Source organism: Ips typographus, linkage group LG11 (assembly GCF_016097725.1).
Source record: "Ips typographus isolate SLU linkage group LG11, UJ_Ityp_2.0, whole genome shotgun sequence".
Classification (NCBI taxonomy): Eukaryota; Metazoa; Arthropoda; class Insecta; order Coleoptera; family Curculionidae; genus Ips; species Ips typographus.
The window spans coordinates 4,026,019-4,292,008 of NC_138432.1; the positions used below are offsets into that span (position 1 = coordinate 4,026,019).

Here is a 265,990-nt window from a genome sequence, read left to right on the forward strand (position 1 = left end):
ACCAAATTGTCAAGAAAACTTAAAACACCGTCTGTGACTTCTGTGCTCCTGGTAGAAAATTAAATTGTGACAGAAAAATTGAGAATTGTATTAGGAGAGCAGAAACGCAAAGAGGTAAATTTCTGATACTGCAAATCATCCACCAAATTGTCAAGAAAACTTAAAACACCGTCTGTGACTTCTGTGCTCCTGGTAGAAAATTAAATTTTGACGGAAAATCGAGAATTGTATTAGGAGAGCAGAAACGCAAAGAGGTAAATTTCTGATCCACCAAATTGTCAAGAAAACTTAAAACACCGTCTGTGACTTCTGTGCTCCTGGTAGAAAATAATTTTGACAGAAAATTGAGAATTGTATTAGGAGAGCAGAAAACGCAAAGAGGTAATTTCTGATCCACCAAATTGTCAAGAAAACTTAAAACACCGTCTGTGACTTCTGTGCTCCTGGTAGAAAATTACATTTTGACAGAAAAATCGAGAATTGTATTAGGAGAGCAGAAACGCAAAGAGGAAAATTTCTGATACTGCAATCATCCACCAAATTGTCAAGAAACTTAAAACACCGTCTGTGACTTCTGTGCTCCTGGTAGAAAATTACATTTTGACAGAAAATTGAGAATTGTATTAGGAGAGCAGAAACGCAAAGAGGAAAATTTCTGATCCACCAAATTGTCAAGAAAACTTAAAACACCGTCTGTGACTTCTGTGCTCCTGGTAGAAAATTAAATTTTGACGGAAAATCGAGAATTGTATTAGGAGAGCAGAAACGCAAAGAGGTAAATTTCTGATCCACCAAATTGTCAAGAAAACTTAAAACACCGTCTGTGACTTCTGTGCTCCTGGTAGAAAATTAAATTTTGACAGAAAATTGAGAATTGTATTAGGAGAGCAGAAACGCAAAGAGGTAAATTTCTGATCCACCAAATTGTCAAGAAAACTTAAAACACCGTCTGTGACTTCTGTGCTCCTGGTAGAAAATTACATTTTGACAGAAAAATCGAGAATTGTATTAGGAGAGCAGAAACGCAAAGAGGAAATTTCTGATACTGCAATCATCCACCAAATTGTCAAGAAAACTTAAAACACCGTCTGTGACTTCTGTGCTCCTGGTAGAGAAATTAAATTTTGACAGAAAATTGAGAATTGTATTAGGAGAGCAGAAACGCAAAGAGGTAAATTTCTGATACTGCAATCATCCACCAAATTGTCAAGAAAACTTAAAACACCGTCTGTGACTTCTGTGCTCCTGGTAGAAAATTACATTTGACAGAAAAATCGAGAATTGTATTAGGAGAGCAGAAACGCAAAGAGGAAAATTTCTGATACTGCAATCATCCACCAAATTGTCAAGAAAACTTAAAACACCGTCTGTGACTTCTGTGCTCCTGGTAGAAAATTAAATTTTGACAGAAAATCGAGAATTGTATTAGGAGAGCAGAAACGCAAAGAGGTAAATTTCTGATACTGCAATCATCCACCAAATTGTCAAGAAAACTTAAAACACCGTCTGTGACTTCTGTGCTCCTGGTAGAAAATTAAATTTTGACAGAAAATCGAGAATTGTATTAGGAGAGCAGAAACGCAAAGAGGTAAATTTCTGATACTGCAATCATCCACCAAATTGTCAAGAAAACTTAAAACACCGTCTGTGACTTCTGTGCTCCTGGTAGAAAATTACATTTTGACAGAAAAATCGAGAATTGTATTAGGAGAGCAGAAACGCAAAGAGGAAAATTTCTGATACTGCATCATCCACCAAATTGTCAAGAAAACTTAAAACACCGTCTGTGACTTCTGTGCTCCTGTAGAAAATTACATTTTGACAGAAAATTGAGAATTGTATTAGGAGAGCAGAAACGCAAAGAGGAAAATTTCTGATACTGCAATCATCCACCAAATTGTCAAGAAAACTTAAAACACCGTCTGTGACTTCTGTGCTCCTGGTAGAAAATTAAATTTTGACAGAAAATTGAGAATTGTATTAGGAGAGCAGAAACGCAAAGAGGTAAATTTCTGATACTGCAATCATCCACCAAATTGTCAAGAAAACTTAAAACACCGTCTGTGACTTCTGTGCTCCTGGTAGAAAATTAAATTTTGACAGAAAATCGAGAATTGTATTAGGAGAGCAGAAACGCAAAGAGGTAAATTTCTGATACTGCAATCATCCACCAAATTGTCAAGAAAACTTAAAACACCGTCTGTGACTTCTGTGCTCCTGGTAGAAAATTAAATTTTGACAGAAAATCGAGAATTGTATTAGGAGAGCAGAAACGCAAAGAGGTAAATTTCTGATACTGCAATCATCCACCAAATTGTCAAGAAAAACTTAAAACACCGTCTGTGACTTCTGTGCTCCTGGTAGAAAATTACATTTTGACAGAAAATCGAGAATTGTATTAGGAGAGCAGAAACGCAAAGAGGTAAATTTCTGATACTGCAATCATCCACCAAATTGTCAAGAAAACTTAAAACACCGTCTGTGACTTCTGTGCTCCTGGTAGAAAATTACATTTTGGACAGAAAATCGAGAATTGTATTAGGAGAGCAGAAACGCAAAGAGGTAAATTTCTGATACTGCAATCATCCACCAAATTGTCAAGAAAACTTAAAACACCGTCTGTGACTTCTGTGCTCCTGGTAGAAAATTAAATTTTGACAGAAAATCGAGAATTGTATTAGGAGAGCAGAAACGCAAAGAGGTAAATTTCTGATACTGCAATCATCCACCAAATTGTCAAGAAAACTTAAAACACCGTCTGTGACTTCTGTGCTCCTGGTAGAAAATTAAATTTTGACAGAAAATTGAGAATTGTATTAGGAGAGCAGAAACGCAAAGAGGTAAATTTCTGATACTGCAATCATCCACCAAATTGTCAAGAAAACTTAAAACACCGTCTGTGACTTCTGTGCTCCTGGTAGAAAATTAAATTTTGACAGAAAATCGAGAATTGTATTAGGAGAGCAGAAACGCAAAGAGGTAAATTTCTGATACTGCAATCATCCACCAAATTGTCAAGAAAACTTAAAACACCGTCTGTGACTTCTGTGCTCCTGGTAGAAAATTACATTTTGACAGAAAATCGAGAATTGTATTAGGAGAGCAGAAACGCAAAGAGGTAAATTTCTGATACTGCAATCATCCACCAAATTGTCAAGAAAACTTAAAACACCGTCTGTGACTTCTGTGCTCCTGGTAGAAAATTACATTTTGACAGAAAATCGAGAATTGTATTAGGAGAGCAGAAACGCAAAGAGGTAAATTTCTGATACTGCAATCATCCACCAAATTGTCAAGAAAACTTAAAACACCGTCTGTGACTTCTGTGCTCCTGGTAGAAAATTAAATTTTGACAGAAAATCGAGAATTGTATTAGGAGAGCAGAAACGCAAAGAGGTAAATTTCTGATACTGCAATCATCCACCAAATTGTCAAGAAAACTTAAAACACCGTCTGTGACTTCTGTGCTCCTGGTAGAAAATTAAATTTTGACAGAAAATCGAGAATTGTATTAGGAGAGCAGAAACGCAAAGAGGTAAATTTCTGATACTGCAATCATCCACCAAATTGTCAAGAAAACTTAAAACACCGTCTGTGACTTCTGTGCTCCTGGTAGAAAATTACATTTTGACAGAAAATCGAGAATTGTATTAGGAGAGCAGAAACGCAAAGAGGTAAATTTCTGATACTGCAATCATCCACCAAATTGTCAAGAAAACTTAAAACACCGTCTGTGACTTCTGTGCTCCTGGTAGAAAATTACATTTTGACAGAAAATCGAGAATTGTATTAGGAGAGCAGAAACGCAAAGAGGTAAATTTCTGATACTGCAATCATCCACCAAATTGTCAAGAAAACTTAAAACACCGTCTGTGACTTCTGTGCTCCTGGTAGAAAATTAAATTTTGACAGAAAATCGAGAATTGTATTAGGAGAGCAGAAACGCAAAGAGGTAAATTTCTGATACTGCAATCATCCACCAAATTGTCAAGAAAACTTAAAACACCGTCTGTGACTTCTGTGCTCCTGGTAGAAAATTAAATTTTGACAGAAAATTGAGAATTGTATTAGGAGAGCAGAAACGCAAAGAGGTAAATTTCTGATACTGCAATCATCCACCAAATGTCAAGAAAACTTAAAACACCGTCTGTGACTTCTGTGCTCCTGGTAGAAAATTAAATTTTGACAGAAAATCGAGAATTGTATTAGGAGAGCAGAAACGCAAAGAGGTAAATTTCTGATACTGCAATCATCCACCAAATTGTCAAGAAAACTTAAAACACCGTCTGTGACTTCTGTGCTCCTGGTAGAAAATTAAATTTTGACAGAAAATCGAGAATTGTATTAGGAGAGCAGAAACGCAAAGAGGTAAATTTCTGATACTGCAATCATCCACCAAATTGTCAAGAAAACTTAAAACACCGTCTGTGACTTCTGTGCTCCTGGTAGAAAATTACATTTTGACAGAAAATCGAGAATTGTATTAGGAGAGCAGAAACGCAAAGAGGTAAATTTCTGATACTGCAATCATCCACCAAATTGTCAAGAAAACTTAAAACACCGTCTGTGACTTCTGTGCTCCTGGTAGAAAATTACATTTTGACAGAAAATCGAGAATTGTATTAGGAGAGCAGAAACGCAAAGAGGTAAATTTCTGATACTGCAATCATCCACCAAATTGTCAAGAAAACTTAAAACACCGTCTGTGACTTCTGTGCTCCTGGTAGAAAATTAAATTTTGACAGAAAATCGAGAATTGTATTAGGAGAGCAGAAACGCAAAGAGGTAAATTTCTGATACTGCAATCATCCACCAAATTGTCAAGAAAACTTAAAACACCGTCTGTGACTTCTGTGCTCCTGGTAGAAAATTAAATTTTGACAGAAAATTGAGAATTGTATTAGGAGAGCAGAAACGCAAAGAGGTAAATTTCTGATACTGCAATCATCCACCAAATTGTCAAGAAAACTTAAAACACCGTCTGTAACTTCTGTGCTCCTGGTAGAAAATTACATTTTGACAGAAAATCGAGAATTGTATTAGGAGAGCAGAAACGCAAAGAGGTAAATTTCTGATACTGCAATCATCCACCAAATTAGAGAGTTTATTATTGAGTTTTACAATAGTTATAGTGTTATGATGAAACCTCACGTTAATGAGATTTCAACATTTTTTTATCAGATAGCTCAAGGTCGTGGATTAATTGCATGAGTTCATAACTAGCTATAGATGAACACACTTGGATATACTGCAGGAAATCAAACGAACCATTTGTTGTATATGTACACGTGTATATTACAAGTTAAAAAACAAAACTACAATATTTACAACTTTACAAAAATTTACAAAATTTACAAAAGTTGCCGAGAAAACAAATTATCAAAAGAATTTAAATTAAAATAAAAGAAAACAAAATTGAAGTTAAATTTAAAACAAATGGAAAAGAAACAAGAAAAGTTTTCCCAGTGCCACACTGTCTCTTATTGCCCTTACCAGCTGTCAAAGACGATGTTTGGGTCCTGGAACCTCCAGTATCCTCTTCCCAGTCGTCAGTAGTGGCCACCGTTGATTTCCAGGTAGGAAATCGGGTCCAGAGACTGGTGACAGGTACCTAAGGCAGAAAACAGCAGAACACCAGGGAAAACGAACAAACAGCTTCAACACTTGTTCCGGCAACCAAAAAGGTGACCAGAGGTGATGACAAGTGTTGAAGTTGTTTAGAGCAAAATAATATAAACTAAAAAATAAATTAAACTAAACTGAATCAAGTGAGGAATTGTGGTGGTTCGATTCTGACCTTTTGAGACTCTGTGGCCGGTGGTCGGCTTTTCCAACACGTGGGTTGGTCCGGAAAACTCTGGACAAAGCAGTCCCAGTCAGGCTGATTCAATCCCCGATCGAAATGTTATTTGGTCGGGAAAACCCTTGAAATTCCGGTCGGAAAGGCCTTTGAATCTCCGGCTAGAAAAGTCTCTGAATCTCGGTTGGAAAAGTCCCTGAATCTCCGGTTGGAAAAATCTCTGAATATCCGGTTGGGCCGAACACAATGCTGTGTTGGAAAATTGGGCCGATACAAAATAATTCAAAAGAACTAACAATAAAACCAATTTACCTGTAATTCGCCCAGATGATCACGGATTAAAAATTCACACGCGCCACACCGCTCAGAAAAAAGATCAGATGTCGGCAGTTCGGGTGCTGTGGTGGTAAAGAGACCGATATCACAAAGTGGGGTGATTAAATAGGCCCCATGGCACCTGACACAAAGAAACACGACCACAAACCGACGCTTCCCCGACAAAAATCGAAACCAATCACGTGACTACGGCACCTGATAACTTATCAGGTCACGCACCCACATTTACAACAAAATGTGCACAAAGTGCAATTGGAGGATTTAGGCGATCGGAATCGGTCTACTAGTGTAACTAGGCCCATGTACATTAAAAACACAAATCAAACGAGTTAACGGACGAAAACTCTATTTCGTACGTAACAAATTAATACTTTTATAATTATCAATAAAAAAAAAACCAAACATCTATGTAGCTAAACAGTCTAGGAAAATTGTATCCAGCAACTGTTGCCCTACAATACGAACGACAAAACCTTTTAAGAAATTTTAAATTCTTAACCGTGCGTGGTGTCATCCTCGACGAAATCCCTGGCAACCTCCCGAGTGACGCATTCAACGTGACTGACTTTGTTCCGGAATTTGACGCCGTAAAACTTGTGCGCGTGCTCGAGCAACTCGGGACGGAACGTGGTGGTGATGAATTGGGCGGTGGAGGACAACTCGTGGATCATGTCGGCCACCGCTTTACGATGCTGCGCGTCCAAAGCCTGATCGATTTCGTCGAATAAGTAGAATGGGGCGGGGTCGCATTTTTGAATGGCGAATATCAGCCCCAGCGCCACCAGCGACTTTTGACCGCCCGACAATTGGTTCATCTCTTTCATTTCGACGTCGGCGCTGGTGAACGAAATCCGTACTCCGATACCTAGAAAGAAAAACGTAAAACAATGACTACGTTTATACCGTAGCTGTCAGCCAAACCTATGCTAAATTTGACAGCTGTCACTTGGCTGAAACTGAAAATATTTTGAATTTTACACATATTTCTACAGAAATATCAATAACTTGGACACTAATCAGGTTTAATGACTGATATCTTAAAAAGTAGTACATGAATGTAGCTGAAATTGTTGACAGCTGTCAATCAAACATAGGACAATAACTATACTCAATTCGACAGCTGTCACTTGGCTGATTATTTGATCTTCGTCCAATGAAGAAGTGTGCGGGAACAGTCAGAACTGAACCAACCATCACCAACCAATAAAAACAATAAACTTACCAACAAACACGTCCGCGTTCGTATCCTGCGGGGTAATATCACGGCCGTCCTCGCTGTCGGTGGTCCTCATTACCAACTTAGCATTCCCGGCGGGCACTAATTTTTTGAAAACGTCAGTAAAATACTTGGAAATTTGTTTGAAAGTCGTCTGAATCGCCTCGACTTTTCGATGCTCCAACACATCAATCAGCTCCTCAATACTCGCTCTCCTATAAACGTCATGTTACCCAAAAATGTAGCAAGTCCGTCCCAGGACTAGTGGCAGTGACGTAGTAATTGTCGTTCCTTTTCTATTAAACGTGAATTGGCGTATGTCATTTACGAGTTTTCATTTTTTTCCAGCTGTAATTTGAATTTATTGATTTAGTTCCTATTTTCTATTTACATTCCCAGCTGATTAATCTGTACCTGTCAAAGACTTTTCAATCTTGTATTTGGCCTTCTAAGGTCACGTGACTGTTTCGTATACATTTCCAGCTTAATCTTTACCTGTCAGAGGTTTTTCAAGCTTACAATTGGTCTACAGAGGTCACGTGACTGTTATGTATGTTATTTTCATGGTTTTTACCTATAATTTGAGTTAAAAAGCGTTTCCCAAGCTTGTAATTGACCTTCTAAGGTCACGTGACTGTTTTTTTATGTTTCTAGGTTAACCTTTACTTAGCAAAGGCCTTTCAAGTTTAAAATTAATCTACAAATATCACGTGACTGTGGAGTATGGTATTTCCATGTTGGTAGTTGAAATTTTGATTAAAAAGTGTTTCCCAAGGCTGTAATTAACCTTCTAGGGTCACGTGGTTGTTTTGTTTACAGTTCCAGCTTAACTTTTATCTGGCAGAGACCTTTTCAAGCTCACAATTGGTCTACAAAGGCCACGTGACTGTTGTGTACGTTCCGAATGGTATTTTCATGATTTTTGGCTCAAATTTAGGTTTAAAAGCGTTTTTTAAGCTTGTAATTGACTCTCTAAGGTCAGGTGACTGTTTTGTTTACATATCTAGCTTAATTTTTTGAGATTTTTAAAGTCGAAATATAATAAACCTAAAAGCACGTGATTATTGTTTTTTTTTGTGAATAAAAAATGGTTTAAGTCACTTGTTGTATAAATAACTATTCATTGCATTGTATTTACAACGCATTGTATGTATTTTAGTATGTTTTATGTCACACATGGAGTGATACTCTCATTCATAGAGAAAAACCACATTTCTGCACTGATACGAGGTAATATCAGAAACTTTTCCTTGATCTGTCGGTAACAGAAAAAAGAAGTTTTTTAAAAAAAACGGCACTTTAAAAACCTGTGTAGTTCAACAAAAACAAAGCTTTATAAATCACCATCAAAGACATTTCAATATGACGTCATTGCCACTCCTCCTGGGACAGAAATTCCACTCAGTAGTACACTTACCCTCTCTCCAGTTCTTCCAATCTCTTTTGAAGCTTCTCTCTCTGGTCGGAGAAACTCATAAACTGGTCCAGAGCTTTCTTGTTGACGTGACTAAACTTCTTTAATTGCGCGTTAGTTTTCTCGAGTTCTTTAAAAAGCACCTTCGAGGGCATTTTAACGTAATAGTCGTACAATTCCTGTGGCGGCAACGCGCCTAATTGATTGATCTTTTCCACGCTCTCCTGGATTTTCGCCTCGAGCAAGTTCTGCTTCGAGGCGTACTTCTCTAAATGTTTGGCGTCCTCGTCAATTTTGTCTTGACAGTCTTTTTCGTTTCGCTTCCATTTGTCCAGCTCGGATTGTTCCTGTTTCAACTTTTTACCCATATCTTTCAGTTTTGTTTCGATCGTGCTGAGTTCTTTGTTAACTTTTTCGATTTTATTGTCAATTTCCTCCAGTTCGCTTTTGCAGTTTATCAGTTGCCGTTTACGGTCCTCCAGAGAAATTTCCTGTTAAATTATTTAAAATATAGCGTGAGCCACGATTTAACAATTTAGGTTAATGTAGTATTAAATAAAAAACTAAAAGGTCCTTCTACGTAAAAATTATATCACACAAAAACGGCTCCTAGGTAACGAGGCACGCATCATTTCTACACTGGAAAACCGCCCCCAATTTTAAAATTTTCTTTTTTGACTTGCATGCAGTGTAACCATCGCTTCCAATATGTATATTATTTTATTATAAAGTAAAAATCTCGATCCAATAATTTATCAATATTATAATATTACTGATTGTTATTCTTCAAGTTTTGTCTGTGTTAACAGTCTGATAAGGCTAGATTCAACAGTTTGCAGTAGGCAATTTTTTTAGACCTTTTGCAACATTCTCCAATATTTATTAGTTTTTAAAGGTTCTTACACTTTTTGCAAAATATTTCTAGTAATTTTTTAAGGTTTTTAGACCTTTTCCAACCTTCTTAGAAAGTCTGAAACATTTCCAAGCCTTTAGGAAGGTTTTATACCTCTTACAAAAGCTCTAGGCATATTTCAAAATTGCTAGACCTTTTGTAACATTTCTAGGCGTGTTTGAAGGTTTTTAGATTGTTTGCAACATTTCTATACTTTTTCCAACATTTAGGAGCCTTTTGCCTAAATTTAATCTGTTGAAAGTTTCTAGACTAGTTGAAAAGGATTTGGAAGCTTTTAGAATGTTCCAAAAGCGTTTGGAAGCTTTTGGAGTTTCTAAAGTGTTTTGAAAGCTTTTGAAACCTTTTTAGACTACTTCAGGAGCATTTAAAGGTTTTAGGACAGTTTAAAGAGCATATTGAAGGTTCTGCAATGCTTTAGAGACAACTGGAAATCTTATATGGTTCTAGAAATTATTGGATAATAATTTCTTTTAAACTGCTCTAGAATGGTTTTTAAACTGTTTTGAAAACTATTGAAAGCTTCTAGACTAGTTGATAAGCATTTAGAAGCTTTTAGACTGTTCCTAACCCTTTTGGAAGCTTCTAAGTCGCCTCAGGGGCATTTGAAAGCTTCTTCACACTGTTTTGGAAGCGTTTGAAAGTTTATTAGACTACTAGAAGGTTCTGAAGACATTTGGAAATCTTAGACCGTTCTAGAAATTGTTGAAAGCTTTTAAACTGCTCTAGAATCATACGGAAGCTTTTAGACTGTGCCAAAGCCTTTTGGAAGTTTCTATGTTGCTTTAGGAGCATTTAGAAGCTTCTGAAATCTTTTGAGACTACTTCAGGAGCATTTAGAAGATTTTAGAACAGTTTAAAGAGCATATTGAAGGTACTGGACTGCTTTAGAGACATTTCGGAATCTTAGACCCTTCCAGAATTTATTGAAAGCTTTGAAATCTGTTAGAAATCTAGTTGATGAGCATTTCGAAGGTTTTAGACTGCTCCTAACCCTTTTGGAAGTTTCTATGCTGCTTTAGAAACATTTGGAAGCTTCTAGATACTGTTTTGGAAGATTTTGAATTTTTTTTAGACAACTTTAGTAGCATTTGGAAGGTTTTTCGATAGTATAAAGAGCATATTGAAGGTTCTGGACTGCTTTGGAGACATTTGGCAATCTTCTAGAAATTCTAGAGGTTCTAGAAATTGTTGAAAGTTTTTAAACTGTTTTGAAATCTGTTGAAAGCTTGTAAACTAGTTAAAGAGCATTTTGGTAGCTTTAAGATCTGTAATTTCGTTTCGAAATGGCGAAATTTTAAAAATAACCCAAAAACAGTCCAGGTTGATGAGGGATTTTCTAACAGAGAATTTCATTTAAAATTTAGACAATGTATGGAGGATTGTTCAACTGTCTTTTTCAACTCAATCAACTTCTGAAATGATCAGCAATTTTACCAACCTATAATACTGGACATGAAGAATATCACACAAATAATCGGGTGAATATCGAAAAAAACAATTAGCATACTATTTGAAGGATTTTTCGCAAGATATACTGTTTCTGTTCGTTATCTATGCATTGCATAAAATCATTGATTTTTCTTTGGTTAGTTCAAATAACCCTTTACTAACCATTGTTATTCGCTGTTAGAAATTAAGAAAAAAAACAAGTATACAACACTAAAACATACCTGTAAGGCGTGCAACACTTCATCGCGTCTCCTTATTAAATTGTTAGTCAGCAAATTCTCCAATTTATTCTTTTCGGCTTCCAATTTCATTCGAGTACTGAACGCCTCCTTGTTCTCCTTTTGCAGCCTTTGAATGTCGTCGTTCAACGAATCCACCTGTTGCTGATCAGCCACAGACAGAGACGACAACAACTCTTGGTGCAGTTCCGACTCCAAATTCTCCTTCGTCGTCTGCATGGCTTCCAGGCTCGACTTGCATTGCGTCAACGAGCGCTCTTTCGGCACTCGGAACTTTTCAATGTTTGACAGTTCCTCCTTCATTAAGCGCAACTCGACTGAAAACTACACGGTTACGCAACGTTTCGAAGAAATGTCATTCGACAACCACCTTTCACTTTGTCGTAAATGACTTTAGCTTTACTGTTTTTGGTCTCAATTTTCTGCATATCGGTTACGATTGCATTGATGTTCGCTTCGGTTTGAGTAAGCTCGTTTCGTAACGATTGCAGCTCCTTTTCGCACTGTTGAATCTGCGAAATCGTTTCGGTGCGGTTTTTCTGCATTTCCAATCTCGACCTGGACGTGTTAAAGTAGCCGCCTGTTAGGGAACCTTTGGACGATACTTGATCGCCTAAAATGTTTCGTTTTTAACTGTTAAATGCTTGCTAATTACGGTGGAATTCTACCGTCTAAAGTGACGCAGTCTAGACCGGAACTTCTAGCCAATTTAGTGGCCGCGTCCAAATGTCTGCATATCAAGGTTTTTCCAAACAAATACTTGATTGCTTTATCGTATTTGTTCTCGTAGAGTAGTTTTGACACCATCGGAATTGCATCCTACAATAATTTACTTAAAATACTATTCATATACAGTGTGTCCCACATTGGGATCTCTGTAACCGTAAGAACTACAGAGTCGGTTAAATGGGGAAAGTTTGAGAGGATTTTATGTGAAACTTATTTCCGGTTTTCAAATTAAATTATCTTTCTCCCTTTTCCGGAAAATTGGAAAAACGTCAGAGGCTGCATTTTAAACACTCTTTAACAAAGCCAAAGAGAGTTTTGAAACTAACACATTACTAAGGCACTTTTTTACGTAGAACACAGAGATATGGATGATACAAATTTTTTAACCTTCTAAATGCTCCTAAAGCAGCATAGAAACTTCCAAATGGCTTTGGCACAGCCTAAACGCTTCCATATGATTCTAGAACAGTTTAACAATCTCTAGAACCGTCTAAGATTTCCAAATGTCTCCAAAGCAGTCCAGAACTTTCAATATGCTCTTTATACTATTAAAAAACCTTCGAAATGCTACTGAAGTAGTCTAATAAAATTTCAAAAGCTTCCAAAACAGTGTGAAGAAGCTTTCAAATGCCCCTGAGGCGACTTAGAAGCTCCCAAAAGGGTTAGGAACAGTCTAAAAGCTTCTAAATGCTTATCAACTAGTCTAGAAGCTTTCAATAGTTTTCAAAACAGTCTAAAAGCGATTCTAGAGCAGTTTAAAAGCTTCCAATCATTTCTAGAACCATATAAGGTTTCCAGTTGCCTCTAAAGCAGTGCAGAACCTTCAATCTGCTCTTTAAACTGTCCTAAAACCTTTTAAATACTCCTAAAGTAGTCTAAAAAGGTTTCAAAAGCTTTCAAAACACTCTAGAAACTCCAAAAGCTTCCAAAACAGTATCTAGAAGCTTCCAAACGCTTTTGAAACATTCTAAAAGCTTCCAAATCCTTTTCAACTAGTCTAGAAACTTTCAACAGATTAAATTTATAGGCAAAAGGCCCATAAATGTTGCAAAGAATCTAAAAACCTTCAAACACGCCTAGAAATGTTACAAAAGGTCTAGCAATTTTGAAATATGCCTAGAGCTTTTGTAACAGGTCTAAAACCTTCCTAAAGGCTTGGAAATGTTTCAGACTTTCTAAGAAGGTTGGACAATGTCTAAAGATCTGAAATGATGACAAGAAATATTCCAAAAAGTGTAAGAAGAAGAAGCTTCCAATAATTTCTAGAACCATCTAAGGTTTCCAGTTGCCTCTAAAGCAGTGCAGAACCTTCAATCTGCTCTTTAAACTGTCCTAAAACCTTTTAAATACTCCTAAAGTAGTCTAAAAAGGTTTCAAAAGCTTTCAAAACACTCTAGAAACTCCAAAAGCTTCCAAAACAGTATCTAGAAGCTTCCAAACGCTTTTGAAACATTATAAAACCTCCAAATGCTTTTCAACTAATCTAGAAACTTTCAACAGTTTTCAAAACTGTCTAAAAACGATTCTAGAGCAGTTTGAAAGCTTCCAATAATTTCTAGAACCGTCCAAGATTTCCAAATGCCTCCAAAAAGCAGTCCGGAACCTTCAATATGCTATTTAAACTGTCCTAAAACCCCATAAATGCTCCTGGAGTAGTTAAAAAAAAAACTAAAACTTCCAAGACAGTGTCTAGGAGTAGTAAAGTAGTCTAAAAAGAAAAACCACATAAAATTCTCTAAAACTTTCCCCATTTAACCGACTCTGTAGCTCTTACGGTTACAGAGATCCTAATACATGTAGAACCAATTTGGGACACACTGTATATGTAAAACGGTTAATTGTATATATCTTCAGCTAAAAATTCAGTTTTTGTTTTGGCTAGAAACATTTTTCAATTTTAGTTTAGAATATTTTAATAACCAGTTGAGTTAATAACGCCATTTTTGATGTGAATTATAGAAAATACAATGCAGAATAACAAAACCACAATTCACTAACCTCACTGGATTTCTTCACCAGTTTTCTTAGTGTCAATGTGTTCAATTTTAGAATTTATAGTTAGAGAATAAGTTTTGGCTTAAATTAGGATATTTTAGTAACCAGTAAAGTTATTAACGCCATTTTTGATGCGAATTATAGAAAATACAATGCAGAATAGAAAGGCAGAATAACAAATCCAAAATTCACTAATCTCACTGGATTTCTTCACCAGTTTTCTTAGTATCAATGTATTCAATTTGACAATTCTTAGTTAGAGAACAAATTTTGGCTTAAATTACGATATTTTAGTAACCAGTAGAGTTATTAACGCCATTTTTGATGCGAATTATAGAAAATACAATTTAGAACAACATATCCAAAAGATGTTGCTGATACGTTGTCACATTTCGTCGTTTGGTTAAGTCAAAATGTCTTTTGACATTAGTAAACGACATTGAAAAAATTATGAATTTGAAATAACAAATTTTCTCTGAACTGGATTATTCACAATACAATTTGCTGTAAAAATGCAATTAATGTCTTGCACGTAACACTTGAAATATTGCACAAAAACAATTCTAGTAAAATCACAAAAACTTACCGGATCGTTAGGATAATCCTGTTCGCGTACATTCAGCCGATTCAAAGGCATGAAAGTGACCTCACCCGGCAATTTTTGCTTATTCATTTCTTTCATAATCATTGTCCCGATCCTGTCATTTTCAATCACGTGATGAAACAACCGATTGCCGGCAGTCACCTCTACGGCAATGTAAATACTTTTCTCGCACTCGAAATTTTCGATAACCGGGCCGTAAAATCCTTTTACTATATCGGCATCTTTGCCACCTCGAGCTGAAAATAGCCGTGACAGTTTAAACGCGCCGAACAATAAAGTGAACCTAACCTATAAAAGTGTCCAACACTTTCCTGACGCTGTCTCGGCCGTTCAAAATGGGTTTGCCCACCATCGATCTCAGTTGCTGATCGGCTTTACCCAAATCCTCTTTCAGCGAAGAAAGATTCGTTTGGACGTTGTTCTCTTTACGCCACAACTCGCTAAAAAACAGTTTTAACATTGCAGCAAAACATAAAATGTAAAATTAGTTTGAATGTCTCCAAACAGCAAAGTCAGCATAATTCACATTCAAAACTATACAGAAGCGGCCGTTAGGGAGCGCAACAACTAGTAAAGGCTGGAGTTTGTCAGCGAACGTCACTAGTGTCAATTATTCGCGTCAAATTCAACAGGTTGTTGTCACATTTTTTTTCTGATGTGACATTTGTCTGTTTGTTTGACACGTACTTTGAACTTAAAACGTGACAACTGTCAAATCCGTCCCATAAAGCTACAAAACTAGAAAAACGTACTTTCACAAAATTGAAAACTAGTGAAAATCAACTGAATTGCATTTTATAGGTTCTTGAGTGTTATTTTGACAGTTATGACAGTTTGCTCTTTGTTTTATACGTATTTTATACTGTCGTGGACGTTTCAACTGTCAAAATCCGTCCCATAAAGCTATAAAACTAAAAAAATGCACTTTCACAAGATTGAAAATTAGTAAAAATCCTGAATTGCATTTTATAGGTTCTTGAGTGTTATTTTGTTGCTGTTTGGTTTATATGTATTTTTTACTGTTGGGAACGTTTCAACTATCCAGATATCCCATAAAGCTGCAAAACTAGAAAAATGTACCTAGAAGATTGTAAATGAGTCAACATCAACTAACGTCCATTTTATACGTTTATGAATCCTATTTTGACAGTTGGAACATCCAATAGTTTGCTTTACAGGTATTTTAAACTGTCATAAACATAGCCACTGTTAAAATCCGTCGTATAAAGCTATAAAACTAGAAAAACGTACTTCCAAGATTGAAAATGTGTAAAAATCAACTGAATTGCATTTTATAGGTTCTTGAGTGTTATTTTGACAGTTGGCTGTTTGTTTGACACATATTTTGAGCTGTCGAAAACGGAAAAGTAGTTCAGACTGTGCAGCTAAAAATTCAGCTCGATTAGACCACAAATCCGGAAATAATCACATTCTAAACAATGCAGAACCTTGATTTTTCGACAATCCAATTGCTATTTTGTAAAATTTCAAAAACAAAAACTTACTTTCTAGTTGCTTGATGTTGGTCCTTGCTCTTTTTCAACTCGTAGCACTGTTTGTTGTAATCATCAATGTAATCCTTCTGCCGTTCCAATTCCTGAGACTGCTCCTCGATTTTCTTCATCAATTCTACAGTTTTCTGGGCGTCTCTCTTCAAATCAGCTTCCAGTTTGTCCTTATGATCCTTCTTGTCTTTGATTTGTTTGTTCAGCGACTTGAGCTCGTTCTGAATCCACCTGCAAAGTTGCGTTAGATTCCTCCCTCACTGAAATCGGAAAAAACAAAACCTGTCCCGATCTTCTTTCGATTTAAAGTGACTTCCACGTCCTTGTTTGGCGTATAGTTCCTTCCTTTTTTGTTCTTTTAGAGCTAGTTCTCTAGTACACTCCTCTTCGCGCGCTTTCTTCTCCTCGTACAACGGCTTAATCTTCTCCAGTTCTGCTTCCTTTTCTTTGATTGTTTGTGTGAGTCGAGCCAGCTCGTTTTCGGCCCGTTCTTTCGATTTGTTGTCGCCTTGTAGCTCTTCGGACAAATCTTTGATGTTAAAATCCAATTTCGTTTTTTCCTTAATCAGATGTTGATGATCGTTGCTCAGAATGTCCCGTTCCTCCTTCAGAGACGTCAGTTCCTTTTTCATTTCTTTTATTTTCTTGGCTAACGTTTTAATGGTTTCTTGGGCGGATTTTAAATTTGAGGCCAGTTCTTTTTGCTCTGATCCTGACTGATCTCTTTGGCGTTCCAACTGAAATTGTATAGAAGATTTCAAAATAACAAAAAGGAATAGATTTTACAACTTTTTAATTTTTGAAATTACAAAAAAAACATTTACTTTGATCTTAATAAGATAAGTGTAAAAGTTGTACATAACTGGTGTAAATATAAAGATTTTACGGTCAAAAAAGTTCGTACATCATTATGCAACTGTCAAAATGGTGGTATAAGAGGCAGTTGTGACGTAACTATCAGATTTCAAAGTGTCCTAAGTTCACGTGACAACTATTCTTGACGTCACAACTGCCAAATTTTGCTTCAGTTGAAACGGTGGAGTTATCAGATGTGATGTTGAAGTTTCTCTGGAATTATCAAAGACGAAATAAACTTTACATCCTATTGGACGGATTTTTGACAGTTTGAGACGTAACAATCAAAATAGTCTGAATGTCACGTGACCACTGCGCCACAACCGGAACGCGGAAAAAATATCAAAGACGAAATGGACTTTATAGGTTAGGTTTGTAGTTAGGCAGGTTTTTGACAGTTGTGACGTAACCATCAGATTTAAAACTGTCCTAGCTTACGTGACAACTATCCTTGACAGTACAACTGTCAAACTCTTCTCCAGTCAAAACGTAGAGTTATCAAAGTGACAGTTTTAATTTCTGCCAATCGGCAGGTTTTTGGTTGTTTTCTTTTTTGGGTTTTGACAGTTATGATAATCACGTAATGCAAGCAGAGTATTAAAGTGTTCCTTAACGTCCCAACTGTCAAATCTAGGCTTCATGGAACTGTAAACACAACTTACAGTGCAATTCCTCAAAGAAACACATTTACTTGGCATTTGATACTTTCAAGTCACTGATGAGTGAGTTTTGACAGTTATAAACGCTGTCAAATGACGCAAGCAAAGTATTAAAGTGTTTGTTAATGTACCGACTGTCAAATTTAGCTCCATGGAGCTTTAAACACAATTTCCAGTGTAATTCCTCAAATTAGCAAATATTTCAAATTTTATACTCTCACGGCATTGGTGAGTGGGTTTTGACAGTTATGACAGCTGTCACGTGACGAAAGCAAAATATTACAGTGATTCTTAACGTCCCAACTGTCAAATTTTAGCTCCATAGTGCTTTAAACACAATTTACAGAGTAATTCCTCAAATTAGCAAATATTTCTACTTTTATAATCTCACGTCATCGCTGAGTGGGTTTTGACACTTATGACAGCTGTCACGTGACGCAAGCAAAATATTACAGTGTTCCTTAACGTCCCAAATATAAAAATTTTAGCTCCATAGAGCTTTAAACACAATTTCCAAAGTAATTCCTCAAATTAGCAAATATTTCTACTTTTATAATCTCATGTCATTGCTGAGTGGGTTTTGACAGTTATGACAGACGTCACGTGACGCAAGCAAAGTATTAGACTGTTCCTTAACGTTCCAACTGTCAAATTTGGCTTCATAAGGCTGTAAACACAACTTACAGTGCAATTCCTCAAAGAAACAAATTTATTTGGCATTTTATACTTTTATAGTCCGCTGGCGATTTTTGATAGTTATGACAATGAAGCAAGCAAACTATTAAAGTATTCATCACTTCCGAACTGTCAAATTTGGCTCCATGGAGCTGTAAAAACTACTTGCAGTGTGCTTCCTCTAAACACATCTACTTTGCATCCAAATTCCATTGTTGCTTTGATATGCATTTAACATTTTTTTCTCATGATTCTCGTAACATTTTATCCAAAAATAAATTCCTACTAATTTTCTGAATATTTTATGCACGAAACTCTACACAGACTATTCTCCAAAGATCAGCTGTGAGCACGGCTTATTACCCTGTACAGGGTGTTATTTTTGTACTTATGCTTTCTTTTACCACCCTGAACCTTTTTGTAATATGCCAATGAATTATAAACATATTTTCCTGCAATTCCTTGTGCAATTTGTAAAATGTTTTGTCTTTTAATTTGCCACCAATTGAGATTTTTTTTTTTTTGGAAAAGAATAACGAGTATTATATCAAATCTAGTTGCAAATTACTTATTTGAAAACGATAGAAAAGTTTCTAAATTTAACTAGGAATTGTAATACAATTTTTTTTTACAATATCCATTAAAACTTAAAAATATTGAAAAACAAAAGTTTTTAAATAAAGAACAAGAACTGAAAAGTTCCCACCCTTGACAACAAACAAAAATTACCTGATTTAATAAAAAATCCAATTCAACTTACTTCAATTAATTTCTTTTTGTTCTCAGTCAATTCCACCTCATGAATGATGTACTCGAGAGCGCGTCGATTTTTGTCGTGCAACTGATACTGTTTCAGTTCCTCTTTCTCCTCTTCCAGGGTCGATAATCGTTCCTCAATAGTCGTGAGAAATTCCTTGATTTTTTCGATTTTTCCTTCAGTGTCCTTAAATAATACAAGAGACTCGGCTTTGCGCTCGTCGAAAACCCTCGTCCCGGCCACTTCTCTCAACAATTTTAGCCGATGAGTATCTGGGGCAGTGGCCATTTGCAAGATCTAAACGTCAAACCGATTTAGTGTGTGTGTGTGTGTGTGATTTAAAAAACAGTGTAACTGGTACCTTGCCCTGTTTTACAATGTAGTAAGGGTTGGAGCTAGAAAATCCAGCGGATTCGAGCAAATTCATAATTTCGCTTCGAGGGACCGCTTTTTTATTCAGAAAGTACTGGTCTTTGCGTGCCCCGATTACGCGTCGCAAGTAGATTTCTTCATGCTCAATCTACCAAAAAAAAAACTCACTAATAACATGTTTTATTTATAGAAAATAAAATGCACACATTTTTATTATTTATATTATAGGCTTGTTACAAATATGACGTTAATTTTTTGTCCAGAAAGAGATAAAACAAACAAAAAGGTTTGAATAGGCTTGTCTAAGAAATTTTTGTTTTATGGTAATTAGTAGTACTTGGAAAAATATGGAACATATGTTTTTTTTTGCTCTTGATATATTTAAATGCAAAAAAATCACAGTGCTAACGTTGATTTGAATGTAATTTTCAAGCTTTTCCACGTGGAAAAGGTATTTTAGAGTCTAAAAAACTGAAAGTTTTTCGGTCTGTGACGGTTTAAGGTAAAAAACAAGCATTTTCACAAATGACAAATAAAAAAATATTCGGGGGCAATACCATAAAAGCTCAGATTTATCCGGATAATTTTTGTGCTTGTCTTAGAGCACTTTGTTTTTGGTGTAACTGCACGAGACCTGTTGTAACTAAGTAGTAAATGGATTTCGCCAAACAGGTCGAGTTTTGTACCATAAAGAAAGTGTGAGAAGACAAGCGGAAAAATTATCCTGTTCAAAATCTGAGCTCGAATGGTATTTGATAAGACAATTCCATGAATATAATCAATAATATAATAAGACTGCGACTGCCTTGAACTGGCAGAAATACATTTTTCTGGTTCTTTTGATTTTCTGCAGTAGAACTCTATCCGAAGCGAGCCATAACCAAAACAATACGAAGAAAAATCAAAATTGACAGTGCCAGCAAAAATCTCAAGGTGAGACATGCAACAATAGAAGTGTAGTAAAAATCCGTGGAAACGATGAAATCAACAGCAAAATTTATCCGATTTTTTTATCCGCTAGCAAACTCTCTTCCTTCCTTATTAGCCGATAGCAAACCGTGTTTTGATGACGTATAATGGCATTTTTTGTACATGAGTGGAATTGTCTGGGAAATTAATTAAGAAGAAATATTCAAAATTCAGAGAATATACTTTGTAAAAAAAAAATTTCGATAATTTACCATTTTCCCTAGTCTTGGTGAACAAAATTACCTTGGCCAATCTCTAAACACACAAACAAAGACAGAATAATTAACAAAATCCAAATACTTACAGGTACACGAGCATCAGAATTGTCGAATATAATCTCGACATAAGCGCTGACAATTCTGGGTCCAGTTCCTTCATGAAGCAGGGACTGTCTCTGTTCAGCTTTAAGATGAGCGTACTCATCGCTTAGCACAAACTGTATAGCTATAAACGGACAAACAAATCAGTAAGAGCTTTATTCGGGTTCATGATTGATGCAAGTATTGCTGTGTATTGATTTACATATCTACAAATCATCCTGCAAATAGTAGTACAAACTAATGAGGATGATATAATACTAAAAGGGAGTGGTCGAAGTATATGAACAAGTTGGCTGAAAGGTTCTAGTTCGTCCAGAGAAACGTGGCGGCGCCACTGAAAACACTGACCCCAAAATACGTCACTTGTCGTTTTGTGGCATTTACGTCACATTTGAAAATTTAAAACAAAAACGTCTTGAAGATTATTGCACAGACAAGTAAAAGTTGATCATAAAATTGGTTTGTTGACAATCATATTAAATAAAGTGCAGGCAAAGGGTGGTCCAGTATTAAATCAGCCCATCAAAAAATAAGTTGACATGCATTATGTCATGTTCCTGAAAAATCCTTCCTAAGGACCCTCCTTCAAATTTCAGTTTAAACAAACGGTTTGTCACTGATTGTTGTGTGCCGGTAAAGCAGTTTTCATGTATTGCTTTTAGTTAGTTTTACCAGAGCTCCATCGTGGCGCTGCTGACAACAATGTGACAAAGTTATTTACTAGGGTAATAATTACTCTCTTTTAGTATTATATTGTCTTGAAAATAAGGATTTTTTTTTCAAGAAAATAAAGAAAATTTATTTATTTAATTTATAGAAAAGGTACATTTTTGTAGGGATGTCAAGTGTTTACCATTATAGTTAGTTTTAGTAGGATTGTATGTTAAGATTAAGTATTACTTGATGAACTTCAAAGGAGGTGAAAAAGGTGGTACGTGGAGGTAGAAGGTGGGAAAAAAGGTTTTTTTTGTTTCTGGTTGTTGATTGTCAAGAGAGACTTTTAATGAGAGCTGCAAAGTCAGTTTTCTAAAAAATTCGAGCAAAAATCAGACTATTGAAGATCAGGGGATCTTAGAAAGCTTTTTCCTTCCGGAACGGAAGTTACTGGGTGTAATACCGAGTGCTACCAGCAATTGTACCGTCTAGTCCACGTTATGACATGGAGCAGATTGTGATAGAGGACCTATTCCAGAAGAGGTTAAATCGATAACCGAGGAGGCCTCCCGGCTGTTACCGAGATACAGCCTTTGCAGTTGAAAATCCACCTCAACGGAAAAGAAGAAGATTGGTCAACTGACGGTTTATTTTGGACAATTTGGACTTTTTGACGAAGAGTATTAGTTGTAAGTAGTTTGTAATTTTTTGTATTAAAGACATTTGTAGTTTCAATGATATATTTAGAAGCAGGATTTTTAGGTAGAAAGTAAATTAGATAGGTTTAGTTATTTACCTTAAAAATAACTTGGCATCCCTATTATAGAATTTTTATTCAAGCTTATTTATTTAAATTTTCTTTATTTACTAGATTATTAAAATGAATGGTCAGGGTGAATCTGATGCCAGTTATGATGATATTATCATGCAACTAGGAGGTGAGGGAGATTTGAGTAAATCTCATCTTCAGGATGATAATAATCATGACAATAACCTCGTTGGTCTAAACACTAATGCCAATCAGTTCAGAATCAATAACTCAAACAAAGCTACTAGCTTTTTCTGGGATCATAATAATGAACCGTTCAGGAACTGTTTGGAGCCATCTGCATGGATGGGATAAGTATTGCTCTATACTGATTTACAAGACTATGTACAAATTATCGTGCAAATGGTCCTAATCCAGATTTGAAACAGTTCAGAATAAATAACCCAAACAAAGCAAAACAATGAGTAAATATTTCAGTGGTTGAATCACTCACCGTAGAAGAAGTTACTCTTGCCGGAACCATTTCGTCCCACCACCACATTGTGACGTTTATCGAAAGGCTCGACAACAGTCTGATCGCGATAACTTTTAAATCCTTGTATGATAACCTGAAGTTTGCTTATTAATAACCAGTAGAAGTCCAATTAATTATAATTACCTGTTTAATGTACATTCTGAGTTGAGTGGGTCTTTACAACATCCAATGTTAAGGTTACTTCAAGTGTCTGCAACAATATAAACAAAATACATATATTAGCAATGAGTTTATAGAGTATCTTGGTAATGAGCACGCAAAAAGCCAAAATATTGTATTTATTTAGCTGTTGAGCTAACTTGAAAGTCAGAAAACATAAAAAGAAGATTTTATTATTAGAAGTAAAGTAAAAAAAGAATTAAAGAAAATTTGAAGTAAAATAAGATAAGAACTTTATGTTTGTTTTAATTATTTTAATTTTCTGACTGTTCTGTGCACCTTGATTGTTGAGTGTTATTAAACTGCCTTCATTGTTAAAACCTGCGTATTTTTCGATGTTCAAACTCATAAAAAAGCAAGCCAAACTTATCATTATACAATCCCAGGTGAGATACTTTTAGAAAGCTCATTTCATTGGCTATCCATTGACGTATAAAACTCTACCAAAAGTAGTACAAATAAGCAAGTTTATTAAAGATTTAACAAGAGAAAACACCAAAAAAAGTGATAAAAAAATTAGTTAAATTTGACGGCCTCTAGCGGCCAAACGGTACAACAAACTTACCTTAATTTTGAATAATCAGACAAAATTATAAAGATAAAGAGTGTTTCATTTGAAAAACTAGACTTTTTGTCCTTTAGAACTGATTTTGTGACCACCCTGTATCATATATTTTGATGTTTTTTTGTATCCACTCTAGAACAAATCTGATTTAACATGAAGAAACACCAAAAAAGCAAAAAAAAAAACCTTTCCTGATATGTGTGTAATTAAAATTGTTTTGGAGATTGAAAATATCAAATTTCACATAGAATGGTAAATATCTCAGAAACAGATCCTAATAGGGATGTATATGATATTAATAAAATGTCATGCAAAATATGTCTAGAATTTGATGTAGAATCTGAAAATACAAAAACATACAGGGTGTCCCTGTTATTGGGAATAATTAAAAATTACTGGGCATTACAATGAATCAGAACAACTCTGTATTTTTAAAAATAAGGAGGACGCATGCACTTTAAGGCCTCGTTGTACAATGACAGTTTAAGTCAAAGTAATGTTTCTCTTGAAAGAGGTTCAAAAGCCACTGTTGTACAACTGGGCCTAAACCGACCAAGGTGTGAAATTCAGACTGTGACTTTTTTTACCTGTTTTGTCACAGTCTAAACCATGTTGAACTTAAGCTTGGCTTGATGTATTTTGACTAGAATGTTGCTTTAAGAAAGAGGTTTATCTAACATCTACTTTATGCTGAAACCCACAGGTTCTCTACTTCGAACCCTGGAAACCCAGCTTCATTTTTCTTTAGGTTAGGTTGGGTTAAATATTGATGGCTCATTGGCTACTATTGAAAATAAGTAAATCCACAATTATAGTGTAAAGAAAGAGATATTCTTTAGTTTGCTGTGTCTGTAATCTATTCATTCCTATCTAAAACAAGCTTGAACGCAGGTTACACTTGGGCAACATTGAAACCATACAAAAGCTAGTGTTTCTACTAAGGAACTAAACTCACCAACACACCAACACTTATGGGGCTGCTCACATTAGAGAATAAACACCAAATTGCAAGAATATTCCTAAAAACACAAGTAAAAATCAAATCAAAAGGACGCCAAGTGCCAAAGCAAATGTTTACAAATTGGCCATTGTCATTTGTCAATTATCATTAGCAATTGTTTTTGAGGTATGACAGTACGACGTTGATTGAAAAGGTCACATGACCTGCTGATACTTGTTCTTTTTACTTCTTGTTTAATAACTGTAGACATTTTTGGATCTTATATCCTGAAGTAGTGAAATGAAAGTAACGACCTTAAAATTATTAATGTTGAATTTCCATTCCACACTTGAAAACAGTATTTCTGAAGAGTGATTGACCCGTGACGTCACAGTGGATGCTCGGATGCACTCCGTCATCAACCCAATTCTCAAAGATTTTGACATCCTCGGAGAAAAAGTAATCTCTGGCGAGTAATTTAGCAACTAGCGTCTCATTGATTAATCTGCTTAGGAAATAGGAAAAGAAAGGAATAATACATTTTGTCGTTATTTTATCAAGTTTAGAGAAAATAATAACAAAACAATAACTGTATGTAAAAATTTTCATTTATTTAGTAGAAAATTACTGGTGCTAAAAAAACACAAACTAAAACAATAAGTATAAATTAAATTAAAGTACAGTCTCAAATTGGCTTTTTAAATTCAAAACATGTTTTTAAACTAAAAAACATATAAATAATTCTGCATCGAGACTAAAAGTCGTTTTAAAAAAATCGAACACAGATACAATAATTGTATTATCCCTACAACATTATCTAATATAGAAAATAAATTCTTATTGTATAAAAAATAAAATATAGACCTAATAGTGATGACTGGATGTAAAAACGTTACCAGTCTTATCTGCTATACAGGGTGTCTCAATAACCTCTGTTTCTCCCAAAAATTTATAACAAATCTGAAATTTTAAATAGAAATAGTAACCACCATATGATAAGTGATCAATAAATAATAAGGTTTTGCTAGGTACAAGGTGATTGTTTATAATTCTACTCAATAGCTAACTCTCTTTCTTAAGTCGTCAGAGTCTGCTGTCAAAACTGACATATGTCAACCTTTTGATTACCTTGTATTTTGATTGTGGAACCAAAAAAATCACTTTTTCAGGTTAAAATGATGTTGTCCTCTATTTTCTTTACTTGCGCCAAACGTTGATTTTTAAATGTCAGAAATGACAGTTTTGTTAATGTTTCAATATTATAATAGCCAGTTTAGGCTTTTAGTAAAAAAAACATTTTTTATTTACTTAAATTTTACATTTAAAACCATTTTCTTTCATTGTCACAGTAATACTTTTGACAAAAGGAATGGCAGTTTTTGACAATGTTTCTATATTGTCAAACAAACCATTTTTGACAGTGTTACCAAACAATGCGCAGTCACTTCCAACAGATTGTCGCCAACCAGGATTGTCAGCAGTTGAAAGTTGGCTAAAATGACTACAAATAGTCCACTAAGGGCCGGTACTTTCACCTCCGAATAAATTTATTCTTAGGATAATTTCTATTAGAAATGACGGAATTGGCCAATAGCAGCGTCTGATTTCACGGTTTCCATAAATATTATTAGATATATTTAGAATAAAGTTATTCTGAACTGAAAGTTCTGGGGTCAATGTTCATAAAATCATACTATTTTCAAATATTTAGACCTTAAAAATTGACTAGAATGACTGCAAATAGTCCAGTAAGTCAATTTCCATAAAATTTGACTGTTTTTCAACTTTTTTACTTAAGAAAATTGACTAAGATGACTGCAAATAGTCCAGTAATTCAATTTTCATAAAATCTTACTATTTTCGAATATATTGACATTTAAAATTTACTAGAATGACTGCAAATAGTAAAATAGGTCAATTTCCATAAAATTTTACTGTTTTTTAACTTTCTGACTTAAAAAAATTGACTAAGATGACTGCAAATAGTCCAGTAAGTCAATTTTCATAAAGTTTGACGGTTTTTCAACTTTTTTACTTAAGAAAATTGACTAAGATGACTGCAAATAGTCCAGTAATTCAATTTTCATAAAATCTCACTATTTTCCAATATTTTGACATTTAAAATTGACTAGAATGACTGCAAATAGTCAAATAAGTCAATTTCCATAAAGATTGACTGTTTTTCAACTTTCTGACTTAAGAAAATTGACTAAGATGACTGCAAATAGTCCAGAAGTCAATATTAATAAAGTTTGACTATTTTTCAACTTTTTGACTTAAGAAAATTGACTAGGACGGCTGCAAATAGTCCAGTAAATCAGTTTTCATAAAGTTTCTCAATATTTGACCATACAATTTTTTTTCCCATATTTAGACAACAGCAGCAAACAGTCCAGTAAGTAAAATTTTTATTTAAAACTTACTATTTTCCAATATTTTGACGCAAAAAGACCAGTCAGTCAGTTTAAAAAAATACTGTTTTTCAACGTTTTAGTCTTAAAAATTAAGCAACCCAAATAACCGAGTAAATCTGTTTTTATTATTTTTTACAGTTTTTTAGCGTTCTGACAAATTCTGGCAAATTGACTTGCAGGACTAGAAACAGTAAGCCAATTTTCATGATATTTGATTATTTTGTAATGCTAAAAATTGACTTCAGATACTCTGGTAAGTCAATTGTCATAAAATTTGACTGGTTTTAAAGGTTTTGTCCGTTAAAATTGTCCAAAAGGGCTCTGAGACGCTGTGTGTTAAGAAACTGATATTTGACAGTTTAAAAACGTTTGTGGTATCTTTTTTATTTATTTTTTTTCTATTTTGTGTTTAAAAGTGTTTAGCATAAATCATTTTCTTTTAACCTTTTTCCTGTAATTTGAAATTACACTTTTTGACAGTTTAACAATCACCCTAAACATTTTACTAATTTTTAACATATTAACCTAACCAAATTAATTTTTTTTTTGTTGAAAAAACTTACCTCTCTTTACTCACGCGCTACACATTGTGCAACCTTCGGGATTATTCAAGGAACAAACCAAAGAGGCGACATTCTCCTCCTCCTCCTCCTCACCATTCTCCAAGTCATCTTCCAAAGGAGAGACGCCATTTTCTGTCTTTGCTGTGCCGTTTTTACCGGGACTTTTCACTGGAGTGCCATTTTTCACCAGCAATTTGGACTTATCCACAGTGAACTGGATCGGATTGGCCGCGGGTTTGGTCCGTAAATAGTACATTCCGGTTTTCAGGCCTTTTTTCCATCCGTAAAAGTGCATGGAGGATAAAACGCCGTAACTCGGTCGTTCAATGTGAATGTTTAAGCTTTGGCTTTGGTCGATGAACGCTCCCCGATCCGCTGCCATGTCCAGAATCACTTTCTGGGATATTTCCCACACCGTTTTGTAGATTGCTTTCAAATCGTCCGGGACACCCGGTATGTTCTGGATCGAACCGTGATTGGCTAGGATTTGGTTTTTCATTCCGTCGTCCCACAGGCCGCGTTCGGTCAGGTCTTTTAATAGATGATGATTGACCACCTAAGTAGAGAGAGAAAATACTCAGAATGTTATTTTTGAGTGAGACAACGTCAAGAGAATTCAAGAAAAATGCCAAAAAGACGGTGTTTCTTGGATCAATCACCCTGTAAGTAGTCTTTAGAGTTGCATGGAGCTAAATTTGACAGTTGGCACGTTAAGGAACACTAATACTTCTGTCATAACTGTCAAAAGTCACTCACCAGTGACCTGGAAGAATAAAATGCCAAATAGATGTGTTTCTTTAATATAAATAGTAAACCACACTGTAAGTAGTCTTTACAGCTCCATGGAGTCAATTTTGATAGTTCTGACGTTAGAAAACACTTTAATACTTTGCTTACGTCACGTGACAGCTGTCTGAACAGTCAAAACCCACTCACCATTGACGTGAAAGTATAAAATTAGAAATAGTTGCTAATGGGCCTGTCCCACAATTTTTTTTTATTTCATAACTACAAAGACGGATTGAAAATATTATACCCGTATTTTTTTGTTTTCAAAAATATTAAGTCTAAATAGAAAAAAAAGATGATAAAAACAACATTAATCTCATGTTTAAAACGCCCACCGCCGGTGACGTACTACACTATCAACCAATCAGCGACAAGAAGTGAAACAGATGGCGTGCAACAGCCAATAAAATCGCCCAGAATTACGTACGTCACATGCGCGCCAAAACAGATCTTTTAATTTTAATGGACAAATTCAAACTAATGTAGGAACATTTACGACCATAATTTTTTCTTCAAGAATATGAAAAATTAGTTTTTTGATCCTATTCTTTCGATTCCAGTCATTAAAACAAAAATTTATGATATGTGGGATAGGCCCATTACACTGGAAATTGTGTTTAAACCTTCACGAAGCCAAATTTGACAGTTTTGATGTTAAGCAACTCTTTAATACTGTTCTTATGTCACGTGATAGCTGTCAAACCTCACTCACCAGTTACATGAAACTATACGAATACGAACTGTACAGTAAGTAATTTTTACAGCTCCATGGAGTGAATTTTGACAGTTCCGACGTTAAAGAACACTTTTATACTTTGCTTGCGTCACGTGACAGCTGTCATAACTTCCAAAACTCACTCAGTACTGACGTGAAAGTATAAAATTAGAAATAGTTGCTAATTTGAGGAATTACACTGTAAGTTGTATTTACAGCTCCATGGAGCCAAATTTGCCAGTTGTGACGTTAAGGAACATTTTTCTTACGTCACGTGACAGCTGTAACAACTGTCAAAACTCACTCACCAATGACGTGAAAGTATAAAATCAGAAATAGTTGCTACCTTGAGGAATTACACTGGAAATAGTGTTTAAAGCTCCATGTAGTCGAATTTGACAGCGGGGACGATAAGAAACACTTCTATACGTCATTTAACGTCACAACTGTCAAATTTCGCTCCATAGAACTATAAACACAATGTGCAGTGTGATTTATCCAAGTGGTAGAACTATTTTGGATTGGTAATTTCGCGTCACAGCTGCCTGATTTTCGACAGTTGTCAGGTGACGTAAAAAAAACATACCAAAGTATCTGTTTATGTCATAACTGTTAAATTTAACTCTACGGAGCTATAAACACAACTTGCAATGCGACTTATCAAAAAGAAATACAACTAATCAGCGTATTCCATTTGTATCTTAGCGCCGAATGAGTTTTGATAGTTGACGGCTGTCAGGTGACGTAAGAAACATATATAAAGTGTCACTTAGCCTCACAAATGTCAAATTTGGGGCTCTTTTGAGATGTAAATACGAGGAACAACTGTTTATCATTTGAGTGCTGAATAAAAAAAAAATAGTTATAACAAGTGCAACCCAACTATAAGCCACGCTGTAAAGTGTCATACCTGTCAAATTTAACGTCTTAAACTGTCATTTAACGTCACAACTGCCAAATTTAACTCCACAGAGTTACGAATAAGTTTTGGCTTTTAAAAAGTGCCAGAGGCCTCTAGAACCATTTTGAAAGTTCCATAAACCTATAAACACCACTGAGAACTTTTTAAAAAGTGTTTTAAATCGTCCCAAAATTGCGCAAATACTTTAGAGGTTGTAAATATTTGTTTTGTTCAAAAAAAGTGGACGATAAAAAATATAAGTTAAAAATTACTGCGCAAGCGCGGCAAACAAAATAGCGCACTTTTTGGAAACTTTTTCGAACGTTTTAAAGTGTTCCAGAACTCTTTGTAACGTTCTATAATCTTCTCTGAGTTTCTACAATATTCTAGAAACTTCTAGAATAATCTGGAAGCTCTTAGAAAGTTGCAGAACCTTTTAAAAGCTGTTGGAACCTACTAGAATATTCTAGAAGCTTACAGAACCTTCCTAATCACTGTAGAAGAATTTGGAAGGTTCCAGTAGTACCTAGAAAGTTAAAAACTTCTATAACGTCTTGAAAACGTGGGACACGCTGTATAATTAATTAATTATTACAATTAAGTCAGATCATTAAGTGTTCTTTACCTGAAATTCTCCAGACAATACTCTCCTAGTGTAAATGTTGCTAGTGTACGGTTCAACGCTTTCATTATTTCCTAGAATTTGTGCGGTGGACGCAGTCGGCATCGGGGCCAAAAGTAACGAATTTCTTAAACCATTTTTGGCAATTTTCGACTTTAAACCCTCCCAGTCCCATAAAGTGGTCGGTTTGACGTTCCACATGTCATATTGAAGAATACCTTGGCTGGCTGGACTACCTAATTATTTCCAGTTAATGCAGTTAAAACTAGAATACAAAATAAAATAAAAAATGTTTTGGTCATACCCTCGTATGTTGGGTAAGTTCCTAGTTTTTCGGCAAGTTCACAACTGGCCTCTATGGCACCGTAATACAAGGTTTCGAAGATTTGCTTGTTTAAAATCGCGGCTTCGGGACTGTCAAAAGGCATCCGCATCAGAATAAAAGCATCGGCCAAGCCTGAAAAGTAATAATAAAATTCCAAAAAAAAATTTAAGTAAATTAATTTTTTTTTGAACACCCTGTATATGTTAAATCGTGTTGCGGTTAACACGATGTGACAGAGCAGTTCAAGACGAACATTTTGAAATTTTTACGGTTGCAGAAACCCCTAAAATAATGAAGATTAGGAGTTTGAAAAATTTTGTGGCAATTTCCAAAAAAAAGTAAAAAAAGTCGAATATCTTGAAAATGGTTAAAGTTACAGACATTTTGCAAGAGACTAAACACGTTCAGAATAACTTTCTGCCCTTATTGAGCTAGATTTACCCCCACTTATAACCGGGTAAATGCAGTCACGACTGACAGAACGCTAATTTCAAATTGAACTGTAGTAAGGTAAGGCCAAACGGTGCATTGTACAAAAAAAATGGTAAAAGTTACGTTATATTGAAGTGCATACATGATAAAAATTTCATAACTCTCCATTGAATAGTTTCCGAGATATCTACAAAAACATACGAAAATTAATCAACTTTGACGCCCTCTAGCGGTCAAATGGTAAGACGTAGCGACACGTGCTTAACGTCACGTGATAGCCCCATTCATTGCCTATCTACGATCATAATGATGGGTTTACAGTAAAACTGTCAAATAAGAGAGTTATTCAGGATTTGATGGAAAGTTGCACAGAAATGTTGTCCAAATTACAGTTTTCAGAGCATTCAATGGGTTATCCCATAAAGTGCCGCCATATTGGTATCACCTCGAAAAAAGTGTTGCTACATAGCAATTTGGATCTCAGAAATACGCATCCGGTGTCGAAATAGCTCTAAGTACCACCGTTACGAAGTTTTTTAAATTTATTACACATGTTGGATTTTCAGAGTTTAAAAATCGAAAAAAAAGTCAAATTGGCAGTTTTGACGGAGCAAATCGATTGTAGATCATTTTAACGAATTTATAGAAACAATTTCCTTTAAGAAATACATTGTTTTAATTTTGCAAATTGTTTAAAAAACAAAAAAAAGACAGTCCAAAAGACAGTTTTCAGAGCATTCAATGGGTTATCCAATAAAGTGCCGCCATATTGGTATCATCTCGAAAAAAGTGTCGCTATATAGCAATTTGGATTTCAGAAACACGAATCTGGTGTCCAAATAGCTCTAAGTACCACCGTTTCTAAGTTTTTTGAATTTACAACACTTTTTGGATTTTTAGTTTTTAAAAATCGAAAAAAAAATCAAATTGGCAGTTTTGACGGTGCAAATCGATTGTAGATCATTTTAAAAATTGCATAGTAAATAAAACATTTTTTAAATATTGCAAATTTTTTAAAAAATTAAAAAAAAAAAACGTTAAAATGATGAATGGATGGTGCAAATCGATTTTACTAAATAAATAAAATAATTTTATTGTAGATTACTTTAACTATTTACTTGAATGAAAATACGAAAAAACTCACTTAAATTCTTAAGCATCGAAAAAAATAACAGCCAAAATAACAATTTTAATGGTTTAAATCGATGGTAGATCACAAATCGCATAAAGTCGATTTCCATGAAAAAAACACACTTTTTGAAATTTTGAAAATATGTTAACAAAATAAAAAAAACAGTGAAAATAACAGTATCGATGCTGCAAAAGGATTTTGTGATAAACATAACCTACTTTCCAAACAATTCAAAATTACTTACCCTGAATACCAATACCAATCGGTCTGTGCCTCATATTGGAGTTCCTCGCCTCTTCCACAGGATAATAATTAACATCAATAATTTTATCCAAATTCCTCGTAACCACTTTGGTGATCTGCTTGAGCTTTTCAAAGTCGAAACTTTTCCGGTCGGAAGACACAAACATGTTCACGGCAATTGACGCCAAATTGCACACGGCAATCTCGTCGGGAGCAGTGTATTCCACCACTTCCGTACACAAGTTGCTGCTTTTAATCACTCCCAGATTTTTTTGATTCGATTTGCTGTTGCAAGCGTCTTTGTATAACATGTACGGAGTGCCGGTTTCTACTTGTGAAGCGATTATGGCTCGCCACAGCTCTTGGGCTGGAACTTGTCTAAAATCGGATAAAAAATCCATCAATTGTTAGTTAGTTAGTTAGTTAGTCTTCTTTATTTCTAATTATGGTCACAATACATTTCCTGTAACTACAAAAAACATACATGAAACACAAAAAGAAACAGCGTCAGTCATTTTAAGATGATCGTACACCTAATAGTCTCTTACATAATCCCTGATACAATATGGCTCTAAATTAATTAACATCTGTTTTACCTTTCTTTTAAAAAGTTTCTCATTTCTTTCTAATTTTAAATCATTTTGTAATGTATTATAAAGCTTCAAACAGGCATAATATGGATTTTTTTCGGTTATAGTTAATCTGTGTATGTATGATGTACCTCCAGATCAAACATACTTTTGTTTTTGAAAAAGAAAACTATACATTCATAAATATAGGTATAGTCCCCACACCGTCAGAATGCCATTAGCTTTGAAAACCCCCCTGCAGCTCTCCCTGTATCCCATTTTCTTGACTATTCTAAGTGCTCGTTTTTGTAAAACAAAAATTTTTTCCATTAAGCTGTTAGAACCCCAAAATATTATCCCATACTTGAGCACAGATTCAAAGTTTGCGTAATATAGGATTTTTAATGTTCTTTCATTCATGTATTTCACAGTAACTCCTCTGCCATAGCAAACTGAACTAAATTAACTTATTAATAATAGATGGATAGGCATTAAATAACTTATTTAATGCCTATCCACAGTGTTATAATGTGTCTATAGTAAATATTTGAAATAACAGAGTTATTTACGATTTAATGCAAACAAAATAGGAGCTTCATAAGGGTTTCGATTAGGTTGTAGCAATATTGGTATTTACACAACAAAATTGATTTTTTTCACATTAATTTTAACGACTTTTGTGTGAAAATAATAGTATAGCTAAACAAAATAGATAAAAATCTCGCCTTTTTTCCAGATATTTTTGCAAATATCTCAAAAACCTTGCTAGAGATCTGAAATGTCAAACTGATCTTATTGATTTTGAATTATGTTTTAGTTTTGTAGTTTCATGGAGAAGGTTTATAAAGATACCCTATAAGATGCTTATGAAGGTTATAAGCAGCCCTATAAAATAAATTTGTATTTTATACTAATTTGTCTTAATTTTAAGAGTGTTCAGTCTCACATTGAGAATAAACGTGAATTAAGTCAGATATGGTCATCTAAATGCCATAAATGTCAAAAGTGCCCTCATGGAGGCATAAAATGCATTTAATCTAAGTCAAACTAAACGTTCTGTTTTTTTGGATTATTCTAAAGAAAGTTATTCCAGTAAACTTAGGCAAAATCGGTAGATTATCGAAATTAGTCATGTAACATTAAATTTCAAGCAAAAAACTTTTATATTCTCAAGAAGTTTGAAAATTAAGTTAAAATTCGAAAAAAGCGTAACTGTTCCTCAAATTATTGTCACAAAATGTATATTATTTAAAAATTCGGTTTTCTGCGTCGAGTTTTGAAAATACACTTTTGGCTTGGCATATCTTGAAGTACTATCAACGATGAATTAGCTCATCAACATTATAAACATATTTTTTGTTATTTTCCCAAAATTGAACCATATTACATGATACATCTCCGTAATCAGAAAAAATACTCTTAAAAAATGTAAATATTTAATATAACGCGTGATACTGCCGTGTTGTAGAGGAGAAACAATGGAAAAGTGTCATTTAATTTCAGTTATTTTACCAAACAAATCAATAAAAAGCAAATTAAAAAAAAGTAGTAATCGTTTTTTTTTTTTTAAATTTAAAGCGGCGTATTCCTAAACTCCAAATTGCGCAAATTTGCCATAAATTAACCAACTCTGTACCTCTTACCGTTTTAAAGATCTCCATACTAAGTTTGTTCTGATGAAAACTATATAAATGAGCAAAACGTCGACAAGTTTAAATAACGACTTTGTTTTATTATGATAGTTGCCCCAAAAACTTCACTTAACCCAAAAAAAAAACAAATCAAATTTGTTAAAAAAATATAAATATAAAAAATAAAAATACCTGATAAATCGCTCTTCTTTTTCGTATTGCTCGTACAACTGCTCGAATTTTTCGCCGAAACAATCGGATAAACCAGGACTTTCGTGAGGACACATTAAAGACCATACACCATTAGATTCCACTCTTTTCATGAATAAATCTGGGATCCATAAAGCGTAGAACAAGTCTCTGGCTCGTAGTTCTTCTTTGCCTAAATTGATCTACTCATCAAACGACTGATTGATAAATGATAATAAAACAGACCAGTGTTCTTTTTCAGATTCAAAAAATCAAACACATCAGCGTGCCAAGGCTCCAAGTACATGGCGAACGCACCAGGTCGCTTATTACCCCCCTGATCAACATATTTAGCTGTAGCGTTAAATACCCTAAGCATCGGGACTAGACCATTTGATATACCATTGGTACCCGCTATGTACGTGCCTGTAAATATCCATTAAATTGAAAAAAAGTATATTATCACAGTGGAGTTGTCAGTGTAACTGTAAGCAAAAAACACAGTCGAACTGAGTCTCGGGTACAGTCTAAACCACTCCTCTATCAAAAACCATCCTTCTACCGCATTCAGAATGTGAGTTATTGTGATTTTATCGTTCGCAGACACTGATTTCAAAGTTTTTACTGTTATTCCGCATTTTCTGGTGTTGCTACCACTCTATACTCAGTTTCATCGGCCTGATTTTTAGCTGAGTCTTAGGAACAGTCTAAACAACCCGTCCACCAAAAACCACTCTTCTACCATGTTTAGAATGTGAGTTATGGTCGTTTAGCCGTTCGTGGACAGTGATTACAACAATTTGACTGTTTTTCCTTCTTTTATGGTGTTGCTACCACTCTGAACTCAGTTTGGTCGGTCTGACTTCTTGCTGAGTCTAAGGAACAGTCTAAACAACCCGTCCACCAATAATCACTCATCTACCATGTTTAGAATGTGAGTTATGGTCGTTTAGCCGTTCGCGGACAGTGATTACAACGATTTGACTGTTTTTCCTTCTTTTATGGTGTTGCTACCACTCTGTGCTCAGTTTGATCGGTCTGACTTTTGGCTGAGTCTTAGAAACAGTCTAAACAAAACGTCCACCAAAATCACACTTCTACCATGTTTAGAATGTGAGCTATTGAAATTTTGCCGTTCGCAGACAGTGCTCGCGGCCAACACATCTATTTGGCATTTTATATTTTCAGGTCACTGGTGAGTAAGTTTTGACAGTTATGACAGCTGTCACGTGACGCAAGCAAAGTATCTAAGGGTTCTTTAACGTCCTAACTGTCAAATTTCGCTTCATGAAGCTGTAAACACAACTTACAACGCAATTCCTCAAAGAGATACAACTATTTGATATTTTATACTTTCAGGTCACTGGTGAGTGAGTTTTGACAGTTATGACAGCTGTCACGTGACGCAATCAAAGTATCTATGTGTTCCTTAACATCCCAACTGTAAAATGTAACTCAATGGAGCTATAAATACAGCTTACAGTGTAATTCTTCAAATAAGTAACTATTTGCAATTTTATAGTTTCAGATCACGTGACGTAAGAAAAGTACAAAAGTGTTCTTTAAGGTCAGAACTGTAAAATTTGGCTCCACGGAACTATAAATGCTAATTACCGTGTGGTTCCGATTGGCGGTTTATAATTTAATAAACATTTTGGTGAAGATTGACTTTTTGTATTTTTTGCTTACACTTATCCACTAAATTTACCTATTGTGAGCTTAAAACTGTCTTACCTTTAGCCCTAATGTTGTGTACGTTGACTCCAATTCCTCCGGCGCTCTTTGAAATAAAAGCGCACTGAGTGAGACACTTGTAAATGCCATCGATACTGTCATCGGGCATCATCAACAGAAAACATGAAGATAATTGTGGTCGAGGTGTGGCCGCATTGAACAGAGTCGGACTGGCGTGAGTGAAAAACTTTTCAGACAGTAAATTGTACGTTTCGATAACGGCATCGATATCCTCTCCGTGAATTCCTTAAAAATGTTACAACTCAGCCAATTTTAGGTATTTTTTCTTGTTTAATTATATATTTTAAAAATGGCTAGTTCAATCAACTTTTTAAGGTAATAACAGAACTATTGCTGTACCAAAAGATTGCATGTGAAGACAACATTTTTTGGATATATTTGCCAACTGCGCCTTCAGTTTTTTGGCGACAATTGGATAGAGAAGTTAAAGAACATCATAATGAGTTTTTACAGGATGCGAAAAGCCCAAAAATAGCCGAGTTATTACCAAATTTCCCATTAAAACCCTCGTTTGTTTCAAACAAAAATCGACCTTATTTACATCAACCGCATTGCCCTAAAACTATTTTGTTTTGTAAGAAAAAATCACTGATTCTGTCTTGGTTTACTGCTACTAAAGAAAGAGACAAAAAGAGTCTTTAAAATTGAGCAATTTTCAGCTTAATTTTCATAGTAAATAAGGTTTGTTTTCGCTTGGCCCCTAAACCATTTACAACAGAAGATGCCCTAAAAACTGTCAAAATTGATGACCGCAAAATGAACGTCAGATTTGTGTTGCTCAGGTTGAAATTTGTTAAAAAGGTCACTTTCATTGAGCAAAATAAAATATGGCCGCAGTCAGTCTAGTAGGATCAAAAATTCCTAACTTGAGCTAAACTTTGATGTACTTTTACCAAAATTCGTTAATAACTTGCTTATTTGAAACATTCTGTATAAACACACCATATAACAAAAGAAAGCTAATAAACGAGGCTATCACGTGCCATTGAGCATTTAAATTAACCATTTTTTAAAGTAAAACAACTTAAAAACTTACCCACTGCAACTCTCATTAGCATGTGCTGGGGACGTTCTACAATTTTACCATTAACTTTCAGCAAATAAGACCTCTCCAATGTTTTAAAACCAAAGTAGTTGTAGGAAAAGTCCCTGTCATAAATAATGCATGAATTCAACTGATCAGCATTATCCATAATTATTTTATAGTGCTTTTCAGCTATCATTGGAGTTGGTCTCTTAGTTTTTTCATTGACCATATGATAAAGATCAGAAATTACATCTAGAACATTTGTATGACACTAAAGGTTTTAAGGGGATTAAGGGTAATTACCAGTAAAATGCTTTTTGGTCTCCTTGTGCAAGTTAGACACAGCAATTCTAGCTGCTAGAATGGCATAATCGGGGTGGTCTATGGTCATAGTGGCTGCAGTTTCAGCAGCCAAAGTATCCAGCTCAACTGTAGTAACACCAGGGTACAAACCATTGATTACTTTTAATGTAATTGACAGCTGTAATATTGTCCTAGTTATATAGTGGCTAGAAACAGCAAAAAAGCACTTACAGGATCCACAAAGTCTTTGTTCAATCCATAGCACAGTTTTTGAATTCTTGAGGTTATTTTGTCGAGATGAACGTCCTCCGTCTTGCCCCCTTAAATAAAAAACCACTCAAATTTGCTGGTAAACGTTGTGGCATTAGTTTTAAGCAAAAAGTAGGCATATTTGGGGCCCCCAAAACTACGCGCATAACCTCAAACCTTACCTCGTTTAATAACGTACATCTTTTGGAGCGGCTTTGAAACCATTTTTACCTTCAAACGGTCCGGTTTAACTAAAGTTTTACTAAAACAAAAACAAACTAAAAGAAATAAACGCACAAAACGGAAATAATAGCAAATAAAATGTGTAGTTTACAAGATGTATTTTCGCGCCAGCCGCAAACAAATGTCAAAAGTGACAGCACAGTGTTGCCAGATGGTGGCGCTACAGATTGCGTAAAAATAAATTTTGACACAAAAATGTGCTTTAAAATAAGAATTCAAGTAGAAGTTACGACAAATACTAACAAATTAAAACGACAAACGAAAATTTGTACTTATTTTGTCCCGGGTACAGCACAGAAAAAGGGGGAAAATCTAAGAGTAAGTAGAATTTTGCAATAGTTTGGCAACAGACTTTAGGGCCAAATGTCAACTGTGTTGTCAGACAATTGACAGTTTGAAACATTACTACTAGGGCTGGGCTCAGAGGAATTTCGAAAACTGCATCGCAGCCGTAAAAATCGAAAAATATTTTTATAAATCGCTCAATCGATTTATTTTGCGTTGTGCGAATTTTTATTAAACATGTTTTCTCCCAAAGTACTGAATATATTTAATATAATTATATTTTACTTGAAAATCCACAAAAGAGTCCTTTATCTGACACAAGCAGATTTAAATGGTATATTTAAATAGAAATTTACACCAAACTTACAGGAGTATTCATAATTTGGCCGGAAGAGGGCAGCACTATTTCCATCTTTTGCTATAAGACATAAAGTATCGATCTCGCAAGAACTTTTGTGCATTCACTCAAATCACTGTATTCAAGAAAGTATTTTTAATATAATTTTAATGTCAAATGTCAATTAACTGTCAAAATAACCAAATTATGGGCTGTTAAAACTGGACCTGTCAAAGTAACGCTTTGAGTCAGTCCACTCTGTATTTAGAGTGGACTACATTTGCGGTACATAACTTTAAGAGGGTGATTTGAAAGAGATTCAAAGGGCTACATTTTGGTATATTGAACCACCTTGTAACTGTCAAAATAACGAAGTTGCGGGCTGTCAAACTCGGACCTGTCAAAGTCACAGTTCCACTCAGTCCACTCTTTAATTTAATGTTACATAACTCTGTTATTTGATATTTGCGGTACATAACTTTAAGAGGGTTATCTGAAAGAGATTCAAAGGGCTACAATTTGACATATTGAACCACCCGGTAACTGTCAAAATAACCCAGTTACAGAGGCTGTTAAACTCGGACCTGACAAAGTCACGTTTCCACTCAGTCCACTATTTATTTAATATTACATAACTCCGTTATTTGACATTTGCTGTACATAACTTAAAGAGGGTGATCTGAAAGAGACTCAAAGAGCTATAATTTGACATATTGAACCACCCTGTAACTGCCAAAATAACCCAGTTGCAGGCTGTTAAACTCGGACCTGGCAAAGTCACACTTCCACTCAGTCCACTCATTATTTAATGTTACATAACTCTGTTATTTGACATTTGCGGTACATAACTTTAAGAGGGTGATCTGAAAGAGACTCAAAGAGCTACAATTTGACATATTGAACCACCCGGTAACTGCCAAAATAACCGAGTTACAGGCTGTTAAACTTGAACCTGACAAAGTCACACTTCCACTCAGTCCACTCTTTATTTAATGTTACATAACTCCATTATTTGACATTTGCGGTACATAACTTAAAAAGGGTGATCTGAAAGAGACTCAAAGAGCTACAATTTGACATATTAAACCACCCTGTAACTGCCAAAATAACCGAGTTACAGGCTGTTAAACTTGAACCTGACAAAGTCACACTTCCACTCAGTCCACTCTTTATTTAATGTTACATAACTCCATTATTTGACATTTGCGGTACATAACTTAAAAAGGGTGATCTGAAAGAGACTCAAAGAGCTACAATTTGACATATTAAACCACCCTGTAACTGCCAAAATAACCGAGTTACAGGCTGTTAAACTTGAACCTGACAAAGTCACACTTCCACTCAGTCCACTCTTTATTTAATGTTACATAACTCCATTATTTGACATTTGCGGTACATAACTTAAAAAGGGTGATCTGAAAGAGACTCAAAGAGCTACAATTTGACATATTAAACCACCCTGTAACTGCCAAAATAACCGAGTTACAGGCTGTTAAACTTGAACCTGACAAAGTCACACTTCCACTCAGTCCACTCTTTATTTAATGTTACATAACTCCATTATTTGACATTTGCGGTACATAACTTAAAAAGGGTGATCTGAAAGAGACTCAAAGAGCTACAATTTGACATATTAAACCACCCTGTAACTGCCAAAATAACCCAGTTGCAGGCTGTTAAACTTTAACCTGACAAAGTCACACTTCCACCTAGTCCACTCTTTATTTAACTCCCTTATTTGCCATTTGCGGTACATGACCTTACCAGGGTGATCTGACAGGAATTCAAAGAGTTACATTTTGGTATTCTGACCTACCTGGTAACTATCAAGCAAAACAGTTCCGGAGATATTTACAAAAAAAAAAAACGATATTATTTTGTCAACTATGACAACCTGTTCTCAAAGAAGAGGAGTATTTAGATTAAGTTAAAGTTTCCAATTTGGTGGATAATTCCATTCCAGTATTAATCACGTATCGAGGAAAGCAACAGCAGCAGAAACTGACCGAAATATCTATAATAAATCTGGATAGGAATAAAGGGAGGCAGAGGCAGAAAGAAAACGTAATTACGAAGGAGATATAATTACAACGGAAAGTTGCACAAAGTTTTGCGCTTCCTTTATAATTGATTGTCTTATTAAAGATGAGTTAGCCAGAACTGGAGTCGCTTTTGTTTAATCCAGGAAGTGGACCATTGAACGTCATAGATTTTGTCTTCAAAGATTGTTTTATAGGTGGGTTGTTGAGAGTGTACTGTAACGTGGTGTTTACTAGGATTTGTGATGGTACTGTTACGGTTCTATGTGGTTAAATAGTCTAAAGTTCGTATAAGGGTTGCTATGGAGAAACACAGTCGGGTATTTCAAAACTGTTTAGTTCTTGCAGAACTCATGTAGTAATTGAATTATCTTACACCTGTGTCATAATTGGAGACTACTTTCCAGAAGTTGTATTGAAAATTTATTATTTTACTAATTTTTGGGTCTGAACAGAAGAAAGTTCTGTATTGTAGGGAAGGGGGTGTATCACTCTAAGGGTGAAAAGACGACCAAAGTTCGGAATCAACGACGCGAATTAAAAATGAAATCTCACCCTGCGGGGGTGGTTTATGCTACATTACCCACGGTTCAGCCAGTGCATTTTTGGTCCAAATCGCAAAAATTCGCAGATTTGGCTAATTTACTGGGCGTTTGAAGCAAAAGGAACTCGGTGAAGCGTGCACGCCTTTGATAATACAAGCTTGAGTTATTAATTTAGCACTAATGACAATTAAAATGTCTACAGAACTTCCAACCAATCGCACAACAAAATCCTGTATACAGTGTGTCCAGGATAAGGTGAACTTCAAAACAGCTTGAGATACAGATTTGGTTAAATGGGAGTTGAAAACCCCTTTTATTCCGAATTCAATAATGTTTTATGACTGAGAAACACCAAAAAGTCACTCTGAACCAATGAAAAGTGACATCATGCAAAAGCTTACAATTTGTATTTGAAGTAAGTTTTCATAATTTGAAAACACATTTCAATGTTTTAGTCTTAAATACAATTTATTGACATTAGATTCATATAAACTGACTTGAAGACTAACTTTTCAAGTTATTTTTCTTTGCTTTTTAATTTCTTAAAACTCTGGACTATTTTTAGTTCTTTAAAACTGCTTTCAGCTTGGAAAATCGAGTTTCAAGACTATTTTCACCAAGTTTTGACATAGCAGACTTAAAAAACAATTTTTACATTTTCCATAGGCTTAAAAATGCCATTTCAAACTTCTTCACTATTTAATAGACTTCTACACTTACTGGTGCAAAAAAAATTAGAGCATTTCTAAGAAATTCGGACTGTTTTTAGTGCTTTGAGACTGAAAAATTGAGTTTAAAACTATTTCTAATAGTAAAAGTTAAGTTTCAGACTCTTCAGTGATAAGAGTAAACAATTTTGGCACTAAATGCTACGATATTAGACTTGAACACTAATTTTTAGAATTGAATTAGCCCGAAAATTTAATTTGTATTGTTACTGGTGTTTAATTGAATTTTAGACTTGTCTAACTATAAAATTGAGTTGTACACCAATAATTGATAAATTTAATTATTAAAGTTTCAAAAATAGATTATTGCACTCTCTTTAGTCCTCTTAAAAGTCCACTTTTAAAATATTTTGAGTAGTAAAAAATTAGTTTAATGTGCAACAATATTTGCCTTTATTTCCAGGTTTTTAGTGTTTGAAATCGATTTTCAGGCACTCGACAATTGATTGCAATCTAAAAACAAATTTTAAAACTATTTATAGTAGTAAATAACAAGTTTTTAGACTATTCAGTACAAATTTGTACTCTCACAAGTCTTGAATGATCAGTTTTATACTACCTGTAGTCTAAAAAATTGAACGCCAGTAAAAATTGGTTCAAAAATCCTGTTTTTTTGACAATTTTCAATGTCAAAAATTAATTCGCAAACCTCACATGACCAGATTTTAATCCTTTTGATGGGCTATCCAATGGTGAATTATTGACACTTAAAACTGGACCACCCTCTGTATGTTAAATGTTTCAAATAAGCGATTTTATGGAAAAGTGCACCAAAATTGTGTCAAAATTACTGTATTTTTTAGCTTTAGATTAGGGTACCTTGTAAAGCACCATATTAGTACAATCTCATTGAAATTCCTCTTATAGACTAATTTGGACCTCAGAAATTCAAATCCGGTGTCAAAATAACGCTAACTGGTATCATTTTTGAGATGACTTCGATTTTTATAGTGGCTTTCCCTATCCTGGACACACTGTAGAAGAGTTGGTCTAAACTCCCCCCAATCCCCTTGCAACGCCCCTGTTAATTCTCCGTCATCCGCGAAGAGTAATCAATAACGGCATAATGAAATAAAGGAGGGAAAAGGGGAACGGGGAGAAATTAGCCAGCATCATTTGCTTTGGCAGCTGCCCGATGCATGGGGGGAAAACTTTTTGTTTTGCTTTTCCTTCCATTTTGCTGCGAAAATATGATTTTTCGTTCGTTCGTTTATCTGAATTATTCTCTGAAAGTTACCATCAGAAGCAATATACTCTCCTTTGTTCAACTAGATCACCCTGTAAAACAGAAGGAGGTAAAGAGATTAAATTTTCAGGATTTGTAGGTGAAGGTGTTAGTGGCCAAAGTTACAAACAAGTTTCATTAGTAAATGAGGTCCAGAAGATGCAAACCCCCATGTTGAATGGAATCATCAATCTGCTAGAATAATTTACCAAAATTATGAAACACCCTGTATCATTACTTATTACGTCTGTCAATTTGTTTTTAAACAAAAAAAATATAGGCGCACACCACCGTGTAAGCTACAGGGTGGTTTTTGTGTCAAATTTTTGTCTGGATGATTTGTTAGGAAAAGTGTAAAAACTAGAAATATTTTAAATCTAAACTGATTGTAAGTTGGGAATTAACTTTTATGAAACTACCTTCAAATCCAAAATCCTCAAGGTTATTGTGTTAATCTCAGTTTTTAAAGGTTAAGTCGTTATCTTGGTTTTTGAGTTCAAAAAACAGGATGTTCTCCCATATTTTGCTTCTCTCTAAGCAGTCAACTTTAACAAGAAACTCTATTATAATCTGCATTTACAGATATGTGGTTTAATCTCTACAATTTTGACTGATTTCCATATAAAACTAATAAAATTGTTCGATATAGCAAATCGTTTTCTGTAAACTTTTAATTCAAATTTGATTGATTATGTCGTTTCTGATTAGAATGTCTAAGAATGGAAGTTTAGATACATAGACACAACAATCTATCTTTTAACCTTAAAACTGTCTTTTTTCAGTAAAAATTATTGATTTTAATAGATCTGAAATTAAAAATAATGAATTACACTATTTATCCTGCAATAAATAAAGCTAAACTTACACATTTTGGCTGTATCACAGAAAAAATTTTTAGATTTGTTTTAGATCATAAATTGGAATGTATGTAGTTGTAATTTTATCCTTAGGATTGCAAAATAAATATAAACTAATTAAGAAAAGTAAAAATCGACGCTTTCACATTTTGATACAACTTTTTAAATGTTTTCAAAGCAACCAGGCTTTCTGCATGCAAAATTGATGTCTGCAAAAATGTTACAATTTTTTAATAAGAAATACACAGTTTTTGAAAATAAAAATTGGTTTTATAAGACTGTAAAACAGCAAAACACCTTGGAGACAGGGTGGTCCAAAGAGGATTTCAACGGCTACAATTTGGTATATTGAATCACTCTGTAACTGTCAAAATAACCTAGTTATGGGCTGTCAAAGTGAAACCTGTCTTATCTACATTTACTGCTACATAAAGCTGGTACGTGGTACGTGCGCTATATAACTATACAGGGCGGTCAAAAAAGGATTTCAAGAGCTACAATTTGGTATATTGAACTACTCTGCAAGTGTCAAAACAATTCGATTTTTAGACCGTCAAAGTGAAAACTGTCAAATTTAAACATTAATTTAGCTCTACTATTATTTACTTTTAAATAACTTGGTGATTTGATTTTGCGCTTTACAACTATACAGGGTGTATGGTTGAAAGAGGATTGGCAGGGTTAGTTTGGTATATTGCCCTTTTATATTCCCTAATTATACTTATTACTAACACCCTTTATTAATCTGACAGGAATTTTTTACATTATTGCGTCCATTTTATTCAAATATTTAGATATAAAAAAATCATAAAATGCTAAATTATTAAATTTAAAAAAATAAAAATTAATTATACAATAAAAAAGCTTTTTTTTAAATTAAAGTTTTGTTATGATTGTGCATAAGTGACTAAACAACTTTTAATCACCTACACATCAATTCCAATACTCCAGAATAAAAAACAAAATTAACATAAAAAACTATACAAAACAATATAAAACATTGTATAAAAAAATTATTTGTAAGTTCTTTGATGTACATCATCATATAAAGTGTACTTGTGCCCATAGGGAGGGCATATAACCCACCCCTTTCTATTAAAAAAGGGTTGCCAGGCAACCCCTTTAAAAAACCCTTTTTCCCTTTCTCTCAGCTGCTAAAAAATAAGGGTTAAATCCCCTCCAAAGCTGTATTTTAATATAGTCAAACAAACCTAATATGCCTATCGAGTGACTCGAGTGAACCCCCACTCTGTTGAGTTCGAGAAGGAGTTGAATGCAAACTCCTGGAGCAGTTTAAGGTGGAGTTTTGAGTAGGACATTTGTCCCCCCCACCACCACTTTTTTAAACAAAACATGGATCCAGAAGGTTTGGTATTTCAATGTGGAAGTGCTCGATTGGTTTACTGGGGTTGTGAAAGTGTTACTTAATGGATTTTGATTTTTTAGGTAAGTTTTAGTTTAAAAAAAATGTGCAGTTCACTGTCATTTGTATAAAAATGTTATTAGTATAACAAAAAAATTAAAACATTTAAATGATAATTTATAAAAAAAAAATATTTTTTTGTGAAAAATCACAAGAAAACTACAGCTTATTACTCTTTGTTTGGACCTGATAAAACAAATAAAATACAAAAATATTACTTTTATTCTTCACTATCTAAAAATTATATTTTAGAAAATTATTTGATTTGCTAATTTTATAGAAAGTGTTGACTAAATAATTAAATTTGCTTGAAATATATAATAAATACTAATATTTGACACAGTTAAGTTTATGTTTGATTGCACCAACATATTTAAGACTAAAATGCAAATATGCTACAATCAAATAAATTAGTTAGCTTAATCTAGTCTGTAAAGATATTGGTGCAATTGGCCCTATTCTAATGCCAATTTTTAAAGGATTTTGAATTTGAACGAGTAAGATCCAGTCCAAGTTTAGTTTACTTAGTTGGTTTTAATAATATTCTTGTAATAAAATACTGGGGTATTTTAGATACAAGTGTTCTGCTAAGAACCAGCTTTTTTCAGAAGTGTTACCGAAAAGTGTTTTAAGCTTGATTTATAAAACCAAATTTAACTTTAGTAATAGCATTATAAGAGTCTTTTCTGATGAAATTTCTAAGCAGGAATTATAAAAATGTAGTTTTACTATTGATTTTCAGTACCAATACACAGCAAAACTTGAAAAAAGTAATATAAAAGTTAGGTTAGTTTTCAGAAAACTGTAGGGTTGAATAGTACTTTTATTTTAAACCCTTCTTTCAAAGTTGTTACTTAAACTTGTTGGTAATGCTAAAGTTACTGCTTTAATGTTAATTTTTTCCAATTTAAACTTAGCTAAAGCAAAACTAATCTACAATAATGAGTAAATATCTTTCATACCTGGGATTTGTGGTTATCTGGATTTTGGATAGGAAAATTGGTCATCAAAGGTTGACATTTTGGAGTTGTGAACGAGTTTTCCAAAACTTGTACATTCTGAATAATTAAGAAATAAAATAAGAAACTAATGAAACAACAATCAAAACAATAAACATAACCAACAAAACAAATAGGTTTTTTTCCCTTTTGACATTCTCTGCAAAATGTCAGATGTCAGTTGTCAAATAAATGTCGTCCAGTTTGAAAGATTAGTAATGAGTTATTAAGCTTTAACCGTAAGATTGGCTGTTTTATAGCAAATAATAGTAAATTTTTAGTAATTTTTTATGAAAACAATAAGTAATTAATATTAACATACAGTATAATAAATAATTAATAGTAATTTGACATCTCTACAAGATTGTATTAAGGTGTTTTTGCCCTTTAGGGATTCCTTAAGGAATTACAAGGCAAAAAGTGACAGGATGTCTGTTTCTGTCTATTTGAAATACCTATATATTTCGTGTTAATATAAAAGAGATAAAGTTATTTATATAATATATTAAGTTAAAAGTAATAATAAATAAACAATATATACAAGTACAGTTCTTATCTGTTTTAATATTGTATTAATGAACAGGGTTGCCAACGACTTTGAACTAAAGTAATAAGGTGTAAACCTAGTTCGATGGGTGTAGAAAATCATTCTGGTCATTTTTGGTTTCTTGCAAAATTTCCGTAACTCAAACCGTTTTCGAGATGTTTGACTGTATCTACTTTTTCTTTGAAAATTATTGCATCAAATTATTGAAAATTCCATATCTCCGGCAGTTTTTGTGTTTTAGCGACTTTAAAAAGCTCAAAATGTTTGTTTTTTACTACTCTTTTATCTCGTGCTAACCGCAACACGATTGAAATATACAGGATGTTCAAAAAAACAGGAATAACAACAGTTAAGTTTGAACTAACTAACGTTCTGCCCCTTGTGACCGCGTTTATCTGGTTCTAAGTGGGTGTAAACCTAGTCTTCTGGGTGCAGAAAGTCATTGTAAACAATTTTGACATCTTGCAAAATTTCTGTAACTCTTACCATTTCTGAGATATTAGACATTTTTATTTATTTTTTTGGAAATTGAGTAAATAATGTAAAAAGCTCCAAAACGTTTGTTTTGAACTGCTCTTTCACCTCGTTCTAACCTCAACACGATTGAACATATACAGAGTGTTCAAAAAAAAGAAAAACAGCTAAGTTTGAAACTATAACGCTCTGCCAGCTGTGACCGCATTTACCCGGTTTTAAGTGGGTGTAAACCTCGTTCACTGAGTGCAGAAAGTAACTCTGAACATTTTTGGTTTCATGCTAAATTTCCGTAACTCTGACCGTTTACGAGATAATTGACTTTTTTTTTGGAAATTACGTAAGAATTTTGAAAATTCCGTATCTCCGGCATTTTTGTGGTTTCAGTGACTTTAAAAAGCTCAAAATGTTCGTTTTGATCTGCTTTTTCACCTTATATTATTAAAGTAAATATTTTACTTGACTGGTAAATTACTTGTAAATTACTGATAAATTACGAATACTGTGTTTCTGGAAGTTCAAACTTTGACACCGCTTTTCTCCTTGACTATACCAAATTTTGTAATGTTTTTTCAGGTTATTGGATAGGAAATTTAATGAGGATTCCAAAAATGTGGTAAACATAGTCATTTTCTCACTCTAAGTGTGTTTTACAGGCGATTTGGTCCCTAACTGTCCATTCAAACCGTCTTTCTGACAGTGTATACATTGATACCACTTTTCTCCAAGATTTTATTTGATTTTGTAGGTTTTTTTCAGGTAATTGAATAGGAAATATAACTAGGATTCGAAAAACGTGCTTAAAAACATGATTCGGTTACTCTAAGTGGGTTTTACAGACGATTTTGTCCCGATCACAATTTCACAGATTTCTAAATTTGTTGCACCAAAGAGTTTTTCCCAAATAACTAAAAAACAATAAAAGTTACAATAAAAATACCAGAGACTAAAAATGCTTCTAATCAACTCCTTAACCAAACCCCATAAATTTACAGGTCACTTTTTGCTTCCAGTATACAGGGTGTGCATGAAAAGTATGGTGATTGACTGTTCTTGGTCACCCTGCACGAAATTTTTCAGATAGAATTTTTTGCTCAACACCACTGGAAAGAGGAGCTCAAAACGGTTAATTTCAGTGGTTCAACCTCCCTGAACTCCCAAAAACAACCAAGTTACAGAGTGTTCAAATTTCAAATCACAACTTCAACTGATTTGAAAATTTGTTCAATTAAACTAGTTTTTGCTAAATAACTCAGACACGGTGAAAGTTTCAAAACTATACAACTTGTCTGAATCGTCCTTAAACAGAGTTCTACAGTTTTAACAAACCGATGTCAGTAAGGTTTATTTTACTTTCTCACGATTATGTTTTTCAATAGTAAACCCCGTTACGAGAATGTTTTGTTTCAAAGTAACTTCGTCCTTATTGACATGATTTTTGAAAGTCAAAAAGAAAAATCCTCAAAATTTGTTCATTACTTAAGCTACACGATTATGAAAATTGAAAATTAGAACACTTTTAAGGTTATTTTAGCAATGCAGAAGTTTTGTCCAAATGACAAAAAGATGCAATTACGAATAGAAAATCATTATTATGACCGACTAAACCATCAACATATAAAGAGCAAAAAGAAACCATTTTTCAGAAGTTTTATCTAAAAAAATAGGGTCCACTATTCGATAGGCCCTTGGGACGGAAGGGCCTCCATAATCTTTTATTCCTGCTGCCTCAGGATAAAAAAGTGCACCAATGTTAAGAGAACACTTGGGGAGAAAGCTTCTTACCGCATTAGCGGAATTGGAAAAATATTTGGATACGATTTCGGAACGTGCCAGAATTCGCAAGATTACTGTCGAGCATACGTAATAGTTACTTTAACTTAACAAGTTGTGGAAAATGACACATTTCCGCAATATTTTCACTACGAGAATCAATTCTGATTACAAATATGAATAAAAGTATATTCTTGCACAAACGTGAGTGCGGAAAAGTGGAGTTTACCGCTCCCAAGTAGAAAATCATTATTTCTTCAACATTTCGCATGATATTCTTCCGGTTAACTCGCAGAATGCAGTTTTATGTTTAGGGCTTTTAACTTCGGACTCTAAAAGCGACAAAATATCTTGGGAGGATTGCCGGTAACATCAGAAACAGGGGTGGAACAGGGGTGCAAACGCGGCCTCATACAGTATTCAACACGGAAAGATATCCCGCATTAATGCGAAGGTCCAGCGGAATCCCAATCCTGGAGAATATGTATTAGACTGCATCCAATGAGGTGCAATTCATAGAACAAAACAGTGTATCAGTGCTAATAATGCTGATATAAAGTTTGTTTATGTTATATTACGTAACTAGTGCTGTAAGAAGCATTTTACGCACGAAGTGAGAAAAGTTACGCGCGAAGCCGCGTAGCATGGGTAAAACGCAAAGCAAGAAAATAAAATGAAAACAATTTCCGTCAGTTGGTTTATGGAAAAACTGTGCATAAAAAGGGTCATTACGTAACTGAAAACTATGGGTAATTGGCTATTTACACTGACGGTCGTAAGTAAAGATCTTTTTTTTTTGGTTCTACTCTATTAAAGTACTTCCAACAGGAAATTGTAGCAAATTAGTAGTTGATGCGTTCAAAGCCCTAAAAGTGCATTATGTCAATTAGGACACCCTGTATATTAATATATACATCATTCGATTCAGCTTGTCATGGCTTACTGTACAGCCTCTTATGTGCTTACAAAAAGCATACACTTTCCAAAATATACAGGGTAACTTTTTTAACAGTTGTCAAACTCCACTAAACTGGTTGCGGTCAAAGCCTTAAAAATGCAATATTTCTAATGCGACACCCTGTATATTATTACGTATCATTTGATTTAGCTTATCATGGCCTACTTTTCAACTTATTATAAAGCTATCAAACTCCATAAAGCTGTCAAACTATAAAACATTCCTTAGAGACAGTACAATCGTACAAATCATACTTAATGTTTGTTTATAGGTTTATGAAGAGAAATTGAGCTATCGTGACGTGTATCTATTTGTTTTAATCATATTTCCTTCTGTCATAAACTTGGAAACTGTCAAATACCATTTCATAAAGCTATAAAACTACCAAACCTCCTTAAAAGCACTGTTATAATTAATACAGTTGTAAGTCATATTAAACGCTTGTTTATAGGTCCATGAATAGAAATTGGAGATTTGTGACGTCAATCCGTTCATTTTAATCACATTCCTATCTGTCATAAACTTGGAAACTGTCAAATACCATTCCATAAAGCTATAAACCTACCAAACCAGCTTAAAAGCACTGTTATAGTTAATACAGTGGTAAGTCATATTAAACGCCTGTTTATAGGTCCATGAATAGAAATTGGAGATTTGTGACGTCAATCCGTTCATTTTAATCACATTCCTAACTGTCATAAACTTGGAAACTGTCAAATACCATTCCATAAAGCTATAAAACTACCAAACCAGCTTAAAAGCACTGTTACAGCTAATACAGTGGTAAGTCATATTAAACGCTTGTTTTATAGGTTCATTGTAAAGTCGTGACTTGTTCAATTCAATTTAACCATATTTCAATTTGTTATGAACCTGGAAACTGTCAAATATCACTCCATAAAGCTATAAAATGACAAAATTTTTAAAACTAATCTCTAATTGATTTTTAGACCTCCATGAGCAGGATTTTTTACAGATGTACTGAAGTGAAGCTGTTTTCTTCGGATATGTCAAATGCCACTCTATGAAGCTATAAAAGTAATTATTATTAAGTAATTCTAACCTAGTAAATTGTAATTATATGTTTTTTTTTGTCTTTTCTCAAATAGTTTTTAGTTATTATTTATGTTTTTAAGTATAAAGCTAGTTTTCCATTGATTGATTGATTGATATATAAAGTATTGCCGCATTTTTGTCAAGAAAACTTCCATTCAGTCTTCAAAAATTATAAATAAATTAGAAAAATCGTCGTTAATGGTTTACAGTGCATTCTGGAATAATACGAAATCTATACCTAGCAACTCAATGGATTTCAGATCTCACCGGCCAAATTTAGCCCATAACTCAAGAATAAATTCGTATAATATTGGTGGAATATCTCCCTCAAAATGACTTTTACGGACAAGTAATGTTCGCTCGTTTATTTTCATAAAATTGTAAATCCCCCAGTGTATTGCCGGCTTTACATTTTTTCAGGAGTTTTCGGACAATCACTCAAAAAAAACAAACAAAATAATAATTTTTTTGCGTAAAATAGGGCCAATTTTTGCAAAACCTTTTACAGAAGAAGGCCAGCACCAGAAAAAAGCTTAAATCTTTACGAGACCTTTCGCGTTTCCCTGGGTCGTTTTCCGTGTTTTTTGTCAATTTTACGCCCTTTGTCGTAAAAAAGTATCCCCGTCGAAAACAAAAGTTATCAATCCATTTCGACGGAGATGAATACATTGAGTCCTCGATAAGGCAATTTGGCACTACAATGGCCTGCAGGGTCTTGATAGGAAAATGAATCCATTGGCGTAGCTAAAATAGGAGAAATTCACACAAATTTTGCTTGATGACAAGATATAGACAATGTTGCCATTTTTTTTTTGAGTTCTGGAAATTTTGAAAAAAATTGGTTTAAATATTGTCGAACCTAATCTAACCTAACCTAATGAGTGCTGTACACAAAATGTGTATAGTTTCTCAGATATTTACGTTCAAACTTGCCCCTAGTTTCCATAGAGTGGTTTCGTGCTGTCATTGCCTTTAAAGCTACTAATCTCAATTATTTTAAATGGGACACCCCGTATATTATTACGTCATCTGATTCTGCTTTTCAACACCTACTTGACGATCTAATAAGTGCTGTACAAAAAACGTACAGTTTCTAAGCTATTTAGGGTCAAATTCAAACTTACGTTCTGTAAAAACTTACACAATTAAATTAATGCTGACACATCATTCAAAGCTTTGTAATTGAGCTATTTTAGAGGGGACACCCTGTATATTATTATGTTATTTGATTCTGCTTTTCAAGACCTACTTGACGATCAAATAAGTGCTGTACCAAAAACGTACAGTTTCTAAGATATTTAGGGTCAAATTCAAACTTACGTTCTGTAAAAAGTTACACAATTAAATTAATGCTGACACATAATTCAAAGCTTTGTAACTGAGCTATTTTAAATGGGACACCCTGTATACTATTACGTCATTCGATTCTGCTTTCCAAGGCCTACTTAATGACCTAGTAAGTACTGTACAAATTGTGTACAGTTTCTGGAATATTTACGGTTCAACTTGTTCTAATTTTCTACAGAGAATTGCTTTGTAGGTGTTATTGCTTTTAAAGCCGCCATTTTCAATTATTTTAGATGGGACACCCTGTATATTATTACGCCGTCTCATTTTGTTTTTCAAGATCCACCCAACAAGCTAGTAAGTGCAACCGGTTAAACTAACCTTAACCCTGAAAACCATGCCTAAAGACTGCTTGTCAAAGGGAAAGAACTTTATAAAAATTTCAGTGCAAGTTTAGGTGCAATTTTGCACTACAAGGTTAAATTTAACTGGATGTCACTGTCAATTACATAAATAATTTAACTGATATGTTAACCATCCGGTTAAGCTAGCCTTAATCCTGAAAACCAGGCATAATTACTGCTTCACAAAAGATAATACTTTTTTAACAATTTTAGTGCAAGTTTAGGTGCAATTTTTCACTCCATGGTTACATTTAACTGGTCGTTACTGTGGATTACATAAAAAAGTTAACTGATGTTGTAACCATTCGGTTAAACTAGCCGTAATCCGGAAAACCATGGATAAGTACTGTTTGACAAAGAGGATACGAACTTTTTAACAATTTTAGTGCAAGTTTACATGCAATTCTGGTTAAATTTAACTGGACGTTACCGTCTATTATATAGAAAAGTTAATTAATGTGATAAACATCCGGTTAGACTAACTTTAACCCTAAAAACCAGGCATAATGATTGCTTGACAAAGGAAAAAGACCTTTTTAACAATTTCAATGCAAGTTTAGGTTCACTTTTGCACTGCACAAGTAAATTTAACTGGAAATTACTGTCGATTGTATAAAGTGTGTTAATCACCTGGTTAAACTAACCTTAAACCTAAAAACCATGCCTAACGAATGTTGGACAACCGATAATTACTTTTTAACAATTTCAGTGTAAGTTTAGCTGTAATTTGGCACAGTACGGTTAAATTTAACTGGACGTTAATGTCGATTATTTAGAAAAGTTAACTGATGTGTTAACCATACGGTTAAACTAACCGTAACCCTAAAAACCTGCTAGTTTGACAAAGAATAAGAACGTTTTAACTATTTTGAAATATGTTCATTTTTGACGCCCTCTAGCGGCGAAAGGGTGCAAGTGCAAGCCACTATGAAGCACAATTTTTGAAAACCTCTCAATCGTGCCTATCATTTGTCTTTAGTGTCATTTTGACATATCTTGTCAAATAACCGAGTTATAGGGTATCAAAACAATGACTTCCACGAAAAAAAACAAGGAGAATGGGCTTTTTTCCAAGGGTAAGGAAATTTGCAATGGAAAACCAAATTGGGAAGTTGTGCAACGTTGTCAAACTTTAAATTTTTCCAGGCAAACAAGAATAAACACATTTTACAGTTTGAATTTGAATAATATAATTTTTTGACTACTTTTCTTTGAGAGTTTGGCAACGCTGTACTGTTTTTAGTATTTTGATGTTTCTGAGGTCACGTGAGGCTTTTTCTGTGTTAAATTTGACGTTTTTTGATTATGTCAAATGTCAAAATGGAACTAAAGACAAAAGACAGTCGAGACTGTGCTCTGTCCAACATGCTGTCTATACATATAAAGTTGTAGCTTCTACGGTTGGGCCACTAGAGGGCGTCAAAGTTGAAAGTATTTTTTAAGACAGTTTTTTTGTCATATTTTTGAAACCTTTTAAGCTAGTAAGCTGAAAATTGCTGGGTGCAGTTTGGCTGTTAGAGGGCGCTAAAAGATATATCATAGCGATTCCCTTATTGTCCCTTTAAAAGAGAAATAAATTATTAGTAATTACTTACACAAAACAAGATGGATAGTGCAGTAAAATTGACTTTTGATCTCACAAGTCAGACGAATTAGTCCTCCAAGTCACGTGATCGGTTCTCCACAAGAACACGGCAGCACACGTGACTTATCCAGCCATTTTTTTGTGCAGTAATAAGGAATAAATAAGAGATTTTAAACAAAAATGATTATTGTGGGGTACGCCACTGGTGGACTCAGTGTGTAATACCGATTTTCCATGGATATTTTTATGTCGCAATTTTCCGGCCCTCCAGCTATCGGTTGTGTCCGAGGAGATGACGAGAGGTCGGGGGTTAAGTAACTTGTGAGGGCCCCACGTTTCGTTCCCTTTTTATTTTTTTATCTTTCTAAACGTCCTCAGCGATTATTATTGTCACTGCTTTTATCATTCACTTTAGATACTTTTTTAGGAAATATTCAACAAAAACGTAAAAAATAGCTATTTACGTATAGAGGGCTGAAAGAAGACTATTACGCCCGCTATGATGTAACTCTAGTGCTTCTCCATGCAAGTAGTATAGCTAGGTAATACGTGGAACACCCTGTATATAAATAAGAGTAAATAAGTTTGGTCACCATGTAGTAAACATTCACGCTAGACTTACAAATCAATCATAATGTAAGCAATAATGTAATATTAAATTTTGATTTTTTTTTTTTTTAAATTTCAAATTGTAGCTTATATTGACATTTATTTTTGTTTGAAACTGAAGAATCAATATTATACTTGTTTAAAGATCAATTAAACAGTATTTTTGGTGACATTTGGGTAAAAAAGGGCGACAATGTAATTACCTTAAAAACTGAGAAAGTACCATCAAATTTGATAGAATTTAACGAAGAAAACATTTTTGAAGGTTTGAATGGCACAAAATGCTTCAAGGGGCTAAATTTAGTACAAAAAGTACCTGAATTCAGAAATTTCCTATGTATAATGTATAAAAAATTTAAAAAAATTGTAATTTCTCAATTTTTTTTTATGAAAATACAACTTTTGAATTAATTTAACAAACTTTACAACAAAATTAGAGTTTAGTTCTGTGTGTTCCTGTGTAGTACATTATATTTAGGAACACCCTGTAGACTAGATATTAAACATTAGCCTCATTCGTTCTGATGCTCCATGGAGGGAGCAGAGCAAATTTTTGATGTCACGATGATGTAATTTAACAAAACCTTAAAGGAACCAACTGTCAAATTACGTCATCGTGACGTCAAATTCACTCTGCTCGCTCCATGGAGTTTGCTTATTGCTTCAGTCAAAGTAATAGATAAATAATATAATAAACAGTTAATATTTGAATCTGAAAATAGAAAATTTTAATCATTTTTCAATCTGTCATAAACTTGCAAACTGATGTCAAATACGACACCATAAACCTATAAAATTACCAAACCTGTTTTAAAGCAAAAACATAAATATAAGTCGAACGAGCAGAGTGAATTTGACGTCACAATGACGTAATTTGACAATTGAGATTAACACTCTTAAACTTTGACAGGTAACACGTATAACTGTACATATTTAAGTCTGTCACAATTATGGTAACTGTCAAATACCACTCCATAAACCTATAACACTACAAGACTTGGATAAAAACATTTTTGTAGTAACTTTATTTGTAAATCATATTATTATGAATTTTATAGTTTCATGGGTGGTTTTTTTAGTAATTCTGACGTGCAACTGTCTAATGTGGATATATTTTCATCTGACACAATCATGGAAACTGTCAAATACAAATCCATCAAGCTATCAAGTTATACGACGTTGCTTAAAAGCAGGACATACACTACAAATCATATTTAATGCTTGTTTATAGGTCTATGAATACAATTTTCATATTTTTGACATACAAATTAAGCAAATATATGTTTATGATCGCATTTAATCTGTTTCTGTTTCAACTGGCAAAATCGAATTCGTATAGAGCTATTAAGCTGAAACAATAACTTCAAATTACACTTTAGGTACTTTATAGCTCTCGAAGTTAAATTTTGACAGGTAACGCGATTATTTTAGACATCTTTTAAATCTGTCACAATGGTGGTATTTGTCAAATACTACTTTATAAAGCTATAAAATTACCAAAACCTTTTGAGAGCATTATTATAATTAATAGAGTTGTAAATCATATTAAATGCTAATTTATAGGTCTACCACGAGTAGAAATTGGACAGTTGTGTGTTAATTTAATCATATTTCAATCTGTCATAAGTTTAAAAACTGTCAAATGGCTCTTCATAGAGCTATAAAACTACTTAAAAGCACTGTTATAGTTGTAAATCATGTTAAATGCTTGTATCTATGTAATTTGAGCATATAATCTGTCATAAACTTGAAAACTTTTAAAATCTTTTCCATTATGCTATCAAATGACAAAACTTTCTTAAAACTAGAGTACAACCAGATGAAATTCACATTAAATGTTTTTTTAGAGCTTCGTGACGTGAATCTGCTTTCTTTGGAGCTAGTTTTATCTGTCAAAATGCTTCAAACTGTCAAATACCACTGTATGAAGCTATAAAAGTAAAAAAGACTTTTCAGATAGTTAAAAATCCAAAGACAAATGTACATTTTAAGATCAGCAAACTTAGATTAAGTGTAATAATAGCATTCTAAGTAGACGCTTAAATATACAAAAAAAAATAAAATTTTTGTATTATTGTAATGAATTAAATTACTAACAATGCTTTTTGTTCAAATTTATCCTTAAAAACTGTATTAGTTACAGATTTTTCTTCCCAGCATATCTCAAATCAAATGCGATTCAAATCTGGACTGCGTGGTGGCCAATCCGTATTGAAAATATGAGATATTAAGTTTTGAGTTTAGTTTCCTAAATTATTCCTTGCAAGACAGTTGGTAATATTCAATATTTGTTTCCATTCATTACCAAAATTGAATGACCTTTCCAAAAGTCACGTGAAGAGAAGAAAAACATTTGCCTAGATCGAAAAGCGATCCAATTTGGAAACAGCAAATCAGATTATGTATAAGGCATCCTCTGATATTGCAGCTCCCGAAATTGGATATTCGTTTTTCTTTTGATCTCGACTACACATTTGAGAATTTCTTGCGGAAAGCAATCGCCTTTTGGTTATAAATATTGGAGTCCAATAAAAGTTGTTACTTCTGGATTCCCGTCAGAGCTCGGGACATCAAAGGGACCCGTATACAAGGCTACGAACAAGGGCGGCAATAAATAAAGCAGGACGCTTGTTTCCTAGATCCATTTCGAATAAAAGGGCGGAATGTAGAAAATGGTAATCAACTGGGAACTGCAATTTTGCCAACCAGAAACATGATATTATAAAATAGTAAAAAAATTGGTTGGCAACCCTTATCAAAACCGAACCTGCGGACGATTTTTGACAGGAAGGGGAAATTGCCCTCTCGAATTTTTTAAGAATGAAAATTGAGTCAGAAAGTTTACAGGACGCAAGGGACCTGCCCCCGTCTGCCCCTACTGACCAATGAATAAAGAATAAAGCACTAGATTATATTTTTCTCCTTGAAATAATGCCGCAGTGTTGCCAAGTCTCGGGAAGAAAAATTTCCACCTCTCCCCAGAGGTCAACTGTCAAATACCATTCCATAAAGCAGTAAACTACAAAATGTGTTTCAAAACAATACAATCAGTGTAAATCGTATTATTATGCCTTTTATAGTTTTATGAGTTGTTTTTTTGCCAGTTGCTACCCGGTGAATATATTTCGATCTGTCACAATGGTGGTAACTGTCAAATACTACTCTATAAAGCTATGAAATTGGAAACTGTCAAATACCACTCAGTGTCAGTCAAATCAGTGTAAATAATGTTATTATTCGTTTTTTGGCAGTTGTGACGTGTAACTGTCTATTGTGATTACATTTCAATCTGTCACAATGGCGGTAACTGTCAAATACAACTCTATAAAACTATCAAGCTATAAAACATTTCTTAAAAGAAGTACAATCAGAACAAATTTTAATTAATGCTTGTTTATAGGTTTATGAACACAATTTTTCCAGTTCTGTCATACAAATGTATGTATCGGACTCAACAAATGTTTTAACTGTCAAAATATTATTCATAAAGCTATTAAACTAAAAAAATCTCTTGAAAAGCGTTTCAATTAGTGTTAAACTATGTTAATCCTACTTTATAGCTTTATAAGACAAATTTTTGACGTCTTTGACGTCTTAAAATCTTCTCTTAAAAACTTCAAAAAACTGGAATCTGGAAACTAAATTATATCATTTAAAGGTTGGCAACACTGAATAATAGCAACATATCGTTGGTTGGCTTCGATACATGTAATTGTACCTCGAAAAAGCGAAAATAAAAGCAATAGAGGTAACAAGAAACGTCGAATGAAAGAGCACAAAAGTCCTTTGTAGGTTGACGGGAAAAATTCAGGATATTTAGTTCTTTTAATTTATTTGGTTCGGTGATTTCGAATTCCTGTAACAAGAGAACAAGGTGAGTGTGAAACATTCCACTAATGAGTATTTTTCATTTTCTGAAGAATCGATGCCACTGCAATGCTTGGTTGGTTGGTGTAGGTACTTCAGTGGCGTTTCTATCCGTTTGTGAGATATTAGTAAACAATGGGCCTGTCCCACAATTTTTTTTTATTTCATAACTACAAAGACGGATTGAAAATATTATACCCGTATTTTTTTGTTTTCAAAAATATTAAGTCTAAATAGAAAAAAAAATGATGATAAAAACTACATTAATCTCATGTTTAAAACGCCCGCCGCCGGTGACGTATTACACTATCAACCAATCAGCGACAAGAAGTGAAACAGATGACGTGCAACAGCCAATAAAATCGCCCAGAATTACGTACGTCACATGCGCGCCAAAACAGATCTTTTAAATTTAATGGACAAATTCAAACTAATGTAGGAACATTTACGACCATAATTTTTTCTTCAAGAATATGAAAAATTAGTTTTTTAATCCTATTCTTTCGATTCCAGTCATTAAAACAAAAATTTATGATATGTGGGATAGGCCCATTGTTATCATTTTATCGTTTTAGTTCGTTACAAAGCCCTAAAAATTACTATTTGCCCGAATAAATTCTGATTGAGAAAATGAAACTAGTCAATTTAAATTTGAAAGGAAAAGTTTGGTTATGATTTTGCACCTAACCTCACTTTGGAATATCAAATAGGAATTGAGAACTCACAATAATCCATAAAAGGGTTTTATTCATCTTATTTTGGTTGAAATTCTCAAACCCACTCACCCCCCCACCTTTCCAGAGGTTGATGAGAAAATTACTATTTTAAGCATCTTTTTGAATTCGTCATTAAATTTCCTATCCAATGACATAAAAAAGCCTACAAAATCAAGTAAAGTCAAGAAGAAAAGCGGTGTCAAAGTTTGATCTGCCATAAACAGAGTTTGAAAGGTGAGTCAGAGAGAAAATTGCCTGTAAAACCCATTTGAAGTGAGAAAATTACTGTTTTAAGCACCTTTTTGGATTCGTCATTGAATTTCCTATCCAATGACATAAAAAGCACTACAAAATCAGGTAAAGTCAAGAAGACAAGTGGTGTCAAAGATTGATCTGCCAAAAACCCAGTTTGAAAGGACAGTCAGAGACAAAATCGCCTGTAAAACCCACTTGTAGTGAGAAAATTACTCTTTTAAGCACATCTTTGAAATTGTCATTAAATTTCCTACGTAATGTCATAAAAAACACTACAAAATCAGGTAAAGTCAAGAAGAAAAGTGGTGTCAAAGTTTGAACTGCCAGAAACACAGTTTGAAAGGACAGTCAAGGACAAAATCGCTTATAAAACCCACTTGTGGTGGAAAAATTACCGCTTTAAGCAGATTTTTGAAATCTTCATTAAATTTCCTATCCAGTGACATAAAAACTACATAATCACGTAAAGTCAAGAAGATAAGCAGTGTCAAAGTTTGATCTGCCAGAAACACAGTTTGAAAGGACAGTCAAGGACAAAATCGCTTGTAAAACCCACTTGTGGTGAAAAAATTACAGCTTTAAGCACATTTTTGAAGTATTCATTAAGTTTCCTATCCAGTGACATAAAAAAGACTACAAAATGACGTAAATTCAAGAAGAAAAGCAGTGTCAAAGTTTGATCCGCCAGAAGCAAAGTTTGAAAGGACAGTCAGAGCCAAAATCGCCTGTAAAACCCACTTATGGTGGGCTAGCTTTGACTACCCAAATAGCTTTGATTTTATGGTACAAATATGACGTAAGGTGTCATATGTCAAAGTGTCATCTTTTAAGGATGTCACGTCCTCGGCCAAGCTCTAAAAACTGTCAAAAATGCAATATTTTGCGAGGTCACTTGCAAAACCGTGACAGTTAAAACCAAATAGACGTCAGATTCGTGTTTCTCAGGTTGAAATTAGTTGAAAATGTCACTTTAATTGAGCATCACTTATTAAGGCCGTTGTTAGTATAGTAGGCCTAAAATCCTTTAATTTGAGCTTATTTTTTGTGCGCTTTTTCAAAAAAATGTCAATAACTCGGTTATTTAAAACATACAGTAGAAACACGTCAGATGAACTTAAATAGCTAATGAACGGGGCTGTCACGTGACGTTGAAAGAACCACGCTAAGTTGCACAGTTTGACCGCTAGAGGGCGTTAAAGTTGACTCTTGCTTTTCATTATTTTTGTTGAATATCCCAGGAACAGTTCCAGTTAGAGTTCTGAAATTTTTGTCACACACGCACCTCGATGGTATACAACTTTTATTGTCTATTCACTTTTGCCGTACCATGCACCGTGTGACCATGAAAAAATAAAAACCAAAATTCGTAAAAAAATTTAAGGGTGATCACCTCAACTTTTTTGAGAAGTATTTTGCATTTTAAAAATTAACTTTCTCTACCGAAATAACTTTGAATTAAAGATACAAATATGACGTGAGGTGTCATTTCTTAAAGAGTCATCTTTTAAAGGTGCTACGCACTAGAAACTGTCAAAAATGCAATTATTTTGAGGTCACTCCAAAACCGTGACAGTTAGGACAAAATAGTCATCAGATTCGTGTTTCTCAGGTTTAAATTAGTTAAAAATGTCACTTTAATTGAGCATCACTTATTAAGGCCGTTGTTAGTGTAGTAGGCCCAAAATCTTCTAATTTGAGATTGGTTTTTGTGCATTTTTTCAAAAAACCCTCCATAACTCGGTTATTTGAAACATTCAGTAGAAACACATTATATGAAGGTAGATAGGAAATTCATAAAGCTGTCACGTGACGTTGAAAGAACCGCGCTAAGTTGCACCGTTTGGTCCCTAGAGGGCGTCAAATTTGACTATTTACTTTCGTACTTTTTACTAAAAAAATCTCTGTACTATTAATATTTTTTGAAATATTAGTGATCTAAGAATAAATAAATAAGAATATACTAAGATGTAAGAAAATTAAAAAGTTAAAAATCATTCTAACTAAATTCCATGTTTGTCGTACGTATTCCTTTGAAACTGAGACAGATTCAGAGGGTTTCTTTCATCCTTCCTCCTGCTATACCAACTTATTATTGCAATTTGGCATTATGTGCGACTAGTGCAAGGTTACTGCCCCCATGTCGTTAATTTGGCTCTACTTTCCTAAAGCCTAAACGCTCTAATGTATTCAGACGGCCCTTCGAGAATGAATCATCGGTCTGACAAAACTGCAGGGGGCCCTTGACCAGCATCCACTCTCCTGCGAAACCGTATGTTAATCCGGCACATTACTGAATTTACGATGCATGCAAGTTTATACTAGTTTATGTACGAGGGTGTCGATCGTTAGTTGGGGCAAAATTCAAGAGAATAAACCTCCCTTTGAAGAAAAAAATGGTTTTTAACCTCACTTTCAAATAGCGTTGTTCACGCACGTTTTTGGGATATTAACTCCTGGGAGGGTGACAAAGGGCTTTAACGAAGTTATAAAACCATAAAATCTGATGCACCCTGCGATTTTACGATGTTGATGTCACATATTTCAACATTAAACATATTATGTTTTTATAATTTGGAAATTGTTTCGCTTGTATAAAAATAACATATTTTAAGTTAAGTGTCAAAAAAGTTAACTTTTGCAGTTCTCGAAATATCGACAATGGTAGTTCCCGGTGGGACACGCTGTACAGTCTCTGTTATTATATTTTAGAAGATTTTATAAATTGTTAGAAGCTTTTGGTGCTATTTTCGATATGTTCCTAAATCCTAAATACTATAGAAATTCGCTCAAGTCACTGTCAGAGTGCCCTAAACCCTAAAGTATAATTCTACTAAAGTTTTCTCAAAAACTGCGAGAAGTATCGAGAATCAATTTGTAAATGTTAGAACCTTCCAAATACTACAGAAAATGCCCCCCCAAAGAGTTTCTTAAGTTTTCCCAACTCATTTTGAATTTTCAGAAGCTTATTTAAGTATTTTTGATATTTTAGATGCTCTCAATACTGTAGAAAATCTCTCAAGAACTGTCAGAGATCTCTATAAGTGCCCTAAACCTTCCAAAAATGTTTAATTCTACTAAAGTTTTCTCAAAAACTGCGAGGAACAACGAGAATTAATTTCAAAATGTTGGAACTTTCTAAGTACTAGAGAAAATTCCCTAAAAAATATCAGAAGCTTTTAGAAATTTCCTAAACTTTCCCAAGAATTTTTTAAATTGTCAGGAGCTTATGGAGGTATTTTCGACAGATGAGTCTAAATATCACAGAAAATCGCCCAAAAGCCTCTACAAGTGTCTTAAAACTTAAATATTTGACTTTACCAGGAAAATTTGACCGGTAAATTACCAGTAAATTACAAATACTGTGTTTCTGGCAGTTCAAATTTTGACATGAATTTTCTCTCTGACTGTACCAAATTTTGTAATGTTTTTTCAGGTTATTGGCTAGGAAATTTAATGAGGATTCCAAAAATGTGCTTAAAAACATGATTCGGTCACTCCAAGTCGGTTTTACAAGCGATTTTGTCCCTGACTGTCCTTAACAGTATTTAAATTTCAGATTACAATTTCACTGATTTGTAAATTTGTTGCACTAAACAGTTTTTTCTAAATAACTCAAAAACGGTGAAAGATACACAAAAATTGCTAGAAACCAAAAATGTTCCTAATCAACTCCTTAACCCAACACAGTAAATTTGCAGGACCATTTTTGCTTGCAGTATACAGGGTGTGTATGAAAATTATGACGATTCACTGTTTTTGGTCACCCTGCATGAAAATTTTAAGACAGAATTTTTTGCTCAATATCACTGGAAAGAGGAGCTCAAGACGGTTAATTTAAGTGGTTCAACCTCCCTGAACTCCCAAAAACAACCGAGTTACAGAGTGTTCAAATTTTATACCACAACTTCAACTGATTTCAAAATTTGTTGCATTAAACCAGTTTTTTCTAATAACTCAAAAATGGTGAAAGTTACAAAAAAATTTGCAAGAGACCAAAAATATTTGTAATCAACTTCTTAACCGAACACCGTAAATTTGCAGGACCGTTTTTGCTTGAAGTATACAGGGTGTGTATGAAAATTACGACGATTCACTGTTTTTGGTCACCCTGCATGAAATTTTTAAGATAGAATTTTTTGCTTAATATCACTGGAAAGAGGAGCTCAAGACGGTTAATTTGAGTGGTTCAACCTCCCTGAACTTGTAAAAACAACCGAGTTACAGGGTGTTCAAATTTCAAATCACAACTTTAACTAATTTGAAAATTTGTTGCATTAAACTAGTTTTTCCCAATAACTCAAAAACGGTGAAAGTTACAAAAAAATTGCAAGAGACCAAAAATATTTGTAATCAACTTCTTAACCGAACACCGTAAATTTGCAGGACCGTTTTTGCTTGCAGTATACAGGGTGTGTATGAAAATTATGATTATTGACTGTTTTGGGCCACCCTGCATGCAATTTTTAAGATAAAATTTTTTGCTCAACACCACTGGAAAGAGGAGCTCAAGGCGGTTAATTTGAGTGGTTTAACCTGCCGGAACTCCCAAAAACAACCAAGTTACTCTGTAACTTTCAAAGTTCAAATTTCAAATCACAACTTCAACTAATTTGAAAATTTGTTGCATTAAACTAGTTTTTCCTAATAACCCAAAAACGGTGAAAGTTACTGTTCCGGCATTAATAGACTTAAGTGCACAGTGCGGCAACGTTGTGTTTGTGCGCGTGTCCTCCCCACCCCGGGAAAGAGACGAGAGACTGAGACGGAAGACGGTCGACGATTCGAGAAAAAAAAAACTCGAACGCAAGCAGTCAAGTCTAGTTAAACCTTTTATAATTATGTTTTTTACGTTATAAATTGTTCAGTAAATTTTAATGCGTTGTGTTCAAAATAAATACTAGAAAAACTACAGTCCACGAGTTTCATAACATGGTCCAATCGAGCCGCATAGAAACAAGAAGATTTGCCAGCATTTCAAGGAACCAGAAGTCGGCCGTGTCCGCCATTTTCGTCGTCAAGTGTAGCGGAGTCTAGCAGCGGGACGGCGCCAGTCAATTCACCCTAGAAAACAGCAGTGCCTATGTCATTTATACGGCGGAGTACGGTGGGTCGTATCCTTTTTACTAGTCCAGTTGATAAAATTCAGAGTTGTTTCATTCCTGAAATTACTTGTTTCGTTTTAATCTCGGTTTATCTTTGCAATTTGTTTAATACGTGCTTTATTACAAGTTCATAATGGTTGATTCTGTTTTAAATAGAAAAAGAGGCTCACTGAAGGCCACTTTAACTAGCTTTATAAAATTTGTCGATACCTGCAAACAAAGCAATCAACCATTATCTGCCATTCAAGCAACAAATTTACGTGAAAGGCTATTAAAAATTGAAGAAATATATTCTCAATTTTGCGATATTCAATGCGAAATTGAGAATCTAGTTGAGGACGAACAGTTAGAGGCGCAATATGAAAAACGCTCTCAATTTGAAGATCTTTATTTTGAAAATGTAGCCACGGCAAGAACATTATTGCCGGCTGAGCTAGAAAGCAATCAGTCTTCTGTATTATTACAAGCAACCCAGCAATCAAATCATCATAGCACTGAAAGTAATAACAAAAACGTTGGTCAAGTTAGAATGGCAGTCAAGTTGCCAGACATTCCATTACCCAGTTTCAACGGCTCTTTCGAAGGTTGGTTGGAATTCCGCGATACGTTTGAATCTTTAATCAATTCGAATGATGATTTGTCTAGCATTCAAAAATTCCACTATTTAAGAGCTTCTTTAGAGGGCAAAGCTCAAGAAGTAATAAAATCTGTCGAGTTTTCAGAAAATGGTTACACCATTGCATGGCAAGCCTTAAAAAGTCGATTTAACAATTCTAAATTGTTGATACACAATCACATCAAAGCAATTTTCTCTTTAGAAGGTATCAACAAAGAAATTTCAAGTAAAATTAGAAGCTTTATTGATCAATTCTCAAAACATTTGAGTTCAATAAAACAATTAGGGCAAGATACAAGCAACTGGGATTCGCTATTAATATTTTTGCTCAGTTCAAAGCTGGACTCTAAAACAGCAATGGACTGGGAAAGATTTTCTATTCAAAATTCCTCCCCCACTTTGTCTGATTTTATCGCATTTTTGACGGATAAGGCTAACATATTGGAAACAATTGAACAAAAGGCAGGTCCTACTATTTCCAAAGAAAAAGGTAAACAAGGTAGGGATTATTCTAACTTTACTAGACAAACTAGTTGCGTTGGCGGCAGGCTAGCGTGTTATTTTTGCAATAATGAGCATGCCATTTATTCATGTGACAAATTTTTGCAATTACCATTCACGGAAAAACTTAATTTCGTAAAAACTAGAAAATTATGTCGAAATTGTCTACGCGATAACCATCCCGGCAAGCAATGTAAGATGGGTCCTTGTCGAAAATGTAAATCTTACCATAATACGCTTTTGCATACAGACAAAAAACTAACTAACGACGAGCAAACGAATTTTCAAGGTGACAATCATAACGTTGACAGCTCTGGTCAAAATATTGAACATGTGACTTCCGCGACAAGCAACCGGTCCAATTCTGTGGGGTGCTACTCCAATTTCGTACTTTTGTCGACAGCTAGAATAAAATTTGTTACCCAGTCTAACAAAATAATTTACGCCCGTGCATTATTGGATAGCGGTTCACAGTCATCATTTATTTCCTCAGATTTAGTTCAACGTTTAGGTTTGAAAGAAAATAAAATTAAATTGTCCGTATTTGGCTTAGGCAACCGCGAGTCTAGCATCGCGAGTAAATGCTCCGTTCAGTTTTATTCACTTTACAACAATTTTAACGCTACTTTGACGTGTTACATTCTTCCCGAAGTCACTAGCATTTCTCGAGGTCATACTTATTGCCTTCAAGACTTAAGAATTCCTTCAAATTTAAAGCTTGCAGATCCAAACGCTCTCGATTCCGGTCCTGTTGACATTTTGATTGGAGCAGATTTATTCTGGGATGTTTTGCGTCATCAAACTGTAGCTCTAGGAAAAGGCTTACCATCTCTACGAGAAACGGAGTTAGGTTGGATTCTGACGGGGTGTTTGCCATCAAATAACAAGTCTACTAAAATGTCTAATAGCGTTAGTTGTAATACGTCAAAAATTGAAATTGACCAGTTATTAGCCAAATTTTGGGAGATTGAAGAGACAAGTACTTCAAAAATTCTATCTCAAGATGAAATTGAAACTGAAAATATTTTTAATAAAACCACTCGTCGAGAATCTAGCGGGCGTTTTGTGGTAACGTTACCATTGAAACAACCGGTTGAAAGTTTAGGAGAGTCAAAAACTATGGCAGAAAAGAGATTTTTTGCCATTGAGCGCAAGTTAAATAAAAATCCGTCTTTCAAACAATACTACGTCGATTTCATGACCGAATACGCTCAGCTAGGTCACATGTCTGAAGTTCAAAATGTAGACAACAATCAATCAAGTAACTCTGAGTATTATATGCCTCATCACGGTGTTCTCCGAGAGTCTAGCTTAACTACCAAATTACGCGTGGTTTTTGACGCTTCTGCCGCTACCACCAATGGTTTATCGTTGAACAATATCCAAAGAGTCGGGCCCGTGTTACAGGATGATTTATTTGCCATCCTCATGCGATTTAGAAAACACGAATACGTAGTATCCGCTGATGTCGCAAAAATGTACCGGCAGGTGCTTATAGAACCGGCTCAAAGAAAACTCCAAAGAATTTTTTGGAGGTCAAATTCCGATGAGAACTTAAGAACATACGAGCTCAATACCGTGACATATGGCCAAGCAAGCGCTAGTTATTTAGCCATTCGGTGCTTATTCGAATTAGCGAGCGAGTGCGATGAATCTGACCCTTTAATAGCAAGCGTAATTCGTCATGATTTCTACGTCGATGATCTTTTGACAGGATCAGATTCGATAGAGGAATTACAACATGTCTGTCGCGGTGTGTCTAAGATGCTAAGAAGTGGCTGTTTTGAGCTCAGAAAGTGGCACTCAAATAGGCCACACATCTTGCAGCACATCAATGATGTGGATATTTCTGGTGAAGTATTACAGTTTGCTTCTGATGAAACTTCTAAAGTCCTAGGTTTAATTTGGTCATGGAGCGACGATTCATTACTTTATGAAATTAGAAATCCACCTAATCAGCAAAGATACACCAAAAGAAATGTGCTATCACTTATAGCGAGCATCTTTGACCCTTTAGGTCTTCTCAGCCCTTGTATTGTGCTCAGCAAAATATTTATGCAACGTTTATGGGCATGCAAGCTATCTTGGGATGACGCTTTGCCCCAGCCTATGGCTCAAGAATGGAGTGAATTTTGTAATGAGTTGTCGCTACTAAATTCGTTAAAGGTCGAACGACATGCAATATTTCATAATTCGGTTAGCGTTCAGTTGCATGGGTTTTCTGACGCGTCCGAGAAAGCATACGGGGCGTGTGTGTATTTGCGTTCCACTAATCATTTGGGCGATGTAAAAATATCACTTCTATGTGCAAAATCTAAAGTCTCTCCAGTAAAATCATTGACCATCCCTAAGCTCGAGTTATGTGGAGCCCTCTTGCTGGCCAGATTGGTAGGCAAGGTGGTTGATTCTTTAAAATGCAATCTTGAACAGTGTGTACTTTGGAGCGATTCGGCAATTGTCTTAGCCTGGTTGAAAGCTAGCCCAAACGTTTTAAAAATATTTGTTGGTAATCGAGTAGCCGAAATTCAAGGGTTAACAGAGCAGTACAACTGGCGACACGTTCCAAGTAGTGACAATCCCGCTGATCTTGTATCGAGAGGGTTGTTACCCAATAAAATTTTGAGTTCACATTTATGGTGGCACGGTCCAGACTGGCTTGCAAAACGCGAAACTGAGTGGCCTGTTACTTCGACGATTAATGAAGTGATACTAGAATTAAGACCCCAGCACGTTTTGATAGCGGTCAGAGACCCATTGTACCAAAACGATTTTCCCTTTAACCGTTTCTCTTCTCTTTTACGTTTACAGCGAGTAGCCGCATATTTATTAAGATTTAAGGATAATTGCCTCACTGCGGTAGCAAATAGAAAAACGGGTACCCTCACGCTGTCTGAAATGCGTCGAGCTTGGACACACCTCATTAAAGCTGCCCAAGCTCAGAGCTTTTCTGAAGAAATTGTCAGGATAAATAATAAAAACTTACCTGTCAACCACAAATTAACTAGTTTAACACCCTTTTTGGACCAGAATGGTTTATTAAGAGTGGGAGGGCGCTTAAACCATTCAGAATTTCCGGTAGAGAAAAAGCACCCATTAATACTAGATTCGCGTCATTCATTTACCAGATTAATTTTCGAACATGAACATAAGTATCTATTACATCCGGGTCCTCAATTGCTATTGTCAAGTGTCCGTGAAAAAATTTGGCCTTTAGCGGGACGAAACCTATCCCGGTCTGTTACCAGAAAATGCCTCCGCTGTTTTAAATTCAAGCCTGCAATGGCGCAACCTTTAATGGGTAACTTGCCTAAAGAAAGATTTATTACTGCTAGTCCGTTTCATATTGTTGGAATTGACTACGCTGGACCTTTTTTGATACGTAGAGGCCGCGGTCGTGTTTCGGAAAAATGTTATGTTGGAGTTTTTGTTTGTTTCGCGACCAAAGCGCTTCACCTAGAATTGATATCTGGTTTGTCTTCCAAATCCTTTATACAAGCATTACGCAGATTTATTTCAAGAAGAGGAAGACCAGCCAGAATTTATTCCGACAACGGAACCACCTTTGTTGGAGCCAAACGCGAACTGGGTCTATTTCTGAAGCACAGTAAAGATGATTTGATTGCCTCTTGCGTAAACGACAGCATTGAATGGTCTTTCATTCCGCCCTATTCTCCCCACTTCGGTGGTCTTTGGGAGGCCGGCGTGAAAAGCGTCAAACATCACTTAAAGCATGTATTAGCAAATGCTCAACTCACCTTCGAGGAGTTTACTACAGCTTTATGTCAGATTGAAGCAATTCTGAACTCTAGGCCCATTTCTCCTTTATCCTCCGATCCCAACGACCTCCTACCATTAACCCCGGCCCACTTTCTCGTTGGCAAAACTCTGATATCCGCTCCGGACGAACCAATAGAAGAAATGCCTACAAATCGACTTACAAGGTTTCAGCTGGTACAAAAAATCTGTCAGCACTTTTGGACACGATGGAAACGAGAGTACCTTTCTGAGTTACAACGGCGGTCAAAGTGGAAAGCAAGCAAGGGCTCTATCAAACAGGGAGCATTAGTACTTCTCAAGGACGACAACACTCCTCCGACTGATTGGCGGTTAGGACGAGTAGTGGAAACTCATTTGGGACTCGACGGGATATGTCGTGTTGCAACCATCAAGACTCTTAGGGGAACCGTTAAAAGGAGCTTTTCTCGGATTTGCCCTGTTCCTATTGACGATTGAAAGTCCGACACTTTCAAGGGGGGAGTTATGTTCCGGCATTAATAGACTTAAGTGCACAGTGCGGCAACGTTGTGTTTGTGCGCGTGTCCTCCCCACCCCGGGAAAGAGACGAGAGACTGAGACGGAAGACGGTCGACGATTCGAGAAAAAAAAAACTCGAACGCAAGCAGTCAAGTCTAGTTAAACCTTTTATAATTATGTTTTTTACGTTATAAATTGTTCAGTAAATTTTAATGCGTTGTGTTCAAAATAAATACTAGAAAAACTACAGTCCACGAGTTTCATAACAGTTACAAAAAAATTGTAAGAGACCAAAAATATTTGTATTCAACTTCTTAACCGAACACCGTAAATTTGCAGGATCGTTTTTGCTTGCAGTATACAAGGTGTATATGAAACTTATGATGATTGACTGTTTTTGGTCACCCTGCACACAATTTTTTAGATAGAATTTTTTGCTTGACACTACTGGAAAGAGGAGATCAAGACGGTTAATTTGAGTGGTTCAACCTCCCTGAACTTGTAAAAGCAACCGAGTTACAGAGTGTTCAAATTTTATACCACAACTTCAACTGATTTCAAAATTTGTGGCATTAAACGAGTTTTTCCCAATAACTCAAAAACGGTGAAAGTTACAAAGAAATTGAAGGAAACCAGAAATGTTTCTAATTAACTCCTTTACCCAACTCCGTAAATTTGCAGGACCGTTTTTGCTTGCAGTATACAGGATGTCTATGAAAATTTTGATGATTGACTGTTTTGGGTCACCCTGCATGCAATTTTTAAGGTAAGATTTTTTGCTCAATACCACTAGAAAGAGGAGCTCAAGACGGTTAATTTAAGTGGTTCAATCTTCCTGAATTTTCAAAAACAACCGAGTTACAGGGTGTTCAAATTTCAAACCACAACTTCAACTAATTTGAAAATTTGTTGCATTAAACTTTTTTTGCAACTTTTTTTAAACTTGTTTTTGCAAAATAACTTAGTAACGGTGAAAGTTTCGAAAAATTTGATAGAGAACAACATTCGTAAAGAACTGCTAAACTAATCCCTAAAAGTGTTACAGTCCCTCAGTGTCGCTACTGTACAAGGGGTGCATGAATAGTGATTCAGATTTATTACTTTTCATATTAATGATAGCCCTGACAGAAAAATGATCAATCTTTCAAGCAAATTTCAAATATTCCCATAAATTTACTGGTCAAATTGGTAAATTTTCCTGTCACACTAAATTTTACTTTTTAAATTGTCTACATACCTTTTGAAGAAAGGTGTGTATCCTTCTTGTGTATTACTCATAATATTCCAATTCAAGTTATACTAATTCATCAATGTGATTTAATTACGATTAGAATTTTATTTAGGAAGTTAATTTTGTTTGTTAGACAAATAGAGTAGCCGAGCTGGCTAATTCAGAGAAAAAACAAAAGCAAATAAAATTATTTCTTGGGAAAGTTGAAGGGAAACAATTTGGCGCTCTGTTTAGCATTCAAGTCGAGATGAAGCGGCTTTGTCAGCAACACAATTGACTAACGAAGGCTCATTAGCTTCAAGGTGGACATCGCCGATGGACTACTTGATTATCGGTCGGCCATTAAAACCAACAAGATCGAATATAAAAGCATCAAATGCAAGCAGAAGCGATGATTTATACGGGGAACGGATCAAATTTCATAGCATTGTTCACGGATTATAAAGTTTCGGAATAAAGTCCGCAAAATCCGACCGCTGAAATATTCGGCAATATCCCGGAAATTCCTCCCCTCAAACGGAAAAAAGTATGAAAAAATGATGCAGAACTCCGGGCACGTTCCTATTATTGATGCTCCTCGTCGCACTCGGATATATAAAACTTTTTAAAATAATGCTTTCTGGCGGTCCAGATAAATAGAGGCGCTATCTTCACTCAGCAGGGGATTAAGCTATGCGGGGGGGCTGGATTATATCAAATAAAGATGCCCGTATACGCCCTTCCATAGACGTATTCAACTTAGACAAGGTTTTGATTCGGTACACCATAAATGCATCATTTTTGAAGCAAATTTGCAAAGGCATAACATTGAAATAAGATATTTAAAGTAAATTTTAAGAGCTACACAGTGAACAAAACTAGAACTCTGTAACTGTCGAAATCATCTGTCAAAGTTTTGAAGAAGCCTATTGTACCCCCCGTTACTAGGATCTGGGCTAGTCTTATCACATTTCCTCCTCCAGCTTCAAGGAGTCGATTTCAGACAGGAAATCTCCCCATCATTCTGCTACCAAACAAGTTGGTCCTTATTTTTGACACATTCACCCAGCAGGTGTTCAGGAGTTTCTTCCTCATCCCCACAGAATCTGCAGTCTTCGTGATTTACTAGGCTCATCTGCTTCAGGTGGCCTCTCAAGCGACAGTCCTGAGAGGAAACCTGTGAGCGTAGCTCTTTTACTCAATTTTACCAATTCATTACTCCTTTCCCGGTTGTAACCTCCAAGTTTCTTAGAGTGCGTCAGTCCAGGGAGTTTCGTGTCTTTCGTGTTCTTCAATTTGAGCTTGTGTTTACAGGTGACATCTCCCAAGCCACAGAAGGGTTCTGGCCAGACTCTCTTGTTGCCTAACTTCGTGAAGAACGTACTTCCAAACTTAAATTTCCTGATAGTTTCATCTTCTTCTGATCCTCTTCATCTTTTGGATACATCAGATGTGGATAGAGATATCCAAGCTCTCCTACTTACCAGCAATCCTCCTCCAACTCCTTAATTAGCCATTCTAACCAAAGCTGCCTCAGCAGCTACCTGCACCATGAGGTGCAACTGTGTAATTCTGACTTCTTCGGAGTCTATTCTGATTTTATTGTACCAAGCAGCCGCCCCAGACGTAATTATGGGTCTAACCATGGTGGTATATATCCATCTTAGAATGCTTGGGTTAGAAGCCCAGGTCTTCCGCTGTCCCAAAGACAGCTTCTAGAAACTTTGAAATGTTCTTAAAACAGTCATAAAACATTTCGAAAGCTACCCAACTAGGCTAGAACCTTCTAAATGCTCCTGAAGTAGTTTAAAAGCATTCAAAAAGTTTCTAGAACGGTGCAGAAGCTTCAAACTGCTCTCAAAACAGTCAAAAAGCAGCCCAATGATTCTAAAACAGACAAAAAGCTTCCAACAGCTTTCAAAACTGTCTTAAAGGTTCCATCAGAAACCTCTAGAAACCCCAAAAGATTTTAGAACACACTCGAAACTTCCAAATGGTCCTAAAGCAGTTGAAAAGCATTTCAAAAGCTACCCAAATGGACTGGAAATTTCCTGAAGTAGTCTAAAATTATTTAAAAAGTTTTCAGAACAGTCTGGAGGCTTCCAAAACAGTCTAAAGGCCAACTGCTCCTAGAGCAGTCGAAAAGCATTTCAAAAGCTACCCAAATAGGCTAAGAGCTCGTAAATGTTCCTGAAGTAGTCTAAAAGCATGCAAACCGTTTCCAAAACGGTCTAGAAGCTTCCAACTGTTCCCAAAACAGTGTAAAGGCTTTCTGATGATTTTATAACAGTCTAAAAACTTCCAGAACTGTCTGGGAGCTTCAAACTGTTCCCAAATTATTCTAAAAACTGTCCGATGATTGTAAGACAGTTTAAACGCTTTAAAAACTGTCTAGAGACTTCCAAATGCTTCTGAAACAGTCACAAAGTATTTCAAAAGCTGCCCAAATAAGCTAGAATCTTCTAAATGGTCTTTAAGTAATCTAAAAACAATCAAAAAGTTTCCAGAACGATTCGATGTTTCTAAAACCGACTTAATTTTTTCAAAAGTGTCTAAAAGCTTCCAGAAACATGGAGAAACTCCCAAAAAAATTCTAAAATATTCTAAAAACTCTCAAATGGTTCTAAAGCAGTCGCAAAGCATTTCAAAAGCTACTCAATTTTTAAATGCTCCTGAAGTTCCAAAACGGTCTAAAGGCTTCCAGATAGAGAAACTCGGACCTTCAAACTGCTCAAACCGACTAAAATCTTTCAAAAGTGTCTAAAAGCTTCTAGAAACCTCTAGAAACTCCCAAAAAATTCTAGAATAATCTTTCGTATGCCCCTAAAATAGTCAAAAAGTATTTAAAAAGCTATCCAAACAGGCTAGGACTTTTAAATGCTCCTGAAGTATTCAAAAGATTTCCAGAAGGGTCCACAAACTTCCAATTGCTACCAAAACAGTCTAAAAGTATCCAGTTAGTTAAACGGTTTAGGAGCTTCAAAATTCTCCTAAAACAGACTAAAACTGTCTAAAAGCATCGAGAAGCTTATAGAAACTTCCAAAAGCTACTAGAACAATCTAAAAATTGACATAAATTTAACAATTTTATTTCAACAGCCAATAATTCGGTTAGTATGACAGCTACAGGGTGGCTCAAAATATCAATCTGTAGGCCTTGAAATCCTTTTTTGATCACTCTATATAGAGGCTGTAGTGAATATGTCAAATAACTTTAATTTAATAATAGTTAATAATGGCATAAATTTGAGAAATTTTAATAGTCAATAGCTTGGTTACTGTTACAGTTACAGGGTGGTTCAAACCATCATTCTGTAGGTCTTTAAATCATCTTTTTATCACCCCGTATAGTCTTTATAATAAAAATGTGAAATAATTGAGTTATTTTGTGATTAATACAGATTTGAGTGAAGAAAGTCTAAATTTCACAATTTTCACTTTAAAGTAAAAAAATTTGATTACCATTACAGCTACAGGGTGGCTCAAACCATCAATTTGTAGGTTTTTAAATCCTCTTTTAATCACCCCGTATAGTCTTTATAATAAAAATGTGAAATTTGAGTTATTTTGTGATAAATACAGATTTGAGTGAAGAAGGTCTGAATTTGACAATTGTCACTTGAACAGAACAAAATTTGGTTGCTATTGTTATACAGGATGGCTCAAACCATCAATTCGTAGGTCTTAAAATCCGCTTTAAATCACTCCGTATAGTCTTCATAATAAAAATGTGAAATAATTGATTTATTTTGTGATAAATACAGATTTGAGTGAATAAAGTCTAAATTTCACAATTGTCACTTTAATAGTAAAAAATTCGGTTACCATTACAGCTACAGGGTGGCTGAAACCATCAATTTGTAGGTTCTGAAATTCTCTTTTGATCACCCTGTATAATACCTGCAACAAAAATGTCTACAATTTATTTGTTTTGTCATAAAAACAGATTTCAGTAAATCAAGTCTAAATTTCACAATTTTCACTTTAAAGTAAAAAAAATTGATTACTATTACAGCTACAGGGTGGCTTAAACCATCAATTTGTAGGTTTTGAAATCCTTATTTGATCACCCTATATAATACCTGCAACAAAAGTTTCTAAAATGTATTTGTTTTGTGATAAAAACGGATTTCAGTGAATAAAGTCTAAATTTCACAATTGTCACTTTAACAGTAAAAAATTTGGTTACTAATACCGCTACAGGGTGGCTCAAACCATCAATTTGTAGGTCCTAAAATTCTCTGTGTTCACCCTATATAATACCTGCAACAAAAATGTCTACAATTTATTTGTTTTGTGATAAAAACAGATTTCAGTGAATGTCTAAGCCTAAATTTCACAATTTTCACTTGAAAGTAAAAAAATTTGATTACTATTACTGCTACAGGGTGGCTCAACCATCAATTTGTAGGTTTTGAAATCCTCTTTTAATCACCCCGTATAGTCTTTATAATAAAAATGTGAAATTTGAGTTATTTTGTGATAAATATAGATTTGGTGAAGAAAGTCTGAATTTCACAATTGTCACTTTAACAGTATAAAATTCGGTTACTATTATAGCTACAGAGTGGCTCAAACTACCAATTTTTAGGCCACAGTAAATATGTCAAATAACTGAATTCCATCGAGGTATGGAAATTTAAAATTATACATACAAATTTCACAATAAGGAGAGAGATAGAAGTATTGCAAATCAATGCTCTCAACTCTGTAAGTGACTGTGCGAAAACGGATTTGACATTTGACAGTTGGTTAAAGACGGTCACGTGACCAACTGTTGAATGACGTCACATTCTTTTTGACACATATGTCGTATAAATGTCCATAATTGTATAGTAGGTGTCATTAAATTTTCACTTAGGGTTGTAAAATAGTTTGTGCGTAAAATGCTTCTTACAACAGTCGTTCCGTAATAAACAATTTTCGTGTACAATTGTACGTAATTACACATGGCCACAAGTCGTTTATTGTAAACCGCCCACGTAATTTTCGTGACAAAATACGAAAATTCGATAAATTTAAGTGGATTCCGACATAAAACCGCACCCTTGTCGACCAGCGTGGGGCTCGAATGAATAGAAAATATTTGCGGAGCTTTTCCATTAAAAAGTAAATTTTATTCCCGGGTTATCGCGTCCAGTTCCATTTTATACTTCTTTTGATGTTTTTTAAATGAACGTAGGGGGAGCCAGCATTCTGAATAAGACCGTTTATGCTAGAAAATCGAATAACTTCTGGATATTTACTTTCCTTTCGAATGGACTGCCCGCGCTATATGTTGCACGTCCATCGACGTGTTAAGTGTCCTAGAAAGGGGGTGTTGTAGTTCAGATCATTTTTAACTGACACTACTTTTTAACGTCCAATCAAGAGAAAATAAGATAATTTTGTAATATTTCCTAGTCAAACTAAAATTAAACATATTGGTGTACCAAAGTAAATCGTGAAGAGTTTTATATGTTTATGGTCGTAGCCCTAAGGTTAAGGGATGCGGATTTAAAATAACAATGTATCTGGTATAAACAGGTTTACATTCGATTTAATTCCCTTAAGAAAACACTTTTTTGGCTGGATATTTTTTTTTGGGGTTGTTATTACAGGGTGGTCCATTATGGAAAACCGATACATCTGAAAATTTGCCAGTCATTGGGGGCAGTTGATCTAAAATATTTTATTTTATATAATATTTTATTTAAAAAAGTTTATAGTTTGATCTGAATTTTTGAAAATTTACCACAAATTCAGTGTTTATGTTAGAATTAATAATGTTTTTACACAATACAGCCCAAAGTGTCTAGAATATTGTGTAAAATTTTCATAAATCATATAATATGTATTTTCTCACTTTCTGTTATACTGAAAATATAACAACAAACGTCTTTATTTTAAATGAAACACCTTGTATATTGTTGCTTTTTTAGATTCTACGAGAACTTCTAGACATATTTTATGTATGCTGTCATATTCCTATCTCTATCCCTTTTAACAATATTTTCCATTTTATGAAATTAAATAGATTTGAAAATCATAAAAATTATTGACTTTACAATTGTCAACAAATCAAGAAACTTAATGAAAACTCAAAATTGATTTTGAAATTCTGAAAACTGAATATTATCTTTCAAATCCCAAAAATTTACTTGAAAATTTACAATTCATCTGAAAACTACGAAAACTGACCAAACTTTACTTGGAAACTGAAAATTGACTTTAAAATCGTGAATACTGCGCTGAACAACTTAAAATTGGCATCAAAATATTCTTAAAAATCATAAAACTTTACTTAAAAACTAAATTTTGACGTCAAAATCACGTGTACTGTCCTATTGAACTTAAATTAACTTTATGAAAACTTGAAACCTGTAAATTGACTTTAGAATCATGGAAACTGACTTGGAAACTAAAAATTTAATTTAAAATCATAAAACTGTACTTGAAAATGTCCAATTCATCACCAAATCATGAAACCTTCACTTGAAAACTGAATATTGACTTTAGAATCGTAAAAATTGAGTTGAAAACTAAAAATTGTACTTAAAGGTAATACAATTTTACTTTAGCCAATTTTGATTTCAAATCCACATGAACTGTCCTAGAAAATTGACTTAAAACTTCATGCAATTTTACTTGAAACTAACAATTGACATCAAAATCAAAAAATGTAATTAAAAACCATGCAATTTTACTTCAAAACCAAATTTTGACGTCAAAATTATTTGTACCGTCTTAGAAATTTAAAATTGAATTTGAAATCATAAAAATTGAGTTGAAAATGTCCAATTCATCACCAAATCATGAAACTTTACTTGAAAACTGAAAATTGAACTCACTGCCTGAAAAACTGTGATTTGTTTCTTGAAAGCTGGTTATAATGGCAAATAGAATCTATCGTAAAAATACAAGGTGTTTCAGTTAAATATAACAACCAAATATTATCGGGAGATGGTTTAGAAAGAGATTAAAATAGAGAAAACCATAGAATTAGAAGATGGTTTGATCCAAACGTAACAGTCACGTTGTTTATATTAAAACTATAAGAAAATGTAATAATCTGGTATTTTTTGGGGATTGTTAAATTGTAACAATATTCCTGGTAATTCGAGCAATCATTAGCCTGGGGAAAAAATCCAGAGCTGTTAGGAGTTATCAGCTAAAATGCACACCATAGGATAATGCCGGACAATCAGAATAAAGGGTCTCGTCCCAGCCAGCTTCGTTAGTCTAAAAAGTCTGTTTCTGCAAGATAAGAACCCTCTACTTAAGCCGGGTTGTTTCCACCCTCCCGGATTTTCCGTATTCCGGGGAAAAAGGACTTTTCCTTAGTAGGTAGGTATCGTTAATTTTCTTAACGTGCAGGACCGCACTCAGTCCTGAATTTTACGTTCAGTATTCTTGTTACATAAATTTAAAGCCGGTCCTGCAAGCTATACAGGAATATTATAGATATTTTAGGCGGAGAAGGGCCGTGAATGTCCTATCTACAACATAGTTACGACCCTATCATCTGAAGGGCCGGCCTATTTTTTTGTTATCTTTTATACAGAATTGTCGATGGTTGGATTACTTTAATTGAAAAATTTAATTCAATTTTTACTTTCAAGAATTACTTTTCAGAAACATTAATTGTTATTGATTTTTTTTCAGAGAACCTCAGAGAGGTATTGTGTCCTTAAGGGCCTCAAAAGGAAGAACAGATATTTGCTTGTCATGTCAATTTACGTAAATTCAATCCCCCGTAACTCGGTTATTTGGCAAAATTAGGGGAAATGTTAACGGATAAAAATTGTAGAGAAATTAATTATCTACATAAACCTTAAAGGGGTATTTTGTCCTTAAGGATCTCAGAAGGGAGATATTTGCCTAGAAATATTTAGTGGGCGTAAAGTGGCAGAATGTCTACTTACTTCAATCCTCTGGAACTCGGCCACATGACAAAATTCAAGAAAATATTAAAGGACAAAAAAACAAATTGTAGAAAACTCACCTTCTATACTGTTGGTAATACCAAAAGTTCATCGATTCGTGAGTACCATTTCCAACTTCAAAAATTTGCTTATAGACGTATAAAGTAACATGAATAATTGTGTGGTGACAAAATATCACTGAAAGTAAGATTTTATAGCTCTATGAGCCGGGTTTTAGCAGTCGCATTCTATAAGACAACAGTCAAATACTATTCCAAACCTACAACTGTCAAAACTGTCACTCATAGACATATGAAGTGGCTTGAGTTACATCTGATTTTAGAGGTAAAATATCATTAAAAACGCACTTTATAGCTCTACGAACAGAGTTTTGACAGTTGCACTATATGAAACAGATGTCAAATACAATTTTTATTAAACAACCTTGTTTCAACTGTCAAAGCTTCTCTTATAGACGTATAAATTAACTTAAATTCAATCTGGTTTATTATTATTAAAAATTACTCGAAAAATATTACTCCTAGCTGCACTTTGCTCGGCTCTATGAGCCAAGTTTTAATAGTTGTGACAGCTGTCAAATATTGTTTTGACAAAATAAAACTTTGTTTTTTCTGTCAAAACTTTTATTATAAAGACGTATAAATGGCTAGAGTTTAATCTGATTTAAGTGATAGCAAAATAACCATTAAAAACAGCACTTTATAGCTCTATGAGATGGGTTTTGACAAATGCAATACTGTATGTGCTGTTAAGACCCATTTAAACAAACTCCTACAAACTATCAAAACATCGATCATGGACATATAAAACAGATTGAGTTTAATCTGGTTCAAGTGGTAGAAAAATAGCATTCCAAGCAGCAGAGTTGAAATTGGTTTATGTGGTGGCAAAATATCATTTAAAAAAGTACTTTATAGCTCTATGAGCCGGGTTTTGACAGTTGCAATGTATGTGACAGCTGTCAAATACAATTTCAAACAAATTGTGATTCAATAATTACTTTTTTTTTGAGTAATTGCTTGTCTACCAAAATTTTTGCTTTTTAGGTAAATTCAATTTTTTACCAGATTAATCAATTAAAGAACCACTGTAAATTAACGAATAGGGGAAAAAACTCCAGTTTTGGAGAGGAGCATCCCTTAAAAGGTATTTTAATTTCGTTTGAAGCAGGAAACAGGATTGACAAAGAGAATTCATTTCGGCTGTAAACAAAGAGTATCAAACAAACGGTCCATTGGAAGAGTGTCATTGTAGGAATGCAATAGCAGATCAAGATTGGATTTCTACCGTCAGGGGTCAGAAAATCGCTAGTCTAATCTCGATTTGTACGAAAACACCCCCGCACCGCCCTTTCTTAACGCTTTGTGTACATTTTTATGAAATTCTTTACCAGTTTATTGTGCAGGGTGTCTTCTAAAAATTCGAAAAACCCAATTTATATAGTACAGGTAGGTGGGGGAACTAAAGACGTTTTTTCAAACCACAACACCCTGTATCTCGAAACTTGGAGACCAAAAATGCTACTTTGACAATTATTTATGAACACCTTGTATAGAGTGAATTACTAACAAATTTCCAGTTTATTTACCCATTTTAGGTTAGGTTAGGTTCGAATAAAGGTTACTAAGACTGTGACTTATTTTACACAATGTTACAGTCAAAATAATGTTAAACTAATCGTTTTACCTCACTTTCTTGGCACATTTTGCAGAAATGTCTTCTTTACCTAAAACCAACATTTTCCTGTCTGGTTAAAATAGTTATTTGCGGAACAAGTGCAGAAAGTACATCGTTTTTGCACGTCAGAGGAAGTTGATTACAAAGACAAACAAACAAAGACAAAAAGAGGAACATTATTGCACTAGTGTAAAAAAGAGGAACTTTTTGCACTCAAAATCATTGAAAAAAGTGTACTTTTTTGCATAGTTTTATAAAAAATATTAATTTTCAATCCATTTTGGTTTTGGATTAAATTTACCAACAACTATAATAAGTTACCCTAGTCCGAGTGCTAAAAAACTGTAATTTAGGTAGTTTTGGTGCACTTTTTCACTAAATTATAGATAACTCGCTTATTTGGAACATTCTGTATAAATACATCGTATAACAAAAGAAAGCTAATGAATGAGGCTATCACGTGACGTTGCGCGGACACGGCTAAGTATTACAGTTTGGCCGCTAGAGGGCCTGAAAATTGACCAAATATTTTGGGAGTTTTTTGCTGATATCTCAGTAACGGTTTGAGTTAGGACAATTTTTAGAAAGCAGTTATGTACCCCGGTATGACGCATATTTTACTACACATAAACATTTTGAAAAAAAAAATTGCAATTTTCGACCATTTTTAGTTTCGGATTAATATCCCCAAAAACTATAAATTAACTGGCAAAAGTGTTGATTTCTAGGTGGTAAACTAGCTTTACGACCCTTTAATAGAAGCTTGGCAACTGTGTCAGATATTGAGAGATTCACCCTCTCGTCTGGCTGCAGCGCGTGGACCAAAAGGGCGGGGAAAGGGGGTGAAAAAAGCCCCTAAAACTGATAAACGGGGGGCGCGTAGTGTAAAAGAGCCTTCACTTGATGCGAGTTTGATTTGCGAACGTTAATGAATCCCTGAAATTTCACCATTAAAAACCAGAACTTTATGGTAAAATAACAAACACAGAAAAATTGTGTATCTTATCTCAAGGAAGCCAATTTTCAAATTCAATTTACGTGGAACAAAGCGCCTCCTCCCTCTCTATGCTGTGCACCCTCTTCTTTTGTTTCTTGTTTCGACTCAATGGCGGGGAACAACCCTTTGAAATTATCCATCCCCTTCCTGTAACTACACGCATAAACTAAATTACAATAAGCCACTAATTTGGTTGGAAAAAGTGTGCGTTTCAGTACTAAATGTAATAATTTAAGGCTGAATTTTTGGCCGAAAAATATGGCACGCCACTGAATATTTTGCTTTTCCTGCAAAATATTTCGCCGGTTAAGTTTCCCAGGTCATATAAAATATTGCTGAGGCTCCCGACCGGGAATTTCAACTTTTGCAAAAACGTTGAAAACGAAATTCAGTCCCTTTTCTCTTGTTATGTGTATTTAATAAAGGGCGGACCGAAATTTTATCGATCCTTTTAATCCGCAAAAGTCGTCTTTACAGCTCCATAGAATCAAATTTGACAGTTCTGACGTTAGGGCTCTCATAACTGTCAAAATCCTTTAACCAGTGACCTAAAACAATGAAATTTGAAACAGTGGCTTATTTGAAGAATTTTCGTGGAAGTTGTGTTTTAAGCTCCATGGAGTCAAATTTGACAGTTAAAGAACATTTTAACACTTTGCTTGCGTCACGTGACATCTGTCATAACTGTCAAAAGTCACTCACCATTCACAAGTGACCTAAAAGTATAAAATTCCAAATAAGAATGTTTCTTTAAGGAATTGCACTTTAAGTTGTATTTACAGCTCCATGGACCCAAATTTGACAGTTGCGATATTGAAGCACATTAATACGTTGCTTGCGTCACGTGACAGATGTCAAAACTGTTAAAATTCACTCACCAGTGACCTGAAATTATAAAATACCAAAAAGATGTGTTTCTTTAAATAATTGCACTGTAAGTTGTATTTACAGCTCCATGGAGACAAATTTGACAGTTGCGATATTGAAGAACACTTTAATACGTTGCTTGCGTCACGTGACACATGTCATCACTGTCTAAACTCACTCACCAGTGTCCTGAAAGTATAAAAATCCAATTAGGTATGTTTCTTTAAGGAATTGGACTTTAAGTTGTATTTGTAGCTCCATGGAGACAAATTTGACAGTTGCGATATTGAAAAACACTTTAATACGTTGCTTGCGTCACGTGACAGATGTCAAAACTGTTAAAATTCACTCACCAGTGACCTGAAATTATAAAATACCAAAAAGATGTGTTTCTTTGAATAATTGCACTGTAAGTTGTATTTACAGCTCCATAGAGACAAATTTAATAGTTTCGATATTGAAGAACACTTTAATACGTTGCTTGCGTCACGTGACACATGTCATCACTGTCAAAAGTCACTCACCAGTGTCCTGAAAGTATAAAATGCCAAATAGGAATGTTTTTCAAAGGAATTGCATTGTAAGTTGTATGTACAGCTCCATGGAAGCAAATTTGACAGCTGCGATGTTGAAGAACACTTTAATACGTTGCTTGCGTCACGTGACAGATGTCAAAAATCACTCACCAGTGACCTGAATGTATTAAATGATAAATAGTCGTGTTATTTTGAGGAATATTGCACTGTAAGCTATGTTTACAGCTCCATGGAGCCAAAGTTGTCAGTTCTGACGTTGATCGACACTTTGATACGCATGCGACTATACGTCACAACTGTCAAATTTCGCTCCATAGAGAGAGAGTGATTTTTGACAACTCTTAAAAAACATATCAGTTATAATGACACAACTGTTAAATTAAACTCTATGAAGCTATAAATACAACTTGTAATGCGATTTATCAAAGAATTGATGATGCAACTAATATGCGTATTTCAGTTGTATGTTAACGCTGAATGAGTTTTGACAGTTGACAGCTGTCTGGTGACGTAAGCCACATATCAAAGTATCACTGTGCTTTACAAATGTCAAATTTGGTGCTCTATTGAGGTGTAAATAACAAGCTATAACTGTTTTGCATTTGATAGTTTTATGTCACAGCTGAATGAGTTTTTATAATTATAACATGTGTCACCTGACTATAAGCCATGCTGTGAAGTGTCATACCTGTCTAATTTAACGTCTTAAACTGTCATTTAGCGTCACAACTGTCAAACTTAACTCCACGGAGTTACGAATATCAATTTGCGGCGTAATTTCTAAAAGAAACGCGATTATTTGACATTTTTTTGTTTTACGGCACTGTTTAATGAGTTTTGACAGCTGTCAGGCGACTATAAGCCTGTCATTACACGTCAAAGCTAGTTCAGTTTGTCAAAGTGGCCAACGGTTTTTAAAAATATCGGGCACAGGGTTCCCAGATTTTTGGATTTTTTTCGAAAAATAGAGATTTCTCCGGAGGGAAAAATATTGACAAATATTTATCAATAACCTCAACCAACAACTCCTAACGAAGTTGTCATAATAACCAAATTAGCATTTGTCAAATAAGGACATCATTAAAGCAACAGAATAAACCTACCGATTTGAAGAAAACGGAGAAAGAGGGAGAGGCAATTAAAGAAGATAAGAAAAGAAAAATGACAGTTAAAGAAAGGAAATGAGATAGATAAAAAAATAAGAGAGGAGAAACGCAAAACAGTTTATAAATCGGTGGATTTGACTATACATAGCTATTGTAATCCGATTATACCAATTTGTCTACATATTTCCCCTTTTAGGACAGTTTATGAGGAACGCACTATACCTTCAAAAGTTGTGGGAGTGTACTAAAATGTTGTATTCAAGTTTGGTGTGCACAACAGTGTTCTAGGCCGATTTTCTCAGTTATTAGTGTATTTTTCATATAAACTCTATCTACACAACAGAAAACAGAAGTTTTAGGCTACATTTTGACGTTGAAACGAATCTCCTAACTGCCACAGGAACCAAGTTAAGAACTGTGACATCTTTAAAAAGCTTGTTCACTTGCACTGCTCTATTTCCCGTCCAATATCTCGGTTATTTGTGTTTTTTTGAAAAAAACTGTATTTAGGTAAAATAAAGGTAAAACTACGAGCTACATTTTGACGTTTTCACGAAATTTTTACCTGTCATAGTAACCAAGTTAGCACATGTCAAATAAGTCATCTTTAAAGAAGAGAGTTTTTGTGGTATATTTTAAACTGAACTACAGTTACTTCAAATCGACTTTTTCCTGTTTAACAATGTTAATTCGTTTGAGAAAAATACGTGCGTGATTCAAATAATTATCGCACAGTCATAATAAGATAAGAGCAATTTAAAAAGCAATTTCTTCTGCTTAAGTCTAATGTATGAATTAGATTGGTCGTATTAAAAAATTATTAAATTTTTCTAATAATTAAGAAATGTATACGCTTGCAAATTGCATGCTACTGGATAATTTAAGAGGTTAACGATTCTTTATTGTATAGTTTATTACGCTGTTACTAAAGTAATTGTTATGATGATTATTCATTTGGATGAACACCGCATTTTTCATGTTTTGACTCTTTTATTTTGTTTTAATTTATTTACCGTTACCACTATTTTCTGATGTCTCGAATAGATAATTGTCCACATTATACAGGGTAATACTGGCCTGTTTTTTTGACATTAAAAAGTAGCAAATTTGTGATTTCTTGTGCTTATTTCATGCAGGATTATGCATTGGATCCCTTCTGGTTTTAAATTTAAAAAAATTCTAAATTGCACAAAGACTGTAGCTTCCTTAATTGAACTCCAATCGATTTCGTTTAAACGCCATTAGAAAGAGCATAAAAATACTACAAAATTAGGTGAAAATTTAGTATATCTAACTCTTCACGTTTTCGAGATATTTAAGGTCAAAGTTGCCTTTGACACATTCAAAAATTTGTAAGAAAATAGTTCTTTGTAAAAACAGTTTTTGTTTTTATTAAGAAATTGCGAGACTTCTCATCAAAAAAATTAAAACTAATTTCGAAAATTCTGGTTTTGTTTTCGAAATCTCCTAAAGGACTCGATCTGCAGTTGTCCTACCTCCTATTGCACCTCCAACATGCAATTATAGGTTAAAATTGCACCAAACAAAAACAGTATTGGTATATACTTTTTTTTAATGACCTTCTTTCGTCCTTATGACTTTATTTCAGCACAAACACAACGCAAATGTATGATACAATGTCCTACGTCAACAAACTAACCTCTGTGCCTGATGGGACACCCGATATTTTATTAGGTTATAGTACGACTTCTTCTTCTTCAATTGCCTTATGCTGTTTGGACGTTGGCTATTAATATGGTGATTTGAACTTTACTAGCAGCTTGTCTAAGCAATCAGACAAGCTGAGTTTCTTTTTCAATCTGGACCCCTTCCACCGTCCACTTTGCCCTGAAGGATAAGCTGCTGATGGCCAACGTATTCCAGTTTCTTTTTCTTTACCATGAATGTGACTTCTTGTTGTTTCCGAGAGTACTTCTTCGTTTGTGTATAATATACAATCCACATTTCAAAGACCGAGATCTTTTTCATAACTTGTTCTGTAATGATAGTTGGTGTGCAACATCTGGTGACATACATACTCAACTCTATGATTTAGAATTCCCAAATCTAGGATCATTCGGTAGACACCGATCTGCTTGGTGAAAAATAGTGAAGTTTTGTTTTTTGTTTATCAATCCCAATCCAGGGTACGTCTAACTTGGGTTCCAGGGCACTCCGGTGTTAGGGGAAACGAGATCTCCGATATTGATTGGGAGGTCCCATGGGCTTCTTTCCAAGAAACAACTCGAAATCCCTGATGGAATTATCCAGAAAGGAGTGTGACAGGACTTCTCACGGGTCATTGTCAGATGAGAAGATACATGCACATTCTGGGTCTGTCCCAGGATCCGGAACGTCGCTTGGGTCTGGAAGACGAGGAAACTCCGATACACGTTCTCACACAGTGCCCGGCACTTGCGACGATCAGAGAAGAGCTTTGGGGTAAAAAGAGCTTAGATATATTCAAAGTACCCGGCCAAGGAGGCTTTGCTGCTTTCTCAGGGCTACCGAACTGGAGGGGTACTAGCTTGTGATGGGTCACAATGGGCTAGCGGCCTAAGTGTCTTCTCCGAAGGAATCTAACAATATCATCATCATCCCAATCCTCTGACCGGTTTCGCTGTATTACGGCTCATCAGAGAGGCTATAGAGGTTGATAACCAAAGAAGAAAACCTTCATTCCAGTATAGTCAACTAGATGCTAGAAATGATAGTTGTTGTGCAACATCTGGTGACATTTGTACTAACAGCCCCATTAATGCCGCATCATTCGGAGAGATTTTTGATTTGAGTGCAGATGTCACCAGATGTTGCGCAACAACTATGTCATTGTATTTCTGTTGAGTATACTGGAATGAAGGTCTTGTTCTTTGGTTATCAAGCCCTATAGCCTCTCTGATGAGCTGTAATACGGTGAAACCGGTCAGAGGATTGAGATTGATAAACAAAATGTGTCTGTCATGGTTCATGCTTCTACTCCGTATAGCAAGACTCTTCTAGACTCTGAAGATCTTCAAGACTACTAGCTACGATGACAGTGTCATCTGCGTATCTAACGTTATTGACGAGTTCTCCATTCATCTTGATTCCCTCTATGGCATCACAAAGCGCTTTGAAAAGGCGTATTTGAATGTCTTTTGATAATTCCCCAGCTTCGTTTAAATTTGCAAATTGATCCCAGTATAGACTTGTTAAAATTCTAATATCTTTAGAGTCTAGCCCTGCAGTTTTAAGAAGTTTCACAAGTTTTCTGTGCTTTACGTTGTCGATGGCTTCTGAAAAGTTGATGAAAGATACATATACATTTGGTTCATGTCCTTGCACCTCTGCATAAGCACCTGTAAGGAGAAAACCGCCTTTCTGGTGCCGAAGCCTCCTCTGAAGCCAAATTGGGTCTTTGGTTGATTCATGTAGCATACAGAATATCAGAATATTGATGAGTTGTGAGTCCACAAAACTCACTAAAGGGAGGAGTAATTTTTCTAATTTTAATTAATGGAAATGTGGATATAAGCGGCAACATCGCTATCGATCAGAACGGGCGTAAGGGCAGTCCAATCAAACCCTGTGCGTGACAACTCTCACTCTTCGAGCCCTTTTTGCATCCCTTCGTTCCTTATGCGGCGCACGGTTCCCCTCTCACCCCCCCCCGCTCCTTTTCCCTGCCCCTGTTGCCCCCCCTCGAGACGTGTTTCCGCTTTTCGCTACCCTTTTTGTCTCCCCCTATATATTCCTTTTATTCGTCCCGACTACCCCTTGCAAAAATTTCTATAATGCGATCTACGATGAAATATATTTCGTTCGTCCCTTTGTTCCTCTCGGGTTTTGTTTTAAGGTCTGTATTTGTATGAATATGGATTGTTCGGACAAGGGTTCAGTAAGCTGTTTTGGGTAGAACCGAGTAACACTTTACAGGTCACGTGAGGTTTTTGTTTGCATAATCATGACAGAATTGACAAATCTGGGAATTTTCGTTTGTGATTATATGACGTATTTGACATTGACAACATTGACATTTGGTGTGTCGAACTGTCAATGTTGTCTTTCAATTGCCTTTTCATCATCTTAACATATTGCAAAAATAGTGTTTTGACCTGTTGTTTTAATGGCTTTTGATAGAATAGAATGCAACTACACTAGTTTTACTAGTTTTTCGCTAGACTTTTTAGTCAGCGGGCCAGAAAACGCGAGTATTGACTGAATTGACAGTTGAAAATGACAATTGACACTTGACAAATGAAGGTTTAATTTTTTCCCGGAAAATTTCAGATTTGAAAGTTTCCGCGTTTCCCACTCTAATCTTGAATTTCTAAGACAAGCGATTCTTCAATAAGCTGTTTTGGGTAGAACGGAGTAACACTTTACAGGTCACGTGAGGTTTTTGTTTGAATAATCATGAATTTCTCAGACAAGCGATTCTTCAATAAGCTGTTTTGGGTAGAGCCGAGTGACACCTATTAGGTCACGTGACCGTACCTGTCCTGCCTAAGGATTTATGGGGCAATTATTTTTGGATGGGCGCCCAATGGCGACCGCCGCCCAGCGGCATATGGCGCGTGCCCCTTCATTTGTTTTTGATAGATTTATTTCAATCGCGTTTTATGGCCAACCCTGATAACTTAATTTGCCAGTCATACCGGGTGTTTTAGGTATAAAAAGGGCAATTAACGTGTATGATGATCCATTATACAGGGTGGTCCAGTTGTAAATGTCAATAAGTCATCATAAAAAAATAATTTTACATGCCTATAAACTTCAGTCATAACTGTCAAACTGATCAAACTTGGAACAAATACTTATAAACTTACGGTCATTCTGTGATTTTAATGACGTTTCTCAAAATGGTCCAGTGACGTAGATACTCGACTTCGGGTCACGTGACTACTTTAGTAATGTTAAAACTAAGTTTTTTTCAATTTGAACTCTGACAGCTTCAATGTGACGTGTCCGACATTTTTCAAGTTCAAAACTGTATTTAACATTGTCACGTGACTGTTTTGATTGTTGACATTTGAACTTTGACAGTTTTCAAATACTTTTTTTCAGGGTCACCTGACTGGTTTATGAATTTAAACTTAAACACTTTAAATTTAACATTTCCCAACATTTTCAGGTCTAAAATTGTATTTGTGAGCGTCTCGTGACTGTTTTAATCATTTTTAAACTACTTTATCAATTTGAAGTTTGACAGATAAAATTTGACGTCCGAGATCATTTTCAAGGTGAAAATTGCATTACTTAGAATCAGATTTTTGAAAACAATTTAAAATTTGACAGTTTGATCCCTGTCAAAGGTCATTAAGCGGATCTTGAATCAAACTAGTGTTTTAATGGGATTTATTGTTAGAAATTACTTTTTCGCCAAACAAAAAGTAATCTTACTTCATTATAATTATCCTCTTAATGGAAAAAGTGACAGAGTGCACCAAACTGCTATTTTTAAAAATAAGGAATTTTTTAGTGTTTCATGACAGTTATTTTGACAATTGTCACGTGATTGTCTAAGTAAATAGTGCCCCAGGATCACGTGCCAACTGTCATTAATGTCAAAACTGTCAAATCTTGCCCAAAAGCTGTAAGAATATAAATAATAAAAACTTAAAATCAGCTTTCTTGCAATAACTGAAAGAGGAGTGTTTTAGCGTTTTATTACAGTTATTTTGACAGTTGTCACGTGACTGTCTAAGTAAATGGTGCCATAAAATCATGTGCCAACTGTCATTAACGTCAAAACTGTTCCAAATCTTGCCCAAAAGCTGTAAGAATCATGGATAAAAACAACTTTCTTGCAATAACTGAAATAGGGAGTGTTATAACGCTTTATGACAGTTGTCACATGACTGTCTAAGTAAACTGTGTCCTAGAATCACGTGTCAACTGTCATTAACGTCAAAACTGTCAAACCTTGCCCCTAGACTGTAAGAATCATGAATAAAAACAACTGTCATGCAATCACTGAACTAAGGAGTGTTTTTCGCGTTTTATGACAGATATTTTGACAAATGTCACGTGACATTCTAAGTAAATAAGCTCCCAGGTTCACGGGTCAACGGTCATTAACGTCAAAACTGTCAAACTAGACCAAAAAATAGAGGAATTATGGATGAGAACCACTTTTTTGCAGTAATCGATATATGAAAGACTTTTTGCGCCTCAGAGCAGTTATTTTGACAGTTGTCACGTGATATTCTAAGTAAATAGTGTCCTGGGATTACGCGCCAACTGTCATTAACGTCAAAACTGTCAAACCTTGCCCCTAGACCGTAAGAATCATGAATAAAAAACAACTGTCATGCAATCACTGAACTAAGGAGTGTTTTTCGCGTTTTATGACAGATATTTTGACAAATGTCACGTGACATTCTAAGTAAATAAGCTCCCAGTTTCACGGGTCAACTGTCATTAACGTCAAAACTGTCAAACCTTGTCCGACAACTGTAAAAATCATGGATGAATAGCTTCATTGTTATAACTGAAATAAGGAGTATTTTAAAGTGTTATGACAGTTATTTTGACAATTTTTACGTAACATTCTAAGTAAATAATGTCTAAGGACCACGTGTCAACTGTCATTAACGTCAAAATCGATCAAAAACTAGAGGAATCATGAATGAGAATCGCTTTTTTGCAGTAATCGATATATGTAAGAGTTTTGCGCCTCATAGCAGTTATTTTGACAGTTGTCACGTGATATTCTAAGTAAATAGTGCGCGCCAACTGTCATTAACGTCAAAACTGTCAAATTTTTCCATCCGTCACATGACTGTCTGTGTGTAAGTAAAAGGTGTCTCAACATCACGCGCCAACTGTCATTAACGTCAAAACGACGTTGGCGCGTGACTGCAAGAAAGCTTTTTCAAATTGTGTTTTTTAGAGCTTCATGTCTAGACTGGGTAAAGTTTGAGAGTTTTGACATTTATGGCAATTGTCACGTGATACTAAAACACCATTTTTTTAGACATGTTGACGTCACGATGACGTAATTTGACAGTTAACCATAATGTTACTTTGTTCAATTACGTCATCATTACGTGATTTTAGGACAGATTTTTCACTAAACATTTTTAACAGTTGACAGATGACGTATGTTTATTTGACCATCTGACAGACTACTGACATTTACCAGATGATTTCTGACAGACGAAGGTAAATTTTAATGAATTTCGATTATTAGTATTGGAGTGTTTCAGCTTTTAAGGGTCTCGTTAAGGCAAAACTGCTTTTTGCCAAAACATTTTCCAGTTTAAAAGGTTTTTCTGTCTCTCTCTGCAGTATCAGTAAACAAAGACAAAAACAGTGATTTTCCTACATTATTTCACTGGGAATAGAGTTTGTTTCATACGCTACATTTTGGAAAGTTATTCCTATTGTCCCATAATAAATAATTTTGTAAATTTTTCATATTTTTTTCTTTTGTTTGCATTTTTTGTTACCTGTTTTTAATGTTTTATTTTTTAGGTCTTATTTGTATAGAAGCTTCCAAATAATTCCAATCAATAAAATTTGAAAAAAAAAATCGAATTTTGAGCTTAATTTAATAATTTTTGGTCACATTTCCTCAGGTGTCCATAAACCATGAACGAATATTTGGGATCAAACCATTTCGGTAAATTTAGGTTTCTTTCTTAATACACTGTCTTACCATATAATTTTCATTCCCAAACTAACTGAATGATTAATGAAATATCGGAAAAAGCCATACATTATATCATATTTAACTTTCCATCCAGAAATTCCGCAAAATATCGATGCCGGAATTTATATAAAGAATGATAAATGGTCGTTCTCCATCCAAACTTGACTTACTTACACATTATCAATTTTTTCCCCGATTTACTTACAGACGCCTCGGCTATCCGGGGCCCCTGAAAGGCCCCAGATTTTGCAAAATCATCCTCTATAGACGAGGAAGATGAGCTTAAAAAGTGTCGATTTAGCTTGTTTTTGACTGCATTATACGGTGATTTATTATCGTTGGGCGTCAAGGAAAATCACCCGGGAATTTAAGCGTCAGAAAAATATCCAAAGTTAAAAAAAAAACTGATTTAGTAGTAACAATCTTTATCTGGAAATTGAAATCTTTCGATTTCTGGATCTGGACCCTGTCGATGGCAACAATGGAGCCAGGTAATTGGTTTCAGCCTTTTTTCGTCCCAACTGATTTGTCACACATTCTAAAATTACTTAAAATATTGCTATAAATTCAAGTTTAAAAAATATTGAACCTAAGTAAGTAGGCCTGGAAATCTCGAAAACTGAAAGAGATACTGAGTTAGTTAAATTATGGCAGAATTTTGAATCCGCTTTAAAAATCGATTTTAGAGATATCCGAATAAAAAAACACCCACTCTTTTTCTGATTACAATGATATGGTTGACTCGAGAAATTTTTTGAACACCCTGTATGTGTTCAATTGTATTGAGGATAGCACAAGGTGAAAGAGCAGTTCAAAACAAACATTTTGAGGTTTTTAGAGTCACTTCAACTCCAAAAATGGCGATAATATGGGATTTTAAAATTTTTATGCAATTTTCACAAAAAAGTCAAATATCTCGACAACGGTTAGAGTTACGGAAATTTGGCAAGATACTTAAAATGTTCAGAGTGACTTTCTGCATCTAGATCATTAGGTTCATACCAACTTAAAATCGAATTTAATATTTTCAAATTTAATTTTTTTGAACACCTTGTATATATTCAATCGTGATGCGCTTAGCACGAGATGAAAGAGCAATTTAAGAGGGACATTTTGAGCTTTTTACTGTCGCTGAATCTCCAAAAATAGCCGAGATAGACAATTTTCAAAATTTGGATGCAATTTCCAAAAAAAGTCCCATATCTGTAAAACGGTTGGAGTTACAGAAATTTTGCAAGAGTCGAAAAAGGTTTAAAATGAGCATTCAGCACCCAGTGGACTAAGTTTACACCCATTTATAACCGGGTAAATGGTTACCACAGCAGAGCCTTAGTTTCAAAATGAACTATTTTCTTCGTTTTTTGAACACCCTGTATATGTTCAATCGTGATGCGGTTAGCACGAGATGAAAGACCAATTTAAAACGGACATTTTGAGCTATTTACAGTCGCTGAATCTCCAAAAATAGCCGAAATACACAATTTTCAAAATGTTGATGCAATTTTCAATAAAAGTCCAATATCTCGAAAACGGTTGGAGTTACGGAAATTTTGCAGGAGCTCAAAAAAGTTTAAAATAATTTTCAGCACCCAGTGGACTAAGTTTACACCCATTTAGAACCGGGTAAATGGTTACCACAGCAGAGCGTTAGTTTCAAATGAACTATTTATCTATTTGTTTTTTGAACACCTTGTATATGTTCAATCGTGATGCGGTTAGCACGAAATGAAAGAGCAATTTAATACGGACATTTTGAGCTATTTACAGTCGCTGAATCTCTAAAAATAGCCGAGATACACAATTTTAAAAATTTTGTTGCAGTTTCCAAAAAAAGGCCAATATCTCGAAAACGGTTGGAGTTACGGAAATTTTGCAGGACTCTAAAAAGGTTTAAAATAATTTTCAGCACCCAGTGGACTAAGTTTACACCCATTCAGAACCGGGTAAACTGTTACCACTAGCAGAGCGTTAGTTTCAAAATGAACTATGCTTCTCTTTGTTTTTTGAACACTTTGTATACGTTCAGTCGTAATGCGGTTAGCACGAGATGAAATAGCAATTTAAGACGGACATTTTGAGCTGTTTACAGTCGCTGAATTTCCAAAAATAGCCGAGATACATAATTTTCAAAATTTTGATGCAATTTCCAAAAAAAATCCAATATCTCGAAAATGGTTGGAGTAACGGAAATTTTGCAGGAGTCCAAAAAGGACAACTCTCTGCACCCAGTAGACTAAGTTTATACCAATTTAAAACCGGGTAAAACCAAATTTTCAAAATTTGTATGCAATTTTTCAATAAAGTAAAAAAGGCACATATCTCGGAAACGGTTAGTGTTGAATTTGAAATTTTCAAAGAGACCAATAAAGTTCGGGATGACTTTTTTTTGTGGATTTATTTGATGAGACACATGAAAATTACCACTTTTTATTCTCTAGACTTTTCGGTTTTTGGTTACCTACCATCAACGTTTTAATTTACCTTAACCTAACTATTTATTTTATAATAACGTATATTCTTTATTTGGTTTGTCTGTTGGAAAAATTGCAAGTTAGTGCTTTTTTGCATTGAAAGACGTGAAGAAAAATAATGAAAAAAATAATTGTTACTGTGTGTGGAATAACTAATTAATTGTTAAAAAAAACAAGCAAAGTGGAAGAAAAATTTAAAAAATTGGTTATTTTTAAGAAAAAATGGAAAATGCAAGTTGCAGAAATATTAAAAAAAGAACTAAAAGTAGATAATCCTGAAAAATAAAAAAAAAACAGAAAAAAATAGTTATAATTGATATTAAGTAGTTTTGAAAATAGTCTTAGAAATTAAATTTTCTTAAAAATACTAAAAAACAAGTTCAATATTTTTAAAACAATATTTTCTTTAATGTAATGAAAATCATAGTTTTAAAAAAAATACAAAAAGTACACTTAAAAAAAAATTACATAAAATTTTGGAGTAATTTTAGGTTGAGTAAAACGGCCCTAAAGTGGGGAAAGCTCCATTTTTATTTATGCTTACTAACCACCCCTACACCGGGCGGAAAATTTACAATTTAAAATAAGGGTGAGAAACCAGCCACCGTATTGGTGAAGAAAATTCAGCCCTTAAGGTACGGTCTTGCGCTTTTACCGCATTTCAAAAAGGGTATTTTACATACGTGAATTTTTATTGGAAGGGATTTACATAAGTTGGGTTAAGGGAAGGGGTGTGCGTTTTTTAAGGGGTGACGCAAAGGGTAGGGTTTTTTTTTTAACAAATGAAGGGTTAGAATAGTCCCTTGCGTGACAGTAAAAAGGATTGTTGGTTGCAGCTGTGTATTTTATACGAGAAATAGTTTTTGGTGTAATTTTTTAAATTATTTCTTGTTTTTTTTTTACCAAATTGTAGCACAATGTGGAATCTTAGTGTCTTTTCTAGGTGAGTTTTTAAAATTTAATTTATTTAATATCACTATTAATTAATCAAAACAATTTAGTAACATTTTGCATTATATTACGTAGTATGCGAAACATACTAGTCTATTCTTCAACAAGGGTATAATAATGGTTATTATTCGTGATGATGGTAAAGGATTATTCTGAAGAGAAACTTAATCGAATCTTACATGCAAGGTATACAAGGGTGTTTTATTTGAAATTTACACCCAGTTTAGTGCAATGTCATGTTCAATCTTTCACCCTGTATATCTTGGAAACTGTATACTTTTTGTATGGTTGTAAAGTAGGCCATGGCAATGACGTTTTGCTCTTTTATTCACAAAAAATTAATTGGAAATATCCACTCTGGACTTCAAAGGTGAACTAATTTTGCAATGCGGAAAGGTAACTTTACCAACCTCAGTGCGAAAAAGTAACTCACTCCCACACTGAAATAAACCCGGTAAAGTGCACTTTACCGCACACGAGTAGGTAAAGTAATTTTTTGTGGCAATCATATATCATTCATTTCACCATTAAGGAATGTCATAGGAAATTTGTTTCCAAAAAAAAAAACTGGTAATTAAATGTTTAAAAGCTTAATGAAATAATATCCGCTTTCTGCCCGTAAATATCTCGGTATTAATAAAGCGTAAAACCGTAACGTTTATACATAAAACAGCGTTCGTATTAAATTTGTAGGAATTTTAAGAATTTCATGTCCGATTCCAAGTTAATTAGCGATTTGTTCTCTGTAATTCCAGAAAATTAAAACCCATAACCGTAGCATATTGGCGGGATTCATTTTAATAGTGTATGCATTACGTAACTAGTGCTGTAAGAAACATTTTACGCACGAATCCGCGTAGCGGAGTGTAATTCAATAAGTGCGTAAAATCCCTTATAGCATGTGTGACGTACTTTACCTACGACCAAGTGTAAAGTCTTGTTTTCGCTCACCTGTGTTTCTGGCAGTTCAAATTTGTACACCACTTTACTCCCTGATCTTACCTGATTTAGTAGTGTTTTTTATGTCGTTGGATGGGAAATTTAATGAGGATTCCAAAAATGTGCTTAAAACTGTCATTTTCTCACCACAAGTGGGCTTTACAGGCGATTTTGTTTTTGACTGTTCTTTCAAAATATGTTACTGGCAGTTCAAGTTTTCACACCATTTTTCTCCCTGACTTTACCTGATTTAGTAGTGTTTTTTATGTCGTTGGATAGGAAATTTAATGGGGATTCCAAAAATGTGCTTAAAACTGTCATTTTCTCACCACAAGTGGTCTTTACAGCTGATTTGGTCCTTGACTGTCCTTTCAAACTATGTTACTGGCAGTTCAAATTTTCACACCATTTTTCTCCCTGACTTTACCTGATTTAGTAGTGTTTTTTATGTCGTTGGATAGGAAATTTAATGGGGATTCCAAAAATGTGCTTAAAACAGTCATTTTCTCACCACAAGTGGGCTTTACAGCCGATTTGGTCCTTGACTGTCCTTTCAAACTATGTTACTGGCAGTTCAAATTTTCACACCATTTTTTTCTCTGACTTTACCAGATTTAGTAGCGTTTTTTATGTCGTTGGATAGAAAATTTAATGAGGATTCCAAAAATGTGCTTAAAACTGTCATTTTCTCACCACAAGTGGGCTTGACGGACGATTTTGTTTTTGACTGTTCTTTCAAAATATGTTACTGGCAGTTCAAATTTTCACACCATTTTTCTCCTTGAATTTACCTGATTTAGTAGTGTTCTTTATGTAGTTGGATGGGAAATTTAATGAGGATTCCAAAAATGTGCTTAAAACAGTCATTTTCTAACTGCAAGTGGGTTTTACAGGCGATTTGGTCCTTGACTGTCAAGCTGTAGTTTCTGGCAGATCAAATTTTACCTACGACCGAGAGTAAAGTCTTGTTTTCGCTCACAACTTACTCCTAAACTCACAAAAATTTAGAGTAATTTTTTTCATAAAACAGCATATTTTCAACGTATTAATATTATATTTTTATATTTATTTTTTTCATATTTCACATCACATTATTCACATGTTTTCATAATGAGTAGAAAATGTTGTTTGATATGATTTATTAATTTATTAAAATTAATAATAAAGTTTGTTGTTTCATTAAAATTCAATCCCAAATTCAAACATGTAACTATCTAAAAAATAATTTACCAAACATATTTTTTTTTAAATACATGAAAATTTCATTTAGGTGTTTTGTCCTTAAATTACAAAATTATAAGATTTTTCAAGTAAGCGTACCTTTGTTATTTAAGAAGCTATCAAAAAGTTTTATTAAAGAAAGTTATAGCAAATTTCATGCTATACAACATTGTATTTAGGTGTTTTGTTCTTAAAAGCCTCCTCAAGGAGTTACAGTGCAAAAAGTGACAGAATGCACCAAAGTGCGCTTTTTCAATTAGTTCGATTTTTCAAGTGAGCGTAGCTCCGTTATTAAAAAAGCTATTAAAAAGTGTTAATATAGAAAGTTGTAGCAAATATCATGCTTAACAAGATTGCATTTAGGTGTTTTATTTATAAGGACGTCCTCAAGGAGTAACAGGGCAGAAAGTGACTGAATGCACTAAAGTGCTGTTTTTCAATTGAGCGTAGCTGTGTTATTTGAAAAGCTATCAAAAAGTGTTATTAGAGAAAGTTGTAGTAAATTTTATGTTCTACAAGATTACACTGAGAACTATTTACAATGTTGCAGTGGAATTGTGGCAAAAGTAACGTCGTTTTTTATGGTTAAAATATTGTAAATAGAGAACGGGACGAGTCCTGAATTGAAAATGGCGGTTGAATCCTGCAAATCCTGGTGGACACATGTGGCCGACCGCCGAACGTGTATATCCATGCATTGTCAGAAAAGCGGGAAACATTTTCCACCCCTATTTTATGTAAGCTCCTTGCGTATTCACTGGGGAGAAATTTTCTTAACATTTCCAGGCCCTGGATTATATTTCCGGACAGAAAACTTATAACGCCCGCAAGCAAGGGAAATAACTTGGCTATTTTCCCATAGAACTGGCTTAAATACATAACATACAATGTGAAAATGCAGTTTTGTTGCGAATATTTATTACCCAAAAAAAAAAAACATTTTGTTTGAATATCCGTATGGTGACATAACCTAAAAAAAGTTTTGATTAAGTTAGAAATTCATGTATAGCAGAAATCAAAGTAAACTGGAATGACGTAGGTAAATAAATTGAATTGCCAGAGGGAATTTTAAAATCCTGTTCTGGAAATTTTTCTTAAATTAAAAATAAGAAAAAACAAAGATTTTATACGTCTCTTACAAAATTTTCGTAACTCGAACCGTCTCCGAGATACTTGACTTTTTTTGAAAATTTTATAAAAATTTTTAAACATCCATATCTATGTTGTTTTTGGAGTTTTAGGGACTGTAAAAAGCTTAAATTGTCCGTTTTGAACTGTTCTTTCATACCATGCTAACCACAGTACAACCGAACATATACAAGGTGTTCAAAAACAATTAAATTTTCTATTAAAGTTTTTCCAGTTGTGAGCGCGTTTACCCGGTTCTAAGTAAGTGTAAACTAAATCCTCTGTGCACAGAAAGTCATTCTGAACATTTTTGGTCTCTTGTCAAATTTTCGTAACTCTAACCCTTTTCGAGATACCCGATTTGTTTACATTCCTTTTTGTAAATTTGCATTTAAAATTTAAAAATTTCGTATTTCCTTCGTTTTTGGGGTTTCAACGTCTGAAAAAAGCTGAAAATGTTTCTCTTGAACTGCTCTTTCACTTCGTGCTAACCACAACACGATTGAATATATACAGGGTGTTCAAAAAATGAAAAAAAAAGTTCAATATTAAACTACATCTCTGAAAATTGTGACTGCATTTGCTCGGTTTAAAGTGAGTGTAAACCTAGTCCATTGGGTAAAGAAAGTCATTCTGAACATTGATGGTCTCTTGCAAAATTTCTGTAACTCTAACGGTTCCCGAGATACTTGATTTTTAAACTTTTTTTGGAAATTTTATCAACATTTTGAAACATCCATATCTATGATGTTTTTGGAGTTTCAGCGACTGTAAAAAGCTTAAATTGTCCATTTTGAACTGCTCTTTCACTTCATTCCGACTGCAATACGATTGAACATATACAGATTCAAAAACAATTAAATTTCCCACTAACGTTTTTTCAGTTGTGAGCGAGTTTACCCGGTTCTAAGTAAGTGTAAACCAAGTCCCCTGTACAGAGAAAGTCATTCTGAACATTTTTGGTCTCTTGTAAAATGTTCGTAACTCTAAGCCTTTTCGAGATACTCGATTTGTTTATTTTTTTTTTTGTAAATTTGCATTTAAAATAAAAAAATTTCGTATTTCCACAATTTTTGGGGTTTCAACATCTGAGAAAAGCTGAAAATGTTTGTCTTAAACTGCTCTTTTACCTCGTGTTAACCGCAACACGATTGAACCTATACAGGGTGTTCAAAAAAACGAACACATACACATACACAATATAAAATAAAATCTGCCAGTTGTGACTGCATTTACCCGGTTTAAAGTGAGTGTAAATCTAGTCCATTGGGTAGAGAAAGTCATTCTGAGCATTGATGGTCTCATGCAAAATTTCTGTAACTCTAACCGTTCCCGAGATATTCGACTTTTTTTACTTAATTTCTAGAAACTGCATTAAAATTTCATATCTTTGTCAGATTTGGGCTTTGAGCAACCGTAAAAAGCTCAAAATGTTTGTTTTGAACTGCTCTTTCACCTCGTGCTAGCTGCAGCATGATTGAACATATACAGAGTGTTCAAAAAACCAAAAAAAAAAAAACAGTTACAATCGAAACTGAAACTTTGCTAGTTACGACCGTGTTCACCCTGTTCTATGTGAGTGTAAATCTAATTCACTGGGAGCAGAAAATCAATCTGAACAATTTTGGTCTCCTGCAAAATTTCCGTAACTCTAATCGTTTCCGAGATATTCGACTTTTTTGGATATTTTATCAAGATTTTGAAAATTACTGTCAAATATAGTGTCGTATGTTCTTCTTAGTAATTTTCTTTTAAATGTCTTTTTACAGGATTTACATTTGTATTTTAGTGTAAAGTTTTATTTTAGTTTTTTTCACGATTGCGTCAAAATTTTAGTGTCACGTAGCATTGTGACCAATATTTCATTCTCATTCATCTTAATTGTAAATAATTGCAAACCCACCTGACCTTTTCCTGTAATATTCAAGTTTTATACAATTTAATGGATGTCAATACTGTTCAATTTTGCTTCACATTACTTTTTGTTTTTGTGGAAAATCTCCTTAAGACCGTGATTCATTTGAACGGAATTTCGTCATTATTGACATGATTTTTGTTCATATTTTAATTAACCACTGTACAAGTTAAAGGCCATTATTACAAAGTTTAGTTAAACTGAAATTTTACAGTTTAATTGAACTTACACTCAATTAAGCCTTAATCAAAAAATTAACTGCAAATTAAGGTTTAACTGTGTAAATTGACCCTTAAATAGACAGGTTTTAACAAAAAATAGATTTTGTCCTTATTGTCGTTATAATTTTTGTAAAATTTAACTGTCAGTTTTGAGGTGCAAAAGCACATTTTTAGTTAACAACTAACTTTTTAATATTTCTTTTTTAAACGAGGATTAGTCAATTAGTGAATTATTTTTATCAGAAAACCGTTTCGGTTAGTTAACGCCTGACTAATGAGAAATTTAGAATCAACGAGCATATTTAAGCTTTAATGCCTTTTGTTTATTAAAGCTCAACGTGCACTACTATTGTTAAGTTGGCCGTTAAAATTAAAAGGCGTGAAATGCCCTTTAAGAGTTTTCTTTTATTCAAATTGCTATTTAATTCTTCTATCTTCAGCACGGATCTCTGCTATTTTGTTTCTTCGTTCTTCCAACAAAAACAACGCAGTGTTGCCAACCCTGAAATGATATAATTTTCTTTAAACCATTTTTAAATAAGTTGCCAGATTTCACTGAAGTTCATCGGTTTTTTTTTAGATTTTTTTTTCTACTTTCTCATATGTTACATATGTAATTATTATTACTTCTACTCAACATGAATTTGCTAATCTCTATTTTTTTTACATTTTTAGAGTGATGAACCTACAAAATTTACTTAAAATGACTTAAAACAGCTTTTAAGCATGTTTCTTGTACTTTTATAGCTTTATAGAGTGGTATTTGACAGCATGCAGCACTTTGACATATGGAACTAGCACTAAAAACACAGCTTCACGTCACATGTATCAAAAATCTTGCTTAGACCAAAAACATTTAATGCAAGCTTTAGTAATTGAATTAGTTTTAAAAAATTTTTGGCTTTTTATAGCTTCATGGAAAAGATTTTGACAGTTTCCAAGTTAATAACAGATTGAAATATGATTGAATTATACAGACTAGACGATTCTCCAATTCCAATTCATAGAACTAGAAACAAGCATTTAATTGACTTACAACTGTGCTTCTAAGCATGTTTTGTAGTTTTATAGCTTTATGGAGTGGTATTTGACAGTTATCCTAATTGTGACAGATAGAAAAACATTTATAAAAGACAGTTACACGTCACGACTGACAAAAAAGAAACTCATGAAGCTATAAGATGCATAATAAATAGTAAAATTGGAAAAGTAAAATTCAGTGTGAACAGGAAAATTTACCAATTTTACCAGTAAATTCCAATCTGACCATTAAATTTATGGGTGTGACTTAAATTTACTTGAAAGATGTTATTTTTCTGTGATGGCTGTCATTAATTTAAAAAATAATAAATCTGAATCACTACACTTTTCATGTACCCTCTGTATAGTACGAGACTGACTGAGCTAGTTTAATGCAACATATTTTCAAATCAGTTGAAGTTGTGATTTGAAATTTGAACACTCTGTAACTCGGTTTTTTTTGTGGAGTTCAGGGAGGTTGAACCACTCAAATTAACCGTCTTGAGCTCCTCTTTCCAGTGGTGTTGAGCAAAAAATTCTATCTAAAAAATTGCCTGCAGGGTGACCAAGAACAGTCAATCACCATACTTTTCATACACACTCTGTATACTGGAAGCAAAAATGGTCCTGTCAATTTACGGGGTTGGATTAAGGAGCTGATGAGAAGCATTTTTGGTCCCTTGCAATTTTTGTAACTTTTACCGTTTTCGTTTGGTGCAACAAATTTAGAAATCAGTGAAATTGTAATCTGAAATTTGAGTACTGTTAATTACAGTCAGGGACAAAATCGCCTGTAAAACCCACTTAGAGTATCCGAATCATGTTTTTAAGCACATTTTTGGAATCCTCATTAAATTTCCTATCCAATAACCTAAAAAAACATTACAAAATTTGGTACAGTCAGGGAGAAAAGCGGTGTCAAAATTTGAACTTCCAGAAACCCAGTATTCGTAATTTACCTGGTCAAATTTTCCTGGTAAAGTAAAATATTTACTTTACTGGTAAATTACCCATGACTAGAATGAACAGATGAACCTCATAATCTCTAATTTGTACTTATGGACATATAAACAATCATATAAGATTTACAACTAATGTATTAACTATAGCTATGCTTCTAAGCATGTTTTGTACTTTTATAGCTTTATGGAATGGCATTTGACAGTTACCACTATTGTGACAGATTTAAATATGTCCAAAATAGATGTGTTACCTATCAAAATTTAATTTCTGAAGCCATAAAGAAGATATAAAAAGTCAGTCCAATTTATTTTTCTCACCCTGTTTAATGAATAAGTTGTATGAGCATTTACTCAGGTTTCAAAAAAATGTCCCCAAATGTGGTCCGAATTCCCCAGACCTGGCAACACTGTAACAACCCGATTGAAGATCACGTAGCTTCATCAACTCAATTTCAATTCTGCATGCCCACCATTCATCAATTCGGCCACTACAAACCACGATAAAGCCCCAGCAATTTAACTTTTTCTCAATACCCAGATTAGATGTTGCCTAGTCGTAGAGTTATGAATGAAATTTTTTTTTGTGAGACAGGAAGCCAAATAAATTACGTTCTATTCACAGCTAACCATCGTTTCAATCGATCTGCGGTATTTAGCAGTATACTGCTAAGCTGACCAAAAAGTTTCGAAATCGATCGGCCACCGCAACAATCCATCATCCGTAACAATTTTATTCGGATAATTATGATAACGCCCCCAGTTTCTGACACCCCGAATAAATCATACATTTTCCCAAGCAGCAAGAGGAAAACCACGGTCCTGCATGATTTCCTGCAGATCGAACCTTGGGGACTGCGGGAAACTTGTCCGAAATCCTCGCAGGGCTGCTACCCCTCTGTTTTGTCTCGGAAATGGGGGGGAAAATACCCTCTGACCCCCCCCCTATCCCAGGTGATTTTGAATAAGACCTCAGCCCCAAACGATTTGTCAGTTATTGTTTCGGATGCTGATTTTTTGAGTAGAACTATGATGGATTCAACAAATTATGATACCAGTTTTGACCATCAGCTTGATCTTGTGATAAGTGGAACCTTTTTTGATATCTAATTTATTGACCGAATCTCTGCTATGTTTTAGTAATTTAGTTAACATCACAATTGGTACAGCCCTTTCCAATAACTTTATTGAACTTTCTGGACAGTGACACTTGTCACTCACCTGTCAATTCTTGACGCAGCTGACAGCTGTTACACTATTGGACAAAAATCAAAATGTACTTAGTTTAACGTAAATCAATAAAACACACTTTTCATTTTCTAATATGGGATTTCTCCAAGAATTTAATTTAAACAACCGCCAAAGTGCACTTTTATCATAGAAACGTCAATTTTGAGAATCCACGATCACGTGACAACTGTCAAAATCTGTGAAACAAGCTTAGCAGGGCCCATAGATACGAAACTCTTCTTGACAGTCAACGTGCTTGAATATATCGTATTTCATAGATTCATGTGCTCATTTTTGACAGATGTCACTCGTCCATCAATATATGGTGCAGCTGATCTTACATGACAGGTGTCACACTAATTGACAAATGTCAAAATTTCTTTAGTTTAACGTAAACCAATAAAACACAGTTCTTATTTGGTATTTTGGGATTTCTTCATGAATTCAATTTATATAACTGCAAAAGTGCAGTTTACATTCTGCTGAGCGCAATTTTGACAGTCTATGGTCACGTGACAACTGTCAAAATCTGTGAAACATGCTTTGTAGTGCCCATAGACACAAAACTCTTCTTGGCAGCCAACGTTCTTGAATATATCGTATTTCATAGATACATGTGCTAAATTTTGTCAGTTGTCACTAGTCTGTCAATTTTTGACACAGCTGAGCTTACGTGACAGGTGTCACATTATTTGACAAATGTCAAAATTTATTTAGTTTAACGTAAAACAATGAAACACACTTTTTATTTGCAAATTTGGGTATTTTTTATGAATTCAATTTTTAGAACTGCAAAAGTGCACTTTACATTGTTGTGAGCACAATTTTGACAGTTTACGGTCACGTGACAACTGTCAAAATCTTTGAAACAATCTTAGAAGTGCCAGTAGACACAAACCTCACTCACATTACTTAACAAATGTCAAAAATGTATTTAGTTTAACGTAAACCAATAAAACACTTTTTATTTGCTAATTTGGTAATTTTTTATGAATTCAATTTATATAAATACAAATGTGCACTTTAAATTCCCGTGAGCACAATTCTGACAGTCCAGGGTCACGTGACAACTGTCAAAATTGTCAAAAAAATCTTATTAATTTTGACAGCCAACATGCTTGAAAATGTTGTACTTCATAGTTTCAAGTAAACACATCTATTAGGCACTTTATACTTTCGGGTCACTGGTGACTGAATTTTGACAGTTATGACAGCTGTCACGTGACGCAAGCAAAGTATTGAAGCCTTCCTTAACGTCAGAATTGCGAAATTTGGCTCCATGAAGCTTATTTAAACGTAATTTTCAGTGTAACTCCATGCAGCTGTAAAGACTAATTACAGTGTGGTTTCTTCAAGAAACACATCTGTTTTATATTTACTTTCAGGTTACTGGAGGTTTGACAATTATGACAGCTGTCACGTGACGCAAGCAACGTATTTTTAAGTGTTCCTTGATTCTGGATGTCAGAAATATCATATTTAGCTCAATGGAGCTTCAAACACAATTTCCACTGTATTTCTACAAATTAGCAACTATTTCTGAATTCATAGTTTCAGGTCATTAGGGAGTGAGTTTTGACAGTTATGATAGCTGTCACGTGTCCTAAGAAAAGTATAAAAATGTTCCTTAATGCCAAAACTGTCAAAATTGACACTATGGAAGTGTAAAGACTACTTACAGTGTGGTTTCTCTAAGAAACACATTTACTTGACAATTTGAGTGAATTTAGGTTCCTTCAAAAATTAATTTAGAGAACATTATGTAGATTTCTGAATTGCTCCCTTTAGTCTGCTTGAAATCAAAATGTAAAATAATACATTATTTGACAGAGTGGACCAAAAAATCAACATTTTTTCAGATTAAACATACATTAGAAAATTGAGAGAGTATCGATTTTACTGACCAAAACCTCCCTTTCAGCGGAATTGAAATCCGATCCATCCCGTCGGGTCTAATGTAAATATATTTTTCAGGACTTCCTGATTGTGATGCCATAGCAAGGAATATAAAAGAAAAGGCAACGCCCCAAGTTCACCTTAATGAATCGAATGTGTATTCTACAATGTCAACAATAGACTTGATTGTCTCCCCTTTAAAACTTCCAAGTTTGTCTTTGGGTACGTATTACATTGAAAGTTTTGTCAACCGGACTTTAATTTTGTATTGTTTCAGTTTTGAATTATAGTCCAGGCAAAGAATCATCTCAAAGAAAGGTAGAAGGAAATGTTTGAAACCCAATTTTTAACTTTGTTTGGACTAGTTAGGAACGTATTAAAAGTCTCATTTTTTTGTTTATATCTCGGAAACTGTTTATTCTACCGACTTGATCACTCTATACAAAATGAAAACTGATTAAATTTGCTACAAGTTTCACTCAGTCAAGTTTTTCGATATCTCGCACAGTTTTTGAGATATTCGCTCTTGAACGTCTGTAATTTTTAGTAACTGTCAAAAATGTCCTAATTTCAAGATTAGCGACAAAATGGTGGCAGTTACAGCAAAACGAACACCAGATTTGGGTTCTCCAAGCCAAAATTAGTTAAAATGACCACCTTGACATGTCTAAATCTTATATGGCGGCGGTCAGTATAGTAGGCCAGGAAAACTTTAATTTTTGGGGAAAATTTCGGTGCATTTTTCCAAAAAATCGTGAATAACTTGATTATTTGAAACATTCTGTATAAACACGTTCTATGATTGTAGATAGCTAATAAATGGAGCTATCACGTGACATTGAGCGGGCACGACTAGGTTGTTCCGTTTGGCCGCTAGAGCGCGTTAAATTTCATATTTTTTTTTTGGATATTTTTGTAAATATCTCAAAAACGGTTTGAGTTAGGGATGCAAAATTTTTACCATGTATGCACCTCGAATGGAACCCAACTTTTGTGAAGTAAAACTTTTTTTGTAAAACTCACCGTTTGACCTTAAAAAATAAATAACTAAATTTTTTACATTTTTTTCAAGATTTCAATGGATTTTTTTTTGGAAAAATTGTGAATTTTGAAAATTGTCTGTAACTGTCTTAACTACTTTAGGTTAATCTTAGAAATGCAACGGGACGTGTCATTTAACAAAATGCTGATTTTTTCGGGTGCCACGCCCTACAAACTGTCAAAATGGTCCTAATTTCAACATTAGCGACAAAATGGTGGCAGTTACAGCAAAACGAACACCAGATTGGTGTTCTCCGTGCCAAAATTAGTTAATATGACAACCTTGACATGTCTAAATCCAATATGGCGGCGGTCAGTATAGTAGGCCAGGAAAACTTTAATTTTTGGGGAAAATTTCGGTGCATTTTTCCAAAAAACCGTGAATAACTTGATTATTTGAAACATTCTGTATAAACACGTTCTGTGGTTGTAGATAGCTAATAAATGGAGCTATCACGTGACATTGAGCGGGCACGACTAGGTTGCTCCATTTGGCCGCTAGAGCGCGTTAAATTTAATTATTTTTTTGGATATTTTTGTAAATATCTCAAAAACGGTTTGAATTAGAGATGTGAAAATTTTTACCCTGTACACACCTAGAACGGAACGCAACTTTTGTTAAATGTAACTTTTTTTGTAGGACTCACAGTTTGACCTTAAAAAATAAATAACTAAATTTTTGACATTTTTTACAAGAATTTCATGGATTTTTTTGGAAAAATTTTGAATTTTGAAAATTATCTTCAACTACCTTAAGTAGTTTGGGTTAATGTTAGAAATGCGACACCAAGTGTCATTTGACAAAATTCTGATTTTTTTGGGTGCCACACCCTAAAAACTGTCAAAAAAACCGTAAATCCAATAAAATCAAATTTTCTTCAATATTACCGAATTACAACACCGAATATCTCAAAAACTATGACGGATATCGAAAAACTTGTCTGAGTGAAACTTGTAGCAAATTTAATCAGCTTTTATTTTGTATAGAGTGATCAGGTCGGTAAAAGACACACTTTCCGAGATATAAACAAAAAACCGGGAAGTGAGACTTTTGATATGTTCACCTCTTAACTAGTCAAAAATTGTGTTCCAAGCATTACTTCATATCTTTTCATTGACTGGATTGATAGTTTCAGCAAACTAATCAAGAGAAAAAACCGTAATTAAATGTCATCATCGCATCATTCATGCATCATCACTTATTCACATATGAATGAGAAGCGGAAAGTAATCTAGAAAGTGTTGGTAAAGTAATTTGATGTAATTCGACGTGACTAATTTGGTCTGGACGTTTTTTTTGTATGGAAATTGAGATTGATGTTTCTCATTGACCACCCAAAAACCAGGAAGGTATTAATCGTCACATTTTTGTAATATTTACGCAATTCATTTTAATCAGTTTCTTTTTAGGTCGATGGAATCAGATCAGATGCAGCTTTAAAATTTTACTAGAACGTTTGATTTTGGATGAGAAAATTACATTTTTAGGTAAATATTTTATTATTTTAAAACTTAGAAAAAAAGTTCATGTTCAATATTTGATTTTGGGCAAAAATTTTTTAGACAACCACAGGAGCATCAATAGAAATTACTTGTATAATAACTTTAAACAGCATTTCGTGATTTAAGTGCCAAAAATATTCTACAGTCCGATTCACGAAAGTTGACAATCACGTGACAAAGACAATTCCTTCGAGTCAAGACACAGTTGTCACAGTATACATGTTTAGAGGTCGATTTTTGAGAAAATATTAATGGCAAAAACCTTATTTCGATATCTTGTTAGTTAGAGCGTCGATAGAGGGCGTTTTTCAAATTTTTTGAAAATTCTTCATAACTTTTTTGTTTATTAAAATATCGGAGTGAAACAAAAACTTAAGGCACTTTTTTGATGATTTTTGATGAATTTTTTGATTTATGGCACTGATTTGATTTGATGATTTGGTTTTTGGCTAATGTTTTCTGGAAATAGAAATGACAGTTGGCTATAACTTTAATAAAATTTCCATTTTATGCCGTTTATTACAGTATACAGGGTGTTCTTAAATATCATGTACAAACGAAAGGGGGTGATTCTTTGGCATATTTAATTGCTAAAGTTTCATATAAACATCCGCAAATGCTTGATTTTTTAAGATACAGGGTGTCAAAGTTTTTTCTAAAAAACTTTTTTTTAATAATATTTCAAAGACCATTCGGCCAATTTTATTGAAATACAGTGCTTTGAACTATTATAAGATGTCAAGTTTTCAGTAATTGAATGATATTTATGTCTTCCAGTGGCGTCCCGAGGGGCAGTAACACGAATAAAAAAGAAAAAAAAAGTGTGCCCCTGACTTTTTTTGGAATAATCAACTAAAAATACAACTTTTGTGTCTCTTGACATTTTTTCGTATCTTGCTTCGTTTTCGAGAAAAAAAATAAAAACCAATCCCTTGCATGCCCTTAAAAAACATAAAAAATAAATAAAAATAAACTAATCATCAAAAGGCGCAGCAAACTTGTTCTTTTTTTGCAAAAAAATGCAAATAAGCAATTGATATTTTGATATTTTCTTGTCAAAATACACTAAATCCGGACACCTGTACATTTTCACTACAATGTGTACATTGAAATTGTGAAGATCCTAAAGAGAAATAAAAGAAAAATCATTTTTGTTATTTCAAGAATGAATAAGGTTAAGTAAAAAATCTGAAACTTTATCACCCTGTATCTACCTCTTTCTTCTTTCCAACATTGTCATTAAGTAATAACAATTTTCACGCTGTATATCTCGAAAACTGTTCCATTTTTGTACAGCACCACCACAGGCATAATTGAATGACGTAATATTATACAGGATGTCCCATTTGAAATATGAAGGTTTTTAGCCTTTGTGCAAACCACCGGTTTGATGTTGAGAGTAATGAAAACTTTCACACTGTATATCATTTGACGTAATAATATACAGGGTGTTCCCTGTGTATGCGCAAACAACCGTTATTTGTTTTTTAAGTTTCCCCTAAACTTTGACAATTTTTTTAAACTTTTCTTTTTCCAATTTGTTTATCCCAATTATTCTTCTAATCGTTCTTTACTGTATTTCTCATTTTTTTTTCTTACTTTCTTCAATTGCTGTATTCTACCTGTTTTCAACGTTCTTATTATTTTCCTCTTTTTGCCTTGTCTTTATTTTACTTTTTTACTGTTTGTTTCTTGCTATTCTACTAAATACTAAATAATAACTAAATTGTTCTATTTTCTGGTTTTTAATGACATTTTTCCGGATTTCTCCCTTAACTAGGTTTTTCTTTTTGAATTCTCTTCCTTTGTTTTCTTTTATTTTATTTCATTTTCATTATTACTTCCTTAACACTACTCTGTATTTGTTTTTTTTTCTGAATCTCTATACAATTTTTATTTTTGTTGCAAATTTCAATTCCCGATTTTGAAACTTTATTATTTTTTCCTTTTTCCAACTTGTTTTTCCTAATATTTTTTCCATTTAAGTTAATTTCATTAATATTTTTCAACTTGTTCTTTCTCCTTTTCACTGCTTTTTGTTCTCTTCTTGTTCGAGTTATATTTTGCGCCTTTTTTAATTTTCTATTTTTTCCTCTTTTTAACATTATCGTTTATTTTCCCTTTTTAGTCTTATTTTTGTTTTACGATTTTTTTCTTTTCTTTATTATTTTGTTTATATATTTCTACCTATATTTTAATTTCATCCTCTACAAGATTGAACTGAGGTGTGTTGGCATTTAGAAAACTGTTTTTTTAAAACTAATTCTTCTCTCTTTCTACTTCTTTCACACACATGTCATTTTTGTTCCGGATTTTTAACTTAACTTTAAACTTTTTAACCAGAGTTGTTTCTTTTTACAAACCTCGCTCATCTTTTTGTCTTATTTCCAACTTTCTTTAATTTTTTCTTTTTTATGAATTTTTTTGGACTTTTTGTGTTTAATTTAGTTTTTTATGCTTATTTGCTGATATTTTTTGTCGTCTTTGTCTTCTTTACTAATAATTTGATTAGCTAGTTTCCAACAAGTAAAAAAGATGAAAAACAATGTAAATCATGCATCGATTTAAGCATTTCGTTTAAACAACAATAACGTGTTTGTTTCATTTTCCCACGTTCCACAACGTATGGTATCTATCTAAACTGCCATATCTCGGCAGCATATTCATTCATAAAATTTTATGGGCTCTTAGATCCTACATGGTCTGCTAAGTAGCTTGTACCACTCTAAAGAAATATTATTGTCTTTGCCGCATATCCATCTCGAAACACTTTTTCACTCACTGTTTTAAACGAGCAAAAATTTAATCAAACATACACACGTTTTTTAATTAATTTTCAAATTTTATGGAAAATGCGTGTTTTTTCTCATAATAATTTGAAAAACGAGACAAAATATAAAGTTTTTTTAATAGACAGTTACACACGTCACAACTGCCAAAAAGCATCAACTCATGAAGCTATCAAATGTATAGCAATATGATTTACATTTATTGTATTACGTTTCAACCAGCTTTGCAGTTTCATGGAATCGTATTTGACAGTTTCCAAGTTTATGACAGATTGAAATATGCTGACAGTAAACTAATGCACGTCACGACTCTCCAATTAGTCTTTGTAGACCTATAAACAAACATTTAATATGATTTACATCTGTAACAGTGTTTTTAAGCAGGACTTGTAGCTTTATACCTTTATGGTGTATGACAGATTTAAATTTGTCCGAAATGAATGAGTTATCTATCAAAATTTAACTTCTAAAGCTATGAAGTACATATATAACGTAGTTTAAACGTTTTTCAAGTGAATATTGTAGATTAATAGCATAATGAATCAGATTTTGACACGTTTACGACAGATTAATTTCGATCAGAAACAGATATTTACATATCAGAACTGCCAAAATTGTATTCATACAATTTATATACATATAAAGGCAGTCCAGAACCTTCAACGCTCTTAAAACTGCCAAACACCTTCCAAATGCTACTACAGAAACTCCAAAATATGTCTAAAGCCGTCCAAAACAGTTTAGAGCTTCCAAAAGCTTTTAAAGCACGTTAAAAGCTTCCATATAGTCTTCAACTAATCTAGAAGCTTTCAAAAAATTTCAAGGCAGTCTAAAAGCTTCCGTATGCTTCTAAAGCAGTTTAAAAGCTTCCAAAAGTTCAAATTCACATGTCTTAAAAGAAGTCCAGAACCATCAATGCTCCTAAAGTAGTCTAAAAAGATTTAAAAACACTACAGAAACTCCAAAATGCTTCTAAAGCAGTCGGAAATCTTTCAAAACAGTCTAGAATCTTCCAAAAGCATTTAGAATAGTCTAAAAGATTCCAAATAATCTTTAACTAGTCTAAAAGCTCTTAAAAAATTTCAAGGCAGTCTAAAAGCTTCCGTATGCTTCTAAAGCAGTTCAAAAGCTTCCAAAAGTTCAAATTCACATGTCTTAAAAGAAGTCCAGGACCATTAATGCTCAAATACTCCTGAAGAGATCTAAAAAAATGTAAAAACATTCCAATACACTATAAAACCTCTAAAATGCCTTGCAAAGCTTACAAAGCAGCCTTGAAGCTTCTAAAAGCCTGTAGAACAGTCTAAAAGCTTCCAAATGCTTTTCAATTTATCTAGAAACTCTCAAAAGCTTCCGTATGCTTCTAAAGCAGTTTAACAGCTTCCAAAAGTTTCTAAAACCGTCTAAAAGATTTCAAAAGCATTAAAGGCAGTCCAGAACCTTTAAGGCTCATTAAACTGCCCAAACACCTTCCAAATGCTCCTAAAGTAGTCTAAAAAGTTTTTAAAACACTACAGAAACTCCAAAATGTTTCTAAAGCAGTCGGAAGTCTTTCAAAAGGCTTTAAAATAGTCTAAAAGATTCCAAATAATCTTCAACTAGTCTAGAAGCTTCCAGAAGTTATTAAAGCAGTTTAGATGCTTAATTAAAAAATTTTGCGGACCGTGTAAGAGATTCCAAATGCCTCTAAAGCATTCCAGAACCTTCAATATGCTGTTTAAACAGTCCATAAACCTTCCAAATGCTCTCAAGTAGTTCAACACACTTTTGAAAGTGTTCAAAACAGTCTAAAATCTTCCGTATGCTTCTAAAGCAATTTGAAATCTTGAAAAAATGTCTAGAAGTTGAACACAAACAAGAAAATAATTTTGCTTTTTAAGGGTTTTTTCACGAATTTAGTGCTTTTTAATCCGGACTCTAATTATAACTGTCAGACCTTTGGAACAATTTTTAACGAGCAAAAATTTATTATATAATTTATTTATTATTATTTTTTTTTTGATTTTGTGGAGTGGAGTTTTTTCATAATAATTTTAATCAAAATAAATGATCCAAAAACGCTAGGAAATATGAAGTTTTTAACAATTTTCTTATTTTTATCACATTCTTTAACTGTCCAATTAAAATATTATTATTACGTCTACATAACATGAATTTCCTGCTTTCAAAACAAACAGTATATTTAAAACATTAACAACTAAAAAAATGTCGGATATTTCCCATTGTAATAAACATTTTTTAATTTTTTTTTACCAAATTATTTAGCAAGAAAATGATCAACTTTGCTTCCATTCAACTAAAGCTCCATCAAATATAGTTTTTGAGATAGCAATGTTAATGGATCAAATTTGTAACAGTAAAGGCAAATTTTGTTTTGACTTTGTTTCAAAACAGCCATCGTACTGAAATATCAACTTTTGTTTGAATTACCTGGATTTAGATTTAAATTATTTTGTCAAAAAATGATAAAAAAAAGCAACCGAATAACGGCATTTCCATTTTCCAGGTAAATTTGCTAAAAATGGTAAAACACCGGAAAGGAAAAAAATGCAAATGGTTTGTTGACTTCTGGTAGGATTTTATTCAAGTTCTTTGCGGTTTAATCGGCCAAGGCGACCGACAAGCAAAAAAATTAATCACGTCCGTAAGGCAAAAATGGAAAAGCGTGAATGGATCCGATCGGGGAAAAAAAACGTGAATTTATAATAAACGGATAATCGGACAATTCGATGATCGATTGGTCTGATTATGGTCGGATGGCCTAAACAAAGCGATGACAGCTGTAACAGAGAATTAGTCGGTCGTTTATTTACCATGTTTAATTTTTTACGAAAAACGTCTTTTTAACGTTAAGTTTCTGTAAGCACCAGAAAAAGTGATTTAATTTCCAATCACCGTGACGAGTTTGTGATCTTTAAAGCACCATCAAACTGCCATTTCGTTTTTTATAACCGTTGACTGTTTCATGTTTTTCATCAAAGGTGGAACAGATTTCGGATGAATAAGTAAAGAAAATGTGTCTTCCAAAAAAATTTAAAAAAAAAATTTTTTTTTGCTTTTTTTTGTGCTTTTCTGTTTATTGAGATACTGAAAGCTTCTGAGAGCCAAAACATACCAATTATCTGTTGCAAAATGGATAAGTAACAATTTACAAGTTTAAACTGACCAAATAACTTCCAAATGCTCCTGAAGTAGTCCAAAAATATGTAAAACCATTCCAATACACTAGGGAAGCTCCAAAATGCCTTGCAAAAGCTTTTAGAACAGTCTAAAGGCTTCCAAATGCTTTTCAATTTATCTAGAAGCTCTCAAACGGTTTCAAGACAGTCTAAAAGCTCTCGTATGCTTCTAGAGCAGTTTAACAGCTTCCAAAAGTTTCTGGAATGCTGGAAAAGCAATCTAAAACTTTCAATGCTTTTTAAACTCTCCAGAAACCTTCTAAATGCTCCTAGAGTAGTCTAAAAGATTTAAAATCCTACAGGAATTCCAAAATGCTTCTAAAGCATTTTGGACTTTTTATTTTAGAACAGTCTAGAAGCTCTTAAAACATTTCAAGACAGTCCAAAAGTTTCTAGAACCGTCTATAAGGTTTCAAATGCCTTAAAAGCAGTCCAGAACCTTCAATGCTCTTTAAACTGTTCAACCACTTTCCAAATGCTCTTAAAGTAGTCTAAAAAGGTTTTAAAACACTACAGGCACTCTAAAATACTTCTCAAGCAGTCGAAAGCCTTCCAAAACAATCTAGAAGATTCCAAAAGCTTTTAGAACACTATAAATGCTTCCAAATAATCTTCCAACTAGTCTAGAAGTTCTCAAAAAAACTTCAAGGCAGTCTAAAAGCTTCCATAAGTTTGTAGAACCGTCCAGTAGTTTTCAAATTCTTTAAAAACAGTTCAAAACCTTCAATGCTTTTTAAACTCTCGATAAACCTTCCAAATGCTCCTAGAGTAGTTTAAAAAGATCTCAAAATACTACAGACACTCCAAAATGCTTCTAAAGCAGTCGAAAGCCTTCCAAAAGCTTTTAGAACAACCTAGAAGCTATCAAAACATTTCAAGACAGTCTAAAAGTTTGTAAACCGTCCATACAACATTTCAAATGCCTTAAAAGCAGTCCATAACCTTCAATGCTCTTAAAGTAGTTTAAAAAGATTTCAAAACACTACAGAAACTCCAAAATGCTTGTAAAACAGTCGGAGAAGCCTTTCAAAACAATCTAGAAGCTTTCAAAAGCTTCAAGATTTCAAATGCTCTTTAACTGGTCTAGAAGTTCCCAAAATATATCAAAATAGTCTAGAAGCTTCCCAAAAATTCCAAAACCGTCTAATAATTTCCATATGCCTCTAAAGCATTCCATAACCTTTAGTAAGCTTTTTAAACTATTCAAAAACCTTCCAAATGCTCCTCAAGTAGTTTAAGAATGTTTTAAAACACTACGAGAACTCCAAAATGTTTCCCAAGCAGTCGAAAGCTTTGCAAAATCGTCTAAAAGTTTCCAAAAGCTTTTAGAACAGTCTAAAGGCTTCTAAATGATTTATTTTGAAAAGAATCTAAAAATTTCCGTATGCTTTTAGAGTAGTTTAAAAAGTTTCTCTAATCTAATTTCAAATGTCTTAAAAGCAGTCCAAAACCTTCAATGCTCTTTAAACTGTCCAAATGCTCCTAAAGTAGTTGAAAAAGGTTTTAAAACATTACAGAAACTCCAAAATGCCTCTAAAGTAGTCGGAAGCGTTTCAAAACAGCTTCTAGAACATTCTAAAGGCTTCCAAATGCTCTCCAACTAGTCTAGATGCTCCCAAAAGATATCAAAACAGTCTAGAAGCTTCCAAAAAATTCTAGAACCGTCTAAGAGTTTCCGTATGCCTCTAAAGCATTCTAGAACCTTTAATATACACTCTTTAATCTGTCCAAAAACTTTCCAAATGCTCTTCAAGCAATCAAAAATAATTTTGAAAGTTTTAAAAACAGTCTAAAATCAGTTAAAAAGCGTCAAAAAATTTCTAGAACTTGAACTCAAAAAAAGTAAAAAAATGTGCATCTCTGAAAGGGTTTTGTGCTTTTTTACTGATTTTTATGTTTTTTTTGAGAAAAATGATTTTGCCTTTTTAAGACTTATTATAGACTTACCATAAGTTTATGGAGATTAGCAGAAAAGTGCCAAAATGTTATGTTCTATGTTGATATGAAACACTTAGACAAAAAGTGAAAAGTTGAATTATTAGGTTCGGTTAGGTTATTCAGGTTGACAAAACATGATTGAAATACAAACAAGAATAATTAAAGTTGGCCTATAACCTAACCTAATAACTCGACATTTTTTATCTAGAAACCTGTCTCATATCTTCAAAATAGAATTTTTCTGATAAAACTTGAATATTAGTAAATAATAATTATTATTATTATTTTTGCAAAGTTCAGAACAGTTGTAGAGGCTTTGAGCAGTTTTGGAAAATTCTTGTAACGTTTAGAAAATTTTTAGAGGCTTCTGGCAGTTTTTGGAATACTGGTTTTTAAAAAAATGGTGTTTTGGTTCTGTTCCCCAAAATACATTTTATGGAATATCTCCTAACTCAGTAGAATTACGGAAAAAGTGCAAAGAATAAAAATTGCGTAAAAAAGGTTAGGGAACCTGAATCTGGGCTTTAAACTCACAAATTCCTACTAAAACTGCATACAGAGTGACCAAACTCTAACAACTTTCAACTTTTTTACCCACTCTGTACACCAAAAGCCACCAAGGTAATTTTGGAGTACACCACTGGAAAGAGGACGTTTTTAAGGGGTTTCCCGTTGTTTTACATTAAAAAATAGTCCAGCTACATACAGTCAATGTTTTGAAGCACTTTAAAGTGATTTTCCAATATTTAAAGCACTTGTAAAATCTTCAGGCAATTTTTTGGAAGGTTTTCAGTGGTATTTAGAGACCTCTGGCAATTTTGAAAAATGTTTGAAAGGTTCGGTTAGGTTAGGTTTAGGTAACACATAAACAGGCTTCTAGCAATTTTTAGAAAGTTTTTGAAAAATGTCTCAATTTATTTAGTAACAAAGAAAATGTAATTTTGGTCCATTTTTGCATCAAACTATTTTCAGTTTTTATGGTAAAACCTATTAAGGTTGTGGATTCTTGCAAGCAAATTTCAACCATAATGATATTATTTGTTATTTTTGCTGTAATTAAAGCTTCTTAGCAACTGAAGGAAATTAAGTATTTAAACTTTCTAAAAATAGTTTTTACAACAATCTGCAAATGTGTCAAAAACACAAATGACTTCTTCGAAAAAAATGCTTATTTTGAACAAAGAATATGTAATTTGGGTTGAAGAGAATTTTATCCTTTATTTAGTAACAGATAAGGTGTCATTTTGGTTCATTTTTGCGTCAAACTATTTTCAACTCTTATGGCAAAACCCATACAGACGGTGGCTTATTTCAAGCAAAATTGAACCATAATAATGGTATTTGTAATTTTTGCTTTAATTAAAGCTGTTTGAGAGTTCGAATGTGTAAAAAATATGATATAACATCACCCTGTATAATATTTATAATCACTTACCGGTTGCACATGAATGTTAAGTTAAGACCTGCAACAAAAGAAAAACCTTATAAATTACAAAACGAATAATACAAAATATACAAAGTGAACAAACTAATAAGTGAAATTTTGCTGCTAGTTATATCAGAAGAAGGTATCAAAATTAGTTAAAATGACACCCTGTATATGTATCAATTTGACTGTTCTGTGAAGCCATTAAACCTTGATCACCCTGTGTATTATGTTAAACACTTTTTTCTAATTCTGATATTAATTTTAGCAGAAAGTTTCCTGAAGATGAAAGTTGAACATTCTGACACTTGGTGAATCAACTTCCCGTAATTTCTTAACAAAGGCAACTTGAAGATGGAGAAACCTGTTAAAAACCCCGAAGGTGGGTAAAAAAATATATATTTTCACCTTCCAACTACTTTAAAAAAGGTCAAGTTTGAAGCCCTCTGGCGGCCAAACTATTTAACCAATCATCCAATGTTTAAATATAGTTGAAAGCCCATTTCATTGACTATCTATCGACATATAAAAGTCCATACCTTGTCAGTCAAATAGGACAGTTATTTAGCTTCAAAGGAAGCAATGTATGAAAATTGGAGAGAAAAGTTTGGTCAAGTTTAAACCCTTCTAGCGGCCAAACTATTTAACCAATCATCCAATATTTATGTAGGGTTAGAAAGTCCATTTCATGAGCTATCTATTGACATATAAAAGTCCATACCTTGTCAATCAAATAGGACAGTTATTTCGCTTCAAAAGAAACTATGTATAAAAATTGGAGAGAAAACTTTGGTCAAGTTTGAAGCCTTCTGAAAGCTCAACTATTTAACCAATCAACTAATGTTGCATATCGGTGGAAAGCCCATTTCATTGGTTATCCATCGACATATAATAATTCATACCTTGTCAGTAAAATAAGGCAGTTTTTCACTATATATTTTGAAGTGTTTTTAGTTCCATTTTTCGTTTATGGAAGTTGTCAGGGATCTATTCAAGCGTCCATCCCTTTTCGAGCCCAAAAAGCTGAGATGCGAAATATACAAAGGACCGTATCAAAGATTTATGAAACAAAGTTATTTTGACGTGAAACTGAAACGAGATATCCTTTCCATCCAAACTTTTTCCGTCCATTTCGTTCTTTTGTATAGAGAAAGAGCGGAAAATAATATCGGCAAAAACTTCCTGCAGGAATGACAAATTGTTGGTTTTCAGCTGACGAGCACTCAAAGAACCGGACAATTTACATAGAACCAGTGTTGCCAACACTTAAATCACATAATTTTCCCAAAAAAAGTTGCCAAATTTCTTAGAATAAGTCAAAAAACAGCAAATTCAACTCGTGAACCTATAAAATTTACTTATAATGTTTTAGTATTGCTTTTGTGCTTGTTTTTTACTTTTCTGGCTTCATAAGTGGAATTTGAGAGTTTTTATCATTTTGACATATGGAGCTCCAATAAAAAATCCGACTAGTGGAGCTCAAAAAAAAATTTGAAAAGTTTTTCCAAACATCCAAATGTGGTTCTACTTCCCCGAGTGTGGGAAATTTTCTCCAAACCTGGCAACACTGTATCGGACCTTTTGGACAGGAGACACGTCGTTTACATGTCTTGTTTCACCCGGTGAAGATTAAAAGCGATTACACGGGTTAAGTCGCCTATAATGCATTCACGTGGCGTGTGATACCGAATATCACGTTCTTGGTGTTGAGAACCCATGTTGGCGGTGGATCAGCCACCAAATCGCACCTTTGATGGTGCCGCCTTCTTCTGCAGGTTCTTTAAGCCTCCGTTTACTCGTAATATACATATTTATCTCGGTGAGAGATTTCGGTGTATGTGAGATGCATAACTTAGCAAAGATACAAGTGATTTTTTAATTTAGACTCTATAATGGAAGAGTTTGCTCACCCTGTATGCAGTTTTGGTGGGAATTTTCCGGTTTGAAGTTCAGATTCAGGTTTCTTGACCTTTTTTACGCAATTTTAATCTTTTGCGTTTTTTTCGTAGCTCTACTAGTTTGGGAAATATTCCATAAAATCCATTTTGGGGACTGTAAACTCCATTTCTTTGAAAAAGTGCATTAAAACTTTACTGTTTGTAACTCGACTGTTTTTCGAAGTACAGCAATGATAAACCACCCAAAAAATACCTTTTTTTTCTCCTCTTTCCATTGGTGTGCTCAAAAAATGCCTTGGTGGGTTTTGGTGTAGGCAGGATGAGTAAAAACTTGAAGGCTATTAGAGTTTGGTCACCCTGTACGCAGTTTCAGTGGGAAATTGTCGGTTTAAAGCCCAGATTCAGGTTTTCTTGACCTTTTTTACGCATTTTTCATTATTTATACTTTTTCAGTATCTCTACTAGTTTCGGAGATATTCCACAGAATCCATTTTGGGGACCAGAAATTCCATTTTTTTGAAAAAAGTGCCTCAAAACTTTGACTATCTCTAGCTCGGTTGTTTGTTGAGATACAGCAACGACAAACCACTCAAAAAATGCCTTTTTTTCTTCTCTTTTCAGTGGTGTGCCTCAAAATTACCTTCGTGGCTTTTGAACCCGTGGAACAGGGTGAGTCAAAAAGATACGGTTGTTCACTGAGAGTTTGGCCACTCTGTATGCAGTTTCAGTGGAAAATTGTCGGTTTAAAGTCCAGATTCAATTTCTCTGACCTGTTTGACGCAATTTTTGTCCTTTGCACTTTTCCCGTATCTCTACTAGGCTAGGAGATATTCCACAAAATTCATTTTGGAGGCCAGAAACTCCATTTTCTTAAAAAAGTGCCTCAAAACTTTGATTCTTTATAGCTCGACTGTTTTTTGAGGTACTGCAACGGTAAACCACTTAAAAAATGACGTTTTTTTTTCCTTTTTCCAGCGGTGTGCTCCAAAATTACTTTGGTGACCTTTGGTGTACAGGGTGAATTAAAAAAGCGAAGTTAGAGTTTGGCCACCCTGTATGCAGTTTCAGTGGGAAATGGTCAGTTTAAAGCACATATTCAGTTTTCTTGACCTTATTTACGCATTTTTAATTACATATACCTTTTCAGTATCTCTACTAGTTTCGGAGATATTAAACAGAATCCATTTTGGGGATCAGAAATTCCATTTTCATGAAAAAAATTGCATCTAAATTTTGACTGCCTAAGGCTCGGGTGTTTTTTGAGATACAACGAGAAAAAACCACTCAAAAAATTCCTTTTTTTCTTCTCTTTTCAGTGGTGTGCCTCAAAATTACCTTTGTGGCTTTTGAACCTGTGGAACAGGGTGAGTCAGAAAGATAGTTGTTCACTGAGAGGTTGGCCACTCTGTATGCAGTTTCAGTGGGAAATTGTCTGTTTAAAGTCCATATTCAATTTCTCTGACCTGTTTTACGCAATTTTTGCCCTTTGCACTTTTCCCGTATCTCTACTAGGTTAGGAGATATTCGACAAATTTTATTTTGAAGGCCAAAAACCCAGATTTTTTTGAAAAAAGTGCCTCAAAACTTTGACTATATGTAGCTCGGTTGTTTGTTAACATTCAGCAACGACAAACCACTCAAAAAATGCCTTTTTTTCTTCTCTTTTCAGTGGTGTGGCTTAAAATTACCTTTGTGACTTTTTAATCCGTGGAACAGGGTGAGTCAGAAAGATAGTTGTTCACTGAGAGTTTGGCCACTCTGTATGCAGTTTCAGTGGGAAATTGTCGGATTAAAGTCCATATTCAATTTCTCTCACCTGTTTTACGCAATTTTTGTCCTTTGCACTTTTCCCGTATCTCTACTAGGTTAGGAGATATTCCACAAAATTCATTTTGGAGACCAGAATCTCCATTTCTTTAAAAAGGTGCCTCAAAACTATACTTCTTTATAGCTTGACTGTTTTTTGAGGTACTGCAACGGTAAACCACTTAAAAAATGTCGTTTTTTCTCCTCTTTCCAGTGGTGTGCTCCAAAATTACCTTGGTAGCCTTTGGTTGACAGGGTGAGTTAAAAAAGCGAAGTTAGAGTTTGGTTATCTTGTTCAGTTTCAGATGTCCAATTTCAGTTTCATTGACCTTCTTCACGCGATTTTGAGCACTTTTTCCGTATTTCTACTAGTTTAGGAGATATTCCAAAAAGTCTATTTTGGAATAAAAAAAATAAAATAAGTTTAACATTTCGAAAACGGTTAGAGTTACGAAAATGTTGTAAAAGACTGGCTGTTTAGAATGCTTTTCTACATGCAGTGGACATTTTTTAGACACCCTGTATATGTTTATGTCGTGTTGCGGAGACTTTTTACAGTCGCTGAAATTCCAAAAATGGAGGAGAAAAAAAGTCGAATATTTCGGAAACGGTTAGAGCTACAAGAATTTTGCAGAAGAAGTTTTTGTTAAATTGCTAATTCTAACAGCTATTTCTGTTCTGATTTTAATTTAAATTTACTTCCATATACTTTGAGTCTATGAGAATGTGAAACACCCTGTACAACGATGTTTTAGAAGCAACGTTTAAAAATGCTGCCAACCATGAAAAGTAATTCAATCACCTCGTAAACGTTTGGAACCGCAGACATTTTATTTAAATTAACACTTCTTTCAGGCTCGAAGAACCACTGAAAAAGTGTCAATGAATTTACAAATTTAACGGATTTTATTCATCTACGTGTTTCTTAAATCCGACTAATAGTATCAATAATGGAAATAAACGGGCCGTGACCACCATAGGCGTACCAGTGAACAATCAACCAAAATAGGTATTGAACCATTTTAGGTTAGGGTGACACCACTGTCCCACTTCGTTCCCACGATCATTCATCTGGTTTTAATACTAAATATAGACTGTTATGACAGGCTTTTTTCCAAATCACAAAATCTCGAGATAGTTTAACGTGATTTGGACCGAGTAAATGGTACCGAATAGTTTTTGGCCCGAAAAAATAAACGGTTTTGGAGTGATTGACCCACGAAGATTGTGCTCCAAGTTCCTGCAAGTTCAGTCAGTGATGTATGACAACTTATGATTTGCTGTATAAATGACGAAATAATTCAATAAAAACTAATTTTACCTGGATGGCTTTGAATACTATCAAAAAATGCCCTAATTTTAAAAACAGTGACAAAATGGCGGCAGCTACAGCCAAACGGACACCAGACTCATGTTTTCCAAAATTAGTAAAAATATTGCCGCCTTGACAGGTTTAAATCCAATATGACAATGGGTCAGTATAGTAGGCCAAGAAAAACCTTAATTTGGACAAAATTTTAGAAAATTTTTCCAAAAAATTTCAAGTAACTTGTTACCCCGTTTTCCACTAGAGGGCGTCAATTTGATTACCTTTTTTTCGAAAATTTAACCAAGTAACTGTACTTACCAAAACAAAGTTTCTAATTTGAATTGATATTTTGAAAATTCACCACAAATTCAGTTTTTACGTTAGAAACTTTATTTTAATACACAATATAGCCCAAAGTGTCTAGAATACTGCGTTTTTAAATATCTGGAAAACAGTTTAAGTTGACAGTGTGATATTTTTACCATGTATGTCCCTCAAAGTGCTTTTATTATACAGTCTGTCCCAAATTGGTTTTACATGTATTAGGATCTCGGTAACCGTAAAAGCAACAGAGAATTTCCGGTTTTTAAAATAAATTTTTTTTTTCCGGAAAATTGGGAAGAAACATTTGCATTTTAAACAATTGTTTTCAGAAACTAAGACATTTTTAGGGCACTTTTTTACGTAGAACACGAAAAAATCTATCGTCCCTAGTTTCCGAGATATGGATGATAACTTTGTAAATTCCTATGGATCTGCCATCATGAGTTTTTGCATTTTTGGAAAGCTCTTAAAAAGTCCTTTTCAATGATATACTTCATGATGGTATTATCTAGTTCCTAAAGGAGAGAAAAACGTTTTTTTTTTTAATTTTTCTATTATGAAAAACATCAGTCTGCTTTGATTATATCTCAAATTTTTTATGATTTATAATGTTCTATTTATTGACTGGATTACTTAATTTTTCGTAGAGAATGATGTAAAATTTGTATTTTTTTATAATTTCAGCCAAATTGTAAATCATTCTTACGCTAAAATCAAATAATGGAGGCAATAAATAGAACATACATTTTTTGCGCTTTCCAAAAGATGACGGCCATAAGAATTTACAAAGTTATCATCCATATCTCGGAAACTAGAGACGATAGATTTTTTCTAAATACGTCATCGTGTTCTACGTGAAAAAGTGCCCTAATAACATCTTAGATGGTCACACGACATGTAGAACCAATTTGGGACACACTGTATGTACTTCTCCGTACAGGTGGTTTTTGAAAATATAAAACTGGAATTTTGAAATTTTTAAAGAGAAAAAAATGCTTTGTTATTGAAATGTGTTACAGTTTTTATTTTTTTATTTTTTTTTTCTTATTGCTCTTACAGTTTTTGAGATAATTAGCAAATTTGGACTTTCTGTATCAAAATCATGGATAAGAGAACTTTTTGCGTTATTTTTGGGATTTATAATTAAAAATTTATCAGAAGAAACATGTAGGTATGTTATTATTTTTAAACGCGCATTTTTTGAGATAAAAAAAAATCTACAGGGTGTCCCAAAATTGAGTTACGACCTTCCAGTTGACATTTTCAAATGAGAACCTTAATTTTTTGTTGCATTTTTGGATTCTACGTGAATTTCTGGATATTTTTCATGTAACATGCTATGTCGATATTCAGCTGTTTCCAGCTTAAAAAAATAATTTGAAAGTATACAGGGTGTCCCAAAATTTGAGCAAGAAACCAAATTTTTTACTAATTTTTTTATTCGATTTTTGGAATCTACGTCAAATTCTAGGCCTACTTGATGTAAAATGTCTTCGTATCGATCTTCAACTGATTTTGCTCTAGCAGTCTTAATTAGCCCCTCGCATCGAGCAGAAATTCCTAGTTTGAGCAAAATTTTCGTGCACTTATCCATAAAATCGTGAATAACTCGCTTATTTGAACCATCCTGTACATATGAGCCATATAACAAAAGAAAGCTAATGAATGGTGCTCTCACGTGACGTTGAGCGAACGCGGCTACGTCTTACGGTTTGGCCGCTAGAGGGCGTCAAAGTTAAACTTGCTTTTTTGTAGTTTTTGCTACATATCTCAGGAACGCTTCAAGTTAGAGGTCTGTTATTTTTACCACAAACGTACCTTGAAGGAATGCAGCTTTTACCTTTAATGCTCTTTTTTTGTACCAGGCATCGTTTGTCCTTGAAAAATTAAAAACAAAAATTGTCAAAAATTTTAAAGTGTGTTTGTTACCTTTGAGTTTATTTAGAGAAAAATTTTGAATTTTTAAAATAAATTTCCACTGATCAAAATTCCTTCAGGTTAATGATACGAAAATGACGTAAAGTGTCATTTGTAGAAATGTCATTTTTTAAGAGTGCCACTCACTGAAAACCGTCAAAATTGACATAATTTCCAGGTCATCCCCAACACCGTGACAGTTGGGGCAAAATGGATGTCAGGGTGATAGAGGGTGTCTCAGATAAGCGGCTCAGTGCAGGAGGTCCCAAAAAAGTGAAAAACAACTTTAAGTTTCCGGGAAATATCTCAAAAACTGTGTAAAAAGCAAAAATGGTCAAAATTGTCAAAAAGCTTGACTTTGACGCCCTCTATCGGCCAAACGGTGCAACCGATTAACTTAAATGGGCACATTTTTGGAAAGCTTTTGACCTGAGCTATCTTTTCACTTCAATCACTTTTGGTCGTCAACTGTCAAATAAGCAAGTTATGGAAAATTTTTGGAAAAAATGCACAAAAATTTCGCTCAAATTAGGAATTTAATTTAAAAGAAAAAATAATTTTAATTTTTTTTATTTAATTTATTTATTATTGAACACATTTTCAACCGTTATCTGTTTTTCACCCAACTTTTCTTTTTTTTGAAAAATAATTCCTTGATTTTAATCGAATTTATTCCATACTTTATGGACACACTGTATAGTTATTTCTTGATGTAAAATTCGTGAGTTAAGGTTGCATATTAAAACCTGAAACACCCTGTATATATAGATAAACCCGGTGATTTTCGTGCATTTTTACGACAGGCCGTTAAATTAACATGTACATTTTTCAAAGTCATTAACAACTTAATTTGGCTTGCAAAATGAGTTTGCTTTATTTCGTCTTCCTCTCATCAGCGTGGATGGTAATTATTGCTGCAAACAAGGCAAATGGAAAAGTAACGAAAGTCATGGAATTATACGATCTTAACGAGTTTTTGTTCCTGTATTGTCCAATATTTTTTATGTTTGTTTTTATTGGTTGCAGGGAATTAAAACTGCATAATAATGTGGTGGAATCCAATGCTGAAAGCAATGCTCTAGCCTAATTTTGTCATATCAAGTGGGTGTAAACCTCTAGTTCACTAGGTGCAGAATGTAATTCTGATCATTTTTAGTCTCCTGCAAAATTTCCCTATTTTAAACCGTTTCCGAGATATTCGACTTTTAATATTTTTTTTGTTTTGTAATTAAATCAAAATTGTGATAATTTAATATCTTCTCATTTTCACCATTTTTCAGGCTTCAGCGACTGTAAAAAAATCAAAATAAGCGTTTTGAACTGTTTTTTCTAGTCATGGGTAATTTACCAGTAAAGTAAATATTTTACTTTACCAGGAAAATTTGACCGGTAAATTACTGGTAAATTACGAATACTGTGTTTCTGGCAGTTCAAATTTTGACATCGATTTTCTCCCTGACTGTACCAAATTTTGTAATGTTTTTTCAGGTTATTGGATAGGAAATTTAATGAGGATTCCAAAAATGTGCTTAAAAACATGATTCGGTCACTCCAAGTCGGTTTTACAAGCAATTTTGTCCCTGACTGTCCCTATAATTTCACTGATTTGTAAATTTGTTGCACGGAACAGTTTTTCCTAAATAACTCGAAAACGGTAAAAGATGTAAAAAAATTGCAAGAAACCAAAAATGTTCCTAATTAACTCCTTAACCCAAAACCGTAAATTTACAGGAACGTTTTTGTTTCCAGTTTACAGGGTGTGCATGAAAAGTATGGTGATTGACTGTTCTGGGTCACCCTGCACGCAATTTTTCAGATAGAATTTTTTGCTCAACACCACTGGAAAGAGGAGTTCAAGACGGTTAATTTGAGTGGTTCAACCTTTATGAACTCCCAAAAACAACCAAGTTACAGGGTGTTCAAATTTCAAATCACAACTTCAACTGATTTGAAAATATGTTGCATTAACAACAAGTTTTCCTAATAACTGTTCTGGGTCACCCTGCACGAAATTTTTCAGATAGAATTTTTTGCTCAACATCACTGGAAAGAGGAGCTTAAGACGGTTAATTTGAGTGGTTCAATGTCCCTAAACTCCCAAAAACAACCAAGTTACAGGGTGTTCAAATTTCAAATCAATAACCAGCCTTACAGACGCTTTTGGAAGTATAAAACACAGTCAAATTACTGTTTTAAAGTGATTCTCCTCATCCAAACAAGTTTTACAGCTTTACAGCTCTATGGAACGGATTTTGACAGGTAATACTAGACTGACATGTCAAACCAAATACACAGCTGTACAAACTGTCAAGAAACGATCATAGAAGCATAAAACATACTCAAGTTCTTTTTTTAGGTGATTTAGCTTTGCCAAACAAGTTTTACAGTTTCATGGATGGAGATTTTGACAGTCGACATGTGAATGACAGAATACCAATATGTCAAACTAGTAATACATTTGCAAAAACGGACACAAAAACTTTCATAAAGGTCTAAAACACACCTAAACTACGTTTGACTCAATCTGTAGTTTTTCAATTCACTATTATAGTTTTGCAGCTCTATGGAGCTGATTTTGACGGTTAATACAATAAACTGACAGACTAGATTACATATCAAACAAAATACACAACTTTACAGACTGTCAAATACCTTCCATGGAGGTATAAAATACAGTCAAATTACTTTTTTACAGTGAATCCGCGCGTTTAAACACAACTTTTACAGCTTTACTGCTTTAAGGGCGGGATTTTGACAGTTGACATTTCAATGTCAGGGATAAACGGAATGTCAAACTACTAATATGTCAAGGAAGCGATTCATTTGCAAAAACGGTCACAACAACTCTCAGAAAAGTGTAAAACACAGTTAAATAACATTTGACTCAATATGCTGTTTTTCGATCAACTTTTATGGTGTTACAGCTCTATGGAGCTGATTTTGACGGTTGACACTGTAATGATATTTTACTAATACGTCAAATGAGCCATGTTTCTGCAAAAAACATTCAAAATCACATTCATGGAGGTGTAAAATACAGCTAAATCAACTTTGACTGAATCTAGTATTTTTTTAATCAACTTTTATAGTTTTATAGCTCTATGGAGCAGATTTTGACAGTGAATACTGGACTGACAGACTAGATTACAACTTATGTCACAAACAAACTGTTAAAATACGGTCGTAGAGGTATAAAACACAATCAAATTTATTTTGTAAGTGACTAATCTTCCAAGCCAGTTTTGCAGCTTTACACTTTTATGGACGAGATTTTGACAGTTGACAATCATCATTTATTGCTTTTCCAAGCGACTTTTACAGCTTTATGGACGGGATAGTTGACTATCCAGCCATACAGACGATCGTGGAGGTATAAAACACAATCAGACTATTTTTTAAAAGTAATTCTAATCTTCTAAATAACTTTTATAGCTTTACAACTTTATGAACGTGATTTTGACAGTGGTGAATTGCTGGTCCTTTTGATTAAATAGAGTAAAATATGAAAATTAGTGTAAGTATGTGACAATGTAGAAAAAATTAAATTTATTTAATATTTACAACTTTACAACAATTTTATGTAACTAGTTGGGAAGAGTTTGATTTTACGAATTTAACAGATTTTGAGAAGAACGTGAGTTACATATAAATGTGTTCTAGAGATATTTATATTAGATTTCAAGTTTTAAAATTAAAAAAACAAGAAATTTCAACATAATATTATCACATTTTCAATTGCTAATGGAACAAAAGTTTTTTTCTAACAGATATGTTTATTTACTATCTTCTTGACTTTGATACTTGATTTATTAGTACTTTCTCCCTTAATTACTAGACTTACTAAAAAATTAAACTTAAAAACTTTTAATTTGAAATCATTAATAACTATCTTAACTTTTTACTAACCTAAAACTTCATATTTGTGTAAACTGTTACTTTTCAATACTAAATTTGGTTTGTGTTGGTTAAAAGTTAAGCTCAGCTTTATTAAGTTTAATTTTTTGTTAATTAAGAGGAATTAAATATAATTCAGTTTTACATGTTACCATAAATGCTGGCAAGTTTTCAGGGGAAAAACCATCAACTTATACAACAACATACTCTCATTTTTCCACCGTCAGCAAATCAAACGTTGTTTACGAGATATTTAGACACAAAGAGCGAAATTCTCGTCGATGTTAATTGTATCTAATGACCATTTAACAGCTATGCTTTATAGTTATGACCATTTCTTGTGTCTTCCGTTCGGTCGTTGATATTTTTATGTGCATATTTTTAAATCTATTTGGTTTTATTTACATTTGTGTCGGTTTTTATACTTCTTAGTGATCCGCGCCGCAAACGTCTCTAATGTACACTTTTTGTTCGCGTCGAGGCATTTTAGATGCATTTTTATTCGTTTTCAGTGTATGAGCCTTAGTTTGCAGACGATAATAAAGATTTCGTCTTCAGATATGCCGCGAATAGAATGGCATATTACTGACAATGATAATTGTCATAAACTTATAAGAAATTCTGAGAAAATCTGTCTCAGAAAAATGTTATTACATTTGTTATTAAATATTTGTTTCTATATCAAATTAAACAAATATCTACCTTAATTATACTAGTTCCACATACAAATCTCAGATAATTAGATCTGGAACACATTTGGAAACTTCCATTTTACGTAACCTGTTCAATATGTAAAATCAAACTTTTCCTAACTGGTTACATACAATTATTGTAAAGTTTAAATAATAAATAAAATTTAATTGTTTCTTCATTGGCACATGTTTAAACTTATTTTAAGTTTTCACTTTTTCTGACCAAAAGGACCAGAAATCACCTTCATGATGCTGTACAACTATACAACTAATTTTGAAAATTAGAATCACTTAAAAAACTGTAATTTGAGTGTGTTTTATACCTCCATGACTGATGTTTGACAGTTCGTAAAGCTGTGCAATGTGTTCTAGTCTGTCAGTTCAGTATTAACTGTCAAAGTCAGCTCCATAAAGCTATTAAAGTTGATTGAAGAATACTAGATTGAGTCAAAGTCAGGGATGTAAAAGCAGTAATTTTCGAGTCAGAAAATTTCCATTTTTGAAAATTGACAGAAAAATTACTCCACGCTTAAATGAAAATCTTCCTGAATAGGGTGAATGACTGTCAAATTTGTCATTGTTATTGTTAAAATTGAAAAACTAATTATTTTTGAATTTTTCAGATTTTACAATTTTTTCGGAAAATTTTCCGAAACGTTTTCATCCCTGGTCAAAATTGATTTAGCTGTGTTTTACACCTCCATGAATGTGATTTTGACTGTTTTTTTGTAAAAACATGGATTATTTGACGTATTAGCAAAATAGCATTACAGTGTCAACTGTCAAAAACATATACATGTTCCATAGAGCTGTAACACCGTAAAAGTTCATCAAAAAACAGCAGATTGAGTAAAATGTAATTTAACTGTGTTTTACACTTTTCTGAGAGTTGTTGTAACCGTTTTTGCAAATTTATTGCTTATTTGACATATTAGTAAAGTGTCAAATGTCAAAATCCGCTAAATCGAGCTGTAAAACTATAAAAGTTGATTAAAAAATACTAGATTCAGTCAAAGTTGATTTAGTTGTATTTTACACCTCCATGAAAGTGGTTTTGACTGTTTTTTGCAAAAACAAGGCTCATTTGACGTATCAGTAACATAGCATTAAAGTGTCAACTGTCAAAAACAGCTCCATAGAGCTGTAACACTATAAAAGTTGATAAAAAAACAGCAGATTGAGTAAAATGTTATTTAACTGTGTTTTACACTTTTCTGAAAGTTTTTGTGACTGTTTATGCAAATGTATTCCTCATTTGACATATTAGTAGTTTGTCATTTAAGTGTCAATTGTCAAAATCCGCTCAATAGAGCTGTAAAAGTATAAAACATGATTGAAAAATATTGGGTAGCACCAAAGGTAGATCAGCTGAGTTTTACACCTCCATGAGTGTCGTTTGCGATGTCAACGGTATTGTTGATTTGACATTTAGTCTATACTGTAATTAAAATGCCAACTGTCAAAATCCCTCCCATGAAGCTGTAAACTTTAAGGATTTACGAGTGACATGAGTGTACTACATTGTATTTTATAAACTAGCTTGAGTTCGACTGAGCGTAGCTCTGTCATTTGAAATACTACAAAAAAGTGTAATTAATGAAAGTTGTAGAAAATTTTAAATTCTACAAGACTGTAAGAAGGTATTTTTGTCTTTAAGGGTATGGTTAAGGAGTTACAAAGCAAAATGTGACAGGGTGCACCAAACTGCTTTCTTTTAACTAACTCCATTTCGACTGAGCGTAGCTTCGTTATTTGACGAGGTACAAAATAGTCTAAATAAGAAAAAATAAAGAAAATTTTATCCTCTACAAAATTGTATTAAGGTGTTTTTGCACTTATGTGTTTAAGAAGTTTTTTAACTTCTCTTCTTTCTAAATATTAAATTTTCTAAATATAAAGGCATCAAATTGATGATATTACCTATTTACAGGAAAGACAACACTGCAGAAAAAGCGGACAAAGACTCAGATTACACCAATATGGTACTACTTCACTCAACCATTGTCTGAAGAGTTAATAGGAGTTTTAAGCGAAAAATTTGGTTTTGGGATACAATGACCAATAAAAATGACTTAAAAAGGTAAGTTATCCAATCTTGTTATTGGTCTTACATGAAAAATCCAAAACTAAACACAATTTTGGTTTTTATTAACCCAAAGCTCTAAGCTGGAGGAAATCTAATATGGAAACTGCGCCCGAGGAATAAAACAATACTTTCGGCCCGTCGGTAATCCTGAAACTGGCCATAAATCAGGAAGCAGAAAGAAAACCGTCGATGTTGTGTGCGTATTCCCTGAATGGGAAACGAAGCCACTATATCATCGGCCACGTTTCCGGACTGGAAAATCCCGGATAAAACGATGACTTGGATGATATTAATATTTTTTCGTGGAAAACAGCAGGGATGTTGCTATGCTGCCGAAAACACAGCACAAAAGCCACAAAGGTAATGTTATTCGGTTGTAAATGGGGTTTTTCCATAATTTTTTTCTGTTTAGTTGTCTAATAGGAAATTTTTGACGAGAAACTAAAAATATGTAAATTAACGAATATGTGGCAACGTTGCTAGTAACTCCAAAAATTACGGTTTTAATTGCGTGTCGGAGATTATTATCTTTTACAGAGTTACAAAACTCAAACACGTGACCTGAACACTGCATAAGATTTGAGGGTCACATGATGTTTGTAATGGCATGGCATCATGTCTACTTACGGAGCTTCGTAGAGATTTTTTGGACTGAAAAGAGGATAAAAAATGCTATAAAATGGTGTTTGAAAAAATTATATAACTTTTTCGGTTTATGAGATATATTAATTAAAAAATGTCACTTTTTGTGCGTTTGCCAAATTTGAAGCCTTGTGACGCTGTAATTTCCACTTCAATCTAAACTTTTTATATATCGCCGAAAAGAGGATGAAAAATTCTACAAAATGTCGCTTGAACAAATTTTCTAACTTTTTGAGTTTTTGAGATATTTCAATTCGAAAATTTGGGTCACTTTTTGTGAGTTTGCAGCGATGTTGCCAGGTTTGAAGCCTTGTGACGCTGTAAATTGTACTCCAATCTAGATTTTTTATATATCGTTGGAAAGAAGATGCAAAATGCTACAACTTTTAAGGCTTTTAAACGAATTTACTAACTTTTTCAGTTTTTGAGATATTTCAATTGAAAAATTGTGACACTTTTTGTGAGTTTACAGCTTTGCTGCCAGGTTTGAAGCCTTGTAAAGCTGTAATTTGCACTTCAATCTAGACTTTTTACATATCGTTGAAAAAAGGATGAAAAACGCTATAAAATGGTGTGTCAACGAATAATTTAGCTTTTTCGCTTCATGAGATATTTCAATTCAAAAATTGTGTCACTTTTTGTGAGTTTGCCAAGTTTGAAGCCTTGTGAGGCTGTAATTTGCCCTCCAATCTAGACTTTTTATATATCGTTGAAAAGAGGATGAAAAATGCTATAAAATGTCGATAGTATAAATTTTCTAACTTTGTCAGTTTTTGAGATATTTCACTTTGTGTCACTTTTTGTGCATTAACCAGACCAAATAAATGGCCAGCTAATGGTATTTTCTGGTTTTAAATACAATGTAAAACCAAGCATAAATGCCAAACTTGGTCAAAAAAAAAGTAACTTTCTTAGACTAATAAGGAATTAGTTGCGGTGGTTTTCGACTTATACTAGCAAGTTTAAATAATTATGAAAATTGAAACCTCAGAATAAGAAATTACGTATCAAATTTTTTTTCCTCTCCGTTCGTCTTTTACACGCTACGACGATGATTAATCAACGTGGCGAAAAAAACCCGCGATAAAGAAAATAAAGGAGGTCTTTTTCGTTAAATTTGTTTAATGAAGCATTAAAACTGTTTTTGTTTTCTCACGCTGCTACTTTACATTTTCACGGTTCTCCCCGGATTTACTGCGCTACGTTCTTGAATACTTTTTACTCATGTAAAACTCTTAAACGTTTCGAAATCGTTAATTTAAAATTTAACACTTTTTTTGAACATCCTGTATATGTTTAATCGTGTTGCGCTTAGCACGAGGGGAAAGAGCAGTTCGAGACGAACATTTTGAGCTTTTTACATTCGCTGAAACTCCAAAAATGGCGGGGATATGGAATTTTCAAAATTTTGATGCAATTTTCAAAAAAAAGTCAAATGTCTCGAGAACGGTTAGAGTTACGGAAATTTTGCCAGAGTTCATAAATGTTTACAATGACATTCGGTATTCAAAAGACTAGATTTACACCCCTTTATTGTAGGGTAAACGCGGTTACAGCTAGCAGAGTGTTAGTTTCAAATTGAATTGTTTTTTAAACACCCCGTATATGTTCAATCGTGTTTCGGTTAATATGAGATGAAAAAGCAGTTTAATACGAATATTTTCTGGTTCAAACCCCAAAAATTTGCAGAAATACGAAATTTTTCAGTATTTAAATGGAATTTTCAAAATTTTGATGCAATTTTCGAAATGAAGTAAAAAAGTCGAATATCTTGGAAACGGTTAGAGTTACGGAAATTTTGCAAGAGCAAAAATGTTCAGAATGACTTTTTGCACTTAGTGGACTAGGTTTACACCCATTAAGAGGAGGATAAATGCGGTCACAACTTGTTGTTTTTTGAACACCCTGTATATGTCCAATCGGGTTGTGGTTAACACGAGGTGAAAGAGCAGTTAAAGACAAACAATTCCAGCTTTTTACGGTCATTGAAACCCCAAAAATGATGGAGATAGGAATTTTCAAAATTTTGATACAATTTACAAAAAAAAAGTCAAATATCTCGAAAAATGTTTAGAGTGGCGGAGATTTAGCAGGAGACAAAAAATGATCAAAATGAGTTTCTGCATCCAGTGGACTAGGTTTACATCCATTTAGAAATGGGTAAACGCGGTCACATCTGGCTTCAAATTTAATTGTTTTTTGATCACCCTGTATATGTCCAATCGTGTTGCAGTTTGCATGGGATGCAAGAGCAGTTCAAGACAAACATTTTAAAATGTTTACAGTTGCTAAAACTCCAAAAATGACGGAGACAGGGAATTTTCAAAATTTTTATGCAATTTAAAAAAAATAAAGTAAAAAAAGTCGAATATCTCGGAAACAGTTAAAGTTACGGAAACCTTACAAGAGACCAAAAATGTCCGGAAAGATTTTTTACACCCAGTGGATTATGTTTACACCCACTTTGAACTTACACATTTCTGTTCTTGTTTTTTGGACACTCTGTATATGTCCAATCGTGTTACGGTTAACACAACGTAAAGAAGCAGTTCAAGACAGACACTTTGACCTTTTTACAGTCGCAGAAATTCAAAAAATAGCGTAGATTCTAAATTTTCAAAATGTTGATACACCCAACTAAAATCGAGGAAACGCGGTCACAATTGGTTTCAAATTTAGTTGTTTTCTGAACACCCTGTATATGTCCAACCAAGTTGCGGTAAGCACGAGGTAAAATAACAATTCAAGACAAACATTTTGAGCTTTTTACAGTCGCTGATACTCCAAAAATGACGGGGATATGGAATTTACAAAATTTTGATGCAATTTCCGAAATGAAGTAAAAATAGTGGAATATCTTAGGAACGGTTAGAGTTACGGAAATTTTGCTAGGGACCAAAAATGATTAGAATGACTTTCTACATCTAGTATGCTAGAATTACAGCCACTTTAGACAGGGTAAACGTGGTCATAACCGTAAATGTTAGAGCGTTAATTTCAACTTTAATTGGTTTGTAAACACCCTGTATTTGTTCAATTGGGTTGTGGTTAGCACTAAGTGAAAGAGCAGTTTAAGACAAACATTTTGAGCTTTTTAAAGCCGCTGATAGAACAGAACCAATATTTTGATTCAATTTTCAAAAAAAAGAAGTCGATTATCTCGGAAACGGTTAAAGTTACGAAAATTTTGCAATTATTATTATTATTTAATTTTTGACTATTTCTAGTAAAAAATGACAATTTATTTTTATACTATTTAGACTCTCACATGTTTTGAATGATCAGTTTTACACTAACTATAGTCTAAAAAAAATTGAACGCCAGTAAAAGTTAGTCCCAAAATCCTGTTTTCTTGACTATTTTAAGTGTCAAAAATGAATTCGTAAATCTCACAGATGACCAGATTTTAAAATCTTTTTGAACCATTTTAAAGTAAAAAATATACTACCCCAAGTAAACATTTTTGTCAATTTTGAATAATATCCAGTAATAGTAGACAATAGAGCAGGGGAATTAAGGAAAATTAAGTCTACCCCCTTATATCAAAGCCTCTAAACAATTTTGACAAATGTCATTTACATCACATACATATTATAGCAAAAAAACTATTTTTTAAAACTGCAATTTGGACGTCCATGTCTTCCTGAGGAAGCCTTCTTCAGGAAAATGACATTATTTTTTGATGGGCTATCTAATGGTGAATCACTCTGTCATTATTGCCAGTGTTGGTACTTTTCTTGGTTTAACAAAAAGTTAAAATCAAAATGACACTTCTAAAATGAACCAAAATTTGATGGGAAGAAGGCCCAGGTCAGATACTCACCATCATTACTAAAACCATAAATTCGGAGATATTAATTTCAGCTCATCCTTGGTGATAACATCATCTTATTAAGCAGGTGGACCACCTCAGACAAGCAATTAAAACCAGTCTTTTACACACAATATACAGGGTGTTACAAACTGGAGGATTCACTATGAACTGTCAAGTTTAAATTGAGGCAGAATCTGATTTTCTCCTTCTAGTTGCGTTGGAACACTTGTGGAAAGCATCTTTCGACCAACTGCAGTTAGGAAAAGTATATTGCTTTCCGCACTTGTTAGGAAAATGACGATTTGCCGGAATGATTGTTAATATTAAAGATATTTGATACAGATTCCTGAGGGAGTGGTGATTGCAAATCCGCAACCGCAACGAGTTTATTAATCCAATATTGATGTTGGATTAAAATTATAGAGCAGTCTTCCAGTATTGTTCGGTCGATGGGTTATTATTACTTCGGCTAATTACTAACCGGACTGGTTGCCAGTGCACTTCATTATTATGCCTCGGATGTAAATTACCTTTTTTAGACGAGGAAATTTTGATAAATCTGATTTCATCCCATACGAGTCAATCGTTATCAAGTATTATCGCTCTAGTGTGGTAAAATCACTCATTACGTAGGTAACTGAAGTAGATAAAGTACTTGTTCTTATTCTTATCGCATGAACTATTGACTTGGAAAAATGTCAAATATCAGAACTTGAAACGTTCCTGAGATATTGAGCAAAAAATGAGAATCAACTTTGACGCCCTCTAGCGGCTAAACCGGGCATCTTATCTGCGCTCGTTCAACGTCACGTGATAGCCCCATTCATTATCTTTCTTTTGCTGTACAGTGGTTTTATACATGGTGTTTCAAATAAGCGAGTTATGGGCGATACTGTACTACTGTACTAACGGCAACCATTTTGGATTTTCCTCAATCAAAGTGACTTTTTTAACTAATTTCAACCTTGAGAACACAAATCTGACCTCCATTTTTCTCTAACTGGCACCATTTCGGAGATGACCTTAAAATTATGTCAATTTTGACATTTTGCAGGGCGTGGCACTCTTGCAAAATGACATTTTGACAAATTACACTTTACGTCATTTTTGTACTATTAACCTGAAGGTATTTAGGCAGTTGAAATTAATTTTAAAAATAAAAAATTTTATGAAAAAATTCAGAAGGTATCCCCATAAAATTTCTTGACAATTCTAGTTTTTAATTTTTCACGATCAAACGGTGAATGGTACCGAGAAAGTGTATAGAAGCTCAAAGTTGCATCCCATCGAGGTGCATTTGTGGTCACAATTTCAGACCTCTAATCTGAAACGTTCCTGAGATATTGAGAAAAAACTGTAAAAAACAAGACTCAATTTTGACGCCCTCTAGCGGCTAAACGGAGCAACTTAGCTCTGCTCGCTCAACATCACGTGGTAGCCCCATTTATTGTCTTTCTTTTATTATACAGTGGTTTTATACAGTGTGTTTCAAATAAGCGAGTTATTTACGATTTTCTAGAAAAGTGCACCAAAATTTCACTCAAATTGGGAATTTCTGCTTTCGAGGGGGGTGGTCAAAATAAGGCTGCTGCAAAATCAATTGAATATCGTTACAAACATTTTACATCAAGTAGGCCTAGAATTTGACGTAGATTTCAAAAATCGAATAAAAAATTGGTCATCCCATTTGAAAAATTATAAATTTGGATTGTTGCTCAAATTTGGGACACCCTGTATACTGATGGATTATCTAGGAATAAGGTAAACATAAATATCTACAAAATTCCTATTTGGTAATTTTTTGATAAAATGATAATTAAACAAGTAACGAGGATGTTAAAAAATCAATGAATCACCCTGTATACTATTCCATTATATTGTCAATAACTCGGTTATTTTGACAGTTACAGTGTGGTTCAATATACCAATTTGTAGACCTTGAAATTCTCTTTTTACCACCTTCTATAGCGTTTTTTCCTAAAATGTTGAATAACTGAGTTATTTACTGTTAAAACTTAGTTGTGTGCTGTACAGTTTGAATTTGACAGTTTTCATTTTGACAGCCCAGAAATTTGTTATTTTGACAGTTACAGAGTAGTTCAATATACCAATTTGCAGCCCTTGAAAATCTCTTCTTACCACCCTGTATAGTGTTTTTTCCTAAAATGTCAAACAACTGTGTTATTTACTGTTAAAAATTTGTTGTTTGCTGTAAAGTTTGAATGTGACAGTTTTCACTTTGACAGCCCATAACTCTGTTATTTTGACAGTTACGGGGTAGTTCAATATACCAGTTTGTAGCCCTTGAAATTCACTTTTGACCACCCTGTATAATGTTTTTTTCCTAAAATTTTGAATAACTCAGTTATTTACTGTTAAAAGTTAGTTGTGTGCTGTAAAGTTTGAATGTGGCAGTTTTTACTTTGACAGCCCAGAACTTTGTTAATCTGACAGTTACAGGGTGGTTCAATACACCAGTTTGTAGCCCTTGAAATCTTTTAACCATCCTGTATAGCGTTTTTTCCTTAAATGTCGAATAACTGAGTTATTTATTGTTAAAACCGAGTTGTTTGCTATAAAGTTTGAATTTGACAGTTTTTATTTTGACAGCCCCTAACTTTGTCAGTTTGACAGTTACAGGGTGGTTCAATACATCGATTTGCAGCCCTTGAAATTCACTTTTGACCACCTTCTATAGCGTTTTTACCTAAAAGGTCGATCAACTGTGCTATTTATTGTTAAAACTGAGTTGTTTGCTGTAAAGTTTGAATGTGACAGTTTTCACTTTGACAGCCCATAACTCTGTTATTTTGACAGTTACGGGATTGTTCATACTCGAATAACTGAGTTATTTATTGTTAAAACTGAGTTGTTTGCTGTAAAGTTTGAATTTGACAGTTTTCACTTTGACAGCCCATAACTCTGTTATTTTGACAGTTACGGGATTGTTCATACTCGAATAACTGAGTTATTTATTGTTAAAACCGAGTTGTTTGCTATAAAGTTTGAATTTGACAGTTTTTATTTTGACAGCCCCTAACTTTGTCAGTTTGACAGTTACAGGGTGGTTCAATACATCGATTTGCAGCCCTTGAAATTCACTTTTGACCACCTTCTATAGCGTTTTTACCTAAAAGGTCGATCAACTGTGCTATTTATTGTTAAAACTGAGTTGTTTGCTGTAAAGTTTGAATGTGACAGTTTTCACTTTGACAGCCCATAACTCTGTTATTTTGACAGTTACGGGATTGTTCATACTCGAATAACTGAGTTATTTATTGTTAAAACTGAGTTGTTTGCTGTAAAGTTTGAATTTGACACATAACTCCCTTCTGACGCCCTTGAAGACAAAATGTCCCTCTTGCGTTTTTGTAGAAAATTAAATTTTCTACAATTTTTGTTTGTGGCCTAGTTACTATTGAATTTCCGTAAACCTGATAATATAAACTGAATATTACTAACCAAACAGAAAAAGTGTTGACGGTAAAATCTTCTAGTCTAATGTGGTAAATACCGTATAGGAATCATATTCATAATTTACCAGGCGTGCAGCGAATATGACTCAGATTTATTTAATAGATATTCAAAATGTTATATGGTATTTTGCTTCTGCAGCTAGTTTATTTATGGCTTCTTCATGACTTCGATATTTCGTACTTAATCACTAGTTTTGCGTTTTCGATTTATAACCGCCTTCAGTGAACCGAGTTTTGCATGCCGATGCGAGATTTAGAACTTGTGAGGCCACAAAGAAATTGATACAATCTTGTTCTATCGAGCTGTTGATTTATTGCTTTACATTCTGAGCAAAATGAGAGAAAATCTCGAATACAATATTGGTAGGATTTGACTATAGAAGCTTCTCTATTTTAGCACAATATTGATTTTGAAATGTTCCAAGATCATCATAAGCACACAATAAGAAAAATGTGTAAAAGTTGTAAAAAATTCCCAAATCTATGTTTTAATTTTTGTTTAAATTATTTTAATTTGCTTTTTTTTAATAGTATTAATTTGTATTAATTAACTATGAAAATTATTATTATTAACGTGTAACAGTATTGGGGCCAATATTATTTTTGTTTATGAATATAAAATGGTGTAGTTTAAAAAATCCACCTATTTGCAGATGATTTGTCAAAATATTGTATTTTTATCGAAAATAATATAATTGAAATGCCAGCAAAATGTCGGTAACTCTAACCGTTTCTGAGATATTGGACTTTTTTTACTTGTAAATTAGGATAATGATCAATGTGGCAACGTTGCACAAAAACTAGTACTAAACAAGGGTCTTTTTGGAATAGTTGCTGAAATCTGATTTTATTTATTATTAATTAGTAATTTTAGTTTGACTTGGGATCAAATGCATTTTATACCTCCATCAGTGCATTTTAGACATTTGTGACATTTAAATAACCATACCTGACTTATTTAAGTTTATTCTGAAAGTGACAACTGTCAAAACTTTCACCCTAAATCCATAAAACTATAAAACGCTCCCCAAAACTATTCAAATCAGTATAAACAATAGTTAAACTAATCTATATTTTTATAAGTGATATTTTGACAGATGTGACATTTGACAGACAGTTTAGGATGCTTTTTGGTTTCGTCTAAACTTGGAAACTGTCAAATTAAAGTCCGCAAAGGTACAAAATAACAAAACATATTTGAAAAGCAAAACAATCAGTTTGATTTGGATTAAATACATTTTATAGCTCTATGAATGCACTTTTGACGCTTGGCTGCCTGTTTTTGACACTTTGCTTTCGCATGAATGTGACAACTGTTAAAATCCTCTCCATAAAACTATAAATGTAGAGCACATTCACGAAAAATAGTAAATTTTGTTAAACTACAGCACAAAAGACTAAAAACTCACTTTTCTACAGTAATTTGAAAAACACCACTTTTTCCTATTTCAGAAACTTATTATAAATATTTTAGCAATTTTTTGGTAACTAGGAATTATTAAAAATAATAAAATCATATGAGAAAATCTTAAAATGATACTATCAAAACATAGTTTAATCTTAATTTCTCGCATTATTAAAAATAGTAGTATTATTAACCAAGGTTTAGACAGAAGCTTTTATTGAAGTCAAAATTAAATCCCGAAGAGAAAAGCGACCGCTAATTCCAGCGCCCCCTTGCGGCTTAACCGTGAAAGTAAATACACTGTCGGATAATCTACAGTTCGGTCCATCTATTTACTCCTATGCACTTTTCCTGTAGCTTTTTAAATAACGCAGTTATTGGCTGTTAAAGAGACGTGTGTGAGTGTAGGACAAATTTCAAAATAACCGGCATTTTAGCGCCCCCTAACGACTGAACGGTGAAAGTAGTCACACTGCCAGAAAGCTTACAGTTCACTCTACTTTTACTCATATGGGGTTTTCCTGTAATTGTTCAAAATATGGAGTTATTGAAGTTAAAGAAAAGTATGCAATTGTAGGACAAATTTCAAAATAGCGACCGTTTGAACGCCCTCTTGCGGCTTAACCAGTAGACGTAGTAGTGTAAGCGGCAGTTTTCAAGTAATTCAATCACCTTTTTCAGCTTTAGGCTTGAAAATTGACTTGAAACTCTTAAATTTGACTGGAAAGTCGATTTGGAAGTAATTCAAACACTTTTGGGTTTGAAAATTGACTTTAAGGGACTGAAATTTTGGCTCACAATTTTAGAGGAAAATTTTTGGAAAAAAAATCACAGGTAATCTACTGAATCAAGGCTACTTTGAGCCCAAAAATCAAGGCCCTAAACCAAAAATTAGAGAGTAGACTAGATTTTTGACCTAAGTCAATAATGGTCATTAATGTAGAGAAAACTAATTTCCCAAGTTACTAATCGATCAATAATGAGTTTAGACCTAAGTTTTTATTGACCGTATGTCAAGATTAAATCCCGAAGAGAAAAGCGACCACCAATTCCAGCGCCCCCTTGCGGCTTAACCGTGAAAGTAAATACACTGTCGGATAATCTACAGTTCGGTCAATCTATCTACTCCTATACACTTTTCTTGTAGCTTTTTAAATAACTGAGTTATTGGCTGTTAAAGAGACGTGTGTGAAAGTAGGACAAATTTCAAAATAACCGTCATTTTAGCGCCCCCTAACGGCTGAACGGTGAAAGTAGTCGCACTATCAGAAAGCTTACAGTTTACTCTATCTTTACTCATATGGGTTTTTCCTGTAATGGTTCAAAAAAATGGAGTTATTGAAGTTAAAGAAAAGTATGCAATTGTAGGACAAATTTCAAAATAGCGACCGTTTGAACGCCCTCTTGCGGCTTAACCAGTAGACGTAGTAGTATAAGAGGCAGTTTTCAAGTAATTCAGTCACTTTTAGGCTTGAAAATTGCCTTGAAACTCTTAAATTTGACTGGAAAGTCAGATTTTAAGTAATTCAGACACTTTTGGGTTTGAAAATTGACTTTAAGGGACTGAAATTTTGGCTCACAATAACCACAATTTTAGAGGAAAATTTTTGGAAAAAAAATCACAGTTAATCTACTGAATCAAGGCTACTTTGAGCCCAAAAATCAAGGCCCTAAAGCAAAAATTAGAGAGTAGACTAGATTTTTGACCTAAGTCAATAATGGTCATTAATGTAGAGAAAACTAATTTCTCAAGTTACTAATCGGTCAATAATGAGTTTAGACAGAAGCTTTTATTGACCGTATGTCAAGATTAAATCCCGAGGAGAAAAGCGACCACCAATTCCAGCGCCCCCTTGCAGCTTAACCGTGAAAGTAAATACACTGTCGGATAATCTACAGTTCGGTCAATCTATTTACTCCTATACACTTTTCCTGTAGCTTTTTAAATAACGGAGTTATTGGCTGTTAAAGAGACGTGTGTGAGTGTAGGACAAATTTCAAAATAACCGTCATTTTAGCGCCCCCTAACGGCTGAACGATGAAAGTAGTCACACTGTTACTTACAGTTCACTCTATGGGTTTTTCCTGTAATTGTTCAAAATATGGAGTTATTGAGGTTAAAGGAAAGTATGCAATTGTAGGACAAATTTCAAAATAACGACCGTTTGAACGCCCTCTTGCGGCTTAACCAGTAGACGCAGTAGTATAAGAGGCAGTTTTCAAGTAACTCAGTCACTTATGGTTTCGAAAATTGATTTTAAAAGACTGAGATTTTAGCTCACAATCACTACATCTTTAGAAGAACATTTTTGAAAAAAACAATCACCGTTAGTCTACTGAATCAAGGCTACTTTGAGTAAGTAAGTAACTAGAAAGTTACTAATCGGTCAATAATGGTATGGTTTATCATGTTGGTGGAAAAAAAAACTTAATATTCGATCAAAGCAAATCATCCATATCAACAAAGAGGTAAACGAGCAAAAAAGCTAATGATCGAAATATACAGTTGATCAAATTTGAATTGTAAAAATGGCGGGATGACAGCAGGTAAAAAATTGTTGACAATGGGCAGCTCAGTTGCAAATTATAACGCGGAGTGTACGCCAGTTTTTGTGACGATGTCGGCCGCTTTGAGCCACTTGCATACATTTCTACCAACATTTAAATAATTTATATGTATGTGTACGCATTGGAGAGTCACTTTTTCAATTGTGCCGCGAACAATGCGTCCGACGAAGACGACATCTGACGGAAACTTGCTCCCCGATGATGGACAAGTCGTACCAGTGGCGTACCAGATCAATTCCTTCCAGATCAAGTCTAAAGGGAAAAATTGTAGATAATTTAATTCTCTACCAAAACCTTTGAGAGACCTTTTGCCCTTAATGGCGTCAGAAGAGAATTATTTTCCGAAAACTAAGACAAGATGGCCAATAATTAATTATGTATTTTCATTTTAATCAATTTAACATCAATTCGCGCACGTCTCTGCTTAAAAAACCACTCGAATCATACGAAAGTACCGAAAAAAGTTACACAAAGAAGAACGACAAGAAGTGGGGCAAAAAATGAAAACGTGACTTTTTACGTTTGTGGGAACAATGCCTTAATTAAAACTAAAATTCCAATATTTTCGGAAAAATACGTTGATTTCAAAAGCCAAACATATTGCAAAGAAGAATTAAATGCTATCAGTACCAAAAAAAGAAGAGTAGAAGAATCTTTCCAATGATTGAGTTGGCTAATTGCTCAAAAACTCAGAAAGAAGACTAAGTGATTGATCTTAAAATTCCAACATATTTTAAAGAAGAATTAAATGACTGAGTTGGCTAATTGCCCAGAAATTCTGAAAGAAGACTTTATATTTTCTCATTTCTAACACTTTAAATTTGACGGTTTTAAATTTAGTTTTGACTTTTTTTCAGTCACATTTGTTTTTTTTTTGTATTTAACACTTTTAAGATATTTTTTGTAATCCTTTAATTTCTTATTATCTTATTTTTTATGCGACTCTCTCTTTTGTTCATTCTTCTTTTTCGTTACCAAGTAGCTAGACGAAAACAAAGAAAAAACGAGTGAAATAAAATAAAAGAAGACGAAACGAGAGAGGAGGGAGAACGGTAGAGGAATAGTGAGAATTCAAAGGATTAGAAAGCGAAAACTAAAGAGACAAGTCAACCAGTCAGAGTCAAAAAAAAAGACAAGGAGAAAAAGAGAGGAAAGGGGCAATAGCAGAAAGCGAGAAAGAGACAACGAATCTGACAGAAAGAGCGGGAAACCGCGTTATAAAAAAGTGGATATTAAAATGAAAGCTGTCGAATTCAGTCAAACTTTACGAAATAACTCAGTTTTTAGGAATTTTTGCTGTAGATATTATATAGGGTGATCAAATATAGGTTTAAAGGGCTTTAAAATGACATACTCCACCAACCAGTAACTGTCAAAATAACCCTAAAAATGAATATATTGAAAGAAGTGTAAATGTCCAATATTGACATTTCCAAGTAAATTTTTACATTTCTAAGTAAATTTTAAAGTTTCTTAGTTGTCTCGTTTTTCAAGTCAGTTTCTAAATTTTTCAGGCAATTTTTAAGTTTTCCAATTAATTTTCTTAGTAAAAACCAAAAAATTATGGTCAGAAATTTAAAAATTGGCTTGTTAAGTCAATTCTCAATTTCTAAGACATTTTGGAAATGTAAAAATGGTCTATAACACTTGAAATCTGAATAAAAAACTTGCAAACTAATTTGAAAACGTGAAAATTTACTTGAAAATGTAAAAATTGGATAGAATACTTGAAAATTCACTTGTTAACGTAAAAATTGACTAGGAAACTTGAATATTGAATTAGAAACGTGTCATTTAACTCAAAATATTTAAAAACTGACTTGGATACATACAAATTGACTGGAAAACATGAAAATATGACTTAAAAAAGTAAAAATGTATCTAAAAATTTGTAAATTGAATTTAAAGTTTAAAAATTGACGTAGAAACTTCATAACTTACTTGAAAATGAAAAAATTTGGTAGAATACTTGAAAATTCACTTGTTAACGTAAAAATGGACTAGAAAACTGGAAAATTGAACTAGAAACGTGTCATTTAACTAAAAAACTTGAAAACTGGCTTGGACACATACAAATTGACTGGAGAACATAAAAATATGACTTGGAAAAGTAAAAATGTACTTAAAAATGTGTAAATTGAATGTAGAATTAAAAAATTGACGTAGAAATATGAAAACTTACTTGAAATTGTAAAAATTGAATAGAATACTTGATAACGTAAAAATTGGCTAGGTAACATTTACTTAAAAATTCAGAAATGGACTGTGATATTTGCAAATTGAATAGAGAACTTGACGTAGAACGTGTCATTTAACTAAGAAACTTGAAAACTGGCTTGGACACATACAAATTAACTGAAAAACATAAAATATGACTTGGAAATGCAAAAATTGACTTAAAAATGTGCAAATTGAATGTGAAGTTTGAAAATTGACGTAGAAAATTGCAAACTCATTTGAAAACGTGAAAACTGACTTAAAAATGCATAAATATGATAGAATACTTGAAAGTTTACTTAAAAATTCAGAAATGGACTGTGAAACTTATAAATTGAATAGAACACATGAAAATTGATTTATAAACGTGACAAAACGTTAAAACTGACTTGAAAATGTAAAAAATTTGATAGAATACTTGAAAATTTACTTAAAAATTCAGAAATGAATTGTAAAACTTGAAAATTGATCTAGAAGCTAAGATTTAACTAAGAAACTTGAAAGCTAACATGGACACATAAAAATTTACTAAAAAACATAAAATATGACTTGAAAATGTAAGAATTTACTTTTAAATGTGTAAATTGAATGTGCAGTTTGAAAATTGACGTAAGAACTTGAAAAATGAATTTAAAACGTGAAAACTGACTAAGAAACTTGAAAACTGACTTAAAAATGTAACAATTGGATAGAATACTTGAAAGTTTACTTGAAAAATCAGAAATGGACTGGTTAAACTTGTAAATTGAATAGAAAATTTGAAAATAGACTTAGAAACGTGTCATTTAACTGAAAAACTTGGAAAACTGACTTGGACAAGTACAAATTGATTGGAAAACATAAAATATGACTTGAAAATGCAAAAATTTACCTAAAAATGTTTGAATTAAATGTGATGATTGAAAATTGACGTAGAAAATTGTTACCTGATTTGAAAACGTGAAAACTGACTAAGAAACCTTAAAACTGACTTAAAAATGTAAAAATTAGATCGAATACCTGTTTTAATATGAAAACTTACTTGAAAACTTGAAATTGTACTTATTAACAATTCAAAAATGAACTATGAAACTTGTAAACTGACTTAAAAACATACAAATTGACTAGAAAAAATTTAAAAAACTTGAAACTGGAATTTTTAGCTATTCTATCTAATATTGTCATTTTCAAGTCAATTTTTACATTTTTAAATTTTTTTGTCAGTTTTTAAGCCAATTTTCGTATATTTACATTATCAAGAATTTTTAAGTTTTCCACTTAATTGCCTTTGTAAAAACCAAAAAATTATTGTCAGAAATTTGAAAATTAGCTAGCTATATATTTAGCTATTTTTGGTCTAAGTGTTTAGGTCCATTTTCATCATTTTTAACTTTTTCAAGTTTGTAGGTTAATTTTAATGTTTCCAAGTCAAATTTGCAGTTTAGGCATTTTTATTATATAGGGTGATCAAAGGTAGGTTTTAAAAGCTTCAAAGTGACATACTCAATATCATCCAGTGACTGTCAAAATAAGTCTAAAAATTAATATAACAAATAAAGTTTAAAGAGAACAGATTAATATTATGCCAAACTCTAAAAGCAGAAACTATGTTCGATTATTCCTCTTTTCACCAATCAGACGATAATATGACAGTTATCACGTGACTGTCCTAATCATACAATGATGTGTCACGTGACAACTTTGTCTAGCAATGAGTAACTAACTAATTACAACTAATTATAAATATAAAAAAATGTAAAAAAAAATTAAAATATTGTTTTCACCTGTCTGTTACATAGTGTTACGTCATCCTATTGTACCTTGATTATCACTATACTAATATTCGAGACAGGTGGGGCAGAAACATTTGATACTCAAATTTCTGTCAGAAAAATTTAGAAATAATTTTTGATTTTTTTTTTGCTGTGGTCATGGTCGCAATACAATCAATCACCCTGTACATACACACATATACGTCGAACCATTGTTTAATATTTATGAAAATATAAGTTCAACGGATCTTTCGTCTCATAACTCGTTGTCATTCAGCAAGTTTTTATACGCATCTCGGGTGGATCATTATAATGAGCAGCATTATACAATTAAATAAACATGGGAGTCCCGATACGAATTTGAAATTAGTTTTTTGCCTCTCACGTTTGTATTTCAACGATTTTAATTAGGAAAAATATTGCTTTATGATAATCCGCTGCATTTTGCAACATTTATCACTGCGTTTTGCTACTTTTAAGTCTTCAGGTCGTAAATTCAACTACCTTTGAAAACTGAAGGTGTCAATTACCGATCGATTTCTTAGCCAGTTTTAGTAGGAACGTGTTATCCCCAATAGATAAGTGGTTTTGCTGCCATATCCGTACACAAATTGAATTATATAAGTAACGAAACAGTTAAATTAAATCAAAATCACTGTTAAAGTGTGCACATACTAATTATACCGTTAAACTTGTGTTTTTATGCTGTTTTCAAGATTGCAATGAGGTCAACTAAAGTTAATAGTAACGCAGAGATTTACCTTGAAAGACACCTTTAAAGAAACACAGTTTTTTTTTCAAAACATACTTTAATCCTAAGACATTTGTGGCGTGGGTAACTGCCAACATTGCAATGTGGTGTCAAAGTTTGAACTGTCAGAAACACAGTTTGAAAGGATAGTCAGGGACAAAATCGTCTGTAAAGCCCAGTTGGAGTGAGAAAATGACTGTTTTAAGCATATTTTTGGAATCCTTATTGAATTTCCTATCTAATGAGATAAAAAACACTTTAAAATTAGGTAAAGTGAAAGAGAAAAGTGGTGTCAAAATTTGAACTGCCAGAAATACAGTTTGAAAGGACAGTCAGGGACTAAATTGCCTGTCAAACCCACTTCAAGTGAGAAAATTACTGTTTTAAGCGCATTTTTGGAATCCTTATTAAATTTCCTATCTAATGAGGTAAAAAAACACTTTCAAATCAGGTAAAGTCAGAATGAAAAGGGTTTTCAAAGCTTGAACTGCCAGAAACACAGTTTGAATAGACAGTCAGGAACAAAATTTTCTGTAATACCCACTTGGAGTGAGAAAATGACTGTTTTAAGCACATTTTTGGAATCCGTATTAAATTTCCTATTTAATAAACTTAAAAACACTACAGAATAAGGTAAAGTTAAGAAGAATAGTGGTGTCAAAATTTGAAATGCCAGAAATACAGTTTGAAAGAACAGTCAGGGGCAAAATGGCCTGTAAAATCCACTTGCAGTGAGAAAATTACTGTTTTAAGCACATTTTTGGAATCCGCATTAAATTTCCTATCTAATGAGGTAAAAAAACACTTTCAAATTAGGTAAAGTCAGAGAAAAAAGTGGTGTCAAAATTTTAAGTACCAGATATACAGTTTGAAAGGACAGTCAGGGACTAAATTGCCTGTCAAACCCACTTTAAGGGAGAAAATGACTGTTTTAAGCACATTTTTGGAATCCGTATTAAATTTCCTATTTAATAAACTTAAAAACACTACAAAATAAGGTAAAGTCAAGAAGAATAGTGGTCTCAAAGTTTGAACTGCTAGAAATACAGTTTGAAATAACAGTCAGGGGCGAAATGGCCTGTGAAACCCACTTGGAGTGAGAAAATGACTGTTTTAAGCACATTTTTGGAATCCTTATTGAATTTCCTATCTAATGAGGTAAAAAAACACTTTCAAATTAGGTAAAGTCAGAGAGAAAAGTGGTGTCAAAGCTTGAACTGCCAGAAATACAGTTTGAAAGGACAGTCAGGGACAAAATCGTCTGTAAAGCGCAGTTGGAGTGAGAAAATGACTGTTTTAAGCACATTTTTGGAATCCTCATCAAATTTCCTGTCCAATAAACTTAAAAAAGCACTACAAAATCAGGTAGTCAGAAAGAAAAGTGACGTCAAAATTTGAACTGCCCGAAACAACAGTTTGAAAGGACAGTCAGGGACAAAATTGCCTGTAAAACCCACTTGTGGTCAGAAAATGACAGTGTTGAGCACATTTTTGGAATCCTTATTGAATCTCCTATCTAATAACATAAAAAATCACTTTCAAATTAGGTAAAGTCAGAGAGAAAAGTGGTGTCAAAGTTTGAATTGCCAGAAACCCAGTTTGAAAGACAGTCAGGGACAAAATCGCCTGTAGAGCCCAGTTGCAGTGAGAAAATGACTGTTTTAAGCATATTTTTGGAATCCTAATTGAATTTCCTATCTAATGACATTAAAAACACTTTCAAATTAGGTAAAGTCAGGAAGAAAAGTGGTATCAAAGTTTGAACTGCCACAAATACAGTTTGAAAGGACAGTCAGGGACAAAATCGCCTGTAAAACTAAGTTGGAGTGAGAAAATGGCTGTTTTAAGCACATTTTTGGAATCCTAATTAAATTTCCTTTGTAAAATTACCGCTAGGTGGTACCGTTCTTGATATGACCTTGAAAAATATAGATTTTTGACAGTTTTGAACACTTTTTGTGGCGTAGCTCTCTTTTAAAAGCCAAACCCAAAGGTATTTGTATTTTTTTGAACACCCTGCATATTTTCAATTGCGTCGGGTGCAGCACGAGATAAAAGAGCAGTTCAAGACGAACATTTTAAGCATCTTACAATCGCTGATATTCCAAAAAGGGCGAAGATACGGAATTTGCAAAATTTCCCAAAAAAAAAGTCCAATATCTCGAAAACGATTAGTTACGGAAATTCGGAAAGAGACATAACTGAATATTAAGTCTTAACGTTTACTTTTTTATGACAAAAAATAGCGTGCTTGGTTACATTTTTTGCTTATAAAGCATATTCACTAATAACATTGGAAATAAGCTGTCATAGAAAATTCAAAAAAAAAAAAACAAATTTAAATTACTTTTTGTTATACTCTTCTAGAGATAAAATACAATATTAACTAGCAAAAATATCATTTTTCGTATTTTGCTTTTTTTAAATTTTAATATCTCGGAAACGAGAAAGGCTAGGAAAACGGATTTTTGCTCATTTTGTAGGACTTTTCACGCTCTTTCGAATGACATTTGAATGAAATCGATTCTGTAACAGAAATTAGATGGTTTTAATAAGGTTGTTATGGAGTGCGAAAAAAAATTAAAAAATGCTTAAAAACAGTACAATTTTTCTTTTATTGAGGGGAAAGTATAGTAAAAATTAATAAAAAATGTAAAATTACACAGTATTTCACTATGAATCGAATGTATGCAAAATTGTTTAGTTTTTTGAGAAGATAACTTTGTCTAAAAGTCAGTTTGGTGTAATTTCAAAATTTTCCTAAAAATGTTTTGAAAAAGGACAATTTCCAAAAATAAATGTTTTTTTTTTGTAAAATAGCTTTGTTATTTCCAATTAAAAAATTTTTATTAAAAAGATTGTTATTAACTAGTTGAAATTTGTGATTAAAATTCAAAGGCGAATAAACATTTAATTGATCACTTTACAGACTGGTTACTGTCAGGGGAGGGAGGGGCAAAGGGGGGAGGGGCAAAACCGCATACGAAAGGAATTTTTATAGCATTTTGTTGGAGTGTACGGTTCTCTGTAATCCCGCATTTTATTAACAAATTGCGACAATTTAGTCGCAATTAAAATAGATTTGAATGGTTTATGAGCGGTCTGCGAGCAGTTAAGACAAAGTTAATTTTTATAGTGCGGAATTACCCTTATTTTTGTGTTTTATTTTTAATTACAAAAACACGCCGCAACTAGTAATAATCGTTTCGATGTAAAATCCAGAATATATTATGTAGTAGTTTTATCAGTCATACACAGTAATACAACACAAAATTTTGACATAAAAAACTAAGTTTTTTACTACTATCCAGTCTTGGTGCAGCTCGTTATGCCGATGATACTGTCTTGTTAGTCGATGATAACCAGAGACTTTGATTTCAGAATGGGGGATATGAAGAATCTGATGCACTTCAAAACGACAATCAAAAAAGTGAATACACCGATAAATATACCGGGTGGTCCGAAAATTGCATTGATCGATTATGGAAAATTGGAAAATTCCATTTGAATGAGAAAAATTGGAAAATTTGGAAACTCACTAAAATCAAGCAGGTTTGTTTATTGAAATTATTTATAAGACTAACCCAACCCAACCTTCTTCAACCATAACCTAAATTGTTCGTAAGTTTTTAACAAAATTTCAAAAATTTGGAAGCAATTTACAAAAAAAGTTAAATATCTCAGAAACGGTTAAAGTTATGAAAATTTTGCATCAGATCAAAAATGTTCAGAATGACTTTCTGCACCCAGCGGACAAGGTTTACACCCACTTGCAAACCACCACAAACCAGGTAAACGCACTCACAACTGGTGGAGCAACTTCAAAATTAAACTGTTTTTTTGGACAGCCTGTATAAGTTTATTCGTATCGGGGTGAGAACGAGGTGAAAGAGCACTTAAATACGAACTTTTTGAGCTTTTTTTGGTTGCTGAAACCCCAAAAATGGCGGAGATACTGAATTTTTAAAATTTGGATGCAATTGTCAAAAAAAATTAAACAAAGTCAAATATTTCGGAAACGGTTAAAGTTACGAAAATTTTTAAAGAAAGTAGCTAAAACTTTTTAAAATGGCGGAAATACGGAATTTTCAAAATTTGGATGCATTTTCAAAAAAAAAAGTTCAAAAGGCTAATATCTCGAAAATGGTTAAAGTTACGGAAATTTTGCAGAAGACTAAAATTGTTCAGAATGACTTTCTGCACCGACTGGGCTAGGTTTACACTCACTTAGAAGCGGTTCAAAGCGGTCACAACTAGTAGAGCGTTAATTTCAAAATTAAATTGTTTTTTGGACACCCTGTATATGCTTAATCGTACTGCAGTTAGCACGAGGTGAAAGAACATTTCAAAACGAACATTTTGAGCTTTTTGCAGTTATCGGAAACCCAAAAATGGCAGAGATCCGAAATTTTCCAAATTTGGAAGCAATTGTCAAAAAAAAAACAAAGTTAAATATTTCCGAAAAGGTTAAAGTTACGAAAATTTTTAAAGAAACCAAAAATTTTCAAAATTACTTTCGCCATTCAGTGGAATAAGTTTACACCCACTTAGAATCGGGTAAACGAGGTCAAAACTGGCAAATCTTTAGTTTCAAGTTTAACTGATTTTCTTTTGGTTTTTTTGAACACCCTGTATATGCTCAATCGTACTGCCGTTAGCACAAAAGGAAAGAACATTTTTAGACAAACATTTTGAGTTTTTTACGGTAGCTGAAACTTTAAAAATGGCGGAGATACGGAATTTTCAAAATTTTGATGCAACTTCCAAAAAAAAAGTAAAAAAGTCGAATATCTCGGAAACGTTTAGAGTTACGGAAATTTTGAATAAGACTTAAAATATTTAAACTGACTTTCTGCACTCAGTGAAGTAGGTTTCGACCCACTTAAAGCAGGTAAACGCGGTCAAACTAATTTAAAATTTAACTTTTTTTGGATCCCCCTGTATATGTTCAATCGTGTTGCCTTTAGCACAAACTAAAAAAGCAGTTCAAGACGAACATTTTGAGCTTTTTACACTTGCTGAAACCCCAAAATTGACGGAGATATGAAATTTTTAAAATTTGGATGCAGTTTTCAAAAAAAGTCGAGTATCTCGAAAACGGTTAGAGCTACGGAAATTTTGAAAGATACTAAAAATATTTAAGCTAATTTTTTGCATCCAGTGGACTAGGTTTACACCCACTTAGAACCGTGTAAACGTGATTTACAACTGGGAGAGCTTTAATATCAAATTGAACTGTTTTTTGAACACCCCAAAAACGGCGGAGATACGAAGTTTTCTAATTTGGATTCAATTTTCAAAAAAAGTCAAACATTTCGGAAACGGTTGAAGGTTCTTCTAGCACAAAGTGAAAGAGCAGCTCAAGACGAACATTTTGAGCTTTTTACAGTCTCTAACTTCAAAAATACGGAATTTTTTAAAAATTTGAATGCAATTTCCAAAAAAGTCGAATATCTCGGAAACGGTTAGAGTTAAGGAAATTTTGCGAGAGATGAAAAATGTTCAGAATGACTTTCTGCACCTATTGAGTCAGGTTTACACGTTCAAACAACGTTACAAACACGTTTGTGTTTAACAACAAAAAATTGTAAAAAAAGATAGAATGAAAATCTATTTTCCAGCATTTTTTTTATGAATTCCTTCCAACTTGTGCATGATTTATGTTTCCTTAATTTTCTAGACTAGAACGAAAACAAAAATTTAAAACATACAAAAATGCATCAGAAAATCAACATTTTTCCCAAAAAAAAACCATCATCTAAACTTGCATGACAACATTTGGGACGGACTGTATATCAAGCAGGACGGTTGCCATTTTTCATTTTATTGTTAACCGAACAAGAAAGTTAATGCGGCTAATTGAAAATCCTGAATAATATTTTAAATGCTTAATTACCGCACATAATCCGCCGTTTAATTGCTAATTTTATCTTGACTTTATTCCGAAACAATGGTGGTAATTTGCAATTGAACGGTTTTAAATGCTTACTTTTAATGTACTTTAGTTAGAAATGCAGAGTTTAAATGATTCGAAGAAGAATATGGTTACTTTGTTTTATTTTTTAATGTAAATTTTAGGTTGGTACCTTTACATACATTGTATGTACAGGGTGATTGGTTACATTTGCTCTTATCCTTATCTCTTCAACTATTGACTTTCTAAAAAAAAATGTCCAATACGAAAGTTATAGGATTTACTTTTTAATATACCAAAATTATGTATATTTAAATTATGTTAATATAATATAAATTTTTCAAAAAGTATGGTTTATAAATGTATGCAAGGGTATAGCAATCTGATTTAATTGAATAGATGTTTTATATGTCCTCCCTTCTGGACAACACATGTATAAATGCTTGAATCTTTCAGTAGCGTAACATTTCTACTATGCATGCCAAGGTGATCAAAAGACAATTTCAAGAGCTACAAATCGGTATATTGAACCACCCTGTAACCGTCAAAATGACAGAGTTATGGGCTGTCAAAGTGAAAACTGTCTAATTCAAACTTTACAGCAAACTACTCAGTTTTAACAGTAAATACCTCAGTTGATCGAGGTTTCAGGAAAAAACGCTGTACAAGGTGGTCGAAAGAGAATTTCAAGGGCTACAAATTGGTATATTGAACCACCTTGTAGGTGTCAAAATAACAGAGTTATGAGCTGTCAAATTGAAAACTGTCTAATTCAAATTTTACAGCAAACAACTCAGTTTTAACAGTAAATAACTCAGTTGATCGACGTTTTAGGTAAAAACGCTGTATAAGGTGGTCAAACGAGAATTTCAAGGGCTACAAATTGGTATATTGAACCACCCTGTAGGTGTCAAAACAATAGAGTTATGAGCTGTCAAAGTGAAAACGGTCACATTCAAGCTTCACAGCAAACTACTCAGTTTTAACAGTAAATAACTCAGTTGATCGACGTTTTAGGTAAAAATGCTATACAAGGTGGTCAAAAAATAATTTCAAGGGCTACAAATTGGTATATTAATACCACCCTGTAACTGTCAAAATAACCGAGTTATTGGCAATGCATTCGAGTAGTTTACAGGGTGATTCATTGATTTTTCTCACATTCTCGTAACTTGTTTAATTTCAATTTTATCAAAAAATTACCAAATATGAATCTTGTTCATCATTCAAAATGGACGTCAGATTTGTGTTCCCCAGGTTGAAATTAGTTAAAAAAAGTCACTTTAATTGAGCAAAATCCAAAATGGTCGCCGTTAATATAGTCGTAGTAGGGCCAAAAAATCCCTAATTCAGATTAAATTTCCGTGCATTTTTCCAGAAAATCGTCCATAAGTCGTTTGTTTGAAACACTCTGTATAACAAAAGAAAGCTAATGAATGGGGCTATCACGTGAAGCACCTACCCTTTTTGTAACTCTGCTTTAACTGCCCTAAAACCAGGATAACAGTTTACTTGTTTGTTTCTATTATCTGCTCTAATATTATAGAGTAACAGAATTTTTTTTTTCGCTTATCACCTTCCCTTTTTTTTTAACTTAATATAAACTCCTTACTACTGCTCTACTTTCCCCATAGTATCAGTATTATAAACTGCCTGCTATTATTTAATATAGAACAGGTATTAGCTACTGCCCATTATTGTTCATCTGGGTAACAGTTTATTATCAACATATTATTTCGATATACTGCTCTAGGATCTTTAGAGTATCAGTGTTGTAAAATTCTATTTCAATTTAGCTTTAAATACTATACGTCAACAGTGAATTAATTTACCTTATTTAACTTTTGTTGTTTATCCTCGTCGCCACTTGTGGTACTCCAGGATTAACTAAAACTCCCAAGAAACACTATCAAACAAATCCCGTATATTAATAACTATAACACCAGTAATAAACAACAATAATAAACAATTACGAACTAACAATTAAGAGGATAACAATATGGGTGTCGGTTTTACCCTCGCCGCTTATTTACTAAGGTTCCTTACGCATTCTATTGATTTTCCTTATCAATGGAATGCGTTACTCATCGCTTCATGCAGGTTCCCACAGGGAGTACAAAAAATAATTAAATTTGAAACCAAGGTTATGTGCCAGTTGTGACCGCGTTTACTTGGTTTGAAGTGAGTGTAAACTTAGTCCACAGGGTGGAAAAAATCATTCTGAACATATTTTAGCTCTTGCAAAATTTTCGTAACTTTTGCCGTTTTTGAGATATTCGACTTTTTTACTTTTTTTTGGAAATTGAATCAAAATTTTGAAAACTTCGTATCTCCGCTATTTTTGGGGTTTCAGCGACTGTAAAAAACTCAAAATGTTTGTCTTGAACCATTCTTTCACCTCGTACTAACCGCAACACGATTGCGCATATACAGGGTGTACAAAAAATAATTCAATTTGCAACTAACGCTCAGCCAGTTGTAACCTAGTCCACTGGGTGCAAAAAGTCATTCTGAATATTTTTGGTCTTGCAAAGACTTTTTTATTTAAATATGCAATTGATTTGACGTTTTGAAGTTTTTGACACTCAAAACTGTCACAAAAAATATGTAACATAACCTTTTAAACAAACTCCTATTATTTAACTTTTTTTTGTGCGTTTGATTAATTGTTATTAATCCAAAGTTTTCTCAATTTTATTTAGGACAAAAAAAAATTTCAAATTTTTTGTCAATCTCCATAATTAATTTTTTAATAAAAAATTAACAATCAGAATTAAAATAATTGTTGCTGCACTAAAATTTATGAAAAAAATAACTTTTAACCACTTTTTTGTGCATTAATTTTGTTTTAAGCATTTTGACAAAACAATAATACTCAATGACAGGAGAGTTGGACAAAAAAAGTGAAGCAGCAAGAAACAAGGATGATAACCTAGCGACACGTGTTTCAGCCTGTTCAGGCTTCACCAGGCATATAATTCCATTTTTTTTCCTTTGTAGGTACCACTTTAAAAAAATTAAATACCAAACACTCTAATAAATGATAGATTCTCGTTGGTTCCTTAGGGTATTTTAAAATAACTCGGTAGTCAGTACAACAGTTAGAGAGCTGTCAATGCCTGGCTAGAGGCTCTTAAATAGCACGTTTTTGCATACTATGCGGGCGCAATTGGCCTCATCAGGTCTATAATTATATAATTCCTATTACAATGAACGCTTGGTTCAAACCGGAAATTTATCGGTTTGTTTTTGAAATTTATTGACTTTGGAAATTATAGTAATTTCCTCGTTTTTGTTTTTTTCTTCTAGATTGGACTTCATTAAGGACAAAGACGATGTTAATGTGAGTTGCGTTGCTTGCATGCCAAATCGGCTACTTTAACGAGCAGACACAGGAATGAACGTGTCTATTGGGAATTGGCATGATCAACGAGTTATTGACTTGTTGGAGTGAACAAACCACTGGAATTTACACGAAAATACCATCAATTTTGTCAGCAAAATCTAAAAATTAAGTTATTAGAAAATTAACCATAACATAACGTAAGAATAAGAAGTAGGTACGATTATAGGTCTAGTTGTAGTATTTTTGTCTTTTAGAAATTTGATTTTTGAGTTGATAATACACCACGTTTATTTAAAGAGAGAGATTATAGAACAACAATACAAAAATTAAAAAAAAACTGAATTTTTGTAGCAATATTTAGAGCTATTTAGCCATTTTAGAAGTGTCTCTTCAAATTGCAATATGTACAGGTTGTCCCAAAAATTAAAAACAAGTATCAAATTGTATTTTTCAAAAATACCAGCAATTTTGTCTGTTATTAATATAAGTACAGTTATTAGAAATTTGTTTTATTTGTTATAGTCATAATTAATATCAATCAAATTGCAGTGAGCAAAAACAGTGTTGCCAACCCTTAAATGATATGAATTCCCCATAAGAGTTTTGAAAAAAAGTCCCCAGATTGAAGAAGTTTTGCTTTAATTCGACTTTCTTATACTTTGCAAGTGTCCAGCCATTTTTAGGTCTACTCCAGATGGATTTGCTTTTAGAATAAGCTACAACCAGCAAAATTCAACCCATAAACCTACAAAATTCACTTACAATGATTTAAAACTGCTTTTGAGCATGTTTTTTTGTTATTTTTATAGCTTCATGGAATGATATTTGACAATTTTCAGCATTTTGACATGTGGAACTAGCTCCAAATGAAACAGCTCCAAAAAAACCTGCTCATGGAGCTCTAAAAATCTTTAAATGTAAATATTAACTGTTTCAACTTTTTTTAGTTTTAGGCATTTTAGTGAAATTTGGCAACTTTTTTTAAAACGTTTTTGGGGAAAATTATGTCATTTAAAAGTTGGCAACACTGCTTGAACCAGTCACATGCCTTAATATCTCAGTCAGAAGCCTTACTGAAGTCAAGCAATTGACCCAAGATTGGCTCGTATACTTGTTGAATAACTTAAAAACCTTCTTTTTAGTGAGGTTCCCTTAAAAATGCAATTTAGAGACATTATTGATCAAATATTTGATTGAGGAACAGCACTGAATGAACAATAGGCAAGAAAATCATTTTAGGAACGGTACTTTCATCTCAGATGACAGAATTTAATGCTTCTACAAGGTGATCCAGTTTTAAATGTCAGTTACATTCACCATAAGTTGACATGCATTGGTGTCATTTTCCTGAAAAATGCTTCCTAAAGAAAATAGAGTTCTTCAAATTTCAGTTTAAAAATTCGGTTTTTGGTTATAACTGTCAGGCCATTGGAACAATTTTGATCAAATTCAGAACAAGCACTTACGGAATTAATACTTATTATGTGATCCAGTGGCGTAGATACAGAAAGATGATTTTTATTTTTTCGCCTTATTTTCTACGTCACTGGATATTTTTCAAAAATTACAGTTTTTTTGATTCCCCTGTTCAAGTTGATAAAGAAAGTATCTCTTATAAAATTTTGATTTGAAACTTCGTTTACGAGTTAATTGGGTTATTACGTTCAAAGACCCAAAACCAACCAAACCCAACTTACAAATTGTCTTGGAAACGGAAAATTTACTTAATAAGCTTGAAAATTGTCCAGAAACCAGTAAATTGACTTGGCAACGGTAGAAATTAATTTTCGAGCCTTTAAAATTGTCTTTGTAACCAGTTTTCAGACAAATTGAAGAACTTTAGTTTTGAAATCTACTTTAGAGGCTTTAAAACTGTCTTTGTAGTCAATCGTCATTGTTTTCAGACAAATTGAAAGGCTTGAAATTTGACTTAGAAACCAGTAAATTGACCTACAGCGGTAAAAGTTCACTTCAGAGGCTTTAAAATTGTCTTGTAACCAAGTTTCAAGGTTTTCAGACAAATTGAAAAACTTTAGTCTTGAAAATTGGCTCAGAAACCAGTAAATGGACTTTGTAACGGTAAAAATTGACTTTAGAGGCTTAAAAACTGTCTTTGTAGTCAATCGTCATATTTTCAGACAAATTGAAAGACTTTAGTCTTGAAATTTGACTTAGAAACCAGTAAATTGACTTGCAACGGTAAAAATTGACTTTAGAGGCTTAAAAACTGTCTTTGTAGTCAGTCGTCATAGTTTTCAGACAAATTGAAAGACTTTAAGCTGGAAAATTGACTTGAAAACTGTAAAAATTGACTTGAGTGGTTTATAAACTGTCTATGTAGTCAATCGTCATATTTTTCTGACAAATTTAAAGTTTTTAGTCATGAAATTTGACTTAGTAACCAGTAAACTGTAAAAATTGACTTTAAAGGGTTTAAAGCTGTCTTTGTAGTCAGTCGTTATAGTTTTCAGACAAATTGAAAGACTTTAGGCTGGAAAATTTACTTAAAAACCTGTAAATTGACTTTGCAACGGTAAAAATTGACTTTAGAGGCTTACAAACTGTCTTTGTAGTCAGTCGTCATATTTCTCAGACAAATTAAAAGACTTTAGGCTGGAAAATTGACTTAGAAACCAGTAAATTGACTTGCAACGGTAAAAATATTCTTTAGAGGCTTAAAAACTGTCTGTGTAGTCAGTCGTCATATTTTTCAGACAAATTGAAAGACTTCAGTCTTGAAATTTGACTTAGAAACCAGTAAATTGACTTGCAACGGTAAAAATTGACTTTAGAGGCTTAAAAACGGTCTTTGTAGTCAGTCGTTATAGTTTTCAGACAAATTGAAGGACTTTGGTCTGGAAAATTGACTTGAGAGGCTTAAAAACTGTCTATGTAGCCAATCGTCATATTTTTCAGACAAATTGAAAGACTTTAGGCTGGAAAATTGACTTAAAAACCAGTAAATTGACTTTAGAGGCTTTAGAATTGTCTTTGTAACCAGTTTTTATAGTTTTCAGACCAATTGAAGAACTTTAGTCTTCAAAATTGACTTGAAAACTGTGAAAATTTACTTGAGAGGCTTAAAAACTCTCTTTGTAATCAATCGTCATATTTTTCAGACAAATTGAAAGCCTTTAGGTTGAAAAATTGACTTAGAAACCAGTAAATTGACCTACGAACGGTAAAAATTGACATGAGAGGCTTTAAAATTGTCTTTGTAACCAATTTTCATACTTTTCAGACAAATTGATGGACTTGATAGTCTTGAAAATTGACTTGGAAGCTGTAAAAATTGACTTGAGAGGCTTTAAACTGTCTTTCTAGTCAATCGGCATAGACTTTAGGATTGAAATTGAAATTTAAACATTGAAAATTGACTTGGGCACTAAAAAGGGATATTGAACTAATGAATAGTGACATCAGAATCTTAAAATTTGAATTTGAAGTAAGTTTTCATAATTTGAAGGCAAATTTCAATATTTTATTCTTCAAAATGGTCTTTTATTGAGATAAGGTTCATAAAAATTGACTTCAAAACTATCTTTTCAAGTTCTTTTTACTTTGCTATTCATCTTCTCAGAACTTTTTTGAATTTTTACTGCTTTAAAACTGAACTTTCAGCTTGAAAAATCGATCTTCACCAAGTTTTTGACATAGCAGATTTTAAAAAACAATTTTTACATTCTCTACAGGCTTAAAAATGTCATTCCAAGCTTTGTCACTATTAAATTGACTTCCAAACATCTCAGCGCTAAAAATTTAAACATTTCTAAAAATACTAGACTGTTTTTAGTGCTTTAAGGCGGTTTTCAGTCTGAAAACTCGAGTTTTAAGACTATCTTCACAAAATTTTTGACTTATCAGGCCTGACAGCCAGTTTATACACTAAACTGCTAACACAAAATAGTAAAAGTCGAGTTTCAGACTCTTCAGTAATGAAAGTAAAAAATGTTGGCACTAAATGCTACGAAATATGTTTTGAGAACCAATTTTCGTTCGTTCGACTGCAATCAGCATGCGGAAAAGTGTCACTTATTTAGTAGTTTAGGAGTATTTTTATAAAATGAAATATTACAGTTTTTGACAGCTCGGACGTCCCTATTTTTTTGGGTTTTAAAACGTAATAACCCTGTTATCTCGTAAACGGAAATTCAAATCAAAATTTGACAAAAAGTGCGTATTTCTCTCAAACCTCCAATTATTTGAAATCGTTGATAAACGCACCCATTGCCCAGTCCTCTAGAGTTTAATGCTGTTTCACACTGACTGCTATTCAGTTTTATGTTTCTTTGTGGTGCATTCACGGAATTTATTAATTAATTCTACGATTATGACTTCTCGACGTTGCCTTCAATGCCTAATTCCTGGCAAATTGCGGAACGATTAGTCCCATGATTGTTGCAGTATACGACTGCCGTTTAGAATGTGCTGGAGTTAGTTGATATGCACGCGAGTTGTCGGCTATTTTAAATATTCGCAGGTCCACAATCAAGCCTTTCCCGTATGAGGGATTGACAAAAAGTGGTCGCACCGCACCTTGATTGATAGGTGACAGGACCTAGACGGCGGACAAAAAAGCCGGGGGACCGCCGAAAAGGAGCTGCAGGTATTCGGTGGTGCAGTGGTCGATGCCGATGATCCCGCAATTATTCGGAATTCCGTAATTTCGGACTTAAATCAGCATGATTTGGCGGAATTTCGCTTGGAAAAGAAAGAATGCATGCGGGTTTGGACCTTTTGGATGCCGCTCGTTTTATATTATAATTTTCCTGGTTGGCTCACCTGCTCAATTCAGGAGCGACACACTTATTTCACATTCGGAAAGTCATTCATTCGAAAATAAGTTTAATTTTCTACCAAAACGTTGCAGAGACATTTTCTCCTTAAGCGCCTCAGAAAGGAGATATTTGCTTAGGAATTGAATGTTTACTTACGGAAATTCTATCCTCCGTAACTCGACCATATGGCAAAATTCAGAAAAATGTTAAAAAACAAAAAAAGTTTAGAAAAATTAAATTAGGGTGTCTAAAAATGTGCGATTTTATGGTGAAGCAACTTTGACGCCCTCTAGCGGCCAAACGTTATGACCAATCAACTCATGTGAGGATATTTTTGGAAAACTTGTAATCTGCACTATCTTTTGTTTTCTATGACATTTTGACGTATCTTGTCAAGTAAGGGAGTAAATTAATGTGAAAGCAGCGGGTGTCTAAAAATGTGCGATTTTATGGTGAAGCAACTTTGACGCCCTCTAGCGGCCAAACGTTATGACCAATCAACTCATGTGAGGATATTTTTGGAAAACTTGTAATCTGCACTATCTTTTGTTTTCTATGACATTTTGACGTATCTTGTCAAGTAAGGGAGTAAATTAATGTGAAAGCAGCGGGTGTCTAAAAATGTGCGATTTTATGGTGAAGCAACTTTGACGCCCTCTAGCGGCCAAACGTTATGACCAATCAACTCATGTGGGGATATTTTTGGAAAGCTTGTAATCTGCACTATCTTTTGTTTTCTATGACATTTTGACGTATCTTGTCAAGTAAGGGAGTAAATTAGGGTGAAAGCAGCGGGTAAAGTCTATTTTACCGTCAAGGACCTCGGAAGATTTTCTAAAAACTAAGACAAAATCTGAAAGTTCCTGAAAAACAATGTTGATTTTATTCCCTGAACAGAATTCAGAAAAAGTATAAAGGAAAAAATTCTAGCTAGTTTAATTATCTACCAAATCCTTAGACAAGAAAATATTTTACAAAATCTATTTTGGAAACCCGAAAAACAATTTTTCGGAAAAATTCTGCCTCAAAACTTTGCCTCGCGATAGCTCGGCTGTTCTTTGAGATACAGTAACAGTAAGCTACTCAAAAAATTTCGTTTTTTCTCCTCTTTCAAGTGGTGTGTTCTAAAATCACCTTGGTAGTATAGAGTAAGTAAAAAAAGTGAATGTTGTTAAACTTTGGTCACCCTGTATGCAGTTTCAGTGAGAATGTGTCAGTTTAAAGTCCAGATTCAGTTTCCTAGACCCTTTTTACGCATTTTTTATACTCTGTACTTTTTCGGTATCTCTACTAGGTTAGAAGATATTTCACAAAATTTATTTTGAACTCCATTTCCTTGAAAATGTGATCCTTACTTATGACACTTTTGACACCTGTTGCTTCGATCTTGAATAATTCACTAATTTGATATACTTTGTTATGAGTTTTATACGTCTATGGATAGCCAATGAAACGAGCTTTCCATCGACGTATAAAAGTTGGTGGGTTAGTTTTAGAGTTTGGCTGCTAGAGGACGTCAAAGTGCTAAAGGGAGTCACAACAAAATTGCCTATTTGACCCTCTTTATTTTAACATTGAATAACTCGCTTAATTGATACACTTTGTTATGAGTTTTATACGTCTATGGATAGCCAATGAAACGAGCTTTCCATCGACGTATTAAAGTTGGTGGGTTAGTTTTTGAGTTTGGCTGCTAAAGGGCGTCAAAGTGCCACAGGGAGTCAAAACCAAATTGCCATTTTAACCCTCTTTATTTTAACTTTGAATAACTCGCTTAATTGATACACTTTGTTATGATTTTTATACGTCTATGGATAGCCAATGAAACGGGCTTTCCATCGACGTATAAAAGTTGGTGGGTTGGTTTTAGAGTTTGGCTGCTAGAGGACGTCAAAGTGCTAAAGGGAGTCACAACAAAATTGCCTATTTGACCCTCTTTATTTTAACATTGAATAACTCGCTTAATTGATACACTTTGTTATGAGTTTTATACGTCTATGGATAGCCAATGAAACGGGCTTTCCATCGACGTATAAAAGTTGGTGGGTTTGTTTTAGAGTTTGGCTGCTAGAGGGCGTCAAAGTGCCAAAGGGAGTCCCAAATTGCCATTTTGACTCTCTTTATTTTAACTTTGAATAACTCGCTTAATTGATACACTTTGTTTTGACTTTTATACGTCTATGAATAGCCAGTGAAACGGGCTTTCCATCGATGTATAAAAGTTGGTGGGTTGGTTTTAGAGTTTGGCTGCTAAAGGGCGTCAAAGTGTCAAATGGGGTCAAAACCAAATTGCCATTTTGACCCTCATTATTTTAACTTTGAATAACTCCCTTAATTGATACATTTTGTCATGACTTTTATACGTCTACGGATAGCCAATGAGACGGGCTTTCCATCGACGTATAAAAGTTGGTGGGTTGGTTTTCGAGTTTGGCTGCTAGAGGGCGTCAAAGTGCCCGTGCAAACCATTTCGACACTCCAGCTCCATAAGCCAAAAAGAAGATAGTAAATTGGGCTATCACGTGACGCTAAGCGGACACCGCTAGGTTGCCACGTTTAGCCGCTAGAGGGCGTCAAAGTTGAAGTTAGTTTTCCTAGTATCTCAGAAATATTTCAAGTAAGATGGGATGTAACTATTGCTATCTGTAATAATAAAAAGTAATTAAATACTAAAATTCAACAAAAATTTTAATGGTTGGATTTTTTTTTTAATTTTTTGAATTTTCTTAATCTGTCTTAATACATTTTTCTAGAGTATTTTCAGTAATTTTTTTTCGTTTTAAATAATTCAATCAATCTATCTAATGCTCTGGGCTGCTACATTGTAAGTGGCACATTCCATAAATCGACACGTGCAACATTCCTCAATAGCACCAGAAAGATAAGCGCGGCCTTATACGTGGTGGGTACCACCCGTCAACCATCGAGGTACGCAGAAAAAACGCAACCTGTCGATGCTGTTATAATATTTTCAACGCGGATAGTACCCGAGCTCGTTAATTTATATTTATCGCATCCTCAATTTTTTTTGTTTTGCGAAGTGCCATGCCTCGTCAGAATCATTTTGAATTTGTAATGTCGCACTAAAACGGTCTAATATGCTACTACCGGTACCACGTAGTACCGAGAATTAATAGAAAACGGTCGCTAAATGCTTTTTTTAATGGTTTCTAGTAACGCTTACATGCGAATCAGTCGTCTACGAGATTGTGTACTGATTTAATTTTGAATTAGTGCTGATTATTTCATTTTGTTTGTGTTTTACTGTTTGTACAGTGAAAATCAAATAAAAACAGGATGACGATTGATTTCTCATAAAAAATCAACCAAACGTCACATTAAAAAAGATATCTAGAATCCGGATTTTTGTAAATAATAAAAGCGACCAACCTTTGACATCTAATTTGACCAATTTACCCAGAAAAACGTCATTTGCCAGATTTTTGTCTTGCTTTTTTTTCTTTTTGTGTTTAATTTAGTTTTTTGTGCTTATTTGCTGCCATTATTTTGAGATATTTTTATGACTACATTGGTCGACGGATTAAATCGTTTAACTGCCAGGTGGTTTCAAAGTTAACCAAAGTTTGTTGTTCAATTTTTATGCACTGTTTTGTGTGAACGTTAATAACTGCCTTATTTGACTGATAAGGTATGGACTTTTATATGTCGATGGATAGGTAATAAAATGGGCTTTCCAAATATATGACCATATGGGTTGACAGCTTGCATCGTTTATCCGCTAGGGGGCTTCCAAGTTTACTGTACACTTTCCATGCACTGTTTCGTTTAAATCTCATTAACAGCCTTATTTGACAGGCAAGGTGTGGACTTTTATATGTCGATGGATAGCTAATGAAATAGGCTTTCTAAAAATATGACTACATAGGTCGACAGATTAAATCGTTTAACTGCCAGGTGGTTTCAAAGTTATCCAAAGTTTGTTGTTCAATTTTCATGCACTGTTTTGTGTGAACGTCAATAACTGCCTTATTTGACTGATAAGGTATGGACTTTTATATGTCGATGGATAGGTAATGAAATGGGCTTCCCAAATATATGACCATATGGGTTGACAGCTTGCATCGTTTATCCGCTAGGGGGCTTCAAAGTTTACTATACACTTTCCATGCAGTGTTTCGTTTCAACCTCATTAACCGCCTTATTGGACAGGCAAGGTGTGGACTTTTATATGTCGATGGATAGCCCATGAAATGGCAAAAGTTAATCTGAACAAAAAAAAATAAGAAAGGACAATGGTGTACTGAAAAATGTGTTTGATTAGTAGTCCCTGCTGGACCAGAGATATTAAGAGTGTTGCAACTTGAAATAATGAGTTCCGGACGTGACGTCATTAAGGCAGAGACCAGTTATTTATGTTTTCCTATTTTGATCTCGCGAGGGTAGAAAATTAACACTCAGCTCGTGTCCATACTGATTCACTCCGGACTTAAATGGAATAACTTGGGGCCCAAGTATTAACTTTAAGTTTTCTGGAATCATTAGTAATTCGACGGCGTTTCATATAAATAGGAAATTTTGCGCTGAAATTAACTTGGGAATAACCTCCCCATTTAAAAACTGGTATATAAGATGTGCTTTATTGTTCTCTCTTCTGTTTCTTTCTCTTTCTAACCGCCTGGCCAACCAACATTTTCTTCTAATAATTTCGAAAAATTTATCTTAAATAAAATTTTCTTTTATCATCCATAGATTAAATGCATTTTATACTTCCATCAGTGCATTTTTGACATTTGTGACAACTGTCAAAATCCTCTCCATAAAGCTGTAAAACTAAATAAAACTTAAAATGTAGTCAAATCAGTATAAACAGTATCAAATACATTTTAGAGTATGGTGAGTGCAATTTTGACAGTTGTGACGTTTCACTGCCTATTTCTGACTGACTTTCCTTTCCCACGCATAAGACAACTGTCAAAATATTCTCCATAAAGCTATTGGCGTTTCAAGTTAAGATCGCAGGGCCAGTTGAACTAAAATCGGGCAACACGTTCCTAACCTAACATTGTAAATAATATGACACTTCATATTTATGAAACCCAGTGCTAAATTCCTAACCAAAATCAACGTAAACAAACGGAGAAATGACAGCTGGCATACCTGACACTGTTTTCAAAACTGATCACCAGAGGGAGTATCTTTTATCTTGAAACGCCAATAAAAGTAGAGCACATACACGAAAAATCTTAACTTTAGTTTGACTTTTGTTAAATGCATTTTATACCTCCATCAGTGTAATTTTGACACTTGTGGCATTTGGATTACCGTATCTAACTAAATTCTAGTTGATTCAGAGTGTGACAACTGTCAAAATCCTCTCCATAAACCTATAAAACTATAAAACAGTTCAAATCTAATCAAATCAATATACGCAGTACTAAATCTATTTTATTGACAGTTGTGACATTTGGCAGTCAGTTTCAAATACTTTTTGTACTGGTCTAAACCCGGAAACTGTCAAATTCAATTCCTTCAAGGTATAAAATAAACGAAACATACTTGAAAAGCAATAAGATAAGTTTGATTTGGATTAGAGTGTAGTTTATAGCTCTATGAGCGCAATTTTGACAGTTGTGACGTTTGGCTGTCTGTTTCTAACTGACATTGGTTTCCCATGAATGTGACAACTGTCAAAATTTTATACATAAAGTAGAACACATGCACGAAAAATATCAAACTTATAGTTTAAAGCAGATACATATACGTTTTTTTTTATGGTTGTTTGGACACCCTGTATATGTTCAATCATGTTGCCGTTAGTAAGAGATCAAAGAGCAGTTAAAGGCAAACGCTTTGACCTATTTAAAATCGCTGGAATCCCAAAAATAGCAAGGTTTTAAAAATTTGTATGTAATTTTCAAAAAAAAATACGAAAAGTGGAATATCTCGGAAACGGTTAGAGTTACGAAAATTTTGCAAGAGATCAAAAATGTTCAGAATAGCTTTCTGCACCGAAAGAATTACAAATTTTTTAGTGTTTTTGGGTGGTTTTTTAGGTAAAATACTTTTAAGACAAGTAAATGTTAGTGAATTCTCTTTGTTTGAAATTTATGCGATATGGTCAAAACTGGCCGCTATTACCCAAGGACGGTAAACAGTACAGGAGTGCTTAATCCCATAAGCGCAATCTTGCCGGTATCGGCTCGGGCCGGTGACGATTTTTACGTCACCATGGGTCTCTCGCGTTTGCGCGATTGTTTTGCGCGATGCGCGATTGCAGTCGATCATTCACGAACATGATCTCGTACATAGCATCTCGGGCGAATATTTAGCGTATTGTGCACCCGAAGGCCCACTGTGACGTCAGAATTCATTCGCCGCCGGGAAACAAAATCGGCCGATCGAGCAATCCTGTACTGTTTAATATCCTTGGCTATTACCGCTATCTCGATAAGGCTCGAGCATTATAAGACAGAAGAAAAAACCAATACCTGAGTATGGAAAAAAACAGCGAAACGTGTTGTTTGTAAATGAGAATCGACTGGCACGAAAAAGGCATTTCCCATTCATATATTATACGGAAACAACGGAAAACGGCAAAAGAAAAAGCTAAAGGACGTGCCCGTTGAAAGGTCCAATTAGTAAAAGAGAGAGATTTTTTTGTTATTTTGCCGATTGTTCTTGCATTTTAATTGGACCCTGAAGATCGGTAATTTTAATTAGGAGAAATGACTAAATTACGTTAAAATTGCGATTTTACGGTTAATTAAGTTGAAAGTGTGCCTGTCATATACGGGAGAACCATCTGGGAAGAGTGAACCATATGGGCGCCACCCAGAGGGATTCTAATTGGGTCCTTCTAGCAGCCCTTATTGTCACAATTAAAGCTTTTTCACAGTGGAGTGGTCTTTTCGTAATTCTTTTACCCTTACCAACCCATAAAAATATTAACAGTACGCCTCTGACTTTTTCATTGACATAGATATTTATGGTTATGCCACTGGTAAACCAACAGAGTCACAAACAATAAAAGGCAACCTGAATTGGTGAGATACGGGTTTTATCAGATTATTCTGTGAATAATAATTATTATTAATGATTATAAAAAAAAATTTAAACTTTAAAAAAAAAGGGGCAATAGTCACAGTTATATGAAATAAGGGAATAATGTAATAAGAAGGTAAACGTTTAGAATGTGACAACTAAAAGGGCAAATATTACATATTGCAGATCCTGTCTAAACTTTAAAATTGTCAATTATGGCAAAACATCTATCTTTCGTGTCCTCAAATATAGTTTTGTGTATATTCCAAAAATACAGTCTAAACACCATGATCAAATGAATATAAATGTTTTTGTTTTTTTCGTTTTCCTGTAATCATTTAATCTAAAATTTCACTCTTTTAGAAATGGATTTGCAAAATAGGTTATGTTTAAAAAAATCAAAGTTACATAATCGACAGGTAAATGTTTTGAATGTGACTGTGATTTTGGTCGTATTTGTGACTTATTTGTCTCATCCGAAATCATCCACACCCTAACCCAATCTATCAAATCATTTAGAACATTTTTGGTGTTTTGCAAAATTTTCGTAACTCTAACCGTTTCTGAAATTTTTGAAAATTGCATCAACATTTTGAAAATTCTGTATCTGTGCTATTTTTGGCGTTTCAGCGACTTTAAAAAGCTCAAAATGCTCGTCTTTAACTGCTCTTTCACCTCGTGCTCTCTATAGCATGATTGCACCTATACTGGGTGTTAAAAAAAATAATCAAATTTAAAACTAACGCTCTGCTAGTTGTAACCTCGTTACCTCTATTCTAAGTGCGTGTAAATGTAGTCCAATGGATGCAGAAGATCATTTTGAACATTTTTGCTCTCCTACAAAATTTCCGTAACTCTAGCCGTTTCCGAAATATTTAACTTTTTTTACTTGTTTTTTCGGAAATTGCATCCAAATTTTGAAAATTATGTATCTCCGCCATTTTGAAGGTTTTAGCGACTGTAAAAAGCTCAAAATGCTCGTCTTTAACTGCTCTTTCACCTCGTGCTCTCTATAGCATGATTGCGCATCTACAGGGGGTTCAAAAAATAATAAAATTTAAAGCTAACGCTCTGCCAGTTGTGACCGCGTTAACTCGATTCTAAGTGCGTGTAAACATAGTTCACTGGGTGCAGAAGATCATTTTGAATATTTTTGGTCTCCTACAAAATTTCCGTAACTCTAACCATTTCCAAAATACTTGACTTTTTTATTTGTTTTTTGGAAATTGCATCCAAATTTTGAAAACTATATATCTCGGCCATTTTTGGGGTTTCTACAACTGTAAAAAACTCAAAAAATTGGTCTTAAAACGTTCTTTCATCTCGTGCTAATTGCAACATGATATAACAAATACAGGGTGTTCAAAAAATAATAAAATCTAAAATTAACGCTTTGTCAGTTGGGACCGCGTTTACCCTGCTCTAAGTGCATACAAACATAGTTCACTGGGTGCAGAAGATCATTTTGAATATTTTTACTCTCCTATAAAATTTCCGTAACTCTAACTGTTTCCGAAATATTTAACTTTTTTTACTTGTTTTTTTGGAAATTGCATCCAAATTTTGAAAACCATGTATCTCCGCCATTTTTAAGGTTATAGCGACTGTAAAAAGCTCAAAATGCTCATCTTTAACTGCTCTTTCACCTCGTGCTTTTTATAGCATGATTGCACTTATACAGGGTGCTAAAAAAATAATGAAATTTTAAACTAACGCTCTGCCAGTTGTAACCTCGTTAACTCCATTCTAAGTGCGTGTAAATGTAGTCCAATAGGTGCAGAAAATCATTTTGAATATTTTTGCTCCCCTACAAAATTTCCGTAACTCTAGCCGTTTCCGAAATATTTGACTTTTTTTACTTGTTTTTTGGAAATTGCATCGAAATTTTTAAAATTATATATCTCCGCCATTTTTGAGATATCAGCGACTGTAAAAAACTCAAAATGTTTGTTTTTAATTGCTTCTTCACCTCGTGCTAACTGCTAACCACAAAACTTTTGAGAATATAATACAGGGTGTTTAAAAAACAAAAATATTTCAATTCGGTTTTGCTTTGGCTCATATTAGCTGTCCAACAATGCGTTAATATTCAGGGGATTCCAAACAAAATCTGATGATCTTTACTGAAAATCAAATTTTACAGTTTAGCCGACGTTTCGCAAAATTTATTTTTGCAACCTCAGGGCAGGATGATTTTTTTTGATTCAGTGTCATAACACATTTGGTGACATACACGGGGTATTTCAATACAATAACACTTAGAACAAATTCCATTAATATGATTAGCTTTTAGATAACAGCACAACTTAAAGTATGATTCCAGAAAAAAATAGAATATTCGAAAATTTTAATTTAACAGAAACCCCACTAATAGCACAGGCATATGCCATGGCTGGAGGTATATTTTTAGGAGTAATCTATGTATAAAAGGAAAAAAGTCCTTTTAACTTATTAGTAAGTACTTGTATTTTATGACTTTAATTGTAACACACAATTTGTTAATGTTGCGCAGTAACGAGTGTTACTAGTTTTGGCTAACGCATGTTGCCTGAGATTAATTGAGATCGCATGATCTCATCTCATTTAAAATTTAGTGTATGTAGAAGAATGGCAAGTGCTACCTTTCTATTTGGCGAGCGCGTGCTGCCTAGAGTGTTGTAGAAATCGCATGATTTCACTCTTATTTCAACATTGTTACTTACTGGAAGTTTCACTGGATGAGGAATGAGACGAAGAAGAATCACTTGAAACCAGTCAGCTTATTCTGAATCTTCTTAAGCTTCTTATTGAGTTTTTTCACTTCACTTTTCTTTTCCACACTACTAATTTTGCGTTTCGGCATTTCGATAACAATATTCCACTACGCTATTTTATTTTCGACGCGTACCTTGAACCCGACAAAAGGGAATGAATACCAGGATCGGGACAACGACCAGCGATAAGGGGAAAGTAAACAATTTTTTTACTCTAAACGTCGTGCCGAGAACATGATTCACGGAAACTACATGTGTAATTATATCAAGGACAAGCGAAGAAAAATTGAAATAACTTTCAAAATGATAATTTGTCATTGACATATATCTTAAATGTGAATATCCTTTCTGTGCTATGCTAGATACAGTGTGAAATTTTTGATTGGGCCACTCCTGTTGGCAGTTTAGCTCCAATGAAATATGATGCAGCCTTCCCTGTCGTAAAGTTTACATACTAAATTGATATCAAATATAGCAGTAGGCTGAAGAAACGACGAGTGGAACACACGCCCATTTTGCATATTGAATCTGATTGGCCTGTTTCTGACACCTACGCACTACGCTGTCATCTGTCGTCAAATCGTCTGTAAAACCTACTTAAAGCGACCGGATTACATTTTTAAGCACATTTTTGGATTCCTCATTTAATTTTCTATCTAATAACCTAAAAAACCATAAAAGAGTCAGTACAGTCAGAGAGAAAAGCGCTGTCAAACTTTCAACCTGTCAGAAACACTGTTTAAAGAGCAGTCTACGACAAAATCGTCTGTAAAACCCACTTGTTGTGACAGGATTCCATTTTCAAGCACATTTTTGAAATCCTCGTTTAGTTCCCTATCTGATAACCTAAAAAAGACGCTACAAAATTGAGTACAGTCAGAGAGAGGAGCGCTGTCAAACATTCAACTGTCAGAAACACAGTATAAAGAACAGTCTGCGACAAAATCACCTGTAAAACCCACTTGTGATAACTGGATTCCATTTTTAAGCACATTTTTGGAATCCTCATTTAATTTCCTATCTGATGACCTTAAAAACAATAAAAGTGTCAGTACAGTCAGAGACAAAGGCGCTGTCAAACTTTCAACCTGACAGAAACACAGTTTAAAGAACAGTCTACGCAAAATCACTTGTAAACCACACTTATATTGACAAAAAACACATTTTTGGAATCTACATAAAATTGAACCAAGTGAAAACACCTTAAAACTTCAAAATTTTGCAATTTGACCAAATAAAAACCACTTAAAAGAGCAAAGGTATAATTAAATTTCAAAATATTGACCGTTTTACAGTAAAATTGACTAAAAATGTCAAATTTAACAAAATTAAACAGAGTAAAAACACCAAAATTTAAAAATTTTGCTATTTGACCAAATAAAAACCCCTTAAGAGAACAAAAGTGTGATTGACCAATTTGCTAGTCAAGATATTGGATGTTTGACAGTGAAATTGACTGAAAGTGTGAAATTCGACAACGTTACTTTCTTAAACAGAGTGAAAACAAGTCAAATTTTGCAACTCTACCAAGTGAAAATCACTTAGGAGAAACAAAATTAAAATTGATAACTGTGCTGGTCAAAAACGTTAAATAACATAAAAATATCGACAGCTTGACAGTAAAATTGACTAAAAATGTCAAATCTGACAATATTGCTCTGTTGAATAGTAGTGAAAACCCTTCAACATTTTTGCGATTTTGACAAACCAACTTTTGGTGACAAATCACATTTTTAAGTATATTTTTGGAATCCTCTTTAAACTGGCTATCTAATAACTTAAAAAAACTGTAAAAAAAGTTAGTACAGTCAGGGAGAAAAGCACTGTCAAGCTTTCAACTGCTAGAATCACAGTGTATGAGAACAGTCTGCGAGTGCACCGCCTGATAAAACCCATTTGTTGTAAGCCAATCACATTTTTAAGCAAATTTTTGGAATTTTTATTGAATTTCCTATCCAACAACATGAAAAAATCAGTAAAATAGTGGGTACACTCAAGAAGAAAAGCACTGGAAAACTTTCAACTGTAAGAAACACAGTTTGTAAGGACAGTCTGCAACAAAATCGCTTGTAAAACCCATTTTTGGTGACTGAATCACAGTTTTAAGTATATTTTTGAAATCCTCATTAAACTTCATATCTAATAACTTAAAGAAACTGTAAAATAGTTTGATACAGTCAGGGAGAAAAGCACTGTCAAACTTTCAACTGTTAGAATCACAGTGTATGAGGACAGTCTGCGAGAGCACCGCCTGATAAAACCCATTTGTTGTAAGCCAATCACATTTTTAAGCAAATTTTTGGAATTTTTATTGAATTTCCTATCCAACAACGTGAAAAAATCAGTAAAATAGTGGGTACACTAACGAAGAAAAGTACTGCCAAACTTTCAACTGCAAGAAACACAGTTTGTTGGGACAGTCTGCAACAAAATCGCTTGAAAAACTTATTTATTGTGATCGAATCACAGTTTTAAGTACATTTTTGAAACCCTCATTAAATTTCCTATCTAGAAACTTAAAAAAAACTGTAAAACAGTTGGTACAGTCAGGGAGAAAAGCACTGTCAAGCTTTCAACTGCAAGAAACACAGTTTGTGGGGACAGTCTGCCACAAAATGGCTTGTAAAAACTATTTCTGGTGACCGAATCACAGTTTTAAGTATATTTTTGAAATCCTCATTAAATTTCCTATCTAATGATTTAAAAAAACTGTAAAATAGTTGGTACAGTCATGGAGAAAAGCGTTGTTAAACCTTTCAACTGCCAAAAACACAACTTGTCAGAACAGTCTACAACAAAATCGCCTGTAATATCCACTTTTAGTGACGGGATTTCATTTTTAGGTATATTTTTAAAATCCTCATTAAATATCCTATAACTGGTTGTTTTTCAAAATTTTTTTAAAATTTAAAAAAACAGTCAAAGTGACAATTTTAATTGTAGCTGAGTTTAAAAATCGAATAAAATCGATTTTTATAAAAAGAAACATATTTTGAGTTTTTAAAAATTTTTGAAAATGGTAAAAAACAGTCAAAATGACAATTTTAATGGCACAAATCGATTGTAGTAACACTTTTAAAATTACACAGAATCGAATTTCATCAGAGAATCACAATTTAGTACAGTGAGGGTGACAAGAGCTGTCAAACTTTCAACTACCAGAAAGACAGTTTAAAGAACAGTCTGCGACAAAATTTGTAGTGTTTTTTTTTAGGTTATTAGATAGGAAATTTAATAGGGAGTCCAAAAATGTCCTTAAAAATGTGATTCGGTCACTACAAGTGGGTTTTATAGGCGATTTTCTCGCGGACTGTCCTTAAAAATGTGTTTCTGTCAGTCAGTTTCAGTGTTTTGAGGTTATACATAAAAATGACTAGAATACTAGAATTATAGAAGTTATACATTTTTTTAATATCTACAACTTTCTTATTGTACACTTTTCTGTATGGATGTCAAGTTTGGTTGTAAATTGAATTTCGAGGTTATGTTCACACAATGTACGGCATTTAGTTTCTATAATGTTGTAGTTTGTTTTTTATCGTGGCAAAATGTTAATTTTTTAGAGAATTTCAAATTATTATAATTAGATAATTTTTTTATTTTTTATGTTTTTTATTTTTCAAATATAAATATAACAAAATGTTTGCTATAAAATAAAATTACAGTCAATAACATAAAACACATGTTTGAATAGCGAATATTACTTGCTAGAAACATTTCTTGACTATATAGTCTCAAATATGTTTTAATGTAAAAAAATGTTATTAATTTCATTAACTCCATACATTTATGACATTGCTCATTGTACTTTTTGCTTAAAAATATGTTAATTTGCCTGGACTATAGCGGGTGAACCACTTTTTGTCCGATATAATCGTAGCTGCGGATATTTTACCTCCTCAAATTCGGTGAAAAGAATTTCCATAAGAATTTTTATCGATAATTTATTATGCATTAATAGTTATGCGTTGCGGGACGAATACCATCATGCTTTGGTACCCGAGCAAAAACTAACCTTTCGAGCAAAATGCAGGTGAATATTTCCATCAATGCTTCATAAATCAGACTGAATCGGACAGATCATTTCGTATTCAATATTCATGTGTAACTGTTCTGTAATATTTAATGTTGCTTAATATACATTTATGTGATTTAATGAGAAGGATTTTTATCCAAAGAGGCTTGAAATATTTCAATTATGGAATTAATGAACTACTACTGGATTCATTTATGCTACTGGATTTTTAGGCCTCTCCATCGACCAGATTTTGTATCTGATAATTAATAGGAAAAAATTGAAAAAAAAATCGATTCTTAAGTGTCTTTTTTAGGTTACCAGATAGGAAATTAAATGAGGATTTCAAAAATGTGCTATCACCGCAAGTGGGGTTTACAAGCGATTTTGTTGCAGACTGTCCTTACAAACTGTATTTCTTGCAGTTGAAAGTTTGACAGTGCTTTTCCGCCTGACTATACCAACTGCCTTACAGTTTTTTTTTAAAGTTATTGGATAGGAAATTTAATGAGGATTTCAAAAATATACTTAAAACTGTGATTCGGTCACCAGAAATTGGTTTTACAAGCGATTTTGTTGCAGACTGTCCTTACAAACTTGGTTTCTTGCAGTTGAAAGTTTGACAGTGTTTTTCTTCTTGAGTGTACCCACTATTTTACTGACTTTTTCAGGTTGTTGGATAGGAAATTCAATAAAAATTCCAAAAATCTGCTTAAAAATGTGATTCGGTCGCAACAAATGGGTTTTATCAGGCGGTCCCGTCCTCACAAACTGTAATTCTAGCAGTTGAAAGTTTGACAGTGCGTTTCCACCTGACGGTACCAACTGTTTTACAGTTTTTTTAAGTTACTAGATAGGAAATTTAATGAGGATTTCGAAAATATACTTAAAACTGTGATACGGTCACCAGAAATAGGTTTTACAAGCGATTTTGTGGCAGACTGTCCTTACAAACTGTGTTTCTTGCAGTTGATAGTTTGGCAGTACTTTTCTTCTTGAGTGTACGCACTATTTTACTGATTTTTTCAGGTTGTTGGATAGGAAATTCAATAAAAATTCCAAAAATTTGCTTAAAAATGTGATTGGGTCAGAACAAATGGGTTTTATCAGGCGGTCCTGTCTTCACAAACTGTAATTCTAGCAGTTGAAAGTTTGACAGTGCTTTTCTCCCTGACTGTACCAACTGTTTTACAGTTTTTTTAAGTTGCTAGATAGGAAATTTAATGAGGGTTTCAAAAATCTGCTTAAAATTGTGATTCGGTCACAAGAAATAGGTTTTACAAGCGATTTTTTGGCACACTGTCCTTACAAACTGAGTTTCTTGCAGTTGAAAGTTTGGCAGTGCTTTTCTTCTTGGTTGTACTCACTATTTTACTGATTTTTTCAGGTTTTTTGGAAAGGAAATTTAATGAGGATTCCAAAAATGTGATCTTGTCACAACAAGTGAGTTTTTGCCAGAAACACATTTTTAGGGACATCTTGCAACCAAATTGCCTTATAGATAGTAGAGAAATCACATTTGTAGTGACCGGTTTACATTTTTATTCGCATTTTTGAAATTCGCATTAAATTTCCTATTTAATAACCTAAAAAAACAGTAATAAATTTGGTACAGTCAGCGAGCAAAGCGCTGTCAAAGATTGATTCGCCTGGACTATTATAGAGGCAAAAGCAGGAATGAAACCAACCTTTATTGACATCAATTCATTAGGAATATAATAGGTTCGATTAGTTTAGATCTCGATTGGCTCATCAATATCAATGTTCAAACATATTATACCGAGTGACATATATAAACATTATTTTCTCTAATTGGATAATCATATTGAGCCGTCAGTCCCACCCGATCTAATTACATTTTTTTTCATCGTATCATCGATATATTATAGCGACGTAAATTGGAAAATTGATTAGGCAATTAGACAATTTACTTTTCTCAATTGGTTTTAATTCAATTTACCTGAAAAATTAGGGTTATTTATACCACATTTCAGATCTCTTATTTGTATTTAAAGCACAACATTCTGAAATTGTTAATAAGAGTAATTAACTTAAATACTTTTTTGCTTTAGAAAGGTTTAAATCCAAAAAAGCGTTAGTAAAAACCATACTTATTTAGTACACCATATACGAAAAAGACTCACGTGACGTAGAAAAGGCCAGTTGTCCCATCTTTCTCTTGCTTATAGTAAATGGAGCGAAACAAGATATGATATTTGTCTTATATAAATTTTTACTGAAAAATGTCAAACTTTCAAAATGTCAAATGACATTCATTCAATCACATTCTAATGTCCTTGCAGGTTGTCATATTCACTTTCAAGTAAAGAATGTTTGTTTTTCAGTGTTTTATCAGAATATACCCAATTTAACCAAAATAACTTTGGCAACAATGCACTGGTCTCATCAAAAATTAAAATTTGACGCCCTCTAGCGGCCAAACCGTCCAACCCATTCACTCAATTTGAGCTATTTTTAGAAAGCTCGTTTCATTGGCTATTTATTGCCGTATAAAACAGGGCAGAAATTCCCAATTTGAGCAAAATTTTGGTGCACTTTTCCAGAAAATCATCCATAACTCGCTTATTTGAAACACCCTGTATAAAACTGCCGTATAAGAAAAGAAAGCTTATGAATGGGGTTATCACCCTACGTTGAGTGGGCATTGCTATGTTGCTCCGTTTAGCCGCGAGAGGGCGTCAAAGTTGACTCTCGTTTTTTGCAGTTTTTTCTCAATATCTCAGGAACGTTGTAGGTTAGAGGTCTGGAATTTTTACCAAAAATGCGCTTCGATGGAATGCAACTTTGACCTTCTATACACTTTTTTGGTACCTTACACCGTTTGATCCTGAAAAATTAAAAACTAGAATTGTCAAGAAATTTAAGGGTGATACCTTCTGATTTTTTTCAGAAAATTTTTTATTTTCAAAAATTACCCCAACTGCCTCAATACCGTTAGGTTAATAGTACAAAAATGACTTAAAGTGTCATTTGTCAAAATGTCATTGTGCAAGGGTGTCACACCCTTAAAAGTTTCAAAATTGACATTATTTTAAGGTCACATTTCTGAAATGGTACCAGTTAGAGCAAAATGAACGTCAGATTTGTGTTACCCAGGTTGAAATTAGTTAAAAAAGTCACTTGGATTGAGTAAAATTCAAAACGGCCGCCGTTAGTATAGTAGGCCCAAGAAATCTTTGATTTAGTCTAAATTTCCGTGCACTTTTCCAGAAAATCGCCCATAACTCGCTTATTTGAAACACCATGTATAAAACCACTGTATAGCAAAAGAAAGAGAATGAATGGGGCTACCACGCTACGTTGAGCGAGCGCAGATAAGATGCCTGGTTTCGCCGCTAGAGGGCGTCAAAGTTGACTCTCGTTTTTTGCACTTTTTGCTCAATATACCACTGCACAGCACACACAGCATGCACTGTTTGATCTACAACAAAATTAATATTCTCGTTATTGAAAGCTTCTACTTCTCGCAATATTATCTCCCAAATTCTTTCAAAAAAGGTTTTAAAAAGACTTGGAAAATTTTTCCCAAACCTGGCAACACTGTACTGCCTCCTGGTTGTTTTTTTTTTACTGAATGGATCACCCTGTACACATAATTTTTATAACATAGCTGAGCATAACATTCTGTGTCCTGTTGCAGGCACAGTCTAAACCACATTGTGCTGTTCTGTCAGTGACTTAAGTAAAGGATTGCGACGTGAACGGCATATGCATAGCAAACAAATAAACGAGACCACGCCCATTCACACGCCATTGGTTGGCGTGATAGAGGCCGATGGCACGTAACATTGCTCAGCCGATTGGTTCAGTAATGTAAAAATTTCAATTTAATATTCTTGCTCTGATGGTACCACTGGTACCGCCGGAACCTGGCCTTCACGTCTCCCCGAGAGACGTTTCATTGCAATCTCGTCGTATATGACAATTTTATGTTTTTTTTTCCACCGGTTCCGAATTAATTCCCAACTTTGCTGTGATGGTACTGGTACCTTTTTTTTTTTGTAAAAAAGTTTATCGGAAACAAATCAGGAATGTTGTCAGGACAAGCAATGCTAATCAGACTTTCAATCACATTTTGGTACTCATTAAGCGGGAAAAAGTAACAAACCATTAAAAAACGTATAAAACATGAACCAAAACTGATACGTATTTACAGAATGTGACAAGAACCTGTCATTGTTAAGTCAGTTCTGTCACATTCTATCAAACACTTATCTTTAAAACAAGCAAATCAGTTAAAAACACTGTCTGTTACACTTCTTAACCTAACATTTTTCTAAATTGTTATTTATCTTTCAAAAATGACATTAGGTTAGGTTAGGTTAGTACAATACAGGCTTTAGTTTCCTACTAATTGAACTTATTTGCGTTTTCTAGAATTTTGAAGACTAATATAACTATAACTAGCTAAATGAGCATCCAGCAAAAAGTTGACAGTTGACAGAATATTTACCAGAAGTTGACAGTTAAAATCAGTGCGCAGAAGACGACAAAAGTACATTTTCAGACATTTGACAATTATTAAAAAGGGCTTTCGTGAAGCTATAAATTGCATTTTGCCTTAAACCGTTCAAATTGGTAAAATATGTTTACTTTCATACCTCTACATCCTTAATGCAGTTTGACAGTTGTGACGTTACTGACAGTATAGTCACGGGACCCCAACACACTTTTCGATATAATGCATATAACTGGCAGAACTCCTTCCATCAAACTATAAAATTAATTATTTCTTTGAAATTTCACAAGGAATTATTAAAATCTTTACTTTTACAGCTCTACGTCCAGAACAAGACAAATGTCAACAGTTGTCATGTGACACTTTCAACCGAAGCAAATTTTGACAGTTGTGACGTAGTTGACAGTGATTACGTGTTCTTAAAGCTTTTTTTAAGTAGATGGCTATGTCAAAACTGTCAAAAAATCCTTCCATAAAGCTATGAAGTAATTTTTTTTAAGAATTGAAAAATTTAAATTTTTAATTTGACAGCTTTACGTTCTGAATAAGACTTACGTTGACAGTTGTGACGTAAGTGACAGCTTTCAGGCATTGACAAGCTGAATTAAACAACAAATATACAAGGTGTTTCATCTCAAATATTGCACTTTTTTTTGTAGCCCTTGATTTGTAGCCCTTGAAATTCTCTTTTGACCACCCTATATAGCGCTTTTACCTAAAACGTCGAATAATTGACATTTACCGTTAAAATTGTGTTGTTTGCTGTAAAGTTTGAATTTGACAGTTTTCAGTTTGACAGCCCATAACTCTGTTATTTTGACAGTTACAGGCTGGTTCAATGTACCAATTTGTAGCCCTTGAAATTATCTTTTGACCACCCTGTATAGCGCTTTTACCTAAAACGTCGAATAATTGAGTTATTTACTGTTAAAACTAAGTTGTTTGCTTTAAAGTTTGAATTTGACAGTTTTCACTTTGTCAGCCCCTAATTCTGTTATTTTGACAGTTGCAGAGTGGTTCATTGTACCAATTTGTAGCCCTTGAAATTCTCTTATGACCACCCTGTATAGCGCTTTTACCCAGAAAGTCGAATAATTGAGTTATTTACTGTTAAAACTGAGTTGTTTGCTGTAAAGTTTGAATGTGACAGTTTTCACTTTGACAGCCCATAACTTTGTTATTTTGACAGTTACAGGGTGGTTTAATATACCAATTGGTAGGCCTTGAAATTGTCTTTTGACCGCCCTGTATAGCGCTTTTACCTAAAACATCGAATAATTGAGTTAATTACTGTTAAAACTGAGTTGTTTGCTGTAAAATTTGAATGTGACAGTTTTCACTTTGACAGCCCATAACTCTGTTATTTTGACAGTTACAGAGTGGTTCATTGTACCAATTTGTAGCCCTTGAAATTCTCTTTTGACCACCCTGTACAGCACTTTTACCTAGAACGTCAAATAATTGATTTATTTACTGTTAAAACTGAGTTGTTTGCTGTAAAGTTTGAATGTGGCAGTTTTCAATTTGACAGCCCATAACTTTGTTATTTTGACAGTTACAGGGTGGTTCAATATAGCATTTTGTAACCACTGAAATTCTCTTTTGACCACCCTGTATAGCGCTTTTAGAAAGGTTTAAACCTGGCAACAACGCTGCGAATTCACAAAAAATGACACAAGTTCTGATTTAAATATCTAAAAAACTGAAATAGGTAGAAACTTCGATCAATCTCCATTTTGTAGCATTTTGCATCTTCTTTCCAGCGGTATATAAAAATCTAGATTGGAGGCCAAATTACAGCCTTGCAACAGTTCAAACCTGGGAACAACGCTACAAAGTCACAAAAAGTGACAATTTTCGAATTGAAATTTCTCAAAAATTGAAAAAGCTAGAAAATTTGTTCAACCGGCATTTCGTAGAATTTTTTACCGTTTTTCAACGACATATAAATAATCTAGATTGGAGTGCAAATTACAGCTTCACAAGGCTTCAAACCTAGCAACAACGCTGCAAACTTGCAAAAAGTGACCCAAATTTTGGAATTGAAATATCTTAAAAACTCAAAAAGTTAGACAATTCGTTCAACCGAAATTTTGTAGCATTTTTCATCCTCTTTTCAATGATATATTGCAAATCTAGATTGGAGTGCAAATTACAGCTTCACTAGGCTTCAAACCTAGCAACAACGCTGCAAACTCGCAAAAAGTGACCAAAATTTTGGAATTGAAATATCTCAAAAACTCAAAAAGTTAGAAAATTCGTTCAACCGGAATTTTGTAGCATTTTTTACCCTCTTTTCAACAATATATAAATAATCTAGATTGGAGTGCAAATTACAGCTTCACAAGGCTTCAAACCTAGCAACAACGCTGCAAACTCGCAAAAAGTGACTAAAATTTTTGAATTAAAATATCTCAAAAACAGAAAAAGTTAGAAAATTCGTTCTGCCGAAATTTTGTAGCATTTTTCATCCTCTTTTCAACGATATATAAAAAGTCTAGATTGGAGTGAAAATTACAGCTTCACAAGGCTTCAAACCTGACAACATCGCTGCAAACTCACAAAAAGTGTCACAATTTTTGAATTAAAATATCTCAAAAACTAAAAAAGTTAGAAAATTTAAAAAAAATAAAATTTTGTTAATGTCTGTCGATAGGAAATAACCTGTCAGTTAGTTAAAATTAATATAAAATTATTTTTTATTTTGTTTTTTTAGTAAACCTTTGACACCCTGTATCTTCGTTATTGTTCACATTTGGAAAAAATTAAAAAAAACCTTATTTTTTGAAGCCCTATTCGCAGGTGAAAGGAAAGTCCCAACTATAGAATCACCCTGTATAGAACATCTATACCCTTGCATACATTTTATAAATAATAGTTTTTGAAACATTCGTATTATTTTTAAAAGTGTTGAGGTTAGGTATATAACGTTAAATGTGGAAAATATTGCAAATAATAGTGGCAATCAGAATATCAAATAATATGATGGGGTATTCATTTAAAAATACATAATTTTAACATATAGCTTTTTTCATCACCCTGTACGTTGATCAATGTGTGATATGTATTGCATTTAAGTAGTAGCTACTCGCATTAAACCAACCATATGTCTATTATATTAAAGCTGTCAATATATATCAAGAATGATGAAGACAGGTACTAATTTCGAGTTAAGTAATTATTAAATAAGTATTTAGTTTTTTAGTGGACGGAGCCCCGAAGGGCCTATAAATTTCCTGTTTCTTCTGCGAAACGGTTGAAGGTTTCATTCACGTGAAACGAATGAACTAATTGCTTGTCATTATTAAATTGCATTACTTAATACCAACTTTATACACATGTTTGATACGTTCAACTGACTTTTAATTTACCATATTTAAATACTTTAAATTATACATTGTAAAGCATAAGCAGTTTCCTGAAAATATTTTTTTTTTGTTATAATTTATATTATACTAAATGAATCTTCTCCTGAAACACCCTTCTGTAACTCGAATTTATTATTGCCTGTTTCCTCGACACTTTCAATTAAGTACAACTTAAGCTAAGTTGAGGTTTGAATGTGACAGATCCGGTACAAAATAACACAGCCTAAACTAAACTTTTATCTAAGCTGCACTTAAACTCAACTTAAAGAAAGATCCAAAAAAGAAAGAAGAGAAAATCCTGTTTTTGTGAAGTTTCCTGTTCAATTTAGAAATGTTGTAATTTCTTGTATTTTTTTCAATCAAAATCCCTCCCATAAAGCTATAAAACCATAAAAAATGTACGTTCAACGTCATAAATCTGTAAAACTTAACTGAATTCCATTTTATAGGTCCATTTTCTGAAAAAAAAGCTTGAAGCATTCCTGAGATATTTAGGAAAAACTTTAAAAAAAAGAGTCAATTTTGACGCCCTCTAGCGCCTAAACGTGGCAACTGAGCCATTTCCGCTTAGCGTCACGTGATAGCCCTATTTATTAGCTTTCTTTTGTTATATGGTGTGTCTATACAGAATGTTTCAAATAAGCGAGGTATTTACGTATATTCTGGGAAAGAACACTTAAATTTAGTTTTTATATTTTGTTCGTTGAAAGTGAACTTTTTAACTAATTTTAACCTGGACAACACAAATCTGACGTCCATTTTGCTCTAACTGACACCGTTTTGGAAATGACCTTGCCATTGTGTCAATTTTGACAGTTTTGACGTAATCATCAAATTGAACAAGTGCTTTAAGATCACGTGATCACTCACAAGCAAAAAATTGCAGATTTTAATTAATCAAAAAAGTGTTAAAGACTCAAATTTACTTTATAGCTTAATGGGAGGGAATTTTTGACTGTTAAGACGTAAGCATTGAATTAAAAAGTGTCTTAGTGTCACATGACAACTGCCAAAATTTACCCCGATTAAGACGTAGAGCTATAAAAGTAAAGGTTATAATTGCACGTGACAACCATCAGTGACATCACAACTGTCAAACTAGTCCAGTTATAAGCAGAAGAGTTTTAATAATTCAAATAGCGTTACAAAGACTCAAATTGACTTGATAGCTTCATGAAAGTAATTTTTGACAGTTATGCCGTTAGCAGCCTATGGAAAAGTGTGTTAAGAGCACGTGACAACTGTCAGTTACGTCACAACAGTCAAACTGGACCTCAATCAGGACGTTTAGAGCTATGAAAGTAAAAATATCATTTTTTATAAACTCTTTTAAGTAAAACGTAATTTATAGCTTCAGGGAAACACTTTTTGACATGTGTGAAGTAACAGTCAGATTAAAAATTACCTTTAGTGTCACGTGACATCTATTAGGTACGTCACAATTGTCAAAATTTGCTTTACTGAAAGAGTGACATAATTAATTTTTCAAATAGCATCACAAAGAGTTAAATTGACTTGATAGCTTCATGGAAAGGGATTTTTGGCTGTTAAGAGGTAATTATCGGATTAAAAAGTGTCTTAGTGTCACAAGACAACTGTCAAAGTTTACCTCTTTCGGGACGTAGAGCTATAAAAGTGAAGGTTTAAATTCTTCGCAAAATTTCAATTTCAAAAAAAATTGATAAAATTTTTTACAATGATGCAGATATAGCATCATATCGAAAAGCGTATTGGGATCACGTGACAACTGTCAATTACGTCAAAATTGTCAAACCGGGTTTCAATCAGAACGTAGAGCTATAAAAGTAGCTGAATAGGAGGAACTTGATGATCATTCAGAAAATAAGTACTTTCGATCATTTTCATACCAATTAAATTTGGTCTTAAATCAACGTGATCCACCCTGTATATTACGGAGATTTTCTACCAATATTCGTGCAGTTTCGAGCTTAAATCCTCCATGTAATCCATCGAACGAAGATTATATTGTTAAACTGGTTGACAGGTCGATTGTCTAGAATTTCCCGTGTTAGCAAATAATTATTTACTAGCAAACGTAGGAATGCCGACTGAAGCATTCTTTAGTTTCTTTTTAAACGCTTATATAAATTAATAGTCCATATTCGTGTGTCTGCAAGACGGTTTTGGTCGGGCAAAGAGATTCTCCGACTTTTAATTGAATAAAAGTCTCTGCGTAATATTTCTGCAATTTGACTAAGTACCGCACTTAAAAGCACAAATAGTTAGCGTCTAATCGGTAAAGGTCGCTGCTTTCCGCTTTGCTAATTAATAAGTGGAAATGAAATTATTTCTCCTTTAGCGGACTATTCTCCAATGCATGTTGGATAAAAGTGCTGTTATTGCACTTATTGGAAAAAAATACCAAACCACGGCGTATTGTCGTGTGTGCAAAGACATTTTGTCCTCAAGAAGCTCAGAAAGAAGATATTTGCATAAGAATGTTTAGTGGGCGACTTACAGAACTTCAATCCCTCGTAACTCGGCAAAATATTAGAGAATAGAGGATTTCCTACAAGAACCTCAGAGAGATATTTGGTCCTTAAAGACCTCAGAAAGGAAATATTTGCTTAGGAATGTTTAGTGGGCAAAGTGTCTCAATTGAAATATGAAAGTTATCCGGGCTTATAAGCCTTAGACCAATGGAATTTCTTCCTGACGTTTCGTTCACAAGTGCTCTTCCGTACCTCTCGAGGAAGACTGGCTTGACTTGCTGGAAGTGCGGAAGAACAAGGTGATCTCTTCCTTTCTGTTGATGATGTTCTAGTGCTTAAAGATCTCAATGGCTTCTCTAGTACATCTAGGATAGTAACGTTGTGATCGATACAAAATCTCCACCTCTTCAAAGCGACCTTTTACCTGCTGATAAAGGAAACAGTGAAATCAACTACTTTTGGATCCCATAACCTACAAGAAATTGCCACGTGTCCCAACATACTTGAATACTTATTAACGATTCCACGACTTCGCTCCTGAAGATATCTCGACGCTCCCAAAGAAGTCAGAGGCCCTTCCACCCAGACTTTATGGTTTACCTAAAATACACAAGCCGGATGCACCACTGAGACCCTGATGGTTAGTGCTGTACGTATGAGATAGAAAAGTACCTTACAACACTCCTTCAACCAAAAATAGGAAAGACAGACACCTTCATAAGGCTCAGCACATTTGGTGGACAAATTGCATGTCTTAACTTTATCTCCAGGTGACGTCCTAGTGAGTCATGTTGTGTCTTTATTCACTATGGTACACATGGAGCAGATAGAATGAGAATTTCCACTGGACATCGCCAAATTGTTCAGACACTGCCTAACCACCACTTAACCTCCACTTACTTCCGTAAATGCTCTGGCCACTGCTCTAAAAAAACCAAAGTGGCGGTTTCGATACGTTGACGATACCTTTGTAGTTTGAAGCCACGGTGAAGACGAACTGCAGCAATTTTTGGTACATCTAAACTTCATAAATCCAAGAATTCAATTTACTATGGAGATCGAAAAAGAAGGACGTCTACCTTTCCTAGATGTAATGGTGACAAGGAAACCTAATGGAACACTGGTCCACACGGTGTATCGAAAACCAACACACACGGACCGTTACCTCAATAGTGGATCTAATCACCACCCTAGCCGAAAAAGAGGAATGATCAAAACCCTATCGGAGCAGGCAAGAAGGATTTGCAAACCATCAGAGTTAGAAAAGAAGCTTAAAATCTGGAAAGGGATAGAGACACCAGAGATGGACGAGCTAACGAAGAAATGGAGGACAAGAAGAGCGTCAGAAGAGCCTCTCCGTCAGCGGGGACATCTTTGTCCCAGGACAGAAGACGCCGATGCAACTCTGGGAACTTCCCGAAAGGGAAAATTCCTGGACTTGTAGCGACTTCCTCATCCTGACCTATCCTTTTGGTCTACGGCGATGGGAGGGTAAAAAGCACTAGTCCTGCTAGATCCATCTATTTGAGGGCGCATTCCCTGTCAAAGATTATCAAGTCATTGCCCCGAAAAGGATTAATGGAACCTCCTGATATGGCTTTTAAAAGAATTCAATTCTTACGTAGGTATGTAGAAATACAGCAACAAAATCTCTATCAATTTGTTTTTACAGATGAGACATGGATATTCCAAAATGGGACCCTAGGCTATTCCAGGCAGGATGAAAGCAAACATAGTGTGAAGGGTAGATGGCAACAGGTTAGCTACAAGCAAAACCCTTTAAGTCAAAGTTTATCTATATTTTGTTTTTAAATTTGCATGATACTAATCTTGATGCTTTTTGTCAGAATCCGATTAGGAAATTATGATTTATGTATTAGTTGTTGAAACTAATGCTACTGGAACATTTAGATTCATCATTCTGCATGCGGGTAATGAAAATGGATTTATTCAGGGTGCTGAGCTTGTATTTGCTTCAAAGAGCCAGTCTGGGGATTATCAGGGTGAGATGAACCAGGAAAATGTTCTAAAATGGTTTCAAAATCAATTGATGCCAAGTTTAAACCCAGCCTTCCCCTATGGTTTTTGATAATGCCACCCCACCACAATCAATTAATATCACAAAAATTCCAAACAGCAGTTGGAATAAAGCAAGTATTCAGGAATGGTTAAGAAGTGAGAAGATCAAATTTAATACAAAATTTAGGAAATGGTTTACTATTCAATTAATTTACGAACCTGGTGCGGGTTGCAGAATTCGGGACGACTACATCATGGTGTTATGAGGCGGAGCCTCCGTCCGTCTCCCTTACCAACGCATGTTGAGCTTAATTTATACCCGATTGATTCTGCTTCCTCTTTCTGCCTAGCAGTAGCGTTGATTTGTCATTCACCTGTTCAAGTTGCTTAAATTAAGTATTTATAGGAACAAACCTCAGAAGCTGTACCTTATTGACCAGCAGAGCAACGTGAGTTGAGCTGATATGGAGAGTGTCCAAAAACTACTATAATATGCATCTTAACAAGGATGGCAGGTAAAATTTGTCTAAGTCTCTATGACTAGTTTTACCAGCTCTGATGTTTCAGATCTATTGATATCTCTCTTGATATGTGGAAGGAAGCTTAACACCAGCCGTATGGAAAAATACTATTCGTCATACAGATGAAGAAATTATGAAATGTTACAATAGAGAGCAGGTTATGGACCGAGAAGAAATACAGCCAGTGATTATCTGTATAGACCTACAGGATGATTCATGAAGTGAGGATAATTTTTCAGATTGATGTAACATTTTTTTTTTTAGGTTATTAAGTAAATTACACGTGTATTTTAAAAATGTAGAAGTTAAAATTGCGTAAGTAAAAAAGAACAGATTTTTTTATTACTTACATCTACAAGACTTTTCTTGTTTAAAAATGGACCTGAGACACTGCTTTTTTGACCGAATTTTTTTTTGGATGACATTTAAGATGACACTGATTCAACTTGAAAAAAATGTAAACTAAAATTTTATTAAAATTATCAAAATATGAAAAGGAAATAATTTCTTTGATTTGGTTTTTAGAGACACAAGATAGTTTTAGCAATTTTAGAATTGACAAAGAATTAGGAATATAAACCTCAATACTGACTATAATATTGTTATTCAAAATTTTCTGTTAAAAAACTGCTTCAACTTCTATATAAGAAGTAAATAAAAACAAAACTATAAGAAGTGTTGTTGTTTTATTAACATTTACGTTGCTAATCCACTATTTACTGAAAAAGAAAAACTTACAATTCAACTAAATTTTCAGTAGTTTTTCTGACCGAAAAAAGTTAAGATCAAAATGACGTAATTGAATCGAAGAAATTTCCCAGGGACTGTCGACTGACCATACCTGAATCCTGGTGACCGTTTGTTGTGCTTAAAGCGGTGCATTGACAATATCAAAAGCGCTTCAGCAATTAACGGAATGGCTAATAGGCTTATAAGTAGCGTGTGATACCGACAGTTCGAGAATTACGAAGCTAATTTTTCGTAATTGGGGTGTGATATATGGCTTTTTTGACCCGCTTCTAACTGTAGACGGTTTTAAAGTCGCTGCCGTTTTCGTGCTGCACCTATTTCGATTACCAAGTCAATGGTCACTAGGATGGGCATTAGTATCCAATGAGATTTTCAAGTTTTTTCTCGGTGGAAAGTCACTTTTTTTTGTGAAATACTAATATAGAATAAATCATTTTCATTAAAATTTATCACTACAGAGAGAAACATTGATATTTTAGCTTTCTTAAAAAATTATGTATATTTTTACATCTTGATGAACAAATGCAACATTTTAGCATAAATGGCTTGGTTGTTGATTTTACCACTCTGGGTAAATTTTAGGGTAGTCATTTTGGTTTTTGAATAAAATAGATAACTAAAGAAATACTACAATACTCTCTACAGATACTATTTCAAATCAATTCACCAAAATTATTAAATTACAAGACATTTCAAATTTAACTTAAGCAGTAGTTTCTAATATATCCGGATTTAAAAAGGTGCTTTAAAAAAGTAATAATGATTACAAGTCGTCTCAAATGAGGGCTTAAAAACATTTTGAGAACCACTGGTGAGCGTTTTTAATCTAAAATATAAAAAAACAGTTAATAGGTATCATCAGTCAGATGATTTCCAACTCGTTTAACACAAACCACTGATTTTCCACTCATTTCACTCATAAAATGCTATTAACACTTGTCTTAATCTTATTTTGCATTAGGTCGTTTTACTTCTACATTGAAAGGGTTTAACACAGTTTGGCAACCACTGGTGGCACTTTCCGGGTTCTTGTAAAATAAAATGTCAAAAAAACAGTTTGAGAACCATTTATTTTCCACTCATTTCACTCATAAAATACTATTAACGTTTGCTTTAACCTTACTTTGTATTAAAACAATTTTCTTCCACAAATGAGGGGTTTAGGACAGTTTGAGAACCACTGGTGACACCTTGGGGTTTTTCTGTAAGCTAAAATGTCAAAAAACAGTTTGAAAACCACTGATTTCCCACTAATTTCAGTCATAAAATGCTATTAACACTTGTCTTAATTTTATTTTGCATTAGGTCGTTTTACTTCTACATTGAAAGGGTTTAACACAGTTTGGGAACCACTGGTGACACTTTCTTAGTTCTTGTAAAATAAACTGTCAAAAAACAGTTTGAGAACCACTGGTTTTCCACTCATAAAATTCGATCAACACTACTTGCTTTAACCTTATTTAGCATTTGATCGCTTTTTCTTTCAAAAATGCGTGGTTTAAAACAGTTTCAGAACCACTGGCTCCACTTTTAGGGTTTCCTGTAAACTAATATGTCAAAAACCATCTTTTTTTTAAACACCCTGTATAATGGTTACTTTTGAGAGTTCGGGGTGGTTCAACCACTCACAATAACCGTCTTGAACTGCTCATTCCAGTGATGCAAACCAACAAATTGTAACGTAAAAAATTCATACAGGGTGACCAACACAAGCTAATCATAATCATTTTTGTACCCACCCTGTATTTAGACAAGAGCATCGAGGTTTTTGCGTTATCTAGGTCTGTTAAGTAAATCATTCAGAAACTTTTTAGTCTCATGCAATTTTTTGGACCATTCTGGACATATTTGCCGAAAACTGGTTTAGTGTATTTTTAACCAAAAAACTGGTCCGAAATTTAAACACCCTGTATAATGGTTATTTTTGGAAGTTCGGGGTGGTTCAACCACTCAAAAAAACCGTCTTGGACTACTCATTTTAATGGTGTAAACCAACAAATTGTAACGTAATAATTGCCCATGCCATTTGTGCCTCTTTATCTAGAAACTCTCAAATCATTTCAAAAAAGTCCACAGAACAGTTTAAAATGTTCCAATAGATTCTAAAACCGTCTACAAGCAGAAGCAAAAGCAGTCCAGAACCTTCAATGCACTTTAAACTGTCCAAACACTTTCCATAGGCTCCTAAAGAAGTCTAAAAAGGATTTAAAACACTACAGAAACACCAAAATTCTTCTCAAGCAGTCGAAAGCCTTCCAAAATAGTCAAGAACTTTCCAAAAGCTTTGAGAAAACTCTAAAAGCTTCCAAATGATCTTCAATTAGTCTAGAGGCTATAAAAAATTTTCGAGGCTGTCTAAAAGCTTCCGTATGCTTCTAAAGCAGTTTAAAAGCTTCCATAAGTTCTTAGGACCGTCCATAAGTTTTCAAATGCTTTTAAAGCAGACCAGAAGCTTAAATGTTTCTTAAACTCTCCATAAACCTTCCAAAAGCTTTTAGAATAGTTTAAAAGCTTTCAAATGTTCTTCATGTAGTCTAGAAGTTCTCAAATTATTTCAAGACAAGTACAGTTCAAACACTACAGAAACTTCAAAATGCTTCTAAAGCTTTTCAAAAAGGTCTAGAAGCTTCCAAAAGCTTTTAGAACAGTCGGAAAGTTTCCAAATGCTCTTCAGCTAGTCTAGAAGCTCCCAAAGCAGCTTTTTTACAGACTTGTATGCTTTTTTGATAAAAAAGATCGATTATTCTTCCTTAATCGAACGTATCATTCATAATTACCCATCACTACAGTGACTTTCTAAGGCTGGGTTCACCTTTTTTGTTTCCATTCAGCAATGATCCGAGTGCCAACACTTTCAAACCGACTGAAAATACCGACACATAAAACAGTGCGCAGTCAAATTAAGGCCCGATTACAACATAAACAGCGGGCAAAAAGGCTTTAAATAAAAATGTTATTGCTCTTAATTACCCTCGAATTAAAATGAGAGACAGAGAATGTCGTTATGCCGGCTCTAAGCGACTTTTAGGTCGGTCAAAGGAGCCGAGAGCAAGTCCGACCAAATGGGATTTTTTTCGCTTTTATGTAGATAGCTTTCAATAATTATTAGTATTTCTGGCTTAAATTACAATTTAATGTCGTGTAACTTCCAAGATTAATGAGGGAGATTTAGGAAAATTTTACAGAATATTCTAGACACTTCTAACTGGATTGTGTAGAAAATGAAACTTCTAAGGTAAAAACTAAATTTGTGATGAATTTTCAAAATTTCAGTTCAAACTATTAATTTTGTTTTGGTGGATTGGTTTGTTTTACTATTTTTAATGGGAAATTCTGTCGCCCAAATGTCTAATACACCCATCTGTATCCGTTTCTGAGATATTAACCATTTTATGTGAAACTTATATATTTTCAGTCTCAAAAACAGTTTTAATTTACACATATCATGTCGTGTTATTTAAGATTTGTTTTAAAAATGGGTGCAGAAAAATGTCAAAATATATGATACAGAGTGAACAAAAAATGGGCTCAAAATATCAGTTTTACCGAAGTCTAGTTTTTCTGATTTATTCAACAAATTTTGTCCGATTATCTGTTCAAAATTAAGACAATTTTGTATTTAGGTCTCTAAATTATTTAAAAAATTCATTTTTAAATTGATATATTGAACCACCCTGTAACTATCAAAATAACGGAGTTATTAAAGGTAGCTCTCAATTTCAATCAAAACTGTCTTAAATGACAAATAACTTGTTTATTTAGAACACTTTGTATACACTTTTATACGTCAATGGATAGAAAATAAATAGAGTTTCCAAAAATATATCCGATTCTGTCGATAGGTTGCTTCGTTTGTCCGCCAGAGGGCTCCAAAACTACCTAAATGTTTTTCTTGACTGTTACCACTCTAATTTCTTTAAGGGATTTGTTTTTAAATCGGTCGGGTACGGCCCTGATATTTGGCACAAACCTAGCACAGTAATTGTCAAATCTAGGGACGTAGCAAAACTGTAGGTATAAAATCATTAAAGTCGATTTTCGCTTGCATTAAGTGGCCAATATAACGCAAAGTCGCATTAGGATAGTGGCAGTGTTTCAGGCAAATTTGACCCTTAAGAAAATTGTAATTATCAAAAACAGTTTTTTATGAAATTTCCAAGCATTACATCGTAGTAGAGCTAGTAGGGCACGTAACCGTGTTTTCCTAATTTTTCAGACTCAAATTAGCCTCTTTAACCACTCAAAAAGTAATTCTGGTGCACCCTGTCACTGGACCGTATAACTGGTACAAGAAATTATGGGGGTTCACTATTTTTGTCACCTTATACGCAATTTTTAAGATATAATTTTTTACTCCACACCACTGGAAAGAGGAGGTCAAAACGGTTCTTTCAAGTGGTTGAACCACCCTGAACTCCCAAAAACAACTGAGTTACAGGGTGTTCAAATTTGAAAGCACAATTTGAACTGATGTGAAAATTTGTTGCATCTAACCAGTTTTTGCTAAATAACTTAGAAACGGTGAAAGTTACGAAAAATTTGAAAGAGAGCAAAAATATTCTTAAAAAACTGCTAAACTTATTCCTAGAAGTTTTATAGTACGTCAGTGCTGCTACTATACAGGGGGTGCATTAAAAATGTAGTGATTAAGGTTTTTTGGCCACCCTATATGCAATTTTTAAGATATAATTTTTTACTCAACACCACTGGAAAGAGGAGCTCAAAACGGTTCTTTTAAGTGGTTGAATCACCCTGAACTCCCAAAAATAACTGAGTTGCAGGGTGTTCAAATTTGAAAGCACCCATTTGAACTGATTTGAAAATTTGTTGCATCCAACCAGTTTTTGCTAAATAACTCAGAAACGGTGAAAGTTACGAAAAATTTGAAAGTGAGCTAAAATATTCTTAAAAAACTGCTAAACTTATTCCTAGAAATTTTACAGTCCGTTAGTGCTGCTACTATACAGGGAGTGAATTAAAATTGTAGTGATTAAGATTTTTTGGCCACCCTTTACGCAATTTTTAATATAGATTTTTTTGCTTTACACCACTGGAAAGAGGAGCTTAAAACGGTTCTTTTAAGTCGTTGAACCACCCTGAACTCCCAAAAACAACTGAGTTACAGGGTGTTCAAACTTTGAAAGCACAATTTCAGATTCTTTTTTAGCCACCTTTTACGCAATTTTTAAGATAGAATTTTCTAACTTATCTGCCGTTTAAGAAAAGGTTTTATTACTATTTCGGTATCAGCATTAATTGACAGTTTTAACCAAGCAAAAAATCTGTTGCGGTGTTTTTTCCCAAAACGATCGTATCGCTTTTATGGCGCATTTTACTTAAGTATAGCCTTGCGTATTATTCTAATTAAGTGACCGATTTAGTTGATTGAATGCCTCACTCGATTTTGTTTTAAAATAAGTATTATCCAGATTGAGACCATTACAGGCAGTGCCCATATTGTTCTGGCCATGCATAAACGATTTCGCATCATTATAATATCAGAGAGTTTTTCCACACATAATTCACTCAACCCTAACCTAACATAAATCACTAAATTAGAGTAAAGTTCAAGACAGTATTATAGTAAAATTAAGTTGATTACAGTGAGTCAATTTAAGTACAACAAAAGCGAAAAAGTATATTTAAGCAATCACTGAAACTTTACCAAGAAATAACGTTAAATGTTCTGCAAAAAGTACCTTCGGTATTAAAATAACGTACTTGAGGTCCTCTCGATCAGCTAAACTATAATGTAAGCCCAGCATAGATCGTGACCAGCTAATTTAAATTTTCTACCATTTTTACGAGAAAGTTACTTATAATAAAAAAAAAAGTCATAAAGCGCCTACAAACCATACAGGATAGTCAGTCACCATACTTTTTTTGCACACTCTGTATATTGGAAGCAAAAATGGTCCTGAGAGGTTACGGTGTTGGGTCAAGGAGTTGATTAGGAACATTTTTAGTCTCTTGCAAATTTTTCGTAACTTTCACCGTTTTTGAGTTATTTTACGCACTTTCCTTTTTGAGTGAGAGAATGACTGTTTTAAGCACATTTTTGGAATCCTCATTAAATTTCCTATCCAATAACCTAAAAAAAAAACCTACAAAAATTGGTACAGTCAGGGAGAAAGCGGTGTCAAAATTTGAACTGCCAGAAACACAGTATGTGTAATTTACCAGTAATTTATTGGTAAAATTTTCCTGGTAAAGTAAAATATTTACTGTACCGGTAATTTACCCATCACTACAAAAATTATTAAATTTTTTAAAGGTTTTTTTGAAAGGCTTTTGGTAAGTTTTTGATTGTATTAATTTTTGTTTGTAACTTTTATTAAAATTTACCTTTCTCTGAATCTTACTCAATAAGTAAGCAGGTAATTTACCAATTAATCATCATAATACACCGGTTCTTCTTTATCTTTGACCATAACGAATCGTACGTTATTTGCAATTTCAAAATAATAATTAAATTATGAATATGATGTGCCCGTTTCGCGTTGTTTTGAAAAATGATCGGATATTATTCCCCAGTAATCATTATTAGCGTATTAGGAAAATTACCGAATGCATTAGTTATACCAGGCTAATGAAGAAAATTTAAATTTATATTGCGAGAATTTTATGCATGCAACGTGTCTGATTACTGTAATGTTCAAGAAAGCTCGTTGATTACCCGGCTACTTGGTTTTAAATGTGTTATCTATCATGCAGATATTAGATATCGCTGGGGAATATCTAGTTTTATTCTATATAAATCTAAATCTAATTACCATTATAGAAACCAGCCAGTAATTAGTTTAGTGCAATTTTTGCTGTTGAAAGCAATCAAACCTAATTTACACTGTTCACATACGAATATACGAAAAACTAATTTAACCATGACTCAAAGTGTATTTTTTAAATTTTAATTAAATAATGCATTTTAATTTTCAATTAACATTTAAAATGCCCTTAATGCTAGTATTTGAAGTTCAATGAACATTTCAATACAAGACATTGAAAATTTGCCCAATTAAATAAGGCATTTTTGTAACCGTCTTTTTTAAATGCCTTTGAAAGTGTTTCAATATATTAAAGCTGCCTTGAAGACATTTTAATAATCATTTACCTTTGATCAGACATTTTAAGCAATGTTTTCCACGTTTTTCGGTGTTCAGTAGATTTTCAAAGCATTTTAAGAATCATTTTTACTTTTTGTAATTGGAAACAGACCAAGGCATTTCAATTAACCTTTAAAATTACCTAGAAAGAATTTTAATCAACATTTCTCTTTTTGAAGGAAATTTAAGATTTTTTTTGCAGTTTTTTCGGTTTTCAAGACATTTTAATAATAATTTTTACTTTTTGTAATGGAAAAAAGACCAAGGCATGTAAATTAACCTTTAAAATTACCTTAAACGAGTATCACTGTCTCAAAGATACCTTGAAAACATTTTAATCAAAATTTCCCTTTTATGGAGGAATTTTAAGAAATGTTTTGCAGTTTTTTTCGGTTTTCAATACATTTTCAAGGTATTTTAACAATTATTTTTACTTTTTGTAATCGGAGAAGGACCAGGCATTTCAATTAACCTTTAAAATTACCTTAAACGAGTATCAATGCCTCAAAGATACTTAGAAACAATTTTAATCTACAATTTCTTTTATGAAAGACTTTTTAGAAATTATTTGTAGTTTTTTTCGGTTTTCAGTACATTTTCAAGGCATTTTAATAATAATTTATATTTTTTGTAATTGGAAAAGGACCAAGGCATTTCAATTAACCTTTAAAATTACCTTGAACGAGTATCAATGCCTGAAGGCTTTAAAATGCCTTTGAAATATGGAAATGTTTTAAAGCTGTCTTGAAGGCATTTTAATTAATAATTGCTTTTATGTAAGTAGTTTAATAAATGTTTTCTACTTTTTTTCTACGATTTTCAGTAGATTTTTCTTCAGACTAAGGCATTTTTAAACTAATCTATAAAATGCCCTTAAACGAGTCTCAATATATCAAAACTGCATTAAAGCAATTTTAAATAACATTTAACTTCTCAAAAAGTTAGAAAATTCGTTCAACCTGCATTTTGTAGCATTTTTTACCCTCTTTTCAACGATATATAAATAATCTAGATTGGAGTGCAAATTACAGCTTCACAAGGCTTCAAACCTAGCAACAACGCTGCAAACTCGCAAAAAGTGACCAAAATTTTGGAATCGAAGTATCTCAAAAACTCAAAAAGTTAGAAAATTTGTTCAACCGGCATTTTGTAGCATTTTTTACCCTCTTTGCAACGATATATAAATAATCTAGATTGGAGTGCAAATTACAGCTTTACAAGGCTTCAAACCTAGCAACAACGCTGCAAACTCGCAAAAAGCGACCAAAATTTTGGAATCGAAATATCTCAAAAACTCTAAAAGTTAGAAAATTCGTTCAACCGACATTTTGTAGAATTTTTCGTCCTCTTTTCAACGATATATAAAAAGTCTATATTCGAGTGCAAATGACACCTTAACAAGGCTTCAAACCTAGCAACAACGCTGCAAACTCGCAAAAAGTGACCAAAATTTTAAAATTTAAATTTCTCAAAAAAAAAAAATCGTGAATAACTCGTTTATTTGAAACATTCTGCATAAACACACTATATAACAAAATAAAGCTAATAAATGGGGCTATCACGTGACGTTAAGCGGACACGGCTAAGTTGCCGCGTTTGGCCGTGGGTTGTTTTTCTAGTGTTCCCTAAATATCTCAGAAACTCAAGTTAGAGAACATTTTACTTCTAACGCTTCTCGGTAGGATGTAGAACTCTTCTAATTAGGTTAGGTGACAGGGTGATCCCGTATATCCTGCTAAATCAGTTTAAAAAATTACAAACGCAGTTTTTACCTGATAACTGCAAATTCTAACCAGAAACCAGCAAGTGGAAAAATATCTGATTTTGCGTTGATGGCTAAAGTGTTGACAAGCAAAACGGTTCCGTTTATGACAATCCGCAAATAAAGGACCGTTGAAGGGGGAAAGGGAGGTGGTTTACAGCTAGAAAATATTCCGGAATAAATTGCGCTTCATGACGCATCTAAACGGTGTAAAATTCGATAAAAAAAACCACAAAAACCGAGTCTTGTAACAGATTTTGTTACTTCCAGCGGTTAACTTTTCTAAGGAGCAGAACAATTCGATGTCACCGTTTAAAGAGTCTTTATTGAAAAATCACTCGAAAACCGCTTTAATTTGCGTCTGCGGTGTAAACGTAGCCGTACGCCGACTGAAATTTGAAAAATAACGTTGACTTAGAACTAAACTAATAAATTACGGTTATGTTCACGGTAAAAGTGACAGTTTTTTTTTGTTTAAGTGACAAAAATTCGAGCTTTTTCTGCTTCGTTTTTATTATTCATTCAGTGGTCATTAGTTTATGTAATTTTGTACTGTACTTGATCAAGCTTATTATGGTTATTATACAATGATTGATTTTGAAACTATAGTGAAAGAATCGACCAAATTGTGCTTAAAACTGGATTGCAAGCACTAAAAACAGTCCGGAAATCGAGCGCATAAAAAAAGTAAAGTAAAGTAAAAAATGATTACTACAAAAAATAGTCCAAAAGTTGACTTTTAAAGCTAGAAATTACTTTACTAAGACTAAAGAGTCCAAAAGTCTATTTTCAAGGCTTATGTTGGTGTACAACTCAATTTTCTGGATTAAGACAAGTCTAGAATTCTATTAAACACTGGAAACAGTTCAAATTAAATTTTCGGACTAATTCAATTCTAAAAATTAGTGTTCAAGACTAATATCGTAGCATTTGATGCCAAAATTGTGTACTTTCATCGCTGAAGAGTCTGAAACCTTGCTTTTACTATTAGAAATAGTTGTAAATTCAATTTTTTAGCCTTAGAGCAACAAAAACAGTCCGAATTTCTTAAAAATGCTCCAATTTCTTGCACCGATGAGTGTAGAAGTCAATTAAATAGTGAAGAAGCTTGAAATGGCATTTTCAAGACTATGGACTGTGGCTTTCAGCCCTCATAAGTCAAAAACTTTGTAAAGATTGTATAGAGCCTTAAAACACGATTTTTCTGGCTGAAAACAACCTTAAAGCACTAAAAACAGTCTAGATTTTTAAGAAATGCTCGAATTTTTTAAAACCAAAGTGTCCAGAACTCATTTTAATAGTGAAGAAGCTTAAAATGGCATTTTCAAGACTATGGACTGTGGCTTTCAGCCCTGATAAGTCAAAAACTTTGTAAAGATCGTAAAAAGCCTTAAAACTCGATTTTTCAGGTTGAAAACACCCTTAAAGCACTAAAAACAGTCTAGATTTTTAAGAAATGCTCGAATTTTTTAAAACCAAAGTGTCCAGAACTCATTTTAATAGTGAAGAAGCTTAAAATGGCATTTTCAAGACTATGAACTGTGGCTTTCAGCCCTGATAAGTCAAAAACTTTGCAAAGATCGTAAAGAGTTTAAAACTCGATTTTTCAGGCTGAAAACAGCCTTAAAGCACTGAAAACAGTCTAGATTTTTAAGAAATGCTCGAATTTTTCAAAACTGAAGTGTCTAGAAGTCAATTTAATAGTGAAGAAGCTTGAAATGACATTTTCAAGACTATGGACAGTGGCTTTCAGTCATAATAAGTCAAAAACTATGTAAAGATCGTAAAGAGCGTTAAAACTCAATTTTTCAGACTGAAAACAGCCTTAAGGCACTAAAAACAGTCTAGATTTTTAATAAATGCTTGAATTTTTAACACTGTAAAGTCTAGAAGTCAATTTAATACTGACAAAGCTTGAAATGGCATTTTTAAGCCTATGGAAAATGTAAAAATTGTTTTTCAAGTCTTCGATATCAAAAACTTGGTGAATATAGCCTTGAAACTCGATTTTCCATGTTGAAAACAGCCTTAAAGCACTAAAAACAGTCTTGATTTTTTAGAAAGGCTCGAATTCTTGAATACTGAAGTGTCTAGAAGTCTATTTAATAGTTAACAAACTTGAAATGACATTTTCAAGACTATGGACAGTGTACAAACTGGCTCCCAGGCCTGATAAGTCAAAAACTTCGTGAAGCTAGTCTTAATACTCGATTTTTCAGGCTGAAAACAGTCTTAAAGTACTAAAAACTAGATTTTTAAGACTAGACTAGACTTACTAGTCTAGTAAAGAGCCTTAAAACACGATTTTTCAGGCTGAAAACAACCTTAAAGCACTAAAAACACGCTAGATTTTTAAGAAATTCTTGAATTTTTAAAACTGGAAAGGATAGAAGTTACTGACAAAGATTGAAATGGCATTTTTAAGCTTATGTAAAATGGAAAAATTGTTTTTTAAGTCTTCTATATCAAAAACTTGGTGAAGATAGTCTTGAAACTTCCAAAGCTGAAAGAAGTTTTAAAGCCCAAAAAATAGTCTAGATTTTAGACAAAACTTATTCAAGTCAATTTTCATGAATCTAATGTCAATATCTTGTATTTAAGACTTTTTTCAAGACTAAAATATTGAAACGTGTTTCCAAATAATGAAAACTTACTTCAAATGCAATTTTTAAGCTTCTGATGTCACTTTTTATTGGTTCAGAAAGAAAAAAATCGTCTTCTATTCAATTTTCATGAATCTAATGTCAATTTCTAGTATTTAAGACTATTTTCAAGACTAGAATAATGAAATGTGTTTTCAAACTTTGAAAATTTAATTCAAATGAAAATTTTAAGCTTCTGATGTCCACTATTTATCGTTGTTGTCCAAATCAATTTTTAAGGTTGAAATGTGTGAATTTGTAGTCAAAAATTGTAGATAAAGTAGTTTTTCATGGCTACAAGGCAATTTTCACTAGTAAAGTTTTTCAACTTATCTGAAAACTATGACTACTGACTACAAAGACATTTTTTAAGTTCAATTTTTGTTAGGTTGGTTTTGGGTCTTTGAACGTAAGTTTCAAATCAGAAATTTTATAAAAAACACTCATTTTGTCCAATTGAAAAACTGGACCACCCTGTAAAATACACAATTTTTTCCTCTAGACTTGAATTTTGTGAAGAAAAAGAAAATACAAAAGATTTAAATATTGTGGTTTAACCCATTATTTCGCCGACCAATTTGCAAATCCACCTCGGCCACCTAGTTACCTAACAAGGTGCAGAAACATAAAAAATATACCATTGTTTACCATGCGGTGGGTATGGTAATATATGCGGATAAAATTACGGTCTTATGCAAATGGAGCGCACGCACTATAATGCATTAACGGCCCGAGTGAGCGTATTATGTTAATCATCTAGGCGGGATTCTTTTGATCTTCGAAAAATTTTGTAAACCGCTCTTATATGGACATGCAAACTGAATTGCTTAATCTTCAAAACCTTACCGAAAAAAGTTACAGTTAACGGTAATTTTAACTTTAGGAGAATAAACTGGTATTTACCCGAAGAACCTTGAACAACATATTTCCGCACTGATTACGTTATTTAGAAGAATTCACATAACTTTTTTATTTTTTTCTTGCTCTAAAGGTTAATGGTGCTGATTAATAGTGAACGGTATTGTTGTCTTTTAAGTTATGATGGTATTATGCTTGATTGCATCGTCACAGTGACTAAGATTTGCTTAGAATGGAGCTAAACCTATTAATCACATCTTTCCCCGATAGTCAATTTTAAGTACAACTTAAGCTAGATTCTTCCTAAGTCGAGATTTGAATGTGACAGATCAGATGCAAAATGGGAATCGTGAAAAAAAATGAAAAAAAATCGGGACGACTACATCATGGTGTTAGGAGACGGAGTCTCCGACCGTCTCCCTTACCAACGCATGTCGAGTTTAATTTATATCCGATTGGATTAAACCTCAGAAGCTACACCTTATATCACTGCATTTTCAATGCAATTGAGCTGATATGGGAAGTAAAATTTGTCTTGAAAAAACTAAACATTTGGCAACGTGAAACCTCAAGATACAAGGGAAAAAGAAGAAGACCCATTTCCTGGTTAAATAATCGCAGAAAATGATAAAAATTAGTACCATTGAGTGGTTAATTAAGAGTTGCACAGCATCAAAAGTGACCAAGATCCTTCTGAGAGTTATCACAGCTGCGTTGTTGCTGTCCAATCGACCTTTATCGTTTGGATCGTATTTTAGGGCATATTCAGATATCGCTTCGCGAAAAGTAATTGCATTCCACTTAATTACAGGCGTATTTATGAATAAATGATTTATCGTGCGATATTCGCGCGCTATCCATGCAGATGCAATTTAACCGGACTTACAAATTACTGCGGCGCGATAATTATTCCTGGTTGTATGTCTAATCAGATGTACCCGCCCACGAATAACACATTACTTTGCCAGGAAACGCCGCTCTTATTTCTACTGTAGATTTGTTGCCAATGATCGGCCATTCTTCAACTGTTAACTGGTTAAATGAGAATTTTCGTTTGTAAATTAATCCATGAGGCATTTTAAAGAGCATTTTCTGTCCTGTAGTGTCCCAAAACAATGTTCCATTTAGCGGTCTTTTCGATAGAGGGCGTTTTAAGAAAAATTGCACTTTCATCTTAGATATCTCGAAAAAATAAAATTGTGGGCGACATGCCTTGCAACTACTGTCTCTCACAAATATGCAACCAGCAATACAGTCATAATTCTCCAATATCACGCTGTCATTCCAAGACAGTAGATAAGTAGCTATATGTTCCACATCGCATACTGGCACACATTACTACGTTATTCCCCTCTTCTCGGTTTAAACCTCCAAATTGGTGAGCTCGAACGAAGAATCACGTAATCTTCCATCCGCTGCAGTTTCTTTGCCTCTTTGCCATTCCGTCCTGCAACCTTCTCATTGCAGATGCTTTTTCCAGAGTAGATGGAATCAACATGCCGGTGATCGTCTCCACAGAAGATCTTGCTCAAGAGCAATGAGCTTGAATTCTTCTAGATCGTCGTTGAAGTTGCAACGTTTGCAACTAGATGATTCAGAAAACCTCATCTTCTGTGACACATCAACTCCTGAGATCCGTCCTTATCTTCCCTCTTCACTCAGGAAAAAGGTTTTCGAAAACACACACAACTTATCACATCCAAGTGGTCGAGCAACAAGTAAATTAATACAAAAACACTTTGTTTGGTCAAGTATGAACAAGAATATTGCTGAATGGGCGAGAACTTGTCTACCTTGTCAAAAAAGTAAAGTACACAAGCAAACCAAGAAGTTGTACATTTTAACATACCAAATTGTCGTTTTGCTCATGTTCATCTTGATTTAGTTGGTCCTTTATCAGTATCCAGAGGATTTCGTTATTGTTTAACTGTTATTGCTCGTTTCACACGTTGGCCAGAAGGACATCACTGCGGACAATGTTCTCACAGCTTTTTACACTCATTGGACTTTCGTCATCAGCTTTAACCAATTTAATAGGTTCCAAGAGGATTCGAACAACAGCTTACCACCCAGCTGCCAGTAGAATGGTGGAAGGTTGGAATCGTTCTCTGAAAGCCTCTATCATGTGCCATGGTAAACCGTTCTTTTAGGGCTCAGAACCAGTTTCAAGGAGGACCTAAAAGGCACAGCTGCGGAAATGGTGTATGGGACTACGTTACGACTTCCTGGAGAGTTCTTCACAGATGTCGATATGCTCCATGATCCTCAACCTTTTCTTGAAAAATTTAGACAACACAGGCAATTAATTCCTTCAATTCCTGTCGCTCATCATCATAAGAAAGCCGCTTTTGTTCATTTGTTCACTCATGTTTTTCTTAGAGTTGATGCCATGAAGAAACCCTTTGCAACCACCATATGAAGACCCCCACGAAGACGTGGTTTTCAACCGACACACACAGACAACCACAGTTATGACTGTAAATAACTCAAAAACTGTAAACAAATTTATGTCTGAAAATGTGCAATATGATAACATAATAACGTACAGGGTGTCCCATTTCTGCTTTTGGAGGCAAACGAAACACTGTACAGTAAATAGTGTACATTTGTGTATCTCCATTTTTCTTACATACGTCCTAGTGAGTATATTTGAAGTAATTTTACAATATTCTTTAAATGAAAACAGCAAAACCCTTCAATAATCGAGGAATTCCCAAAAACCAGACATTTCTTACTCTTTTCTTCTTGTTTCGTGACATAATACGCTTTACATTTTGCGTAAATAGGAATTCAAAAAGCCCAGTTTCGCTTTTCGTTAAAACCTGTAATTATCTCAGCGAGTCGCTCCAATTATTCTTCACCCCCTTGTCGCGATTCTCACGACTTTTTAGGGGTGAAAACCGTAAAATTGCGAAGGGAGGAACAAGTCAAAATTGTTAACTACCCGGAAAGGTTTCATTCATCAAAAGAACAATGTTTAGAGACGCGATTTCACATAATTATGTATGCACGGTTCCTGCTTGCTTAATTTCGTTAAAACCATGGGATAATGCTGAAATGATTGTCTTAAAATTGCCGGTTTTATGCAAATGATTCTGTTTAGTTCAGTGATCGCTGTGCCCCTAATGACTTTCAGAGCTGTCGATAGTTTGTTGAATTTTTTTTTGTTTCCTTGAGAGATTTAAGCAAAAGTTTAACAGGAAAATTGGAGCTAATTTAATTCTCTACCAAAACCTTAGAGATACATTTTGTCGTTAAATGCCTCAGAAGGGAGATATTTGCTTGGGAATGTTTAGTGAACGTAAAATGTCAGAATGTCTACTGACGGAATTTAAATCCCCCGTAACTCGATTACATGACAAAATTTAGGGAAATATTTATGGACAAAAATTGTAGGAAATTTAATCCTCTACAAAAACCTAAGAGGGACATTTTGTCCTTAAGGGTACCAAAAAGAAGATATTTGCTTAAGAATGTTTAGTGAGTGCAAAGTGTCTGAATGTACTTACCTACGGAATTTAAATCCCAAGTAACTCGGTTGCATGAGAAAATTGGGCAAAATGTTTAGGGATAAAAATTATCGGTAATTTAATTATCTACAAAAACCTAAGAGGGATATTTTGTCCTGAAAGGCATCAGAAGGGAGATTTTTGCTTAGGAATGTTTAGTGAGTGCAAAGTGTCTGAATGTCTATTTAGGAAAAATTAATTCCCCCGTAACTCGGTTACACGGCAAAATTCGGGAAAATGTTAAAGAACAAAAATTGCAGAGAATTTAATTTTCTACCAAATCCTAAGAAGAACATTTTGCCCTCAAAAGCCTCAAAAGAGAGTTATTTTCCGAAAAGTCCTTAAAAAACAATTTCAACTTTTTTTTACTATTTGCAATTGATCGTTGAATTACATTAATACATTTTTGGAGTAGTTGGTAATTGTAATTAAATTACTATTTTTTGAGTAATTACGACTTTCCTGTTCTTTTCTATCGTGCAATGTCCTTGTTACTCTCTTTTACAGATCAAATCCGTTTTCAGGACGATTTCGTATTCCGTCCTGGCTCCATACGTCATTTGCAGGAATTTTACTATCAAATAGTCCAGTCCACTGGCCAGTAGACCGTGTGATTGCCTAAAATCGCATTGTGCTCCTTTTCGAACGGATCCCTTTGTTATTTCTTGGCCGAGGGAAATTAAACGCACGTTTTTCGTATTTTCCTAAGGAAATTCAGAGAATGGAACAGACCCTCAATCGACAAAAAAACCGGATGTTAGTTTATGTAAATGTATCCATTTGAGTGTATTAACTGATAGACATCAATACCATCAAACTATAAAGAAATTCCAAGTGTTAGTCCAGACGAATTAACATATTTTTATAAAAATTATGATGAAATGCTTAATAAAATTATAGTAAACGAGAAAAAGTAAACTTTGTGAGCAGGGGTTGAGACCGTATTTTGCAATTTCCAGCAAAACCTGACGTCCTACTGAAAAGTGTTTAGTAGGGAAGTTGTAGGTAATGAAAAAATGTACAACTTTCGTTCTAATCACTTTTATAAATAACTCCAAAATTTCCGAGATAAATGCGAAAAACCTTTCATCTGCCAGAAACACAGTTTTAGAGACAATCTGCGACAAAATTGCTTTTAAAACCTACTTGTAGAGACCGAATCACAATTTTTAGGTATATTTTTGGAATCCTTATTAAATTTGCTATCTAGGGACGTAAAAAAACTATAAAAAATTAGGTACAGTCAGAGAGGAAAGCGCTGTCAAACTTTCAACTGACAAAAACACAGTTTTAAGGACAGTCTGCGACAAATTCGACTGTAAAATCCACTTGTAGTGACCGAATCACAATTTTAGGCAAGTTTTTGTAATTTCCACTACATTTCCTATCTAATAATGCAGAAAAATACTAAAAAGTTTGATACAGTCAAGGAGAAAAGCGCTGTAAAATTTTGAACTGTAAAAATGACGATTTAAAAGATATTATGCCACAAATTTGCCTGTAAAACCCACTTGTAGAGACTAAATCACATTTTTAAGTACATTTTTGGAATCCTCCACAAATTTTCTATCCAATAACCTAAAAAGACAGTAAAATAGTCGGTACAGTTAAGGAGAAAAGCGCCGCCAAAATTTGAACTAAAAAAATGACAACTTAAACGACAAACCGCGATAAAATTCTCAATAAAACCCCCCTGTATTGTCCGGATCATATTTTTAAGTACATTTTTGAAATCCTCATCAAATTTTCTATCCAATAACCTAAAAAGACAGTAAAATAGTCGATACAGTTAGGGAGAAAAGTGCTGCCAAAATTTGAACTGAAAAAATGACAGTTTAAAGGCCAGTCTTTGACAAAATCGCCAGTAAAACCTATTTGTGGTGTCCTGATCACATTTTTAAGTACATTTTTGGAATCCTCCACAAATTTTCTATCCCATAACCTAAAAAGACAGTAAAATAGTCGGTACAGTTAAGGAGAAAAGCGCCGCCAAAATTTGAACTAAAAAAATGACAACTTAAACGACAAACTGCGATAAAATTCTCAATAAAACCCCCCTGTATTGTCCGGATCATATTTTTAAGTACATTTTTGAAATCCTCATCAAATTTTCTATCCAATAACCTAAAAAGACAGTAAAATAGTCGGTACAGTCAAGGAGAGAAGTGTTGCCAAAATTTAAACTAAAAAATTACAATTTTAACAACAATCTGCGACAAAATTCTCAATAAAACCCGCCTGTATTGTGCGGATCACATTTTTAAGTACATTTTTGGAATCCTCATTAAATTTTCTATCCAATAACCTAAAAAGACGATAATATAATCGGTACAGTCAGGGAAAAAAGTGCTTCCAAAATTTGAACTGTAAAAATAACGATTTAAAGGATATTATGTCACAAATTTGAGAATAAAACCCACTTGTAGTGACTAATTCACGTTTTTAAGTACATTTTTGGAATCCTCATCAAATTTTCTATCCAATAACCTAAAAAGACGGTAATATAGTCGGTATAGTCAAGAAGAAAAGTGCTGCCAAAATTTGAACTACCAAAATAACAGTTTAAAAGGACAGTCTTTGACAAAATCGCCAGGAAAACCCATTTGTGGTGTCCGGATCACATTTTTAAGTACTTTTTTGGAATCCTTATCAAATTTCCAATCCAATAACCTAATAATACAGTAATATAGTCGGTATAGTCAAGGAGAAAAGTGCTGCCAAAATTTGAACTACCAAAATAACAGTTTAAAAGGACAGTCTTTGACAAAATTGCCAGTAAAACCCATTTTTGGAATCTTTATTAAATTTCCTATCCAATAAATCCAAAATTTGGTACTTTGGTTCACTCAGGGAGGAAAAAACTCTCAAAGTTCGAAGTGCAAAAATGACAGTTTACTCTGACATATTAAAAATTTGAAAAAAATTGGAGCAATTAATCCACGTCCAAGCATTTCCTTCACTCTAACCCCTTTAACAGTCTCCAAAATAGTCCTTATATCCCGTTTACAATTTTTTTTTCGGTTAAAAACATGCTAATTCTCCTGGATTACAAAACCATCAAACTATAAAGATATTCCAAGTTGTGGTGCCACGCAGTCTACCGTCTGAATATTCCATTCGGTAGGCAAATCACGACAACATTATTTCCTTCATTAATATTCATCGCTATTATGACACTTTAATTCATTCACATGGTAAACAGGTTGCTCCTCAAATAGGTGCTAATGATTATTTTATTAAATAACATTACCCACACCATTAAAACAATTAATATTATCATAATTAATTATTGTTAATTGTTTATGAGTTTGGAATTAAACGGATCATATTTAGTAGACTTTAGGGGACACCTTATTAGCAGCATACCTAATTCTTTGTTCCACCTTGTAGTATTATTATTATTATTACCATCATTATATACCTATAGGAAATCCGATGTTGGCCACCAGGTGTTGAAACAGGTGTCTATCAATATGCATGAGTCAATTTAGGAATTTGATTCACCCTATACATATGCAAGGCGTGCATATTTTTCGACGCTAAAGCAGGCATTACACGAAGCAAATATTTGCTACAGTCGCTATAGTATTGATTTCTGCAAATTTTTGTTTTCAGCAAATATTTCTTCAAAACCTGTTATCTAAACGAGTAGCGGTTGTTTGACAAACAGGACAGCAAATGCTTTTCAACAAATAGTCAAGTATTATTATTACACGAATAAGCTAATTTTTTTGCTTTGGTTTTAAGCAAATATTTGCTTCGTGTAATGCCTGCTTAAGACATTGTTGACAGACAGATGACAGGCGACATTAAGGAAATGACGTCAAAATTATGATAATTTGTTTCGTCCCTTAATTAATAAAAAACTGAAACTAATTTACAAAGCTTAAAGGAAAATACGTAAATACTACACAAAACGTTATTATGGTTCATTTTTGCTTGCTATCCTTTTAAATGCTTATGGTGTATCTCATTGAACTGACGGTTTGTTTCAAGCCAATATGACCTCATCTGAGTATTTGTATGTACATTATGTGGAAATTATTAAAAAGTTTAAAAATGTCGTTTCCTGGGTATTTTTTCAATGTGAGTTTGATAGCGCAAACAGAAATTTGCTGAACTGATAAATTTTGATTTTTAAACATTTTGGTGAAGTCTCTGTAACTTCGTTATTATGAGAGTGTTTTTGACGTTTCTATTGTAGATGTCAACCTGTCACAATGGTGGTAACTGTTAAATACCATAAATCTATAAAACTACAAAATCTGCTTAAAAGCACTGTTTATGGTTAATACAGTTGTAAATCGTATTAAATGCTGTTTTATAGGTCTATGAGTAGAAATTGGACAGTTGTGACGTTTACCTGTCTATCTTAATCAGTCATTAGCCTGGAAACTGTCAAATATCAGTCATTAGCTTGAAAATTGTCAAATATCGCTCCATGAAGGTATAAAACTACAAGACTTGTTTAAAAACAATACAAAGTAAGTTTTACAGGTTCATGAGTTGAAAATGTCAAAAATGTTTTAAAAATTCTATACGTTTTGAGATGATCAGGGTATAAGAAAGTAGAAGCAAAACTTCGTAAAAACCTAAAAAAATCTTAGGAATTTTAGTAAAATTTGGCAACTTTTTTAAAACACTCCACAAGAAAATTATATTATTTTAGGGCTGGCAACACTGGTCCTTGATGCATAAATAAGTGTTAAAGAATGATCTAATTTTGTTTTTTGCCTTAGAAATAATATTTGCTCAAACTGGCAACGTAGAATAATCTATTGAGCTATAATTGTTCTTAAACATCATCTACACTAGTTTTTCAAGCAAATTCGATGGATATGGACTTAACAATCGTCGAATCGCACTTTTATTGTCGCTTCCAAATCCTTTTTTGCGCGACCCTTTTCAGCATATTCGAACAATATTAAAAAACCGAAAGTATTGTGAGGGATTTGCCGCCGATTCTTAAGGTACCATTCGGAACCAGCCATCTGTCAACGCTGTTTCTTAAGACCCTGGCACCATGTTAAATTAACTGTAGCTAAGGCGGAGGTTAAAATCTTCATTTTTTTTTTTAACCGGACTAGGACAGCTGCGTTTTTGCGACACACATGACATATTACGGGGGTGGCTACACAATCACAATGAAATGAACCGATTTTTAGACCTCACCAGAACCGTACCAGGCAATTTTCTGATGGGACATTTTGAGGAGTCTCAAAAAATCAGAAAAACTTCAGTTAATGGTGAAACTAGACTGTCATTTGTCAAAATATCTTCCTTAGATGGGCATTTAGTGCATAATTCCTCTTTTTTGCATTCTTGCAGAAAATTATGTTTGTTTCTTAGAACTTTAGTGAAGAAGGTTTAGTGGAGCAAAGTGTCCTCATTTCAAAGCACTGTAACTTTGGTATTTGGCAAAATTCAAAAAAAACATAAAGAACAAAAATTGTAGAGAATTTAATTTACTATCGAAATGTAAAAATGATATTTTGCCTTAAATTTGGTCAAAAAAGAGTTATTTTCAAAAAACTGAGACGTGAATGCCTAAAAATCAAAATTTGCAAATTTTTGTATTGTTTTCTATTTGATAGAATTCAGCAAAACTTTTAAGGGAAAAGTTGTAGTAAATTTGATTTTCTAGCAATTTCCTTAAATAAAGGCTTAGAAAGGAGATATTTTGAAAATAATGTTTAGTGGGGGCAAAGTGTCTTAATGGCTACTTAGGCAAATTTACCCTTCCATAACTAGGGTACTTGGCAAAATTCAAAAAAATTTGAAGGAACAAAAATTGTAGAAAATTTGATTTTCTACCAAAACCCAAGAAGGACATATTTACCCTAAAAGGTCTAGAAAGGAGGTATTTTGAAAAAAATGTTTTAAAAAACCCAAGAAATTCAATCAAGAATAACTCCGTTGGTTGCAAAAATATGAAAAAAGTGTACGAGGTAACAATTGTAGGAAATGTCATCCTCTACAAGACTGCTATAAAGCACTTTGGTCCTAAAGGGTGATCCAAAAGATTGATTGCAAAAAAACTGTGCCAAAGCACAAAAAAGTGCTTTTGAAAAACCCAAGAAATTCAATCAAGCGTAACTCCGTTATTTGAAAAAATTTCGAAAAACTGTAAAGAAAGAAAGTTGTAAGAAATTTCATCCTTTAAAAGCTGCTGTATAACACTTTAGCACTAAAGGGTCAATAAAGTGATTTATTTAAAAAAACTGTACTAAAGCACAAAAAATTGCTTTTAAAATATTCCAAAGTTCAACGAAGCGTAACTCAGTTATTTAGAACAGTAGCAAAAAACTCTAATGAGAGCAAGTTATAGAGAATTCCCTCCGCCACAAGATTGCTATAAAGCATTTTTGCCCTAAAGGGTCACTCAAGAGATTTTTTTTTTTCAAAAAATCGTATTAAAGCACAAAAATGTGCTTTTAAAAAAACCAATAAATTCAACCAAGCGTAACTCCGTTATTTGGAAAAATTTCGAAAAACTGTAAGAGAAGAAAGTTGTAGGAAATTTAATCTTTTAAAAGACTGCTGTATAACACTTTAGCCCTAAAGGGTCAATAAAGTGATTTATTTAAAAAAAACTGTACTAAAGCACAAAAAATTGCTTTTAAAATATTCCAAAGTTCAACGAAGCGTAACTCAGTTATTTAGAACAGTAGCAAAAAACTCTAAAGAGAGAAAGTTATAGAGAATTCCCTCCGCCACAAAATTGCTATAAAGCATTTTTGCCCTAAAGGATCACCCAAGAGATTATTTTTTCAAAAAACCGTACTAAAGCACAAAAATGTGCTTTTAAAAAAGCCAATAAATTCAACCAAGCGTAACTTCGTTATTTGGAAAAATTTCGAAAAACTGTAAGAGAAGAAAGTTGTAGCAAATTTAACCTCTACAACATTGCTATATGGGACTTTTGCCCTAAGGGGTCAACAAAGCAATTTATTTAAAAAAAAAACTCTACCAAAGCACAAAAATTGCTTTTAAAAGGCAAGTTCAACCAAGCGTAACTCAGTTATTTAGAAAAATAGCAAAAAACTGTAAAGGGATAAAGTTGTAGAGAATTTCCTACTCTACAAGATTGCTATAAAGCACTTTTACTCTAATAAGTCTAATAATTTTACTCTATAAGGTCATACAAGCGATTAATTTCATATAAACTGTTCTAACCGAACAAAATTTACAACAGTGCCTCGAAAGTTATCATATTTGACAACTTTTGTCCAACTTAACCCAACTTTGACGGTTTAAGAGATAGTAATAGTAATGTTTCAATTTTTTGTGTTAGTCATATTTTCGGTACCCATGCGGAAAGTAGTACTTTTCTGCAAGAATCAACTGTTTTACATCATTTTAAGCAACAATTACACCAAATGCATAGAAAACTGATTTAAAGTTGTGATGGGGTTCGCAAAGGGGATATTTTTGAAAATTGAGGGTGGAAAAGCAACTTTATCGCCCTCGGTGAGGAGAAGTGCACTTTTTTCCCAAACTGGTGCAGGAAAGTAGACTTTACCGCACGCGGTTAAAAAAAACACAAGCAATTATATAGGGTGGACGTCTTAAACCGTCCCTGTGCCCGTCTTCTTTAAAGGTAAGAAATCTATTAAACGTCTTGATTTTCGTTTAGAAATTTGGCCCAATTGTCATTTTACGAACTGTTCCAGTTCTTATAGTCTTTTTGGCACGGCCAACTGGTCATTTAAATGAATTATGACGGTCAAAGTGTGGTGACAAATTCTAAGTGTACGCCGCCTACCGCTTAACCGGACAATAGGACAGATGAAGAGCGAATGGCCTGTGGCCAATTCATGAATATTCCCCATCTCGACATCAATTAGAATAATAGGAAATACGTTTTGCCATTTGGATATAAAATAAAAATTAGGGAAAAATTTTGAATTTAGTTGGACAGGAACCAACTTTTTTAAAGCACTTTTTTGTGCTTTAGTACAGTTTTTTTAAAATAAATCTCTTTTTTGACCCTTTAGAACAAAAGTTCCTTTTAGCAATCTTGTAGAGTAGTAAATACTCTACAACTTTCTCCCTTTACAGTTTTTTGATATTTTTCCAAATAACTGAGTTACGCTTTGTTGAATTTCTTGGGTTTTTTAAAAGCAGTTTTTTGTGATAAATCTTTTGGATAACCCTTCAAGCCAAAAGTACTCTTTGGCAATTTTGTAGAAAAGTGAATTCTCTACAACTTTCTCCCTTTACGTTTTTGTATTATGATCTTCATAAGTCACCTTGTTGTAGTTAATAGCCACAGACGAACTGGGTTCCGAGTTGCTAGACTCCATACTTTTTGATTGTAGACCAATTTGTTCATGAACTTGACAAAGTTCCATGATTTCTTCCATCGATCGTTCTTTCTCTAATAGTTTTTTCTTTAGTTCTATTGGAGCCCAATCGTCAATCAATTTATCTTTAATATTAATACTAGTTGCCTCTTCAAGTGAATTTCCGAACGAACATTTTGATGCTTGTTGTCGTAGTCTTAGTAAGAAAGTGTTGAAATTTTCGTTTACCCCGGGCTTTAAACTTCGAAAAACATGTCTTTCGAATGTGGAATTCTGCTTCGGCGAAAAATATTCACTAAGTTTCTGTACTAGAACTGCAAACACATCGTCGTTTGTTTCAGAATTGGAAGATACAATGGCATTTGGAATATTGTACGCCACTTCTTGCAACTGTGACCCTCCGAGAGGAAGTAACTTAATTTTCTTCTTTTCGGCATTTGAGATTTCCTCAGCCGCTAAATATAATTCAAAAGATCGCAGCCACTTTTCCCATTCTGCTCTAATAAGGGATTTTTCGATGTTGTTGCATAAAAACGGCTTTATTCCACTGTCAGCCATTTTCTTTATCCTACCACAAATTTATCCATACCAGCATTTGTCTGTGTGTGTCACTTACCCTTTGAGACAACAGTTAGTCCAAAATCTGAAAAGTTTTGCACCTACCCTTTTTGTAACTCTGCTTTAACTGCCCTAAAACCAGGGTAACAGTTTACTTGTTTGTTTCTATTATCTGCTCTAATATTATAGAGTAACAGAATTTTTTTTTTCGCTTATCACCTTCCCTTTTTTTTTTACTTATTATAAACTCCCTTACTACTGCTCTACTTTCCCCCAGAATATCAGTATTATAAACTGCCTGCTATTATTTAATATAGAACAGGTATCAGCTACTGCCCATTATTGTTCATCTGGGTAACAGTTTATTATCAACATATTATTTCGATATACTGCTCTAGGATTTCTAGAGTATCAGTGTTGTAAAATTCTATTTCAATTTAGCTTTAAATACTATACGTCAACAGTGAATTAATTTACCTTATTTAACTTTTGTTGTTTATCCTCGTCGCCACTTGTGGTACTCCAGGATGAACTAAAACTCCCAAGAAACACTATTTAACAAATCCCGTATATTAATAACTATAACACCAGTAATAAACAACAATAATAAACAATTACGAACTAACAATTAAGAGGATAACAATATGGGTGTCGGTTTTACCCTCGCCGCTTATTTACTAAGGTTCCTTACGCATTCTATTGTTTTTCCTTATCAATGGAATGCGTTACTCATCGCTTCATGCAGGTTCCCACAGGGAGTACAAAAAATAAGTTGTGACCGCGTTTACTTGGTTTGAAGTGGGTGTAAACTTAGAAAAAAAAAATTCTCTACAATTCCCCCTTTAGGGTTTTCTTAAACTTTGGCAAACAACGGAATTACGTTTAGTTGAATCTCCATTTTTGTAACTTTTAATTCAGTTCGACTGAATGCGTTTTGAACATTTTAGCCTGATTTTAAATTTATATCCGAATGCCAAAACTTATTTAGTATATTCACGGACTATAAACAATTTTATTTAATAAACTAGAATGTGTGAATAGTGCACGAAACATTAATTTTTATACTTTTTAAAGTAGCCTTTATTATGCTCCTATTAAGATAATTACTAATTAAATAATAAAAGTTTTGATGTTTAGTTGCTCTAAATAATTGCCTTCATCTGATAAAAAAAAAGTATTTACATCAAAATGGTAATTTTTAAATTTAAAAACCAGGTAAATTGTGCTAAACCCAAAACTGTAACAGTGGCAGGCAGTGTTGTCAAGTCAAGTTTAAAATAGTGTTCAATTTTGTTAAATGTACTTTATCAAATATTTTTAGAACTATCTGAACATGTCTATACAAGATTTGGATAGTTTAGAAACTTTTTAGAATTCTCTGACCATGATTAGACATTTTTAGAACTATCTGAACATGTTTATAACAGATTCAGACAATGTAGAGCATTTTTAACACTATTTAGACATGTTTAGACCCTTTCAATCATCTTTAGGAATTTCTTAAAACATTTGAGCATGTTTCATAACAGATTCAAACAGTATAGAACATTTTTAAAATTTTTTAAACATGTTTCAGGCTTAGAAACTTTTCAACATTTCTAGAACTACCTGAACATGTCTGTAAAAGATTTCGAATGCGTAAGGAACCTTAGTAAATAAGCGGCGAGGGTAAAACCGACACCCATATTGTTATCCTCTTAATTGTTAGTTCGTAATTGTTTATTATTGTTGTTTATTACTGGTGTTATAGATATTAATATACGGGATTTGTTTAATAGTGTTTCTTGGGAGTTTTAGTTAATCCTGGAGTACCACAAGTGGCGACGAGGATAAACAACAAAAGTTAAATAAGGTAAATTAATTCACTGTTGACGTATAGTATTTAAAGCTAAATTGAAATAGAATTTTACAACACTGATACTCTAGAAATCCTAGAGCAGTATATCGAAATAATATGTTGATAATAAACTGTTACCCAGATGAACAATATTGGGCAGTAGCTGATACCTGTTCTATATTAAATAATAGCAGGCAGTTTATAATACTGATACTCTGGGGAAAGTAGAACAGTAGTAAGGAGTTTATAATAAGTAAAAAAAAAAGGGAAGGTGATAAGCAAAAAAAAAAAAAAAAATTCCAAAACGGTGTCAAAATTTTGACTTTACCAGTAATTTACCCATCACTACTATAAAGCTATAAGAGTTAAAAAAGACTCAGAAGCTCAAATCATTTTAGGTAAATTTTATAAGTTTATGAGTCGAATTTTGCATTCTAGAAATGCTAGAATTAAAGCAAAACTTCAGTGAAATCTGGCAACACTTTTGGGAAAACTATATGATTCAAGGTTTGGCAACCCTGGCGATAGAAAGCATCTCGTATCGAAAATTTGTGGTTCGTTGAATCGCTATAAGCTCAATTTACATTCGAGAATTTAAAACAATTTTCACGTAGACACGTAGTCAGTCGCATGTGACGTTTCGTGACCACCACAATTTTATCGCGGTCATCATCAGTGCTACCCACCGACGATGTTGCACCAATTTGGGGGTATTTAAAAAGTGTTTAAAAATTGCCATTTTGAATGTCAATATTTGACTGAAACGTAATAGACAGTAGTATACAGGGTGTTTCTAAATAAAATGCCTAATTTATAACATCTAGTATTTTTATTATTCCAGAAAAATATAAAATGTTAGAATCAAGTAACTAGATGCACGTGTATTCTTGGTTTAGTAAATCGCACGTATACCATACCAAGTGATACTTCAAATTGGTTTTTTTTTTTGTTTTTTGATCACCCTGTATAGGTTCAATCGTGTTACGATTAGCACAAGGTGAAAGAGCAGTTTAAGACGAACATTTTGAGCTTTTTTCAGTCGCTGAAACTCCAAAAATAGCGGAAATACAACATTTCCAGTGTTACATTTCCAAGTGACAGTTCCAGTGATAAAAACATAGTCATTTACTGTAATTCTGACAACTTTTGATAGACGAAATGACAGATTTTGACAATTTGTCTTTATTTGTCAAATCAGGCGATTTCTGGCAATGTTGCCAAATTGAGAAATATTGTTATATATTATATTATATATTATATAATAAGACAATACAATCAAAAACTTACCAAAATCGTTAAAACTTTCTTTAAAAAAGGCACAATTACACACACAAAATAGTAACAAACACACGATTGACATTACGTAATAATAATATTAAAAAAAAAATTCAAATTCTTGCAATATTGCCAAACTGTCAATTTTCCTAGTTTAGTAGCAATGTTTTACAAACTTTCTTTTTTTTTGCGTTTTTTTGCTCCTTTACTTGAAAAGATAGTGCAGATTACAAGCTTTCCAAAAATATCCCCACATGAGTTGATTGGTAATACCGTTTGGCCGCTAGAGGGCGTCAAAGTTGCTTCACCATAAAATCGCACATTTTTAGACACCCGCTGCTTTCACCCTAATTTACTCCCTTATTTGACAAGATACGTCAAAATATCATAGAAAACAAAAGATAGTGCAGATTACAAGCTTTCCAAAAATGTCCCCACATGAGTTGATTGGTCATATCGTTTGGCCGCTAGAAGGCGTCAAAGTTGCTTTACCATAAAATCGCACATTTTTAGACACCCACTGCTTTTACCCTAAATTACTCCCTTACTTGACAAGATACGTCAAAATGACATAGAAAACAAAATATAGTGCAGATTACAAGCTTTTCAAAAATATCCCCACATGACTTGATTGGTCATAAGGTTTGGCTGCTAGAGGGCGTCAAAGTTGCTTCACCATAAAATCGCACATTTTTAAACACCCGCTGCTTTCACCCTAATTTACTCCCTTACTTGACAAGATAGACAAGAATTCACACAGATTTGGCAACCACGCGAACGCGGGCAACGTTTCGCATCTTCTTAGATCATCATCAGGACGAAATCAATGCGAATGTGTGTGTAAAACTAATTTCACCAAAAACGTCACTGTCCACGTCTGTCAGCTGTCAAAAAAAAAGTTTTTGAAAGTCGTCTTTAAAAGTGTGAAATGTCATTTGTCAAAATGTATTTTTTTTGGGGTGCCACGCCCTAAAAACTGTCAGTGACAAAATGGTGTGGCAGTTACAGCAAAACGAATATCAGACTGGTGTTCTCCGTGAAAAATTAGTTAAAATGGCCACCTTGACAGGTTCAAATCCAATATGGCGGCGGTCAGTATAGTAGGCCAGGAAAAACTCCTCATTTAGGCAAAATTTCGGTGCACTTTTTCAAAAAATCTAGAATAACTCGCTTATTTGAATCATTCTGTAGAGACACGTTCTATGATTGTTGGTAGCTAATGAATTAAGCAATCACGTGACTTTGAGCGGGCACGACTAGGTTGCCCCGTTTGGCCGCTAGAGGGGGTTAAAGTTGTAAAATAATTTAAAAAAAAATTACTTTGGACCTTTTTTTTATTGGATTTTCCAAATTCTAACCAACAAAAACAAACAACGAAGACCATCACAACTTAGATGCACGTAAATTCAATAGTTGTACAGGGTGCTGCATTTTCGATGGTTTTACGGGGTACAGAGAAAACGGTAATAGATAGAAAAAAAGTAGCATTCGTGTCCCGATCTCATTTTCCGAGCTGAGATGACTGGCGAAGAGTGGGCTGCGCAAACTTCTTTTGTTTCAAAGATACGGGGGGTTTTTGAAAATTGGTCATTTTGGAACATCCTCTGTATTTCATTTGCTATTAAAGTTATCAAAAAAGGAAAAACGGTTTCCGGTAGAAGTTTTGACGTAGAATCCAATGGCGTAGTCAGTTTTTTTCTATTACGTTTAGTTTCTGACATATGACACTAAGTTATATTTTTTTAAATGGAACACCCTATATATTTTTAGTTCATTTAATTCTGTTTATTTTTACCTTTTCAACGGTGTATTACAACATATAAGTTTGTAGAGGTTAATCTTGTTATTTTAAAAAAAGGACCTTTGCTAAGCTAAAAAAAGGCCAATATCTAAAATACCAAACAAAATCGGAAATCATATAAGCTAACACATCAGAAAATTAAATATTTTTAATAAATCTTATTAAAAATCTAAGTTACAAACAGTTCTATCGTCACTTTAATAAGAAAAGTGGCCATTTCTATTTTCTTCTATTTTTAAGGTAGAAGTTAAAAAAACTGTTTATAAACGACATGTAACATGTTAATATGAATATAGCCAAATTTGGTTTCGACTGTGGGTATTTTTATACATATTATTTAGCACTTTTTTATTAAGAAAACGCTTTTTTTCTAATTACGAAGATTAACGTTTACAAACTTATATGTTTTAATACACTGTTGAAATAGTAAAAATCAACAGAATTAAATGACCTAAAAATATATAGGGTGTTCCATTAAAAAAAATATAACTTAGTGTCATATGTCAGAAACTAAACGTAATAGAAAAAAACTGACTACGCCATTGGATTCTACGTCAAAACTTCTACCGGAAACCGTTTTTCCTTTTTTGATAACTTTAATAGCAAATGAAATACAGAGGAGGTTCCAAAATGACCAATTTTCAAAAAACCCCCGTATCTTTGAAACAAAAGAAGTTTGCGCAGCCCACTCTTCGCCAGTCATCTCAGCTCAGAAAATGAGATCGAAACACGTATGCTACTTTTTTTCTATCTATTACCGTTTTCTCTGTACCCCGTAAAACCATCGAAAATGCAGCACCCTGTACATCTATTTTACTTATCAGGGGTTATTTTTAGGTTTGGCAACAGCGTGCTGTCAAAAACGTCATCTGTCAACGGGATTAGGTTTAGTGGTTTTTTAGGGAAATTAAAGCTCATTTCAGCTAAGTGGAGTTGGAATGTGACAATTCAGGTACAAAAAGTCCCAGTCAAAACCAAACTTGAAAAGACTAATAAAGTATACTTAAATAACTAACTAAGCTTAAAAATACTTACAATCGGGCATAAGAAAATCAAAATGCTAAATAAATAATCCCCAACATTATTCTAACCTTAAATTTCAACGTATTTCATCGATTTTCGGTTTAAAACGATTTGGCAGACACTTTATATGGTCATAAGTTTGGTATAACAAGCGGTAGCTGGCATTTAGGTTCATGAATGAAAAAGTTAAATTATGCGCATACTATGGAGGGCCTAAAGGAACGGATGTCGTGCGAAAAAACGCAAGGTCATCGTTAACAAAGATGATTACCCAAGTCAGCTCGCTAAACGGCAGTTGGAGCAGCAAAACGAATTTAAAGTTCATTTTTTCAGTTTTTCAGGGATTTACAGATCCGGTCTTAGTTTTTGGAAAATAACTCCTTTAGGACGTTCTTGAGGGCAAAGTGTCCCTTTTAGGTTTTTGTAGAAAATTAAATTTCCTACAATTTTTGTTTCTTAACATTTCCCTGAATTTTGCCATGTGGCCGAGTTACGAGGGATTGAATTTCCGTAAGAAGACATTCAGACATTTTTTGCTCACTAAAACATTCCTAAGCAAGTATCTCCCTTCTGAGGCCCTTGACGACAAAACATCTCTTTAAGGTTTTAGTAGAGAATTCAATTTCCTAGAATTTTTGTTTCCTAACATTTTCCTGAATTTTGCCATGTGGCCGAGTTACGAGGGATTGAATTTCCTTAAGAAGACATTCAGACATTTTGTGCTCACTAAAACATTCCTAAGCAAGTATCTCCCTTCTGAGGCCCTTGAGGACAAAATATCTCTTCAAGGTTTTAGTAGAGAATTAAATTTCCTACAATTCTTGTTTCTTACCATTTTCCTGAATTTTGCCATGTGGCCAAGTTACGGGGAATTAAAATTTCGTAAATAGACATTTAGATACTTTGCTCTCACTAAGCAAATATCTTCCTTTTGGTAGAGGTTTTGGTAGAGAATGAAACCAGCTACAATTTTCCGCACATTTTAGAGACACCCTGTATAATCATTATGAAAAGTTAATTAAATTGATTATCGATTAGTGACACTGCTAAGTAAAACTGCATATTTCTGGGAAAGATACAAGAATGATGAGCATATTCTCACGATCACGTCGTAAAGCCCCAACCAATATATCACTGGGCGGTCAGTTGAAACTCGTAAAAAAATCAAATCCGATACCTTCTTATAGTGAAATCAACGCAATAAAACGACTATTGGGCCGTATAAAAGACAATAAAGAAGCTCCATTAGAAATGTAAGCGACGTACCATTTTTCATTAAGAAGTTTAATCTACGCCAATGAATCGGACATAAAAGTTATTAAATCGTGCGGCTCCAAAGATTGGTCTTTAGAGAAATGGCGAGTTCGCTTCTTAATTTTTATACCGGGTGTGCAGAAGGTGCGAGAACGGAGGCCGATAACAAAGTAGTTTGCTTGCAAAACGCCCGCCACAAAGCAAAATCTATAATTGGATTGTTATGAAATTGCGATCGATAAAAATCACACTCACACTTATACCGGGTGGCCGAGGAAATATCACGATCACACTCTGTAAAGTTATGATAGAAAAATTGTCAACTAAATTTAGTGACTAATTTATGGCAACAAAAATTGTGAAGGTGTTGTGCCGAATTTAGTGTGAACAGCTCTTGGAATAGTTTGTGTCGTAAAAGGAACGTGTTCTTGTGATATTTTGACAGTTTTGACGTATGTGACAGCTGACTAGAACCATTTTAAAGCATGTTACATCAAAATAATGACGCAACTGTCAAAATCTTAACCGTGAAGCTACAAAATGCAGTTTTTACAAAGATAGCAGCTCTAGCAATAGTTTGTGCCGTAAAAAGAATGTTTTTTTATTACATTTTGACGGTTTTGACATATGTGACAGTTGACTAGAGACACTTAAAATTATATTCTGTGAAAATAACGACACAACTGTCAAAATCCTAACTGCAAAGCTCTAAAGTGCAATTTCTACAACGTTAACAGCCCTTGCAATAGTTTATGTCATAAAAAGATGGTTTTCTAATGACATTTTGACAGTTTTGACGTATGTGACAGTTAACTAGAGATACTTGAAAGCATGCTACGTCAAAATAATGACGCAACTGTCAAAATACTGACCTTGGAGTAATAAAATGCGTTTTCACCACGTTAACAGCCATTGCAATAGTTTGTATCGTAAGTAAAAAGAAGGTTCACTACTGAACATTTTGACAGTTTTGACATATGTAACAATTGTCTAGAGAAACTTTAAAGCATGTTATGTCAAAATAACGACCCAAAACTGTCAAAATCCTGACCCTGGAGCTATAAAATGCAGTTTCTACAAAGTTAACAGCTCTTGCAATAGTATCTGTCGTAAAAAGAAAGTTTTCTAATGACATTTTGACAGTTTCGACGTATTTGACAGTTGACTAGAGATACTTTACAGTATTTTATGTCAAAATAACAACGCAATTGATAAAATCCTGACTCGGCAGCTATACAATGCAGTTTCTAAAACGTTAACAGCTCTTGCAATAGTTTGTGTCGTAAAAAGAAGGTTTTCTAATGACATTTTGACAGTTTTGACGTATGTGACAGTTGACTAGAGATACTTGAACCCATGCTACGTCAAAATAATGACGTAAATGTCAAAATCTTGACCTTGGAGCTATAAAATGCAGTTTTTACCACGTTAACATCCATTGCAATAGTTTGTGTTGTAAGTTAAAGAAGGTTTACTACTGAAAATTTTGACAGTTGTGGCGTATGTGACAGTTGACTAGAGACACTTTACAGCATGTTATGTCAAAATAACGACCCAAAATTGTCAAAGGAGCTCTAAAGTGCAACTTTTACGATAACAGCTCTTGCAATAGTATCTGTCATAAAAAGAAGGTTTTTGATGACATTTTGGCAGTTTTGACGTATGTGACAGTTGACTAGAGACACTTTACAGCATGTTATGTCAAAATAACGACCCAAAACTGTCAAAATCCTGACTGCGGAGCTCTAAAGTGCAGCTTTTACGATAACAGCTCTTGCAATAGTGTCTGTCGTAAAAAGAAGGTTTTCTAATGACATTTTGACAGTTTTAACGTTTGTGACAGTTGACTAGAGATACTTTACAGTATTTTATGTCAAAATAACAATGCAACTATCAAAATCCTGTCCCTGCGGCTATAAAATGCAATTTCTACAACATTAACAGCTCTTGCAATAGTTTGTGTCGTAAAAAGAAGGTTTTCTAATGACATTTTGACAGTTTTGACGTATGTGACAGTTGACTGGAGACACTTTAAAGCAGAGTTCTTTTCCGAATATCTCTTTTAATTAAACTTTTAGGGCTAAAATAGTCTTTTAGCATTTTTTGTAGGAAATTTTCTACAAATTTTTATTCTTACACTTGTGCCCAAATATTGACAAAGAACAGGAATAAGACACGTTTTGCTGTCACCCTGTATATAACGATAATGCACCTTAAGTTACGGTTCACTAGGCGTTTTAACTAACAAATTTTATCACCACATCCCATAATGGGAGTAACCACGCTGCTTGGTACATTTTTGGTTTATTTTCGTATTTTCCAATCAGCCTTAACAACAGTTAAAGTAATTTTTAGCGAAAACCAACAAAACCACTTTAATCCGACAATTAAGGATATTAAATTTGAAATTCGGACCTTATTCAAATTGGAAGCTGTCATTGAAAGTATACCCTACGTTTTGATTGATGTTTCTGACCCACTACCTGTATCACAATTGGTTCTTTACGCTGATTATACGTGGGTAATTTAAAAAGTAGCCAACCACGTTTAAATCCACTGATCATAAAAGAAAATTCGTTTACAAAACTAACTTTTGGAATGTCTATTCCGGAAATTTTACAAACTTTACACAAGTGGCAGAATTGAGGGTCAAAATTGAGTTAATGCTAGACTTAGAATTCTAGGATTAAATCCCTGGTAGGCAAATCGACGTTGTGGTTAACGTACCCAAATTTTTAGGATCACAAAATTTGGAAATAATTATTGGTCTGCATTTGACTACTTTTAGGCTAATCTAACCTTAGAGAGCTCACCCTAAAATTAGGATGTGACGTTTCGGTGATAAATGAACCAGCTCGATTATACACGGTTTACGAAATTATATAAAATCTTCTTCTATCGGGGCAGTTTTAATTGTTTGTAGCACTATTAGGTTGTTGGGCAGTTAAAAATCGATTACACACTGTAAATAAGTACTTGCTGAACAAGTACCTGGTGACCCAATAAGACAGTTCCTCGACCATATCTCATAATCTCATTTTCTCAATATTTCAGGTTAGGAACGAGAATTTGAAAAACGGTTTTCACTGGCCTATTTGGATGTTATTTGGCTACTTTTTCATAAAGAAAAAGTTATATCACTCCATTTGTTTTTTTATTTTTTTTTGGAATTTGAGTCATGGTGTCAAAAGTAGTCCCCTGGCGCAGAAAGATTCAACTAAATTAACTATATTTTGGTTGATTCTTATTGCCCAAGAAATGCTCTTTTCAACAATACCGAATTTGTTAAAATTTTGACAGTTCAGTCATCCAGAACTTTTGCAGGACGCACAATGTTGCCAGGTATGATAAAATTGCATCGAATTCGGTAAATTTTCCGGTAATTTAGTGGAAATTCTTCACAAACGACGCTGTTGCCTATTATTTACTGTTTTCGGAAATTAGATGAATTTTTATCTGAAAAATCGTTTTTTGGTGGTCAAATAACAAAGAAGTGTAACTTAAATTTTAATTCAATTTTGAATTGAAAACTGTAAAATTTGACATAAAAAGTTAATTTTCAAAACTGCTTTAAATCAACCACGGAACAAAAAAAGACTCGTTAAATTATAATAATAACTAAATTAATATTTTGATAATAAAATTAGGTTAAGTAAATTTGAAAGTTGGAGATTTGATCTAAAAACTCAATTTTTCAATCGTTATAAGCAATTTTAAAAACTAAAAACAAATTTTAAATTTTTTGAAATCAATTTTCAAAAAAGGGTTGACAACCACTTAATTTGGAGTTTTCTCGCCTAATGGAGAAATAAAATTAATGTTTTGGCCCTCTAACAGCAATTTACAATTTTTTTTATACCATTACCACAACAATGCAATCCGTCTAATTAGTAAAATATAAGAATCGGTTATAGTCGAGTTAATAATTAATCCCGGCTTAATGAATAAGACAAACATGAGTTCCGTTTGTGGGCTCATTCATGAAAATTCAATTATTATGATGGGGTTTTTTATTCAGTTTTAAATAGCCCAGTTTCATGCATATTTACTAATTAAGTAGACTTTTTTGATAATTTGCATTTTTGAATAATTTTTAACCGACTAATTATCTGGTTAAAAGCAGGAGCATTAAACTGAAATAAAACTCTTTTTTCTCCAAGTTTAAGGTTAATTTATGGAAATATTGTACAGTTTGAATGTTTTGAGAGCATTGATTTTGACGCCCTCTGGCGGCCAAATGTGACGACTTAGCTCAGTCCGCTCAACGTCACGTGATAGCCCTATTTATTGTCTATGTACAGTCCTATAAATGTCGAAATGAGTTATTTACAATTGAATCAGAAGATGCAAAAAATAATTAGGGGTTAATTGGTGTTTACACAATAAAACTGTCTTTTTATACTAATTTTAAAGACTTTTTAGTGGTCACTGTCACTTTTTGCCTTGCAGCTCCTTAAGGAATTTTAAGGCAAAATTACTTTAATACAATGTAGAGGATGAAATTCCCTACAACTTTTCTTAATTACACCTTTTTTGTAACTCTTTAAATAACGGAGCTACGCTCAGTCAAAATGAAGTTAGTTCAAAACATACAGTTTAGTATACCCTGTCCATTTTTGTCTTGTAACTCCTTAAGGAGATCCTTAAGGGCAAAAACACTTTAATACGATCTTGTAGGGGATAAAATTTCCTACAACTTTTCTTATTGACACTTTTTTTGTAACTCCTGAAATAACGGAGCTACGCTCAGTCAAACCTATACTTCCACAAGCAATTGTGGCATCCTGTACGTTAATAAAATTGAGCAAAGAAAAAACGATTTCAAGGATTGCGTAACGAATTTAGTTGAATCTAAATTAGAAACAAACAAGTTAAACAGCTATTAACTTACTTATTGGCTTCGAGGAAAATGTAGTAATGTCGAAACCCATAAACTGTCTGCGTACGATCATCTATTCTATGTAAATCCGGCTAACTCTTGTGGGAAACGAACTGTTATTGTGCAATTTAATACGAAATCGATAATTTTCCAGTAAATATATGCTAAATTACGCATTTACCTATGGATTGAGGAACGTTAACACCATACTCTTAATATGGCCTGGACATAACTTATAGTAAAGAGATACACATTCGTGAAGGTTGTATAATACCACTATAAAGACTGTAATGCTTGTGTAGTAGTTGATATGATTATATTATCCGAATTGTAGAGGAATTACTCAAATTTTAGATGTAAGTAGTGTTGTTTAGTTCAATATCTCGGGATGTTTTTGTGCGTTTACCAGTTAACGTCCCTAGTTTTAAGAAATATGGATTTGTCCAGAAAAAATCGACAAATCCAATATTTTCTGTTAGATAACTACGACCAATCCAATAAGCAATCTGAACAGTCAAAAAAATTAAAGTTACACTCATTTTACCATCAGAGAATATTTTTTTAACTTTTCTAACTGGTTACCTGTTGTTCATTTATTAGCAAAAATGGATTTGTTGTAAGTTTGCAATAACCATCAAATTTAGAGATTAGTTCATATCTCTGTCATTTAAAATGTATATTTCTCCAAAGAGAGGACGTTAATTAGAAAACGCTCAAACAGGTCCCGAGATATTGACCTAAACAATATAAGTAGTATCCATGTTAGAAAAAAACAAAAAAACTTGCTTTGAAAAGTGGGTATATTATTAAATTATATTTGTAAAAGTTTGAAAAATTTTGACAGTGTCTCTTAAATCCTCAAATTTAGCAGCGGTTTGAGTGGATGTAAATCTAGTTCACTGGATGCAGAATGTCATTCTGAACATTTATGGTCTCTTACAAGATATCCGTAACTCTTACCATTTCCGAGATATTTGAGTTTTTAACTTTTTTTGGAAATTGCATCAACCTTTTTAAAATTTGGTATCTTATCGCTATTTTTGGGATTGCTAGTTGTAACCACCTGGTTCTAAGTGTAAACCTAGTCTATTGGGTGCAGAAAGTCATTCTGAACATTTTTAGTCTTTTGCAAAATTTCCGTAATTCTAACCGTTTCCGAGATATTAACATTTTTTACTTTTTTTTTTGAAAATTGTCGTCACGTCACATGATCGTGACAATTTAAGTTTGCGGCTGGCAACTCTGTAAAGTTAAATTTAAACCTGTCATATGATCAGGAAAATGTCATTTTTAACCTTAAAAAGTCTGTAAATTACATTTTAAGAGTTGGGAAAGCTGATATTGTAAAAGAACGTCATGTGATCGTAAAAAAGTAAATTCGCAGCTGGCAACACTGTAAAGTTAAATTGACACCTGTCAACAACAATCACGTGACTCAAAAAATAACATCTTTTACCTTGAAATGTCTGTAAATTATATTTAAACAGTTGAAAAAGCTAAAATTGGGTAAAATTCATTTAAATAGTTGGGAAAGTTGGGATTATAAAAGCACGTCACGTGAGTGTGACAATTTAAATTCGCAGCTGACAACACTGTAAAGTTTTGTCATTAGCAGTCACGTGACCCGAACATTGTCATATTTTACGTAGAAAAATTTGTACACTGCTGTGTTGATATTTCAACAAATAATGGAAAAACTTAAATTGTAAAAGCACGCCATGTGTGATTGTGACAATTTAAATTCGCAGCTGGCAACACTGTAAAGTTAAATTGACACCTGTCAACAACAATCCCGTGACTCAAAAAATGACATCGTTTACCTCGAAATGTCTGTAAATCAGATTTAAACAGTTGAACAAGCTAAAATTGCGTAAAATTTATTTAAGCAGTGGGGAAAGTTGGGATTATAAAAGCACGTCACGTGAGCGTGACAATTTAAATTCGCAGCTGGCAACACTGTAAAGTTTTATTATTAACAGTCACGTGACCGGAACATTGTCATATTTTACTTAGAAAAATGTGTAAATTACATTTTAGTAGATGGAAAAGCTTAAACTGTAAAAACACGTCACCCGATTGCGACAATTTAAATTCGCAGCTGGCAACACTGAAAAGTTAAATTGACACCTGTCAACAACAATCACGTGACTCAAAAAATAACATTTTTTACCTTGAAATGTCTGTAAATTAGATTTAAACAGTTGAACAAGCTTAAATTGCGTAAAATGTATTTAAACAGTTGGGATTATAAAATCACGTCACGTGAGCGTGACAATTTAAATTCGCAGCTGGCAGCACTGTAAAGTTTTGTCATTAGCAGTCACGTGACACGAACATTGTCATATTTCACCTAGAAAAATGTGTAAAATACATTTTAGCAGATGGAAAAACTTGAATTGTAAAAGCACGTCATGTGTGATAGTGACAATTTATATTCGCAGCTGGCAACACTGTATAGTTAAATTAAAACGAACTCGAAACAATTAGGGACTTTATGTAACTGTTGATAGGACAAAATTAGGTTAGAACTACCATTTTTTGTTCATTTTAACAGTTTTTTTGTGGTTTTTTAATAAAAAAAAATAGTTATTACGTGTAGTTTAGGTGAGACCTTCATTGACAAAGCTTTCTTCCCGTTACACGGCGCAGAATGCGCTTTTTGATTGTCCTACGTAACTATCAAATAAATTGTTTCCTTGAAGTGTCTAATAAGTCATTTTAGGTTAGGTCAAGCTGGGTTTAGATTAAAGCAATTGTTCCTTCTCTTTCTAACAAACACTAAAATATTTTCATTGTTTTTTATACACACACTCAGATTAGGCTTTGATTGGAATTAATTAGTGAATACAGAAAGTGAGATGGACTTGGAATCCTAATTTTAGTGAAATAGTAAGAGTGAGTGTAAATTATGGTTTTGTGGGGCATCTGGGAATGGTGGGAATCAGAAATAAACACTTTTTTTAATTAATTGGCTTTTTAGAAGATGGTTTACTAAACATTATTGCAGTTTCCTTAACAGTCATAAATCAACACCTTCTAACGTGCTAACCTAACCTAATCATTTTTTTCCTCTCTCTCGTTAAACTTAGTCATTTCTGTCAAATGTCACTTACAGTTTAATTGTTTGGTCTTTTTCTTTCTGGCTGTAGATACCAGAGATATGGAACTAATTTAATACGGTGCATCAAGTGAAAATATCAAGTCTTCAGTGAGTTGCAGGTTGCTGCAAACCGATACTAACTAGACAGGTCCATCTAATGATAAGAAAACGTTGAAAGGTCGGTTGAACGTTGGCATTCAAATGGATCCGATAATTGGCCGCGTCGGAAGGGCCAAAAAAATTTGATAAATCGCCATCAAGTACTAATAAGTATCTAACGATCTGTGACCAGAAGCATCACGACAATCACGAGCAGGCACAGGTGGAATCGTGCCTCGCCCACATATATTAAAATCCTAGGTGTGTGCCCGATCTAGATTGGAGATGTTGTCACCAGATACCGGTCTTTAGCCGGAGCAGAGTGCAGATTGAACCGATAAGACCATTTCGTGCGGGTGGTCGTCGGACAAACCAACACACGACCTCTCATTTGAATACGCTTGTATTTTACCTCAGTTCAGCTTTCCTTCCGTGGGGATATGGGAATCTGCATGGATCCGTGGAAGATGCGAACGCAACGTTGCCACGATTACAAACCAATTTACTGACAACAAGAATGGAGAACCCCTTCAAATAACCAGTGATGGTCCCTAATAGTATTAAAGGAATTACTCATATACTTATCCAATTCAGAGGTAAAGCTATTTTGCAAATGTCACATCACAAGAGAGTTGAGCTACTATTAAATATCATTTGGAAGAAGCTTTAAAAAAAGTGAATTGGACAAATTTAGAAAAGAAGCGAATGAAGTGATGTCAACTTTGAGCTAGTAGGATGGGAAATGTATATATCATTGAAGACAAAGGAAGAGATGTTGGTGCCAACTGGCATTCTGGTAGAGATACTTTAAGATTGTCCTGCTTACAGAATATTAATCAGAATGATCATGAAGTGGAAACTAAAAGGTTCATTCTCTCCACGTCCCAAAGAGTTTTTGATCCAATTACTGGATATACCTGACCAGCAACACTTTGGCATAAATTGTTGTTGCAACGACTTTGGGATTTTGGGAAGATAAATGGTGATTTACCAGTTTCTGATAAGGTGAGCAGGGAGTTTGTTCATTGGACAGAACACTTGAGTAAACTAACCTAACTGGACCTGGTTGTTCTACTCAACACCAAAGCTTTATTGAAATTTCCTACAATTATTGTCTCTTATTTTTGCCCTGAATTTTGCTATGTGGCTGAAAAATATGTTACTTCTGAGACAATCTCCATTCTGAGTCTCTTAAGGACAAAGTTTTGGTAGAAAACTAAATTTCCTACAATTTTTAGTCCGGAACATTTCTTTGAGTTTTTGCTATGTGGCCGAGTTACGTGGGATACTAAATGTCTGTGAGTAGACCTTTAGACACTTTGTGCTCACTAAACATTCCTAAGCAAATATCTCCCTTCTGAGACAATTAAGGACAAAATGACTCTCTAAGATTTTCCTAGAAAATTGAATTCCCTACAATTTTCCTTCCTTAACATTTCCCTGAATTTTGTTATGTAATCGAATTACGGGGTATTAAATTTCTGTAAGTAGACATTCAGACACTTTGTGTTCATTAAGCATTTCTATGCAAATATCTCCCTTCTGAGCCCTTTAAAGATAAAATGCCCTCCTAAGGTTTTGTTAGAGAATTAAACTAGCTACAATTTGGTGAATTCTGTCAAGAAAAGATGCTATATTGTGCTTAGCAAGAGCTACACGGTGATCCAACATTACAATACAAAATGTTTACCGTTTCTCAGATATTTAAAGTTTAAAGTGCTCTTACCATTCCAGGAAATTGCTGTGCCAACGTTGTCGTTACGCTTAAAAGACTAAAATATCAGAATTTTAAATGGGACACCATGTATATGTTTGAGTTAGACGATTTTGTTTGACACAGTGACCCAAACACTGCACTACAAAATGTCTGACGTTTTTGAGATATTTTAGGTTAAAGGAGCTATTATATTTACCAGTAAATTTCAGTTCAACTGTTAAAGCAGACACTTGTGATTTTTATATGGTATATAAATAATTATTTACATGTAGGAGACTAAATAATCTTGTTGTTTGACTTCGGGGGTGACAAACAAACTACAAAACACAAGTCAACTTTGACGCCCTCTAGCGGCTAAACGTGGCAAGTTAGCCGTATCTACTCAACGTCACGTGAGAGCCTTCTTCATTAGCTTTCTTTTGTTATAGGGTGTGTTTATACAGATTGTTTCAAATAGGCGAGATATTAACAATTTTCTTCAAAAGTGCATTAAAATTTAGCCCAAATTAAGAATTTTTGGGCCTACTATACTAACCGCGGCCATATTGGATTTTGCTGGATCAAAAAGGCTTTTTTAACTAAATTCAATCTGGGAAAAACGAATCTGATCTCAATTTTAGTCTAACTGGCACCGTTTCCGAGATGACCTAGAAATTGTGTCAATTTTGACAGTTTTTAGTTTTTAGGCGTGACCACCTTAAAAAAAGATATTTTTCCAAATGACACACCACGTCATTTTTGTATTATTAACCTAAAAAGTATTTAGTCAGTGAATGTTATTTCTGAAAATTCACAATTTTTTACAAAAAAGTCTATGATTGAAGTTCCGTAAGTAGACATTCGGACACTCTGCTCACTAAACCTTCTTAATCCAATATCTCAATACTGAGACTCTTATGGGCAAAATGCCTTTTAAAGGTTTAGATAGAAAATTAAATTCCCTACAATTTTTGTTCTTTAACATTTCCTTGAATTTTGCATTGTGACCGAGTTACGAGGGATTGAAGTTTTGTAAGTAGACATTCAGGCAGTGTGCCCCCATTAAACATTCCTAAGCAAATATTTGCCTATTGAAGCCCTTAAAGACAAAATGTCTTTCTATAGTTTTGGTGGAGAGTTAAATTTTCTACAATTTTTGTTCTTTAACATTTTCTTGAATTTTGTAATGTGACCGAGTTACGAGGGATTGAAGTTTCGTAAGTAGACATTAAGCAAATATCTCACTTCTGAGACTTTTGAGGACAAAATATCCCTCTGAGGTTTTGTTGGTACATTAAATTTTCTTGAATTTTTTCATTTAAAAGTTATTCAAGTTCCAAAAGTAGACATTCAGACACATGTGCTCACTAAACATTCTTAAGCAAATATCTCTCTCAGGAGACCCTAAAGGGCAAAACGTCTCTCTCGAGTTCTTGTAGAAAATTAAATACAAAACCCCTCTTGGCCACCAAACAATTCCCTACCACTAGGTCGAGAAGCACAATAAGGCAACACTGTCGGTTCAGTACTCCTTTAACGATGTGTCCCCTCTAATGAGATAAGCAAGATGTCAGATAATATAAATTTAATACTCTCGATATTGCGGTTTTTTTTTAAAACGCCATATTTTATGGCGGCGTCGCTTGCGAGCATGCGATATTATTTCGAAATTTATCGATATTTTATGTTTGGTTCTTGATCATTATAAAGTCGCAAACAGGTGAGATAAATCTGGTGGTGTCGCCAACTTTTAGGTTAAGTAGATTCCAGCCGCAGGACAAACGAGGATATATTGGATGGTTGGGGTTGATTCGATTAGTTCCAAAGGGGTTTATTGATATTGCGCGGTTGAGTGTGGTTTAGAAGCCATATTTCTCTGTTCTATTTTGTAAATTTCACCTCATATTAACTTTTAACTCATAGATGCCCCCTTCCGTCTTTCTACACGTCTCTGTATCTCTCAGTCACTTAGTGCGCCTGCTACCTGTCTGTTGCTTAATCCTATGTGAGGTTCGGCAGTTATAGGACTCTCAGACCAGAGCTCGTTTCCCGAGAACCCCATATGTGCCGGAATCCACACTAGGTTTACCTGCTTCTGCTCTGCTACTTTGTTAAGGACATCCCAGCATTCCTGAATCAGTCTGTTGCCCATCCTGCCACTACAAAGTGCCTTTAGGACAGCCAGACTGTCGGAGTAGATCTTGATCACTCCTTCTCGTCCTTGTGGCGACCTCTAGGATTGCAAACAATTCCCTCTGGTTGGTGTCTAGTCGGTACACTCCCGTATTGGGGGACTTTGAGGCGTTGGTATACCAGCTTTCCAGCAAAAGCAACTGACCTACTATCCCAACTTTCCCTGGTTGGGATTTCTACCTTAACTTCCTTTCGAACCTAAGTCCTACGTCTTTGCCCCCAGGATTGGAATATCCCGATGCATGGCGGCCGCTATACTTGTACTCTGTCTTCTGCAGCGGCCTCCCTGAGTATCCACAGAGATAACTCAGGAAGGCCCAGAAGAACGTTTAATGCGAAACTCAGTGTCGTCCTCATTGCGCCGGTTATTGCCAGACAGGCTAGCGTTTGCAAACCCGTTTCCGGGATACGAAGCCTTCTTCGGCCACCAGACCAAGAAACCATTAAGGTTACGCCCAAGTACTTAACCTCTCCCACGAGGGTAAGAGGTTTTCCGTACAAGACTGGCGGCTTATAATCCTTAATTTGCCTTCTCTTTGTAAAGAGCATGATCTCCGTTTTGCTAGGATTAAATGATAGGTAATGTGTTGGCGTACTGTACGGCGCTGGTTTTTTGATTCAATTTAGTATATTCAGTGAAAATTTCAGGTCCGCAACTGCCCAATTACCCAAGTTATGACCCAAATTGTGTTTCAAGTTAGTTGAGTGGGTTTTCTGTCATTTTCAGTTTGATTTTCCAAGTTTAAAAAAAAACAGGATTTTTTCTGAAAATGTTCCAGTACGGCGCTGGTTTTTTGGTTCAATTTAGTATATTCAGTGAGAATTTCAGGTCCGTAACTGCCCAAATACCCAAATTATGGTCCAAATTCTGTTTCAAGTTAGTTGAGTAGGTTTTCTGTCATTTTCAGTTTGATTTTCCAAGTTTAAAAAAAAACAGGATTTTTTCTGAAAATGTTCCAGTACGGCGCTGGTTTTTTGGTTCAATTTAGTATATTCAGTGAGAATTTCAGGTCTGCAACTGCCCAATTACCCAAATTATGGCCCAAATTGTGTTTCAAGTTAGTTGAGTGAGTTTTCTGTCATTTTCAGTTTGGTTTTCCAAGTTTAAAAAAAAACAGGATTTTTTCTGAAAATGTTCCAGTACGGCGCTGGTTTTTGGGTTCAATTTTGTATATTCAGTGAAAATTTCAGGTCCGTAACTGCCCAAATACCCAAATTATGGTTCAGATTGGGTTTCAAGTTAGTTGAGTAGGTTTTCTGTCATTTTCAGTTTGGTTTTCGAAGTTTAACAAAAAACAGGATTTTTTCTGAAAATGTTCTAGTACGGCGCTGGTTTTTAGGTACAATTTAGTTAATTTAGTGAAAATTTCAGGTCAGCAACTGCCCAATTACCCAAGTTATGATCCAAATTGTGTTTCAAGTTAGTTGAGTGAGTTTTCTGTCATTTTCAGTTTGGTTTTCCAAGTTTAACAAAAAACAGGATTTTTGCTGAAATTTTTCCAGTACGGCGCTGGTTTTTTGATTCAATTAAGTATATTCAGTGAAAATTTCAGGTCCGCAACTGCCCAATTACCCAAGTTATGACCCAAATTGTGTTTCAAGTTAGTTGAGTAGGTTTTCTGTCTAAAATCTCTCTATTATGTTACAAGCCATCTGCATTCTCTCGCAAATAACGCCCAGGAATTTTCTTTTGACGAGAACTAAGCCGTCAGGCAGGGAGAAAGGCAACTGCCCTGTGGACAGCCTCCCCGTACCTCGATCTCCAGCCGTTCTCTGAGAGCGTTGCAGATATTGCTTGTTCTGGCTTTATCAAATGCCTCCTCCACATCAAAGAAGAGGACCAATGTGCCCTCCTTGTCTTGTAATCCCTGTTCAGCTTTTTGCAAGCCGGATCTGTCGACCTTCCTTTCCTGTATGCATGCTGGTTACTATTCAGCGGAGTCCTGATGAGGACTTCCTTTGTTAGATATCTGTCTATCATCCTTTCCAGCGTTTTCATGAGGGAGGACGTTAAACTGGTAGGTCTGAATGTTTTGGTCTCGGTGTAGTCTCTTTTACCGAATTTTGATATAAAGACCAAAGGCCACGCTGACCCTGAAGATCCTCCTCAAAAACGGGAGTAAGATCTCTAGGCCCGATTGCAGCATCATTGGAATTATCCCGTCTGGACCTGCGGCTTTATATTTACGTGGGACCACTTTGCTCTGCTCCTACACAAGTTACGAATTTGCGGAACGACAAGACTTTCAAAGCGTCACTGAAAATTCGTTTTAGAGGCTACGGCTTTGATTTTTTGGCTCAAAATAGCTTTGGCACAGTAGATTAAGTGTAATTTTTTGAAAATTCTGCTCCTGCAACTTTAGTAGTGGTAAGCCAAAATGGCGGTTCTTCACAGGGGTTGGCAACTGCTAGGGCAGCAACTATCTTAAAAGTGATTTAATGTGCTTTTTGTGGCAGATTTTAAGGAAAGATCAGGAAGAGAATAATTCAGAAAAACAAGATCTAAAAACAATATCCAGTGGATTTTTGTAAGTACAATACCAAAGATTTTGCAGTTTTCAATCAGGTGTCAATCTTTTTTAGGTGAGGTTAGGTTAGGTTGGACCAGTTAGGTTTTCTAACATTAAAAACCTGTTTAATTATAAAATACATATTTTTTTTAAAAACTGTACAGGTGCCAGTAAAATATGTATCCTTATTTTATCAAAAAAAAAAATGAAATTCACACGAAGATTTTATAAGCTGACCAAACAAACGCCAACCTGCGTCTCAAGGTATAGAAATTGCGTAAATAGCGCAAAAACAGAATCCCTTACCTGCTTTTGTGTCAAAATTTCTTAAAAAACAGCGAAATGCCAATGAATAGGTTCATTTCAACAATTTCAATGGGGATTAATTTTGTTTGGGGACTCGGTTTGATTGACGTCTGATGTGCGTAGGTGATATGGGCAATGTTGCGGAAATATTCCTTTTTTTGCCCAACTTAGTCTTATTTTGAACCTGTGGGAATTTCTGGGAAATCCGCAAATGCTAAATCTGTCTAGAAATCATTAAACTTGATTAGACATGTTGCCAAAGTGTAGGAAATAGTGAAAAATGTTTACAAATGTCTAAATAATGTTGCCGAGTCTTAAAATATACAAATAACGTTGGAAAAGGTCTGAAAGTGTTGAAATTGAATTGATTTTTTGTTGAAATGGTGAAGTTTGCCTAAAAATTTTTAAAAAACGTTGAAAATTGTCCAGAAGTAATTAAAAACGTTTAAATAATGTTGGAAATTGACTAAAAATAATATAAAAACAGTGAAGGTTAAAACTCTTAAAATAAGCTTAAAGATAAATAAATAAATAATAAATATAAAATATAAAAAATATTAAATTAATTTGCAATAAATAATAAATAAATTGTTACGTTCTTCAAAAATTTGGTATTTATAATAATAGGAAAGTGGTTTATTTGGTAGTTCCACAAAAAATAAAAAGTGAACCAAAAAGGAATAAGGATGATGACCCAGCGACACGTGTCTCTGCTTCTTGGCTTCATCACACAAAGTAAGTCCAAAGCGCAGAAACACCTGTTATCATCCTTGTTCCTTTCTGCTTCACTCTTATTATTTTTTTTGCGGATTAATTATCATATCAAAAAACTAAAAATTAAAATATTGCTCATAAGACACTTCCAAGCATTAGTGGAATATTTCTGGACTTTTAGTTAATATTCAATATATTTTTAACTTTTTTAGATAATCTCCAGTAGTGTTTAATCTTTCTGGGAAATTTTCAACATATTTAAACATTTCTATAGAAAAAAAAAACAAAATTTAACCTTTTTTAACATTCTTAGACAATCTTCAGTGCTTTCTAATCATTTTTAGTTAATTCGCAACATGTTTGGATACTTTCAGACTCTTTAAAACACTATTTCGACTTTTATAAACATTTTTCACTTTACCTTACAATTTGGCAACATGTGTAATCAATTTTGGAAATATTTTTCAAAATGTTCAAACAGTTTCAATCTTATTCACATATTTCTGAACATTGTTAGACATCCTTTAATCTTTTTTAACATTCTCAGTCAGTTTCCAACATTATTTTAATATTTTTAGGCAATTTCAACATTTCTAAACAATTTCAAACATGTTTAAACTGTTTCAGACACTTCCCAACATTATTTGAACTTTTCTAGTTAGTTTCCAACATGTTTTACAAGTTTTTAACATCATTTAAATATTTCTAAATACTTGTGAAGAATTTTTAATTTTTTTTTTGACATTTTTAGATAATCTCTAACCTTTTTAGTCAATTTCCAACACATCCAAACATTTTTTAAAACCAGAAAATATTTTTAGGAAAATTTTAACATTTTTAGATAATTTTCAGTGTTCTTTAACATTGTTTAGACAAACTCCATCTCAAAACACAAATTTTTGAAAGATAGTCTTCAAATCAATTTTCATAAACATAGTGTGAATATCCTGTATTGAAAAGACTATTTATAGGACTAAAATATTGAAATGTGTTTTCAAATACAGATTGTAAGCTTCTGACGTCACTTTTCATTGGTTCAGAGTATATTTTTAGTGTCCAATTCAATTTTCAAGATTTAAATGCGTGAACTTGTAGTCAAAAATTCTAGAAACAGCAGTTTTTTAATAACTACTAGTCCATTTTCAAGGCTAAAGTCTTTCAAATTATCTGGAAACTATGAAAACTGACCACAAAGGCATTTTTTAAGCTTCTTAAGTACATTTTCACCGTTTTAAAGTTAATTTTCAACACTAAAGTCTTTCAAATTGTCTGAAAACTATGAAAACAGGTTACATAAACAATTTGTAAGTCTTTAAAGTCAATTTACTGGTTTCTAAGTAAATTTTCACTACTAAACTCTTTCAATTTGTTTGTAAACTATGAAAACTGGCTACAAAGACATTTTTTAAGCTTCTTAGGTCAATTTTCATCGTTTCCAAGTCAATTTTCAAGACTAAAGTCTTTCAAATTGTCTGAAAACTATGAAAACAAGTTACACAAACAATTTGTAAGTCTTTCAAGTCAATTTACACTGTTTTAAAGTCAATTTACTGGTTCCTAAGTCAATTTTCAATACTAAACTCTTTCAATTTGTCTGGGAACTTTGAAAACTGGCTACAAAGACATTTTTTAAGCTTCTTAGGTCAATTTTGACCGTTTGAAAGTAAATTTACTGGTTTCTAAGTCAATTTTCAATACTAAACTCTTTCAATTTGTCTGGGAACTTTGAAAACTGGCTTCAAAGACATTTTTTAGCTTCCTAAGTCAATTTTCACCGTTTTCAAGTTAATATTCAAGACTAAAGTCTTTCAATTTGGCTGAAAACTATGAAAACTGGTTACAGAAACAATTACAGCCTTTCAAGTCCTGAGATTTTTGGGTTAGGTTAGGTTAGGTTAGGTTGACCAGTTGACTATGGTCTTTAGAGTGTTGCATGCTTAAAAATTAAATTATCAAAGTCACGTGACGTGTATTTTGCAATTTAAATTTTTACAATAATGGACGTGTGATCAGCATAAAGATAATTCCAATTTGACTTCAAAGGGCACTTTGAAGTGCGTCAAGCTGAAATGACCAATTTATAGGTTAGAACGACGTTTTTTAGTTAACTACAATTTGAATTTTCCAAGGATTTTTGTCTTTTAAACATAATAAATAATCACACTTCAAATGCTGATGTATTTACATGTATCTAACCTAAAACTCCTAAAAGTATACAGATTTACCATGCCATTGTAAATGGTACATATGGAAGTGATTGGAAATGTAGCTTTAATGTAATTTTATATTTTCTCTGTTCAGTTTCCACTCTAGAATGTTATATTGATAGGTTAGTCTTGCTTGAAGTAGTTGCCAGGGCAGCAAATGAGTCATTATCGATCCAGTTAATGCTCGCAAGTTATCGGAGAAGGGTTGTAATGAAATAAACAGGGTTGAGTGATGTGACTTGGCATATCTATCATAGTTTTATAAACAGGGAAGGCATCTCGATCCATCTTCTCAATAAACGGAGGTGACAAGTGTGTAATGCTGTGAATAATGACATAAAACAAAGAATCACCAGACAACAATATTTTCTTTCCTTTCCCATATTATAGAGAATATTTTATAGTTCTGCTCAATCAGCAAAATTTCACGTGAATTGAATTAATCAGTAATCAGAAATTTTGCAAATGTCATGTGAACAATGATATCACTTTTAAAAAAAATTATTAAATCACTTTAGGGCTTTAAACATTACACAATTTTGCTGCATTTCTTGTAGTCATGGTCAGGAATTTTGCTGTAAATTACATATTTTTCTGTAACTTTTTTTGAAATTAGGCTCATAAAGTAAACTAAAATTGATTAAAAACAAATCAAAAATTCTTTAGGAGTTTATCTACTAAAAACTAAATATAATTAAACAAAAAGATCACTTTCATTCTTCATTTTTCTTTCTTCATTTTCATTGTAAAACTTTAACAAAAAACTAATTTCCCTCCAAACTTTGCACTGATATTTTGATTGACAGAAAGGTATTAAATGCATCACATATTCCATGTAAGAAGAATCAAAATGAGAATAAATTATGTTCAAAACAGTGTAAAAGTGAGTAAAAAATCATGATCAAAACTCATAATTTTTATGATTTTTTAAAAAAAAATCAGTGATTTTTTATTTTTTCAATTAAAATCACATTTCGTTTAACCCTGCTGTTAACAATTTTAACATCAACTAAACAAACTGACCGTAAAAACACCGTGTAAGAGACAGAGAAACATAGACAATTTCAAGCACCGGACAAAGACAGAAAACGAAAAAAATGTCAATATGTATGATGTTAAGTAGGCTAAAGTTTCAGCGCGCTGTTGTCAAACTGACTGAATTCATCGACTGGATTATAATTACTTATATATACAGTGTGTCCATTATTTTTACGCTGTAAACGCGAATTTTTTGAGAAAAAAATTGGATATACAGGTTGTCCCAAAACCTTCCAATTGACATATTCAAATGAGAACCCCAATTTACGTAAACTTAAATTAGATTAAATAAATTAATTAGTAAAATTAAATTGTTTAATTAGTATTTAATAAGATTTTTTTAAAGAATAGATTATCATAGTAAATGGAAATGCTGTTCCAGTTACAAAACATTGACAACATTGCAGCAAAATTTTTGACCTGCTTGAACTTTTGTTTGATGTTTTTCTGTCAGTTACATGGTTTTCCTGCAAGCACTACACCGGTATACAGGGTTCAATTCACTATCAATTGACATGCATTATGTCATTTTAACGGTGAGAATTGACTTAAGAAACTTAAAAAATGTCTTTGTAGCCAGTTTTCAAAGTCAGACAAATTGAAAGAGTTTAGTATTGAAAATTGACTTAGGAATCAGTAAATTTACTTTGAAACGGTGAAAATAGAATTGACAAGCATACAAACTGTTTCTATAACCTGTTTTCATAGTTTTCAGACAAATTTGAAAGACTTTAGTCATGAAAACTAACTTGGAAACGGTGAAAATTGACCTAAGAAGCTTAAAAAATGTCTTTGTAGTCAGTTTTCATAGTTTTCAGACAAATTGAAAGAGTTTAGCATTGAAAATTGACTTAGGAACCAGTAAATTTACTTAAAAACAGTGAAAATTTACTTGAAAAGCTTACAAACTGTTTCTATAACCTGTTTTCATAGTTTTCAGACAAATTGAAAGACTTTAGTCTTGAAAATTAACTTGTAAACTGTGAAAATTGACCTAAGAAGCTCTAAAAATATCTTTGTAGCCAGTTTTCATAGTTTCCAGACAAATTGAAAGACTTTGGTTTTGAAAACTGACTTAGAAACCAGTAAATTTACTTTAAAACGGTGAAAATTGACTTAAAAGCCATACAAATTGCTTTTGTAACCTGTTTTCATAGTTTTCAGACAAATTGAAAGACTTTAGTATTGAAAATTGACTTAGAAACGGTGAAAATTGACCTAAGAAGCTTAAAAAATTTGTTTGTTGCCAGTTTTCATAGTTTCCAGAAAAATTGAAAGACTCTAGTTTTGAAAATTGACTTGAAAATGGTGAAAATTGACCTAAGAAGCTTAAAAAATGCTTTTGAAGTCAGTCGTCATAGTTTTCAGATAAGTTGAAAAGCTTTAGTTTTGAAAATTAACTTGTAGACATAAAAAAGGGCTCTTTCTAGAATTTGTGACTACAAATTCACACATTTAAACCTTGAAAATTGATGTGTACACTAAAAATAGACTCTGAACCAATGAAAATTGACGTCAGAAGCTTACAATCTGTAGTTGAAGAAAGTTTCAATTTGAAAACACATTTCAATATTTTTGTCTTGAAAATAGTCTTTTCAATACAGAATATTGACACTATGTTTATGAAAATTGATTTGAAGACTAACTTTTTAAGTTTTTTTACTTTGCTTTTTATTTTCTTAGAACTCTGAACTATTTTTAATGCTTTAAAACTGCGTTTAACTTGGAAAATCAGGTTTCAGTCCAATTTCACCAAGTTTTTAGCAGACTTGACCATTTTTACATGTTCCATATGCTTAAAAATGCCATTCTAAGCTTTGTCACTATTAAAAAATTTGAAAATTTCTTAAAAATCTCGACTGTTTTTAGTGCTTTAAGGCTGTTTCCGCCTGAAAAATCGAGTTTTAATGCTCTTCACAGCCTTCACAAAGTTTTTGACTTATCAGGCCTGAAAGCCAGTTTGTACACTGTCCATAGTCTTGAAAATGTAATTTCTATATGTACATATATTAGGTAATTAGTAATGTAAGAAGCATTTTACGCACGATATGTAAAAAGTTAATTCCATGAGTGCGTAAAATGCCTTAGAGCACGTGTGACGTACTATACTTTACCTACGACCAAGTGTAAAGTCCTGGCTTTCGCAGAATTTTTTTTTTTTATCCACAACCAGTATATTATGAAGGTTTTGATACGTCTGTTTGGCGTAGATTAAAGACTTTCTAATACACTACGGTGTATTAAAGGCCTTCTAATACACTGTCGTGTATTAAACTCGTAACACTACGCTTATTAATAAAAAAAAAACAAATTTCAAACTTGACAACACTGAATATATCGATACGGCCTTTGGGTTCTTCCCAGAATCACTTTTTACGACCACATCTTGCGAGAAAGAATATAAAATTATAAACGTGAGCGACAAATAAAAGGTTTCGGTAAATTGCTTATAATTTGCATTACACATGTCCCCTCACATTACAATCAATCTTGTAATGACCGAAGTAATTTTACAATAAAGGTTATAATTTTTTTATTACTTCACTCTTGGCGCCTTTTGATTTTTTCCGATTCGTTGCTATTACAAGGAAATTGTGAGTTTTATGGTGCGAAACGGAAGCTGTAAGGTTATGGTTAGTCATCAATGGATTCGATGAATTACGATGAAATTAAGAAAAAAAACAAAATTCAATTTTGTACAGGGTGTTACTATTAATCCTTAGCAACAACTTGGCCATCCACACTTACAGCCTTAATTTATTGAACAACACTCTTTTCTCATGCCAAATTTGAGTAAAACGCAATAAAAAAAGTTTCGAAAAACTATAGGAGAATATTATTTTAACAGAAAAGAGAAGTAAAAGGAAGAAAATAATATATACTAAAATTGGATTTCATTCAGTAGTCTAAATGCACCAAAATTAAAAAAAAAAAAATAGTACGGCCCTGTTATTTAGGTTCAATTTGCTTGCCCCAGTGGAAATTTCAGGTCCGTAACTGCCCAATTACCCAAATTATGTGCGAAAATCTTGTTTCATGTCAGTTGACTGTGCTTTCTGCTATTTCTTTTTAGGTTAGTGTCGTGTAATTGCAATCAAGAATCTTTCTACAAAATTTTGAGTCTGGACCTGTTATTTAGGTTCAAATTAATTGTCCCAGTGAAAACTTCTGGTCCGTAACTGCCCAATTACCCAAATTATGTGCGAAAATCTTGTTTCATGTCATTTGACTGTGCTTTCTCTTATTTCCTTATAAGTTATTGTCGTGTAACTGCAACCATACATTTTTCTAAACATTTTTCAGTTGGGTCCTGTTATTTAGGTTCAAACTACTTGTCCCAGTGGAGATTTCAGGTCCGTAACTGCCCAATTACCCAAATTATGTGCGAAAATTTTCTTCCATGTCAGTTGACTGTGGTTTTTGCTATTTCCTTTTAGGTTATTGTCGTGTAATTGCAATCAAGAATCTTTCTACAAATTTTTCAGTTCGGACCTGTTATTTAGGTTCAAATTGCTTGTCACAGTGGAGATTTCAGGTCCGTAACTGCCCAATTACCCAAATTATGAGCAGAAACTCGTGTTTCATGTCAGTTGACTGTGCTTTCTGCTATTTCCTTTGAGGTTATTGTCATGTAACTGCAATCAAGAATCTTTCTACACATTTTTCAGTCCGGACCTGTTATTTAGGTTCAAATTACTTGTTCCATTGGAAATTTCAGGTCCGTAATGGCCCAATTTCCCAAATTATATGCGAAAATCTTGTTTCATGTCAGTTGACTGTGATTTCTCCTATTTCCTTTTAGGTTATGGTCATGTAACTGCAATCAAGAATCTTTCTACACATTTTTCAGTCCGGACCTGTTATTTTGGTTCAAATTACTTGTCCAAGTGGAGATTTCAGGTCCGTAACTGCCCAATTACCCAAATTATGTACGAAAACTCGTGTTTCATGTCAGTTGACTGTGCTTTCTCTTATTTCCTTTTAGGTTATTCTCGTGTAATTGCAATCAAGGATCTTTCTACAATTTTTTCAGTCCGGACCTGTTATTTAGGTTTAAATTACTTGTCCCAGTGGAGATTTCAGGTCCGTAACTGCCCAATTACTCAAATTATGAGCAGAAACTCGTGTTTCATGTCAGTTGACTGTGCTTTCTTTTATTTTCTTATAAGTTATTGTCGTGTAACTGCAACCAAGAATTTTTCTAAACATTTTTCAGTTGGGTCCTGTTATTTGGGTTAAAATTACTTGTCTTAGTGGAGATTTCAGGTCCGTAACTGCTCAATTACCCAAATTATGAGCAAAAAATCGTGTTTCATGTCAGTTGACTGTGATTTCTCCTATTTCCTTTTAGGTTATTGTCGTGTAATTGCAATCAAGAATCTTTCTACAAATTTTTCACTCCGGACCTGTTATTTAGGTTCACATTACTTGTCCCAGTGTAAATTCCAGGTCCATAACTGCCCAATTACCCAAATTATTACAATAAAGAGAAGAGGGTAAAAAGATATCTATGTTTCTAAGAAAAACAAAAACTTAAAAAAGTTACCAAACAACAAAAATACTGACATATCCTTAAAATGGCGGCAAGTCACGTGATCTTAAAATCTTTGGGAAAAACCCAAGAAATTTTCAAAATGGCGGAAACGTCATGTAACCTTGGAAATCATATTAAATTTGTCATAAAATATCTTCAATTCTGCAAGCTGGCGGAAAAGGTCACGTGACCTTAAAAAAACAGAAATCCGCAAAATATAGTGACCATTTAAGTGACTTTCATTTTTGGGAAAGAAATGACAAAATTGCGAATCGACAGAAAGTCACGTGACCATAAAGTTTTCTGAAAAAAAAAGTGCAAAATGGTGGCGTGACTTGTGACTATTTTGATTTGCATTGTCATTTCGCTAAGTTTTGTACAGTTACGGAGAAAATAATAAAATGCGCAGTAGTTGCTTACAGTTGTCAATTGTCGACTAAACTTGTTTAATTATGATTAAGGTCCATTCACGGTTTCGGCCAGATCTTGGAAGATTGCGATGCCAGTGTTGCCACGTATATTTCAATTATTTGCAAAGTTCAATTTCGAATCTTGTCAGTTCGCTAACAGTCCCTTTAAAGGGTAGACGTTTCCTAGTGAGGGCCGGGCGAGTATAACTTAAAATTATCTCTGGTGTAAAGCCAGCCGAAAGTTTAGGTTTTCAAGTGAACGATGTGGCAACAGCGTACAATCCTCGCCAATTTATTGAAGTGTAAATTTCCCAGAGTGAACTGGCGGCATATCAAACACCAAGGATGTGCTACTGGGGTTAATATGACATGCTAATTTTAAGTGCGCCTAATTTACATTCATTTAACTATCATTTGAGCGCTTTTAATGTTTCCGAAACTGAATCATGATGGTTAATAAGGCAAAGCACGCAAACCGACAGTTTTAACGATTTTTTACGCCGTTGAAATTAACGAAAACAGTATCTAAGAAAGTTTTCGAATTTCGCGCCATTGTCGAATGACAGCTGACAAGTGACGGAAAGAGAGAAAAGTTAGGTTAAGATGTATGATTTGAGTCAATAAATGATTATGAGAAATTGTACAGGGTTGATTCATTTAAAATGATAAACCCATATACAGGATGTGACAAAGTCCTATTATGTTGATTTTTCAGAAAAATGTTTACAGGAAAGTTAATCATTTATATTTAGTCTTATAACGTAAAAATGTTTTTTTAAAAACATAACACCTTGTAAATTTTGGCTTTCTTGTAAAATTCTGCATCTGAATGAGTTTTCAGTTTTGTCATAAAAAGGCGGCGTTGCCAAGTATTCAAATTTTTTAACAAAACATAAAACTTTTGTAGTAAAGTAACCTAACCTAACCTAAACTCTAAAGGGATATCTGTAAATAAAAGCTTCACTCTAGTCAAATCTTGCAAAATTGAACATTTGAGCTTGGACTACGGAGACGCTATGGAAATGGCAAACTGCAGATATATTATGGCATATACTGTCCTGTATTGATTTTAATGTCTTTGCCTGGGAAATTCTCCTTTAGCGCGCTTTTATTTTAGACGGAGCACTTTTTAATAATAAATTTTCTTTTACCGGACAAATTTCCTGGAATGTTTGTTATGCATTTTTGCCGAATTTCGATACATAACCAATAACTAGTTAGATATGTTCTGCTAGATTTATTATATCTATTTATTTATTAATTTAATCACTGCAGAACATTAGATGGTATTATAAAGGAGAGGTTAAAATAATACAATGTGGTGAAAAAAAACCACCCTGTAACTGTTAAAATAACTGAATTACATACGGTTTGTCAAAGAGAACAGAGCACATTTTGTTCAATTTTGATGTCATCATTGTACAACATTAGATGGTACTAGTTAATTCCAATTGGTATTATGGATGTTGTAGAGGGTGATTAAAATACAATATTTCGGCTACAAACTGGTGAAAAAAACCACCCTGTAACTGTTAAAATAACTGAACTATTGTTTATCAAAGTGAACAGAGCACAGTTTGGGCAATTTTGATGTAATCACTGTTGAACATTGGATGGTGCAAGTTAATTGCAATTGGTATTATGGATGTTATACAGGGTGATTAAAATACAATGTTTAGGCTACAAAATGATAGAAAAAAACACCCTGTAACTGATAAAATAACGGAACTATTGTTTATCAAAGCGAACAGAGCACTTGGGCAATTTTGATGTAATCACTGTTGAACATTAGATGGTGCAAGTTAATTCCAATTGGTATTATGGATGTTATACAGGGTGATTAAAATACAATGTTTAGGCTACAAAATGATAGAAAAAAACACCCTGTAACTGATAAAATAACTGAACTATTGTTTATCAAAGTGAACAGAGCACAGTTTGGGCAATTTTGATGTAATCACTGTTGAACATTAGATGGTGCAAGTTAATTCCAATTGGTATTATGGATGTTATACAGGGTGATTAAAATACAATGTTTAGGCTACAAAATGATAGAAAAATCCACCCTGTAACTTATAAAATAACTGAACTATTGTTTATCAAAGTGATCAGAGCATAGTTTGGGCAATTTTGATGTAATCACTGTTGAACATTAGATGGTGCAAGTTAATTCCAATTGGTATTATGGATGTTATACAGGGTGATTAAAATACAATGTTTAGGCTACAAAATGATAGAAAAAAACACCCTGTAACTGATAAAATAACGGAACTATTGTTTATCAAAGTGAACAGAGCACTTGGGCAATTTTGATGTAATCACTGTTGAACATTAGATGGTGCAAGTTAATTCCAATTGGTATTATGGATGTTGTACAGGGCGATTAAAATACAATGTTTAGGCTACAAAATGATAGAAAAAAACACCCTGTAACTGATAAAATAACTGAACTATTGTTTATCAAAGTGAACAGAGCACAGTTTGGGCAATTTTTATGTAATCACTGTTGAACATTAGATGGTGCAAGTTAATTCCAATTGGTATTATGGATGTTATACAGGGTGATTAAAATAAAATGTTTAGGCTACAAAATGATAGAAAAATCCACCCTGTAACTTATAAAATAACTGAACTATTGTTTATCAAAGTGATCAGAGCACAGTTTGGGCAATTTTGATGTAATCACTGTTGAACATTAGATGGTGCAAGTTAATTCCAATTGATATTATGGATGTTATACAGGGTCATTAAAATACAATGTTTAGGCTAGAAACTGCTGCAAAAAAACACTCTGTAACTATTAAAATAACTAAACTATGATTTGTTTAAGTGAACAGAGCACAGTGTGGGCAATTTTGATGTAATCACTGTTGAACATTAGATGGTGCAAGTTAATTCCAATTGGTATTATGGATGTTGTACAGGGTGATTAAAATACAATGTTTAGGCTACAAACTGCTGCAAAAAAACACTCTGTAACTGTTAAAATAACTGAACTATGGTTTGTCAAAGTGAACTGAGAACAGATTTGGACAATTTTGATGTAATCACTGTTGAACATTGGATGATACAAGTTAATTCCAATTGGTATTATGGATGTTTTAGAGGGTGATTAAAATACAATATTTGGGCTACAATCTGGTAAAAAAAAACCACCCTGTAACTTATAAAATAACTGAACTATGGTTTGTCAAAATAAACCGAGAACTATTTGAGCAATTTTGATGTAATCACTGAACAACATTAGAAGACGCGGGTTAATCCCAATCAGTATTATGAATGTTATACAGGATGACTAAAATACAATGTTTAGGCTACAAACTGCTTAAAAAAACGACCCTGTAACTGTTAAAATAACTTAACTATGGTTTGTCAAAGTGAGCAGAGCACATTTTAGTCAATTTTCATGTAATCATTATTGAACATTAGATGGTTCTGGTTAATTCCAATGGGTATTACGGGTGTTATACAGGGTGATTAAAATACAATGTTTAGGCTACAAAATGATAGATAAAAACGACCCTGTAACTGTTAAAATAACCGGACAATGGTTTGTCAAAGTAAACAGAGCAAATTTTAAGCAATTTTGAGGTAATCACTGTACAAAATTAGATGACGCCGGTTAATCCAAATAGGTAGTATGAATGTTGTACAGGGTGATTGAAACACAATGTTTAAGCAACACACTGGTGAAAAAAAACCACCCTGTAACTGCTAAAATGCCACCCTGTAACTATTGTTCGTCAAAGTGAACAGATCACATTTTAGTTAATTTTCATGTAATCACAATATAACATTAGATGGTGCTAGTTAATTCCAATTGGTATTATGGATGTTATACGGGGTGATTGAAATATAATATTTATGCTACAGAATGGTGAAAAAACCACCCTGTAACTGTTACAATAACTGAACTATGGTTTGTCCAAATAAACCGAGAACTATTTGAGCAATTTTGATGTAATCACTGAACAACATTAGAAGACGCTGGTTAATCCCAATCAGTATTATGAATGTTATACAGGATGATTAAAATACAATGTTTAAGCTACAAACTGGTGAAAAAAACCACCCTGTAAATGTTAAAATAACTAAACTATGGTTGAGAAACTGGTAAAGAAAGGGGGGGGAGAAAGGATGGGAAAGGGTACGAGAGACCAGATTATGAATCTAAATCATTGAAAAAACAAGAGAATATGGCAAAACTGCATATTTGTGTTTCCTGGCTTTTGATTGTGTCAACTGGAGATGACTTTAGGATGTCCTATCGCAGATGGGGACTCTGATTCACCTACTAAAAGAACTATACAACAATAACATAACACTAATGAAGGTGGATGGAAGAACCTCTGAACCTTTCAACATGGAACGTGGTGTACGGCAGGGTTATCTTCTGTCACCCTTATTGTTTAACGTATATATGAGAGAATATGTCATAAGGAAAGCCTTGTGCGGCTGGGAAGGAGGAGTTGTCATAGGTGGCAGAAGGGTGGATAATCTCCGCTACGAGTCGGAACGTGGAGGAAATAACTTATCTAGGTGCCCACATCAGCAGAAATGGCTGATCAAGTCAAGAAATCAGAGAAAGGATAGCTCTTGCCAAAACGGCCATGACCAAACTCAACAAAATTTGGAAAGATCGGCATATAACAACCACAACAAAATGCAAATTAGTAAACACCCTCGTTTTAGTTAGCAGAATCCTGGACCTTAAAAGCCACAGATATCACCAAGTTGGATGCGTTTGAGATGTGGGTCTGGAGAAGACTACTGAGGATTCCCTGGACAGACCGCAGAACTAACGTATCTATACGCGAAGAACTTAACATCCAAGTCAGATTGTCAACTAAAATCAAACAACTGATTCTCAGTTATTTTGGACATGTCAGCAGGAGGAAAGATAACAATCTCGAAAAAGTTATGGTCCAAGGGAAGGTAGCGGGAACACGACCTAGAGGACGTTCTCCAAAACGATGGCTGGACCAGGTGAAGCAGTTTACAGTAAAATATTTCCAGGACAGCATTCGGATAGAGAGTAATGGAGTAATGGACTGCTAAAAACACAACATGAGACTAACATAGGATCACGACGCTTCAAATATGAAACTAACGACTAGAGAGAGAGTAGAAAGTTCGATGAAACAAATTTACTTTCGATAAGAGACTAAATTTAAAATGTTTGCACAAAAATCATTTTCCATCAGTATTATTGGTCATTATTGTGGAAGTAATTGGATATTGTAGTTTTGTGCTAAACACTGTGTTGTTAACAATAAAAAAAATTACAAAGGCAAGGCAAAAAGTATAATGAAACTGTTAAAATGGAATCCTAAACTACGCATTTTAATAATAAAAAAAAAATTGTAATTCTATATATTTTCAGGTGTTATAAGCAGTATTTATTGACGTTAACAGTTACCAATAAAGGTTTGATTAAGCGATTCGTTGCAGACAAACCGTCTTCTGCTACAAACTCGTCTCCGGCCGATCGCATCGCAGTTTATTTTATGTTTTTTTTTTATAGAAAAAGCTAAAATAATAATCGGTTCTCATTGGTTATGGAATAATTACCGAGTCTTTTGTTGAAGGTTAAAACCATGTTTAACGGACTGCTGGTGTTATTGTTCTGACTTCTTTTGTTGTGTAGACGATTCACGGAAAAGTTCAACATAATACGGAATCAATCAATCAATCATTTTGAAAACTGGTTTATTTTATATAAAGCAAGGAAAATGTAAAATGGCGACCACAGAGCTCATATTTATATTTTTTGGTAGCTAATAACTAAAATTTGCTCAGTCGAAATAGAGTTTTAAAAAAAGAAGTTACACCCCGTCACTTTTTGCCTTGTAACTCCTTAAGGAGGCCCCTAACGGCAAAAATACTTTAATACAATCTTGTAGAGGATGAAATTTCATACAACTTTCATTTTTAACACTTTTTTGTAGCTCCTCAAATAACGTAGCCCAGTCGAGTAAACTGTAATGCAATATAATAAAAAATAGTGCGTTCAAAATCATATTTCTCTCTATATGAAAAGGTTGGTTGTGTCACCTTGTATATGTGTTAATTAATATTAGTTAGAAAAAAATAATACAAAAGTCACTAAAGTTGAAATTCGCTTGTCAAAAAGTAATACTGTAACGAGTTTTCTCATAATAGCGGCTTTGTGAATTATGCGAAAATAAACCTTATTAACGCAGTTTTTTCAATTTTTTAACTGCAAAAATGGTCTAAATGTTTTAACATTAGTTTAGGTTAATGGTAGAAATGTGGGCAAAAATGTCAATTGTCAAAATGTAAATTTATTTGGGTGAACTGTCAAAAAAACCCTATAATTTCAAGAAGTTTGGTACACTTTTCCCAAAATTAGTGAATAACCCGTTTATTTCCCACATTCTGTATAGACACATTCTATGATTGTAGATAGCTAATGAATGGAGCTATCCCGTGACTTTGAGCGGGCACGATTAAGTTGCCTCGTTTGGCCGCTAGAGGGCGTCAAAGTTGATTTTTTTTTCGGATATTATTGTGAATATCTTGCAAACTGTTTAAACTAGGGATGTGACATCCATGTATACACCTAAATGGGCCACAACTTTTGTTAAATTTAACTTTTTTCCGTAGGACGCACCGTTTGACCTTAAAAAATATAAAACAATTTTTTTTAAATTTCTCAAGTTACCATAAAAATGAAAAATTTTAGAATTTTGACAATAGTTTTCAACTGCCTTCATTAGTTTAGGTAAAAATGTGACGTAAAGTGTTATTTGTCAGAAAATCAATTCTTTTGTGTGCCACGCCTTGAAAACTGCCAAAAATGTACTAATTTGGTTTTACCCAAAAAATATGTCAATATCTCAAAAACGAGTAAATTTGTGAAAAAAGTGCACGTATAGAAAATTACACAAAAAACTTGAAACTATACAGGGTGTCCAAAAGTGAAACGGTTTCAAAATCGTGCACACCCTGTATATAGTATAAGCAAGCGACATTTTCGGCGGTTTAGGGTTGTCGTAGATCAAAAACTAAGCGAAATATGGTTGATTTAAAATTTTGACTTTTTGTCAAAAAAAATTGCACTTTTTTGACCCTGAACCACTCTTCCGTCAATATCTCAAAAACGACTAAGGTACCACAAAAAGTGCACGAATGGAAAAATACTGAAAAAACCTTGCACAACACAACACAATTTTGAAAGCGCTTCAATAACGTTTAAATTGTATAGGGTGTCTCAAAATGTAACGGTTTTGAAATCGTACACACCCTGTATCTAAGCAGGCTTTTTGTGTAATTTTCAAGGCCGTAGTAGTAAAAAGTAGACTGTAAGCCACATTTTGAGTGCTTTATGGTTGTCGTAGACCTAAAACTAAACGAAATATGGTGATTTAAAACTTTGACTTTTTGTCAAGGAAATTGGATCATCAATCACTCTTACGTCAATATCTCAAAAACGAGTAGAGTTACGAAAAAAGTGCACGACTGGAAAAATACTCAAAAAACCTTGTACAACTTAACCATACAAATTTGAAAGCGCTTAAATAACGCTGAAATTGTACAGGGTGTCTTAAAGTGAAACGGTTTCGAAATCGTACACACCCTGTATCTAAGCAGACATTTTATGTCATTTTCAAGGCCGTAGTAGGAAAAAGAAAACTGTAAGCCACATTTTGAGTGCTTTATGGTTGTCGTAGACCTAAAACTAAACGAAATATGGTGATTTAAAATTTTGACTTTTTTGTCAAGTTAATTGGATTTTTGTGACACTCATCAATCACTCTTACGTCAATATCTCAAAAACGAGTAGAGTTACGAAAAAAGTGCACGAATGGAAATATACTCAAGTAACCTTGTACAACTTAACCACACAAGTTTGAAAGCGCTTAAATAACGTTAAAACTGTATAGGATGTTTCAAAGTGTAACAGTTTCGAAACCGTACACACCCTGTATATAAGCGGGCTGTTCGTGTGGTTTTCAAGTGCAAAGTAGTTAAAAAGACTGTAAGTCACATTTTGGTAAAAGTAAGCAAAATTTGGTAATTCAAAAATTTCGATTTTTTTTGTCAAGAAAAATTGGACTTTTGTGACACTGAACCGCTCTTCCGTGAATATCTCTAAAACGAGTAGAGTTACTAAAAAAGTGCACGAACAAAAAAATGTTCTAAAAATCTTGCTCAAGATAGCCACACAAGCTTGAAAGCGCTTACATAACGCTTAAATGGTACAGGGTGTAGCAAAGTGTAACGGTTTCGAAATCGTACACACCCTGTATTTAAACCAGAATTTTGTGTAGTTTTTTAGGCCGCAGTAGTATAAAATGACTGTAAACGACATTTTGAGTGGTTTGGGGTTGTCGTAGACCAAAAACTAAGCGAAATTTAGTGATTCAAAAATTTCGCCTTTTTGTCAAGAAAAATTGGACTTTTGTGACACTCCCGTCAATATCTCAAGAACGAGTAGAGTTACGAAAAAAGTGAACGAATGGAAAATTAATCAAAAAACCTAGCTCAACTTAACCATATAATTTTGAAAACGCTTAAATACCGTTGAAACTATACAAGGTGTACCATAAAAAATTCATGGTTTTTAATTTTTTACTCGAAAAGGGAAAAATGTACAGAAAATTTACTAGATAGCTTTTTTGTTTTAAGTTGAATGGGGAATTCAGAAATGATTTGCGTTTTACGAAAAAACAGTTAAATTTTTTTTTGCAAAAATTTTCAATAAAATTTGATTTTTGTTGCAAAATCGTTGACAGTTAACACTTGACAAAGTTTTATGATAATTAAACTCTAAAATATGACGCACTTATCGTGAAATACCCCGTACAAAGCGCGAAAAATTATAAAATGTCGGCAAGAGAGCGCGTATATTTTCAAAGATCATCCCCGTGTTGAAATATCAAATATATATGTATAAAAGGGGGCCAATGGCGTTTCGTTTTAAAACTAAAACAGCGCTTTCCACCCTCGGAAAAGCCGCGGGGGGTGCCAGGGCCGCATTGGTGCATACATAATGTGATACGCGTCTGCGCGACCTGGATCATATCGAAAACTGATCTGAATACGCGAGGGGGGAAGGGGGTGGTGAAGAAAAACCCCCCTGCCACCCTCCCTCCACCCTACCTAAAACGCAAGGAAATTTGATATATGTGCTTTTCCTCGCGCCTTTCTTAGCAGTGTTGCCAGGTCTGCGGAAAATTCCCCACCTTCATTTGGTTATTTGGGGAAAAGTCACATGGGATCTCGAAAACGATAAGAGATGGATGTTGGTTAAATGGAGGCAAAGTTGCCCAATTTGGAATCCAACATTTGTTTTTTCGGATATTTCCGGAAGTGATCGGATGTTTTTAAATGTTAAAACTGCATAAGATTGAACCGTTTTTGAGATCCCCATACTTAGACACGAATTTGTGTGGCAAGAAGTCAATTTAACAACAATTCAAAAAATTCGTAAAAAATTAGAGGAATTGGCAATTGGAGTTTGGCAACAATACTAAATTTGGTACTATAAATTAGGAATATGGACAGTCGTGCAACATTGCAGAAATTTTTATTCTATTACTGATCATTTACATGCAGTTTTATGAAACAGGACAATTTGGCAACATTGCAAAAAGTTGATTATCGATTATTTCTAAGACATTCTCGGAAAAATTAAAATTTTGCTACATAGCAAATACTTGCTACTTATAAGTTATTTTAGAAAAAAAGCGTCAATTTGGCAACAATGCAAAAATTTGGTAAAGTTACGAAAATTTGATAATAAATCAAAATAACGGTCAGTTTGGCAATGTTGCAGAAATTTAATTATTGATAACTCTTTTACTAATTTAAAAAAAACTTAACAACATTGCAAAAATTTGATAATAAATCACCATCCATAAAGCTATAAAACTAAAAAGCCTGCTTAAAGACAGTACAAATCATATTTAATGCTTGTTTATAGGTCTATGGGCACAATTTTGACAGTTCTGTCATACAAAATATGTTTCGAGCAGATTTTAATCCGTTACAAACGTGTTAACTGCCAAAATCTGATCCATAAAGCTATTAAACTAAAACAATCACTGGAAAAGTGTTAAACCACATTAAATATGCTTGTTTATAGGTTCATAAATAAAAATTGGACAATTGTGACGTGTATTTGTTTATTTTAATCATATTTCAATCTGTCATAAACTTGAAAACTGTCAAATACTATAAAGCTATAAAACATTGCTGAAAGGCAGTACAATCAGTACAAATCATATTTATTGTTTGTTTATAGGTCTATGAATACAATTTTGACAGTTCACTGACATACAATTGTATGTTTCGGACAAAATTGAATGTGTTACAAACGTGTCAACGGTCAAATATTGTTCCATAAAGCTATGAATTGACAAAACTAGTAAAATCAGTTAAAATTCACATGAAATGATTTTTAGAGCTCCCTGAGCAGGATTTTTGACAGATGTGACGTGAAGAAAAAAAAATTGAGTGAAATTTGGTAACTTTTTTAAAAACACTTTTGGGGAAATTTAATCATTCAAGAGTTGGCAACACCGCTATTCCTTATATACTTCTTTCCTTTCGGATGCGTTTCCACGACGATCGATACCACTTCTTCATAGAAACTTTTTTATTTTTATGACTTTGCCAAAATAATTGTCATTTCCGTTAGGGCTAGTTTACAGTGTCTTATTCGCGTATAAATCACCAAAAAACAAGCGGTCAATCCGCTTTACCTGCATCTGCTAAAAAACCGTCAAACAGACGCCAACATAAAAATCGAAAAGATCTAATTCTACCTTTTTTTTGCCTTGAAACGGGTGTTTTTTGCCTATCTTGTCTACGTATCTTTTTAGGTGAAACTGCTGCCGTTAGGGCTCAATTTTAGTAAATATCTGTGCGAACAAAACGTCACCTTGAAACGTGGGGGTTGAAACTACCTGCATGCACCCCCTGACGATGATGTTAATGACGGTGAAATCAACTGACCTATTCCAGAACCGTACTTTGTATATAATTTTTAAAAAAATCCGTAGTTGAATGGAGGTATAAAAGTCAAATAAACGAGTTATCCATGGTGAAAGCAAAAAGTGTCAAAAATGTATAAGGTTGACTTTGACGCCCCCTATCTACAAAACCTCATCACCAACCGACCAACTTTTATACATCAATGGAAAGCCTGTTTCATTGGCTATCCATTGACATATAAAAGTCCTAGACAAGGGTAGGAAATAAGCAAGTTATTCAAGTTAAAGCAAAGAGTGTCAAAATGATTTGCCCTGGCATTTTGACGCCCTCTAGTGGCCAAACTCTAAAACCAACCAACCAACTTTTATACGTCGATGGAAAGCCCGTTACATTGGCTATCCATAGACGTATAAAAGTTATAACAAAGTGTATCAGTTAAGCGAGTTATTCAAGGTCAAAGCAACTGCTGTCAAAATTGTTGGTAAGGATCACATTTACAAAGAAATAATAATGTTGACAAATAATTCTTCTAATGTAGTACGAAATTATTGCAATGTTGCCACACCAACTAATTTTTTCTATTTTTAGTGTTAACTATACAAAACACAGACTAATAACTAAGTAAAGCCTATAATCGCGTAATATTAATTTTAATTGTGATGAGAAATCTCGTTAAAAAGCTCTGGAGTTTCATGGTATTTTCGACCTTACGTACTTTAAATTTTGTATATAGAAATGCTAATTTGAACAAAAAAATGCTTAATCGATGATCCAACTGTGTTATCAGTAGAAGCCTGTTTCATTGGCTGTCCATTGACATATAAAAGTCCTAGACAAGTGCAGGTAATAATCAAGATATTTAAAGCAAAGAGTGTCAAAATGGTTTGACGCCCTCTAGCGGCCAAACTCTAAAACAAATCAATCAAGTTTTATACGTCGATGGAAAGCCCGATTCATTGGCTATCCATAGACGTATAAAAATCATAACCAAGTTTATCAATTAAGCGAGTTATTTAACGTCAAAGTAACAAGTGTCAACATTTTCAAAGAAATTGAGTTTCTGGTCCCCAAAATGGTGTTTCTGAGGCCCAAAATGGATTTTGTGTAATATCTCCTAAACTAGTAGAGATACAAAAAAAGTGCAAAGCATAACAATTGCGTTAAAAAGGTCAAACTCTTACCTTAAATTTTTCAGTCACCCTGTACACCAAGAGCTGGCAAGGGGTAATTTCAGAGCACATCACTGAAAAAAAGAGAAAAAACGGAATTTTTTGAGTGGTTTACCGTTGTTGTACATCAAAAAGTTAATTAATTAATTAATTAAGTTTTGAGGCACTTTTTCAGAAAAATGGTGTTTTTGGTCTTCAAAATGGATTTTGTGGAATATCTCCTAAACTAGTAGAGATATGGAAAAAATTCAAAGGGTAAAACTTGCATAAAAATCCCTAGAGAAGGTCTTTTCTGGAATTTGAATTGCAAAATTCCCACTCAAAATTGTTACAGGGTGGCCCAAAAAAAAAAGTTTTTTTCGCAAAAGTCGAAAACAAAGAACAAATAAAATAATAGTGATAATAGCTAAATTTGAGCTCCAAACGTCAATGTCCACTTCTTCACTCTGTACATTCATGGTTTTTACAATAAAACATTTTTTTTTATTAGAATATCCAAAAACAAAATAATCAAAAATGCTGTGCAGCTGTAAAAAATTTTCAACAATAATTGTTTTAAATACGGTCCTGTCCTAATTCCAAAACAATCAATGGGCAACCCACCTTTAAGCCAATTTTACAGCTTTGGCATGCAGAGTCAATGTTATCATGACAAATGACTATAATATCCGGCTCAGTCTTCGTCTGAAGAAACCCTTAAAATTGTTGCAAAATTACCACAAAAATACTAAAAAAAATCATAAAAAGCCATTTTTAATGCGTAATTTGAGCCACGCGTTCACTCAACCAACCAGGAAGTACGGGCCCTTTTTCAACCCTTTTTTTCGGGGTGAATTTGACACGCAGATCCGACCAAAGATGGGGTTATTTCAACCCTTTATTTGAGCGCGTGTACGGCATGATGCTGACAGAAGGGAGGCTGGGCAGGTTGTCTTACTTTTAATACCTTAAAAGAAAATAATAAATTGTTAAGGGTTTTAAGGGTTTTAAAGGTTTTCCGGGTGGCTGTTTGATTACTTGACACCAAGGGCTGAAGGGTGAAAATACTGGTAATATTCATAAAACCAGGAGTTCAATGACTAATTACGCTTTTTTGATTGTTGAAGTAGCAGAATTGATTGTTTTGGTTAATTCAGAGCTGTCGAAATTATTCGTAAAAAAAGTAATGGAATTACAATTGCCAAAATGAAATTTTAGGGTCTCACAGGTCTTCTCTTCATTTTCGGAAAATAACTTCCTTCTGAGGCCATTAGGGATAAAATGTCTCTCTAAGGTTTTTGTAGAAAATTAAATTTTCTACAATTCTTGTCTCATAACATTTTCCTGAATTTTGCAATGTAACCGAGTTACGGGGGAGTGAGGTGTCCTAAGTAATCCAACGAGCAACACTAGAAAACCTTCTTGTAAACTGGAAAAGAGCATAAATGAAATGAATTGCATTTTATAGCTCTATGGAAGGATTTTGACAGTTGTAAGGTTGTAAATCTACCTTTGTTTGGTGGAAATGAGCCAAGACTGTCAAAATCAAATCCATCGAGCTATAAAACTATAAAAAAAACCTTCTCATAGCTTGAGAAGTGTATAAATAAACTGAATTACATTTTATAGCTTTATAGGAGAATTCTGAGAGTTATGACGTTCCAAATTTACTTTGCTCTGTTGCAAATGTGGCATTACTGAACCAATCCAACGAGCTATCAAACACCAGAAAACCTTCTTGTAAACTGGAAAAGAGCATAAATGAAATGAATTGCATTTTATAGCTTCATGGAAGGATTTTGACAGTTGTGAGGTTTCAAACCTACTTTTTGTCGGTTGTAAATGTGGCAACACTATCAAAATCTAATCCATCGAGTTATGAAACTATGAAAAACCCTTCAATAAAATAAATGATGAAATATTGGATTGAAGTTTTGTAATTAGACATTCAGTCACTTTGGGCTTACTAAACATTCCTAAGCAAATATCTCCCTTATGACGTCCTTGAGAGCAAAATGTTCCTCTACGATTTTTGTAAAAAACTAAATTTCCTACAATTTTGGTTTATTAACATTTTCCCGAATTTTACCATTTGACCGAGCTACGCGAGATTGAAGTTCCGTTAAACATTCCTAAGCAAAGAGAGGGAGCACCAGTTCCTACACATTTTTAACGGTTTTTTGTCAGTGACGAGACCATAATGAACTGTTACGAAACCATTTTAGGGATTACAAATAGTTCCGACTTAATAGCTTTATAGTACTTTTTATGAAGGCATTTAAAATGTACAGTTTTTTTGAACCGTTTTCAAAATATTCAAATCAAAACGGAGGAAAACAGTTTAGGCCTTTTATGACAAAACTTTAACACTGTTATTCCTAAAATATCACCTTTATTACATATGACATGTACGAAACCAGTGACAGTTAACGTCAAATTGACAGTTGTAATGAATTTGATATGCAATTTGGACTGTTTTTTGAATGCTATAAAAGATTAGAAATAAAATTATTAAATAAGAAATAAATAAAACTAAAAAAAAACAATATCACACACATTTTAATTAATATTTTTGTTTGTTTTAACCAGTCAGTGTAAATCAGGCTTTTTTACTGAAAAAAAGTGCACCAGCACGTGACTTACATAGCCCAAGCAACCTTACAGTCACGTGACGCTTTGAATGGTCACCATGGTTCGGTTAAGTTAGGTTATGTCAGATTCAGGAATGGGTAAATGTATAAAATGTGTCTAATATTTCGTAAAAATTAAATGACAAGTATGATGTACAATACGTCACTTTTTGGCTGACTGTAAGGTTGGAGTTAGGTTGTTCTAGTACATTATCAACTTTGACGCCCTCTACCGGCTAAACGTGGCAACTTAGCCGTGTTTTCTTAACGTCACGTGATAGTCTTATTCAATAGCTTTCTTTTGTTATATGGTAAGTTTATACAGAATGTTTCTAATAAGCGAGTTATTAACGATTTTTGGTAACAGTGCAAAGAAATTTAGCTCAAATTAGGACTTTTTGGGCCTACTATACTAATATTGGCCATATTGGACTTTTCTCGATCAAAGTGACTTTTTCGACTAATTTCAATCTAAGAAACACGAATCTGACATCCATTTTGCTCTAACTGTCACGTTTTCGGAGATGACCTAGAAATTATATCAATTTTGACAGTTTTAGGGCGTGGCACCCTTCAAAAATGACATTTTTACAAATTACACATTACGTCATTTTTGTATCATTAACTTGAATATATTTAGACCGTAAAAGTTAATTTTGAAAATTCAAAATTTTTCACAAAAAAATCTAAGTCCCAACTCTTCATTTTTTATTTTATTTTAATATTTAGTTTTTTAAGGTAAAACGGTGCGTTGTACAGAAAAAGTGTACAGGCGATGAAAGTTACATCCCACCGAGGTATTTTTGTGGTAAAAACTCAAATCTTCAACTTGGTATGTTTCTGAGATAATTATGGAAAAACTATAAAAAACAAGAGTCAAATTTGACGCCCTCTACCGGCTAAATGTGGCAACTTAGCCATGTTTGCTAAACGTCACGTGATAGTCTTATTCAATAGCTTTCTTTTGTTATATGGCAAGTTTATACAGAATGTTTCAAATAAGCGAGTTATTAATGATTTTTGGTAACAGTGCAAATTTAGCTCAAATTAAGACTTTTTGAGCCTACTATACTAATAGTGGCCATATTTGACTTTTCTCGATCAAAGTGACTTTTTCGACTAATTTCAATCTGAAGAACACGCATTTGACATCCATTTTGCTCTAACTGTCACGGTTTTAGGGCGTGGCACCATTAAAAAATTAAATTTTGACAAATGACACTTTACGTCACCTTTCTACTTTTAATATGCCTATTAACCTAAAGTTAATCCTAAAGACAGTTTTCAAAATTCAAAAATTTTTCGAAAAAAATTCATGGGGTAAATAGCATATAAAATAGGTTATGGTGTCAAACTGTCAGCATTCAAATTAAAACCGTCAAACGTCAAATGTCTGCAGAATGCAATCAGAAGATTAAAAATTTTAGAAAACCTCAGATACTAACATAATTACATTGAAATTTATTGAAATATCTCTATTTTATAAAAATATTCCTAAAAATTGGAAATCTGTATGCATTTTTTAGGGTTGTTACCCTTTCAAAACCTCTCAGTTTATCGAAACTTTGAAAAGGGTTTGAAAGTTCTACCTCAAAATTCCCAAACTAAAATGCAAAACTGTCCCACCAATTATTTCGAGCTTATCGCATTCAGTTTAATCCGACGAACCGTAGAAAAAAAACTGATTTACTTGGAAAAAATCGCAGATTGAAATTTACAGTACAAAAGGGTCAGGGTGAACGAGGGGTGCGTTTTTTCCCAGGATTCGGATTTCTCAAAAAAGGGTGTTTTTTACCTTATAATTCGCCTTTTTTCCCTACTTTTTTTTAAAGTGCCGAATAGCAAATAGGACACCTGAAGTGGATCTCAGGGAGATTTAGCATTTTCAGTAACGTTCACGTAAAACGGTAAAAAATTTCCTCAATTTCACTTAAAGTTAGTCAGTCAGTAGTATTCAATTGATTTTGGTTCCATTTTTGAAAGTTTACCCTAAAATTACCCTAAAAACTTGTCAATCATTCTAATGAGACAACTTCTAAATTTCATGATTAAAAGTACATTAAACCTTAATTTGGATTGATATTGGATGTTTGGTACAACCACTTCTGGAAAATTTCCGGAAATTTTCTGGAAAGTTTCAATAGATAAAATTTTCCGAAAATTTTGCATCCCTCATTATAGCAGTGTCTAAAACTCACTTTTAAAATTCACACTTCAAATTAGTCAATCAAGAGTGTTTAGTGTGTAAAGTCCGTCCCAGGGCTAGTGGCAGTGACACACGTCATCTGACAGTTTATAGAGGACACTGTGGGCTACAATCTGTCAAAAAAATCACCTCGATACCTGTCAAAATAACGGAGTTATGCGCTGTCAAAGTGACAGAAGTGGAAATCTCAACCTGCCGGTACAACGCGGAGATTCTCGTCCAATAACTCGGTCAGTTGACATTTTTAGTACAAACACGTCATTTGACAGTTTGTAGAGGATTTGACTGTGTGCTACAATCTGTCAAAAAAAATCAACTCCTTAACTGTCAAAATAACCGAATTACGAGCTGTTTATTTTGACAATGTGTCATCTGATCAACATATTTAAAAAACATTCAGGTGTCACGTGACAAACTGTCAAATGACTTTTCTTAACGCAACTTGCAGCACTACCCCATTGAAAATTATTAATTTTTATTTATTTTTTTGACGTTTCTTGGCAGTTTTTCCAGCTGTAATTTGAATTTATGGTTTTAATTTTTGCTTTGTTTAGTTTATTTTATTTTGGTTTTGTGTCGTTTTGACAGCAGAATCACATTCCCAAGGTCCAAATTTACCGTACCAAGTTTTAATTGAATAGTACCAAAATGGCCGCGGTTATCCAGTAATCCAGGCAGTTTCGAAAAAACTAATTTTCAAGTAAATATTTGCGCAATTTTCCAAAAAATTCTCTATAACTCGCTTATTTGAAACATTCTGTATAGACATACCGTATAACAAAAGAATGCTAATGAATGGGGCTATCACGTGACGCTGACCGGACCAGGCTAGGTTTCACCATTTAGCCGCTAGAAGGCGACAAAATTGATTATTGTTTTTCGGATATTTTCGTGAATATTTCGAAAACTGTTTGAGTTCAGTTTGTGAAATTTTTACCACGTATACACCCCGGTGGGATCAAACTTTTATTATATATGACATTTTGCTGTACAGCGCACCGTTTGACCTTGAAAAATAAAAAATTTAATTTCTGACTTTTTTCACTGGGTAACTCCATGGATTTTTTCGAAAAATTTTTGGATTTTGAAAATTGTTTTTGACCTGGCCTAGATAGGTTTAGGTTAATGGCAGAATAGTGACGTGGAGTGTCATTTGTCAAAATGTTATTTTTTAAGGGTGCCACGCAGTAAAAACTGTCAAAATTGCCATAATTTCAAGGTCATCCTGGAAACCGTGCCAGTTAGGGCAAAATGGACGTCAGATTCGTGTTTACCAGCCTCAAATTAGTAAAACAAGGTTACTTTGATTTAGCAAAATTGAATATGGCCGCTTTTAGTATAATAGGCCCAAAAATCCCAAAATTGAGTAAACATTTTGTGCACTTTCCAAGAAATTCATCTATAACTCGCTAATTAGAAACATTCTGTATAAATACAAATATAACAAAAGGAAGCTAATGAACGGGGCTATCACGTGACGTTGACAGGGCCAGGCTAAGTGGTACCGTTTGGCCGCTAGAGGTCGTCAAACTTAATTATTTTTTTTTTAGGATATTTTTGTAAATATCTCGAAAACGGATTTAGTTTAGGGTGTGAAATTTTTGTCACGTGTACACCCCGATGGGGTGCAACTTTTACTAAATATGTCATTTTTCTGTTAAGCACACTGTTTGACCTTGAAAAATTAAAAACTGAATTTGAGATTTTTCAAAAAAAATTTAAATTTTGAAAATTTTTTTTTACTGACTATATATCTTTAGGTTAATGGCGGAAAGGTGACTTGTAGTGTCATTTGTCAAAATGTTATTTTTTAAGGGTGCCACGCAGTAAAAACTGTCAAAATTGCCATAATTTCTTTTAGTTAGTGTAGTAGGCCCAAAAACCTCAAATTTGAGACAAAATTTCGTGCACTTTTTCAAAAAACTGTCAATAACTCGCTTATTTGAAACATTTTGTATCATGGCATCACATGACAAAAGAAAGGTAATGAATGGGGCTCTCACGTGACGTTGAGCGGGCAGGACTAAGTAGTACCGTTTGGCCGCTAGAGGTCGTCAAAGTTAAGTCTAGTTTTTCGTTGTGTTTCTTGAATATCTCAACAAAAACAAAGCCGGCAACCACAAAATGTCAAAGAAAATCTTAAGATATATGACGTCACAATCAATTTCTGCCATTCTTTTTAGGATAGAGAGTAATATTCAATTGATTTACGTTATGATGTTTAATTTTGGTGGTGCTAAATCTCCCCAGCGATAAAATGCAATTATCGCAGTGTCTCAAACTACTCGCTTTTATGAAAAAAAGGGCATTTTAGGTTGTTTGCCAACTAGGTCGACCGAAATCTGAAACTTGCTCCAGTCTAACGGTAAAATTATAGGGCACACCTTTAAAAAAAACGGAACATTTTATATTTTTATTATTGTACGATGTTTTGTCTCAAAAAACTGCACTTTTTTTAGAAAACCTACAAACTGTTTTGAAATTGACTGCTCGAATTTTTTGGTTTTAAATTTGATTTATTGCAAATAAATGGTCGCTAGGATCTGTAAAAATTAACGAATTTAAGAACTTTTTTCCTACCTAAACGATTTGTGACAGATTTGCAATCAAAACACCAGTTTTAGAGCATTTTGACGAGTTACAAAGTGTGTTAAAATATGCAATTTTAAGAACTGAAGAATTAAGTAATCGATAGAAAATTAACCGAAAGTGACACTAATCTCAACTT

General features: G+C 33.7%; 2 protein-coding genes and 2 long non-coding RNA genes across 8 annotated transcripts; 2 read left to right on the forward strand and 2 right to left on the reverse strand.

Annotated features, from left to right (window-relative positions):
- Positions 1–6,465: 6,465 nt before the first annotated feature.
- On the reverse strand, positions 6,466–24,602 carry SMC3 (structural maintenance of chromosomes 3). Of its 2 annotated transcripts, none has more exons than XM_081990031.1 (16): positions 24,453–24,602; positions 22,889–22,955; positions 22,724–22,838; positions 20,792–20,931; positions 19,508–19,666; positions 19,150–19,443; positions 16,483–16,937; positions 16,201–16,431; positions 14,984–15,135; positions 14,678–14,931; positions 12,036–12,186; positions 11,738–11,980; positions 11,350–11,684; positions 8,770–9,257; positions 7,359–7,567; positions 6,466–7,001 (listed from the first exon to the last, which is right to left on the reverse strand). In XM_081990031.1, exons 2-16 carry the CDS (start codon positions 22,901–22,903, stop codon positions 6,631–6,633), a joined length of 3,612 nt encoding a protein of 1,203 aa, XP_081846157.1. In that variant the 5' UTR covers positions 22,904–22,955; positions 24,453–24,602; the 3' UTR covers positions 6,466–6,630. The 2 variants fall into 2 exon arrangements, with proteins under 2 accessions (XP_081846157.1, XP_081846158.1); XM_081990032.1 differs by having other exon boundaries at positions 24,445–24,588.
- A 417-nt stretch (positions 24,603–25,019) lies between these two features.
- On the reverse strand, positions 25,020–118,788 carry RnrL (Ribonucleoside diphosphate reductase large subunit). 2 transcript variants are annotated; one of them, XM_081990033.1, is made up of 13 exons: positions 118,763–118,788; positions 38,471–38,550; positions 38,271–38,359; positions 38,040–38,217; positions 37,746–37,988; positions 36,689–36,934; positions 35,201–35,380; positions 34,958–35,147; positions 32,567–32,943; positions 30,738–30,890; positions 30,437–30,669; positions 27,407–27,962; positions 25,020–25,389 (listed from the first exon to the last, which is right to left on the reverse strand). In XM_081990033.1, exons 1-12 carry the CDS (start codon positions 118,771–118,773, stop codon positions 27,417–27,419), a joined length of 2,526 nt encoding a protein of 841 aa, XP_081846159.1. In that variant the 5' UTR covers positions 118,774–118,788; the 3' UTR covers positions 25,020–25,389; positions 27,407–27,416. The 2 variants fall into 2 exon arrangements, with proteins under 2 accessions (XP_081846159.1, XP_081846160.1); XM_081990034.1 differs by lacking the exon at positions 118,763–118,788 and adding an exon at positions 46,933–47,060.
- Positions 45,780–107,273, forward strand: LOC145735894 (uncharacterized). 2 transcript variants are annotated; one of them, XR_014179781.1, is made up of 3 exons: positions 45,780–45,997; positions 106,956–107,099; positions 107,155–107,273. It is a non-coding gene; the product is annotated as an uncharacterized LOC145735894 (long non-coding RNA). The 2 variants fall into 2 exon arrangements; XR_014179782.1 differs by lacking the exon at positions 45,780–45,997 and adding an exon at positions 96,213–96,340.
- Positions 109,063–159,011, forward strand: LOC145735893 (uncharacterized). 2 transcript variants are annotated; one of them, XR_014179779.1, is made up of 6 exons: positions 109,063–109,268; positions 109,329–109,406; positions 132,524–132,673; positions 132,753–133,039; positions 152,685–152,855; positions 158,527–159,011. It is a non-coding gene; the product is annotated as an uncharacterized LOC145735893 (long non-coding RNA). The 2 variants fall into 2 exon arrangements; XR_014179780.1 differs by lacking the exon at positions 152,685–152,855.
- Positions 159,012–265,990: the final 106,979 nt, after the last annotated feature.

Excerpts from the sequence above, each read along its gene's own strand:
- SMC3 (XM_081990031.1), bottom strand. Across the intron at positions 16,938-19,149 it reads ACAAAAAGAAATTAATTGAA|TTGGAACGCCAAAGAGATCA; the intron begins GTAAGTTGAATT and ends ATACAATTTCAG. Across the intron at positions 7,568-8,769 it reads TTGGAAGAACTGGAGAGAGG|GAGAGCGAGTATTGAGGAGC; the intron begins GTAAGTGTACTA and ends TGACGTTTATAG.
- RnrL (XM_081990033.1), bottom strand. Across the intron at positions 35,148-35,200 it reads GAATCTGAAAAAGAACACTG|GCAAAGAAGAACTACGAGCC; the intron begins GTCTGTTTTATT and ends AGATCAATTTAG. Across the intron at positions 30,670-30,737 it reads AACTTACCCAACATACGAGG|GTAGTCCAGCCAGCCAAGGT; the intron begins GTATGACCAAAA and ends GGAAATAATTAG.